The sequence below is a fragment of the Sminthopsis crassicaudata genome, chromosome 2, assembly GCF_048593235.1.
Source record: "Sminthopsis crassicaudata isolate SCR6 chromosome 2, ASM4859323v1, whole genome shotgun sequence".
Classification (NCBI taxonomy): domain Eukaryota; kingdom Metazoa; phylum Chordata; class Mammalia; order Dasyuromorphia; family Dasyuridae; genus Sminthopsis; species Sminthopsis crassicaudata.
In genome coordinates, this window is record NC_133618.1 from 253983595 (window position 1) to 254268395 (window position 284801).

Sequence of the window (284801 nt, forward strand, 5' to 3'; positions counted from 1 at the left end):
CTTGGTCTCAACAGGCTAGACACCATGAGAATGTTCGGGAATAGAGTCTATACTTTATTCTGGCCCAGTCTTTCTCTCTTTTTAAAAATTTATTTTAATTTTTTTTATAATTATAACTTTTTTTGACAGTACATTGCATGGGTAATTTTTTACAACATTATCCCTTGCACTCACTGCTATTCTGATTTTTCCCTTCCTTCCCTCCACCCCTTTCCCTAGATGGCAGGCAGTCTTATAATGTTAGATATGTTATAGTATATCCTAGATACAATATATTGTGTGCAGAACCGAATTTCTTGTTGCACAGGAAGAATTGGATTCAGAAGGTAAAAATAACTTGGGAAGAAAAACAAAAATGCAAACAGTTTACACTCATTTCCCAGTGCTCCCTCTCTGGGTGTAGCTGATTCTGTCCATCATTGATCAATTGGAACTGAATTAGATCTTATCTTTTTCGAAGATATCCACTTCCATCAGAATACATCCTCATACAGTATTATTGTTGAAGTGTATAATGATCTCCTGAGCAAAAGCTCATTTCACTCAGCATTAGTTCATGTAAGTCTCTCCAAGCCTCTCTGTATTCATCCTGCTGGTCATTTCTTACAGAACAATAATATTCCATAACATTCATGTACTACAATTTACCCAACCATTCTCCAATTGATGGGCATCCATTCATCTTCCAGTTTCTAGCCACTACAAAAAGGGCTGCCACAAACATTCTTGCACATACAGGTTTCCCTTCTTTAATATCTCTTTGGGAAATAAGCCCAGTAGTAGCACTGCTAGATCAAAGGGTATGCACAGTGTGATAACTTTTTGGGCATAATTCCAGATTGCTCTCCAGAATGGTTGGATTCTTTCACAATTCCACCAAAAATGCATAATGAACCAGTTTTCCCACATCCCCTCCAACATTGACCATTATTTTTTTCCTGTCATCTTAGCCAATCTGACAGGTGTATAGTGGTATCTCAGAGTTGTCTTAATTTGCATTTCTCTGATCAGTAGTGATTTGGAACACTCTTTCATATGAGTGGAAATAGTTTCAATTTCATCATCTGAAAATTGTCTGTTCATATCCTTTGACCATTTATCAATTGGAGAATGGCTTGATTTCTTATAAATTAGAGTAAATTCTCTATATATTTGGAAATGAGGCCTTTATAAGAATCTTTAACTGTAAAATGTTTTCCCAGTTTGTTACTTCCCTTCTAATCTTGTTTGCATTAGTTTTGCTTGTATAAAAGCTTTTTAGTTTGATGTAATCAAACTTTTCTATTTTGTGATCAATAATGATCTCTAGTTCTCCTTTGGTCACGAATTCCTTCCTCCTCCACAAGTCTGAGAGGTAAACTACCTATGTTCCCCTAATTTATTAATGATCTCTTTCTTTATGTCTAGCCCAGTCTTGATCTTAGTAAGCAGGAGGCAGGAGAGCCACCAGGAAGATGGCAAAAATGGAATGTCCCTTTTCCAATCCTTCTCAGCCCTTAAATACCCTATGACAATTACATCATTACAGCATACTGATTATGTGTGAACTTTATGAACTACATCACCATACCAAGTATTAAATATATGTATATTAGAGAACCATCATCTCATCAATTCTACTGAGTTAACACTTTGTTGTAAGTATTCTTCTATATTTTCAAGTATACTTTTCCAGAGTTCCAGCCCTCTAAAAAAATCAAGTAAGAGAGTTAGAGGAAAAATTAGGAAAAGAATTGAGAGAGGTGCAAAATGAAATGCAAAAAGCTAATAAGGAGAAAAATTCCTTAAAAAACCAAAATTGGCCAATTGGGAAAGGAGGTACAAAAGCTCACTGAGGAAAATAATTCCTTAAAAATAGAATTGAGCAAATGGGAGCTAATGACTTTACAAGAAATCAAGATACAATAAAGCAAGGTACAATAAAAAACCAAAAAATATGAAAAAAATATTAAAAAATTATGAAATATCTCATTGGAAAAACAATTGACCTGGAAAATAGATCTAGGAGAGTTAATTTAAAAATTATTGGTCTACCTGAAAGTCATGTCAAAAAAAGAGCCTGGACATCATCTTTCAAGAAATTATCAAGAAAAACTGTCTGATATTCTAGAACCATAGGGTAAAATGGAAATTGAAAATAATCTATCGATCATCTCCTGAATGATATCCCAAAATTTAAAACTCCCAAGAATGCTATAGCCAAATTCTGAAACTTCTAGATTAAAAAGAAAATATTGCAAACATCCAGAAAGAAAAATTCAAGTATAATGGAGCCACAGTCAGGATAACACAAGATTTAAGATAACACAGATTTAGCAGCTTCTACATTAAAGGACTGGAGGGCTTGGATTATGATATTCTGGAAAGAAATGAAGTTAAAATTGCGACCAAGAATCACCTACTCAGCAAAACTGAGTATAATCCTCAGAGGAAACTGTGGTCATTCAATGAACAGTGATTTTTTTTTCAAGCATTTATGATGAAAAGACCAGAGCTGAATGAAAAATTTGATTTTCAAATACAGGACTCTGGAAAAGCATAAGGAGGTAATCAGGAAAGTGACTTAGTAAGGTATATCTGTTTATATTCCTACATGGAAAGATGACACTTGTAACTCATTATTGTGGCAGTTAGGAGTATATATAGACCAGGGGTTCTCAAACTACAGCCTGTGGGCCAGATGAAGACTGCTGAGGACACCAAGTTATGGAAAATGGGCTGAGGGGCGGAGACAGAGTGTGAGTTTTTGTTTTTACTATAATCCGGCCCTCCCACAGTCTGAGGGACAGTGAACTGGCCCCCCCCATTTAAAAAGTTTGAGGACCATTGATATAGACAGAAGGCATGGGTGTGAGTTGAATATGAAGGGATAATATATTTTAATGATAAAATTAAGGGGTGAGAGAAATGTACTGTGAAAAAGGGAAAGGGAGAAGTGGAATGGCACAAATTATCTGCCATAAAAAGAGACAAGAAAAAGCTTTTACAATAGAGGGGAAAGGGGGAGGAGAGGATGAATGAGTAAAACCTACTTTTATTAAAATTGGCTCAAATAGGCAATAACACATACTAAAAGGGGTATAGAAATCTATCTTACCTTGAAGGAAAATATGAGAGGAATGGGATATGGGAAGGATGATAAAAGAGAGGGCATATTGGGGGAAGGAGTGGTTGGTTGTTAAATACTTTTGAGGAAAGACAATGAAAGGAGAGAATAAGGGGGGAGAATACAAGTAGCAATAGTAAATGTAGAAAAAAAATTGAAGCATTTCTCTGATAGAATGTTATTGTTCTCTGGGAAATGATGAACAGGATGCCCTCAGGGGGAAAAAAAACTTGGAAACTACTCCATGAACAAAGTAAAATATACTGTATACAAAGTAATAGCTGCTCTGGGATGACCAACGGTAATTGACTTTTATTCTCTGTAGAACAATAATCCATAACTACTCTGAAGGATTTATGATGAAAAATTCTACCTATATCCAGAGAAGGAACTGATTGTATCTGAATACAGGTTGAAGTGATCTCTATTTCTCTCTTTATTTTCAACTTAATTTTTTGACAGTTTTTATTTTCATTAGGATGGGAGATCTATGGCTTTTTTTTTCATAACCTGAATTGTTTTGAGGGGCAGTTAGGTGGTACACTGTGTAGAGCACCAGTCCTGAAGTCAGGAGGACCTGATTTCAAATATGGTCTCAGACACTTAACACTTACTAGCTGTGTGACCCTAGGCAAGTCATTTAAGCTTAATTACCAAAAAAAATTGCTTTGAACATAACTGGAAAAAATAATTAATTAATTGATTGATTAATTTTATAAAGAAAATCTATATAACAAATACTACACATAATATTCACAATTGTCCATCTTTGCCTCATTATAGGTTTTTCTTTTGTTCTTTGCCATGCATTTTTTACTTTATTTTTTCCCCCTCTTTTCACCCCACATCCCTCAAGAAGGCTACAATTAAGTGGAGATATATGTGTATATATATATATATATATATATATATATATATATATATATATATATATATATATATATGTACACACACACACACATATATATATATAGATATCTATAATCATACACATATATATATATACATATATATCTATTTAAGTCCTTACTATGCTTGTTTGTTCTGTTTCTTTGAGGATGGATAATATTATCCTTCATAAATCTAAGTCTTTCCATATTTTTCTAAATCTACTAATCCATCATTTTCTAGACCACAGCAATATTCCAACCTTATACTATCTAGTTATTTTAAATAGTCTAAAACAATATTGATTAATATGGCTGACAGCATTGTTTCTTTTTTTATCAAGTCTATTGTAGCTTTAAGTTTGAGATCAATGATTACTACCCATGTTTTTTTTTTTAAATAAATTGTACTCCTGATAATTATTATTATGTTGGGGTGTATCTCTCATTGCCAATATCTGCTGACCCCACATTACTTCTAGCTACTACCTTGCATTGCTATTACTTAACCTATCCCTCTTCAAGGATACCTTCCTTATCCTCTCTCTCCCACCATTTACCTCCCTCTTTATCCCACTCCTATTAATCTACATTATTCCATTTCCATTAATCTATACAAACTTCTATGCCACTCTTTTATCACTTCCCTCCCCATCTTATTTCTTTTTTAAAAAAACTTTATATTTAGAAGACATATACCCTTCTAGATATATATGTATTGTTGCATCTTTAACCCATTCCCATTGTGTAAGATTCTAATCCTACTCCCTCATCTAATTTCTCTATGTAAGTTCTTCCTCTTGCACCTCATTCACATACCATAATTACTCTTTGTACCTTTTCCTACATAGTATTACTTTTCAGAAGTACAATATTCAACTCTATCCAATCTTTTTTTTCAAACTACCCAATTACCAATAAAAATCTTAGACATATGGATTATATTTGCACATAAATCATTTTTGCTTATTGAATCACTTGAAATTTGTTTTGACATTTACCTTAAATTTCTCTTGGACTTAATATGCCAAAGTCAAGTCTTTTTGTAACAAAATCCTGAAAATCTGGCAATTTTCCGGATGTCCACTTTTTTTCATTCATGATTATGTTTAACTTTTCTGGGTATAATGTTTTCAGCTGTTAAGTAAGCCTCTTTCGTTTATTCTTTGATAGACAATGTCCAAGACCTGTGGTCTTTTATTGTAGCCACTACTAGGTCCTGTGTGATTCTAATTGCCATTTCACTATATTTGAATTCTTATTCTTTCCTTGTAACTCATAATATTTTCTCCTTGACCTGGGGCTTTTGAAATTTGGCTTATAGGATCTTTTCCAGGTAATAAGTGAGTTTTTTTGTTCTAACACTTCAGGATAATTTCTTTTGTTATTTCTTGTTATTACTATATCAAGATCTTTTTGATTGTATTTTTCAAATAGTCTGCTTATTCTTACATTTTCTCTTCTTGATCTGTCCTCCAGATCAATTGTTTTTCTTATAAGATGTCTCATATTCTCTTCTAGTTTTTTTCATTCTTTATATTTTGTTTGATTATTTCTTGGTCTTTTATTTTTTCACTGGCTTTCCCTTGCCAATTCTAGTTTTCAAGTAGTTATTTTCTTCCTTAAGTTGGATCTCCTTGGTTGACTTCCTTTTCTAAACTAAATAATTTAAATTTATTATTGAAGCTTTTTATTTTCAAAACATATGCATAGATAGTTTTCAGCATTCACTTCTGCAAAACCTTATGTTCCAAATTTTTCTCTCCTTCCTCCTATCCCCCTCCCCTAGACAGCAAATAATCCAATATATGTTAAATGTGCAATTCTTTTGTACATATTTCCACAATGATCATACTGCACAAAAAATCAGATCAAAACAAAAAAAATGAAAAAGAAAACAAAATGTAAGGAAACAACAACAAAAAGTGAAAATATAATGTTGTGATATACACTCAACCTCCACAGTCCTCTCTCTGGTGCAGATGGCTCTCTTCATCATCAGACCATTGGAATTGGCCCGGATCACCTCTTTGCTGAAAAGAGCCATGTCCATCAGAATTGATCATCACATAATCTTACAGTTGCTGTGTACAATGATCTCCTGATTCTGCTCACTTCACTTAGCATCAATTCATGTAAGCCTCTCCAGGCCTCTCTGAAATAATCCTGTTGATCATTTCTTATAGAACAATAATATTCCATAACATTCATTATCATAACTTATTCAGTCATTCTCCAATTGATGAGTATCCACTAAGCTTCCAGTTTTTTACCACAACAAAAAGGACTGCTACAAACATTTTTGTACAGGTAGATCCTTTTCTCTTTTTTATGATATTTGGGATATTTTGGGCATAGTTCAAAATTTCTCTCTAGAATGATTGTATCAGTTCACAACTCTACCAACAATGTATTATTGTCCCAGTTTTCCCACATTCCCTCCAATGTTCATCATTATCTTTTCCTGTAATCTTAGCCAATCTGAGAGATTTTAGTAGTACCTCGGAGTTGTCTTAATTTGAACTTCTCTGATCAATAATGATTTTGAACATTTTTTCATATTGACTATAAATAGTTTTAATTTCTTCATCTGAAAATTGTCTGTTCATATCCTTTGACCATTTATCAGTTGGAGAATGGCTTGAATTCTTATAAATTTGAGTCAATTCTCTATGTATTTTAGAAATGAGGCTTTTATCAGAACCTTTGGATGTCAAAATTTCCTCCAGTTTTATGCTTCCCTTCTAATCTTGTCTGCATCAATTTTGTTTGTACAAAAACTTTTTAACTTAATATAATCAAAATTATCCATTTTGCATTTCATAATTTACTCTAGTTCTCCTTTGGTCACCAATTCCTTCCTTTTCCAGAGATCTGAGAGGTAGACTATCCTTTGTTCTTTTGTATCACTCTTTATGTCTAACTCACCCATTTCAACTTTATCTTGGTATAGGGTTTCTGCCATACTAATTTCTAGATTCCTCAGCAAGTTTTGTTAAATATTGAGTTTTTATCTTTGGATTTATCAAACACTAAATTACTATAGCCATTGACTATTGTATCTTGTGAACAGTCTATTCTACCAATCAACTACTCTATTTCTAAAACAGTACCAAATAGTTTTCATGACTGATGCTTTATAATATAGTTTTAGGTTTGGTACATCTAAGCCATATTCATTTGCATTTTTTCATTAATTCCCTTGAAATTCTTAACCTTTTTTTTCAGATGAACTATATTATTATTTTTTTCTAGCTCTGTAAAGTAATTTCTTGGCAGTTTAACAGGCATAGCACTAAATAAGTAGATTTATTTAGGCAGAATTGTCATTTTTATTATGTTAGCTCAACCTACCCATGAGCACTTGATATTTTTCCAATTGTTTAGATCTAACTTTATTTGTGTGGAAAGTGTTTTGTAATTCTGTTCATTCAGTTCCTGACTTTAACCTTAGCAGGTACTTTACATTATCTATGGTTATTTTAAATGGAATTTTTCTTTGTATTTCTTGCTGCTGGACTTTCTTGATAACATATAAAAAGGCTGATGATTCATGTGGATTTTTTTTGTATCCTGAAACTTTGCTAAAGTTATGAATTGTTTCTAGTAGTTTTTTAGTTGATTCTCTAAGAGTCTCTAAATATACCAACATATGCTGAGTGAAATGAGCAGAACCAGGAGATCACTATACACTTCAATAACGATATGAAGATATATTCTGATTGAAGTGGATATCTTCAACATAAAGAAGATCTAATTCAGTTCCAGTTGACCAATGATGGACAGAAATAGCTACACCCAGAGAAGGAACACAGGGAATTGAGTGTAAACTATTTTTCCCCAGCTTTGTATTTCCCTTTTAATCTTGTTTCTGTTGGATTTGTTTGTGCAAAACCTTTTTAATTTAATGTAACCAAAGTTGTCCATTTTGCCTTTTATAATCTTTTCTAGTTCTTCTTTGGTCATAAATTACTTCTTTTTCCAAAGACCCGAAAGGTAAATTATACCTTGTTCTCCTAATTTATTTATGGCATCATTCTTTATGCCCAAATCATGTATCGAGTTGAACCTTATTTTGGTATGGGGTATGAGATAGATCTATGCCAAGTTTCTGACATATTATTTTCCAGTTTTCCAAAAATTTTTGTCAAATAATGAATTCTTATTCCAGAAGCTGGATATGGGGTTTTTATCAAATATTAGATTGCTATTGGTCTTGTTTATTATGTCATATGTATCTAATCTATTGCACTGATTCCTCACTCTGTTTCTTAGCCAGTACCAAATGATCTTGATGACCACCGCTTTATAATATAATTTTAGGTTTGGTACTGCTAAGCCACCATCTTTTGTATGTTTTCATTAATTTTCTTGATATTCTTCTCCTTTTGTCATTCCATGTGAACTTTTCAATGTGAAAATTTCTAATTCTATAAAATGTTTTGGCAGTTTGATTAGTATGGCACTGAACAAGTAGACCAATTTAGGCAGAACTGTGATTTTTATTATATTAACTTGGCCTAGCCATGACCAATTTCTATTTTTCCAATTGCTTAGATCTGATTTTATTTGTGTGAGAAATATTTGAAATTGTTCATATAGTTCTTGAGTTTGTCTTGGCAAGTAGAATACCAAGTATTTCATTTTGTCTAGTTAATTTTAAATGGAATTTCTTTTTCTATCTCTTGCTGATGGGCTTTGTCAGTAATATATAGAAATGCTGATGATTTGTATGGGTTTATTTTATATCCTGCAACTTTACTAAAGTTATGAATTGTTTCCAGTAGATTCTAGGATTCTCTAAGCATATCATCATATCATCTGCAAAGAGTGGTAGTTTATTTCCTCATTGCCTATCCTAATTCCTTTAATTTCTTTTTCTTTTCTTATTGCTAAAGTCAACATGTTCAGTATAATTTTGAATAATATTGGTGACCAAAGCTGACATTTCTAATACAATATTGAATAGTAATGTAGATAACCTTATTTTTCTTGCATTATTCTTATTGTTTTTGTTTTTCCTCAATCTATCTCATTAGATTTTTAGAGTCTTTTTGAGTTCTTCTATGAATTCTTTTTGGGCAGTTTTTTGCTTTAATGTCCTCAGAAGATTATCCTCAGTCTTAGCTATTCCCATAGTAACTTTCTGTGGTTGCATTCTTTCAGCTTTGCTCATTAAAAAAAAATAATTAATAGCTTGTTGTTGTAACCATCTTTAGTCCTAGAGTATATGGGATGGTGCATCTAGCCATAGATTGTCTTCAGTTTTCCTCTCTTGCCTAGTACCCCAAATCAAGAACTCCAGTCTTCTTTAATTGCTTATAGTCAGCAGCATCTTTGCCCCACTGCTTCTGTACTCATCTTGTATGTGTTGGTTCTTTTTCTCCCTGACACTGGACTCTACAGTGTCATAAAAAAGTAAAAATTCTTGTGGCTGGGGCCAGGGCAACCTCCCAACTCAATCATCCCCAAGACTTACTGCTTGCTGTTACATATGATCTACCCTGGAAGTGTTTATAATTTCCACATTTAAATCTCCTTCCCAGTATCTTTCCTCAGATCTTTCTCTGATTGTCCTAGAAGGATGACTGCTCTGCTCAAACTCTTGTTTGTTTTTACTGCTCTACATTCATGTTAATTTTACAAGTCTGTGAGGAAAATCTGGAGTACTTAAAATTTTCTGATTTACTCTGTCATCTTCCCAGAATCCTCTTTCCATAGAGTATTGAATTTTAAGCTTATAGGAGTCAGGGATCTTTTTACTTTTTGCTTGTATTTGTATTCCTAGTGTTTGGCATATTCCTAACTGTATGCCTGATACAAACCTTTACCTTTCTAGTTCACCAAAGTACAATAGGCTCATTTTAGAGCAGGGGAAGATGTGTTTTCAAAATATTAACTAAAACAATCTTTTCATATCCTAGCCTAATTAAGTTAGCTTCTTGTGAGTTACAGGAAAGAAGAGGGGAGCCTTTTGAGGAAAAAAGGGATGACTACCTCTAATTCAGAACAATTTTTTTGGTTTAGCTGATGACCAAGCACTCTCTACTTATTTTACATCTCTTTAGTGCATAAAATGCTGATATTCATTTTGTCTCTATTTCATTATTGTTTCTTGTTCAGTGGTTTTTCACTCATGTCTGAATCTTTACTACTTGTGGAATTTTTGAGGTAAAAATATTAGTGTAGTTTGCCATTTTCTCTTCCAGCTCATTTTACAGATGAGAAAAAGTTTAAATGAGCTGCCCAGGGTCACATAACTAATAAGTGTCTGTGAGCAAATTTGAACTGAGCAAGATTAGTCTTCCTGACTCCTGGTCCAGCACTCTATCCACCATGCCATCTAGCTGCCTATTGTGACTATCTCCTCATTCCCTTTTTGGGGCCAATTGCCTTCCCTTTATTTGTCATGAACATTCTCCAAAGGCAAAGAAGAAAGCTAATTTAGGAAGGTTAACCCAGAAATAAAGGGAATTTTTACCTACTGCCTTCATATCTCAAAAGATTTCAATATAAAAACATTCCAAATGACCATTTTTAACCTAGTCCATCAATCATGAAGAAGCTGAGTAAAAGTTGGAGCTGAGGATGAGGATGGACATAGCTGGGGTCTTTCCTGTGCAATGCACAGAAATCACTTGATTATAATCTCAATGCCAATCAGTGCTTTTTCAATTCCTTTCATATTCTCTTTAGCCCATTTTCTGCTTATTTTAAGTGACTCCTTCAATATAAGCCTCATTTCCTTCCTCTATTTGCTCCCTCTCCCTCTCTTTATCAATCCAATCTAATGTTTTGTTCTGTTTATATTACATTATATATTCATATTATATATGAAACTGAAATGTTTCATCTTAGGAAATCAGAAAAAAAATGTCCCTATGTAAACATAGTTTGGCTTGGGGCAGGGGAAAGGATCTGTGTATATGGGAGGGGTGTGGTAGAGAGACCGGGAGAGCTATTCTGTCTGAACAATAAGTCAGTACTGTATAATAGACCGCTTTCGAGATTTCCCTTTCCTGGGGTAAAAGGCAGAGTGAGGGGTCTTTAGAGGTTTAGTGGAGAATGCATTGGAGCCAGAAAGATTCATCTATTGAAAAAGGCAATAACAGACAAGATATTCTAAGAGCTTCAAGTCTTTGCACTTTGACCTAGAAGAAAGAGTAGATAAAGGAAAGCAGGGACAAAAGAAGAGTAGAGGAGACTCTAGAAGAAAGGTTCTCCCATAACAATTCAGAGCACATGACTAGAATTTGGTGTCATTACTTACCTCTGCCATTCAGAAGATTCAAAGCTCAAGGCTATTTAAGCCCAAAATCATCTTGAGATAAGAACCACAATTAGGGATTTGGTCTGAAAAGCAACTTCTGTTCAGCTTTGTATTATGAGATGAATTTTCACTAATAGATTTTTTTGCTTGGTTGCTCATCTGTGAAGAAATGCATTTGCTCTGTGTCATTTCAGAAAGAGGCTGTTAACTTTTAACCAGCTTCACAAAACCTCTGTCTGCAATGAGAGCTTTATAGGACTAGGCTGTTGGCCAAGGAATGGGAGATTACTAGAGGAAGAGGAGGGGAAGGGAGTTTGGGGATCTGGGGAAAGAGAGAGCACTTCACACCTCTCATCAATGCTTATTCTGCATTTATTGAGCCAAGGCCCATTGGGTTGGCTCAATTTAACATTCAGAAATCTCCAGTAGGGTTATCAGTGCGTTCTCTGGCCAACCCCCTTTTTGTTCTGTTTATCCCAACCTTGTCAGAGAAGTGGTTGAGGAGGAAAGGTCTGAGCCTTGTGCTGTAACAGTGCCACCTCCTGGCAGATGTTTTGGAGCACTCAGCTCCAGTCTGGAAAAGGCTCACCAGTAATGACAAATCAAGTTCCTGGCTAGATGAAGACTCTATACTAACAGCTTTGGAGTTCTTTGAAGATTGTTGATGCAGAAGATAAGGGAAGACTTTTCAGGTCTCCCAAAGCTATTGAAATTAATTTGCTTCTAAAATGACCCCCAATTTACTTTGTATGTGCCTTAAAAGTGCAGAGCTGTTTGTATTGTCTTCTCCATTACAGCATAAGCATGTAGAGGACAGTGAATGCTTTTTGCTTTTTAAATCCCTATTTCTCAGGGGAGTTACTGAAATCACTTTACAGATGAGGAAAGTGAATAATCAATCAAATCGCCCAGGGTCACATATCTAGTATGTGAGACAGGATTAGAACTCAGCTCTTCCTGGCTCTATCTAAGTCTAGCCCTCTATCCACTCACTGTTCCTTCTAGCTGTCTAATGGGCAAAGTGGTTTTGTCTTCAAATATAATAGGGGCTGTCATGTGGAAGATAAATCAGTTGCCAAATCTTTTCAGTTCTGACTCTACAACATCTCTTCCATCTCTCCCATCACATACACATACACTTCTTTCCTGTTTACATGGCCACCACAATTACAATACCTCCTAATGATTTTCCTTCCTCCAGTTTCTTTCCCCTTCAATTCATCCTCTGCACAGTTACTTAGCCAATATTTCTAAGGCACAAGTCTGATTCACTCCATTTATTAAGAAATTTCAGTGGTTCCCTCTTGTCTCTAGAATAAAATACAAAGTCCTCCATTAAGTATTTAAGGATCTTCACAAAATTATTTCAGGCTGCCTTTCCAAATGGATTTCACATGATACCTACTCGTGCACTATATGTTGTAACCAAGTAGTTCTCCTTGCTTGTCATCACATACAACATTCCATCTCTTACTTTTGCATAGGCTGCTCTCCACCTCAACTACTAGACTTGAAGTTTTCTTCTTGTCACCTCCATTTCTTAAAAGCTTTTGTTTAATGCTTAACTCAGGTACCATCTTTTGGTGGTGTTATTATTTCCTTCTTTTTTCTCTCATTTCTTCCTTCCTTTCTTCTTCCTTCTTTCCTCCTTTTCTTCCTCCATCCCTTCCTTCCTTCCTTTCTTCCTCCCTCCTTCCCAACCTTTTTTTCTTCTTTCCTTCCTTGCAAAGATCCTGGAATGGTCTGCCATTTCCTTCTTCAGTTCAATATACAAACAAGGAACTAAGGTAAATAGGCCAAGTGATTTGTTCAGGGTCACACAGCTGATAAGAGTCTGAGGCCAGATTTGAACTCATGAAGATGAGTCTCCCTGATTCCAAGTCCAGCATTCCATATGTGCCACTTCCTAACACAAGGATTTTTCTGATCTCTTCAGTTATTAATACACTTTACCCTTGAAATTGCTTTGTATTTTGTAGATGTTATGTCCATAAAGTCTTGCCCTGACACCTCATTATGGTATAAAGCTAATCCTTCGTACTCAAAAGCTATACAAGAAGAATGCAAGTTCTTTCAGGTTCAGCCATAATGAAAAGTCTCCAAGTATGTGTCTGGTAACAGCTTTCTTAATACCAATTTAGTTAAATATGAAGAGACATCCCTCTATTCAATCAACTCCAGGGGCTCCCTATTACATCCAGAATAAAATATAAATTCCTCTTTTGGACTTTTAAATTCTTTCATAACCTGGCTCTTTCCTACCTTTCTACTCCTACTTTACTTTCTTTCCTATACTTTGCAATACAATGACATTCCAACACCAAACTTTCACCCGAAACAAAGGTACATTTTTCAATACCAAAATTTAACTTTCATTGTTGTTGTGAAATCTGCAGTGTCTGAAGAATTACAAATGAAGAACACTCAGAGGATAATGGAAAGACACATGGTCATTGTCAGTAGGCTGTAACATAATAAGTAAGGAGCTATGAGAAGGAACTAGAGTAAAAGGATCTTATTAAAGAAATGTATGAACAGAAAAGGTCACACCATTAAAGTAAGGCATAATCAGTAGACAGGGCAACTGTTACCTCACAGTTTCTAGGAAATCAAGGAACTTGCCCCCAAAACATTAGGAAGACCCCCCCTCTAGAAAATTTGTGGGAAGAAATGGATGACAGTAATATAAGATAGGCAGGCCTAAAAAAGCGTAAATAAATTGCAATGTGCCTCATTGAAGAGAATGGTTTCATCAATGAGATTCTGGATTCATTTGTGTCCTTTATTTATCTGTACCATTTGAATACAACTCATCTCCTGTGATCTACTTCTAAATTCCCAGGGAGTCTTATATAAATCCCGGATCTAAGCCTCAGGTCTTCAGCCTCTGTCTTTGCCCAGGATGTTTTTTGGGGGCTCTTGAGATTGATCCTGAATCATATCCACCTTGGATTGCCCAGCTCCTTCCTTCTGTCCAGGAGTCACTATTTTCTTACCTGCCCTTGCCTTCTAGAAGTCAGGCCAAACAGCACAAGACAGCATCATCTGACAAAAGGTTGGGCATTGAGGACCTTGAACTATCTAATCATCTGCTTTCCTCAATGAACTTTTCTGCAGCCATGTCACACTCTCCCATTCCAGTGAATTTCCACCTCTAGCTATTACTGTAAAAACCCTATTCCCTATCCTCCAATGTCCACTCCCTTATTTTTATCCCTCTCAACCAATATTCCTCTCCACAATGTCCCACTCCAGATCCATCCCCTCCTACTCTGCTTTCTGGAATATCTGTTTCATAAACTTTTCTGCCTTTCTCACTTCTTCCATCTTCTGCCTTCCTCTGAGACTGGCTCTCTCCTAATGGCATAGCATCCATAGCCTTCCTTTATAAAGCTGACCATGCTTCATTCATATCTCCTGAATAAGGGGATCAAGGTAGGAAAGTAAAAATACCTCCTACCCATTGCCACTTTCACATTCTTTCTTTACTACTACTACTCTTTCAGGTTCCTTCAATCATTATTTTTCCAGCCCCATCAAGATTCTGGTAGCTGTAATCTACTAACCCCCAGAATATTACCCTTGCTTCCTCAGTGAATTCAGTACCTGGATCATTGTCTTTCTTCCCGCTCCAACTCAGTCAGTCAGTCAGTAAATACAAATTTATTAAGCATCACTTCTTATCTCATATTAGAAAACTTTAGCATTTGTACTGTTATCTTCTCAAACTCTCAGTCTCTCAATGTACTCATTTCCCAGAATCCACTTCTCCCTTCCATCTTGGTGACATATAGAGATAATCATATCCTTGCCATCACTCACAAGGGTTCCACTTCCATGTTTATGAACTCTGAAATTCCTTTGTTTCATTATAGCCATTTATCATTCGAGCTTTCCCTTCTACTAGTCCCATTCTTCATCCTGTATGTATTAGCTTACCCCATTAGAATGTAAGCTCCTTCAGGACAGGAAATATCTTACTTGCTTGTATTTGTATCCCCAATGCTTAGTGTCCAGAACATACTAATAGCTTTTAAAAATGCTTTTTCACTCACTTTATTGATTCATTCATCACATGATTTTTTAGAACCAGAGAACAAAATTAAAATGGGAAGAGTTCATTCTTTACTTCCTAAAATATGAAAACTCATAATAATTTCATAGTTTAAAATCCAGATGTTACAGATCAAAGGAATAATACTATAAAAATGGGAAGGAATAGGGTTAATGCACTAAGGAATCACATTTAGCACAAGGATGGCAGCTATCAGTATATATCATTAGAAAGCATGAAATATATTTCAAATGATTAAGAATATAGATTTACAACCAAAAATATTACCCCCCCAAAAAATTCAATATAATACTATGGGAGGAGGAATGGACTTTTAAGCATTTCTGATGAAAAGACTCTGATAAAAACCTTGAAATACAAATGTAGTAATAAAGAAAAATTAAAGGAAAATACAAACGAGCAGTTGTAAAAGACTGTATAAGAATGAAATGTTTGGATTTTAAATCCAAGAATAAAGATGGCAAAAGCAGGCCCCAAGAACTATGATGTCAGTTGGAGTTACAGAGGTGATTTTTGTTACAATTTGATTATTTTGATAAAATAAAAGAAAACACAAAGGGAAAGAAAGAAGCAGAATCAAAGAGGAAAGTCTCACATAATTGATGTGGAATGAATGTAGAAGCCTATACAAATAAGGAAAAAGGAAATGGGGGAGTGAAGTGACCATCACTGGAATCACATTTTGCACTGATGCAAAATGAAGTGACCAGAATATGGAGAACAATTTATAGTGTAACAGCATTATTAAAATGAACAATTTTGAAAGGCTTAAGGATTCTGGTCAGTGCAGTGATCAACAGTGATCTGAGAGGACTAATGATTTAGAATGTTGCTCCTCTTCTGGAAGAGAGGTGATAGACTACATATATAGACCAGGATATCATTTTAGACATAGTCAATATAGGAATAAGTTTTGCTTAACTATTCTTATTTGTTTTAGGAATTTTGCTTTTCTTTTCTTTTTTCCAATTGAGAGGGAGTGGGAAAGAGAGAAAGGGCAGTGCTTGTTAATCGAAGAAGAATTACTTTTTAAAAACACACAAAAAGAATTTCTGATCTAGATCAGTCTCTTAATTTTGTAGATGAGGAAAGTGAAGTCCTAACAAGTTATGATTTATGATTCATATTTGAATATTAGTCTTCTGTCTCCAAATCGTATTTCTTCTCCAACTTCCTACCATTTTGCAGGGCATTCCCCAGTTCCATTTTATAGCCACTCATTCTGTATTCTCAGACAAAGTGAAGTTGGGATCTTGTTATTTCTAAGTTGAAGGTTTCATCTTTCCCAGAGAAATATGAGAATAAAATCAAGATTGTGAAGAGTGCTTAAACATAACTACTTATATACAAAAGAAATTTATGATTTTAAAGTTGAAATAATTTTAAAGTATTCAAGGACTGATTTTCAAGCTTTCTCCAAAGAAAAAATTCCAAAAGAATGAAAAATATAATGGGCTCTATTGTTGCTTTGTTAAAGTAAAGACCTACTAACCCATATTCTATTTCTAGTCTTTCCAAAATTTTAGTGAGAATAGTCTATATACTCACCAAAAAATCCTTGATGAATTCTTAAGAAGGAAAAAAGCTGTTATAGATTATTTTATACTACGTGCCACATGTTCGCATTTTTCTCAGTTGACTGAGCTATGTAGAGAATATAAGAATATGTTATATTAAATAATTAATTGACAAGGAAAAAGTATTTGACTAAGTGGAGCCACATGCTGCCTTGGGAGACCTTCCTGAAGCAAGATATTTCACATACAAATATTAAGGTGATGCAAAATTTATAGTAGATTCAGGAAATTTTTATATCATTCTCTAAGAATTCATATGAAGAAATTACAAAATAGGGGGAAATATATTTATCATAAATGTTTGTCAATGTCACAGAAGTTATCTTACTCAAAGTCCAAATGTAAGAGGATTATCTAAAAATTATGACGTTCTCCTGATGCTATTGTCTTCCATATTATTATGATTGCATCAAGCCTGCAAATAGTGCAAGATCTACTCAGTGATATCTATAATCAAAATAAGTTGATGTAACAATCTATATAGGAAAAACCAAGTGAATGAAAAATATTTATTGTCTACATTATGACATGAATTTGGATATGTTAACCATTGAATATAGGCCATATATGCTTAGGTAGATCTTCTACATGAGTGATGAGTGCAACATGGAACAAAAGGAGAAAATTGGGCAAAATCACATTTGAGAAACTGAATAAAACTTTCTATTATCCTGAGTCAGTCTCTACTATAAATTTCATCTTTATAATAAGGCTTTCCCAGAAATGTTACACAACTCTGAATCAGGTGCCATCAATATCTTAGAAAAATTAATCATGAGTGACCTAATGGGAAACTGGAAAATCTACAAATGTAAGAAGGCTTTAACATATTGCCAACAATGAATTGAATATGAGAAGTCATATAAAAGATATCCTTGAGGAAATGAATGACCAAAAAAGAACTCACGGAGCAAAAAGAAAGAACAATCTCATTTCAGAGTACTGAAAGTGAAATCTCATGCCTCAGAAGAAGGATGGTGACTAGAGGTACATAATTAAGCATGTGTTGTCCATCATGGACAATATGTTGATTTCCTTTACTTAACTAATTCCTTGGGAGGCATGGGAGAAAATTCACTGGGAAATAACAGAAATGTCAAAAGAAAAAGTCATCAACAAAAAATTAGTGTATTTAGTATATTTCAATGTTTTTAGGTTCACAAACTGCTTTACAAATCTCTCATTTTATTCTCACAACTCTAGGAAGTAAGTGCTTTTAAGATCCTCATTTGATATATAAGGAAAATGAGACAAATCAAGGGTAAATGACTTGCCAATGTCTTAGCTAGTAAATGTCTAATGTGAGATTTGGATTAGGTCTTTCTCACTCCAAATCTAGTCAATACTCTTTCTTATTTTTTAAGAGAAAATATCCAGAAGACTAATAAAAGTCCAATTCAAGTGTATTCATAAAACATGAAAAGAATAAGAAGTCTTTCAGTAAATAGAGTACATCCTCTGTCTATGATTTCTAGAAGGACATAGACAAGAATCATAAAGCTAGAGAAAGTATATATGGATTGAAATCTACAGGGTGGAAATATTACCCATGTCAAAGGAAGAGAGGTAGGAAATAAGCATTTATTAAATACCTACTATGTGCAAGGCACTGTACTTAGCATTTTACAAATATCTCATTTGATCTTCACAACAGCCCTAGGATATATATGTTATTATCATCTTCATTTTACAGTTGAAGAAACTGAGTCAGACAGAAGTTAAGTGTCTTGTTTAGGGTTATCCAGCTATTTTTGTCTGACGCCAGTTTTTAATTTGCCTTCTTGATTCCAGGCCCAATGTTCTATCTACTGCATAGTCCCTAGTTGCCAAAGGATTAAAAAAAATCTATGAAAATATTAAAATATAAAATGATAAATTATATTAGACTGAAGTTCTGAATGGCACTGAAAGTGAGTGCATTTATATTTCTGAATAAATTCTGAAGTCAAAGGATAAATTCTACCCTCTTAATAAGGGAAAAAAAAAACTTCTTTGTCTCAGAAATGATTGGATCTCATTGATGTTCTGTGTTTAGAATTTGGCTAGACATTAAAGAGTACAAATGGGTGCCTTGTTCTATTTTCAGGGAGAAGGTCAGCACAGCTTCAAATAAAAGGAAATGTAACTTTTTCAAATATGTAGATATCTGCATAAAGCTCATGCCTCATATCTCATAAGATTAAGAACTAGAAGAAACTGGGGAAGCAAAAAGGTTAAAATTATATGACCCAAGTCACACAGACAAAAGAATTTCCTTTTGAATCTCAGTTTGTGAATCTAGTTTGCTATGTACAGTAGAAAGATCACAGGAATAAATGTCAGGTAAGCAAAGGAAGCCATTATTGACTTGATTTGAAATCAGCTATTAAAATGGACAATCCTTCTACTCATAGAGGAGATATACAGCATAGTAGATAGAGGGGAAGACCCAGAATCAGGAAGACCTAGATTTTAATCCTGCATTAAACAGTTGTTAACTGTGTGACCCCAAGCAAGTTATTTAATGTCTCTGAGCTTTGGTTACCTCATTTGTACAAAGAAGTCGTAGTAATGCTTATCTCTCGAGTTTATTGGAAGATCAAATGAGATAAAGCACCGTGTAAATCTAGGGGTAAAACACTCTATGAATGTCAGCTATTATTAATATTTGCCATGTTGCCCAAGGCTCAGTCACTTGTAGCCCATGTAGGTGAAGATAAAATGGGAAAAGCCTGTTTAACATTCCTCAGCGTCTCTGTGGTCCAGGCTGAGGCCAGCAATTGGTATTCAGCCCATGCTTCTGTTTTAAAAGTGCGCAGTGAATTTCCATCCCCCACATTGTCAGTTGTGGGCAGGGCTTTCTGATTTACAGAGTCTTTTCTAAACTAAATAAAAAATGCTTAAAATATTTATCAGGTCATTTATGGCTGACTGAAGAAAATAAAATTCAGTTTCACTTCTTCAAAGAACCCAATTGTCCCTTAAGTCCTCAAATGACAGAAAGGCTAAAGTAAAGGTATCCCTCCTCCCTTCACTAATTCAGAAGATAGAGCTTTCCCAGTGCTTAATTTAGGGAAAGTTTGTCATCACAGATTCCCCAATTAGGTGTTGACTTTGATCTTTTTTTCAGTTCTTTTTCTCAAGGTACATTTGATCTGGCTCTGACTCCAGTCCTGTGCTTCTTCATTCATTTCCAACAGCCTCTGACCCAACCCCCATGAACTAACAAGGGAAGTTTATCCAGTTTCCTACCAGTTCACATTTTATAAATCAAAAGGAAAGACAATGCTTTCCCAAAGACAGCAGGGAAACCAGATAAGAAAAAAATGCTGCATTTTACTCTGCATCCAGTAGACAAAGTATGTGGTAGAATAAGAGGCAATGAGCTGAGAGAAAACCCTTCTAAATTAGCCATCTTGAATCTTCCATGAGCTGGGGAGGGGGGGAAATCTAAATAGTGCAGCCTGATGTAGCAAGAGCTAAGCTATCATATAGGCACCATTAAAAAAGAAGCTCTTAGCTCTTAGATCTTAAACTGCATTAAGAGGCAATAATGTCCAGAAAGAGAGAAGTGGCTCTCCTAATGATTTCAATCTTGGTCAAATATGAAGCATTGTGCCCAGTTCTGGACACCACATTTTAGGAAAGGCATTGACAAGTTGGAGCACAGCCAGAGGAGGAGGAGAAAGACTGTGAAAAGACTAGAGACCATTTCACAAACATGTGGGGTATATGGGGGAGCTTTGTATTGTAACAAAAAGAGCACTGACCTTAGAGTCAGAGGACTTGAATTGGAATTCCACCTCTACTACCTGTGTAGCCTTAAGGAAGTGATTTAATTTCTCTGGGTTTAAATTTTCTCTGATTTAAAATGAGAGAGTTGGACTAAATGACCTTGAAGGTGTCCTTTAAGGTCAAAGAAAAGCTGTGGGTGTCTTCAAGTATTTTTAGGCTTTTTAGGTGGAAGAGGAGTTCAGCTGGTTTTATTTGGCTCTATAAAGAACTAGAAGTAAAGGACTGAAATTGCACAGAAACCAGTTTTTGGATTGATGTAAAGGAAAATTTCCTGACAATATGAGCTATCCAGATGGGGTATAGGCTACCTTAGGAAGTGATGGGTTCCCCTTTGCTGAAGTTTTAAAAGATGTGTAGAGTAACAGCTTTTTAGAATTATCTTGTAAATAACTTTATATTTCAGTTGTGGATTAGACAAGATGGCCTCTGATATCCCTTCCAACCCAGAGGTTTTGTGATTCTTTGTTATGGATTCATCTCCCTTTGGGTAAATTTCCTCATCCCTCTGACTCATGGGCAAAATTAGGGAATTAAGCTAGATTAGCACTTCTCAAACTATTTTCTGTAAGTATCCATTGGTCACTTTTTTCAGTGGCTCTACAGAGAAAGGAGAAAATTGCAGATACACACAAACATATCAAACACACACACACACACACACACACACACACACACACACACACACACACATACACTTTACCTTTTGGTGTCCATTTGACTCAGCCTGCTGTGGCTGTAGATTCAAATGCAGCTGTTTCTTGCTGGAGAATGGGCCATGGCAGCTGGTGCCTGGAAACTTGGTACTCCTAAGGGCTATTTCAGTTAAAGCTACTGCTGTCACAGGATCCTGGCCAGAATTAAGGGCTGAACTGATAAAAAACATGAAGGACCAGTTGGGGCTTTCAGTACTTGGGACAGCAACAGAAACAACAGAAATAGCCCTTTATGTCCTTGCATCTCTTCTCTGGCATGAAACTTTTTCTGACAAAGCCCTAGAGCTTAAGACAAGAAACAGGACTCACAGAAGTGGCCGTTGTTTTCTCCTTTGTACATACCCCAGGGTAATTTTCAGCTTTGTACCATAAAGGCTAACTGGAAGCAAAAATTCAAGTAGTCTGAAGTCTTTGACAAGTTCCTATGTTGTTAGTTGCTTTCAGCCATGTACCTATTATCTCACTTCTAATATTCTCTAGTTCATCACCATCTTTCTTGGAGTTTTGTCCAGAACTGAGTTCAAGATTCCAGATGTAATCTGACTGGTGTAGAAGACAGTAGAACTGATACTATTCTCTTTCTGAATACTGTACCTAATTTAGTTCAGTAAAAAAATTCTTTCCCTTGGATTAGTTCAACAAGAATTTTTAAGTACCTGATATGTACAAGTTGTCATCTTCTTCTGAGAGTCACTTTTTATATATCTCTCCAACTTCTACCCTTCACATTCGGTTTACTAATTCTGCATTCCTTTCTACCATCTACCCTCTCCTCACTGGGCCCGTATTCCCTAGGATTATTCCAATTTCAAATATTCAAGTTCACTAAAAAAAATTGGGAAAATGCCCTTTATAAGACCATGTATGTACATCACATATCAGTTCATCTGTGGGACAGGAAGGCAGCAACTATTGCCAATACTTCTACCTAGGGCACCAGCCTCTCTCCCACTTTAATCATAACTGTAGGCAGAAGATAAAAGCAGGTATACACAGAAATCTGGGCTATTAGTTCAAAACTCTATCTCTTATAATGGTTATAGAAGGAACTTCCTTATCCAAAGAAAAATCCAGTTACCCCTGCTCTTTGGAGCAGAATAGTATGACTTCATGGAGTATGGTTACTTGGATGACTTATCCAGTGTTTCTATGTTGTTTAGCTGCATTGTAGATCTCCTATGGAAAATCTTGTGATAGATGAATTATGAAACAACCAATATTGATTGTATTTTGGTGTAATGGATAGATTACTGGACTTTAAGTCAGAGAAATCTGTGTTGAATCCTGCCTTACCCATTCCCTGATGTACCACTTTGAACAAGTCATTTTTATCTCTTTAAGTCTCAGTTTCCACATTTATAAAAGAAGGGGCTTGGACTCCTTCCATCTCTCAAGCTATGGTCTTATGATCTCCTGATTTTCTCACTTGCCACAAACATGTGCTTGCACTTAAATAAGTAACTTAGATATTCTCTGTCCCAGTGTCACCAGAATTAGAATCTATAGGACTGTTATCTTCCCAGGGAGCTTGGAGACTCAATTGAAGTCTGAAAAACACTGTGAGGAAAGTACTCCTACGTGCAAAGTGATACCTTATTCAGGACTGAAATGTAATTACTAAAAATGGTCCATTGCTTTAGGCTTTGTCAGCATGACCTGAATGAACAGTTAGGGAGGCTAGGAACCTGATCCAGGAACATGGTGGACCAAAAAAATGAAAGGATTGTGTCTTTGAAGTTTTTAGGTCAAGCTTCATTTAAGGGGCAGGGGAAATGTTTTTTTTTTGTCTGAACCCAAATCTCTGGTAATTGTAGTTTAACAAACTTCAGATTAGTGCAGCCACAGATCAGTAGTCAGAGAATGGAGCCAGTTAGGCCACAGTCCAAGGTTTGAACTATAAGTTTCTGAGCCCTCTGCTGTTCACATATACATGTTGAGTCTCCAGCCTTAACCATAGACTGACCACTAACAAGTCACAGATTTATTCCTAGCCCTAGATACAAACAAAGTCCTACCTCCATATATCTCATAAATCTATGGATTTGGTCAGAGGATCAATAGAGAGGGGGAGCATGAATGATTCTATGCAGCTCATACCCATGTCTAGAAACACATCAAACTTCATGTCTTCTTTGTAGCAGGTCACAAGCATCACCTTTCCATACAAAAACCATGATAAGGCCATCTATGACATTAGCAAAATATTTTAAGTGAAGTTTTAGGGTATTGTCTGATATGAGAACATGAACCAGAGGCCACTGAATATATGGGAAAGTAGAGAAGTTTTCCAGAGGTCAAAGATGATGCAAACTTAGGATCTTAACATAAGACAATCTCTCTTGGGAATGTTCTCCCCCGTCCTTCATTTTCTTTTATATTAGTCATGACCTGGTTTCCATATGCCCTGACATTTGTGAAACACAGTCTGCTCCGCTGACTCTCTGCTCGCCTCTCTCCTAGATATACACCTTCAGCAATGATACACTATTAACCTTACACTCTCTGAGCATTGGCAGTGAATGATTGATGAACTTCCATGAACAGGGCAGACCAGAGGCTTCCCTAGACTTTCTTAATAATCTAAGTCATTCAGAGGTAAACACACAAAGTCACCTCCCTGCCCAGGTTTTGGATGGAGCAAGGATTAGAGCTCAGACCTTGAGCAAATTGACAATATTTGCCATGGGCCCAAATAGAGAAAAGAACAGGAATCAGCATTTCCAGATGAAATGTCAGACTTGTCTGTAGGGGGTATGGAGCAACCCCTTGAATTTCCAAGTGGAACTCAGACATAAAATGTCTTTTCAGAATTTGAGCAGCATATTCATAGAGAAATAGATGCCCAGAAACCTTGTTCTCCTGTTGAGAGGGAGTATGCCATTGTGGAAAGAATGCCATATTAACAGTTGGAAAATATATGTTTGAATCCTATGTCTGACACTTGCTAACTATATGATCATGGGTAAATAATTTAATCAATCAACAAGCATTGATTTATTAAGAGCAAGGTGCTGGGAATTCAAAGCAAACCCTGCTTTCAAGGGTTCTTGGGAAAAACAATACATGGAGTTATAAACGAAAATGGAATAAATATATAAAAAGAAATACCAGGTAATTAGGGAGAAAGGAAGGAAATGAACATTTATTAAGCTCCTGTCAACTGCCAAACACTGGTAAATACTTTAGAAATATTATTCAAAAGCTTTTGACAAAATCCAACACCCATTCCTATTAAAAACACTAAAGAACATAGGAATGAATTGAGTTTTCCTAAAAATGATCAGTAGCATCTATCTAAAAACATCAGCAAGCATTATATGTAATGGAGATAAACTAGAAGCAATCCCATTAAGATCAGGGATGAAATAAGTTTTCCCATTATCACTATTACTATTCAAAATTGCATTAGAAATGTTAGCTTTAGCAATAAGAGAAGAAAAAGAAAATAAAGGATTTAGAATAGGTAATGAGGAAAGAAAATTATCACTCTTTGCAGATGATATGGTGGTATGCTTAGAGAAAACCAGAGAATTAACTAAAAAACTACTAGAAACAATTCACAACTTTAGCAGTTACAGGATACAAAATAAATCCACATAAATCATCAGAATTTCTATGCTACCAAAATCATCCAGCAGCAAGAAATATCAAGAGAAATTCCATCTAAAATAACCTAGATAATATAAAATATTTGAGAATCCACATGCCAAGACAAAGTTAGGAATTATATGAACATAATTATAAAATACTTTCCACACAAATAAAGTTAGATCTAAACAATTGGAAGAATATCAAGTGCTCATGGGTAGGTCGAGATTATGATAAATTAAAATGATAATTCGGCCAAAATAAATCCATTTATGCAGTGCCATACCAGTCAAACTGCCAAGAAATCACTTTACAGAGCTAGAAAAAAATAATAACAAAGTTCATCTGGAAAAACAAAAAGTCAAGAATTTCAAGGGAATTAATAAAAAAAAAAGAAATGAATGTGGTCTAGATACACCAGACCAAAAACTATATTATAAAGCAGCAGTCATCAAACCACTTGGTAGTGTCTTACAAATTGATGGAATAGATTGGGTTCACAAGACATAATAGTCAATGACTATAGTTAATCCAAAGATCCCAGCTTCTGGGATAAGAACTCACTATTTGACAAAAAATTTCTGGGAAAATTGGAAAATAGTATGACAGAAACTAGGCACTGATTCACACCGAATGCTATACCAAGATAAAACTGAAATGGGTTCATGATTCAGACATAAAGGATGTTATGCTATAAGCAAATTAGGAGAACAAGGGATAGTCTAACTCTCAGATTTGTGAAGAAGGAAGGAATAATGGTTAAAAGATATGAATAGAAAAATTTTAGATGAAGAAAATAAAACCATTTTAGTCAGATGAAATAATGCTCTAAATCACTATTTATTAGAGAAATGCAAATTAAGGCAACTCTGAGATACTACTACATACCTCTCAGATTGGCTAAGATGAAAGGAAAAGATAATGATAAATGCTGGAGGGAATGGGGGGAAACTGTTACACTAATACATTGTTGATGGAGTTGTGACCTGATATAATAACTATTGTGGAGAACATTTGGTGCTATATTTAAAGGGCTATCAGATTGTACATACCCTTTAATACAGAAGTGCCTCTACTAGATCTGTATTCCAAAGAGATAATAAAAAGGGAAACATGTGAAAAAAATGTTTGTCGCATCTCTTTTTGTAGTGGCAAATAAACTGGAACTGAGGGGATGCCCATCAGTTGGGGAATGGCTGAATGAGTTATGGCATATGGATGTTATAAAATATTATTGTTCTATAAGAAACAATCAACAGGATGATTTTAGAAAGGTCTGGAAAGACTTACTGAATTGATGATAAGTGAAGTTAGTAGTACCAAAAAAAAAAACATTGTACACAGCAACAACAAGACTATCTGATGATTAACTCTGATGGATGTGGCTCTTTTCAACAATGAGGTGATTCAGGCCAATTCCAATGGGCTTGGGATGGAGAGAGCCATCTGCACCTAGAGGGAGGACTATGGGCACATATGGATTACAATACAGTATTTTCACCTTTTTGGTTGTTGTTTGTTCTCTTTTTTCCTCATTTTTTCCTTTTGATCTGATTTTTCATGTGCAGCATGATAAATGTGGAAAATATGGAAGAAATGAACAAATTTAACATATATTGGATGACTTGTTATCTAGGGGAGGAGATGGGAGGAAGAGAGGAAGAAAAAACTGGAACACAAGGTTTTGCAAGAATTAGTGTTGAAAACTATCTTTGTATATATTTTTTAAATAACAAGCTATTATTTAAAAAAATAAATATTATTTCATTTAATCCTCACCAAAGTTCTATGACTTAAGTACTATAATTATCCCCATTTTATAGCAGAGAAAACTGAGATAGATAAATATTAAATACTTGTCCAGGATCACACAGCTAATAAATGTCTGATTTAAACACAGTTCAATGCCTTATCTACTGCACCATCTGGCTAACTCAGCAGGAAAGACTTTGTATAGAAGGTGGTATTTGATCTTCGAGTTAAAAGTAGTGAGAGCTTATATAAGATAGATGGGAGAATAGAATGCATTCTACTAATAGAAAATGGCCAGTGAAAAGACATGATGGAATGGTATTGTCAAGAACAGATAGATTACAACTTTGGCTAGATCATAAGAGTACATGAAATGGAATAATACATAAAAATATATTAGGACAGCTAAATGGTATGATGGATAGTGTGCTGGATCTGAAAGTCAGGAAATCTTATCTTCCTGAGTTCAAATCTAGCCTCAGACATCATCTTCTATGTGACTTTAGATAAGTGTCACTTAACCCTGTTTGCTTCAATTCCTCATCTGTAAAATGAGCTAGAAAAGAAAATGGCAAATCACTCCAGTATCTTTGCCAAGAAAAACCCCAAAATGGAAGAAAAACCCCAAAATGGAATCGTGAAGAGTTAAGACACAACTGAAATGACTGAACAACTACAAAAAGATAGATTACAGTCAGAATGTCAAAGGTATTAAAATTCATATAGTGGAAGTTATATTTGATCCTAGGGACAAGAAACCATTGGATTTTGTTGAGTAGGGGAACAACAAAATCTGAGCTGAAGGAAAATCTCTTTGGCATCTGTGCAGAAGATATATCAAAATGGCAAAAGATGAGTCAGAGAGACCGATTAAGAAGTGGTAATAGTTTACACAAAAGATAATGAGCAACTGAACTAGAGTGGTAGATATGCAAGCTGAGAAAGGGAGTTGTAGGGGAGAGATGTTTTGGAGATAGAAATGACAAGGTCTAGCAACTGATTAGGTATGTGGGATGATGGATGGTAAATGTCAAGGATAATGCTGAGGTTTCAAATCTGGAAAGTTAAAGGCCTATGTGTATTAAACAAAATAGAAAAGCTTGAAAAAGGGAAGGATTAAGGGGAAAATAATTAGTTTAGTTTTAGACATGCTAAGTTTAAGATACCTCTAAGATACTTAACCTCTCTAAGCCTTTGTTTCCCCAACTATAAAATGGAAATAAGTATGGCACCTATTTAAGATGGCTTTGTGAAAATTAAATAAGATAATGTATGCACAGCACTGCATAAATATCAGTTCTTATAACATTCCTTGAGATACCAAGCTTGATGGATCATTTTCTTGTCCATAACAATCATGTGTTGGTATCAAAGTAGATTAGAGAACTGGCGCAATTAATCTTTGAAAATGAAGAATGAACCAACAAATTCAGGGAACTATTTTAGCCTTATTAATTTTGGTCCCACTAATCTGTAATTTGGGTAAATTCAGGCACAAACTGTTCTGGAAATCGGCTTCATCATTTTGAAAAAAGATGCTTTTAAATGAATGGCATAAACAAATTTGGAAGAAATTTTTAGATCAGTGCATTAGCTAAGATCCAAAGTTGGGGAGGTGATATTCCCACTATATTTTTATTTTGCTAAGCTTTTGCTAGAATGTTATATTCAATCCTGTTTGGGGAATAATAACAATAAGCTGGAGAATGTTCAGAATAGTAAGACCAGAATGGTGAAGAGGCTCAAAAGTCATGTAGCATGAAGATGGTCTAAAGAAGCTAGAAATACATAGTCTAGAGATGTGGAAATTTAATATGGTAGTTGTCTTCAAGGATTTCAAGGGCCATTATATGGAAAGGGCATTTGAATTGCTTTGTTTGGCTGCAGTTGCAGAACTAGGAGTGATGGGTGGGAGTCACGTGGAGACAGCTTTAGCTTTGCTGTAAGGAAATATTTCCTCATTATTTAAATTATTAAAAAGTAAAATGAGCTGCTTTATGAAGGAATGGAAACCTCACTAGAAGTCTTCAAGGAAAAACTGGAACTCTTCTATCTAACATGCTACAAAGGGACATTTATTTGGACTGTGTCATCTCAGAGCTTTTTTTCCCATTCTGTGAAATTGGAAAAAACCAAATTGACTTCTAGCATTTTTGTATCACTCCAGCAGCAACCATTTGAAGTCTAATTAATATGCATTGGGCATAACACAACTTATCTTATTCATTAAAGCAGAGCCAAGATAACCTTTACTCGATAGCACTTAGTTAATTTTTCATTTATGGGAATGGAGGTGGGGTAAGTTATAGAAGGAGAACTGTGAATTCCCTTTGCCGATGCAGGTTGGCAGTTTGTGGTATAATTTGGGATTGGGACTAGATCTGTGATTTAATCGAAGAATTTTTACTAATGCAAGCTACAATCTTCAACTTGTAGTTTTAGACTGTTGTTCTAGAATATTGACAGGTTAAACAACTTCTACAAGGTAAAAAAAAAAAAAAAAAAAAAAAAAGTCAGTATGTGTCAAAGTCCCATGACAAATCCATATCTTCCTAGCTTGAAAATAAGCTTTCTGTTTACTATGCCACACTGCCCTTCATATTACTACTTATTAAAGACTGCATTTTTCTCCAAATATTCTGAAAAACATCTCCCTCTTCCACCACAGCATAAGAAGTCATTCTGGATTCTCAGAGACTGTTCAAGTAGAGAGTCAGCTGGAAAGATTTTGCACATGACCAAGTATCAACTGTTATGTCCATTATCTAGGGACCAGCCTAAATTGGTCCTCATTATTATTTATTCATAGAAGATTGACCAGGTCATGAAGGTTTTATGCCAAATAACTCATAGATACCTGGTGTTGGAGGGCTGAAATCTGCACTTGGGAGATGAATAAATGATGTGTTTCCCATATGTCAAACACATTGTTCTGATTATGTGGGATACAAATACAAAAAAGAGCCCCTTTAAGGGGCTTTTTTAATAGGAGTAGATGGTACATAGAGTAGTGACCAGAGAAGGGTAATTGGTTTGGAAAGTCACATGAACGGAGAGCAGAGATATCGAGTTTTTGATAATGGTAGTGTTGTTTTAATTATGCTTTGTGAGTATCTCTTTCTGTCTCTGTGTCTTTCTGTGTATCTCTTTCAGTCTGCCTCTGTGTCTATCTCTCCTTTTTTCCATTCTCTGTGTCTTTTTCTGTCTCTATCTCTCCTTCCCTCCCTCTACCTTTCCCTCTCCTTTTCTACCTCTGTATGTGTCTCTTTTGGTGTCTCTGTCTCTTTCTGTGTGTCTCTCCCAATCTGTCTCTGTGTCTCTCCTTTTCTTTTCCACTCTCTGTGAGTGTCTCTGTCTCTCTCCCTCCCTCCCTTCCTATTCATTTCCCTCTCCTTCTCACCCTCGATGTGTGTGTCTCTGTCTCTCTATCTTTCTGTGTGTCTCTTCCTATATGTCTTTGTGTATCTCCTTTCCCTCCTCTCTCTTTCTGTGTCTCTTTCTACGTGTCTCTCCTTGTCTGCCTGTGTGTCTCTTTTTCTCTCCACATCCTCTTTTTCTCTCCTTTATGACTCTTTCCTCTCTTTCCCTTCTCCCCATCTCTTTCTGTCTCTCTGTCTCTGTCATCTCTGTCACATCTTTCTATCTGTCTGTCTCTCCTCCTTTCTCCCTCCATGTATTGTTGTATTGTTGACTTAATGTCTGATATGACTTTACTATATTCTATCATAAAGAGACAGTGTATTATAGTGAAGAGCATAATTGTAACTAGTAGTTTCTGCTATTGTGGAAGTCTTACAAATCACACCATACCTAAAAAGGTGTCGCAAAGTGCCCCCTCAGTTGAGTGGCAAGGGAGGACACACTATACTGGGAACATAAAGATCCAGGAGACTAATATAAGGTCATTGCTGAAGAGGTGATCCTAAACCTGACCATGAGAGAAGTAGGAATAATAAAGATTGGAGGAGTTCACTTCAGTCCACCATCAGTAATAGTAGTTTCCTATTTAAACTAATTATTCTTGCATATATCTTGTTTTAACATTTCTGAAAGACTATAAGTACTGTCAGCAAGCTCTAAATGTGTTTCTCTGGATCAAAGATCAAGTCATTTTGGCCCAGTTATGACTGGTAGATAGGATAGGATTTAGAGTCAGAAGATAATTTGTGATCCTGCAAACCTCTCAGAAACTCAATTTCCTCATTTGTAAGATGGGGCTGAAAATATTTTGGTGCCTATTTTACAGGGTTGATGTGAAGAAAGTGTTTTGTAAATTTTTAAATCTTATGTATATATGTTCTAGTATTATTGACCCATTTGAAGGAAAAAAATCTTTTTCTTGAGAGTGACATAAGTCTGGAAGAGAATATTAAACAGAATGTCACTAAAACTGTCAAAATGTCTATAGCTAGTAACATTAAGCACCTTTATTAATCTAAATAAATTTATAATTATAACTAATGACATCAAAGCAATTTTAAAGCTGAAATTCATTTCTAAAATGCCACTGCTTTGTTAAAAACACTAACCTAGAAAAGAACAGTATTCCCAGTTGCAGTGCTTAAACTAGAGGCCCCAGATGCTTTTTGATCCATTTTCTGTAAATTAGTCATTTTCTCTTTTTAAAGGATTTGAAAGCTAGTTTTAAAATCCTATGCACCTTCTGTAGATGCCTTGTAAAGATCTAAGGTGTAAATAACCAGGAGTCTGAGAGGGTGGGAGAAGTAAGAGCTAAGAGAAGAAAGACATAGAAGCAGGAGCCCAGTAGGAAGAAGCTGGAGACCAGAGATAATGGGAACTCTTTTGTTGAGGATTTATTGGAGGTCTTTATAAATGGCCTGTGGTTTGATGGGAAGGATCAAGCTCTCTTCAGGCAGGGAGGACTATTCACAAAAGCTAAGGCCTCCATAGTTGGCAGCCTGCTAGAACCAGATAACTACACATAACTAGATTACTGATCATGATCTCCCAACTCTATGTCACATTTAGTTCTCTCATTTACCACATTTGTGCCTGGTTCATTTTAGGTTTTTGAAAGATGACTGGAGGAGATCCATAGGAATTTTCATTGTATTGCAAAATCTGTTAAAGAGAAATTATCTGAGTTCCAGAAAGGAATCAAAAAATGTACTTTCAAAAAGAGTCAAGACTGATATGAATGCCAGACTAATTTTTCCTTAAATATTACTTTCACTATGCTTCTTATCTTAAAATCCTTCAATTTCTTTCCAGACCTAATGTAATCAGTCTAAACCTGATTACATTTCAATACCTTCCATAAACTAGCTTCATTTTTACCTAGCTAAACAACTAAACAATCAATCAACAATTGAGGATAAACATTATTGAGGTCCTATTCTATGCAAGGTTTGATGAGAACTCCAGAGAATATATATATATATACATGGTATGGAGGAATGAAGGTCTCCCAGAAGCTAGTGTTCTTGGTTCAAAGTCCAGGAGTCTGCCCGCTACAGACTAACTAGCCTCTAGCAGATAAAATAAGTGAGACCCACAAGCCTCAGATTACCCATCCAACCATTGACAGACTGACTTTAAAATGTACTCATTCTGATCACATCAAGATAAAGAACTATGGAGTCTGAATGCAGATCAAAGCAAACTATTTTCACTTTGTTTTGTTATATTTGTGTTTCTTCTTTGTGATTTTCCCCTTTTGTTCTGAGTCTTCTTTCACAACATAACTAATATGGAAATGTATTTAATGTGATTGTAAATATATAACCTATAGCAGGTTGTTTGCTGTCTTGAGGAGGGAAGGAAGGGAGAGAGGGAGGAAATTGGGAGCTCAAAATCTTCCAAAGAGGAATTTTGAAAAGTGTCTTTACATATATTTGGAAAAAATTAAATACTATTTTAAAAAATTAACCAAAAATTTTGAAACTAAAGAATCACAACATTTGAAACATTTTGAGAACATTTGAAAGGGAGAAATGATGGAATTTAGTGCCAAGAAACAGAGAGACTGTCAAGATTTTGGAAGCCTGATGAAATAATTCAAGTAAGCAGGTATAGTAGTAGGGGGGTGAGGTTCTTGGTTTGTTAGTATTCCTCCCCCTTTTCTGCACTCATTTTAAAGTCATCTTGAGGAGACTGACTACATTTTTGTCACCAACAAACCTATGGTCTCTGCAAGGAAAAAAAGAAGAGTAGAACTACTGTGTGCAGAGGACAAGGGGTCCTTAGAGTATGGAATACAAATGACAGAAATGATGGTTTCTAACATGATCATTTCTCTAAACTCTTTGACATTATCTGCTCCAAAATATAAGGTTGTACATCAAATAATGACTATTTTTTTTCTCTCTTAGTTCGATTAGAAGATCATAGACTTAAAACTAGAAATAACTTTGAAGGTCATCTAGTCCCACTCTCGTACTCTGCAGATGAGGAAACTGAGATCTAGAGGAATTAATTGATTCACCCAGGTTCACACAGGTTGAATAATGGGGATTTGGAGCTAAGGCTTCTGCTCCAAACTCAGGGCTCCTCTCCTTCATGTATTCTTGCGCTGTGTTCCTATCACACAGACCTCCGCAGCCACTTTCTCTTTGTCATCTAAAATAGTTAGCATTTAACTAAGACTTTTCAAATCACTATATATGTATTATTTCATTTGTTCTTCATATCAAATCTGTGATGCAGGCAATTTTATTTATTTATTTTTTTATATTTTATTTAGAATTTTTTTCCACAGTATATATGCATGAGTAATTTTTTTTTATAATATTACCCCTTGTGTTCATTTTTCCAAATTATCCCACCCCTCCCTCCACTCCCTCCCCCCGATGACAGGCAATCCCATACATTTTACATGTGTTACAATATAACCCAGATACAATATATGTGTGTAAATACCATTTTCTTGTTGCACATTAAGTATTAGATTCCGAAGGTATAAGTAACCTGGGTAGATAGACAGTAGTGCTAACAATTTACATTCACTTCCCAGTGTTCCTTCTCTGGGTGTAGCTACCTCTGTCCATCATTGATCAGCTGGAAGTGAGTTGGATCTTCTTTATGTTGAAGATATCCACTTCCATCAGAATACATCCTCGTACAGTATCATTGTTGAAGTGTATAATGATCCCCTAGTTCTGCTCATTTCACTCAGCATCAGTTGATGTAAGTCTCTCCAAGCTTCTCTGTATTCCTCCTGTTGGTCATTTCTTACAGAGCAATAATATTCCATAACCTTCATATACCATAATTTACCCAACCATTCTCCAATTGATGGACATCTATTCATCTTTCAATTTCTAGCTACTACAAAAAGAGCTGCCACAAACATTTTGCTTTGGTCCCTTTCTGCTCTTTAGTATTTCTTTGGGATATAAGCCCAATAACAGCAATGCTGGGTCAAAGGGTATGCACAGTTTGATAACTTTTTGGGCATAATTCCAGATTGCTCTCCAGAATGGCTGGATTCTTTCACCACTCCACCAACAATGTATCAGTGTCCCAGTTTTCCCGCATCCCCTCCAACATTCATCATTATTTGTTCCTGTCATCTTAGCCAATGTGACAGGTGTGTAGTGGTATCTCAGAGTTGTCTTAATGGCAATTTTATTTTTAATATTTCAAAATTAAGAAAATCAAAGTTAATAAAGATTAAGTAATTGGATAGGGTCACATAACTAGTAAGATAATATCTGAGTCTGTATCTGAATCAGACCTTTTTATAGGTGAGGGAATTGAGTCATGGAAGTTAAATGACTTGCTAATGGTTACACAGCTAGTAAATGTCTGAGGCAAGATTGAAATCTAAGTTTTCCTGGCCCCAGGTTCATACAAGTCAACACTCCATACTTCTTTGCTTATCTCAATATTTTGAAGAATGAAATTATTAGTAAAGTAAATCAAGAATTTATCAACTCCTCTGCTTTTAACAGAAGCTCCAGGGCATGTCTTGTATTGTCATTCAGTTGTATCAATAATGCCTGATTCTTAGTGACCCCATTTAGGGTTTTCTTTTTAATCAAGGAAATTACCATTTCCTTTTCCAGCTCATTTTATAGAAGAGAAACTGAGATAAGCAGGGGCAAATGACTTGCCCAGGGTCACACAGCTAGTAAGTATCTGAAACCAGCTTTGAATTCATGAAGATGTCTTCTTGACTTCAAAACCAGCATTCTATCTACTATGCTGCCTCACTGCCCACATATCTGTATGGTTGAAGACATAAGTTTCTACAAACTCAATGTATGTGTAACAAAACGATAATCTCTTTATTCCCTTGGTATCTAATACATAATAAATATTCAACAAATACCTTTAAATTGATTGAACAGTTACTTATGTAGAGATAAGGCTAGATTATGAATTTCCTTGAAATCCAAGCAGGTTTAGATTGAATTTATTAAGTAATTGTGAGGCTTTTGAAGGATCTTAAGTTGAGAAGAAATACATGAAAGCAGTTTATGATCACCTAAGAAAACTTCAGAATTGGAAGTGGAATACTTGTAACAGCAAGGTGAACAGAATAACAATATCTATGTAGCTGAGGCAGAGTGAGGGAGTTACTCATGGAAAATAAATAAGATGAAGAACTGGAAGCTTAAAGTGTTTGAGAAAGTATTGATATATACTTTGAAATTTCCTAATTTTAGGACAGAAGTTGAGAAGAAGAAAAAGACTGTGAGACAGGCAGTGAACTCATTAAGATAAGAAAGAGAATGTCCTAGAAGTCAGTAGTTAACAGCTTCTAGAATCTCAGTTGGATAGCAAATATGAATTGTATGAACCTCAAAAGAGGCAATATTATGGAATGATGAAGTGGAAAGCCTGGAAATGACAATGGAAAACAAAGAGTCTTTCAAGTCTTCCACCTTGACTGGTTGGCATTGGGGCAGGTGATAAGAATGGGATAGGAGAGAGCAGAAACACAAGTACTGAAAATGATAACCAGGTGAGTTGTGTCATCAGGCAGCAGCTAGATTTCAATGAGCACAAGAAGATGAAAAGAGTAGGAAAGGAAAAAGTTTAGGAAGGAATTTTGTTTTGCTTATGAAACAGGCATTGTAAAAACTCAGTGGAAAGGATGGATAGCTTTTCAGTGGAATGTTGTGTGGGGTAGTGTTTGATTGAGGAGGAATGTAAATAATTGGTCAGGCAGTGGAAGATGGGGAAAGGAATTTGAACGATGATAGCCAGGAATTCAGGATCACTGGGACAGAAGAGGATACGGTGGGCTGGTAAAATAGCATCTTCTTTTAACTGCCCTTAATGAGCAAAAATCACTAGTATCAGACAAACTACATCTTCAGGGACTGGAAAACTGGTGGCTGTGAGTGCTGAGCCACTATCATAAAATAAGAAGTGACTTCAAAGGACCTTAATACAATTAAGCATTGTGATGGGAGGGATTATTTCATTGTTTTCTTGAATCCTGGTACTTAGCATAATGCCTTGAACATCATAAATATTTGTTGCATTGAACTGAATGCATTCCAACTTAAGTTTAATAGAAATTTCCTTAATAAGAGGGCATAGTCTCTCCTTAAAGATTTTCAGTGATGGGAAAATTGGCATTTTTCTGATAATTCATTTGACACTTGTACAGTGCTAATTGATAGGAAGTTTTTCAGCTGAAACCCCCCTCTATTATTTCCCCCAAATGGATTCTAGTTCTGCCCCTTGGAAACAAACAGAACAATCATTTCACAAGAAAACCCTTTAAATATGTGAAGATACTTCTGTTTTTTCATGTGTGACTTTTCTCCAGGCTAAACATCCCCAGTTCTTTCAACAATACTTCAAATTCTATAGTGTGGTTTCAAGTTCCCTCACCTTCCAGATTGCCCTTGTCTTGTGTTTATAAATGTCTTTCCTACACTGAGGCATCCAGAACTGAACACAGTGCTCCAGATGTATACTGACAAGGGAAAAATACAAAAGAATCAGCATTTTCATCATTCTAGAAATACTGCACCTCTTAATGCAGTCCAGCTCTTAAAATCATTTAACATTGTATTTGAATCTTCAGCTTCTTTGTCAAAATATAGACTTATAGTGAATTCACAGTTCACTAAGACTCTGACTTTTTTTTACACATACTAATGACTTGTCACTCCTCCCCTACCCCATATTAGTGCAAGTGATTTTTTTTTTACTCAAATAAAATCTAAGATTTTGAGTTTATTTTTCTTAAATTTCATCTCATTAGATATACCACATCTTTCTGAATGATCTTTGGGGATTCTGCCCTTCTGACATTCTGACTTGAGTAAAAAATACACACACACACACACACACACACACACACACACACACACATATATACATATATATAGTATGTATTTCCCAACTTTGTTTTGCCTATGAATTTGATAAGCATAATTTTTACCTTTATTTTCACTCTGATTGTTATCAATGATCTTTAAACAATACTGAAAGTTAGAAAAGTGTCCCAGAATTAGAAATGGTCTACAATGTAGCTTCCTTAAACTATAGGACAATGTGTTTAACTATTTCCTAGCAAAAAAATGTAGAATTATTATTTAAATTGTTTTTGAGCATTTATACAGGGAATAAGTTAGCATTAAGAGTTACCATGGGTTCATCAAAAATGGGTCATGCAAAAATAACCAGTTTTTTTTTTGGGGGGGGGAGGTTGGACAATATTATTAGAAAAGTAGACTGATGAAACTGACCACATGCCTTTCATTTCCTGTTGCATCTCTCCTACTTAATCCAGATATTTAGCCTCTTCTGAAAAGAGGAGTGTTTTTTTTTTTTGTTTGTTTGTTTGTTTTGTTTTGTTTTTTTGCTTTTTTGCTGAGGCAATTGGGGTTAAGTGACTTGCCCAGGGTCACGAAGCTAGGAAGTGTTAAGTGTCTGATTCCAGATTTGACTCAGATCCTTCTGACTTCAGGGGCTGGTGCTCTATCCATTGTACCACCTAGCTGCCCCAGGAGTGGTATCTTTCACTCAATGAACATTCTCACACCTGATCATGTCCTTAACATACCAGTGATTCTAAATTATGGTTGGTCATCATTCAAACCTCATCTCCTTCCTCCTTCAATTGATTTCCTATTCCATCACCTCTCATTCAAAAATATCAATCAAATCCTACCTTCTCTTCTACTTTGCCTTGCAGCATGCCTATTCTATAAGCAAAAAACCTGCTTTCATCCTAAATCTCTTCCTCTTGCACTCCTTTCATCTTGTAGCAATCAATGAGTCTTGGTTCCCCCCTGATGACACAGCCTCTCTGACTACACTTTTCAATACTGGCTACATTTTTACTCCTTCCCTTCAACTCACTGATCAAAATGGGAAAATTGGAGTAATCCTTGTTCCTGATTGCCATTTCCCAGCTTTCCTACTTTTATCCTTCAGTAACCTCTCTTCTTTTGAGATTCATGCAATCTATGTCTATCACCTAATCAAAATCCTGGTAGCTATTGCCTACCGACTCTAGACCAACTCCTTCCTCTATGAGTTCAGTACCTAGCTCATAATTTTTCTCTTTTCCCCATCTCCTGCCTTCATATTAGGGGGCTTCAGCATATGTATATATTAACTATCTCTCTCAAGCACCCTAATCACTAGATCCTTAACCCACTTACTTTTCTAATTTATTCCTCCATCCTACCTTAATACACATCAAGATGGTGATTTTGCCATTACCCATAAACACATTGCCTCCTTCCTTAAGAATTCTGAAATCTTATCTGACCATAATCTATTGGCTTTCCACTCTTCTCTCTGTTCTCCCTTTCCAGACCCAACTTTATACTCTATGATCTCTAAATCCCTTGATCAGCTCTCCCTCAGGCTATAACCTTTGCAGAAGCCACTATTACCTATTTTCTCTCTCTTGACTCTTTGGTAAATCAGTTGAATTTGACACTGTTCTCTTTTCTTGCATCCCATGCCCTTTTATCTTATCACTGATTATACCCAGCCAAGTCTTAGTCTTGGATTATTCTTACCACCTCCCACCTTTATTCCTATATATGGGCTGCTTACTGAAGGTGAAGAAAATCATGTAACAATTCAAAGTAGGTCCACTACAAATTTATATGCATCTAAGCATCATTTATCAACTTATTACTCCATTATACACGGTTGCCCTTCCAAACTTTTTCATACCTCCTCAAACCTCTTGTGGTTCCTTCTCTTCCCTCTAGTCCCACATCTTCTCAACTAGGAACTTTGTCTAGTATTTTTCTGAAAAAGTTGAGGCCGTTCACTTTAAACTCTGTCTTTTCTTTTATTCTTCATTTACATCACTCAAATGCCTTCTGCCACTAACTCTTCTTTCATCCCATCTCACACAAATAGGTAGTCTTCCTCCTTATCAAGGCTAATCCCTCTTTTTGTCTGTACAAGTGATCCAATTCTATCCCGTCTCCTCCAACATAATTGGCTTCTCTGTCATTTGAATACATTTTTATCTACAGGCTCCTTCCCAACTAACTACAAACATGTTTCTGCCCCACCCCCAGTCTAAAAAAATCTTCTTCTATCTCCATTATTATCCTAAGTCTTCTACCTTTAGTGATTTTATTCTCTGAGAGGCTTATCTACAAAGATGCCTTCACAGTATTTCTCCTCACTTTTCTTAGCTCCTTACAATTCATCATTATTTCCATTTAAACTGGTCTCTCCAAAGTTAACAATGATTTCTTAATTGTGAAATTCAATGTCCTTTTCTCAATTCTAATTTTCTTTGACCTCTCTGTAGTCTTTAAAAGCTGTTGATCATTTCTCTTTGATACTTTCTTCTAAGCTTTTGAAATACTTAGTCCCACCAGCCTGCTCCTGAGTCTCCTTTGCTATACTCACATTGCATTGTAAATGAATACATAACCTTAATACTAAAGATCATACTATTAAAAAAAAGGAGTATTAATTAGATCATGCTTCTCACTATCACAAGTAGATGTATTCTTTATCAAACAAGGGATAGAGGCAATCACAGAAGATAAAGTAAATAAATCTGATTAATTGAAACTAAAAAGCTCTTATAGAAACAACCTTAATGCACCTAGACTTTAAAGGAAATAGCCTATTTTTGAAGGAAACCTTTTTCTAAATTTTTTCTGATAAGCATTTGAAATATAAACTATCTAAACAACTAACCACATGCGTGTATTTAAAAACATTTAAATCATTCCCCACGAAAAAAGTGATCGAAAAATATGAACAACAAATTTTTTCAAAAGAATTGAAAACTATAAATTGCCACATGAAAAAGTATTCCAAATCACTAATAATAAGTGAACTGTAAATCAAAAGAATCATGGATTTTCACCTCATACCATACAAAATGGCAAAGAGGACAAAAGACGTTGTGGGAAATAGGTGCACTCATGTATGGTTGATAGAGTTGTGATCAGTAGAATCATTTTAGAAGGCTACTTGGAATTATGTAAATAAAATGTCTGTACTATTTTACCCATAGACTAAGTTTATACCTCAAGCAAACCATTGGTAAGAAGAAAGTCCTTATATATACAAAAACATTTATAGCAACTCTGTAATAGAAAATTGGAAATAAAGTAGACATCCATCAATTGGAGAAAAATTAAATAAATTGTGATACATGAAAGTAATGAAATATTGTAGTATTGTAAATAAATGATGAATGTGATGAATTTAGAGAAGCATATAAAGATCTACATGAACTAATGCAGAGTAAATTAAGCAAAGAACATAATATACACAAAGACTACAACAATGTAAATGGAAAGAATACCCCTACAAATGCAAAAAAAGGTAAATGTTATGAAATTGTAAAGAATAGCTGTAGTTCAAAAGAAAAGACACAAAGAGATACTTCCACTGTCTTCCTTTGCAAGAGATATGAAGTCCTCGAGTGTTAAACATTGCACATATATTCAGATTTTTTCCAATGGTATTCATCAATATTGATTTTTCCCCTTTCCTTGTCTTTTAAAAATACTATTTGTTGTAGGAGATGATTTTCTGGCAGGGTAATGGATATTAAGGGAAATTATGGTGATGTTTAAAAAAAGCAAAAGACAGAAATAAACATTTATTTTAGAAAAATAGAACTCATGAATCTTCTGTTATCTCATAAATTCAGAAGATGTGGCAATGTCACTTGGTACTTTGAAAAGGCACTATGATTGTTTTCCTTTCAGTTTTGTCTCTCCAATGTTTACTAACTGGCTCTGGAACACTTCTAGAGGATGACACTGATCTGACAGTGTGTGAGAGAGATGGAGGTTAGGAGCTCCGAGGGCACCACCCACAGAGGACCCCTACTCCATCAGACATTTTGCTTATGAGTTATTTTTGGATGGTTCAGTGTTCCGGACCAAGAATTCTTGCTTGTCTGTGTGATTTGCCATCAGGCATAAGGACAGGACTGACAGGCTTCCCTTGAGCAGGGCTCCCCAGTCTCTCACTCCGAAATTCTCACTGATCCCAAGAGGTTCCAAGAGGTCAAGTAGGTTAAAACCATCATGAGTCTAAGGCAAAACAAAGAAGTCAGCTAAGTGTTTCTTGTATACTTTCAGTCTTCTATTTTCTGGATCTTCATTTCATTATCTATACAAGAGATAAAATAAATTAAACTAGATGGGAAAAGACAACTAAAAGTGTGGAACTTGGAGTCAAAGACCTAAATTCAAATCTTGCTTTATTTTTCTTAGTTAATTACTAGTTCTGTAATCCAAGGCCAGTCATTTAATTTCTTTTAACCTTAATTTCTTCATCCCTTGAATTGGGAGAATGATAATGCCTACTTTGTTTAATTATCATTAAAATTCAATGATGTAATTTGTTAAGCACTTTGCAAATTGCAAAGCTCTATATACATGCTAGCTAGCACTATCATAATTCATTTCAACCAAAAATGTATTACCCTTTCAAAGGGTAAAAGCACTGTTAGGTGCTAGGACATACATGGATGAAAACAGAACAGTCCCTTCCTCAAGAAATTTATATTCTACCAGTGGATGAAATATATATATATATATATATATATATATATATATATACATATATATATATATAGGAATCAAAATAATCTGAAGACAGAGATAATGCTAATAACTAAGGAGGTCAAGAAAAGTATCATATTAGAGGAAGTTCCTTAAGTAGTACTTTGAAGGGAGCTAGGGATTCTACAAAGTGAAAACAAGAAAGGGGCACATTCTAGTCACGGGGGACCACTTGGACAAAGGCACAGAAGAAGAAGATGTAATGAAAGGTTCAGTGACAACCTAGTAAATCAATTTGGCTGGAAGGATGAGTACATAAAGGGAAATAATATAAAACGAGATTTGAAATGTAGGTGGCAATTATATAGCAAAGGTCTTTATGTGCCAAATAGGAAGATTTTGACTGGGGGAGGAATAAAATGGTCAAATAGGTGTTTGGGGAATATCAATTTAACAGCTGTATAGAAGATGAATTGGAAAGTGAAAAGATTGGAGAAAAAGAAATCAATTAGGCAGGTAGTTCAATATTCCAGGTGAAAGGCAATAAAGGCCAGAGCTAGGACAGAAAAAAGGTGGTCGTGTCAGAAATATTGTGTCGGTGAGATCGATAAGACAGGAAAACTCATTGGATAGGGACGGGGAGAAGGGAATGAAGAACAACAGACAAGGAAGTTTTTGCTTTCTCTTCTAGCTCTCTCTGACACTCTATGGTTCTTTGATTCCATAAACTCAAGCTACTCTGGTCTGGACATGGAGTTACCAACTGGATTAGACTTTGGGGATTGGAGTATGAATGGAAAGAAAAGGGAACCAGAACGAAAATGTTAATTTCAAGACATAAAAGCTCTTGATAATTCACAATGTCAGAAAAGGCACCTAACTGTGAAATCTCATCTTCCTTCTTATAGATTGAAATTGATTCATCTTCAAGCAAAGTCATAGAATCATCGGTTCTCCACATCCCACCTCCCTTTGAGATTTATTGGAGCACAGAGTTTGGCAAAGGGTTCAGTTCAATGCAATTAAATCTAATAAACATGTATTATGCTTGCAGAGACTAGGTTTCATGAGAGATGAAAAGAAATGAGAGAACACAGCTCTAGCCTAAAAGAGTTGGTGGGGATGCAAAGTGGTGTTCCTTCTTGCTCTCAAATTATGATCTTATAATCCTATGAATAGGAAGTAGTTGGAACAGTATTTGTTGCTTAGTGCAAAGAACCCTGATCTCGGGAGGGAAAAGCTCAGTTCTACCCCTTGTGATGGCTATGTGACCTTGGATAAATCATTTAATTTCTCAGTACCTCAGGTTCTCCTACTACTAAAATTGTGATTTTAACCAGGTAATTAAACAAGATGATTTTGGAAGGTCCTTTCATTTCTGGCATTATATGCCTTTGTGAGTTTCTTACAAGACAACATATATGGTTTGTGATTTCTGTAATGTGTTGGTGAATATATAACAACAGGTTCTCCAGAGTAGAGAAATGTATCCTCAGATACATAGTGTATATTGCATATTATCTGCATTATTAAATTTTTACTCTATCAGTTTTTCTGTTTAAATTTTTCTAATAATAAGTCAAATATAATTTGTAGAAATTGCCAATTTCTGAGATGTAAATGCATAAAATGAAATTTTAGCAATTAGCTCTCAAGAGCCTGTCCCCAACCCTGGTTGTGAGAAAGTATAGTGCAAACCAGAGGAATTTTTAGAAATTTAAAATCTTGAACATTTGAGCAAAAGCACAGAGGTCAGAGTTGAAATGAAATGTACAAGGACAACCTAATTAGAAAAAGTCTAGACAAGTCAACAAGTCTTTATCTGGCAGCTGCTATACAACCAACCCTACACCAGATGTTGTGAGAGAGACAGGGGAAGGAAATGCAGTCTCTGCTTTTGGAGAATCTTGTCTTAGAAACATGACTTACGTAGCTGACAGTCAGAGAGCAATGCAAGACAGTAGGTGCAATCTCATATGTTATATGTAGCCTTTGTTAAATTTAGCATCTATGTCTTTTTTACTGCTTAGTATAGAGACATATTCCAGAAAGTATTTCTATGGATAGTACTAAATTTATACACATTATTTTATATATATGCACTATGCATCTGTGTAACATATATGTTAAATGTACTATATTGTAACACATATTTTCCTTCTAAAGATTCATTTAAAAATTTCTGGGAGAGGGAAAGAATTACTCTATTTAAAGCTATTTTGGTTATTAGCAACTAATATGTAACTTCATATGTGATATCACCATGTTATTCAATGTTTAGCGTACATATTTTATACTGCCTTATATGTATGTATAGCTTATAGTATATGTAATATATGTTCAATATATACTATGTATGTGGAGCATATGTATACTAGCCTCATATGTACTAGACACAATACATTGCAATACATGTGTTAAGCAGCTTGGTGATATAATAGCTAGTATTGGACTTGGAGGTCGGAAGACATAAACATAGGGCACAGTAGAATCTGGAAGATTCATCTTTGTGAGTTCAAATCCAGCCTCAGATCCTTAATAGACCTTGGGCACATTACTTAACCCTATTCACCTCAGTTTCCTCATCTGCAAAATGAGCTGGAGATGGAAATAACAAATCACTATAAATCTTTGCCAAGAAAAAACAAATGGGTTCAGACACAACTAAAAAGCAACTGAACAACCATAAAAACAACAACTTACAAGTTTAGGAAAAGTAGTTTTTTTCAAAGAACCAAGTGAAAAGTGCTAGTAGAAGACTTTGGAATTTCTATTGACTACCATAAATCAATTGTTTTTTCCCCCCTTTAAATCCAGTTTTCAGTGGTGTACCATTCAGTAGCCTGAGTGATTATAATAGCATTATCATCACGAATCATAATTATAACTGATTCACAGGTACTTTAAAGAGGTATCACTGTATGAGATATGCTTAGGACCCTAAGTGACCAATAAGATCCTCTCATATTAAAATTAAACTATGGTTCATAAATTTTGTCAGCAGTTATATGAAGGTTGGCATTTCTAAGACTTGTAGCAGACTCCCTATCACTTTTGAGTGGCTCAGAGTATTTGGTATATTAAAGCAAAGATGGAGTTAATGTAAATCTATTCCAATGCAAATGTCAACCCAACCACTCGTATGAAAAATTAGCAGTTCTGAATGTCAAAGAGTGAGTCCCACTGCCTGCAGCTGCCTCACTCAGGCTGGCTGTGCAAATGTGGGCTGAGCTGCTATTTCAAGCTACCTGTCTTGGGCATGGAGTCAGGATGAAAGAGGCAAGCTAGGGCTTTAATACAGAAAGTAGAACTGGTCGGTATTTAGAATGCTAAAGTATAGCAAGCACAGGACATCAACAAAGATGACAAATAATGAGAGACAGCTCTGAGACCAACCTCCTCTGATGGCAGAAGGAGCCATTATACACAGCAGACAAGGACAAGGACAAATCTCAAATCTTCCCCATTACTCTAGTTGGATTTCTGTGACCTAAATAGAGGAGATGAGGGTAAAATGGACTTCTTCACCCCCCAGTACCACCCATACCCCTGAGTAGCTGCTGCTGAGAACAAGACTTTTTCATCACCTGAGACTGGGTGGTTCATAGTGCAGATTGGAACTACCAAACCTGGGAATGAGGAAAGGCTATACCAGAAAGCATTGAGGGGTGATAAATTAGTTGTATAAAGAGACAATTTCTGGACATACAACATGATTAGGAAAAGCAGAAGGTAGTATTTGGACAAGAAGAAAGGGTCAGATCCAGGATCAAATATTCAGATCCAGGAAAAGAACATACATTATCTGGAGGTCAGGCTGAAGGGAATACCAAAATAATAAGAAAGGTCTGAGTTTTGCACAGAATTTATAAAATTTTCAGCACGTAGTTTTCTGTATTCATGTGTATGTTGTTATGCTTGACTGCATGAGGTCAGTCTGCCTTTCAATCTGTCTTCAATTGGCTACTGCTGGACAGTTCTCACTGACCCCAACAGCATCACTTTCTAAGAAAACAGTAGTCATTGATTAATGGCAGGCATCTTCTGCACAAAAGAGCATATCCTTCTTCCATCTTATATAGTAAATGACTGAATTACCATCGTAATGACCTGGAGCAGTAGTAGAAAGTATGCTAGACTTGGAGTTAGGAGAGTCTTAGTTTCAAATGCCACTACCAGCATTTATGGTGATCATTTCTTGTGACTATGAGCAAATTGTCTCACGTCTGAGTCTCATTTTCTTTATATATAAAAATTTGTATTTATAGGTAAAAATCATCTCAAAGTTTTGTTTTGAGGAGCATCCGGCATTATTTTTATCTGTAAAGGTGAAAAAGATGGGTGAAAATCAACCAGACAGTTGAGAATGATGGCACATGTGTGGAGTCCCTTCTGCTAAGCAGTAGTAGGCTAACGCTGATTAAGTATCCTTAATACATCTAGCAACAACAATATGAGTCTCTGGGACTAGGGCCTATAAGGCTGCTTGAGGTAATATGAAATACCCCAGGTTGCAAAACAGCAGGTTAATGTTTCCAGAGTCAGCAAAATGGATAGATTATTAGGCCTGGAGTCAGGAAGAATCCTCCTCTTCCTGGTTCAAATATGACCTCAGACATGTATGAGTTGTATTACCCTGGATATGTCACCTGTGTTTGTCTCAGTTTCTTCATCTGTAAAATGAACTAGAAAGGAAAATAGCAAATCACTGCAGTATTTTTGCCAAGAAAACCCAAATGGGGTCACGAAGTCAGACACAATTGAAAACTACTCAATAATAACAACAAAATCTCCATGAACATTAATGGTTATGGCGTAGAGAAAATTCTTATATTGTTTGAAAGGAAATACATACAAGACAACCTTCTACTTCTCAGATTCTCTAGCCAGACATGTCAGCTGAATCTAAATGGTAATTGTTTGAATATTGCTTATAGAATCATACTCTGCCTTAGGTTTCGGATTCATCTTAGCTATTTTCTGTCTTTCATCCACACTTCAATCAGCTACCAATTTTTTCTATTTCTGTTATCTCTCGTTGCTAGCCAATTCTCTGCACTGAAGAGAACCCACTGCAATTATCTTGGGTCCTAGTTCAGACATTCATCTATTTTTACCAAACCTCATCTAATAAACTAATAAATCTCCAAGCCTCTTACCACTCCTTTTTTCACTTTAGGCTTAATATGGCTGCTGAGATAATCTTCCAAATGAACTCTCAGGATCATATCATTCCACTAATTTCCTTGGCTTACCAAATAAACTTTTAAACTAGCATTCAAGTCCTTCCACAGTCTGGCTCCAACCCGTCTGTCCAACTAAAACTTATCTACTTCCCTTCACCTGTTCTATATTATAACCAAAATGGACTAATCTTTTTTTCTCCATTTATATTTTATATATCCATGTTTTATTCCATCTCTCTATAGCTGGAATAGAAAACCAATACCTTTCCTCCATCTCCATATGTTTCATTCCTTCCCAGTCTTCCAGGTCCAACTCCATTGCCCTTCCTCCATGGCCTTTTTTTTTTTTTTTTTTTTTTTTTTGATGCCCCAGTTGAAAGTGATCTCTCCTTCCTTATGGCACATTATCTTTATTTCTTTCTCATTCTATTAGACTTGTGTGCATGTCTGTATTATCTTAAATCCCTCAAGGGCAGAGACTTGGAATTTCCCCCCTCATTTTTGCATTCCTAGGACTCAGCTTAGAGTTTTGCACACATAGTTGGTACTTTACAAATGTATTGAATCCAAAAGTCAAGAGTCAAGGAAGATGGGGATAATCTGATCTTATCACTGTTCATACTAATACCTAACATATATCCTTCACTCTGGTTAAACCAGGCTCACTGCTGTCCCCCAAACTTATTAGTCCCTAAGTCCTTATTTATGGTCTTGTCCCAGGCTGGAATGGCTTTTCTTTCCCCTCCTTTCCTTTCGCCCCTTGAGGAAATGAGAACGAAGGCAATGACCTAGATGAAACAAGGAATAAATGGGGGAAATCACAGAAGTTAAAGTCAAATTATAGATGGTTTTGAATATCAAATGGCCCTTGATTTGAACCTCATGAGTATCCTCATTGTAAGCTTGGGACCAGCGACATGATATAGCAAAAATTGGCAAATTAGAACTGTAGTGGGCAGAATGAATTGAAGAGGAAGAGACAGGAGGTGGGGAGTTATATAGGTGGACTGTTGCCAGCTAGGAAAAGGGATGGATGTGAGAGACATTTCAAAGAAAAACTGATAAAACTTGGTGACTGTGATAAACATTATACCATTAATTTAAGAGATGCACCAGCTGGTGGGGAAAAGCCAAAGAATCTTTTTTTTAATGTGTGGTTTGAGTGACTGATCTTAATAAAATAAAATAAAAATCACTGCTGTGCATCTATGACTATCCCTTCTGGAAGCTCAGCTTTTGGAGATCATCTAATTATTTAGATAACCTTTGTGAGCAAGGCTCTGGGGTAAGCCTTTTTGTTCTATTTGTAAAAACTCCGGTTTGCTTCCTGGCAGATGTGCTGCTCTTTATGCAGTTATGACAAGAAACTTTCACAGATATTCATGTATTTAATGATCAATGGGAATGCTGATGGCTGATGACCAAGGAAGGTAGTACTGATTAGGAGCATTTTTCACACTGTTCAAGCAGTTGGAGAGAAAGGCATTTGAAAAGTTCTGGAAATCTGCATCAGAGATCCCATTAAAGAGCCTATTATAGTCTCATTGGTTTGAACTTTGGTTAAGCAGTGAATCACCCAAATCTTTCTGGCTTTCAGTTTTACTTAAAAAAGAAGACAGCTGTAGCATAGTGGATTAGGAGTCAGGACATCTGGATTCTAGTCTTAACTCGATCATAATTTTAATATGTGACTTTGGGTAAATACCATCACTTTTCTGGGCCTTAGTATCCCCATCTATAAAAAAGAACCTTATTGCTAAAAATCAGCTTAGGGAACTCCAAGTGAGGTGTTTTCTCTATTACCTTTATGGAGGTCAGCACTTTTCTGCAACTTTTATTGTTAGATATGTAAAAAGGAGCTTGTCTCCACAAGAGCATGGGGATTCCATTGCATGACTCAAAAGGAGGCAGAATAGACAGACATCTCTAGGATTTTCTTTCTCTCTCTGTCACTCTTCAAGGAACACTTTGATTCCTGACGTGGGGGGAAGTAAGGAGGTAGGGCCAGAAGCTTAGCTACCTTGCTCTTAGATGAGGCAGTACATTTATATCTGTTCCCTTAAATATTGTTAGTCTATGAGATATAATTTTTGGATTCATATTAAATATTGAAGACAAGCAGGACCCCAAGCTTCATGTCCAAGACTTGACTCTCTTCCTACAAAATACAAGTTCTACAATGAATAAACACAGATATCAAAGCAAGTCATTTATACAAATTGAGAATAAACAGAAATCAGAAAGGTATGCATAAAAGAATATATGCCATATAGTTTCTTAATTATGAGTGGGGGTAAGGGAGAGAACCTAGAACTCAAAAAATTTTTTTTAAATATAAAAATAAAATTTGTTTTAAGTGTAACTGGGGAAAATACTAAATAAATAAATAAATTAAAAGGAATAATACATGGTATATAATATGCTAGATAAAGAATATAAGCTAAGTAGCTCTCCCATTGAGACCTAGGCAACTCAGCTCAACAAAGAGAAAGAATTCTAGATTTCACCTAAAAGAGAGTTCCCTTAAATAACCTTACTCTAAACTTTAGAACACCTAAGCACAAAGAGAGCAAACCTCTTCTTTTGACCATTCTTAACAACTCTGCACTACTCCTCACACAGATTCAGGGCATTGATTTCCACCAAAGAAGAAAGAGTCCCGTGCCAATGGGTTTGGGGACTCAGGTTACAGACTGCTGCCTGATGGCACCGAGATAGCAATGATTTGCTTTGAGGCATATATCCAATGCATATGAAAGGTGGGAACTTGAACTTTTGTCTTTCTTACTTCAAAGCCAGCTCTTTCTCCATGACCTCAGCATACCTTACATTTTATCCATCTTTAATGTTCCATGAATTTCAATAAATAGCATATTAAAACTGATGTGAGATTATATACCTGTTAATATATGAAGGGGACAGTAAAAGGCATTACTTAGAAATGTTTACATGCAGATTGCTTTACACCTAAAGGAATAACTGATCTAAAATCTCTAAACTGAATGAGAAGCACCAAATAGTAGGGTTATGAATAACTTCCCAGGGATCTAAAACATCACAAAACCAATAGGAACCCTTATTCTAGCATACATAAGTATTCACCCAACTTCTGCTTGAAGATTTCATATGAGAAAAATTATTAGCAAATCTATTAATTCAGTCCATATCCTTCCTACAATTATGTAGTGCTTTGAGCTGATGTTTCCTCTACTTTTCAGTTAATTATAGTCTTCAGTACCTGTTAAGAACAGTTGAAGTATGTGAATCTCATTAGATATCCTTGTGAATTCATCAGTCTTCTACTAAGGTAAAAGAATAACAGATTTACAAGCTAAAGGAGCTTTACAGATCTTCAATCAAGTTTCCTCAAAACACTTGCCACAAAAATAAATTCAGATTTAAATAATTGGAAAGACATCCAGTGCTCTTGGATAGGCCGAGCGAATATAATAAAGATGACAATACCCCCCAAACTAATCTATTTATTTAGTGCTATACCAATCAGACTCCCAAGAAGCTATTTTAATGACCTAGAAAAAATAACAACAAAATTCATATGGAAGAATAAAATGTCGAGAATTTCAAGGGAATTAATGAAAAAAAAAGTCAGATGAAGGTGGTCTAGGTGTACCTGATCTAAAGCTATATTATAAAGCAGCAGTCTCCAAAACCATTTGGTATTGGCTAAGAAATAGACTGGCCAATCAGTGGAACAGATTAGGTACAAAGGACAAAAAAGGGTACATCTATAGCAATCTAGTGTTTGACAAACCAAAGATACCAACATTTGGGATAAAAATTCATTATTTGAAAAAAAAACTGTTGGGAAAACTGGAAATTAATATGACAGAAATTAGATATGGATCCATACTTAACACCATATACCAAGGTAAGATCAAAATGGGTCCATGATTTAGGCATAAAGAATGAGATCATAAATAGATTAGAGGAACAGAGGATAGTCTACCTCTCAGACCTGTGGAGGAGGAAGGAATTTATAACTAGAGAAGAATTAGAAATCATTATAGAAATAGAAGATTTTGATTACATCAAACTAAAAAGTTTCTGTACAAACAATACTAATACAAACAAGATTAGAAGGGAAGTAACAAATTGGGAAAATATTTTTACAGTTAAAGTTCTGACAAAGGTCTCATTTCCAAAATATATAGAGAACTGACCCTAATTTATAAGAAATCAAGCCATTCTCCAATTGATAAATGGCCAAAGGATATGAACAGACAATTCTCAGATAATGAAATTGAAACTATATCCACTCATATGAAAGAGTGTTCCAAATCACTACTGATCAGAGAAATGCAAATTAAGACAACTCTGAGATACCACTACACACCTGTCAGATTGGCTAAGATGACAGGAACAAATAATGATGAATGTTGGAGGGGATGTGGGAAAACTGGGACACTAATACATTGTTGGTGGAGTTGTGAAAGAATCCAGCCATTCTGGAGAACAAGCTGGAACTATGCCGAGGGCTATAAAACTGTGCATACCCTTTGATCCAGCAGCGCTACTACTGGGCTTATATCCCAAAGAAATACTAAAGAGGGGAAAGGGACCTGTATGTGCAAAAATGTTTGTGGCAGCTCTTTTCGTAGTGGCTGGAAACTGAAGATGAATGGATGTCCATCAATTGGAGAATGGTTGGGTAAATTATGGTATATGAAGGTTATGGAATATTATTGCTCTGTAAGAAATGACCAGCAGGAGGAATACAGAGAAGCTTGGAGAGACTTACATCAACTGATGCTGAGTGAAATGAGCAGAACCAGAAGATAGCTGTACACTTCAACAACAATACTGTATGAAGATATATTCTGATGGAAGTGGAAATCTTCAACATAAAGAAGATCCAACTCACTTCCAGTTGATCAATGATGGACAGAAACAACTACACCCAGAGAAGGAACACTGGGAAGTGAATGTAAATTGTTAGCACTACTGTCTATCTACCCAGGTTACTTATACCTTCAGAATCTAATACTTAATGTGCAACAAGAAAACTGGATTTACACATATATATTGTATCTAGGTTATACTGTAACACATGTAAAATGTATGAGATTGCCTGTCATCTAGGGGAGGGAGTAGAGGGAGGGAGGGGAAAATCTGGAAAAATGAATACAAAAAAATTATATAAAAATTATATAAAAATTACTCATGCATATATACTGTCAAAAAATGTATAATTATAAAATTAATTTAAAAAATCAAGTTTCCTAGCAAGGACTCAGACTCAGTCAAAATTTTTATATAATGATATATAATTTTAGATAACGATATAATCAAGATATAAGGTCTTACTTGATCTTAAAGATGTATTTCTCTCCCCCCTCATTTGAACATCAACCATATAGAGATATTTAAAATGGATTCTATACTATAGAGGAGGTCAACACTGAGCAATTTAAAGAGGTTGAAGGATAAATCTTTTGTTTAGAACTTTGGTTATGGCTCCTTGATAAGTGTGAACATGTCCACTGATACCTCATTTGGAATTTTAATCATATGTACTCTAATGGGGTTTGGTACTACCCTTGATCACTTGTCAATACCTTATTGAATATGCTTGATTAAATTCTGGTATACTGGACTGTTTTACAGGGTCATTACTCTAAAAGACTCAGAAGAATGGGAAGAATCAAGTCTGTGGCAATCCTATGTCCTCCAGAGTCACCTCAACAAGGTGACACTTGCAGAAAGAGGGGATAGAAAGGAGAAAGAAGATGGGACTCATCAAAGAAAGGGAGGGATTGTCTTGTTTATGATCTCCTATGAATGCTTGTGTTTTTCATTATCTAATGGGATGAAATAAAGATTTTATTGTGTATATAATATATAGCATTAGCTTGTGCACTCTTTTACCCAAATCTCCAGATACTTGAATAGGAGGCATATTCTGATATTCTCAGGGAAGAACCTAAAAGGGAAAAAAAATCAAATTCTGAGATTCCCTCAGGAACTCCTGGATAAAGTAACAAAATAAAGTGTGATTTAGGTGAATCTTCCTGTGTAAGCACAAAATATGGGGTTTGAAGACATAGGATATGTATACACATATACATATGTGTGGGGTTTTGCATATAGATATAGTTTCTTTCGGTCTTAATAATAGTATGGAAAAGTTAGGTCAAACGTTTGGGCACGAGGGAGGTAAGATCTGTGATTTCATCAAAGTAAGGAACTCCTAACAGAAACTTCCATCATATCAGCAACTTTTTTTTATAATCTTAGGACGTTGTATAGGACAGGTAATTTAAGTGACTTGTCCAGGGTCCCACACTTACTAATTAAAGGAGTTGGGATTCAAGCCATGTCTTCTAATTGTCAGTCCAGGGTTCTTCCTGATATATAATAATAGAATCATAAGTGGGGAGGGGTTGAGAGGGTTTATCAATGCTTTGGCCAAGAGCAAGAAAATTTGCCCTTGGGAGGGAAATTTAAATGGCCACAGACAAGTAATTATATTTATCAATAGAAGAAAATAGAAGTAAGACCTGGTATTAAAATAGGTTGGAACTTGGCTGGATCTATGTCTGGTAGTGAAAGGATTAAGAGGATGGTAAGCATGGGAACAGATGCTTAGAGGTAGAACACCTTCATCTTGTTACTATTTTCTTTATTGAGAGGCCCAGGCTAGCTGAAATAAAGTTCTGTTCTGGCCCTGGATTGGCCTCGGAAGCCAAATCCTTAGTGCCCACATAAGTGATCCAAGGAGAGAGAGCGGCTCAAGAAATCTACCCTATTCCCCCAGAAAGTATTCTTGTGGCATGTGGCAGGAGATTGCAGGAAGATTTACTGGGAGCCATGTAAAGAGGGTAAAATAAGGCAAAAAAGAGACTATCTCCAACTTTCAAAAGGTCCTACGGAATTTATCTGTTTCGTTTATCTTGAGGGCTTTGATTCGCCCTGTGTTGCCCTTGCCAACATCTCAAACTGTCCCAAGGCCCTGGCCAGAAGGGCCAAATCAAAAGTACAACTTAAGGGATCATTATTAGGACATAGCATTTTAGGGATCCAGAATCTTGTAAAGATTAGGCTGCTCTAGAGAGGAGGAAATGCATTCTCTTCACCTTTTCAGCATGGTCCTCCATAACAGAAGGAAGGAAGGTGGAAGACAGGAAATACAAACAGAGTGCAGGTAAAGTAGAGCAAAGCAGTTGAAAGAGCTTGAATCAAAGTCATTCCTAGGAGTACTTCCCTAAATCTCGGTCTTATCTTCACCTATAGCTTTGCTCTTCCAAACTGCTTAAACTTTGCCCATAAGTGGAGGGGTGCTGGGGCTGGTGACCAGAATGCACCTGGAAGGAATAAAGCTGCCTGTCCCCATTCCATTTTCTTCTAATTGTTTATTCTGAGTTGTGATACCAGGGACCAAAGCCACAGAAAGGTCTATGCCTCCAGAACCTTTTGTCACCACACTACCAAGAAGGTTAAATTTTCACAACCTTGCTCAAAACACAAGACTTATACTCAGGAAAACTGGATGTTTGTTCTAACCTTGACACTAACTTTTGGCCCGTTTATGTTTCTTTGTAAAATGTCAGGGTTTGACAAGGTTGTCTCAAAGGTCCCCACCAACTCCAATCCAGCACCAGCTGGAATCTATCACACGCCATGGAAGGTGTTGGCAAAGGACTCCCCAGCATGACACACCTTCATCAAAGAAAGCTTTGTGTTTTATGAGCAAAGCAGAGTTACAGTAACTCAAAAATAAGGGAGATGCGTAAATTTAGAGACATCTCCACCCCAAATGTTCATAGCAACTATTAGTGCCAGACCTGTAATAGAGCATCCTGAGATCATAATAGTCCGACCAGCCAGGGTTTATTACTTTGTACCTTGAGTCCCACATAGTGATGTCATTTTGGTCCTCTTAGAGAGCAAGAGACAACAACCTACCGACGACTCACCAACTCCAACGGACCATGAATCTATTAGACTGGGATTAGGTTATACCTGACACCATCTTAGCTCAGTGTTAAAAATTCCATCAGAGAATCTGTGACATTGAGATATCTTCCCTCTCTGCAACCTCAGCTCCGTCCTTTATAAAATCAAGATAGATCTCTAGAATTTCTTCAAGTTTTCCCATGATACTTTTGTGAATTTGACTAGGTTACTTTAAGTCTTTTGTCAATCCCCTTTCCAAAATGCATCTATCTATTCACTGTAACTTCTCTCTAGGCTCTCCTCACCCCTTTGTCTTGCCCCCCCTAACATATTATCAGTTATCAAGTTTTGGATATTAAATGTAACGTAACAGCTGACTTTAGCTCTAAACTATAAATAGAATAGGGATAGGATACAGAGTCTGAGATCTCATCTTCATAGGTAACTCCCAATGTGGAGACGGCATTACTATGGTCACATAGCTGGTATGTATTGGAAGGAAAATTAAGACTCAAATCTTCCTATTCCTGGTTTACCACCTCTTAATTATTAAGAATAATTATTTTATTTTTTTACTTTTTATATTTTAATAGTTTTTATGTACCAGATATATAAATGGGTAATTTTACAACATTGACAAATGTTCTTCTGTTCTAATTTCCCCTCCCCCCACCATGGCAGGTTGACCAATACATGTTAAAGGTGCTAGAGTATAAATTAAATACAATATATGTCTACATGTCCAAAGAGTTGTTTTGCTGTACAAAAAGAATCGGACTTTGAAATAGTGTACAATTAGCCTGTGAAGGAAATCCAAAATGCAAGTGGACAAAGGTAGAGGGATTGGGAATTCTATGTAGTGGTTCATAGTCATCTCCCAGAGTTCTTTCCCTGGGTATATCTGGTTCAGTTCATTACTGCTCTATTGTTGCGGATTTGGTTCATCTCATTGTTGAAAATGGCCTCATCCATCAGAATTGATCATCATATAGTTGTTGAAGTATACAAAGATTTCCTGGGCCTGCTCAAGAATAATTATTTTAAATAGGAAGCTACAAAATGGCCTGATACCTGTGTGGTAGGTGGTGATCTTCCCAGTGATACTTTCATGGTATAATGGTAGTAAATACTGAGATAGGAAAAATTTTTCTCAGGAAGATTTGTACTAGGCGTGATTAACAAGATGATCTCAAGGTCACAGAAGATTCTTTCCTCTGATTGAATTTAAGAATGAGCTGAAGTGGTGTCAGGTGTAACCCAAATGTAAACACTCTTAGTGATACCTCTAAATAATACTACCCTACCTTCCCAGAACCTTAAAATAGAGTTTTAATATGCATGTGCCAGGATGTTCAACCCTAGCACTATACCATTCTGTTAAGTCCCTGCCCCCAATTACTCCAACCCACATTGATATTTTCTTCTTCTTAGAACTCTTACTTAATGTTCAAGCTCATAACACCTGAGGCACTTGCCATCCACCCTGCCTCTGTCTCTCTTCTCACCATCCTCAATGTCAAACCCCCAGAAACATGCTAGACTCCATGATTCCTGAGACAGTTAAAAGAAAAACATCCTTGAGCTGCAAGGGGCCATCAGTCTAGTCCAATACCTTCGTTTTATAGGTGAAAAAACTAAGAGCCGGAGATGATAAGCAGCTTGACCAAGCTCACCTGAACTCTGCCGCTGATAAGTGACCATGAGAAGGTCACTTACCTCACACAGGAAGATGACATCACTTCTATACTTGGGAACTCAGGCCATTTTTCACAACTCATCTAGTCATTTACCTTACCATATGGCCTGTCACTACTCATATGCCACCACTATAAGTGACATGAAACTCTTGCTCTGGGAATACTAATTAAATCAAAAGGAAAATAGCTTCTAGAAAATATGTATCAACTGCCCTATGGCTCTATTCACCCTGTTTCTGATTCCCAAATCCCAAGTTCTTTTCCTCTATATGTGTGGTCCCACTATGGAATATGAGCCCCTTAAAGACAAGGAAACCTTTTTTTTAAAAATTATTTCCATCACTTATCATAATGCCGGGCTAAGAGTAAACACTTAAAATGCTTTTTCATTCATTCATTCAATGGACCTAAATAAAGAAGGGAAACAGCTAGTATACTGACAACATAAAAGAATGATGTCTCCAAAGGGAATGAACTCTATTGCATTTATTCTTTGGGCAATTTCCTTAATATTGTGTTATCTAACAAACTGCTTGCTGTCACTTTGCCCTCATTCACCTACTCCCATATGCAATCAGATTTTTTGCTTGTCTTGCACTTTGGACTTACTAGCATAAGTAAATTCCTTGGCTCCATTACTCAATCAACTTGAATTGCCCTCTTTTGTCCCAATTTAGTAATAAATGAGCTTAGGGGTGACCTGATATCATGAGTGTGCACAGAGAGTGATCTGAAGATTGATATCTGATAGAAGCATTCTCAGAGCTGCCATGTGGAACAGGAACTGATGTTTTTTTTTTTTGTTTGTTTGTTGTTTTTTTTCTATTGGTCCCAAAAGGCACAATAAGGAAGACAATGTTGACTTCACCTAAAGGAAAAAATTCCTAACAATTAGTTAGTTATCCAAAAAAGTAATGGGTTGTGAATTCAAATATAGGTAAGGTAGATGACTAGATGAAGTTGTCTCAAGTCCTCTCCTTGGAATTCTTCAGAGACTTATCAGGTAGGGATTCATTTCAAATATAGGTTGTATTAGATGGTGACTGTAGTCTCTTCTAATTCAGGAGTTCTATGAGTATAGAATGTTAAAACTAAAAAGGGAACTGAAAGATTATCTAAATCAACTCATTCATCTTGTGGACGAGGAAACTAAAGTTCATGTAACTGCCCAAAATCACACAGCTGGTAAATGGAAAGGAAAGACTAGAATTCAGATTTCCCAACCCAAAGCCTAGCATGCAACACAAAATTTTTGACCTGATTGCACTCTAATCTCTGATGGTTTCATGTCTTTTCCCTCTGACTAGACTGTGAGATCTTTAAGAGCAGGGACTTTTTTTCATTTATTCATCATCTTGCCTTGCACAGTGGCTTTTGGTAAGTATGTTGATAGGCTATTTGGAGCATTCTAAATGTAAGCAAGAAGGAGAGTTTTAGCTCATATTCTTTCCTATGAAACTTACCCTCTATGGAATTACTAGCCCACTTTTATAGCCACTCCCCCTTTGCCAATCCAATCAGCCAACAGTGTTGGCCAAGTGGAAATGAGGAATAAAATTAGGCATCAGGAGAAAGTGGTTTGTCCTCTGGTCTGTGTTGAATAAGACCCAAAGGTCCTTCTTGGAAGCTTTAAATAATACAAGGAATATTATGAATAAATCATGGCATAAAAGCAAAATGGTGTTCTAGTCTCTTTCAATTGCCCTTGGTGGGTAGTGAGAGAGGTCAGGAATGGGGATGAGGGTGAGAACAAAGAGAGCTAAAGGAAAGCTAGAGACTCTGCTTTCCCTCCAGAGAGCAGTAGTCCCCAGCACATAGCAACTTTGAATGAAAATGATTAATTTCCATTTCGGCTTCACCTTGCTTTAAGCCAACCTCCCTCTTCATATAAAAATACAGATTTATAAATAAGATAAGGGAGAATGAGAAATTTTCCCTTACATAAAAAAGATTGTTTTACAAAAGGATTATTTTAATTGGTAAGTTCCCTTGCAATTTAAATGTGAAGCAATTTACAAAAATTGAATATACATATAATAAAAGAGAATGGAGTCAATTCTCTATTTTCCAGGTACTAAATATGCTTTTGGTAGATTATCCAAGCTGTTTGTTCTTTACTTCATGCTTATTGGACCTTCTCTGTGTAAGTTCATACTTTAACAGACACTAGAAGACAAAAATGAGGGAGGAAATATGAAAAATAAGATAAAAGAATGCACATCCCCTATGGCACTTATTTCAGGCTTACTAAATGCAGGTTGTCCAGGCTATGGATGCCTAGTGGTACCAACTGTTATAATTCAGAAAGGCTATACTAGACTCATTCTGTAAGCCTAGCCTTACCCTTGCTTGCTCCTCATACTTCTATGCATAGGGTGAGGGTGAGAAGGAGCAATCAGCACACTATAGCAACTTGAGACATGATCCAGACTGATGCTAGAACCCATGAATATCCCCATGCACACCAACAGTGATAACAAAGGAAGGATAGACATGCTGCAAATTTTAAGTGGTATCTCTTCCATGCTACTTCTCCTAACCATCTCAGAAAGCCCATAACTGAACCTTTACTCAACCAAGCTATACTTCAAGTAATGATGTCTCTTCATCCAACACCACCTTATCTACTGACTTCATTTCTTACCCTCTAGAGCAGGGGTTCTCAAACTACGGCCCGCGGGCCAGACACCGCCCACTGAGGACGTTGCCCACCCGGTTATGACAAATGGGCTGAGGGGCAGAGACAGAGTGTGAGTTTTTGTTTTTACTATAGTCTGTCCCTCCTACAATCTGAAGGACAGTGAACTGGCCCCTATTTAAAAAGTTTGAGGACCACTGCTCTAGACTCCTAAAAATACCCCCACAGAAATACCTCTTGTACCCACCAAAGCTGTGGAAGGAATTTTCCCCTATGAGAAGGCATGGATTTTTCCCACCTTCAGACCATGCAGTAGATACTAATACTAGAAGAGCACAGATTTTATTAGTTCTTTAAAGCAAGTAGGCATAGGGCTAATAGATGGTTATCTTTTGAATTAAATTGAAATGGTACAGCTGAATCCATTGGTGTTGAGGTCCCCCTGAGGATGAGGAATGATCCAAGAGGGATAAAATTATCCAAAAACCTTTCTGAGAAAGGAAAATGTGGAGGTTTTCAGGGTGAGCTAGCTACAGATGGGCAAGGTATATTTTAACTGGAAAATGTACTATGCAACAAGTTTTCTCAAGTCCTGTGATAGAGTAGCCATCAAGTTAGTCTCCTCCTTTCAGCCTCTCTAGAATTAGCAAAAATACAAGCTAGATCAGAAAAACAAATCCGAGGCCGACCTAAGGCAGGCTGAGATGATTTTCTTTGCTTCCATCTCCCATTCTGAGTCCTTTAATCCTAAGGATATAGCATAGTCAGAACCTGGCTCCCCGAGACTCAATGTTCCCTACTCCCCTAAGTAATTTGTATTTTGATCCATTAAAATTTCAAATGACCAATGATGACGAGTGTTACACAGCTCTTGACAGAGAAGTAATGAACTTAATATAACAAATAAAACACACTTTTTCCATATGGCCAGTGTGGGGAATTTGTTTTGGACACACACACATACACACACACACACACACACACACACACACACACACACACACACAGGTTTTCTTTCTTTTTTTTTTTTTTTTTTTTTCCTTTTTACAAGGGGAAGGAAGAAGTGAGAAGGAAAGAAAATAAATGCTTGTTCATTCAAAAATTAATTTTCAAAAGACTCCACTGACCACTTAGTGCAGGTTGAGCTTGAGAGTTTATTATGGGTGGGGGTCAAGAGAGAGTGTGACAGGAGGACCAGCTTATGAATCCCCACTCCATCACGGGGAGCTTGCTCAAATCACAAACTCTTTCATCTTCATCTGTAAAATGAAGGGTCTCTGGAAAGATAACCTCAGAGTTCCCTTGCAGCTTGAAATTACCGAGAGAGCCTAGAGAAGAATTATCCTAGCTACAGACTTAAGACCCTTCCCCAGGCAGGAGCAGAAGCACCTTGTGGCTGGTTTTGGCAGCACATGGCTAGTCTCTCCTGGGGTAGCACTACCATCTAGTGGTACATAGGAAACTAACAGCAGCCCTGGGCAGCTCACAAAGTATATCTAGAAGGGTATGTACAGGATTTTGAGCTAGAAGGAAATTCAGAGATAATCTGATCTAACACTTTCATTTAATATGTTAAGACTAAGAGTCAGTTCTTCTACTGACTCATACTGCCATACTGCTCTGATGCTTAATTGTATCCTGGAGATAACCTGCAGTTCTTTATAATTATGCTTAGGAGCATAGACTCTGTCTTTAGACACAGGCTTTATAACAGACTGAGTCTCCTCTCTGAAAACCTGCCTTCTTAAAGGCTCAGCACCAGGAGGCCGGACATCAGGCTGGCCACAATAGCTTATGACCCAGGGCACCTCCAGAATTAGAGGGGGTTGAGATATTCCAGAAAGGCAGAGGCTTTTTGCTATTAGTTTCTCCACCTGACCTACTCCAGGACCAAAGGCTATCTCCTGCACCACGCCTTGACGGATTACTGCCTGCTTCCTGCCTCAAGACCATCTCCACCACTGAGTTTCCTTATGGGAATAAGACCCCTTCCATTTTCTGGCCCCTCCTCCCAGAATTCTCTAGCTTTCTGAATGGGGCCCCATGTCATTGACTGCTCCTGGATATTATGAAATAGGAATCCCCGGGGTCCTATAGAACATTATTCATCCTGAGAATGAACCCCAAGGGAGAACCTGATACAATCTAATTTTATTCCTCCCTCAATGAATTTCTCTCTACCCATTGATACTAATAATGAATGCATGTATGTAGACATACATGTATATTAATTATGCATATCTATCTATACATATATGCATGCATGTGTATATACATACACACATGGATGTGGGGGGTATATATATTTCCTTTTCTGTGATTCTAAATCCTCCCCCAGTTGCTAATATACAAACTCAATTCCCCCTCCTCAACTATTTGCTTCCTTACTCCCTCCTTCTCTCCCTCAATGATCCCTTCCATTGTTCCTTCTGGGATGCCCACTCCATAATTTTTTCACATTTGCCATCTCTGGAACCTTAGTTCTGGCACCTTATGCTTCCCTCCTAATAACATTCCTTCCTTTGATTCCCTTCCAGTATTGACTACTCCCCTATCTTCCCCCACACACTCAATGGTTAAAATGGGGGACATAGAAGACTCTGTGACACTTCCAGGTGGCCTCAATTACCTTCACCAAGCAACCTCTTCTCCTTAAAGTTTAATGCTATTTTGTGAGGTTTATGCTAATTTATTACCTAGTCAAGTTACTGGTCATCGTTATCTATTAATCTCCAGGGAATTTTTTTTCCTTCCTCAAGGAATTCAGTGTCTGGATCATGGCCTTTCTCTCCATCCCAATGCTTGCTCCCATACTAGGAGACTTGACCATGCATAGTGATACTCCCTTGAGTATCCTAACTTCAGAGTTTCTCACACTCTACTCCTTTTCTATCTTATCATCCTATTAAAGCAGTCCTATTAAATCAATTCTATTAAATCATCCTATTAAATCAGTTTTACACTATCTATGCTCAATTCCTGTGCCAAATAGTCACTGATCACATCTTATTGAATGAAGTTCTGATTTATCCCCACTACCCATCTCTTTTGCTCCTGTTCATATGCTGTTGAACAGAGTTAAAGGAAATCAAGAAACTAGGTTCGCCACAAATTTGTATTATCTCTTCTCAGCTGTACCTTATTGGAGCAAGGTACACATTTTATTCCTTCCTTATAGATTCTTTTCCCCGGTGTCCACAGCAACTATTCCAAGACAATTTATCTCTGCTCAAGCCTCCCACAGTACTTCCTCTCCATTTTCTCTCTACTGAGAACCTCCCTTCAGCCCTCATTGAAAAAAACTAAATTCATCCATTAAGATCTCTATCTCTTCTACTTCTCTCCATGCTTTATATCTTCAATCACTTCCTTCATTATCTTCTACTTTAGTTTCAGATGACATCAACCCCTCTACATTCACCTTTGTTCCTTCTTCTCCAAGTTTCTCAAAGAAATTTCATCCACTTTTAAAGTCTTTAACATCTCTATGTCTACTATATCTTTTCCATCTGTCTACAAACATGTGCATGTCTCTTCCATCCTTAAAAAATTCTCCTTTTTAACCTTATTACTTCCACTATTTCTGTCCTCCTTTTCCTGGAAAACATCCTAAGAAAGAAGTCTACATCCAATGCCTTCATTTTCTCTTCTTTCATTTTCTTCTAAACTCTATAAAATCTGTATTCTGACCTTATCATTCAACTAAAACTGTTCTCTCTAAAGCTAATAATGATTTCTCAATTAATAAATTAATTGGTCTTTTCTCAATATAGTCACAACTGACTCTTGGAATTCTTGAACTTGACATCCCCTATGCTTCTCAAACTCAACCTATCTAAATCAGAATGTATGTGTCTATCCTCAAATCCTCCATTTCTAAACTTCCTATTGCTATCAAGAGTATCACCAACCTTCTAGTCACCCAGACTTGCAGCCATGGTATCATTACCCTTTATTCCTCACTCACACTCACCTTATGTATCTGTACCCCTTCCAAATCGTGTCATTTCTATCTTTACAAAATCTCTTGTATAAACCCTTTTCTCTCCCCTTATGTAACCACAACCTTAGGTTAGTCCCTTCTCACCTCTTTCCTGGATTACTGCACTGCAGTGTTTATTAACTGTTCTCCTTGTTTCAAGTCTCATCTCACTCCAAACAATCCTGCACTTAGCTGACAAGTTGATATTTCTAAAGAGCATGGGGAGGGGCCCAGGGCAATTATTCTTTACTTTCCTGCCCTTTTATACTTCTGACCATGCCCCAGATACTTTTACACCCTGGAACTTTCCTTAGTATCTGTGACCTAATTCTGGAATATTTCTCCATTCTTGCAGCTCCCTTCTCCAATTGGTGAGGCCTTCCTGGGGCCTCTATTTTAGGGAAGGGTACAGAATGACCATCCTTCATTCCTGTACTGGATCTACTTAATTCTACCATTTTACCACATTATCCTCAAACTTCTCCCTCCTCCTATCACTTTTCAGCTCTTTCTTATGTATTGTTTCCCCCAATAAAGTCAGGAACTGCTTTTTTTTTTGCTAAAGTTTGTATTATCAGAGCTTAATAAATACAGGTTGACTAATTGACCATATCAACATCCTGCTCAATGACCTCCAGTAATTCCCTGGTTCTTCGAAGATTAATTATAAAGTCTTCTGTTTGACATTTAAAGGTCTTCATAATGCAGTGCTTTGCTATCTTTCCATTCTTCTCATATCTTTGTCCCTTCTGTGTACTTTCTGATTCTGATGCTTTCCTGCTGTTCTCCTAACACCATCCTCCATCTCTCATCTGCATATCTAAGCACTGACTTTCTCCCATGCCTGGGATGCTCTGCTTGCTCCACTCCAAACTCAATACTCAAACTTGAAGAAGCCTTTTCCAGTTTCCCAAGTTGTTAATATCTTATCTTTCAGATCGCCTTCCATCTACATGATATCTTGTATGTGCCTAATTATTTCCATGTTTTATTCTTCATTAGAATAGGAGCACAAAAGGTAAGACTTGTTTTTTTTTTTTAATTTCCTAGTATTCTTAACATTTAACTCAATATCCAATAAATTAAAAAAAAACTCAGTGCTTAATAAATGCTTGATTTTTCAACTCTATCAGTGATACTAAATTTAAATGGCAACAGGGACCACTAAACTATAAACAAGGATCCATATGGGTCATATGTTTATTTAGTTTACTAAGTTTTTAAAATGCGATATTACCTATGTTTTTATTTATTTTGTTAGCTATTTCCCAATTAAATTTTAATCTAATTGTGGAGCACTTGAGAATGTAGTGATCTTCATGGGGCCCACAGGTTACATACTTGGCACTCTGAACTAACAAAATACTTCTAACACCACATTTAGATCATAAATCTTAATGTTTTAGAATTGGAAGGGATATTGTAGGTCATTCATTGCGTTTGCTTTTTCCAATCTCTCCCATCTTCATTTTACAGAAGAGGAAACTGATATCCAGGGAATGAAGTAATCTTCTCAAAGTGACATAGAAAGAAATTAATAAATATTTGAATAACTCACTTGAATCCTTTCCTTAAAGCCTCACAGCATTTATGGAAAACCCAGTGTTCCTGCTTTCTAAAATCCTCCCGACTGCATCCCTTCTGTTATTAGGATTGCTCCTGAAACTCTTACTTCCTCTAGAAATCTTGGATTGATCTAGTGAAAGTCAATACCCTCTCAGGGACTACCCTGCAAATCAAAGCTTCCTTGGTTGTTCCCTACCTCAGCATTCTGCTGTAATCAGCCAATTTGAAGGGTGTTCAGCCTAATGCAGATCAGATAGCAGCTCTTAGCTGACTAGTTATTCTCAAGCAGTTCTAGATTGAGAGTCACCTTGGATCTGAATCCTAGCTCTGCCATTATCTTTGCACTGATATGTGCTTCAGTCTGCATATCTATACAACAAGGGCACTGGAATCAATGATTTCTAAGGTCCCTTCTATCTCTAATTCCCTTGACCTCTTGTTATTGGTTCAGATGCCTGTCCTTCACATTACTAAGACCCAGATGGCTCTGGAGGGAAAGTGAGGCAGTTAATCTTGCACAGCCCTCTCTCACTTGTATGTCATGGTATTACCTCCCTAATGTCATGGTCCTTTGGAATGGAGGGCAAACAACAATATCCTTCCAACAGTGTAAGCATGAGGGCCAGTTGAAAGTTCTCCCTGGCCAGATATCTCTGACAACTCAAGTCTATCTGATGAGAAGGAGGAGGAGGAAATTTTATGCTATATTCACCTCTTCCTAGCACCATGTCCTCCTAAGAGATCCCTAGAACTGGAGAACCATTTTCTATAGATAAATATCCATCCCCCAAACCTCAATCCTGCAGAAGAAATCGGAGGCTGGCAGACAGGCATATGATTTGAACCTTTTTCTGTCTCACAAGACCCTCTTTGGCTTATTTGTCTACCGTACTCCCAATGTAAGTACTCAAACATATATTTATAAATATGTACATACACATATATGCATGTGCACACACAGGATGTAAAATATGAGGTGCATTTATATATGATCATGGGACTAGATATCCAATTAAGAAAACAGTAATACTTTCCAAATGAGTATTATCTTCCTCAAAGTCATAACCATGGATAACTTGATACATGTTCCTATAAGGTTACTGTCAACCAGAACAAATTTGGATTATTATCTAAGTATATATATTTTCCTCAATGGAAGGGGAATGGTACATGGGAAAAAGTCAAGAAAAGAGAAGAGAAAGCAAATAGAAAGGCATAGAAATGGCATGCTGAGGGCTGCTCAAGCCTGCTGGAAGTTAGAGGATGTTAAGATTTCTTGTCCTCTTCTGCCAACATTGCATAGTGAGTTCTGATCTAGGATTAAAAGGTTCCATCACTCCTGCTGATCCCTGAATCAGAGACCCAGAGTAGTTTGTGCTCTTCCAGATTCTCATTGCCTATTCAGAAGGAATAACTAGATAACAGAATAGGTAAATGAATGAGTATAAACATACATTGAGTACTTATTTACTGAATGCCAAGTACTATGCTAAGTACAAGTACATATAGAAAAGTGATAGCCCCAACTCTCAAGGAGTTAACATTCTAATTGGTAGAGATGACATACATAGGAGGATTCAGTTGCAGGTTCAAAGGCCAGGTCCAGGGTCCTCAAAATGAACTGGCAGATCAGATGCCAGGGGTCTGAAGGATATAATGGCATATCACATCGTAAAGTTCACTGGTCCTCTGTCTTACCAGATGGATTATGGATGCTGACTGTATTCATCCAAGTCATATTTATTTGTCAAGTGGAACAAAAACTTTGGATTCCCTACTACGGAGGTAGGATTATAGGGATTAGTGTCCAGTCCAGTGTCCCCCAGGTGGGAGGGGGAGAGATTTTCCACAGTGCCTATTCCTCCAACTGTGACCTAAATTGTCTATAGTATCCATGAGGATACACTCATTTGGACACTGAAGTGCTATTTTTTGCTGGACATTGACCTATGGACATCCTATGACCATAATATAAAATGCATTTCATATATATATATATATCCCAGGCGTTTACTTATGCTGGACCTTCCAAATAGGATCTGAGTTAGTGGGTGGGAGGGCAAAGATAATGCATAGGAAACACACCTGCAGTATCTGCTCTTGCTAAGCTGTAGGAAAGAGATCTGGGCCAGCTCAGTGGAATCTATGTTACACAGAATTGGCTTCCAGGTCTTGAAGGCAATAGTGTTTTTTTTTGTAATTAGCCAGGCCTATCTCTACCTACTATATTTCCTCTGGATTAATTTGCTTTTGAGATAGAATTCTAGATTCTTGGCCCTCTAATAACCTAAGTGTTAAAATGAGATTGGGGGAAAGTTTAGTTAAAAAAATAACCTTGACAAGGTAGTAGAAACATAAGCCAAATGGAGAATGATGCTTTGGGGTTATTTCCAAGACTGAATCTGCTCCATGTAAGCGTAGAGCTAGTATATAGATTACATAAACTACCTATATCTGTCATATTTTTTATATTACTATGTTTTACTTTCTAATCTAAGGAAAATGTTTTCTTAATTATGATTGAGATATCAGTGAATGTTCATGGCTGGAACTAAATAAGAATTTACAGTGGGACTGGGACTAAGTCAATGTAGATTATTCCCAAGTAGTATCTCAGAGAATGACAATCTCAGGGAGATTGCCCATAAACCCCTCAAGATTCTATTTCACAAGTATACTCAGTGAGAGTAAAGCTTTGTCAAACAAGGGTATACTTAATTTTTTTTTCAAACTGTCAAATACAATTAGGAATTAAGTCAAGAAAATAAGTGGAGAGGGGAACTATGGTAGAGAATCTCCATTTGAGATCCACCAGAAATAGTCCTCAAATCATGGGATTGATTTCCTTATGTGGTAATATAATGACTTTGAAGGCCATTCTCAGAAAGAAATCAAACATATTTCAAGCAATGGCAGCCTCAATGAAATAAGTATACAGACTCCCCATAGATCACTTTGAAAAGAACTAATTTATTTCAGGGTCTAAATTTGTGGTGTTCAATGATGATAATAATTGCTGACATTTACATAGTATTTTCAAATTTGTCAAGTAATTCTATATGCTTTCTCTTCTAAAAGCTACATCTATTTCCATCTTCTTCTTATAAACAAGAGAACTGAGGTTAAAAGAATTGTGTGGGTATATTCATCTAAGAATCTGAGTCAGAATTAGAACCTGGCTCTAAATCCATCACCCTATCCTCTACTCTAGAGGTGACAAACACATACAGTCCACAATGCTCTCAAGTATGGCCCAAACCAGATTAAAATGTAATTGGAAAATATTTAACAAAGTAAATAAAAATATTGTAAACTAAATTAATATATGTTCCACAGGGATCCTTATGGTTGGTTTAGGGCTTCCATTTTTATTTGAGTTTGAGACCACAGAATTTCTCTATGATAAACCATTTCCCACTAATCTAAATCTAATCTTTCTAGTTTAGACTCCTCCAAAGCTTTGCTCTGATTCCTACATAAAAACTTAATCAATGAATCCCAGAGTCAGGAAGACCTAAACTAAAATCCTATTTCAGACATTTATAATTGTGAGACCATGGGTCTTACCTCAAGCCTCAGTTTCCTCATCCATAAAATAAATAGTAAAATTGGAGCAATGATAGTATCCATCTTAAGAGGTTATTGTGAGAATCACAACAGCATTTTAAATATAGACTTTTTTTCAAATCTTAAAGTGCTATATATAGCCATGTATGGTGGTATTTGTCTTTAATCTCAGCTATCAGGGAGGCTGAGGTTAGATAATCTTATATACTCCAGAGTTTTATCATGTGCCATGCATCTTTATTAAGTTCATTATTAATATGGTGAACCCCCAGAAGTAGGAGACTGCTAAGTTGTCTAAAGGGGATCAAAATAGATTAGTCAAAGCTCCCATGCCCATGCCAGATTAGGTCTATGAGTAGCTCCTGCACTTCCAGCCTGGGTGATATAATGAGAAGTATTTTTAAAGTGTTATATAAATGCTTATTATTGTTATTAACTCCCTATTAGGCAGGCATTTGGAGGGATAACAATGTTAAACTAAGATAGGTACCCTTTACCCATGAGGCTTAATAGGAGGATAAGGCACAGACAAGAAAGTCAATATAAACTGAGGAAGTTTGGAGGAATCTTCTTGGGGGGGAGATCAAAAAAGGCTTCATAAGGGAAAACATTTGAATGAACATTGAAATATGGACAGCAACTTAACAAATAACAGAAGTAGAAGACAGAAAAAAATATTCCTGCTCTAGGAAAATGAATAGCAAAGATGCCAGAGTAAAGGGAAATGGCAGAATGGGAGAGAGTAGTCCCATTTGGCTAGAATATAGAGTTCACATAGGGAAGCAATATGAGACAAAGTTGGCAAAGTAGAACAGTACCAGGTTGTAAAAAAAAAAAAACCCTTAAGAGCTAGCTAAAGGGGTTTGAACTTGACTGTGGGCAATATGCAACTTATACTAAATTAACTTTCTCCCATATTTGGCTTGAGGCAGAGGGACTCGTTACTATCAACAAAGCACTTGGAGAGAGGGGGCATCAAACTATTAATTTTTAGCCTGGTTTTAATTGTGTTAAGGATTTTATAGTACCACTTACTGTATAATGCTGCATTCCTTACAAAAATCAGCATAACCTGCGAAGACCGAGTTAGCACCCTGGGTACCTTAGAATCAGCCAGTCAGGATAAGCAAAAGTCCTTGGTCTTTATTCTTGGTCTTTAGGGGTAGAAGTGAAGGGAATAGACATAGGATCTCTGCAACCTCTCCTCTTCGTCTACTGCCCAAAAGTGACTCTGGCTACTCTTACCCCACCCCCTAGTCCCTCCTACAATTCTCTGTATACACCAAATGATTGGGCCAGCACATTATAGTGGGAAGGGCCATTTTCCAAGCATATGCTATAGAGTATTGTCCAATTGGTAATTAGCCTTAAGTGCTTCGTTGTCTGACCTCAGTGCATCAACTCAGAGTTTCTGCCCTTTACATAGCTAGCTTTATGCAATGGAAGAGAGGGAGGAAGGAAAGGAATGAGAGAGGGGAAGAGGGAGGGAAGAAAGAAGGGAAAGAGAGGGAGAGAGAGGGAAAGAAAGGAAGAGAGGAGGAAAGGAAGGAGGAAGGAAGGAAAAAAGGAAGGAAAGAAGGAAGGAAGGGAAAAGGGAAGGAGGGAAGGAAATAAGGGACAGAGAGAGAAGGAGAGGGAGAGAAAAGATAACTGCTCTATTAAAGCTCCCTATTTCTCTCCCATCCCCAAATCAAAACATTTATTTTTTTATTGATAATATGGGGCAGGAAACAATTCAAATTTCTGGCCCTTTTCTACATGTAGAGAAGAAAGCTGTTTAGCCTCTGGAAAATGCATTAAATTCTTATCAACTTATGTTTCATTCACTGGCTAGGACTAGCAGGTGGGGGAGGTGGAGGGGGGAGAAGTGGGCATACACTGAACATCTGTGAAAGCTTCATCTTAATGAGCACATGAGAATGACTCTTAAACTGAAGCTGTACGTGATCAAGGTTGGGACCAAGTAATGGTTTCTCTGTCTTAGCAAGTTAAAAAAGAGAATGGCCATCTCACCCCAAGGTCCCTTCCCTGATCTCTCCTCCAAACTTGAGTTTGCAAAGTGAACGCCCAATTCCCCTTATAAATGTCCTCCCTGTGAACTGCAAAGCCAGACTGAACAAACGGAAATCTTTCATTTTGGGAAGTTAGAGGAAATTTCCCAAACATGTATTTCTTTCTTTTTCTCTGTTTTCTCATTGCCTCAGTCTTTCTTCAGAATTTTGTCTCTAGGCTTTTCATTAATTTGTCCTCATTCTTAAATCTGATTCTGTTTGTCACTATTTCTGCGAATTTCTGTGTTCCTTTTCAGTTAAGATTGTTGAGTTTTGTCTTTATATTCCCCAGCATTTAGAACACCACTTGGAACATAGGAGATAGTTAATAAATGTCTGTTGAATGGAATTGTTTCTACTTTTGTTAAGTTTCTCTCTGCTTCTTCCCTCCTATTCACTTCTGTCTGTAACTATTCTTCTTTGTTTCTACCTCACTCTGTCTTCTTAATCCTATTTCCCTCCCTCTAGTCCTGTCTTTTTCACTAATCCTTTCCTTTTCCTTCTTTATTTCTTTCCTCCTTCTTCTCCTATTTCTTTATCTCTGTATCTCTCTCCATAGTGGTTTTCTACCTCTCAGTATTTTATAAATATCATCTTCAAATGTTAAGCAGGAAATGGAATTGGATTCAGCCTCTGGGCTTCCTGAGACCAACAGCAGAACTCAAATTCTAACACATATTCTCCAACTCATCACATTTCACCACTCTGCCTCTCATCAACCATTTCCAAAACCAGACACAAAAAATTGGAGAAGGGAAGTAAAGAGTGTTCCCCTCCCTGGGGCTCCAATCAGGTATCCCCAGAGGACTGAGCTTTGAGAGGCAGCAGTAGGAATCATAATTAGGAAAGAGCAATGTTATGGGGATTAATCACAAGGTAAGATTGTGATAGAACAGGTGAAGCCATTTGAATGAGGTTTGACCCCTGAATTAAGGCTAAACTCTCACAAAGACAGTGAGAGGTTCAATCTGCCCAAATTGCTTTTGTGAGAGATCGATTCCTTTTAGCTTCTTTCTCTGAAACGTTGTACTCAGGGAAATACAAAGGAGCTGAATGAGAACAATGAGCATAGCTTTCCTGGTTTCTTTTGTCCAGGGAAGGATCAAAATCCAATTTCAAAGCTGAAAAAAAAATTCTCTTCCAATAATGAGGCAAAAGGCAACTTCATCAGTGAGATGGTATCCATTCTTCAGACGGAAGCTAAAGTTTCATCAAGTATAGAGTGAGTTTTGGGACTGGAGACCAGTGTGTGGAATGATGATTAGACCTTCCAGGAAAAAGATAATCCCCTTTGACCTCAAGCCATCATTCCCCACCTTCCTTTGGGGCTAGAGTGAGAGAGCATTGGAGGGGCACTGTCTCCTAAAGAAAGTAAATAATTGTTAAAGAACAAGAACTCAATTTTTATCCAATAAGAAATTATATCCCACACTTTCTATATTGGGGGGTAAGGCCACATTAAGATTGTATTGTCAAGGACATTGAATGGTAAGTTAAGAACATTTTAAAAAAAAGTAATGGCATTTTTTTTTTCTTCATCATCTCCATATTATAGTTAGTGGATTCCCTGGTCTCATCAGATGAGATCTCCTTCAGGAAAGCAATACACATAAGATTATTGGTTTGGGATATGCTAATTTGGTTCAATCCTTTCATTTTTCATGTGAGACGGTTTCTCCCTCTTAGCAAGTTAAAAAAGAGAATGGCCATCTCACCCTAAGGTTCCTTCCCTGATCTATTGTTGGTTCTGTTGAGCTGCACCCAGTCTTATAGTGTATATGTTAAGCAGAAAGAAATAAGTTAAGACAAAAATATATACTCAAGAATTTTTGAAAGCTACTGAGATTATCACAGTATTCCAGAAAGTATCCCACTCAGTGCCTTCACTCCTGCATCAGATATGAGATGGAAGCCTTAAATGGTATGGTAGATATAGCAATGGATTTGAAATCAAGAAGAAGTGAATTGAAATCTTGACCAAATTACTAGCTATGTGACCCTAAATAACAAGTCACTTAATCTCTCTGCCTCAATTTTCTTGTCTGTAAAAGTGGAGGATAATAATAGCACCTGACTGACAGGATTGTTGTGAGATCAGATGAGGTAATATTTGTAAAGCACTTTGCAAATTTCAGAGTATTGTAGAAATCCTGGTTGGATATCAGTGTTACTTATATTCTTCATGAAATTAATGACCCATGGAGACATAAAATAGAAAGTAATAATAAGTGTGCACTACTGCTTAGCAAGTTGAATTACTGGCATTTTACTAAAATGCACATGGTCTACTTGGATGCTTGTCTAAAATCATCCTCTCTTCCTATGATGGCAGATTTCCCCAAGTATCACATGAAGAACTTCCCTGAAGATATTGTAACCTTCCACATGAATGTACAGGATATTTCATGCTGAAAATGTCCATGAAGAAAAAAGTCTGGGCTACATTGCATTCTAGTGGCAATCAGTGAGTTATATGATTTAATATCTTTACTATTCCATTAGAAAACTAGAGTTTTCTCTGGGTATCTACCCCTATAAAAGTGCACAAAGGCAGAAGGGGAAATTTACAGAGGAAAGAACACATTCACAAAAAGTCTAGTTGCTATTTTACAAGAGAAGTGTGAACCATCCAATACATACAAAATGTTTCAAGGTGTACGTCAGTACCGAAGGCAATATGAAATATTCTTTGGAGCACAAACAAAAGTGCAAAACAGCCAAGGCAACAGAGCAAATGAGAGGAAGCAAAGCAGCCACCTTTGCTAGCCAAAAGACAACCAAATATTAATGTTCACTGGGAGCACAAGTGGGACTTAGGAAATGAGAAAGTGTGTGTGTGTGTGTGTGTGTGTGTGTGTGTGTGTGTGTGTGTGTGTGTGTGTAAGAATTGGGATGAGTGTATATATGTGTTTCATAGCATGTATGGAAGTATGTGCAATTGTGTATGCAAGAGAGAGAAAGAGACTAGCAAAATTGCCTTATCACACATAGATTAAGGTCCATCCAAAGAGGTTTAAAGTTACAGAGCAAGCCCAACATTCTGATCTGCCTCTGTTTTTATTAAATAAATGTGAACTCACAGACTCGATAGAAGAGATGAAGGAAACAGAGGCTGGCTCAGTGGAACACTTGTTCCTCATGTGGAATTGGATCCATTTCAAGGACCCAGAGGTCGACCCCCTCAATTGGCTCGGCCCTTCACTAACCACCATCCTACTCTATCCCCCATAGCAGGCCCAGGTCACTGGTCAGAGCCTACCAGTGAATAAGTCACAGCATTTGGGAAAGCTGACCTCTTTGGGGCTCAGAGGGGCCGACTTAGACTCTCCAAATAGTGGCAGCTGAGAGAGTTTCCGCCAAAGCACATTAAGGCAACTTGTCCAAATGTCTATTCAGCCCCATAAGAAAGTATGTAAAGTAAAAAAAAAATGTAGTAAATACTTGGCAACTTTAAAACATTTTCTTTTCTCCCCAGGATTGAGGGATTTTTGTTACATAGCATGCACACTTCCTCAGGTGGCACATCTTTCTTATAGGAAGAATTCTCCCCTTGTGGGGACCCCTGGTATCCCTCATTCACTGACAGGATTGGACAAGCCCAAAGTTCCCTCCCTGAATCAAAACCAAACCCCAAGCTAGGGGCAGTGGGACAGACTCTTTGGGCCCTGCTGAGAAATCTCTATCCAATCCCACTTTTATGTCCTCCTTTTGTGACTGTTTTTAAAAAAAGGGATTATCTCAATACACTGAAGATTTCTTGTGATTCTCTTTGGCACATACTTAATAAGCCAAAACTACAGGTCAAGCTCCTTGAGACCACTGATTCTTATCTACTTTGGATCATTTAGGCTCTGTCCATCTGGTTTCCTGTGCCTTCCTCCCAAGACTAGCTATATATATACTAGCTCCAACTTCACAAGAAGCTGTCACAGGAAAACTTCATTCAGAAGACAAGAATGAAGCATCTTTGAATTAGTAAGGATTACTCACCACTTATCTCATGATGAGAGAACAGAATGTGTAAAACCAATTTATGTCAACCACCTCCTACAAAACCCAGCTTAAAACTACCTCTTCAATATTTTCCCTAATTTATCCATCCCATCCTCATCCCTGGGTCCCCTCAGCATACTCAGCCTTATTTCTTAGGACTTTAAGATGCACTTGCTGATATGCTATTTCAAAGTGTTAAGATGTCTCAGACATGTGTCCTGTCTCCCCAATTAGCCTATAAATTCAAGAACCAAGGAGCAAAAATTCTCATTTATCTTATATTTCACACAAAACACCATGTATTAGAGACCTAAGGAAACAATCCTATGTTCATTGACTGGCAGATAGTTAAAAAAAGGACATGTAAAAGGGTCAATAAATTGGCAGAGACAAGAAGGAAGCTTGACAAAGGGGTTAGATTGATAATTTCCTTCCTCACTCAATTAGTTTATAGTTGGGTTGGCACATGTACTCAAAAATACAAACATACATACAAACATTGAGGTAGACTCAAACTCATATTCAGCAAACGAGTCCTACCTTGACTCTTATCACTCATGGTGGTACAGAGATACAAAAGCACAGTCATACTTAATCCCACTCAACACACATAGACATGCAAAAACATGCTCATCACAGTCCCATTCATACATAATCACATGCTCAGTAATCACACACCAACATGCTACTCAGTCATACATAGTCAAACACAAATACAATCAGACATATACAAATATATTATGCATAGTATGCACAAATACGCAGGTAAACACATCATGTGGAAATAACCATACCTAAGAGTTGTATCCAAACTCAAATACACACACACATACATAGTATTCAGCTTCACATTCACAGATGCATATACATGCAGCACAATTAATCACACAGGCACAAAAACATCCAGCTCACAACAGTATAAAGACATTTGGCACATAGACACACATTTATCCATATTATAGAAAATACTGTATAACCCTAGAATCCCAAGTCATGGTGTTCTTTCACAAAATTTAATGCTCTATTATCTGCATTTAAATATTTAGAGCTGGAGAATCACATCCTTTTTTATTTAGATGTTAGTCTGAATGGATGGATGGACCTGAAATGAATGAGGTGCTCCCTTTACTCTTCTTCCAATTCTTATTAACCCAGTTCTAACTCTAGAAATAGATTGGAATTAAAAAAGAGATAAAAAGACTTTTTAGCCTTCAGCAAAAGGCTGGCCTCTAACTTAGGACACTAGTGCATGGCCAGAGCTTCTGAATTTAGAAGGTCAATATGTCACAATAACCTATGACTGATCCAGAAGAATCAAATTTTTAATACTCCAGCTACATGATCCCTGACATTTATTTCCATAAGAGGAATCATATTACTGTATAAAATGTGGCTTAATGTTACTACACAGCTTCTAATTCACACAGATCAAATCACAATATTCTTAATTAGCCAACAGCTTAGGCCTGTTTACACACACACACACACACACACACACACACACACACACACACACACGCACGCACACCAATTGGAGAATGATGGAGGAAAGATAAAGCAATGCTATTTTGAAATGAATACAAGTTCATCAGTCAAAAGCTCTGAGCCCCAAGGATATTTTTGAAGGGGAAATTGAGGGTGATTATAGATCTAAGAAATATTTACTATTTATTTACAGAAAATTCTGCTAAGAATGGAGACAAAAGATCCCAGCAACCAAGGATAAATGGGCAGATATTGTACCAGGGGCAGAGAGGAACCTTTCATTCTGATGTCCTTAGTTGGCATGGGACTTATTCATCATGAAGATATCAGCTCGGTAGTCAAAGAATCAGGAAATTACAAACCATTGAAAAGGAACCTCAGAGGAAGCCTTGTCCAGCCCATATCCAAGCAGATATTCCTCTACAGCATTCCCCCAAAGTGGTTATCTCAACTTGAAGACCTTCAGAAAAGGGAAACTCACTCGAGCTGTAACCCATTCCACTTTTTATCAAATCTATTTTTTATCAAACCAGTATCACAACTGTGACCCAATTCATTTATTTCTGCCCTTTGGGGCCAAAGAGAATTATTCCAAGCCTTCTTTCATGCAATTATACTTCAAATATTTGGAAAGAACACAGCTTTCTTAAGTATTTTCTTTCTTAGCTTAAATATCCATAATTCTTCCAATTAATGCTTATGTGGCATAGTTTGGGATCTATTCACTACTCTCATTACCTTCCTCTAATGCATTTCATCTTATCACTGTCCTTTTCAAAAAATGTGATACCAGAACTGAAATGTCAAAAGCAGAAAAAACCACTTCCTTCATTCATGATGCTCTGCCTTTCTTAAAACAATCACTGAAGTTAGCAAACACTCAAATGGCTATTCTCACTATCCATTTTTCCTAATATTAATATATCTATGCAGTAGATAAATGGACAACCTCCTGGAATAGAACAGGAAAAATAGTTTTTAAAACACTTGAAACTCCTAGGTTTTGACTTAGTTTTTAATCTCTGCTTGCTTTGCTTCATATGCAAGGGTAGAAATGGGTGAGTGGGCTTTAAATATATAAATACAAAGAATAGAATAGAGCAAAGATGTATAAATTCACAAGTTATAAAAGGCAGGCCCTGTTCTGTCCTCAGGCAAGAGGATGGCAGTATTCCATCTCTACCACAGAAGACTCACTACAGTCCACATGTGGCCTTCATAGGGGATGGTAAACTGGGGCATTGGAAGTCTAGAAGAAAATTCTGAGAATCCAAACAAATTGTCCTAAAAGTATCTTTCACTCACTGATCATGAGTGGCAATTGCAACAGGTGCTGCTTTGTGGTGAGAACAGAGATACCAGCTCTAATCACTATTTGCCAGAGAAACCCAAAGGTTGCTTTCTGACAATGGACAAACAGGCAAATAGTTGCCTAGGATGCAACATGCAGGAGGCACAAAGAGGGTCCCTTTTAAATATATTTTCTTTTATAAATGCATGTATAAAATTCTGTTCTCTGTGGATTATAGGTATTTATTTGGTAATAGGTCACTTGTGTTAGAGTGACAGCTCAAAGGCTATGATGGATAGTAATACAAGCAACCTGCAAAATTTTCAAACCTTGTCTATGGCATTGAAATGTTTTATTCTGGCTCTGGTTTCTGGGGAAATTCCCTACGAATCAGCTCTTGAACAGACCTGCCTCTAACCTCCTCCTTCCAGCTCAGGGACTGGACTGTGTGCTGGGAACAATAAATGGTGAGAATAAAATATGTCACCACAAGGGTAGAGCTTCAGAAGCATCAATTATCCTCTCTGTTGAGGCTCACATGCTTTTTTAGAGCACTCATGCATTATTCACAGCCTGATGCAAGTCTAGGCTCTAGCAAAGCTTTAGGGACATATCTTTGCATGATGATGGAGGCTGCTCCCCTCCATCCCATGGCAAAGGTGCAACATGAAGACTTGATATAGCAAATAGCTATCACTTTAATTTTTTTGTTTTGTTTTGCATAATTCTTCATTGCCTTTTTGAACTGTGGATATGATTCTCTCACTTATCTCTACACACACATATGCCAAGAGACACAAATAATCATTGACTCAGACATAAATACATACTCACCCAAACATACACAGGTATTCATATTCTGGAGACCTCTCACACTCACACTCATATTCTCAATGTCACATTCAAGCAATACCAAGCTTATTATTTGTGAGGAAAAAACAAGAACCCATTTCAATACTGGAATCTGGAATGGAAGCTCAGCTCCCCTCCCCCATTTTCATGTATTTGAGGAGACATGATGACTGCTGAGCTCAGTGCAATTATGACTAGTCCAAGACAAGATGCAACTTTGAAGTAATTTAGTCCATATAGCTAAATCTTAATAAAGGAGCTGCTGGATAACATTCTGGGGCCATATGTGCTTAAGAGGACATAAGTCATTTCCCTTACCACAATCAATCAGTATTCCTTAGCAGGCATTGTACCAAAACATCCTATGAAGATGGCTATACCCATAGCATTAAAAAATTCTTGGACAAAGAGGTTTCAAACCCTGCCCTTGCTAAAATGTTGCAGGGTATCTCAACCATGACAGTCTAATCTCAGGTCCCTCTTATTACAATCTAAGTGCATAGCCCCTTGGTTTGTCCTTGGTGAAAATAGTTAAATTGGCATTTAGACATAATTTCTCTATCTGCTAACATGTGGTGATTAGATAAAAATTATTTGATAAAAATTACTAGAATTTTTATTAAAAATTAGATAAAATCATTCCCCCCATTCATTCATTGAAGTATAGGTAGCAATTATTTCAATTGAACACATACTAGAAAAGTTTTGTTCCATGTTATAAAACTCATATTTGTGTGTTCATGCATCTGAAATTAGTTGCTTCAATGCTACCTATTAAGGAAAAAGTCATTGAATTGTCAGAGCTCTGCATGACTAGGGGAAGCATGATTTAAACCTGGTGTTTTAATTTACCATTTAAAAAATCTACAGCACTTTGAAAAAGAAAACATAGGTGCCAAAAGCTGTTATCACTACTCATCTCCAATGGCATGCATAAGCAGGCAAAATTGAAAGTGAGATAGGCTGGAAAAATCATTCAGATGTGTACAATACACTTTTCTCTTCTCCCTGGATCACTGAATAGGAACTAGCTGCAAGTGATTTACTCTGGCCAAGAGCTATAATATGAGCTTGTTTAATATTGTTCAAAATACTGAGTGTTTCTCTCTTGATAGAGACAATCAATCTAAGGCAAGCAAGAGTGTGCAAATGAAATGTTGGTTACAGATACACACCCAGGTAGATAGTTATGCATATATATATATGTATATATATACTAATTATATTTTGAAGCCTCCTAGAGAAACAATGCCCAGCCTAGGACAATATAGAAAAAATCCTAAATTGTCACAGGGCTAAGATATATGTACTCTGGTCTTAAATATAAATTTCAGTGAGACCAAACTACTCCTATGAGGCTTTGGAAAAAAATAATAAATCAGTTTTATCATTCAAAAAAGTCCAGTGTGAGACTACATCTACCCTAGCTAAAGTGCTTTCATTGATTCTACACTGGCTGGTGCATCTATTCTACTCCCAATGTAAAAGGTTGTCCCCAGTCCAATTGTCATGATCCAGAGAAAGTTGTTGGTTCTCAGTTTTTGCTGATTAAGGAAAATGTCATGCATGGGGAACAAATAGTCTTCCCAATTGCTATAAATAATTTGCATGGAAATCTCCTGCTTCATTTTAAGGATTCTGCTGGCAAGGAAATTACTTTAGTCTACTAAGAACTTCCACATGGTGGCTCTGATAAGGAAGGTTGTGAGTAAGAAAATGTCAATGCAAGTCACAATTGATCCAAGAGAGAATTTTCTTAAAAGATGATAAAGCCAGAGAGAATGCAACATCCTGTGCTCATTAAAGTCAAGGGTTCTCCAAAAGGCTCCATGAGTGTACAAGCATGATATCCTCTCAAATTAAATTTAATTGGCAAATATAGCCATTGGTTCTTGAGGGTTCTTGAGTTGCTAGAATAGAACATGACATTTCGTAGGTTGATATAAAATTTAGTCTTTGGTCCAGACCCTCAAGATCACAGTTTCTAATGGTGGCAAAGGTTAAGTTTCTCCTCCAAAGTATACCCCTTTAGACTGATTCCTGGGATAACTCATTCCTGTATTATCTCCTTCATTGGAATAACTTAAGCTGGCACATCTGGCTTATGGGAAAGGCCTATAGCTGTGCTCTGTTTGGACATAGATTAGGGAAGGGAGAGAGAGCAGAATACCTCCATTTACCTTCTAGTTCCATAGAACCAAGAGAAGAGCAGTCATAGAGGTATGGGAGAGGTAGTTAGGCCAACTCCACTTGGCAAAAAAGAAATGGTGAACAGTAACAAGTCATTGGATGAAAGGGTATTATTCAAGCCTTGGCCATTTTCCTGGGGAGTAGGGAAATAAGTGAGACATGCAGACTAACAAGAGAAGCTAAAACTTGCTGTTTCAGATAGAACTCTTCTCAATTATACCTTTCTGCCTAATACCTTCCAAAATTAAGGGAAAAGTAATCATCCCTCGGAGTTGCTTTCAAGGGACATGCTTTTATGCCAGAAGCAAGAAGCCAAAATTAGAAATAAAAATGAACATGCACTATACTCTAATATTATGAATCCTCATCAGGATGGGCACTCTAGTTCAACTCAAGACTGATTTAACAAAGATATTTTGAAAGGAGGAAGTCTAAATTTTAGTATATTTACTGAAAAATGTCTGAAAAGTTAATTAGTTTTCATCGGTTCCATTGGGCACACAGATAAGTCAAAAGCAGGACTATCCTATAATCTAAACCATGGGGGAATTAAGTTATTTTTGTGTAACTCCAAGATTCCATTGCCTTTCTTAAAGGCAAGAGAGACTATTGAGGATACAAGATTACTGAACCCAATGTTAACCAGTCTATAGCCCTGAAGCACCATGGTCCTTCAGCAGCCACATTCATTCTAAACTCTATCCCCACATAACTCAAAGGGGAATATGAAATCTATGATAAATACTCAGTTCTACATAATACTTCTTTAAAAGTTTCTCTTTAAATGGGGCATTAACATTAACTCCAGAAGAGACATTCCCAAATGCAACATTTAGGACAGCTATGGATGATCTTTAATTAACCAAAACTGAGGAAAATCCATAAGGAAAGCTTTTATTGGCTTAAGGCAATTTTTTCAACATCTAAAATAGGTTTAATCTTTCTCTTTCATCTATTTTATCTTTATATTTATGAAACATAAAATAGGGCATGTACTTAGATGTCACCAGAGAGATGTATAACTGAAGGGAAAACCAAAGAAGATGAGCTGGTCACACAGAGTAGGGAAAACTGATGCCCAGCCCAAGGGCTTAGTGGCCAGCCCTTGGTGATACCATGGTTAATAGGCGATATAGAGGAAGACCTCCAGTACAGTGGGCACTCTTCCTTCCATAAAGGTTTCTAGGGGGACATGGACAAAATTTGCATAAGATGGACAGGCAAGGAGGGGCTGTCATCTGTATTATTGGAGGGAGTACCCACATTAATGATATCATAGGTACATCAAAGTACCAAATATCCCTACTTCATATTGTAGAACCAGGTACAAAAGAGATACCCTGAACCAGTTAGCCCTTTACCAAACAAATGGAAGAAATGATGAGTTTATGTTCCTTCCTATGTATATAGGGAGAGGATAAACAAAAGAAAAGTTGATCTTCCTTCCGCTCATCTGCATTTTGTTTTGTTTTCCAATCCAAGGAAGAAATTTAGAAAGAGCTTTATTGAGTTGGCTTTTCAACATAGTTTCTTCACTGTGTGATAGGTAAAGGGGAGAATCAAGGAGATTCTATTTCAGAACATTCTATCATTTAAAGAGCTTCCTGTGTTGTTTATTATGCCATAGTACCTAATGACATGGAGTCTTCTCTAAGTATCAATGGGAGACAGAATAAGACAAGACCAGCCCACTGTCCTTATAGAATGTACCAAATGACAAAGAGATTGTCCCTTGAGTTCAGTAAACTGCTGTCCTTTGGGATCTACTATACAGTATGTGGAAGAGACTTTCCAAATATCTACAAGTTAGTTATGTTGTTCAGACACATTATCCCAATAAATAAGCAGGATGGCTAATGGATAAACTAAAACATGAAGGTGGCTGTAAATATCATGAGTTTTTTCTGATGTTCCTCAGAGAGCACTAAGTTTCCATATTCAGAAATGTTCACTCATACCTAAGTCATATTATAAGCATCAGAGCCGAAATTCGAACTTGACCACTTTCTTTTTGCTTCTATGCCAAGTCAGCATAGTTGAAGTAAGTCTCTGGGGAGAAAATCTTCCCCAAAGGGTTGAATATGGCTTTGCAGGAATAGGGACTTTTTTTCCAGCAGGACTGAAATGGCCTTGGAATCTAAACCTCCTCTTACCTGCTGATATTTTATCTGCATGCCCCTGGAAAGATGACTGAAGAATGTAAAGTTCAGGCCAGGGCTCAAAGGTACTCATAATTTTAGCCTTTAAGAAGACCCTGAGATCCCTTTAATTAAATGAAAGGATTAGGGGCAGGACAATTCAAAGCACATATTCGAAGGTCTGGTCTACCATTTCCTCCCCATTCCCTTGTGAGTCTAGTGGATATCAAAAGACAAAAAAGATCACTTTGTGGATTTGTTTTGGTCCCCAATGAAAGCGATGCTCCTGCTTATGGCAGGGGTCCTGACTATAGGTCCAGCATTCATGACAGCAACACTGTTTCAAAAATAAAGAGCCAAATGGAAATAGAAGCCAACTAGCAGTTTGGTAGGCTTGTACTCAAGAAAAGAAGGAAGAGAGATTTCCTTCCTGCTTTAAGATGGTGAAGAGAGGAAACATTTCACAACAGCAAAAAATTTAGGGGAATCTGAGTTATGGGATCAAAGAAGCAAACATTTTCAGTGGGTCTGTGAGAGGAAAACACTTTCAGGCATAACCATGAATATGTCCATAAAGGGACTGTGGTAAAGCTAGCCAGTCATTTGACTGTTCACCACTCACCACATTAAAAACCCAACTCTCTGGGGAGTTGCATTTAAAAAAAATAAGGCTTCAAATTTTACCCTCTCCACTTATCTTCATTTTTTTCCTCATGCTCCCTTTTGCTGCCAAACTCTCTATAGAGCACGAGTAAGATCCACATAGAAAAATTCAAATCAGTAACCACCCAATACAGTCACACCCTAAAAAAGTCTGTACTGTTTAGAAGCAGAAAGACTAAACAGGTTACCCAATTTAGTGTAATAAATGTTTTAACTGTAACTCCTAATTTCATTTTTAAAAATTCTTAAATCTCTCTTGGATCACCACTGACTCACAATTTGGCCTTTCCTCCCAATTTTCTTAAAATGCTCACATTTTTCAGCTTTGGGAATTCTCAAAAACTATAACCAATCCACTTATAGAGCCACCTCCATAATTCCCTCACACCCCACTGTCATCATCCTCACTCTCCCATTGATGAATGTTGAACTAAAAGTTTTGAGTCCACTTAAAAGTCTGCCACTTCTATTAAAAAAAAAAATCAACAATTGTTGTACAAGACAGTGGGGATTGTGTATTCGCTTTGTAATCACAGAGAACCCCAGAGGTAATAAATAAACTTCTACCCATGGGACAATTAATACCTTATAATAAAATGATTTTTTATAAAACCTTGCTTGGCTGATACCAAGAAACTCCACTCATCTACCCTGTATCAAGACACAGTTTCACACCCCTCCCTTAAATAGTGCACCCAGAAAGACAGGAGAAAATTGATCCAGTCTCCTATGGATAATATTACCCACTGACCCGTCTGCAAGGAAGAGGGTTGCTGAGCCAGCCTCTGTCCCAACCTCACCCCCCTCCCCAACCCTCCCCTCCCTCTGCACTCAACACAGCTACTAGAGAGTGTCCCAGAGCTAAGCAAGTTTCTGAAACACAAATCCTTGGTGGTCAGTCCCTTGAAAAGAGTTGAACATGTGGACAATGTGAACCATCAGCTGGTTGGGTAGCAAGGGCCTCATTTTCGAGCTCCTGACCAGCCCATGTCACTGAAGGGGCCCTCCCCAGTGGCTGACCGTGGTGGGGGGCCACAGGGTGTGCAAAGGTCAGAATCAGTGTCCGACTCCCCTTCTGCAATGTAGGGCCTGATTTTTGCACAAGGGGCCACGGCTGCATAGCAACTGTTCAGCATGTCCAAGTTCTCCTTGGACTGGGAAATGCTAAAGCCACTGAAGGAACGCTCTAGTTCCTCATGGTCCACTGAGGGGATAGAGATTGAGGTGTCACTGTCCCTCAAGGCACTCTCATGGTGCTTGACAGCCATGTCCTCATTACGGAGGAACTCCATGCTAGCCCGATTACCCCCACTGTAAGCAGACAAGGACCGCTCATGAGATGGTGGAGGGGGGATTCGGACTAAAGAGCCATTATCTCCTACTGGAGAGGACCCATGGCTCTGTCGCTGATAGGCTTGGTGCTGCCATGAAGTGGATGGAGGGCATATGTTAGAAGGCATGGCCGGTGCAGGAGGAGCAGAGAAATTCTTTTGCCCCATGGAGCTGGTGGAGCGGATGATTTTGATGATACAGCCATTCTTGTCAATGTGCTCACGGCTCTCCTCTGGGCTATGATAAGGAGGGGCAGGTTCTGGTTCCTTAGAACCAAAATAGGCTTCCGTTTCTGTTGGAGGAATACCCATCCGCTGCATGTAAATGTTGACCAGGAAGTCCAACTTCTTCTCCATGGAGAGAACCTGAAAATATTCATATCAACATCACTTCTGTTTAATCAAAAGACAAAGCAAAGTTCTCATAGTAGATGATAAGACACAGTCTTCACCTAAAATCTAGCAAGAAGCACACCTAATAATTTTTTTCCATATCCTTAAATCACAACTCACTTTCTCCAGAAGAGTTTTCTAGATCAACTTATTCTATTACCCTGTAAATATAATCCTGGGGCCTTCTTTTACCTCTCAAAATACTTCAAGACAATAAATTGTACTTCTGATGGTTGCATGTTCATTTGAATTGTGAACCCTTTTTATCATTAATTCTGTGATAGTCAGGACATCTCTTTTTAGTCTGGAACCAAACAATGCTATTTGTTGCAGGTTCAACAAATCTCTGACTAATGGAATGTACTTTTCTATCCTTTACCAAAAAATTGCTAAAGCAATGATTTCAACAGCAATAACTCACTTTTAGTGTTTTATAATAGATTTACAAAGTACTTGGCTCCAAGCAACCCTGTGAGGTGGGATATGCAAACATCATCATTCCTGTTTTATGTGAAAAGAAATTGAGATACTGAGAAATAAAGAAACCTTGCCCAGATACACATGGCTAAAATATGTCAGAGTTAAAATTAAAATTCATATCCAAAGATACAAAATAACACCTCTATGAACTTAAGATATAGTCTATCAATCATTTATTATGTAACCACAAATGGCTTGTTTTTACATTTTCTTTGTAACTTTGTATTTCTTTATATTTCCAGCACTTAGGAAAATACATTATATTTATAGTTAGTAAAAACTAATAATAGTTAAAATAATAATAGCAATAGTTTATTAAACCAATAGTTAATATTGATTTATTTGTCCTTATATTGATTATAATGAAATTGATCACAAGACTAAGTGGCATCTGAGATGTGGATTAAAGTACATGGGCTGAGGTAAAGATTGGGATACACTTTCAAATCATTCTAACATCTCTTACTTGGCCCAAACCATTTTGAAGGAGTTGACAACTATCTTTGAAGCAGAACAGCAGTGTTCAAGGAATAGTCCTACAGGGAGTCCTTTAGGAACAGATGAAAGTGTCAAGCTGGTGAAAGTTACTGAAATAGTCCCATTCATGTGAAACCTGTGTAAAAAGTTGCATTTCTCTTTTGGCAAGGAGAATACAGAGCTGTTTCCTTTACTTTTCCAAGAACACAGCTGACTCCCAATTTATCTAGGGGGACATGTGGTATCAGCCTGTGGTAAAGTATGCCTAATGTGACTTCAGATTCCTAAAGAATTGTCCTAAAGAATCTCTATCAAACTAGCCTGTGATCTAAAGATACAGTGATGACCAAAAATCTTGGTCTTTAAAGTCAACAAGATCTGCCCAATGATTTGGTCAGCCACATACCTGTTTCTCCACTTTCCCAAGCCGGCCCATCATGCTAGGATCTTCAGGTAGCTCCCCTTCTGCTGGCCCCTTCGTACGGTCCTTGTCAGTAATTGCTGGTCCACGTCCAACAATCTGGTCCACTCTACCAGGAATAGAAATCCCCCACAAATACAACAAAACTATGAGTTTGTGGCAAGCAAGAATTCAAAGGTCCTCTCCTCTCCCCTTTAAGTAAAAGCAACAGCTTCTCAAATCATGTGAGACCTCAAAACTAGATACATAGTTTTCAGAAAGCATCTCAATACTAAATTAGAAGCCAACAAGATTGGTCTCATAATAGTATTTTGAAATAATATTTTGGCTTCATTTTATTTTTCTCAATCAAATGGAATTATGGCACATTAACAAGGAGTAAAATGAAGAAAATGTTCATTTTCATTGCAATACATCAATTTGAATTTACTCTTCAGCTAAGAGAGAGTTTGCCCTTTTGGGGGTCATATATGCTATAAGCTGGCTCAGGGAGACTGCTCATTTCATGCCTCTTCCCCCTGCCCAGATTACCACAGACCCTTTTGGCTAGGATATGACTTAACTCTTAAGACATTCAGTCCCTGATTGGGCTCCCCAATTTCTCCTTCCCCTTATATTTTTTCTCTCTGTCTCTTCTTATCTCTGCTTTATTCCCCACTTCAAATGCTCTTAGGTAAAAATGCCAATGAAAAGATTAAATAGCACCTAACAATTATTTCACACATTTTACAACCACCCTATCAGGCTGATTCTTTGCTTTCACAGGTTAATGATAATAAAAACAACAATAAACATATATGAATGTACATAAATCTACATGTTGCTTTAATGTTTTCAAAGCATTTTACAAACATTAGCTCATTTTATTCTCACCACAACCCTGGGAGGTGGGCGCTATTTTTAGGTATACATTACATATTATGTATGTATAAATCATATAGATTTGTAAGGAGTCTGAAGCAGAGAGAAATTAAAGGACTTGTCCAGAGTAATATAGTTGTGAAATATCTGACATTGGATTTCTTTCTCACTCTAAGTCCAGCACTCTATCTACTCACCACTTGGCTATTGAGGAAACTGTAGGTAACCTAAGGCCACATGAGTAGTTAAAGCCCAAATCTGGAGGTTCCTAGTTGAATTTTCTTTTTCCAATCTATGCTTCAGGCTTCCTTCTGCTTTGACTATGTTACTAAAATAGAGATAGGGAAAGGAACTAGATCTGAGATTTCTCTGGCATGGGGACGTCCCAGATAAGGAAGCTCCTTTGACCAATACAGTTCAGCACCTTCTCTGTAATTTTTGGTTTTAAAGAGCATGGAGCACACATAGGCAAGGAAACTCCTTTGACCAAAGCAGTTCAGCATCTTCTCTATAATTTATGGTCTTAAAAAGCATGGAATTTCTTAAGTAACTTTCCTAAGAAGAATGACCTGTTCCCTGGCTCTAAGAACAGCTCAGGACGCACTATTCCATCCTGTCCCCCATACCCAAATACTATTAAAAAGCTGTTCCTTATGTAAGGGTTGGATAACCTCTGATACATCAGGGCTCAATCCATATACAGGATCAAATTAATTAATTCCTGTTCTGAAGACTATGAAGTGGCAGGTCTTTCCCCAGCAGTATCTTGGCCCTTCTCTCCTCTTTATCCAACATGACTGAGTCCCATCCCTTCTTAACTTCTTTGTTTTACTCCAGCATAATGTGCCACTAAGTGTGGTTGGTAAGGCCTGGGAGTGTGGTTGAACTAGAATTAAGTGTCTTGAGCAGAACAAAAGATGCCAGATATGCGGTGGGAGTTATGGCTCCATGCACCAGGATGGGGAGAGGGAAAGAGGACAAACACAGATCAGCACAGAAACCCATCCAATGCACATATCAAAGTAAAGACACAAGACAAGCCCATTGCCAATGATAGAGGGGGCTGTCTTCCTTCACTTGGAGTGTGTGTGTGTGTGTGTGTGTGTGTGTGTGTGTGTGTGTGTGTGTCTGAGTCGTGCAGAGAGACAGGACAGTCTCTTTCAGCAAGGAGAAGACAGAACTGCTTCCTTTAATCTTCCAAGAGCAAAGCTGGCTTCCAATTTGCCTAACGAGGGCATGTGGTACCAGCCCATGGCCAAGCATCCCTAATGTGGCTCCAGAAGCATCAGCGTTAGAAAGAAGCCAGTTACGATCTGCAGACACATCATGACATACATTGCTTGTATTTTGCAATCTGGACCTAAGTGATTCTACCTGAGCAGGGTCTTAGTGAGTACATTTTTGCCTTCCCACTTTGAGAGCAGGAAAATTCATGCCCTAAAATTATAAATGTTCAAGATCTGAAGAAGTTTTCTTCAGGAACTTGGGGTGTTTTCTTGGGGACACAGGCCCACACAGTTCTATCAGTTTAATTGATTCCATTGATTGAGTCAATTAAGAAAATACATACAGGCAACTGACCTGACTGATTTTCAGATTAATTGTTCAGAGCAGTCCAGCCAGCCCAATTACAGGTGTATCCTCATTGTTGAAGCCCTGCTTAAAGTGGCTGTTATATGGGAGGTGGAGCAGTCAGTATGCGCACACATTGTGAATTTTATGACTTTTTAGCAATATAAAAATTCCAGAATTAGTTGGGCAGGCCCTATGTCAACACAGGCAAAATAGATAGTAATTTCTTCCAGTACAGTGAGACCAGCTTTCTTGACATCTGAGCAGCAAATCCCCTGCTGTTTCTGGCTTCTTCAACTTACTCTGAACTACAGAATAGGAAATTTAGGCAAATAGCACTGGGCAAATGTCTATAATCAGAAGCTAATCAAATTTTATCTGTGGGATATGACCTGAATTCTAATCTTGCCCCTGTTGCACTCTTTCTGGGTTTCATATAAAACTTCATCTTTGCCCTAAGTAAAATCCATCTGTAAAATAAGGGCAACAAAAAGATCGTTCCTTTTTAGAGAGAAAACTATAAGATACTCAGTCCCTAATTTTTTGATGCAGGGATATTCATGTGATCATTATACTTCTTAATATATTAAACATAGACCAGTCAGCTAGGCCTCAGGGCCATATAATCTTATGTCAGCCCAACTGCCATTTCACCGTGGCAAGGGTGGAGGTGGGAGGATTGGAGGATATTTTGTCTTTCTGTTGAATGAAACAGAAATGGGAAAAGTTTTGCATCAGCCATAGTGTAGATTGTCTCATGCTCTGTTGGGCTTCATGCTCACAGTTCATGCACGAAGGGGCCCAAGGCTCCCTCTGGCTCAAAGCAAACGTCAGATGTTAAACAGCTTGAATGAGGAAAATGAGGTAGGGAAATAGAAAAATATTTCAGTCTTTTTAGTTCTTATATACAATTCAAGCATTGAAGCTAAACCCCCTTCACCCATATCACATGACTGGCTTTTTTCCCTACCTTTGATTTTTTTGTTTTTGTTATTTTTAATAGGAAAACTATATTTAACAGTTCTGCCTATGGCCTATTCTGCAGACCCAGAGCCCTATCCAGGAAGGATCTGTAATAGGATTTCTTTACTCTGATTCCAACTGAGCAATTAATTACAGAGACTTTTCTTTTCCCATGCCCACAATGGTACCTGTGTGTCAGGCTTCCTAGTATATGAGCAAGCTCAACAAAAGTACTCCGGCACTTAGGCCTGAAGCCTAAGAGGAAATGAGGAGCTCCCTATTGGGTTGGACCTTGGGTTGGTCAAGGGGTCCATCCCCTCCTCTAGATATGGTCTCAACATCATGAGCCCCAAAATGATTTATTCCTTTGTATAGTGAATACCAACGGCAGTCTATGCTTGAGAAAGTAAGCACTGAGATCATCTCTTTGCCTATGGGTTTTACAAATTTGTCCTTTGCAACCTACTCATTTGTTTTACTCTCCAAAAGGAACCTCCTTTCTTATGATGAAAATGTCTGATACTGTACCAAGTTTAAATTCCTTTGAAGGATCCCTTGAAGGATAAGGTGATCCCTGCTTTTCTTCACAGAACTCAATATCCAATGCACTGGTGAGGGATGGAGTTAAGAAAGTGGTTGATTTACTTAGTTTGGGACCTTTCAGGTTTCTTAGATGACTGACATTTTTTACCAACATTCCTAGCTGAGAAAGCAATGGAACCTACGCATCAAACTTTCAGATGAGTGACTGGGATATATGTGTCCAAGCTCATCTCTCTACAATCCTGGGTAGATTTCCTTGGCCAAAGCTAGCTAGAACTCTTACACTCCTATGTTGTCCAGGAATTCTCTGAATGAGATCTTCATTCAGACTTCTAATTTCTATGTTACCACAGAAAAAGCCCTGAAAATGGCCACAGTCCTGTGGAGGGCTAGGACAATGATATGGATAATCCCAGCAAGAAGTTGGGGTGGAAAAGGGGAAAAGAATTAGCCATAATTACTCAGGGGAAAGCTTCCTTTTTCTCAATTGCCAAGTTGTTAACCTCAATGCTGCCCTGCACTTCAGCTGTAGAAATTTGTAATCTCCAACTAAATCAAAACATCAGGCTAAAAGATAAAAAATACAGCCCTACATAATAATATACAGAGATAGGTAAGTGGTGCAGTGGATAGAGCATCAGCCCTGAAGTTAGGAGGACCTGAGTTCAAATCTGACCTCAGACACTTGACACTACATGTGACCAAGTTGCAGACAACTAGGCTGCTCTATTCATTTCAAGAACGCAGACCAGGTTCACACTAGGAGCTAATGCCGTCATGTGGTCTGGCGTGAAAGAGGTTTGCCATTTAACAAATGAACAAACCCAGAGAAAGAGGCCCTTGAGCTGAGTCCTAACCTAGGCGAGTATTGGGGCGATTCTTTGGGTCCTTTAGTTGGGTACTTCTTATGCCGGGGAGTTGAAGGGGGTGGGGGACCCACAATCATATCTATCCTGGCAAAGTAAATAAGAAAAAAGACACCAGCAAAATGCATAATGAAGCAACATGTGGAACAGAGTTGGTTGGAAACTTGCAGAAACATAAGGAATAACTTAAAAAAAAAAAAACAACAACAGATATTTTTCCTCCTTTGGAAAAGTATGTTCAAATTCTATTCTATTCAAAATGGTTGATGAAATATTTGCTTGTCCTCTGATTTGTTAAATCTTTTTCTCAAGTTCAAGCAAAGCATTTAACTTAGGGAGCCAGGCATCCATACAGCATCACTGGTGTATTCCCTGAAAGCAGCATGCAGTCCCCACTGGAATATATTTGCATATCTGTGGCAATATACCAGCAAGGATGTTGGCTACAGAATAACATATATTTTCATTATTATCAAGATGACAGAAAATATCCTGAGCTCCTTTTTTTTTTCCTCCAGAGAATGAAGTTAAAAGGAAAACTTAAGACGAGAGAGCCTGGTAAACAAAACACAACCATAGTGAGAAAAAAGGGTGAAAAGAGGAGAGACAGAGACACAATAGAAACACCACAGTTCAACACAAACACACAGAAGACATAACAGCAGTGGCAGTGAGTGTGAATGAGTGAGGGGTGGTTGGGAATTTCCCCAGAGGCTCCTTCTGATGAAGGTTTTACTTGATGGTACCCACCCCTGCTCACATAACCTAGCCCACCACCAAGAAGATAGCCAATTCCAAATAGGAATACCAAGTATTATAACAATAACAACAACAACAAGCATTGATATATATACTTTATGGTTTGCATGGATTTTACATTTGCTATCTCATTTGATGAATTTATATAGCAGAAGTTACCCCCTAAAACTCAGCAAAGAGGAAATGGCACTCATCCTTGGCTACCATCCTTGGCTGTCTCATAAAAGCAATATCCTGTGTTTAAATATAGCCAAAGAACCCTTTTTCCTTCCTTCCCAGGCCTCAGAGGAAACCCATAGAAGACCAGCTAGTATCAGAATGGAATTCTTTTTTTCAGGAATGAGACCTTCTTTCCATAGAGCAGAGGGACTGAGCAATGAGTACTGAAAAAAAATATCCCAGTGATCTTCACCATAAGGACCTCCCCTGAGCTGGAATATGGAAGCCTGAAAACCAAGCATTAGGCCCTAATAGAGAAGAAAATGTGAAATACTTCCAAGAGGTTGCATGCCCTTGAGCTTGCAAGGACAACTGTTTAATTGGGCTTCAATATAATGGGAATCTTCCTCCTCACCCTGAACACACACACTTACACACATACACACTTGCATATATGTGCATACTGACATCCATAGTAATTAGTGCAAAGCCTGGTTTTTGCGTATACAAAAAATATGTGCACTGAAACACTTGGACTAGCGCTTTCTGATCGAAAGAGGTAAAGTTTCCTTTCCTGTCGGAGCCAAACCTGGGGCATCTTTCCCGTTCTTGTGCCTCACCCCCATCATTGTGAAATCATCACCTTTGAAGTCCTCTCCATCAGGAGCAGGGAGGGAGAGGGGAGGAGAGGAGCCTATCCACTCTGTTCTGGAAGGAAAGAAGGTGCCAAACAGCATGTCTAACCACCAGGTGGACACACAAAAATCTCTCTAGTCATATCAGTCAATATGCTTAGCTTCACAGCCAGCTGTCCATAAGCCTGAACCAAGGAAGGAGAGAGAGGGAGAAAGAAAGAGAAAAATATTTGGAGAGGGGGAGAGAGAGGAGGGAGGGTGGTGGAAGAGGGAGAGACAGACAGAGATACATAGAGAGAGAAAGAGAGAGAGGAAGAGGAGGAGGAAGAGAAAAGAAGAAGAAGGAGGAGGAAGAGGAGAAAAGAAGGAGGAAAAGAAGGAGAAGGAGGAGAAGAAAGAGGAGGAGGAAGAGGAAGAGGTGGAGGAGGAATAGGAGAAAGAGAAGAAAGAGAAGGAGGAAGAGGAAGAGGAGAAGGAGGAGGAGGAGGAGGAGGAAGAGGAGAAGAAGAAGAAGAAGAAGAAGAAGAAGAAGAAGAAGAAGAAGAAGAAGAAGAAGAAGAAGAAGAAGAAGAAGAAGAAGAAGAAGAAGAAGAGGAAGAAGAAGAAGAAAGAGGAGGATGAGAAGGGGGAGGAAAGAAAAACAGAAAAGAAAGAAAGAAAGAAAGAAAGAAAGAAAGAAAGAAAGAAAGAAAGAAAGAAAGAAAGAAAGAAAGAAAGGAAGGAAGGAAGGAAGGAAGGAAGGAAGGAAGGAAGGAAGGAAGGAAGGAAGGAAGGAAGGAAGGAAGGAAGGAAGGAAGAAAGAAAGAAAGAAAGAAAGAAAGAAAGAAAGAAAGAAAGAAAGAAAGAAAGAAAGAAAGAAAGAAAGAAAGAAAGAAAGAAAGAAAGAAAGAAAGAAAGAAAGAAAGAAAGAAAGAAAGAAAAGAGGGGGAGGAGAAAAGGAGGGAGATGGAGAGGAGGAAAGGAGGAAAAGGAGAGGGAGAAAGAGAAAGAGAAATTCAGCATAAGCACATAAGCACAGAGGAGACTAGATGGACTCAGTCTCATGCCTTCTGTCTGATGCTCTTTCATTAATATGGAGTCAGTGAAAAAAGTTAGCAGTGAGATTAACCCCCCCACACACACATTCACAAGCAAAACCATCAACCCTCCTTACCTTAATCACTTGAAAGAAACCATGAATTTTCCCCTGGGATTTGGTAAAAAGACTAAAAAACCCAAAACAAAGGAGGCAGCTGAATGGACAAGCTCCACACCCACCCATGACAGAACCAAAGCTAGAGGAGGGTCTTGCCTGGATTGAAGGTTTTTAATCCGGGATAACATATCCAGATGTCCAGCTGAGTACTGTTCAATGACATCCATCACATCATAGGGTCTCAGGCTCTCCTTGAACTTCCGTTTGGAAACCAGGAAGCGCATGACACTAAAGGGGGAGACAAAAAGGGCCTTGGAACCTCAAAATGAATAGAAACCATAACAACATAAATGCAAATCATGCTTCTGTTCACTATGTTGGATAGACCCATGTTCAGTCCTGTCCTATGCCCCATTATCCCCTATCTTCCATCTCAAAAGAAAGAGAACTCCAGCACAAATAAGGGATCAGAGCATTACCCAGTTTGATCAATTCCAGATCATATCAGTCTGTCCTTCTGCTAAATCCTCCATTTCTTATCTGTACCTCACAATAATCATCTCATTTGTGGAAAGGTGGAAATTCAGAATCTAATACTTCTTAAAGTCCTTTCCCATCTCTTTTCTCACAACACCTGAGTTAGACAGCATAGGGAATATTATGTCCATTTTACAAATGAAAAAGCTCAGGTTTAATGAAGTCATAGCCCACAAAAGATGACACAATTTATAAATGGCTGCATTAGGTATACACTGGAGTCATCTGTCTCCCAAGCCCAGTACTTTAGCCATTCTTTTATTGTTGACTCTCTCTTAATAAGTATGGCAAATTCTTCATGAAAGGGACACACATTAAGTCCCCAATATGTGGTGTTATGTAGCATATCTGAAACAGGACTCTGAAGATAAATTTCATAGTTTTGCCTAAGACAAATATTTGCTTATTTGGATAACCTCTGGACCATTTGCTCTCCAAAATACCTTATAAGAACCCGTAATTATTGGAAGAACTTTGAACTTTTAAGATCCTTCCCTCTTACTTTCCATTTATGCCAAGAAATACAAAGCAAATAGAAATGTTAGAATTGGATTAAACACCATTGGTAGTTATTATGATTCCAGATGATTTCTTTTTGCAGCAAAAATATGTCAAAGTTTAATTCTGCAAAAATCTATGTAAATAAGAGCATAGGAACAAATAGGTAACACAAGAGATTAGAATACCAGACCTGGAGTCAGGAAAACTGGCCTCTGACACTAGCTCTATGACCCTGCTCAAGTCACCTGAATATTGGTTTACTTCCCAGGGTTGTTTTGAGAATCAAATTAGATAACAAATGTAAAGCACTTGGCTTTATATTAATTATTATTGTTGTTGTTGTTGTTATTATTATTATTATTATACAGGCAAGATAATCTAAGGAAATGTGTCAGTAATAAACAGATGGAATCTACAGTAGAAAACTCTTTTGGGTATCTCCTCTTTCACTTCTTACAACTCCCCATGAATTCCACTAGTGAAGACAAATGCTTCCCCTGTCATGTCTCCTCTCCCCTCCCCTTGGGTGCTGAGGCTCTTACCACACTGCCCTGATGCTGACTTTCAGTCCTGGAGTCAAATCTTCCGTCACAAACTCACAGTTGCAGCTTTTGTTGTCATCCACAATGTCCTCTCCTGGGAGACTTGCTTCTAGGTGAAAGAAAACACCAGCTGTGAATTAGCTGCTCATTACCATATCTGGAGATATTATTCATAGAGCCTCAGAAAGCAGAAAGATGTACACAGAGAAGGGCACACTCATAGCTACCCTGGGCTATTTGGGGATGCCCAGAACAACAGCAGGAGCTCCATGGCCATCAGTCACTTCTAACTGTGTCTCTATAATTACTGCAAGAGCCCAGTTAGTATACAACTCCTTCATGTGACCCTCATCAAGGCCTCTTCTGAATTTCCCTATCACAATCAAGGGTACCACCATCTTTCCAGTCACTCAGACCCTCAACCTAAGTGTCATCCTTGAATCCTTATTGTCACTCACTCTACATTTCCAATATGTTGCCAAATCTTATCATTTCTACTTCATAATAAGTCTGGTATACATCCCTTTCTCTGACATATTAACCTCCCTAATTTAGGTCCTCACTACCTCACACTTAGGCTATTAAGATAGTCTTTTTTAAATTAATGTTTAGGGGCAGCTAGATGGCACAAAGGATGGAGCACTAGTCCTGAAGTCATGAGGATCTGAGTTCAAATCCAGTCTCAGACATTTAATACCTACAAGCTATATGATCCTGGGCAAGTAATTTAATCCCAATTACCTCTCCAAGGCAATGAAAAAAATTTTATTGATCTCTTTTGTTTTTTATATCACTAAAATTTCTTCCAATGCCCTTCTGTCTTCCCTCTCTTAGATAGCCATTCCATATAAAAATAATATTTTTAAAGAAAAAAGAGGAAGAGGAAAAACTGTCAGCAAAACCAATCCAAAAAGCTTGAAAATACATGCAATGTTCTATACTGGTGGCCTTCCAACCTCTGCAAAGAAAGGTATACATATATGTATATATTTATGTATATCCGGGTATGTGTGTATATATGGATATTTGTGTGTGTGTATATATATATATATATATATATGCATGTGTATTTATGTGTATATGTATATATAAATATGTGTATGTATATATATATATATATATATATATATATATCTCCTTTATTTGCTTGTCTGTGAACCTAATGTGTCTATGAATATAATATCTCCCTATCATAGAATTCAAGCTCCTTGAGGGGGTGTTCTTCTTCCTTTTACATTTGTATTCCTAGTGCCAAGCTCAGTGCCTAGAACATGGTAGACCCTTAACAAATTCTACCTGATTGATTGACTAAAATAGGCAAAAATAAGGATTGTTAAAACCATTTTATGAGGAGCAAGGCTCAGAGTAGTTAAATGATTTGTCTGTAGTCATATAACTTGAATTGGCAAGATCTGAATGTGGATCCAGGAGTTTTGACTCCAAGCTCAACATTTATTCTATGATACCAATGCACTTTCCACTCTATACATGAAGAATATCAATATCAAACAGATCCAAATAGAGCCAGACAAATGGACAGAGTTTTGGACCTGAAGTCAGGAAATTCTGAGTTCAAAATCCAGCCTGAGATAATTACTAACTAACTATGTGATCATGAGCAAGTCATTAACCCTGTTTGCTTCAGTTTCTTTGATTATAAGGTGGGGAAAACAGTAACATCTACTCCCTCCCAAGTTGCTATCTGGCACATAGGAGGTATCGATAAACTTGTTTCTTTCCTTCCAACTCTAGGGTTGCTGTGTTAATGGATGGGAGAAGAACTGAAGATAAAAACAATCTGTTCTGTTTCTGGAGGTAGCTTGTTATCATAACAAGATACAAAAATTAAGAGACTTGAATTTTGTTCCTGATTTCCTCTAAATAGCCATATGATCTTTAACCTCCTTAGACTTAAGTTTTCTGTGAAAATGGGGATGGAGTCCCAAGTTATCTTAGAGGACTATTGTAAAAGATCAGTGATATCTCATATATAAGACAAGACTACCAAAGTATTATATCAAGAGACAGCACTATCATAACAATGATGCTGATAGGAAATGGCTTAGGGATATAGCTCTATACTTCCATTTAAACTATACAAGATTGAATATTCTTGGATGCTACTACTCTAACTATATACATATATATATATATATATATATATATATATATATATATATACTTAACCTTGTTTGTCTCACTTTCCCCATCTGTAAAAATAAGCTGGAGAAAGAAGTGTCAGGCATCTGGGTTTTGATGGAATTCTCAGTCTAAGTAGTAAATAAATTAATTTAACACATCAATTAAGCAAGCAGTTAAACAGAGTAGGCACTAAATGTCAATAAACTCGAAATCAAGAAAAGACATGATCTATCCTCAGAATACAATATTTTTGCTTTTGTTGTTATAAAAATAGCTTTTTATTTTTCTAAAAAATACATGCAAAGATAATTTTCAACATTCACCCTTACAAAACCCTGTGTTCCAAATTTTTCTCCCTCTTTCCCTACCTCCCCCCTCCCCTAGACAACAAGCAATCCAATATAGTGCATTGCAAGTCTTCTAAACATATCTCCACATTTATCATGCTGCATATGAAAAATCAGATCAAAAAAGGGGAAAATGATAAAGAAAAAAACAAGCAAGCAAACCATAACAATAAAAAAGGTGAAAACATTCTGTTATAATCCATACTCAGTCCCCACAGTGCTCTCTCTGGGTGCACACAGCTCTCTGTCACAAGCCTATTGGAACTGGTCTGAGTAATCTCATAGTTGAAGAGAGCCACATCTATCAGAATTGATAATCATATTGTATTGTTGTTGCTGCGTACAACGATCTCCTGGTTCTGCTCATTTCACTCAGCATCAGTTCATATAAGTCTCTTCAGGCCTCTCTGAAATCATCCTGCTGATCGTTTCTTATAGATCAATAATCATAGGAAACAATGTTGATTATAGCCTAGGCAATCTGGAGGCCTGGAGCCACATTTAGCTGGTGCACCTCAACAGGTCACAACTCAGTGCCTTTATCTACTCTTCTCTGTCTGCATGTAATATTAAGACTTCAAGTCCTACGTTAACACCTCATTGGTTTGCACACCAACATTGGGCTGTCATCTGGCCACAGGAGCCTAAAAGAACAGATCTGAGCCTTTAGAATCACATCACGGGAAGACAAAACTTAATCAATCTGATCTCACCTTCTGAGTTCTGCCGGGATGCTGCGCCTTTGATGCGGAACGCTTGCCGAGCTCGGTTTCGATCCCCAAAACTCCAGCTCTTGGGCACTTTGCTTGGGCTGTCCTCGATGCTCTGGTCTGCGCTGGGGGACCTCCGGACAGTCTGGGCCTGCGGAGAACTTTTCCCCTTGGCACCAACGCCTCGGGGACTGGAGAAGACACGATCTTTCAAACTGACCTTCTGACTGTTCAAGTGAAAAACCAACAGGAACAGACAGACAGACACACACACATACAGAAAAACAGCAAGAGAAGTCACTCCAGAAAGAACACACAGGCTTTCTTTCAAGTGTTTATGACTGACAGCACCTCAACTCAATGGAAGAGAGACTCTGGCTGGAGAACAAAAATATAAAACTAAAAAATGGGAAGGCAGAAATGGCCGCTTCAGAACAGCTTCCACAAGAAGGAATTGGAAAAACAAAGTGGGGAGGGGTGTTAGTTCAGAGAAAAATTGATTCAATGAAGAAGGCTGAAAAAGAAATGTCTTCCAGTCTCAGGAGGATGAGAACAGGCTCGAGTCCACAGGCTTGACCTGATCCGTTCCCAAGTCAAGAGTCCGGTTCAGGTGAAGACAGCAGAGGGAGGCCATGTAGTGACTAGTGATGTTTGTGAATCCTTAAATCACTTTTGTGCTATCATCCAGAAGCACCAAAAGCCTCTTCCTTACCTGTCCTCATGTTCCCACTGCTACCTCCTCCCTGATTACTCACTAAAAGGATTAACTTGGCACAGATATGTTAGTCAAAAATAGATTGAGAGAGAAGAGAGAGAAGAGGGAGGATGGAAAGGAGAAAAAGGAAGAAGGAAGAAAGGGAGAGAGGAAGGAAGAAAAGAAAAGAAAGGGATGGAGAAAGGAAGGCAGGATAGAGGAGAAAGAAAGAAGGAAGGAAGGAAGGAAGGAAGGAAGGAAGGAAGGAAGGAAGGAAGGAAGGAAGGAAGGAAGGAAGGAAGGAAGGAAGGAAGGAAGGAAGGATAGATGAGAAAGAAAGAAGGAAGGAAGGAAGGAAGGAAGAGAAGGAGGAAGAATAGGAGGGAGGGAGGAAAGAAAGGAGGGAGGGAAGGAGGGAGAAAAAGAGAGAGGGAGGGAGGGAGGCAAAGAAAATATTTCCTTTCCCTAAAACATCTTTCTGTTTCTTGAGGCTGATCTATTATTTACCCCATTTGCATTCAGCTGTTCTTTACCAAAACTTTTTTCCAGCACCCACTTGGATGCCTTCTCCCCTCTCCTGACCCACTCCCAACTCAACTTAAATTAAAATCAAAAGCAGACCCATGCCCACTAATAAATAGGTGGCAGATTAATTATAGATGACTGAGTCTACAGAGGAACAAGTATGCAACCTGATATGATTCAGTCCTATATCAGCAACAAGCACACGTGTTTGGACCATGTCCTTGGCTGGAGTGGAGTGGGGCACATGACATTTAACTTGGACCATTTAAGATCATTCCTCATGTGAGGTTCCTGCCTGAGAATCTATCAGAATAACAAAGGAAAATGCCATAACAATTCATCACTGACTTTTTTACAAGCCTACCCTAGCAGGCTTATAATTCTGAGAGCTGAGAGTCATTTAGCACAGAAGCATCAGTGGCCTTGGTAAATTAAGTTCAGTGACTGGCATGTAGCACTAAAGTCTGAAAGAATCAGGACTGTTGGTCAAAATGTAGGAGCATTGAACAGGCAGTGCAATTCCTGGCATAGAAGCTCCTCTGCCCAGAAAAGGAAAAAGGGACAAATCCACCAAGCCAACTACCCCTGTACTTTTAAGGACCTGAAATGCTCTCTTTGTGAGTTTGTCTGAAATAATGAAGCTGTCAGTTGGGGTTCAGACATCCTTGGTTTATAAAAAGATTTTCTGTAATAGGATCTGACCTACATAGAAGATGGCTAAAGTTGGCCTTATATATATTTAAGGGCAAAGCTGCAGTTTCCAATTATGGAAACTTGCACCCCTTTACAAGGACCATCTGGTGTCTTCCCACCCACCCCCACAATCATCTAGGTTAGAAATCAATCAATTTGCTGCTAGGTCACATCTTTGAGATAATGCAATTTTTCCCCCAAAAAAGCGGGGTAGAGGCTCTTTGGTTCCCATCATCTTAGATTGCATCTGAGCTTCTCTGAATCCACTGTCTTTTCTCTCATTGCACAGTTGCCATGGAGATGACTAGGACACCCCCAATTCACTCACAGCTGACTTTCCTGCAGCAGTGAGGGGAAGAAGATGAGGTAGGGAAAAACATAAAGGATGGACTCTAATTGATCAGTGCAACTCTTCACTCAAAAATCAGAGGATGTGTTTCTTCTAGATCTGGCTGATCTTATTGAGACTTCAAAAGCGATTTTATAATATTTTTGGCATTGGGAAGCTTCACAATAAGCACACCACAGTAATGTGCATTCCCACCCCCACCCCCATGCAATTTTCTGGATAGAAAAAATTTAGAGTCTGCATTCATACACAATCTCTCTGCAGGGAAGGACTAGAAAGGCACAGGTAAGGGGAGTAGGCAAGGATATAGTACAGAGAAAACCATAGGACAGAGACACTCTCAGCAGATCTAAACCTATTTTTTCACTCAGCAGGAAGGCCATGCAGAGGGGAGTACAGTATCCCTGGGATCATCTCTAAGAGATATTAACAAAGCAAACATTAAAAGGCTTTCTTCTGCATATTGCAGAGTAGATTTTGCCACATACATGTATATATGGACTGCCAAGACAGGAGATTAAAAATAAGATACTTTAATGATTTATCAGAGAGAAGAAGAGGCTCCTTTTGGTGGATGCAGAGACCCAGGGAGAAAATAATCTTACATGATAGAATCTCATTATGGAACCATCTTAGGTTCTACTCAAATACCACTTTCTATTCTGGTTTTCTTAACTAGGAATTCATGAAGTTTTCTGGAAAATATTTTGATGACTATATTTTCATATAATTCCATATTTCCTTTGTAATCCTATGTATTTTTTTCTGAGTTGTGGTCCATAGATTCCTAAGAATACCACACAAAAATTTTAGGGACCTCTCCTGTTTTATAGGAAGTCTGTGGGGTAAATCCTTATTGGTGATGTCACCTTATATAGAATTCTTTTTCATACATTACTAACTAAGCTCTCTTAGATAAAGTGCAAGTTGACCCTACCTTACATCCATCAAACTTTTCTCTATATAAAATAGTGTTATGAAGACCCAATATAGTAACACTTGCCAAAAATGTTGGTCCATCCTCTTCTAGTTTACTTGAAAATTATGGATTCACAAACCAAACTAAAACACAGACCACTAAAACCAGAAGCAATTAAGTTGCTTCACTGATCCAGTTTACATCTCAGCTACGGGTCAAGTGTCTGATTCCCTTTTTACCAATTCCTCTTCTTTTCCCCTGTCTCATACTCCTAATCCAGAAGGCAGCTGATGCAGCTATAACATGTTAGCCTCACAATTAGTAGGCTCAGAAAGGCAGCACAGAAGAACAAGAAAGTATAGAAACAGTTGGAATGCCAGGAGCCAAGGGAGTCTGAAGAATGGACTTCTTGCCCAAGAAAACTGAGAGAAGGCCAGAGTGTGGTAGAATTCTTCCTGAAGAGAATCAAGGGAGGTCAATGTCTTGCTCAAGGAAAAGTAAGTATTTTTTGGCTTGGAAGATTGGCATGTGAATTTTCATGATCCATTCCTTTATTTATGTTTACCAGTTTTGTCCAAGGGAAGTTCAAAGAGACAGATAAGCTGGAAGGTCAAGAAATCAGGCAGATATAGAGCATTGTCTGAAGAGGGGCTAGAGGGATAAGGATATGGAAAAATCCAGACATCTACTCTCTGTGACTAGTGCTTTGTTCTCAAGACAAGCCTCTCCATCATGTCTCTTTGAATGACTACCAAGGTCAACAGACCTTCTACCCACACTAGAATCCCTGTACTCCTGCAGTGGACTTTCAGGTATTATGCCACAGTCTCCTTGAGCTGTTCTACCTCAGTTTCCCTGCACTAGTTTCCTGACTGAGTTTCCCTGAATTGTTCTATCTCAGTTTCCTTAACTGTTCTGCCTCAGGCCCTTAAGTCGTAAACCCCCACCTGGTTCATTAAGACTGAGGACCATTTGCTCTAAGGTTATAAATTGTCAATGGGAGATGAGGAGCAGATCAGACTTTCTGGCTCCTAGCTCCTTCTGCCCTCAAGAATTTATGACACTGCCCCTCTAAAATATTCCAAAAGATAAGCCTATCTCGGATATTTCACTGGCATCTTTACTTCTGCTATTTAAACATTCTGACTCTGGCTTTTAATAAGAATTTATACCCTCCCCCCATCCTGACAAAAAACCAAGTGCTTCTAACTTTTCCCGCTCTTCTTCTTTTCTTTGTCTGAAAAGCTATAAAAGGGTTTTTCATTCCCCCATTCATTACTGGATACTTTGAAATGAGAGTCCTGTCCAGTCAATTAAACTCTCCAATTAATAAAATATTTTAAAAAACTCTCTAATCTCTATCTTGCCTCAGTTTCTCTGGCATTACACAGGAAGGAGCAAAGGGATTTCAAAAGAGTACCTATATCTCAAGAACTACTTCACTATTTTAGATCAAAGCTCCTCAAATGTCCTTTTCAGCAAACCTCAGTCCATGTAGAACTGATGGGTCCCCAAGGAATATGGTACCTCAGGCTCTACAAGAAACACTAACACACTCTATATTTCACCTTAATGTACCCTCTGTCTTCAGAAAGGCAATGGGATTGCTTGCTATTTTCAAGAAGATATCACTAGTATAGTCATTTAAATTTTTGTTTCTTTTGGAATTTTTTCCCTCAATGAAGATCACATCCAGTGTATAACTTATAATCCCAAAGAATTGTCTGAGGTTGGAAAGGGGTAAATAACTACCCAGGGTTACATAAGAAGTGTTAGAGGCAGGATTTGAATCCAGACCTTCAAGGCTTTAGTATTAAAGTTCTCTCCACTATACCATGCTGCCTATTCTTCAGAAACATCAGGAATGCAATCGTCTAAGGGAAATAGTAACCACAATAAAATGGGTTTTTTAAATCATCATTAACAAAACCATCCCTGGAGGATGCTACTGCTACTGATGGTCCAAAGCCTAATAAACAAGCCCTCTAAAGCCCAAGTTTCCATGCAGAAACTTGGCTCTGGAATCATCCACCAATTAAGAAATGCCTAGGTTCTGCAGTGATAAGATTAGCAATTACTCTGTTGTGAGAGTGCTGCTGACATGGGCTGTTAGAACCAGCCCACGGATTGCCAGCGGGCTCGGACTGTGTTGGCAGAACTAATTCCACCAGGCAAGATGTGTAGTGGGATCTATGGGGCAGAAAACTGCACACTTTCATATGCTTGAATGAAGGACATATGGAAATGAATCAGAGAGGTCCTTTGGAGTCAAGCAGACTAAGGGGAAGAAGATTACAGAAGAGAGAAAAAAAACACTTGAAGTTTAATGCTTCTTACTTCCAAGTAATGAAGTGACTCAAGGCAACTTAACTAGTAAAAATGAAGAATGACAGATAAACCTTGTTGTCAGGGGAGGCTGTAGAAGACAGTTAAATTGAGCCATCCCTCACTGCATCTGCTCCAGAAACAAGCTGAACAGCCCAAGGCTGCCTACATACTGACTCCTGTCAGGGAGTTAATAAAGTATCAGTTCCGCTGTGTTAATACCCACACACACTGATAGGAGCAAAGGGAGCTGTTTCTGTCCATCGGTGTGGGGATCAGGACTCAATGTTCTGAGCATCTGTGAATACTGGATGACATAGGTAATCTCTCTCTCTCTCTCTCTCTCTCTCTCTCTCTCTCTCTCTCTCACTCTCTCTCTCTCTCTCTCTTTCTCTCTTTTTTTTTACTTTTAGGAAAAACTTGGAGTCAACCTAAGTCTGGACATCGATTTCTCTGAGCTTTGACTGAAATGAGGGTCTGGGGGCACTTCATTGGAATCAGGAGTGGCAAGCAGAGAATATAATTTTTATTCAGCAAGGCTTTTTGTCAAAAGTATGTTGAAACATCCTCATGGACAAGATGGAGACATGTCCACTAAGTAATAAATAATACACTTAGGTGAGTTTGAACCTGATTAAATAATTAGAACCATGAAATAGAGAGGAATCTCTCAAATCCAATCTTGGTGAGTTAGGAGAGGAACACAGCCTCATTGTTCTGATTTTGTCCTCTTCCTCAATAAACTCCAGGAATTTCCTGGGGACTCTGGGGTAAAATATAAATTGTTTGACATTTAAAGGCCTTCGCAGACTGATTCCAACTAACTTTCTCAGAATTGTTATACATTACTCCCCTTCCTATACTCTCTGTTTCAGTCAAACTGGCCTTCTGGTTTGTCCTATACAAGTTACCATCTCCCATCTCTAATCCTTTGTGTTGGCCAACCCCTAATGCCTGGAATTCACTCTTCCCTCAGTTTAGCCTCTTAGAATCCCCTGTTTTCTTTAAGACTCAATTCAAACACTATCTTTCTACAATAAACCTTTAAAAATACTCAGGTTTTAATGCTTTCCTTCCGTATTCATTATGTATATATTCTATGTACACATAGTACATAGAATGTAAGCTCCTTGCAGGCAGGGACTGTTTCTTTTTTCCCCTTGTTTTTTACTTCTAGCACTGCATTTGGTACCTAGTGCATACTAAATAAGTAGCTGATTGATTGATTGGGTGCTGGGAGACCTCTATCCTTGGTCCTATTCTATTCAAATTTTATCAATGGCATATAGGAAGACAGAGATTAACTGCTTATTTCATTTTAGGATGACTCAAAACCTGGAGGGGTGGTTAATAAATTGTATAACAGATTTGGGATCTAAAAATATCTCCAAAGGGTGGAATTATGAACCATATCAAATAAAGATGAAATTTAATTGAGATAAATATAAATCTTGTACCTAAAGTTTTTAATGAGTTGTACAAGTACAGCAGAAATAGAAAAGATTTCATGTTGGGAAAAAAAACTAGGACATGATTTTTATGGATTATAGGATCAATCAAAATTATTTATAAGACATGGCAGTCCCTCCTCATATTAATACAATCTTAGAACGAATTATCTACATTCTGGTACTTTCCAGCCATTGTACTAAGCACTGAAGAAACTAATAAAGAAAAATAGACATTCCCTACCCTCAGGGAGCCTACAACTTAGTGAGGGAGACAACAAGTAAAAAAGTAATATACAAGGTAAGTTGGAAATAATCAACAGAGAGAAGGCGTTGGCATTGAAGGGAATCAAAAAAAAGCCTTCTTGAAGAAGGTGGGGTTTTAGCTAAGATTTGAAGGAAGTCAGGAAATCCAAGAGGTAAAGATAAGGAGGGGAAAAATTACAGGCATTGGTCATAGCCAGTTAAAATTCTTAGATTTTGGAGATGGAATGTGTTGAGTTAGGAAGAGTAAGGAGACTGGTGTCAATGGAATAAAAAGTACAGGGAAGAGGAAAGTAATCAGAATGATGAAGGAGCTCAGAACATATTATTTGATTATCAGTTGAAGGTTGATGGGTATAGTTAGCTTATAGAGGAGAAAAGATTGGGTATAATATGACTTTTAAATATTTGAAGAACTTTGCAAAAAAGATTATAAATATTCTGTTTTAGGACAAATAGGTGGAAGTAACATAAAGACAGATTTCAGTCTAATCCAAACTTTCTAGCAATGAGAATTGTTCAAAATTGAAATAGTCTGTTTAGTGGGAAAGAAATTTTTTGTCAATGGAGATCTCAAAGCAAAGAAATTACCACTTATCATGGATGCTGCAGGGGAGATTTCCATTCAGGTACAGGTCGAACTAGATGAAACCTGAGGTCCCTTACAATTCTGGGAGTCTATGATTCTAGGAAGAATGAGAGAGAAGATAGAGAGTTTGGATGATGAAGAAATATTCAATTTTCTCCTTGTAACAAAATAATGACATTGTGAGAAGCAGTTGGTATTTACTAGAAACCAGTGCCTACGGGGTTCCTAAGCTCCAAATATTTCAAATGTACATATTTCAAATGATAAAATCTCTATATAATCTATACTCTTATTTTCCTTCAGGTTGCTACTCTATTCTCACCTCTCCAAAGCTGGGACTGACAGCCTAAAGTGGGTATTTGAGAGCTGGAATCAGAGAATCCTTCAGGACATCTTATTGTAGTTCATCAGAGGCTGTAGGAGTCAGACTGAAGTCACGGTTAATCTGAAGTCATCTTTTCCAATGGGAATTTCTTTAGGGAAATCAAAAAATAAATAGATTCCATTCTCCCCAGTGTTCCATTTATCTCATGGAAGATCCCTACCATGATTCCCTCTCTTCATCCAGTTAGCAAATATCCTACTACTAACTTAATCCTAATGATTACTGAATCATTACCATTATTCCTTCATTAGATATCTCTGCTTACCTCTTTCTGTCAAACATATCTGGATTATCTTTGACTAAAGCTCTTTGAGGGCAGAAATTCAGCCTGTCTTTTAAATTCTATACCACTCCAGTGGCTTTGTCCTGCTAATCACAACTTTGGAGTTTCTCAAATATTTGTTTCTTGAAAAAAGAGAAAATAGACTTCAAAGACTGCTAAATATATCTTTCAACTAGTTAGAAATGTCAAAAACAAAGGCCAACATCAAAATGTGAGATAGTGGAAATTGTGCAAGAAATGAATCTTGATGATTCTAGCTAAAAGCAAAGCATCCATGGTTTCTGATTTTGCTTGGGAAATCAGAACCCCTACAATCAGGCCAAGAAAGCACCAACAAGAATACACGATACATTCCCATAGTCAAGAAAAGGGAGATGGGTCCTGAACAAGAATGTCCAAGGAAGAGAAAAATGGAGAAAAGGTCAGACACAGGCTCAAGGAAGGTTCAGGGAACAAAAAGTAAGTGGGAATACTGGACAGAATGCTGGATTTAGTGTAAGGAAAGCCTGAGTTTAAATACTGCCTCAGACATTTAGTGTGACCCTGAACAAATCACTTTACCTCTCAGCCTCAGGTTCCTCATCTGTAAAATGGAAATAATATTAGCACATATCTCACATGGTTGTTGTGAGTCTCAAATGAGATAATACATTTAAAGTACTTTGCAAACCTTAAAGTGCTATATAAATACTAGCTATTATGATGGAATTTCAAAGAAAGAGGATCTAGCATTTAGCTCTAGAGAAGAAGGGATATTAGTTCTCAATTTGTGCTGTTCCTGAATTATTGACCTCACTTTTTACACTTAAATCCCCCAAGAGTCATATATCCCTATGTCCCAGTGGCCTTTATCCCAACACAAGAAGGCTTTGTCTCTTTGCAAAGCCCCTTACAAGTTCCAAGTGCAGCCTCTGCCTCCCTAGCAGACATGATGCTCAGTGATACCTTGGAGGCAGCTATAATCCCATCACTCTTGCCTCCTCATCTGAGCAGGCAGTAGAAAGAAAGGAATGGGATGTGGGATGTATGCTCCCAATCTCACTAGGAGTTCACGGTCCCTGGACAAAGGCTGGTGGAACTGAGGATGTCAGATGGATTCCATACCACATGCAGGATGCCATCTCACAAGCATGCTGCCCCCCTGAGTCCCTGGTCTCACTGCATTTCCCCACACACACACACTCAGCACAGGTCCCTTTGGGCATCAGCACTGACAGCATGCAGGCGATGAGAGGACCAGTCATCAAATCCCAAGGGACAGAGTCGGCTGCCTACATTTTTCCGTGCTCCACTTTTGGGGGAGGAAGAGGTTGGAGAAGGAAGGAGCCAAAAGAAAGTTCAGGGCAAGCAGGAGAATGATAGACATAGTCACACACCAAGACAATAGAAAAAGACATGATAGAAGACACGGAAAAGTCTTATGCTCCTTAAACAGGTTGTCAAGAAGCACAAGTTCATAAGGAACTAGGGGAGTTATTTGATTTTTTTTTCCCCACCATCTTGTCCAGTCTGCATAGGAGACCCTGAATCTGGCCTGGGGGCCAGGATAGGGAGGGTGGAGGGATGAGTATCCAACACTCCTTCTCTGTGTGGGTTGGGACCTCCCTATGGGAGCTTCTCAGAAGCTCCCCCCAACACACACAGAGAAGAGGCATCCTTTTGGTCGATGGAGGCTGCTTACACATTAGTCTAACTGCATAGTAGAGGTTCTAGAAAACACCAAAAATAAACAGTGTAGGATCAACTCACCCGGGAAGGTTTACTTTTGAGCTTTCAGAGAAACCAGAACATATCTTTTCCTTTTAATTGTAAGTTGGTTTGGTTTTTTTCAGCTCTGGAAAGCAGGAAAAGCATCTCATCTTTCCTCATCTTTGCCACCACCAAAATGAATAAAAATTTTCCATTCTGCAATGCTGAAGTTTTCTTTAAGACATTGCTTGAAAATTGATTCAGATACAAGAGTCAGATGCCCAGGAGGGTGGATATGGACCATTATCTCAATGGAAGCTGATGGATGGCTTGAGAATGCTCTCCAAGGTCTTCCCTCCCCCTACATCTAGTACCTCTATTAAGCAGGGCAGTATTTAGAACAAGGGGGAGCAGGGCAGAGAGAATGGGCCGTGCAGCAGTGGGTTAGTCCGTGCGACGCATTTCCCGTGGTACCTAGAGTTTCCAGAGCAGCATCCACACAGAGACTCTTTGCACGGTTTGCTTTTACTGGAAATGAGGGGAGAGCACAAATTAGTTCGGGAAGGCAACGCCAAACAGGACACTTTCATTCTGGTTTGTAGATGCATCAAAAGAGAATTAAACGCCATCCGTTTAAGGGCCAGGCTCATAGCAGGAGTCTGTACTGAGCAGCTCCCTGGGTGCAGGGTTCAATTTGTTTAAAAGAAAAAAAAGAAGAAAGGAAAGAAGAAAGGAAGGTAAAGAAAACAAACAAATCAATTCAGAGACTGCATAAAGGGCACTGCTCAGCCTCCAGTCCAGCATCACTGAGAAAGTCCCAGCATCTCACCATTTACTGATTTGAGGAAGCAACTGGAGTCAGTAAATGTAGTAAGAGAGACTTCAAATCAATTCTTCTGCCTACTTGGAAAAAACTCTCTTTTTCCCAAAAGTTTATATACATATATACATTTTGTTTTTTCTCTAAAGTCAGAGTTCAAGTAAACATTTTTTTAAAATTTATGTATTATTTTTTGCTATTTTCATGCTGACAAAAAATAATACTTGGGATTGGGCCTTGTCAAAAATTGTTGATAATGCCACAAATCCTGCAAAGCCACAGAGCTAAGGAAGGGAAAACTCAGAGGTTCCTTCATTTGAAGCTCAAATGTTTTGGGGAGGAAGGGAAAACAGTGCAATTCAGCTTTATTGACTGGTTAACACATCAACAAAGCTTCGTAGATCCAGCCAAAGGGGTCAGACAGTAATTCCACCTTGGCCTCTCACACCATCTGACATTCCCCAAGCCAGGCCTCCCCTGTTGTGGAGTAGCTACCACTTTTTAGAAGTATGACAAGACAATTAGATGAAGCTGAAACTCAAGTGAAATTCGATATTATTCAGGAGGCAATGGCTGAGGTGTCATTGGGTGATTTCTCACAAACTAATAATAGCTTTTATGCAGAGAAACCAAACCTGATTCCAGTTTGAGCTTGGAAGGCCACGTACATGTCACCTGGGTTATAGACGACTTTGCAGACATAACTTGTTGCTTCAAGGAATTTAACCCACATTACAATACAATCCACCTTTCTTCCTTCCCTCGGAAAAACCCAAAATGTTTATCTACTTCCCCTGAACAGGCCCTGGTACATGCATAATTGACTAGTACACTGGGATCTAATAAGCACTCTTTGAAATTAAAGAAAATTTCTGAACAGCAAACCATGCTCCTTTGTTGGCAGAGAACTATCTGTCTTTGCCACATGTTCCTCTCTATTGGAGGAACTACTAGCAGCATTTTCGGATTCCCCCTATCTCAGCACCAAAAGCTGAGATCATCAAAGTAAGATTTTACCCAAATCCACACTTCTTTTGTCTAATTTTTTTTAACAGATAGATTACTTTTTTAAAAAAAAATTCCCTTCTTGTAGCATCTAACTTAAATTTAGATATATTAAAAATCCTGGAATCCACTTAAACTAACAGACAGATTACTTTTTTTTAATCCCTTCTTGCAGCATTTGAACTTTAATTTGGATATATTTAATAGCCTGGAATCCACTTAAACTAACAGATAGATTACTTTTTAAAAAATTCCTTTCTTGTAGCATTTAAACTTTAATTTGGATATATTTAAAAGCCTGGAATCCACCTAAACTATAAGTTTAATAATTAATGTGATCCCTTTAACAAAGAAATCTTAAAATTCCACCAAATCTGCTCCTTCCATCTATCACATGGTCTCAATAGCTTACTTTGCTGGAGAACAGGAAATTAACTCCATGCAGGGAGAATTTCTCCAGTGCCAACCCAGTATCTATGTGGGCTCCAAGTGGGCAAAAGTTCTTTTGAATGGGTGCTAAGTCAATAAGGCAACCAGCAGGTAGACTGTGACTAATAATAGTCAAATCTTGCTTATTATTTGCTTTGTCCTGTTCTGTTGTTCAACAGTCAAATATTTTACCCAAGAACTAGCCTCAAGAGCTCTGAAGATTTTTTTTCTGAAGGTGTTTTTAGAGAATAACAAAAACAAGTTAGAAAGAAGGTCAGCTTGGTGAATCATGTTTATCATTCACGACTCTGGGGGCCAAGTCTGCTTCATGGAGAACAGTGCAAAAGAGTGGCACCTGGGCTGGCAGGCGGTCCTTCTTCACTTCCCGTCTCCCCATTCTGATCCGCCACCTGCTCAGGTCATCCAAAGGGAGCTCTCTGCACAGCCCCAGGGCAACAGATAGCCTGCCCCCCTCCAGCTGGGAGCTTGAGGTCTGCAAGAGGGTGGCTGGCACAGTCAGGCCTACACAGACTCTCCGCCGAGACCAGACAGTACAGAAACATGACTCAAACACCTAGACTCCACTTCCTCAGGGAAGTGCTGCCAGAGAGCTGGGGAAGGGTGGGAAATACACATAGAAAAGAGGAAGAGGTGAAGTCCCCAGGTAGATGGGCACAGGTAGAGTCTCCCTGCCTCCCCACTCCCAGGCACAAAGACATGAGTCAGCAGGAAATGAGATGGGATGAAATAAAATGAAGGACAAAATCAGAGCATTCCACCGATTCTTAATGAAGGCATCAAGCCAGACAGGCCCTCCAAGACCTCAGGCCATAGTAACGTGACATGAGGGAAAGTAGACCTCTAAAATAGATTTGGGACCAAGCCACTAAAAGGATTATGTATCTGTCTAGTGTTATAAATATAGATATCACAAAACTAGTCTTGTTTAATCTGTTTCAATGTTTGCCAACCTAACTCAGGTCACAAGAAAGGGAAAGTCATCATAAATTTCACAGCACAGCCCTGGGGTTATGATCTCAAGTGGCTAAAATCACAAGTGAATAAACTCAGCATCATGTGGTTCAAAAGGGCATCTATCTGTGTCCAGGAAGTATAATTTTATTGTTGAAAGTCAGAGTTTCTTATATGTAACATATCCTACCTTTTCAAGCGTCAGTCAACTTACTTTGTAACACAATCTGGGATAGTTGGGGATTTCTTCTGCATAAATGGCTAGAATTCAAGGGCTCATCCAAGTCAGGCTATTTGATAAGGGCCAGAGTGGGCAGAGAAAGCTACTAGAAATTTTCCAAACAAGTCTCTCTGTCCAAAGGAACAAGCAGCTAATTTGTAACTCTAAAAAATACAAGCTCCCCACGGAGCTAGGAATACCAAGTCTTCAACAGACTGTGAAAGGAAGCAAGGAGAATTAATGATGATAACCAATCTAAAGGATTACGGACATTTCACCTCTCTTCCTGGGATAACAATGACATCTATTTGAGCACCTGCTAGGAACTGAGGGTTGTTCTGGGGGTTGAGTAGGCTTCTTGAAGAGGAATATACAGGATGTCACCAATTTTAAGGAAGTAAGAATGCAACCATGAAGGAGGGTTTCCATAGCATCACAATATGAAGAGTACAAGATATTCATGATCAATTAGTAACAAACCTGCCTCTTTATGAATAACCAGCACTCGTGACATTAGAATCTCAGGCATTAGGGCTGGTTTTTATTATTTAAGAAATCCAGGAACTCATTTCCATCAGGTAGCTAATTAATGGAAATTTCCCACATAGTTCAGAAAAGCAGAAGATAAGTCTTCCACTGGATGAAGCACCAGTCAAACATGGCAAAATCAAGTCACCATTGGTTTCAGGGCACTAGCATCCTAAAAAGCAGATGTGCTACTTACCTCTTTGCTTTCATCTGGGGAAACTAATCTCTCCACTACCATTATCCTGACCTTGGACAATAGCTCTCTCTTTCTCTCAAAAAAACTTCTTTCTCAAAAAACTTTGGAACTCCTAAGCAGATCAGGCTTGGAAATCTATTGGGGAAGGTTTGGGTATATTCCTAAAACATACCAGCATCAGAGTTGTAAGTTTATAAAGTACTGGAGGTGAGGGAGGATGCATCTCATGGAAAATACATAGGAAAGAGGCTGGGCTGTGCTAGGAATGAGGAAAAAGAAGGAGGGGAAGAGGGAAAGGAAAGAATCATACAGAGCACATTACAGAATGTTATTATAGGAGCCAGTGTCCTCACCTTTAATCCTGCCTTCAGTGAGAGCCATCTCATCTCAAAGAGGACAGAGCAGAAGTCAGAGAGACCCAGAAAAGGGCAATGACAATGATTAGAAGCATTTGGGGAGAGGGAAGGTGATATATTCCAAATTGGGAATGGGGAGAGGGAAACAAAGAGACTGTCTAGAAACTACTTGGAGTAGAAAATAGCAAGTCACTGTAACAAGCAACACAATCCTGAATAGCCCAGAGACGGCCATCTGGACACCTCATGATCATTCTCACAACACAAGACCATGGGGTCAGGTGGGAAAGACTAGAGGAGAGGAGAGAGTGTTGAACAGAGTTGAATTGGATGAAAGGAAAAATCTACTCCACACAAAAGGAACCTAGAAAGCACATAGAGATACCACCCAAGGCATGGTTTGTATTAATTTTCAGCTAAATTTGATCACTAAGAGGACAGCAGTGTTATTCCGCTTTCTCAGGCAGCCATGGGTCTGCAGAAGAGGAAAAGCACAGCACAATGACCACAAGGAAAATTTCAGCAGTGGCCATGATGGATCTGGATATCAGTGGTGAGTCTTCCAACAGGGGCTGGAGCACAAGGCTTGCTAGTCTTCCAATTCAGGCATATAGCTATTGTTTCCTTATGGGAAAGTCAAAAACACATTTCTCCAATATACCATCAGTTGTGTAGGGAAGTATGACTGGGCAAGGGGGGAAAGGGGGTATGAAGAATTGGACCTAATTCTTTCCTCTTAAGCCCCTAAAGCCAACATCAGACCTCACATTTGTACAGCCAAGTTTCACATTCTTACAGAAGCAGATTGAGGCAGGAGTGTCTGATGAGCTGGCTCTGCTGTTAAACCACAACTCAACTATGAAAACATGATCTTGGTGAGTGGTATTATTTAGCAGCTTGTGGATTGAGCATTTTGGAGGCTATGGCTGCACACATAAGCTCTTCTAATGGAATTTAAGGGAAAAAAGATTCAATTAGGAGAGAGCACAGCCCTACAGTTGTACTTATTTTTCATGATGAAGGGCACAAAAGAAATTTTGTTGTTGTTTTTTCTCCTCTCAGAGACATGAGTCTTTTTGCTAAAGTTTTCCTACTTGGGCACCAAGTCTCACACCCTCCCATGCTCATACAACTTCGCACAACCCAAATTCCATGGAGCTAGAAGGATCCATAGATATCATCCAGTCTGGCTCCTTCATTGTGCAAATGAAGAAAATTGGACCTTAGAAAGTACAATAGTATCTTCCTTTCCTCTTGTCCTATTTATTGCCTTTCATCAGCTCTCCCAGATCAGGAACCAGGAGAGAAAAACAATAGCTAAAGAGTTCCTCAAAAAATGATCTATGTTCTTAAGAAGAAATGGGGAGCTTCCTAATTGAGGAAATATTTGGATCAGAATTTCTACAGACTTTTTGAGTCTGTGGTTGGATTCTGGTATGGAATAGGGAGGCAGGGTTGGTAAATCACACAGGAAGAAAGTTCCTGGGACCTCTAATGAGTCACTCCCTGATTAAGACAGACTAAAGTCATAATGAGATTGTGTTATCATGCCTTAAACAGCAACAGGCAGTTTTTCTCAGTCCACTTACGAAGATACCCATAAGTCTCTATAAGATCCTTTGCCAAATAGGCTGAGCAAAGATTTCTCCCCCAGGCACAATTCTTTCAGCCCCTGGATCAGAAGCTACAAATTACCTTGGTCCCACACCTACCTACCCACTGGCCAGGAGAAGGGACAGGGACACTGTCGAGAACTTAGTCAAGGGACTAAGGGACCCTTAGTTTGATATAGTAGGAATGGGTGAGGTCTTAAAGGAAAGGTCTGCCTCAGGGTCATGTATATAGTATCAGGCTAGACCAGAAACTTCTTCACCACAAAGGGGTGAGAGATGTGACCCTCAAAAACAATGTGCAATCTGCCATCAACTATCCCCAGAAGCCCCCATCCACAGAGCCACAAAATAATTCCAGATTACATTGAGGAGAAAACAGTCAAAACAAAGGAAAAGTGATTTAAGGACCAACATCACCATTGTGCATGTGATACAGACAGACAAAAACATGGGCACAGTCACACAGACACCCACAGACCACACAGTGAGAAGCGCACACACAGAACTTGTTCTGCCCATGGTGCTCAGCTCCCTTTGGCTGAATACACCACAGACGGAAAAGAGGGCTAAAGGTAGATATATAAATACACACACAAACGGAGCAATATACCAAATAGAGCATGGGAAGGCAGGAGATATACAGACCTTGGTGATGGCTCAGGCTGAGGTTCTTTCCTTTAAACAGAAGCAACAGTGAGTTAGTGGATGTGTTCAGTACAAAGAGCATAAAATTCTCCCCATAGATAATAAATGGCATAATCTACAACAACTGGGTAGCCCTCCTGAAGAAGGCAATTCTATACTGACTAAGCCCACCCCCCTGGTATTACACTCTGAGGGAGCCAACTGTAATTAATTCTTTTTCTTCGCCTTTCCAACAAGAGATTAAAAAGATGCTTTACCCAAAAAGCCAACCCTATTTTTATCCAGATCCAAGAGATAGGAGTCCTACTTGATCTTATTCCCACATTTTCTAATAGGGTAAAATTAAGCTTAAAAGAAAGATACTGATTTTGGTTTCTTCTCTGCCAATACTACTCAATTCAAATGTGCTCAGGAGGGAGATGTTAGGAATAACTATTATAGGGCTATTCAACTCAGAAATCAACCATTCATTGCCAAATTTCTCCATTTATCCTACCCAACATCCCAAACTAGCTCATGCCTCAGCCAAGACTATGAAGTGCTATGATACAAACCTGGAGATGGGGGTATAGTACTCCTGCTTCTTGGACTAATCCAGGTCACCTTCATTTTCCTTCACAGTAACCCCCACCCCAAACCACAGACCCCCAGACAAAGTCTAGATGAGTTGATCATCTTATGCTGGGGTCCCACACAGGCTCCCTGGAACTCAGACCCAGGCACACCTGAGAGAAAGGGGAAGGGTTGTCAGGGACAGAAGCTGGTGTCAAAGGCACAGCTGCCACTGACCTTGTCACACAGAATCATCATTGCTCAGATTTGAGGACTCTTTCTGCCTAAGACCTCAAGCAGCATGCCTAATAGCTTAACATACAAAAATCTCCCCCAAGAATACACAACACAAGGTAATACAGACACACAGGGGAGGCCACACAAAAATGAATCCCCAAAGCTACTCTTCTGCCTATAGATAGCCTCAGAGTGGAAGAGGGGCTAATAGGTGCTGCCTTCTTGTACCCACAGCTAATGTCCTGATTCCTCAAGTTAGCTGGAACAATGGGCAGAACTAAGCAACCTAATCTAAATGTCTTGATGAAATTGCCTACATTGATGTCATTGGTGGCTTGGTAAGAAGAATACTGGAAATCAAAAGTCCATCAAGCAGGTGCATGAAAAATCTGTCACTCCATCCTAAGGCAGAGTGTCATATTCTAACATTCTCCCTGCTTGTCTGACTTCCTCAAAACCGGTTTATCAAAGAAAGAATTTTCCAAGCAGATGCTATGAGCAAGGAAATTATAGAATCCTAGGATAAGAAGACTCAGAAACTATCTAACCTACCTCCTGCCAACTCTTGTACAGCTAATGAGCTGTCCTACTTTTAAGATACTCAAAGAAGACTAAATGAAGAAGGGGTTTATGTTGTGATAGAATTAGAAGAAAAAATTACAAATAAAGGAATAGATGTGGATAAATCCAGATATATGAAGACCTAGAGAAAGCACAGACAAGAAGGGCAGTGGGAAAGAGACAGATGCAGGAACCAAAAAAAAAAAAAAAAAAGATCTTATCAGAGTTTTTCCCCATAGCTTTGGCCACTTGGCTGCTGACCTGAAAGTGAGTCCAGATTTGCTCTTGAGGTTTCGAAGAAGTTCCAGTTGATTGAGAGGTGGAATCAGTCTGGAGTACAAAAAGGGAGAGAAAAGTTAGGTTTTCAATCAGACCACCCAGTATCTCTCAAAAGAGCCTTTCATCTACTTCTATTAGTATCAGCTTTAAAAATGGGGAATTTGACATAAATGCTCAAGAGCCACCGTAAAATGGTCTTGATATTAGCAGAAGAGAGAGAGAAACTTCCTTTTAATGGTCCTGGTTCTAACCTACTGGGGAGTAATACCCTTCTGTGCTCCCCACCAATCTGTTTTCAGAGGAATAACAAAAAGTTCAAAACTTTGGAAGAAACCTTAGATATGGTCCAACACAATCATTTTACAGATGAACAAATTGAGACCCAAATAAATTGTCAATTATATACAGTCACATGGCTAGTTAGAAGTAGAAATAAGACTGGAAACCACATCTCCTGATTTTCACTTCAGGGTTTTTTCTACTAATCAGCTTTGACTTATCAGAGGAAACTCCTGAAGGTTTTTGAGGAGGGATGTGACATAAAAAAATCAGTTTTTGGAAAAGAATAGTCAGACTATATATGTTTAGAATAGATAAGACAGGGGAAAGATTGAAAGTAGGGAAACAAACATAGTAAGCTTTTGGAGTAGTCTAGGCATAAAGTGGAAAGAAGCTGAATTAAAGTAGTAGTAGCTGCAGAATAGCATAAAGTAGGGCCCCAAATGCTATTGACATTGTAAATGAGGTTGATTAATTGATTAAAAAGTCTAAGGAAAAACAAGAGTCAAGGATGATTTTTTTTAAAAGTGATGGTCACTTGGTGCTTATCTAAACTCAGATACTTCTATTAGTCTAGTGTATCATAGAAGACATTCCTGTCTTAGAAAAGCTGGGTCTAAAGAGATGAAAGATCCCAAAGGCAAAGAAAGGAGAACCAGAGGTGTCTCATAAAAAATCTTTCTTTCAAAATCTTCCATTTGAAATTCTACATTGAAAATGTAGAAGGTAGAAAATACCTAGAAGCAGCAGCAGCAAATTAAATATCCTTTTGTTTCTGTACTTCTTGTTTTCAATTTTAGGACAGAAATGACAACAACAGTTCTAGCTTGCCCAAATTGGGCAATTTGAATTGGAATTACTGGGAATTTGTTTGGCAAAGCTGCTTCTTCTACAGGGACCTCTTTTCACGAATGGCTCCTCTATATTTTATTTTGCATTGATAACAATAACTAACATTCACAGAGGACTTCATGAAGATTTGCTTTAAATATATTAACATATTTAATTCTTACAACAACCTTGTAAAGTAGGTGCTATTGTTATTCCCATTTTACAGAGCAAGAAACTGAGGTTTATGAAAAATATGAAAATATGTTTAAAAAAAGTGTATATGTTTAACTTGTATCAGATTGTTTACTGTCTTGGGGAGGAGGGAGGAGGAAGAGAGGGAGAAAAATTTGAACCACAAGGTTTTGCAATGATGAATGTTGAAACTTCTCTTTGCAAATATTTGTCAAAAATAAAATCATGAGGTTTAGAGAGGGCCACACAAGTAATAAATATCTGAATCAGAATATGAAATCAGATTGCTAGTCCAAGCATTCTACCTAATGCATTACATGATAGCTGACAATTGTAGACTAGGGAGTTGCCAAAAGTTTCACTTCCTAATCTCAAAAGGAAAAGCCTAATCTATCCTAATGCCTAGAAGCTTAGGGTGATAAGGACTTAAAGATACCTCAGGCATCATCCTGTCCCACTGCTCTCATTTAATTGACTCAGGGAGCTGGAGTGGCAAGCAAATTGAACCCATGCCCTTTGACTCCAAAAACCTGGATTTTTTTCCACTGTGGCACTCCATGCTCCAGATTCTTGCCCTTCCTGAAAAGTCTGGATCCTATGCTGGATTGCCAGACACCCTCCCTTGAAGCCAGAGGAAATACAGAAAGAAGGGATGAAGAGCTGAGGGTGTCATCCCCAAAAGAAGGAGATGACTACTGGTCACAGATTGGTAAGGGTCCAATGGGCAGTGGGGCAGCTGGCTCCATTTGACAAAGCCAATTAGTCTCCCAAAGAACCCACAATGCACATTTGGGGCATCATGGGAGCAACGGTGAAAACTTAGCTTGATTCTGTTTCAAGCTTGGTCTCTTCTCGGACTGGGGACTCCCACGCCTCTGATGCCCCCTTGCCCAGGCCCCCCACCTGCTAACTGGGCTTTCTCTCTCTCTTCCCCCTTCCTTGCAGCAGGAGATGAGTTCCAGCTAGAGGAAGGCCGCTAAGCAGAAAGGCTTGGCCACAGCAGTTAGAAGTCCAGCTCATGCTGAGGGCATAGCCCCCTGGCTGCCACAGAAGAGGGGTGAGCTCCAGGATAGAATCTGCTTCTTCCTTCCCTGTCTCTTCAGCATCCAGGCCCAGGTCCACAGCCTGCTCTCCAAACTCCCCCAATCCCACTCCTCCCCAGGTCCCCAGCACCAACTGTAAGCACTCACCAAGGTGACAAAAAGAGCAAGAGACAAACCAGTCCCCCCACTGTCTCACCGCACACACGCTCCCATGTTCACAACACACACACGCACACACTGGGTTAGAAAACACAATACATAAGCACCTCAGGGCCAAGGTCAGTGGGAAGTCATGCCTGTGACACAGATACAACACCATCACAAAACAAAAGGACCAAGGAAGGGGAGAGGCAGTAGCATGTGCAACACACATGCAAACCACACACACACACACACACACACACACACACACACACACACACACACACATACACACACACATACATCATCATTTGTCAGGAGAATCCTGAATGGTCCCTACATGGATCATGTCTTATGGTGGATGAAAGAGCAATGAGAAATTCAGGGAGCTGGGGAGGGTAAGCAGGGCAGGGATGGAGAGGGGAGAGTATCATCCCCAAAGGAAAGAGAATGACTCCTAGTCACACATTAGTAAGGGTCCGATGAGCAGTGGGGCAGCTGGCTCCATTTGACAAGGCCAATTAGGTCTCCTGAGGTACCCACAATGCACATTTGGGGCATTTAAAAGGGCAGCTAGCAAAAACATACCCCACCAGCTCTGGAGCTTTATAGGAGACTATCACCCAAGACTGAAATCTCACAGTCATCAGGGCTGTCTTGGCTTTGGTCAGCAGAAGAAAGATAGGCTACCCAGATCCAGGGCTGGGGAACTCCATCTGGGTCCCCATCATGAAAAGTCTGATTCACATTGTATTTTACTTTTAATTTTGCTAAAGGGAACTGGACCAGTATGAGATAATTGCCGTTCTCTCCAATAGAATTTTCCATCTCACATCATTATTCAGCCCAGGTGGTGAACATGGTTTTCCTGATCACTAAAGCCACTGAATCAGGTCAGGCCTTTGGTGAGGAGGTAATCTAAAACCTTCTTCCTGCTTGAGAGAACTATCCACTCTGGGAGGCTAAAATGTCACCAGTCCCATCCTGTGGGGAGAAGAAATGTTAACCTTTCTTCCCTAGCTTTTCCATTTCTATATAAAGGCTTTGAGACCTCAGACCCCATATTGCTATGGCAAGAACAAGCACCCATTTTTTGAAATGAGTAATTCTTTGGCTTCTGCTCCCCTTAGAATATGGCCCTACAATATAATGAGATATTTACTATTTTAGTCACTATATTTATTATAACTTTTCAGGCCTGGCACTATGAGGCCTGGTTTTCCAGGAGCTTTCCAAATGTCTACCACCAAATCAGCGAGGCATGCAGAAAACTGTGTAAATCAGACCATGGATGACCAGGCCCACAGATATGGCCAGGTATAAACCTCGTTCCCACCTCCCACACCAGCAGGCTATCTAGAAGTCCAGTATTGATAGCATTTTTAGGGGAGGCAAAGATGAGGAAATTCCTCAGTGTTATGTCTCCAGTTTCTGCCATGGCAGTTCAACTTTGAAGGAAAGGTGACCCCTACAACTTTTTTCAAAATTCAGGGTAGGAGACCTGAGGAATTGGCCTCTGATCCATGGAGCAGTCTATAATCAGGAGAAGAGGCAGCAGCTAACAAAATGAGGAATAGGAAGAAAGGATTGGAAAAGACATTAGAAGAAGGGAGAATAAAGAGAGCAATGGGGGAAGGTAGGTCAAGGAGGAAAAGGACAAGTAGCAGCAGAAAAAAGTTAGGAAACAGGAATATAAATCGAAGAAGAATAAGGTATGATTCAGAAAGTAGCAGAAAGAAATGTGAAGATATGGAAAAGGAAGTTCTTTGAACATCCAATCTAAGGTGTGTGTAATCTGTGTCTGTTACCATGGAGGCTGAGAAAACCACAATTAGCCCCATTTTTCTTCATTCCACCATGAATTCTCCCAACACTTGCGTCAAACCACAAGGAGGGGTTTATGAAGCTGCATGGAATTAGTTCTGCAGGCTGTTAGTGGGGGATTGGCCTTCTCTCCTTTTTTCAGTGGTTTGTTTTGGATTTTTTTCCAAAAGCCTCAACGTGTTATATAGTCCCAAACGAAGAACAAGAAATAACACCACACACAGCTTTCAGATTCACATGCACTTCATACCTGGAGGCCCCGTAAGTTTGTGTTTGCGAGCTTTTTCAAGTGTTTTCACACCAAAAGAGACAGAGAAAGAAAGAAAGAAAGAAAGAAAGAAAGAAAGAAAGAAAGAAAGAAAGAAAGAAAGAAAGAAAGAAAGAAAGAAAGGAAGGAAGGAAGGAAGGAAGGAAGGAAGGAAGGAAGGAAGGAAGGAAGGAAGGAAGGAAGGAAGGAAGGAAGGAAGGAAGGAAGGAAGGAAGGAAGGAAGGAAGGAAGGAAGGAAGGAAGGAAGGAAGGAAGGAAGAAAAAGGAAGGAAAGAAAGGAAGGGAGGGAAGGAGGGAGGAAAAAAGGAAGAAAGGAAGGAAAGGGAAGGAGCGAGGGAGGAAGGAAGGAAATGAAGAGAAATAGAGAGGGGAAAAGAGTAAGACACACAGAGAGAGAAAGAAAGAGAGAGAGAGAGAGAAAGAGAGAGAGGAGAGGAGGGGTGAAAGAGGGGAAGAGAGAAAATCGAATAAGAAGTTGGGGAAAATGGGAGGGGGGAAAGAACAGAACAAAAAAAATTAGTCCAAGGGGTAAATATAGGCACCTACATAACTGGAGGAAGTAAACTGCAGCCCAAGGGTCCCAGGTTCTTAGTATGTGATGAGTTCCTGTTACCCAATGTAAGAAGAGCTACTCCAGAGGTTATTAGCCACTGGGCTCCTAACCCCCATTAAAAATAATAATAATAATAATAATAATAATAATAATAATAATAATAATAAAAAGAGGTGTGGAATTTGCTTTTAACAATTCCTTCTCCTCTTTCTTTTATTTCTTTCCAGGGCATTAACTAGGTGGCCTACTGATATTGTTAAATCTAATAATTCAAAATTCTCTCTTATACTTTGTAGAAACTTGTAGAAAGATTCAAGGATCTTACTGCTTATCTCTAAAGTCACAGGATTCACCACAAATATTTGTATACACCCTCTTTTCAAGCTCAACTAGCAGTGAAAAGCCATAGAAATAAGCCCCAAGGAGACAGCAAGATGTTTGAGAAATTCTTACTAATCCAAGGAACACATTGGATTATTTTAAATCATTTACTCACCAATTTGTTTGGGGGTTTCTGTGCAGAGAAATTATAATTATTTACCTATAACCAACCCTGAGCCAATAAAAATGGAGCACTGCTCCAAGCCAGCCTAGAAACAGGAGGGTAAATGGTGGATAAAAAGAATTATTGTCTGTATTCCTCAAAGAATATCATCATTTCCCCCCCCAAAAAAAAGAACCCATTCTGTGACTAATGTTGCTGTCTATTCAATTTACAAAATGGGGCTAGAATAGATAAGAGAAATATAGTTTCTGCTAATTTTTTTGTTAGTAGCCAGCTAGTATTGTTAGGTCCAACAATTCAAAATTTAGAAGCATTGTTACATTTCTTCTACATTTTTTTTCTTTCTGCTCTGAATAATTCTCTTCTGGAGGGTGTGTCTATATTGTCTATATTTCTGTCTGGTGTCTATGTATTTCCCTTTCAAAAACACTGACCTGGGGACCCATCCTAGTATAAAATCCCTTCTGAATAAATTTCAGACCCCAAGCATATATGGGTTCAAACCCAAGATACCAGATGATCTATCGATTCCTGCTGTAATAGTCAAGGGAGCTCTCCCCAGATACCCTAGCAGTCTTCCCCTCTCCAAAAGAGGGAGTTGTAAGAAAAGGAAGAAACTTGTTTCTAAAGGTAGTCTATCTCCACAGAGGCCCTCCCACCATAATCCCAAGTGGGGCAAAGAGAGACCTCTTTAATAGGAGAGGGGTAAAAAAGGTCAAGAGACAAAAAGATCCAGAGTGGGCAGTTCACATATGTGGCAGAGAATACAATCAGCACCAACATGGACTAGGCTGAGGAACATTACCTCCATTCCAGGGCAGCTCTCTGGGGAGAGGGGGGATCTTTCTTCTCATGCTGCCGAAGCAGCTCACAACACAATGCAACTAACAGTGAAGAAAACAACAACAAAAGAAAACGGGGGCAGAGAAATAAAGGTGAAAACAACTGCGACAATATAATAAGCAAAGAACAAAATTAATACCATGGAACTTACACAAAGAATCTTAACATATGCACTTTTAAACAAAAATTAAAATACAAAAACAAAAACAAAAACAAAATAACAGAGTTAAGGACGAATTGAAAAACAATGCAACACCACAAGGAGGCTGTCTAAGGACTAGAGCCCCAAATCACCTGGGGGTAAAATGCCTCATAAGACTTATGCTCCCTATGGCAGAAGGGCAAACAAGGACAGGATTTAATGGTAGTACCTGTACATGGGAACGGTGACAGTGCGCTCATAATATTGCCAGGTTGAATGGAGGTCTGTCCGAGAGAGGTTGGTGGCGTAGAATCTCCAAGCAGACTGGAACACAGAAAAAGGACAGTCATGATCCAAACGCCTTTGGTCACAGATAGATTGTAAATCAGAGAATATGAAAACTAATCTACTCTAGTCCAATCCCTTCATTTCACAGACAAGCAGAGTATGAGAAAAGTGATTGGATTTGCCCAATGGCACACAGCTAGTTAATGGCAGAACTAGGGTTAAGACCTAGTTCTCCTCATGGAGTCATGGAGCATTGGATCTCAGATCAGAAGAGAGGGAGGTCCAGATATCATTTCTAGCCCCTCTTTGTATGTTCCCCTCTTCTACAGATTAGCAACATTAGCTTTCTTTCTCAAATACAACACTGTCCAGTCAATATCCTTTCACTGACTTTTCTCATGCATGGAATGCTCTTTCCCCTCACCTCTACCTTATGACTTCCTCCAAGATGCATCACAAAATCTACCTTCTACAAGAGGTTTTTCCTTGTTTCCTCACCTTCTTCCCTGTGCTTTTTCCTCTAAGATTACTTCGTATTTATACCTTCTACATATTTGTATTTATAGTCTTTTGCATGTTGTCTGCCCATCAAAATTTGAACTCCTCAACTAGAGTTATCTTTCTTTTTATTCCCAGTGCTTAACACAATGCTTGGCACATAGTAAATGATTAATAAATGTTTGTTGACCAACTGACTGATTAGCTGGATAACGATAATAAAGGTCCCTAGCTTCTCAACTCTAAAATGGATATAAAGTTAGTATAATCTTTATAATTATAAATATATTATATACATATATATATATGATAATAACATATATAATATATATAATATGTGTAATAACATAAATAAATAAATAAATATAAAATGCTATAAATAGTATGATAATTTGCAGAATCTCCTTCCCAAGAATCTTGTGGAGATAAAAGGAGAAAATGTTTTCTAAAGGCTTTATAAACACCATCGTTATTACTACTTTAAGTCCATTGTTGGTCAGGGCAAGATCCTTGCATGTGGTAAAAGAATCACACTGACTATTCTCTATTGACTACATGTATACTAATAAAATCTTCAACTCCATTCAGCCACTTAGTTAATTAAAAACACCTACTATTAAGCACCTACTATATTCCAAGAACTGTGCCTTTAAGTGATGGAGATACAAAGAAAGGCAACAGATTGTCCCTTTTATCAAAAGCTCAAAGTCTAATAAAAGATGCAGTGTCTGTGTGTGTGTGTGTGTGTGTGTGTGTGTGTGTGTGTGTGTGTACCGGATAAACTGGAGGTATCAAGTGAATGGGGATTGGGAAAGTCTTCCTGTAGAAGATGGATTTGAACAGGGATTTGAAAAAATATAGGAAAATTAGACAACAAAGAAGAGGAAGGAGAGCATTCGGTGCCTGGGAGACAGACACTGAAAACACCTAGTCTTATGATGGAATGTCTTGTCTTATATGAGGAATAACAACAAGGCCAATGTTACTGTATCAAAGAGTACATTGGGATGAGGGAGATGGGAGATGCAAGATCTGATAAAATTGGAAAGGATTGTGTTCCTGTCCCTTTCTAAGATGTTAAAGGGCTGAAGAGCAACTTCTTGATCAATCCATTGGGCCCAGCCTCTCACCCTATACATACCTAGAATTCTCACTCTCTTTCATCTCAATTCTCTTCTATCTAAATCCCACCCATCATTTAGGGATCACCTCACATCCTACCTCTTCCAAGGAGCCTTCCCAGACACAATGATTCATTCCATCTCTGACCACCCTTAGCACTGAAATTATGTACCATTTTGGTCCCTGATTATACTATGTTTTATATCATCCTCCATTTTGTGTGGAGAAGTTCTATTTCTCCAGACTGAGTTTCCCAAGGGCAAAGAGCATGTCTTACCTTCATTTCTAGACCTACCACCCCAATGCCTAAAGCAGGACTCAATAGACAGGCTCAATGAATTCAATTCAATGTAATTCACTCAATTGAGAAACTTTGTTTGGGGAAATGAAGGTCAACTTAACCTCTCCTACTCTTTTTGTTCCATCTATGACAGCTACTGCTATAGGAACAAGACGAAAACATTCTGGATAAAGGTTGTAACCATGATGTGCCAACTTTTCCATTTCTAGTTTTTGGGATTCTTTTGGGTAGACATCTGTCTACATTACCAATATCCCTGATCTCAGCAAAATTGCTACATAAATTTCATCTCATTTGTACAAAACCAAGTCAAGTGAAAAAAAACCCACTTAATGATTTTGCTTGCACTGTGCAGTGATTAAATCTGCTTGAATTTTCACAGATCAACTTAAGGCATCTGCTGGGATACAGGAGATGATTTTTATACATTTATTTTAAGGCAGTTCTGATTCCCCTACGCTGTCTAGCACATTCCACACACTCCCCCAAAATACCATCGGTCTCCCATCTCCAGACCCTCAGTCCAATCTATTCCCACCTTGAATTATGTCAAAACAATTCTAAATCTCCATGTGGAAGAGAGATCAGAACTAAGACAGCATATCCTACCTTTATCTGAACTTTTCATAATGGTCCCTTCCTTCACCTACTCATCTCTATCAAAAAGTAATTCATGATTTAATCAAGTGTTTTATGAATTTTTAGCCTCTTCTCAGACAGTTTCAAATTTTGCTAGCCTCTGGGCATTAGAGTAATATGAGAATACACCAGTTTGTAGGTTGCTGAGAGGAGGCCTTAAACAATCATTTGTAGTAGGACCATGCTTAAAGAGGAAAAGTGAGAGTCAGAAATTATGAGGGTGGGCTTAGGAGGAAGCACACAACTTGAAAAGTTTTTAGGAGCTAAAGGCTATTGTGCACTATGACGTTTCCATTTTCTCTCTCTAGGAACCAAGTTCAAACCCAGATATAAGCAATATATTCAATGAATTCTTTTTAAATTTGGGAATATTAATTTCACTTCAAAGTATCACAGCATTTGAACAGATTTTCTTTGTTAGGTAAGGCACCTTATTCCCAGCTCTATTAGTAAAGAAAGTATATTCTCCCAAGGGAGTTCAGAGCAAAATTCTAATCCAAGAATTCCATGTCTCTCTTTTAAGAGAGCTGATCTAAAAAAAGGGAAATGGTATTTTACAGTGGATAGAGGACTGAACGTGGAGACAAGAAAACTTGTGTTCAAATCCCACATTAGATACTTCCTAGCTAAGTAGCAAATCACTTAATCGCTCTCCATTTACTCCAGCTTATTCAACTATAAAATGAGGATGATAGCATCTTTCCTTATGAAATTGCTGTGAAGATCAAGTGAAATATTAATAATACTAGAGTAGAGAAATAGTGTTTGGAAGTAGATAGCAAACCAGTCCTGGAATCAAGAAGAAATAGATGTATGCCCCATCTCTAAAACAGACTGGCTGTGTCATCCTAGGTAAGTCACTTTCATTCAATACTTCTGTACCTCAGGCAACTCTCAAAGACAATAAAATTACCAAGAAGGTGTCAGTCTATGGAGTAGGAGTTTGCTCACCAGAAGTTCTCTTACATTGAGGAAATTACAGGTCTAGCATTTATGTGACTTGCAAAGTCCTTTCCATATGTTATTTAATCCTCACAACAATCTTCTAAGATAAGTTCTATAGACCTGATTTTCTAGAAGAAGAAAGAAAAACTGAGAAAACAAAGTGATTTGTCCAAGATCATGTAACTAGTTGTCTGAGGCAGGATTCAAACTAAAGTATTACTAACTCCAAATCTAGCACTCCAGGTGCAACATCGCCTATCTGATATGCTTCCTATCCATTCTAAGGCCTCTGACAATTTAAAGAGCTCATATCTCTTTGTTCCTTTCATTCATACCAAGACTTCACTTCTAAGGTTTCATAGGGATCTGGTCTGCAAATCAGATCTCAGAATGTCCCTTGTCTTACCTGGATCAGACCCGCTGCAGGATTTCGTCTCTTCTCAAAGTGCTTCTGGCGATGCTGTTCTTGAACCTTCAGAGCAAACCCTGAACCTAAAATTCCCTGAAATTCAGAGATTTTTCATCATGGGGTAAGTTAGGAGAGTTCTCTCAAAATTCCAGTTCTGGATTTCTCATCTACCTTTTTCCCTTCTTGTAGCTCACATGCATCCTACCCAAAATACCTCAACTTTCTACCTTTGTCTCCTTCAGCAGAACTTCTTAATATAATATTCCATTCATATGAATGCAAAAATGCTTCTTAGTACATAATGTGAAAAAGAGGCCAAACTATTTAGAAATTGCATGGCAATTCATTTGACCGTCTCCAAAATATTAAAGCTTTTCTCATCAGTATAAAAGGAACAGCAAGAGACTAGAAGAAAAGAGAACTTATAACATAATGAGAAATTATTAGATCAAAGGAAAGCTCAAAATTAATATTGTCAATGAAAATTCCTTTAAAATTCTGATAATTTGGGTCCTGGAAAAGTTCAGGTAACTTTTTAGCTCTTTATATTCCCACTCAAAAATCAATATGATTCAACTGATGGAGGATAAAAGCATAAAGTTGAAACTCTATCCATAACACATGCTACCATTAATGAGCCATAATTTATAATTAAGTCTATACTCAAAGTATTTCTCACTTGGTAGGACCTTTCAGGACTTGATCTCTGCTAGAATAGCCTTTAAGTATCAAAGGGACTCTTTATTACTTTATGTCAGGCAGCAGAGGAGAATGGTAGCTTCTCCTAAATGGAGAGTCTAACTTTGATGCATCTACCTCCTCTCCCCTATTTGAGTCAAAGTAATTTATAAAACTGGTCACAGTACAGATGATTGTTTAGGAGCAGATCTAAAAGGTGCTTCTGAATCTCATCAGGATGGTGGAAAATGTGGCTGGTGGAAGCAGAAATCATAATCACCCAAGCTTCATTCACCCTACCAAATACTACAGCTTCCTGGTTCTGTTATCTAAGGTCTGGAAACCAGTTCTTATATCTCTTGTGCCATCAACACACAGGCATAAAGCAATGATGGGAGTGGATATGCCATTGATCTCTTATGGAGACTCACCCTATGGGAGGAGTTCATTGTGCATGCACCTCTTAAAAAGGCAAATGACTTACGGCAGGGAGAGCAAAGAAGGAGACTCCAATGAGGGTGAAAGTAGCAGCCAACAGCCGTCCATTCCAGGTCTGGGGATACTTATCACCATATCCGATGGTAGTCAAAGTAATCTAGAACAAGAAGCACCAAGTAGTCAAACTGGCTGTTTCAGGGTTGTTTGCTAAAAATACCATTAAAGTAAGAACAGGAAACTTCTCAACAGATGTGACTTGTATAAACTGACACAGAGTGAAGTGAGAAGAGCCATAACAATGTAAGACTATAAAAACAATGATGTAAAGCAAACATAATGAGTCAGGATTTCAAAGGACTCACAATAAAATATGCTACCTCTTTTGACAGAGTGATAGTGGACTCATGTAGAATGAGACTTTCATTCTTATACATTGATAATGTGGGAATTGGTTTTACTTGACTATACATGGAGAATTTTCTTTTTCTTTTTTTTTTTTTAAGTAAAGGGAGACAATAGTCTTTCCTATCCCAAAGTGAGATAAAGTGGTGCTCTAAGTTGGTTTTTTTTTCCCCACAAAATAAATATGAGGCAACTAGATGGCACAGAGGATAGAGCATCAGCCCTGGATTCAGGAGTTCAAATCCAGCCTCAGTCACTTAACACTTCCTAGCTGTGTGACTCTGAACAAATCATTTAACCCCAACTGTCTCACCAAAAATAAAAAATAAAAAATGAGAGAAAGAGAGAGAGAGAGAGAGAGAGAGAGAGAGAGAGAGAAAGAGAAAGAGAGAGAGAGAGAAAGAAAGAGAGAGAGACAGAGAGAGAGAGAGAGAGGAAGAGAGAGAGAGAGAGAGGAAGAGAGAGAGAGAGAGGGGAAGAGAGAGAGAGAGAGGAAGAGAGAGAGAGAGAGAGAGAGAGAGAGAGAGAGAGAGAGAGAGAGAGAGAGAGAGAGAGAGAGAGAGAGAGAGAGAGAAGAGAGAGAGAGAGAGAGGGAGCGCACTGGGTCTGGACTAGAGAAGATAGAAGTTCAAATGTAGCCTCAGGCAATTACTGTGTGCTCTTGGCAAATAACTTCTGCTTGTCTCAGTTTCCTCAATTATAAAATGAGAATAATAATATCTCCCTCACAAAGTTGCTTTGAGAATCAAATGAGATTGTATTTTGGGAAGCACTTAACATAGTGCCTAAAATATAATAGGTACTATATAAAGGCTTATTATACTTTTCCCCTTTCCCAAAAAAGAAGATACTACTAGAAAGACTCACAGAAAAGTGGGACAGCTTTGGAAATTATATGTTGAATTTATTATATAGATGCTTAAGAAGAAAAGTGAACTTTAAACACTAGAGATTTGAATTTTTTTATATAATTTACTACATTGCAGTGCTAGTTTCATTTAGTATTTATTAACTTCAAATTTTTAAAAATAAAATAGTGAAAAAATAATTTCACAATAGCACAAATTTCTGTGGTTTCACATTAAAAAAAAAAACCAAGCACCTAAACAGAATCTCATTGAAAGCATACCAACCTTCCAGACTACAAAAAGGAGCTCATATTAGACACCTTAGACTTTTTTTTATCATCATTAGATAGAACTTGAATTACACACACACACACACACACACACACACACACACACACACACACACACACACACACCCCTTTCCCAAAGATTGTGGCATACAATGAAATAGGAAAGATAGTAGTTTCTGCAGAGAGGCTGCAGAGCTCCCAGTCATACAATGAGCATCACTGGTGCTCTCTTCCAGCCTCTGTAACAATCACATTCAAATGTTTTCTAAAAAACACCATCCATCTTCTTGATCTGGCCCATCAGGCAAATGAATTATAAATGAATCCATCTCATTTCACACCTGAGAGAACAGGAAGGCAGCATCAACAACTGCAACTTTCAAATAAGGTTTTGCTTCTTTTTATCTGAAGAATTTGCAGCTAAAGCTATGTCACTAAATGATCATCAAATCAATCTCTATGCGTGTGCAAGCATGTGTGTATGTGTGTTATGCATGTGAATGTGTGTATATGTGTGGGTGTGTGTATATATACACACACAGGCTAACAGGCAGCTAAGTGGCAGAGTGGACTGAGCACTGAACTGAGTCAGGAAAACAAGTTCAGATTCTGCTTTAGATATCAATTGTATTATCCTGAGTCATTTTACTTCTCAGCCTCAATTTATTTATCTATAGAACAGGGATAATAACAACACTTACCTTATAGGGTTATTGTGAGGATCAGATGAAATAAGAGAGATGAAATATTTTATAGCCATTACAATGCTATATATAATGGATTTTTCATTCACCACAGAAGCTTTTTTAAAATCTGTTCATCTCTCCTCAAATGTTCCATAACTTCCACTCCCTTTATCCCTCAGCAAAGAACTTTGCCTCATATTTTAGCAAATCAAAAATTTAGGACATTTTCCAAGAGCTCCTTCTCCTCCTCATCTTACATCACCCAAATGCTTTCTGCCACTATCTTCTCCTATACCTTTGTCTCATAGAAAGATATGGCCCTTCTTCTTGCCAAGGCAAATTGTTTTATATTCCTACATTTCTATTCTATCCCATCTTTTCTAGTGGATTCTTCCCAACACCCCCTCCCAGCAACCCTACTCTCACTAATCTTCAATCTCTCTCTAATCGCTGCTTTATTCCTGCCTACAAATATGCCTATATCTACCCAATCATCTATCCCTACTAACTCTTATCTTAAATATCTCTCCTTCCTTTCATGGGCAAACTTGAGAGTACATTTAAAATAGATACAATAGATAGTGCCTTTCTTCTTACTCTTGTCTTAATCCTTTGCCATCTAGTTTCTGACCTCATCATTCAATTAAAACAAAGTTACAGTGATTTATTTGGCAAATCTAATAGCCTTTTCTCAGTCCCTATCTTTATCTCTCTGCAGCCTTTGACACTATCAATTTAATTTGCCAATCATTCTTCACTTTGATATTGTTTTTCCCTACTTTTTCATGACACAGTTCTCTCCTGGTTCTCCTCCTACCTGTGAGACCATTCTTTTTCAGTATCCTTTGCTGGATCTCCATTTTGATTATACCTACTAATTGTGGGTATCCTTCAAGGCTCTGTCTGAGTCCTCTTCTCGTCTCCCCCATCCTATTTTACTTGGTGATTACCATTTCCTTGAGTTCAACAATCATGTCTTTGCTGATAATTCTAAATTCAATTTGTCCAGCCTTAATCTCTCTCCTAACTTCCATTCTCACATCTGATATCTTCTAGAGTGTTTTAGAGTTTGCAAAGTACTTTACACCTATTATCTCATTTAATCAACAAACCTAGGAGATAGGTACTATTTATCCCCATTTGATAGATAAGGAAAGCCAAGAGAAGTTAAATGACTTGCCAGAGTCTAAGGTAGGATTTGAAACAAGTTCTTCTTGTTTCAAAGTCCATTGCCTTATTCACTATACCACATAGTTAAGTATGATGTGAGGTCATCCAAGAAAGAAGAAATCAGTAATAACTAGGGAATCAGAAAAGGCTTTGATTGGGAAACTCAGGTAAAGTGAGCTTGGACAGATGATGAGGAATCTGAAAGACAAAGAAGAGGTGATAGAGGGTGCCTTCTAAGTAGAATCTATGACCTACAAGTTCTCTTTTGGTATAACACAGTGTTCCTGTGCTCAGGAATGTTTGTTTGGAAAGGCAGAAAAAAATACATAAAAAAACAACTTTTGATTTAAAAATAAAGGATCTAATATTGTTCAAGCAATAAGAACTGCAGAAATTCTTAAGAAGAAAAGATCAATGGGGCAGTTAGGCGGTTCACTAGATAGAACACTGGTCCTGAAGTAAGGAGAACCCAAGTTCAAATCCAACCTCTAACGCTTACTAATTATGTGACTGTGGGCAAGTCACTTAATGCCCAATTGCCTAAAAATAAGAATAAAAGATCATTGTAAGGGAGGGCAGTTAGGGAAAGCTTAACAAAAGAGTTATGATTTAATTTAGACTTTAAAGAACTAGGACTTAGATAATTACAAAAAGTTAAGGAAGACATTCAAGGAGTAAGTACATATATGGCAAGTTAAGGCACAAAGATTAGGCTAATTTGATGGAGGCAAAAAAAAATCCATAGGAATGGAGTGGACAATTATGTGTTGAAAAGTAAACTGGAGGAAGATTGAAAAGATCCTTGAATGTCAAGAGATTTATTGTGAAGATGAGCTTCTATCTATACACAAGGTGGCAGTACAGCCTGATGGATAGATCATGACCCAACTGGAGAGACAGGACAAGATTTCAAATTAAGCCACTGTTTTCTTAAGCCTCAGTTTCCTAATATATTTAGTAGGCACATTGGGATCAACCTATTTCTCACATAAAGTTATCCCATTAAAAATGGCATCACAGATGTGAAAGTAAATAGGGTTGCTGCCATTCCAGTAAAATAGGAACAACAACAATAGTCAGCATGGGACACGAGTAAAACTAATGTTCCTGCTAAATGCAAATATTTAATCTTCCTGAAGTGTTTACATCATTCAAATTTGTCCTGCATATTTCCACTGGTCTGGAACCAATGGTTATATATTATATAATTATAACTTCGAGGGGTAAAATTTAGAAACAACAACCACTTTAGTCAATTAAATTTTGAGGAAAAAATTGCTTATTTTCTCTTGACTTTTAAAGGCCTTAGAAAATCAGTATTCTTTTTTTTTTATTCATTTTTCCAAATTATCCCCTCCCTCCCTCCACTCCCTCCCCCCGATGACAGGTAATCCCATCTATTTTACATGTGTTACAGTATAACCTAGATACAATATATGTGTGTAAATACCATTTTCTTGTTGCACATTAATTATTAGCTTCCGAAGGTATAAGTAACCTGGGTAGATAGACAGTAGTGCTAACAATTTACATTCACTTCCCAGTGTTCCTTCTCTGGGTGTAGTTATTTCTGTCCATCATTGATCAACTGGAAGTGAGTTGGATCTTCTTTATGTTGAAGGAAAATCAGTATTCTTAGTGCATTTGAAACCAATTACTAAAAACAACTTGTAGCTATAGCTACTGAGGTTCCATAGTAAATTATTTTATATATTTTAATTAATTTTATAATTACAAATTTTTGACAGTATATATGCATGAGTAATTTTTTATAACATTATCCCTTGTATTCATTTTTCCAAATTTTCCCCTCCTTCCCTCTACTCCCTCCCCTAGATAACAGGCAATCCCATACATATTAAATGCCTTACAGTATAACCTAGGTATAATATATGTGTGTGAATCCAATTTTCTTGTTGCACATTAAGAATTGGATTCCGAAGGTATAAGTAACCTGGGTAGAAAAACAGTAGTGCTAATAGTTTACATTCACTTCCCAGTGTTCCTTCTCTGGGTGTAGTTGTTTCTGTCCATCATTGATCAGCTGGAAGTGAGTTGGATCTTCTTTATGTTGAAGATATCCACTTCCATCAGAATACATCCTCATACAGTATCATTGTTGAAGTGTACAGCCATCTTCTGGTTCTGCTCATTTCACTCAGCATCAGTTCATGTAAATCTCTCCAAGCCTCTCTGTATTCCTCCTGATGGTCAGTCATTTCTTACAGAACAATAATATTCCATAACATTCATATACCATAATTTACCCAGCCATTCTCCAATTGATGGACATCCATTCATTTTCCAGTTTCTAGCCACTACAAAAAGAGCTGCCACAAACATTTTGGCACATACAGGTCCCTTTCCCTTTTTAAGGATTTCTTTGGGACATAAGCCCAGTAGTAGTACTGCTGGATCAAAGGGTATGCACAGTTTGATAACTTTTGGGGCATAATTCCAGATTGCTCTCCAGAATGGCCGGATTCTTTCACAACTCCACCAACAATGTATTAGTCCCAGTTTTCCCACATCCTCTCCAACATTCATCGTTATTTGTTCCTGTCATCTTAGCCAATCTGACAGGTGTGTAGTGGTATCTCAGAGTTGTCTTAATTTGCATTTTTCTGATCAATAGTGATTTGGAACACTCTTTCATATGAGTGGAAATAGTTTCAATTTCATCATCTGAAAATTGTCTGTTCATATCCTTTGACCATTTATCAATTGGAGAATGGTTTGATTTCTTATAAATTAGGGTCAGTTCTCTATTCTTTTATATTTTTCAAGGCACTTTTCCAGGAATCATCTCTAACACTACATTGTCTTTTATTTGGATATCACAACACCTTCTGATCAATCCCTGTTCAAAGTGACCTCTTCTTCCTCTAAAGAACTTTATTCAATACCCCTTCCATAGTACAGATCATATCTTGCTTTATAACATTATTAGATGTGCTCATGTTTTATCACTCCTATGGGACTATGGACTTCTTGAAGTCAAGAAATGTGTCTTGTTAATCTTGGGAACCACCACTGTGCTCAATTCAATGAGGGTACTCAATAAATGTTTACTGAGTTCAATTTAACTGTAGTTAAAATAATTAAAGTTAAAGTTAAAGTAATGAACTACTTGGGTTAGCTTTTAATATTCTCATTTGAGAGATGGCAAAACTAAAGAATACAAGTTCAGATGACTGATCCAGGTTCAAACAACTAGTCACTGGTAAAATTGGGGTTAAAATATATGTCTCCTAACTCCTGAGTCCATTGCTCATCCCATCAACAACTCTCTGCCAGTGTCAGCACCAGCACCAGTCTATGAAGGCCCATTGTGGAGAATGAGTTCTACATCTCAGGAATTTTTTTTCACTTTTACTCTCCAGACCCAGGTTTTCAGGTAAACTGAGAGAAATCCACTTCACCCAACAGCATCATCCATTCCCCATATTTCAGAGAATTCTGTCCACTGCTTCAAGATAGAAATAGGCCTTACAATTGTTAGTGTTGGACCTGTGATTTCAATTGTGTAGGAAATTCCTTTCCCTCTGTAGAGCAGTACCTGCTCTGCAGCTTAGTCTTAGAAAGTTGTCTGAAGCTCTAAGGGGTTAAGTGATATCACCAGATTTAAAATTGGAAATAATTTTAGTCTAACTTCCTCTTTTTACAAATTAGGAAACTGAGGTTAACATAAAAGTTGGGTGATTTGCCCAGGATCACACAGCCAACATATTTCAGATGTGTGATTTCCACCCAGGTATTACTGATTCTGAGACTGACCAAATTGTCTTTCAAGAAACACATGGTAAAATCTATATTAAATTGCTTGCTTTCTCAATGAGAGGAGTGGGAGGGAAAGGAGAGAATTTGGAATTTAATTTTTAAAACAAATGTTGAAAAATGTTTTTCCATGTAATTGGGGGGAAATACAATTTTAAATTTTAAAAAGAAAGAATCTCTTGAGGGAAGTAATTCCAAAAGTTAAAAAAAAGTGAACAAAATACTCCCTTAAATTTCATGACACATTGGGTTATACAACCTTCCTCTCCAAAAGGGAAGAATCTCTTAAAAGATTTTCCTTTGGAAATGGCAGTTCTGCATTAGAGATTAAAGGTTTAGGAAAATTAATTAGCTACTTATAGCCTCAGTGGGAAGGAATGAAGGGAAAAAAAAACATTACATATTGGTCACCTTGTACTCAATGCTTGGAAAAGATTACAGAGAACCTTTGCAGAAACAACCTGATCAGTAGCCTAATGAGTTCCTGAAAAGACAATAAGGTTATATAAGAATGATACAGCAAATAGAATAAAAGAAGGAAAAATACAGCACAAATTATTGCAGTTCATACAGGACCTTTTGGAACCCAGACTCAGATCAGTTTAGGCTCCCTCTTTACTTTCAGGAATGGTAAGCTCCACACACACTGGCTTCCTTTGCTTTTGGTTCCCAGGCTTAACCTACAGCCCTCAAAGTTTATTTGAACTCAGCTGCCACCTGGTTCCAAGCCTACTTCCCCTGGCCAGCTCTTTTAATGATTATGCTATCTAAGAGATAGCAAACTCCAGGCTCATAGGCTAAATATTAAAAGTGGCTAATAAAACTCCAAATAACAAATAACCATATTAATATGCAATTTGGACGTGTTTATTGAAATAAATAAAAACACAATAAAACATAGACAATGTTAATTTGTGATTTTTTAAAATCAATCCAAAACCTATAAGAATCTGTTTTCATGATACCACTTGGTAAGTCATTTCCTCACCCAAAGACACCATCAAGATCAGTTCCTTGATGGGTAAAGGGCAGTGAACACTGCCCACTTTGTGCTAGCTTAAAGAATCCAAGTTGCATCTCCCTTGTGTATTTATTCTAAAAAGTCACTTAGTCTCAGTTTCCTCATTTGTAAAATATGGGGCTGGACCAAGTGACCCCCAATGTCCCTTTCAGATCTAAATTTATAATCCTCCTCTAATAAATCTCTCCTAAATTATGGTACAATGTAGAATGTTTGCACATCACACAGGAAGTTAAATCAGTTGATTGATGTGACAGGAAAACAATAGCCACTCTTGACAGACCCAATAAGAACACCTGCCTCTCTTCTACTCTGAAGCTACTTGTCAATGAGAGTGGGGAAAGACCAGGCTTCTATGTGGGGATTGTGCTATGGAAAAAAGGAGCCCAAAATAGCCTGTTGAGACCACTTTTTGACTGAGAAATACAGCTTTGGGAAGTCTGATTACCCTGAGTGATTGTTCCTATATGTCTGGAATTATATTCCTTTGTATTATATGTCTCGGGCATATAATATGCATTTATTAAGCTTGTAAGAGCTAAGGATAAAAAGAACAAAAATAATCATCTTTGCCTTCAAAGACCTTGCATTCTAGTGGGAGAGGGTTAGTAAAGGGAGAAAACAACAACATAAATATATATATATATATATATATATATTATACATATACATATATATCATACACCACACATACACACATGCTTATGTGTATATGAATGTATTACATATATACATATATGTACACACACAAAGTAAATACAAGGTAACTTGAGGAGGGAGACTAACAGCTTGGGGGGGACAGCAAGGATAGAATGTAGGAGGTGGTGAATGAGCCGAGCTGTGAAGGAAGATGGGAGTTCTAAAAGGAGGAGGTGAGAAAAGAGTGCATTCTAAGCATGGAAACAAGCTGTGCAGTAGGATAGACATGGGAACTGGGGGAATAGTCTATAGGCCAGTTTAGCTGAATGGATAATACACCTAGAAAATTGACTATAGGCTAGTTGTAAAAAGCTTTAATTGCCTAAGAGAAGAGTTTGTATTTTGCCCTAGATGCAATAAACAGTCACTGGAGCGAAGTGACATGGTCAGACTAGAGTTTTAGTAATATGCTGTATATAGCAGGGTTTCTTATCCTTTTTCTACATGCAAATCCTTTTCACCCAATAAATTTTTATGTGTCCTCAGGCATATAGATATATAAAGTAGGTATACAGGGGCAGCTAGGTGGTGTAGTGGATAGAGCACCAGCCCTGAATTCAGGAGGACCCGAGTTCGGATCTGGTCTCAGACACTTAGCACTTCCACCCCTTTTCCTAACTTTCCTGTTTCTGGGAAGAGTACTACCATTCATTTAATCACCTGGGTACAAAACCTCAGAGTCATCTTTAACACTTTGCTTTTCTTTATCTAGTATGTATAATTAGTTGTCAAATTTTATCACTTCTACCTCCATTGTATCTGCCAACCATATGCCACACCCATTTCAGGCCCATTTTATCTAGATTATTATTATAACTTTCTTACTGAGCCACCTATTCTATATACCAAAGCTTCTTAAACTGTGGATTGTGACCTCATGTATCACATTCATAACTGAATGTGTAGGTTACAAATTATGATTTATTATTATAAATGTTTGATTTGTATACTTACTTTATTTTTATTTTAAATGTGCAATAGATAGTTGTTAATGTGGGACTGTAGCTCATGAAAGAGATTAGTGCTGTATATATAGACCTGGAAATCATTTCTATAAAGATAATTGATCCTTGAAAATTAATTTATCATCAAAAGTGAAGTAATAAAATAATGTAGAGGGAGAAAAAAAGGGGCCATGGTTGAGAGGCAGGCCACAGATGATCATCCAGTAGAAAAGACTCAGAAATATTCAGTGAGGTCAGAGGAGAACTAAAAGACAGAAAAGTATAATGAAAACCCAGAGGAGACAATATCTAAGAGGAAAGGGTAGTCAAGAGTGTCAAATATGATAGAGATGTGAAGAAGGATGGGTATTGAAAAAAGACCATAGGACATGACCCTACATCCCCTCAAGTCACTGTGATATATATATATATGCCTTTTCTCTTCCACCACTAAACAAAATCACAGGAAAAGTTCTCTACACTCATTGTCTTTACTTCCTCTCCTCTCACTCACTGCTCATTACCTCAAATCTAACTTCCAACCTCATCACTCAACTGAAATTGCTTTTTCCAAAGTTACTGAGATATGTTTAAGGATGGAGGAGGCTCAGTCATAATAAAAGACAACAGGATAAAACATGGTATGTATGGGGAAATTAAAGATAAAAATAGAAACAGTCTGAACAGTATGGAAGGAAATGGAATCAAAGGCAAAAGTAGAGAAAATGATACTTAGCAAAAAAAAGGGCCACTTTTTACTCAGAGAATGAAGAAAAGGAGAGAATGGCAGATTATGTCTATCAATAAGCAAAGAGAAAGATCTCATCAAATGTTTAGTCTTTTGGAAAAAGATTAAGCAAGGTCCTCAACTGAGAGAATAGGCTCAAAAATTTTATAAACTGAGCTATACTAATAAATTATCTGAGATCCAAGGCAAGAGTACATCAAGGTTTGTTGTTCATTCATTTTTAGTCTCTATAATCCCATTTACAGTTTTCTTGAGAAAGATACCAGAGTGGTTGCCATTTCCTTCTCTGGCTCATTTTACAGATGAGGAAACTGAGGCAAACAGGATTAAGTGACTTGTCCAGGGCCACATAGCTAGTAATATGCCTAAGGTAAAATTTGAACTCATGAAGATGAGTTTTTCTTGACTTTAGGCCCAGGGCTCTATTTATTATACCACCTAGATGCTCAAGTACACCAATCTATTGAGTGGTAATAACTCTGTCATAAGGTCAGTGACAACTGCATATTTGAAAACATCTAAAAGCTTCCTTATTTTCTCAGGCATTCCCAAAGGATGCTGGCAGTCAGTAGTCCCAGGATCCTGACAGTCTGCAGAAGCAACACTGCAAAGCTCTTATCCAAATAGGCTGGAGTTTGATTACATAATGTATCTCTAGCTACTTTTCTAAAATAGTATAATCCTTATCCCTTCTTAGCTACCAAGTTGTATTAGAATATATGTAAAGTTCTTAAGTGAATAAAAAATGAATAATTGATCAGCCAGTCAACAAACATGTATTAATCAATAACATAATCAATTTATCTCCTGTCAGGAAAACACTAGAATCTCAAAGGTTCCAGTGAGTTATTATTCATTCTCTCACTCATATTTTTACATGCCCAACCAGCTGGCACATCTCATAAATAACAAGGGAAGAGAAAATTGATCCTAAAGAAACCCTGCCTTTCTCCTTTCCTTGTATGGATTTGTCAAGAATTTGGAAGGAATTTAAGAAAGTTTCAAAATGGCTCTTCACTAGCATATCCCCTGGCTGACCAAAAGACCTCACCAGGGAGACTTCCCTTGCCTTCCCACAGATGAAAGAGGGATCCATCTGCATTCTCTTCCTCTTCTAAAGGACACATATCTTATAGTCAATGATACAGTTTCAATTAGAAGGTATGAGGAGAGAGGTGATGAAAAAGAGAAAAATGAGAAATGTATCACATTTATCACATACATTAAACATATGCAGGGGTTGGCCAGGAGTTTCCCTAACGAATTTGATAATCTTAGAGGATGGTGTGTTTTTTATATATGATTTTGTTTGAACCCTAATATTAAGGGAATAGGCAACCCCTTTAGTGCTTCCTGGAGCATGGGCTTCCCTGAGAACACTGTCCTCAAGATGAAGGAGTTAGCTTACACTTTTATGAGACTGATTGCCATGAAAGAAGTCACTCCCATTTCTCTAACTTTTACTCCTTTGATTTGGTCTATAAAAGGAACTACACAAATTCTTTGGGTCCTTTTTTTTCTTCCTTCTGAAAACATAGCAGGGTCCAAGATTTGGAGATCCCTCCAAAGGTGCTTTTTCATAGTATCCATGAGATAGAAACATAGGCACTTGCTCACCCACATAGCTGAAGAAAAAGGTTTCTGTGCTATGTTGATTTCTTGGTCTGAGCCCTGGATGTGACTTAGGCATGTGGCAACGATAGAGAGAGAAGCCATATGGTCACGTTATAAAAAGTCCTGAGAGTTACCTTTCTAGCTGTTTCAAACTTAAGCATCTCAGATTCCAGAGAAAGAATAAGACCAAAGTATCAAGTGTTTTTCCTTTGCAGGAGAAATCTAAACAAAACCAGTACTGTAAGAAGGGGAAGCTTTTGCAAAATGGTTTCATCAGAATGAGGGGTGCATTATATAGATTTTTTTGAGAATGCTGTGAATCTTTGACATATTTCTGAATTTATTTGAGGGCTCCCGTGAGTTTTTTGCATTTCTTGTATTTTCACTATGGATTAGAAGCTATTATGTACCAGGTAGATAAATAGTTACAATTGAATTATTAATATAAAAATTGAGGACTCTCTCATTCATATCTATGAATGCACAGATACAAGCTATATTTTGAGATTTTTCCCAGACTAATTTCTGGTCAGCATAATATATAAACAGTCAGATTCTCAGTCAGGAATATATGGCTTCAAGGCCTGACTTGGACACATCTTGACTCTCGGCACATCACTCTTGGCAAATCACTTATCTTTTTAGGACTTCATAACTCTAAATTGCAAAGAACTACCAATCTACATCGATGTGAGGAGTTTCCTTATCAAGAGTTTCCCACATCATTGAAATCATAGGTCTAGATATAGAGCAAGAATTAATTCTGGGTTTAATCATAATGAATCAAAGAGAGAATGATGTATGGGTGATGGTAAAAATAATAATAGCTAGCATTTACATAGTACCTACTATGTGTCAGGCCCTGTGCTAAGTACTTTACAAATATTGTCTCCTTTGATCCTTACAACCATCCCATGTGGTAGATACTGTTACTATCCTCATTTTATAATTGAGGAGACTGGGGCAGACAAAAGTATATTGGATTTGAACTTACAACTTCTTGACTCCAGGCCAGAACTTTTTTCCACTGTGTCATCTCACCACTCTTGGGGAGATCCCAGGATTGGATCTGATCAGTATGAGAGCCAAGGGCACTGAGCCATGTGTTACACATACACAAGCCATCTCTTCTCTAAATTGACTGCTGTCTCAGAAGCAGTTGCTGGGGAAAAAATGGCTGACTCACCAGGCCCCACCAAAGTGCATCTGCATAGGTGTCAAAGTGATCATTTTCGCCTTTTTCTGCCAGGTACACCAAGAAGGAGGCCAGAATGAGACAAAGGAAACCAATATACCAGGCAGTGACCAGCTCCTGCAAGAGAGAGAATATACAAAATTATAACCTGGGTATCACTTGACAGCTGTTTTGCTAAGTCTTTCCAATTAATGAGCAGATTCAAACAGTCCATCTGGGGAGAAGACCAGAAAAGACAACCTTTGCCATGCGATCCTTCGTGTTCTGCCAGGGAACACCCTGCGGGAAGCTCTTATCCAATTGCTTGCCGACCCACAGGACACCTTTTATAGCACTCCACAGGCTGGCATAGACTAATAGAAGCAGCTTCACTCCCAGGGGCACACTGGGATGAACACCTGCCAGATTAGCCTCTGGGATTTTTAACAGTGGTCTTGGCTTCTTGCCAGGAAAAGACAGGAGAGAACCTTGGGACTTTTTCCCCAAACCCTGCTGGAATATCCAAATAGACAGCAAGAGCTGTGTCACTATCATCCAGAACCAGGCATGGATTTCCTGTTTGTTTGTTTTATACATACATATACATATACATATACATATACATATACATATACATATACATATACATATACATATACATATACATATACATATACATATACATATACATATATATGTATATATATGTGTGTGTATATATATATATACATATATATATATATGCTTTCCTATTCTTGTCCTTTTCCAAGTGACTTTTCACTGATTATTTCAAATGGCTGAGGGCTTTCACATTCAAATTCAAATTTATCTTAGTATCACATAACTGCAGATCGATAGCTAGAATGCTTATGTAGTCTAATACCATCATTTTTTTACAGAAAATTGAGGTCCCATAGAGGTTCACTGTCTTGCTCAAGGTCACATAGGTAGTAACTGGGAGATCCAGGCATCAAAGACAAGTCCTCTAACTGAAATAACTATACTCTTTAAAAATGTACCTATAGAAAAGTAATCCTGCTTATTATAGCACCTCAATTGTGCTTTAAGATTCATAACACATCCTATAAATATTATCTCATCTTATCTTCATAGCTCTGTGAAGTAAATACTATTAGTATCCTCAATTTTAAGAGGAAGAAACTGAGGCAGATAATGGTTAGTTAAACATCTTATTCAAGACCGTGGTGTCTGAGGCAGAAATGGAATGCAGATCTTCCTGATTGCAGGTCTAGCATTCAATTTATTGTGCTATCTAGCTGCCTTTAGGTAGCACAGTGGATGAAAAAAAATATATATGTATATATATATATTATATATATAAGTGGAGAAGAAATTTAATTAGATTATGGAAGAGGAAATTATTGGCTTGTTTCTTTTTAAACAAATATCCATTTCTGCTTTTAATGTGCATTTTAATTTGGGGGAGGGGTTGAGGAGGAGGTTAATGAAATGTTAGTTTGAAATGACCTTACAGATAGAAATCTAAGTTTCAGGTTTCAAAATCACATACAAGGACAAATGAAATATAAGAATCCACAAAGGCAGAAGCTACATAATCTGATCTATTCACAGAATCACAGTTATTCACTGAGCTATAAGGACCCACAGGAGCCATTGCATGACCAAATCAATCATTTATCAAGCACTTACTATATGTCAGCTATTGTGTGAGGTGTTGGACATAGAAATGCAATAAAACAATCTTTACTCTTAAGGAGCTTACTTACATTCTAACAATACAAAAAATACATGTATAAGTATGTACAGAATATATATAAAGAGAATAAATACAAGTAAATTTGAATATCACTAACTATAAGGCAGTTAGGAAGAAAGAACATTTGCAATTGAGGGTACCAGGAAAAGCTCCATTTAGAAGGTGGTGATATATATATAATCTCTATCCAGAAAGAAGACAGAGATTCTGAGGCAAAGGGTAGAAAAGAGTATTTCCATATAAGAGATGATGAACTCAGAGGCATAGAGATGGAAGATAGTGTCATATGAAAGATGGCCAGTTTGGTCATAGAAAAAGCATGTTATACACTGAACTATGGGCACTGCAAAGAGTAAAACATTGCAGTTTAATGAAAGCTGTACTTTACTTAGAACCAAAAGGAAAACTTATGCTTGAATCCTGCTTCTGATACTAATTAAGTCACTGACTCCCAAGTCCCTGGTTTTGTCTAGTGGTCAAAGCAGAACTTGGTCCTGAGGCCTAGCTGGTTATAAAGGAGTGTTAAGTCTCAGTGTATGTCTGCCTTCAATCACCAGTCAAAAACTGGAGTTATATGACTTGAGAAACAAAAAGGGATATGATAACTGTCTTCAAAAATTAGAATGTGAGTTCCTTGAAAACAGGAACTGTTTAATCTTTCTTTGTAAACCCAGTACTTAGTACAGTGTCCAGGACAAGGTAAAAATGTAATAAATGCTATTTACCAACTGATTATTGTGTGAAAAAAGGAATTGTTCTACTTTCCCTTACAATACAGAAGTACAAATAATGAGGGAGGGAGAGTTACAAAGAATTGGGTTTATGACTTGATATAAAGAAAAACTTCTTAATTACTGGAGCTGCCCCAGAGTGGAATGGGCTGCCTTAAGAGGCTGCGGGTTCCACTTCACTAGAGGTCTTCAGTCAAAGGAGAATCTCATGGATTAGATTAAGTAGTCTTCGAGTTCTCTTCCCACTGGAATTCTATTATTCTACAGAATCTCCAGAACCATTGAATCCAGCTATCATCCTAATATGCCAAAACAAAGTGAGCTTGCATGAAACAAAGTATCTTACCAAGAACTTCACTGACTCACTGATGAATGCTGGAAAAGACTGGAAAAGATTTTATTTTACATTCTTGCAAAAATGGGTGTAACTAATTCCATAGAATGAGAATACACCTTACAAAAACCAGATCAATCCTTCCTATATTAGTTGGTAAGTTAGTTAGTTAGTTAGTTAGTCCTACTCCTCCCATCAGGATTCTGATGGACAAAGATCCTTCCAGATTACATTTCTCCCTTATAAGAACTAAAGCAGCTCTTCATTTGTTTTCTGAGCTCATGCTTTTGGTCACGTCTCCATTTTCCCAGTCCTTCTTTGTCCAACAGGCAACCTCATCCACTCCCTCCCCTTCCTTAACAGCAATCCAAGCACATTCCCTGGGGTATTTACACTCTCTCACTGTCACCTGTGGAAGCAAAACAGCTAAGATTGCAAAACTCCATATTTCACAAGCCATGCTTTTCATGCAATGAATAAGGAAACAGGGGCCAGAGAAAGAAAACAATTTGTCCAAGATCTTAATAGTAGAGCAGGGATTAGAACTTAGGTCCTCTAACTCCCACCAAGTCTTAACTTTCTTACATTGCACCATACTGACTCCACCTATAGACGTCATTTCCATATGGCTCTTTCCCATTAGAGACAGAAAGAAATAGAGAAAGATACAAAGAGACTGAGAAAGAAGCAGAAGCAGAAAGAGACTGATTAGAGAGAGAAAAAGGAAAAAGAGACAGAGACAGAAACAGAAACAGAGAGACACAAAGAAAGGGAAAGAGAGACAGACAGACAGAGACAGGAGAGAGATAGAGACAGACAGAGACAGAAGGAGAGAGATACAGACAGAGAAAGAAGCAGAAACAAAGATAATGATTAGAGAGAGAGAAAAGGAAAGAGAGACAGAAACACAGAGAGAAACAGAGAGAGAGAGAGAGAGACAGACAGACAGACAGACACAGAGACAGAGACAGAGAGAGACAGAAACAAAGGGAAACAGAAAGAAGGACAGAGGGAAAGAGGGGAGAGAGAGAAAAAAAAAAGAAAGACACATAGATAAAGACAGAGACAGAGAGAACATGGCTAAATTTAATGGTTCTGAAGATTCTGTAGAATCTCAGAGTGGGAAGAGAACTCAATGACCACTTAATCCAATCCATGAGAATTTGCTTTGCTTGAAGACCTCCAGTGTAGCAGAACCTACAGCCTCTTGAGGCAGTCCATTCCACTCTAGGGCAGCTCCAGTAGTTAAGAAATTTTTCCTTATATCAATCCATAAACCCAATTCTTTGTAACTCTCTCTCTCTGTTACTTGTACTTTTGTCTTGTAGGGGAAAGTAAAATAAGTTCTTTTTTTATACAATAATCAGCCATGGTTCCCATTCCAATAGTTAAATAAGTCTACTGTAAAGTCATAAGAAAGAGGACAGTCATTATCATTCTCAGAGTTTCAGGGCTGACAGCATAAAATTCTATGGTATTTGATAACATCATGAACCCTTAGATGAGGAAACTATTTCATCTAAGGTGGCCACCTTGTTGATGTATTGTAGTAATAAAACTTCATGGTCTGGCAAATATAAAAGAGGAATGGGAAATGAGGGAGCAAAGGCAATTTGATTTGGGGAGAGGATAACTGGCCAATGCAACATGAGAACCCTCTATCTAGTAGGCTAACTTCCTCAGAATCTTGGCTGATAGGACACTGGGCAAAATGGAAACATTGTCTGATACCAAGGCAAATTAGGAGAGCAAATGATTTTGGTCAGGCTTCCTAGAGCTGCCACAACAATCTCAACATAAGAAGCAATTTACATGGAACCAACATTCCTCCAGAAAAGAAAGAATTAACATTGAGTGAGCTCTGGATACTGAACTCCAGGGCATGGTCTCCTAAGATAATTCTCAGTAGTTTCAGAGCTCACCTTGCTATGAGCATACACCACCGAACCAAGAAGTTTCCAGGTACCTCCTCTCCGATCCATTCGAATCATCCTCAAAATCTGTAAGAATCTCAAACTCCGAAGGGCTGAAGTGGCAAACACATTGCCCTGGGATCCCGCAGCCAACACAGCAATTGAAGCTATCAGCACCATGATGTCTATGAAAGAGACAACAAAAACAATCCATAAGATTAAGCCCTACCTGTCCCTTCTGCCTTTATGGGCTTAGATCAAATCCCTGCTCTGAGAAGTGAGTTCCATCATTTCCCTTCATGATTGTTGAAAGCCTCAAGCAGAGGTAGGTAGTATTGATGGGACTTAGCCTCTTTCCCTGTCTGGAAGAAGTTAGTGTCAAATAATTATATTATCAAATAATTCCCAGACTCTCTAGGAAGGAACTCTTTAGCAACCTCCCTTGTCCATCCCCCAATCTGTGGGTATCTTCAAACAACCTTTTGAAATATTGATTAGCATATCTTTAGAAATGTCTGAGACCTGCTCTGCTCTCTGATTCTTGACTCCTCCCTTTGAGTTCCTGTCTTGACTTGTCTAGTTTCCCTGAGAAGTCCCCAAGGCCATTCTTCCCTTATGAAACATCTGCTTATGATGACCTTTGTTAAATCCTCTTTGGGACTTAGTCCACTATAAGGTAATTTCTTTCTCTTCCTCATAGTATTTTCCTTCTAATGGTGCCATTCTCTTTAGTCTAACTGATCAGTCTATTCTGCTAGACAATGGCTTTTTTCAAACTCTTGGAGTATTTTCTTTCTCCTGGCTAGTTGCAAGTTCCCCTTGGGAATTTATCTTTTTTCCTTTCTAATGAAATGCTCTTCTAACTCTATTTCTAACCTCCCTGAGTTACAGGTTCCTCATCTGCAAAGTGAAGAGGTTGAATTAGATTGCTTGCTTCTGAAGTCTCTTCTACTTTCAATTCTAGGAAAGAAAATAATCTATGGAAAACTTTCCCCACATTAGGAATCCATGGGATTTTTTTTTCTCTTAGAATTGCTATCTGCTGGGTCTAATGCTCCAAGAAGTTCTTTTATTTTTATTATTTTTAGAGAAAAGTCCCAAGCTTTGGTGAATCTGAATTTACCCCTGAAGAATATCACATGTATATATGATGGTCCTGACTTTATCCAGATAAATGCAAATCAAAACCATTTATCTTCACAGACTTAAAACTGGAAGGAATTTTTAAAGTAAATTATTCTAGCTCCTTCATTTCTTAGATGAAGAAACTTCCAAGATTACATAATTAGAAAGTAGCAAAGCCAGAATTTGAACCAAGTCATCCAAGCACAAATTCAGGATTTGGGGCATAGAACCGCACTTTCTTATTATTGGTTCTGATCAAGACTATACATTAAAGATTCCAATAAAGACATTCTGGAAGGCAATTAGGGACTATGGCCAAAAAACCCCACTAAACTATGCATACCCTTTGACCCAGCACTAGTACTTTTGGGCATATATGCCCCCCCCAAATCTCAAATGAAGAGAGAAAATGTCATTTTATACAAAAACATTTAGAGCAACTCTCTGTGGTTAAAAAAAGAACTGGTAATGAAGGACATGTCAATCAATTAGGGAAAGTCTAAACAAATCATGGTATATGAATGTAATGGAATACTATTATGTTGTAAGAAATGATGAAAGGGTGGATTTCAGAGAAACCTGGGAAGATTTGTATGAATTAATGCAGAATAAGGTGAGCAGAAGCAGGAAAATAATTTATTTTATACAAATTTTATAAAAATGAAGAACTCTAATTAATGCAATGACCAACCATAATTCCAGAGAACTGATGATGAAGGATGCACTCACCTCCTAGTGATGGAAGAGAGATGCAGAATGACATAAATAGCTTTTTTATATGATCAGTGTAGGATTATGTTTTGCTTGATTATGCATGTTTGTTACAAGGGATTTCTTTTTCTTTTTTTTTCCTCAGAAAAGAGGAAGAGAAAGAAAAATACTTGTGAATTGAAAAAATATATATTTTTGTAAAAAAGTTCACCCAAGTAGATGCCACCAGAAGTCTTTATGGGGAGCACAGTGAGACAGTAGCTAAAGAGCTAGATTTGGAGTCAGGAAAATTTGGATTTAACCTCTGTCTCTGACACATATAAGTTTTGTTGTTGTTGTTTAGTTGTCCTGTCCCATTCTTTATGATCCCATTGGAGTTTTCTTAGTCAGGATACTGGAGTAGTTTGTCATTTCTTTCTCCAGCCCAGTTTAAAGATGAAAAATTGAGGCAAACAGGGAGTTAAATGACTTGCCTATGGTCACATAGCTTATAAGTGTCTGAGGTTAGAGTCAAACTTATGAAGGTGAATCTTCCTGATTCTAAACCTAGCATTCTATCCAGATCCCAGCTGCCTGCCCCTATAAGACTCAGAGTAATTCATTTAATTTCTTTGGGTTTCAATTCTTATTCTGTAAAATGTAGGTGTTGAACTCAATGACCTTTAAATCCCTTCTATTTCTAAAGCCAAGGTCCTACCATTTCTACCTTTCAAATCCATCAAAGACAAATTCCCAGTGTTACTGATGTTTTCATTTATTTGTTTCTTATGCTTATCATAGCTCCAGGTAACTCTGCACTAGTCTCACTCATAGGAATTTCTCAAAAGGGGCCTAGACTTCTTTTTGGTTCTGAATGATCCTGTTGCTTCTCTGTACCTGCATATGATTGACTGGCTCATCCAAAGCTAGGGGTTCCCAGACCACACTAGAGGGATTCTTCCCTGTGTTTTGCTCTTCTCGAAGTGATTTCCTCACAGAGGTCTCTTTACCAAGAACAAAGAACAATTCATGTCAATGTCACAGGAGTGACATCATGACTTTAGTTTGTCTTGCAAGAAATGCCATTTCCTTGATTGATGGAATGTGGGCTGGAGGAAGAAAGGGAGGCTGTCACTTCTTTTGCAGCTATCAGCCCCCATGTGCTACCCCCATCTCAGGGTCTTCCTTGTTCCCCAGAGGTTGCCCCTTTAGGGAACTTACCAATGACACAGAAGGGTTTTCGAGCAAACTTCAGTCTTCCCCTCCAGCCCCGGTAGCGACAGCAGCAGCCAGCAGCCCAGATCCTCACAAAGTATTCTACCCCAAAAACCACGATGGTGACGATTTCCTGAAAGGAAAGCCACACACAATGCCTGCTGGATGCTTGTCTGCCCTCTGAACCAAGTTATTATGAAGACCTCTACCCTGAGACAGGGAACTCCCTCACCAAGATGAGGGAGTTATAGATGATCTTTATAGAAGCCAAATCATTTGAAGGACTTTGAATTATTGACCTGAAGCCTGGAATCCTCAGAGCTGAGGTTGGAAAAATTGTTTGCAAGAAATTGAATTTGCATCAGATTAAATTTCTTCTGGCTAAATTTCTTCTGAAGACATCAATAAAAGAATCTTAGTATGTACCCTACTCAGCAATTAGGCCATATATAAGCTGTTCTTCCTCCAAAGAAAAGAGCACAAATGAATGGAACATCAAGGAAATATGATCCATTGTGGCCAGAATCTGCATGGAAGCTGGATACAAAAACTCCCAAGTTATGGTACAGAAATGTTCAGAACAGTCAAACATGGGGCAGAGTGGAAGCTGAACCAGATGCTAACAAATCCTAACCTTTGACCTGGGAATCCTAAACTTCCTGACAAGCATGCCCAGAAACTGTCGTGTTGAAAATAATTCATCAATTTTTTATTCATTCATTAATGCAGGACAGCTGAGAGTTGAAGCTATTGAAAACATCTATACCAATTTTTCTAAACATTTCATATCCATAGGTTAATTCATTGGCTCTCAAAGTTCTCCAAGAGAATATGCTGCATTCTTATCCCCAACCCTGGATGCACCCAAGATGGCACTGAGCTTCCCCAGAGCCCTGGTTCCTTTTTCCCCATATTTTTTTTAAACAAGGCTGGGGTTTTCATCAGCCAGTGCTCTTCTCAATGCCTTCTCATGATTTTTCTCTGAAGGCATATAAACAGAATTAGAAAATGGAGCCAAGAGATCCCAAAAGACCAGGAATTTTGCTTATGAGAATTTTATCAGACACCAGGCACCAGATAGCAAAGGTGAACATTCTTGGTGTCTTCCAACATATCTGGATGTCAGAGCAAATCATCATTGAAATCAGTATCATGTGAGCAGGAAACAGAGCTAAGGCTGAAGTGTCCAATTTCATCATATATTTCAGTAGCAATTTGGGAAATCCTCCTGCTTGAGGCATGCCTTGACACCCAGTGACCACTAGAGCTCACTCCCCTTCTACAATGGAACCAGATAATCACACAGCAAACTATAAGATTCCAAGGAGGAAGGGAAGCACATATTGGCAATAACTCTCCAATTCCCCAGCAAACATCACCCTAAAACCCCACAATAGTTTTCCTAGGCTCAGACAGTGGTGCAAGTCCACCTGTCAGCTTGTACCTTCTAAATAGTGCCTTCTTTAAAAAATGTTACTGATCTTATTTTCTCTCCTAATAAAATATAAACTTCTTGGGAGCAGGATCTAAATCAATTTTATCTTTGTATTACCAGAACCCCATACAGTTCTTGGAACATAGTAGGCATTTAATAAATACTTATTAGTTGATAGCATTTCAGCATGCAAATAAAGATCTTCCCAGGGAAAACAAGCTTTATGTCCATATGCCTGTTGTCCCCATACCACAGGGCAACTGACCTATCTGGGAGTAGTTCTGAAAACCCCAAGTGAACTCTGAGGGTTTTGATGTTCATATTTCTACTCAAATAGAACTCTGGGACCTAAGCCTAAAGTATCACTCCTCTCTCCCCAATCCATCTCCTCCTTCTGTATAATCAGATGGAATAACAGGGAATTTACTGGAAATATGAAACGCCAGGACAGCCAAATTAAGAGAAGATGTATTGAAGTAATCTGTGATAATGAACAATTACGCTTATGGATTTGGCTTCTCTCTGGCTTACAGGCCTTCTCAAGACTTCTTGCAGGCAATCGGATGTAGATAGCAGAGGAGATAAAGGAGAATTAGTAAATCCCAGCATAATTCAGGAATGGGGCAAATGGAAAGCCCTGGGACCCCACAAAACTTCCCTCCCAAATGAACTCCTTACTCTTTTCCCTTTTGTGAGCTCCCAATTTTTAACCACTTCACAGAAAGTAATTCATCAAAGAGAAAACTGGATGTCCTCCAAGCCCATGAGAAGAAAGCTTATTAAACTTCCTTTCTGAAACTATTTCTCCCTTACCTAAGAGCTTTTCATTTTTTTTTTTTTGCTTTGTCTGAAATTGAAAAAAAAAAAAAAACAATTAAATCTTGGTTACCATGACAGCCCTCCTCTCTCCGCTCTGTTGCTGGGGCCCAGCCAGCTTAGCCTGACTCAGAGTTTTCCTCTGCACAACCACGTTCTCTCACCCCTTCCCCCAAATTGCTAACAAGCATATGTCAAAGGCATTCCTAGCTCCTCTGTCATGAACAATCAAGGTTGTGGGGGAGAGCTCAACTTGGGGTGAGGAATGAAATACAATGGTTAAAACAATGGTTATCACTGGACAACTTTGATCTTAAGCTCCAGGATTCATTCTCCTTTCAGGAAAAGATACCTATATTTCCTACATCACATTGTGGGAGAACTGATGTAGCACAGCTGTCAGAAGACAGGAATAAATAATCCCACCTTAAAAAGTAGTGTCAAGGAACAGGGGCAACCCTATTTTAACATTAGTGTCAAGGACAAATGTTACCCTGTTATAATGCTGGTGTCAGAGCAAAAATAATTCTTTTGCAATACTAATAATGGAGAAGGATAATCTTGTTTTAATGTTAGTCATGGAAGAGAAACAGTTAACCTTGTTTTAACATCAGCATAAAGAGGTAGAGATAACTTTTTTATGTTCCTCTCAAGCAACATAAATAGTATCCACCTTTTAAACCAATTGCTACAAAGAGAGCTATACAAAACAACACCACATTGTACCCAGTGCTCAAAGTTATGATATTATAAGTCACATTGCGGGAGTTTTACTATCTAGACACTTTGCTTTATAAACATCAAGTTACTTTTTAAGTATATTTTTTGTCCCTTAATCTCTTTGTCTTAAAGTCCAGTGTTATGGGGTAAGATTTCACTACTTACCTCACAAGAAAGTTTTGAGGAAAGCTTCTTGTAAAATATAAAATGCTACAGAAATGTAAGTTATTATTATTAATGCTAATAATAAAAATGTTTATTTAGGGTCTCTTTTGTGCCCAGATCTGTTATTAGTGTTGTGAGAGATATGAAAAAGAAACCATTAGTCAATCTACAAGCCTTTTTTTTAGCATCCACTACATGCCAAGAATAGTGCTAGGCATTGGAGCTACCAAAACAAAAATGAAATGTTCCTGTCCTCAAATATTTTGTATTCTATCAGGGAAACATGTTCACAAATAGGTGTATGAAAAACGACCATAAAGTCATTTGTGGGAAGTAGGCACCAGTCATGGAGGGATTAGAAAGAAGACAAGGTCCTTCCTCTCAGAAAGCTTAGTTTCTTATTAGAAAAAATAAACTTTACACAAATAAAGCAATTAAAGAATTTTATGAGGTTTTAGAAATGCTATTTGGGGCTTGTGGTCTGAGGTTTTTCTATATCAGCTGAAAAAGAAAAAGAAAGCAAATCATTCCCTCAATGGTTCAGATTATCTAAAATGGTGCTTCCTTGGCTTCTAACTAGAAAGGTTCTCAGCAACCCTATAAATAGGATAATCTGAAAGCCTTCTTCATCTTAAGTATATCTTTCAACCTGGTCATATTCTCTATCCATGTACAACCAACCAAAATTTGTGACTCACCAGGATGTACAGGGCACCTTCTGAGCTCTTCTCATACTCCTTGATGGTAGAGAAGACTGACAGCACCAAGCAAGAGAAAACCAGCAAGAATCTGAAGAAAAAAAAGAGAAAGGTCACTTAGTATTGGTTATTACCTGCAAATGCCATTGCACAATTTGGTTTCCTTAACTGAAAGAACTATCTCCCCACTTAAAACTGTCAGCTCACTGAGGACAGAGATTGTGCTTGAGTTGGAGTCAGTACAACTGGGCTTGAGTTCTGGACTAACTAGCTAATCAATACCTGGGTGAGTAGTCTTCACTTAGTCTCCCTCTCTGGAATCCAATTTTCTCATCAGTAAATTGAGAGCACTGGACAAAATTCTCTCTAACTTTGTGGTATTGGGAAGAGCCTGAGATTTTTAGAGAACCAGAGTTCCATTCCCTATTCTGTGCCCTACTGACTGTGAGACTGAACAAGTACTTTAGCCTCCCTGAGTCTCAGTTTCCCTTTCTACAAATTGAAAGAGTAAGTCTACAAGATCTCAAAAGGTCCTTTCCAGATCTAAATACTATGCTCATATGGTCCCTTTTGGCTCAGACTTCATGAGTCTGAGGTCTTGGTGCTACAAAGAGTTGTTGATTTGGGTTTACTTTAAAATGGGGCTGACAGCAAATAGTCTACACCTGGTTCTGCACAGAGCAAAACAAAACAATTTTCTGTGAGGGGGCAGGAGGGATGCCCATCAACAGGCTTTTTGGCTTATAGAAGCGACCTTGCACCAGACAGGAATCTGTCCCTTCCATGACAGACAAACATGAACATTTTCTAAGCTTCTAAAAATTCTTCTTCATGCCTCACCCAATCTCTCCTGCTGTAACTATAATCTATTTTCTCTTCTCCTGAACTCTAGATATCCAGGGGTCTTAGAGATTGTTTAATCCAACCCATTTTTAATAGCAGAGGAAAGTAATTAAATAGCATGTATATATTGGGTTGGTTTTGATGCCTCTTAACAGAAGGTGAGATTTGGGCTGAGTCTTAAGGGAAGGTAGGAGACCTTGATGAGGAAGGAGAAGTTTCCAGGAATGAAGAACAATCAGTAAAAATACATGCTTTTCATTACTAGCTCTTTATTCCAAAGAAATTTTTTTAAAAATGAAAAAAATATTCATAGCAACTTTTTTGTGGCTGCAAAGAATTAGAAATTGAGGGAATGTTCATCAATTTGGGCATGGCTAAACAACTTATATGAACTGATGGACAGTGAAGTGAGCAAAACCAAGAGAACATTGTACAAAGTATCAGTAACATCATGCAGTGATCAACTATGAATGCTTTAGCTATTCTCAGCAACAAAATGATTTAAAACAATCCCAAAGGACTTGTGAGGGGAAAAGTTGTTCACATTCAGAGAAAGAATTGATGGAGTCTGAATGGAGAACAAAATGTACTATTTTCACCTTCTTTATTTTTTCATGCTTTTTCTTTTGGTTTGTTCTTCTTTCATAACATTAATTTAATATGGAAATATGTTTTACATGATTGCACATATTTAACCTATATCAAATTGCATATTGTTTTGGGTAAAAGGGAGATAAGGGAACAAGAAAATTTGGAACTCCAAATTAAGAAATGAATGTTAAAACTCTTCTTTATGGGTAATTGGAAAAAAATTCTAAATACTTTAAAAAAATAAAGATCTAAATTTTAAAAATGCATGGTTTTGGAGGGGGGAATGGAATGTTGTATAAGAAGAAGGGTAAGGAAGCATGCATGTGTCTATGCTTACGATTGTAAAGTATAAGACTAGAAAGGTAAGAAACAGTAAATTTGTGAAGAGCTTTAAAAACTAAACAGAGGTTTTTATAGTGTCAGTTTTATATATCATTATATATTATCATATATATCAGATGCTGAGCATTTTCTTCTTGAATGCAAAGGAGTCTGCAACTCAGGGGCAGAGGAGGGAATGGGAAGGAGAAAGGTGGAATTAGAGAAATTACAGTAGGCTATATATGCTGTTCCCCACATGTTCTTTCCTCCCCCAGACAGTCCCTGAAACACTTTGACCCAGGACCTTAAGCAGTGGTCACACTTTCTCAGAACTGGATGCTTTCCCAAACTGAGTCAATTAATTCAAAGTCTACTCTCTGTAAACCACCATCCTCAGAAAGGGTGGAGATTGAGTGAAGTCAAATGACTATCACTGGAGAATCATTTTTTCACAAATGAGTTCTTCTGGAGAGGGATGGGGAAAATGTATGAGACAAAGTTAAATAGAACAATATGAGGGAAGAAGAAGACAAAGAAATAAAAGATGTACAGAAGATCTGGGTTCTAGTCCTCCATTTATCACTAAATAGATTTGTGGCTTCGAGAAATTTTGATCTAATGGCCTTGGTTTTCCCCACCTGCTATTAAAAATGGGTTGGATTAAACAATCTCTAAGACCCCTGGATATCTAGAGTTCAGGAGAAGAGAAAATAGATTATAGTTACAGCAGGAGAGATTGGGTGAGGCATGAAGAAGAATTCACTGAGAGACAGCCACAAGAAGGTAACTGTGGTATAGATTGTGTTCAATTCCAGCCTCAGATACTTATTAGCTATGTGATCCTAGACAAGTCATTTAGTCTCTTCTTGCTTCAGTTTTCTCATCTATAAAAATGACAACTACTTCCCAAATTTGTGAGGGTAAAACAATATATTTGTAAAGTGTTTTACAAACCTTAAAGTACTATACAAGTTTTAGCTATTATGATGATGATGCTGATGATGATGCATAAAATAAAATATGTAGAATTACAAAGGTAATAATTTATTGAAATTCAATTATTGATTTTGTAAAAAGCTAGTTCATGGACCCCAGATTAAGAAGCCCTGTCTTAAGGGACTGATTGGCCATAGGATTTTAGCTTAAGAGGTAAAATGAACCTCTCTGTCTCTGTCTCTCTCTCTCTCTGTGTCTCTTTCTCTTTGTGTTAGTCTCTGTCTCTCTCTCTCTCTCTCTCTCTGTCTCTCTCTCTCTGCCTCTCTCTCTCTCTCTCTCTCTCTCTCTCTCTCTCTCTCTCTCTCTGTCCCTCTCAGATACACATACACATGTGTGTGTGTATCTTGTGATTCATTGTTGTTTTCATGTTTAGAATGTGAGCTCTTTAAGGCAGGGGACATGATTTTATTTTTTCTTTATATCCTCAGCAATTAGAAAAGTGTCAGAATGTGATAAGAATTCAAATGATTATGAACAAACACTATTAGATTATCTTTGCTATGAAGAGTCTCCAAATAGAAATTTATCTAAAAGGCATTACCAATTACCATTCAAATATATACTTCAACAAACATTCCCTGTCTGGGTCTAGTTTATCTAGACCAAAGGTGAAGTGATTCAGACTCACATCTCCCTGAACTTCCTCCATGACAGCAAAAGATTATCCATCCTAGACCACATGATCCAAAGAGAAGATAGCTGAGAATTCACCACAATGACCCAGGACACCAAACTGGTTCTTCCCCAAAGTGTCAAAGGACAGTATGTTCTTCTGTTGCATCTACCAAAATTCCAAGTTGTCTCAAATCAAACTTTCTTTATGGTTCCTGTCTTCTTTCTGATTCAGTCTTACCCTATGGGAATTTTATTGAAATCAAAACTCAAAACATTTGATGAGTATATCAAATTCTATACTAAGACTTGGGAAGGAGACAAAAGAAGACATACTTTCTTCCCTCAAGGAACTCAGAGCCAAGCCAACATGGAACATTAAGAGAGTCATTTGAGACTAGACAGGAGCAGGTATAAAACTTTCTCCTAAGGCAGTCCATTCTAATCTGATTGTTATAAAGTTTTTCCTTACATCAAGCCAAGATCTTCCTCTCTGCAATAACTTCTTACTGTTCCTAGTTCTGGTCTCTGGAGCCAAGCTGAATGAGTTTACTCCCTTTCTATATAATACTTGAAGTTAGCTAGCAAGTACCCCCTAAGTATTCCTTTCTCTAATATAAACACCCCTAAATCCTTCAAGAAAGAGTGGAAGAGTATGATTTTTAGTTATTGAGTCACTTTCAGTCCAGTTTAATTCTTCATTACTTCATTTGGGATTTTCTTGGCAATGATAACTAAAGTGGTTTGCCATTTCCTCCAGCTTATTTTACAGATAAGAAACTGAGGCAAACAGGATTAAGTGATTTTTCTGGGTCACAAAGATAATAAATATATGAGGCAGGATTTGAATTCACAAAGATGTCTTCCTAATTCGCAGCCCAGTACTCTTTTTACTAGTCTGGTAAAATAGTGAATAAAGTTCTGGACTAATCAGGTAAATAGTTTTGAATTCCATTTGACAATTACTATCTGTGGGACTAGTCATTCAATCTCTCTGAGCCTCATTTTCCTTATCTATGAGATAAGAAGAATAAATTTCATTATATACACACCTCACAGAGTTCCATAAGGGTTAAACAGAGATATGCAAACTTTAAAGTGCTAAACAAATGTCAGTTATTTAATGGATCAGTTTTAAGACTTGTCATCTTCCTATGAAAATGTTCCAATTTGTCACTCTATTTCCTAAAATATAGTTCCCCATCTGAATGCTCAAGAATACTTAAACTTCAAACTAGAAACAATCTTAGAGAATATCCAATAATAAGATCAACAAATCTGGAGCTGAAAAAGTCTACAGTGACTATCAAGTCTAATCCTTTCATTTTACATTAAGGATCCAAGGTCAGAGAAGGTAAGTAGCTTGCTCAAGCTGGTGGAGACACAGGATTAGAAGTGATGTCTCCTAATTTTCATTCCCTTTCTACTGAGAGCTCCCTAGCCCTTGTCCCCAGAATTTCTTCTCCCCAAAACACAGAAAGGGGAGAGATGATGGTCACAGCCCAGCATCTACTCAAAATGTCTAAGTGATGAATGTAGAGCAATAAAAACTAGCTCAGGAATATGGAGCAATTAAAACCACTTATCTGTTGCTCCTTATTTGTCTCCAGTAAAACCCCTATCCTAACTTATTTATCTTTTCGTAAAAACTCTTACTGGTCTCTTACCTAAATTATGATGTTCCTTATTTTTCTTTTACAACTTTGTTTGGTGTTAGTCTGCTAGCCAAACTCCAAATTTTCTTCTAGAAAGCTCTCCTGAACTCTTTCTAATTTACTAGACTCCCTTTTGAGGCTAGCCCATCAGCTATGGCATAAATTCTTTTGTGACTTTAAGTAAGAGAATCTCTTTGCATTCTTTCAAATTATGAACTATTATTCTCACATGTTTCACTACCATCCTCTGCTACAGCATAAGATTCCTATCAGAATTGTTTTAATACAACTTGAGCATACTGTGTTCTGAGGATCTTTGGAATAACTCCACCAAGAGAAATGCCTTGTGAATATTATTATCTCATAGGATCTTGAAGTGTCAGAACAAAAAGGCATTTCAGAAAAAACAGGGGGTATCTAGATAGTTCGGAGTTCAAATCTAATCTCAGATACTTACTATTTGGCCCTGGGCATGTCATTTAACCTCCATAGCCTTCCCGCTACCCCATCCCCCCAAAAAACAACGTAAAATATTTTTTTAAAATAAAAGTTATAAAGGAGTTACTCCAGCTCTCCCGTTCTACTCAAGAGGAAACTGAGCAGCTTAGCCATCCAGGGGAAAGTGCAATGTGAATTCCTGCATTTCAGGAAGGAAGGAAAAATTGCTCCAATAGTGAAACCCTTCCCACAAAATCCCGATGAGAATAAGCATTACCTTTGATACAATCATTTGGTACTTACTGAACACAGCTAATTGTGTTCAACAAATGACTAGTTATTCCGGGGTAGCCATTGAGTTGAAACCTTGCTATGTGATACAGGGAAAAAAAAAAAAAAAAAAAAAAAAAAAAGTCATTTAGCCTCTCTCTTCTTCTCCAAATTACAAAATCCAATATAAGCTTGAAGAGTTTGGGAAGATTTATAAATAAAAATTATGGCAAAGCATTTGTCAAGCATAAAATGCTTTGGAGGAGAGATTGGAGTAGGGAAGGGGGAAATACCAAATAAGTATTTTATCTATCAGGAACTCCTAGTGTAAAAGTTCTCTCAGTCTTGAAGAGTTGTCCTACAGGCACTGAAGAGTTACATGACTGTCCTGTAATCATACAGCTAATTTGTTCCAGAGAAAGAGTTTGAACCCAGACCTTTTACTCCAGGTCCAGAATTCAATATATCATGCTGCCAATCATAAAGGAAATCATTAGTGGTGACTAGTTATCACCTGAAGCTTCTACAAAGGAAGTTCCTTTAACCCTAGCTATAATGAGAAAAGGGAAAGATGTGATCTTGGAAGAAAAATATCCAACCAGTTTTAATTTGCCTGATCCATCAATAGAACAATGGAAAAGACAATAGGGAAAGCTGGAATGGCTGGAGGAAAGCATGTCTGAGTTCAGGTAGACGAGCAACAGTCAACCTAATTTCCTGAGTAACATACTCTGAAGAAGAATCTTTGTGGCCAGAATTCTGGGAAATGTCAGTGTGTAATAGAAAACTCAATCTGAAATCCATCAGTGATGATGCTGTTAGGCATGACAGATTAGGTAGAAATAACCAGGTTAACTGAGGGCTGGTGAAAGCTTCAGGCTGGTGCCACTGCACAGGAACAGGAGGAGGAAGAACAAAGCCCAGATGGCAGGCTCATTCAGTCTGAATTCCCCCTGGGGCTGTAAACACCAAACCACCCACAAAGGAGAGAGAAGGAGACTCAGCCATGGGACAGCCCAGAGACAGCAGCAGCAGCAGCAGCAGGAGTGTGGGATTCTCTCAAATGCTCACTCAGCTTTCCCATAATCAATCTTACTGTTTTACTCTAGAGATGAGGAGGAAATAAAAGAACTTAGCTCAATTCAACAAAGATAATAGATGCTGGAAGAGATACAAGAAGATGAAAAAACATGGGCTCCTATTCTTCAGAGCTCCCAGGTTTTTTGGTTGGTTTGTTTGTTTTTGCAAAGACAATACTCATAAATGAAATATTAAATAATACCAGATGGGAAATAGTGACATCCTAAGAAGTAAACATTGTCAAACACCAGGGTTAAATATTCATGCTCTAGGAAGTGATGAGATTATTGTAGATTTACAAAATCACAGAGCTGAAAAGAAGACTAAGAATCATCTAAATCCTGACCATGCACACCTATGCAGGAATTCTGCCCTCCCCATAATATCCCTAATAAGTAATCAGTCACTCAAGTGATGGGGAATCTCACTATATTTTAAGATGAGTCATTCCATTTTGAGGTATCTCAATAATGCTTTGAATAGAATGCTAGATCTGAAGTCAGGAAGACCGGAATTCAAATGTGATCTCAGGCAGTCAATATCTGTGACTTTGAGCAAATCACTTAACATTTTTTTCTCTCAGTTACCTTACCTGCAAAATGAGAATAATAATAGCACTTACTTCCCCAGATTGTTGTGAGAATAAAATGAGATATTACTTGTAAAGTGATTAGCACAATGCCTGGTACCTTAATTACAGAATTTTGAAATTTGCAAAAAGCACTTTACCTATGCTATCTGAACTTATCCTCACAATACTGTGAAGGTACTATTATCATCCCCATTTTAACAGATAAAGAAATAAATGTTTTAAAGAAAATGCATGATTTGTCCAGAATCATACAACTTCTAAATATACGGGTAAGATTTTAAACTCAGGTCTTCCTGATTCTAGATCTAGCACTCTATCCATTACATAAACTACTGAGCTTTTTTTTTTTTTTTTTTTTTTTTAATATAAAACCAAAATCTTCCTCTCTACAACTTCTAGTTGTGCTCTCTGGGACCAAACAGAACAAATTCAATTCCTCTTCCATATAATAGTCCTCCAATTACTTGGAAGGCAGCTACCATTCCCCTGTCCTCACCCCCACCAGTCTTATCTTTTCCAGATTAAACATATCCCATTTTTTGTATCAAACCTTCGATGGCCTGAACCTCAAGAAGTAAGCAGAATGTGAACTGAACCTTGAAGGATGAGTACATATTTGCAATTGCATGCCAATGCCTAGCATAATACCTAACCTATTTAGATAGGAACAGAAAGGGCTATTCCAGAGAGAGGGAACAGCAGAAGCAAAAATCATAGGATCACATTTAAACCTAGAAAGGATTTTTTAGAGCAGCAGTTCTCAAAGTTCTCAAAGTGCTGAGATTCCTAGGGGTTTCTGAAACCCTTTCAGAGGGTCCACAAATCCAAAATTATTTTTTATTTTTAATATGGTATCTGCAAATATAGCCCACATTTAAAAAGTACTTTGGATAGCTCCTCAATAATTTTCAATAGTATAAAGATATTGAGAACAAAAGTTTGAGAATCACCATTTTAGATCATTTAGTTCAATCCTTATTTGCATAAGAGAAAATTGAGGACCCAAGAAGTTACATGACTTGTCAAAGTTTGCACAGATACAATATTCTCTCTACCACAGCACACAGCCTGTGGAAAGAATAATCATGGCAGATGACAGGGTCAGTTCTTCTTCATGTCACATTTTCAAGGCTGAGGCACTGAGGCAAGAGATGTCTCTCTATAAGTCAAAACCTGGTGATGATTGGGCCAAGAATATGAGTTTTTCATTTAGAACTGTTTAGTTTCCCTGTTTCCCAAGCTAAAGACAGCAATTCTGATCAAAGTCAGCTGTGTGATATGCATATATCCAACACTAGACAAAAGGATGAGCATGGAAGGATATGGCACATATGTCATTATTATCTTTTTTTTTGTCTCATTGGTTGATTTGGGTCTCAATCAGTGGTTTCATTGATATAAATCTACCTGCTGTTCCTCACATGACATTTCACCTTTCTAGCTGAAAGTTTTTATAAGGTATCTTTCCTTTCCCCAAAAGCATCTTCACTTTGCCTGTGTTCCTTAGAATCATAGCTTTCTTTCATAGCTCAGCTCAAACACTTCCCCTTACAAGAAATCCTATCTGATTCTGCTAGCTGTTAGTCCCTCAGAAAATAATTTATTTTAACTTTGCATATCTTTTCTCTTTTGTATCCCCAACACTTCATGGTGCCTAGCATTAGTCACTTAATAAATGTACTTAGAGGTGTACATGTTACTTCTCCTCCATAGAATGTAAGCTACTTGGAGATAGAAAATATAGATGCTGAAGATATATTTATTAAATCGAATTGAATTTTTGTTATTGTATCTTCAGCACCTAGAACACTGTCTGGCATGTAACAGGAGCTTAACAAATCTCTCCTGGGAGTGTGGGTGAATAAGGAATTCCCAGTAGGGAATTTCTATCTAAATAGATTAATATTTCATATATATTTGCCCTCCAAAAAGCTGAAAAACTTATTCTCCCTGGAAGAGCATAACATTAACTTTTGATGACTTTAAATAATGTAAATAGCAATTATTTTCTGTTCTGGCCAAAAACTAAGGGTCTTCCTCTCACAGATTGATATCTTTGTCATGGCAAATTGGGCTATCTTTGGTCTCAGTTCATAGCCAGCCTTTAGTCCTAGAATGGATGTTGCCTCGGATAAACTGAAAGGTGGGAAGATCTTTATTTAGAAAGTCCAAGGTCATCCACTTCATCCTGGATCACAGCCTAGATGTCTTGCCACTAGACCTGAATGACTAGAGGAGAGAATGAGACTGAGGACTTTATAAAGCTCTGACTTATTTAAATCCATTTCACTGGCAAGTCAAGATTTCACCCTCATTATGTCATTGGTTAAATAGAGATGACAATAGCACCTACATATACAGTTTTTGTTATTGAGGATCAAAAAAGAAAATATATGTAAAGTATTTTATAAATATTAAAATGCCACTTAAATGTTAAGTATTACTAATAGTGGTAATAGTAGTAGTATTTTCAAAATTGGCCTTCTATTCTTTAGTTTCATCTTTGCTACAGGAAAAGTTCAAAGTATTCCTTTTGCCCAAAGACTGAGGGAAATCTCAGAAAGTGACCTTCATCATTCTCCCAATTATGATTATTCTGCTCTGAGAGGGAGGCAGTGAGGGTTAAGGCAAGATGAAAAAGGGTCACAGTCAAAGCAACACTGCCATCTGATGATGAATCAAGGTCTGAAAGAGAGGGGCTTAAGCTAGCTAGAAGCTTAGCTGAAAGGAGAGACTGGAAAAATCAGATCATTTACAAATCATTTCAAAGACTCAAAAAGACCAAATAAAGTGACAAAGCAGATTTCCTCTCTGGCTTTTTGTAATTTCAGCCAGGAAATTCCAACCATTTCACAGTTTATTAGCAGAAACACTCCATATCTCACTTGTGCCTTTGTCAGCTCGGTCAGGAACAGGGACATGGAACATTATTTGAGTCCCAGTGCAAATGCCTGAAATCCCAACTACCACACAGCCCTAAGAGCTATAAATGGCTGGATCCAAATAACTCTGAGCATTGGCATCGATGGAAAAATGATCTGAGCAGTATCTGGACCATGAGGAAAATGACATGAGCACTCAAGCCAGCATGTTTGCTAGCTCTGTCCAAGGGACACAGTTTCACTGACCTCTTTTTTAGGAGTAAACAACTGAGCAAGCACATAAAAATGTGTTATCCACATGGATTTATTCTATATGTCTAATTAGGAGAAAAGATATTTTAATAGACAGTAAAGAAGAGATAGAAGCAAACTGCAAACTCATTTTGTATTATAAATCTCAGTTTCCTTATCTGTGAGATTAGACTACATAAGCCCTAAGATCTTTCTAGTACTAAGACTGTGTCATGTTATTAAACCTCCAGGAAATTTAGGCCTTTTGATATAACTTGTCTCAACAGCTGAAAGGTCACTTCTTTATTTTAATCCTCCCAAATTAGCTCTGTGGGCCTGAGTGACACTGTCAGGGCCTAAGGTGTTAATCACTACTAATTTTCTAACAACTAAATGTCTTATTATAGAACCTTCATTGCCACAGTTAAATAGGCTTCAGATTAGGACAGCTCTTGATAGTCTTTCTATGGGGATAAACCAATGATGGAAGACTATGTCAGCGCAGTAGAGGAGAAACATGAGAAAGAAAAGCATTATGATTCAGTAGGGAAAAAAAAAAACAGTCTTTGGAGTCAGAGAACCCATGTCCAAGTCCCAATTCTGTCACTTAGTACTCAAGTAATGTTGGGCAAAGCAATTTAGTCTATCTGGGCCTGTTTCCTCATCTGTAAAATGAGATGATTGGAACAGATGATTTCAAAGGCTCTTTTTAGCTCTCAGTCTATAACCCTGTGATTACATCCAGCTCTAAATCTAGACTTGTGTTATAATACTGGTTCTAGTACGAAGTGATCGACTGACATGCCTCTGTGGAAAAGTTCTAGGCTTGGCGGCAGTATACCTGTCTTCAAATCTTGCCCTTAGAGAAACCTTAAAGAAATCACTTAACCTTCATATACTCCCATTTTCTTATCTATAAAATGAAAATAACTAGATTAAATTATCTTGGCAATCTCTTCATCTCTAAATCCTATGTTAAAAGGGCTTTGAAAAAGCAATTTCCACTACCTGGGTGTCAGTTTTCCATTATCTAAATGAGAGGGTTGGATTAGATGATTTCTAAGACCTCTCCATTTCTACTACTCTCTGAACACACAAATCTTCCCTTTGAAAACCCAAAAATTTACCGTACCAAAAAGAACACTCAGAAGATATGAACTACCAAGTGGTTGACTACTAATATGTAGAGGTTTTCTAGAGGGAAACCGAGAAGGACCTCATGTCTCTGTTGGCCTTTTTCCTGGATTGCAGGAAGTAGTAACAATGTCTTAGTCAGGAGCCCAGGGCCATTCAGCTCTGGGAAGAAATTATTTTACCTTGATTGGGACTAATTGTTCCCTAAGTCTGTAATACATTAATTCTTCATAGGATCTGCAGCTTCCTGCAAAGGTGCTATATTCAATATGAAGCCTTTCCTCACTCTTATAGTCCCTAAGTCTCTCAATTACTCCCAGTTCTTTCATTTTAAAAGTACTTTGCATTATTTTGGGCACTATGCCCAGCATATAGTTGTTGTTGTTGCTCACCTTTCATTGTTTAGCCCATCTGCTGAAGACAATTTTGCTAAGGTATGGCCATTATGCATGCTACAGCTTCTTGGAGCCACAGGTGAGAGTTGGGTGGCAGGTGGACACATGCATCCCACAAGTCCTCATACTAGAAGAGGGTCTTCTCTGAATACTCTATATGCCCCTCAGCATACAGTAAGTATTTAATAACTATTATATACATGTTTTCTTTTTTAACAAATTTATATGCTTTAATGTGAGGGATTTTTATTTGTTTTGCTTCCTCAGTAATTAGTATAATGCCTTGTAAACAGTAGATATTTAATAAATGTTTTGGAAACTGAATTGAATTAAATCATTCCTCAGCTAGTTCCACTCTTTCCAAATGTTTTTTCCTTGTTTGTATGACAAGGTGTTGCAGCCCTAAAAGTATTTCTTCCTTTTCACCTTCCCCATAGAGAAAAGATTTCTGGGTTTAGTCTCTTGGCTATTTTCCCCAGCCGAGGTCTAGCTGAGCCAGGGCTCTCCTGGCAGATTGGTCCTCCTGATGAATGATCAGGATTTCCCTCCTCCCCGTATAAAATTTCTGCAAAGCTTGGGAAAGAGGGGAAGTGCATGTTCACTGGAGCATGTTTAGCAGATCACCAGGGAGTGATTCACATTGGGCTCCAGCTTCAACCATAAACAGACCATTTTATTATGTGGGTTGGCGGGGGGGATTTATTATTATGAATCTCTTTGCACCATGTTAAAATGCCTGCTCACATGCTCAGCCATTTATATTTCTCCCTTGCGCTTATATTCTCCCTCCCCTCATTATTTTCATTTCTTGGAACAGTATACAAGCCTTGGCTAGATCCTCTGATTTTTAACCAGCCTATGCTCCTCCAGGCATGTCGTCCAGGGAAATCAACAATTCTCCCTGGCTAATTTGCAGGACTGGCTAAAGAAGGGCTATTGGTCATGGTCACTTTCAAGAGACCTAGAAAGATTTTGTCTTCATTGTGGTTTCTCAAAGTAGACATTTATTCAGATCTATTTTCCCATAAGCCTGAGCATGTTTTTCCCATTCAATTAAAGGACCCATTAAAATCAACAAGGACAATTCTTGCTCTGCACGCAAAAGTTCTGGAGTCTGAACTCAGTAGATAGAGATACAGGGTACATATTGCAGGGTCTTTATGCTCCCTCTGAGTTCTGCTCCATTTTACAAGTAAATACACATGAGTTGCTTGATTCTCGGATGGGCCAACACAAAGTCTGCTATTCTAGGCTTCTAGGACTTTGCTTAAAAGTCCTGAGGCTTGAGATCTCTCACACCACTCCTTAAGTCATACGCACATGTACCTAAATGATCTTATTCCTCAGCCTCCTAGGGCTCAGTTAACAGGGCCAGGCAAGCTTGAATATGTGCTAAAAAGATGCCACATTAAGTCCCTGTATCCTATTCCTGTTGTTCACCTTTTCTTCCCAGTAGTGCTGGGGCCCGGTATCTGAGGGAATGGGTAGGGAATTATCAATATGGTTCCACTATCAAAGAGACTCGAACAGAGACAATTTGCCAAAAAATGACTTAGGAGAACAGAAGGCTGGACTGCAGGAAGCATGGCCCTGCGAAATGGGTTTGGCCCGCATCTTTTTGCAACCTTAAGATACTGACTCAGTCTGAATTTGCCTACAGAGAAACCATTCCCTTTGTTTTTAGGCTTCAAGTTAAAACTAAAAATGGGGTAAGGACAAAAGGAATTACATGATGAATTTTTTTAGATTTTTATTTTCAAAATACATGCATAGTTTTCAACATTCACCCTTGCAAAAACATTGTTCCAAATTTTTCCCTCTTTCCCTCCCCACTCTCTCCCTTAGACAGCAAGTAATCAAATATACATTAAACATGTGTAATTCTTCCATACATATTTCCACAATTAAAATGATGAAATTTTTTTTAGCAAAATCTTACAGCATAAGGGTTTTGCCCCAAGTACTCATCTGAAGCCTGAACAACCAAACACATAAACATAGAATCACTGATTTAGAGCTTGAAATAAATTTTAGAATCATGTAATCCAAGTCTTTCATTTTACAGAAGAGCAAACTGAGGCCTAGAGAGTCTGAGTGGCTTAGCCAAAGTCACACAAACAAGAGGATGCATCAGAATGGGCATTTAGACCCAGATTAGTACTTCCTATAGAAAGAGCAAAGAGGGGCAGCTAGGTGAATAGAGCTCCAGCCCTAGAGCCAGCAGGATCTGAATTCAAATGTAAGGGCAGATCCTTACTAACTGCAAGACCCCAGACAAGTCACTTCACCTCAATTGGAAAGAAAGGAAAAGCAAAGATCCTTCCCTCACTGCCCTAACCAATGTCATCTTGAGAGAAGCTACCCCAAAGCTATACCCTCTGCAGATGATATCAGAAACTATAGGTATAAATGTTTCTTTATAAATTCACACACGAGTCTAAACCTCAGACCTAGAAGCTAATCTGATATATCTTGGCTCCATAGGAAGGGTGGGATGGGGCAGTGGGTAGAGGGATAAAAGGAAAACGTGTGTTGGATTTAACGGCTTCTTTAGGATCAGGAACTCATATAAAACCTGGAAAACCTATTCCTCCAACATTTCACCCCCCTCAAGTCTATGCAACTCAACCCAGAGAAATGTTTGCCATGATTCTTATACAAGGATACACCAGAGTCATCATTTCTCAATCCTAACTCTATATTTGAATATCCTCTGTGAGGTGCAAACTGTGGCCGGCAATGAAACGATTAATAATAATAATAATAACTGAGTTATAATAATAATAATAACAACTATATTTCAGCAACAGGGGGGAATATGATAAACTTGAGTTAGAAGGCCTGAGTTCAAATTTTAGCTCTGTCTCTTATTAGTTATTTGATCTTAGACAAGTAATTCAATTGGACACAACTGAACAACATGCAATCTGACTCATATGGGCCTCTATTTTTTAATCCAACAGGAATAAATATCATGATGTCTGAGGTCCTTTCCAGCTCTAAAGCTAGAATCCTATGGTTAATATGACACATTAATGCTTACAAAATGTTTTACATCTATTAATCTAAAACTTCACAACAGGTCTGTGGAGTATTCTAGGTACTGATAATTTTTCAGATGAGAAAACTGAGTCTCAGAAAGGTCAGATTTAAATGCAACCCTTCGATCCAGCAGTGTTTCTACTGGTCTTGTATCCCATAATGAGATCATAAAGGAGGGAAAGGGAACCACATGTGCAAAAATGTTTGTAGCAGCCCTTTTTGTAGTGGCTAGAAACTGGAAACTGAGTGGATGCCCATCAGTTGGGGAATGACTGAATAAGTTATGGTATATGAATGCTATGAAATATTATTGTTCTGTAAGAAATGACTAGCAGAAGGATTTCAGAGAGGTCTGGAGAGACTTACATGAACTGATGCTGAGTGAAATGAGCAGGACCAGGAGATCATTGTACATGGCAACAAGATTGTACGGTGATCAATATGATGGACATGGTTCTTCTCAACAATGAGATAATTCAGGTCAGTTTCAATGACCTTTAATAAAGAAAGTCATTTGCACCCAGAGAGAGGAGTGTGGGAACTGTATGGACCACAACATAGTATTTTCACTTTCTTGTTGTCATTTGCTTGCATTTTGTTTTCTTTCTCATTTTTCCCTTTTTGATCTAATGTTTCTTGTGCAGCACAATAATTGTGGAAATACATGTAGAAGAATTGTACATGTTTAACATATATTGAATTATTTGCCATCAAAGGAAGGGGATGAGGAAGGAAGGGAGAAAAAATTAGAACAAGGTTTTGCAAGAGTGAATATTGAAAATTATATATGCATATTTTTGAAAATCAAAAGCTTTAATTAAAAAAAGAAAAAAATTAAAAATAAGAAAAAAGATTTAAATGCAATTCTTCTTGACTTCCAAATTCCAAATTCAATCTACCATTGATGTTTCACACAGAGAAGGTTCTTAGTACAATGTCTCACACACATAGTAGGTACTTAATGAATACTTATTCAGTCTTGGCTGATTTATTGAGAGAGTATTAAGATCAAAGTAGAAAATGAACATAAAGCACTTTTTAAATTATAAAGTGTCATCCAAATACAAGCTAACACGATTATTGTTATTATTACTATTGTAATAGTTGGCAGATGCTGGCGTTTGACCCAGCAATGTTCCTGATGTCCCCAGAGTTTTATTCTGAGTGAATAATAACAGATATCAAAGAGACAGTCATCATTTAGTTGCTGGAATATAAAAAAACACACATACACACACAAATGCAAATACAAATACACCCCAAAACAGCAACATTTCAAAACCACAATTAATTTCCTTTGCTCATTAGTCAATTTATTCAATTAACTGAGTCCTGGAAAAAATGCCCAGACATCTAATATGCCTTATGTTTGTAATTCCTCTGTTTAATTGTATTTTCTTCTGTCTCAATTACTGATCAAGAGAGTATCTATGCCAAGATCAAGTATACCCATGGACCCAGAATCTCTCTGCATTAAAGTCAGCAGAGGAAAACTTAGAAGGGCTTGTGTTTCAAAAACAATAACAGACTGAGATGGAGTAGAGAGGCTATTCTAGAGAGACAGCTAAAACTGTAGTCCATAGAGGAGATGCTAGAGCCCAGTAAAATCATGCTTCATTTATTTGGAGGTTAATCAGAGGAAAGAGAAAAGCAAATAACAGAAGTTAAGCTCACTTATCTAGAACTCAGTAAAACCTGGAAGAAAGCATAATGGATTTATGAGCATTCAATAGAAATGTCACAAAGCACATGCACTAAAATGCATGCACTTTACCTATCTCTAATTGAAGGCTATTTATGCTTCCTGTGGACAAAAAACTAGAAGCTGAGCTTGAAATGTACTTTCCTGACTTCATTGCCAATACTGCTGTTCATTAGGGGAAGTCCCAAAACAACAGAATCCTATGAAACGTGTATCTTGTTAGGCTTGACCTCAGTCAGAAGAAGAAATGAAAAGGACACAAGCAGGTGGCAAGATAGTTGAGAATGTTAAAGTACCTTCCTAAGTTGTAGAGAACATTCCAAACACCACAGAGAGATCAGGAGAAGCCTGAAGACATGGATGCAGTCAGTCGGCAGAGCAAGAGATTACGGGTTTTTTTGGGGGGTCTACATTCACATCATTCAGGCTAAAGAGATGATAGAGGGAACATCCCCAAGAGATCCATTTTACATGAAAAGGACTAGAAAAATAGAGCCAGAATCAAGATTAATCCCCAGTCACACAACTATACCATATCTCCATTATCCACTGCCGTGGATCACATGAGGTTTTTCAGTGGGAGTTAATAGTAACAACAACAATAATTTTTTAAAAAGAGTTAACATTTATTTGGTGCTTTTAGAGTCTACAAAATGCTTTAAGATAGTTCCTTTTCTCATCAAAAGACTTTACTGACAATTGTATGGGACAGGAAACTAAAACTCATGCTGATACCCATTAATTTTTTTTTTCTGGGTGAATTACCTAACCTTTGTCTCTTGATTCAATATTTTGCTATTTCTCTGACACTACCACCACAGCTCATGCAGGGCTTCATCATGTCAAACCTGGATCATGGCAACAGACTGCTAATTGGTAGAGTTCTGACCATGTTAACTTCCTATTCAATAAACTTCAGCAGTTCCCTATCACCTCAAGGATCAAATATAAAATCTTCTAACATTCAAAGACCTTCATACCCTGGCTCCTCCTACTTTTATAGTTTTCTCATACCTTGACCACCTTCTCCCCTCACTTTTTAAAAATAATTGAAGTTTATTTCATTATTTGTCTTATGATTAATACAATTTCCCTTGTATTGAAAAATTATTATTATTTAGGGCCAGAGTTTTTCCCCTTTTTTACTTTCTCATCCAGAACTCAACCAGGATAGGAAATCTTGGGCAAAGACTTATGTAGACTAAAATCTAATCAGAGACTGCAAAAGAAACTCTAAATATACATGAATGATTGGATTCCTACTTAATGAGTGGATTCTCAGTCAGGTCTGAGAAAATATGAATTCTCCTTTATTTCAGACTGAAGATATGGAAAAATCATAAGTCCCTTTGACCAAGATTTGGGCACTCAGTATTATAACTTCAGGACACTAATTGTAATATAACCCACCTCTCATTATAACATGCATTAATTGTTCCCCAATCAAAGTTGATTGCCACCCTCAAAAGAAACTGCTCACTCTTCCAAGGGCAAATAAACTTGAGTCCTCTCCCATGATTGACTTTTATCAATGCCAGTAACCTCTTTTTCTTTTTTTTTCTTTTTAAAAAAATTTTTTTGGATTAAAATACATACTTTATTTTTGCAAATACATCAAAGATAATTTTCAACATTCATTTTTGTAAGACTTTGTGTTCCAAATTTTTATTCTCCCTCCCCAAGACAGCAAGTTATCTGATATAGGTTAAGTATGTGCCATCATTTTAAATATATTTCTATATTTGTTATATTGTGCAAGAAAAATCAGACCAGAAGGGAAAAAAACATAATAAAGAAAAAAAAAACAAAACACAAAAAGATGAAAGTATGTTTTGATTCACATTTAGTCTTTATAGTTCTCTCTCTGGATGCAGATGGCATTTTTCATCTAAAGTCTAATGTAACTGCCTTGAATCACTACATTGTTGAGAAGAGCCAAATCCATCACAGTTGATTATCACATAATATTATTGTTACAATGCTCTCTTGTTTCTCTTGGTTCTGCTCACTTCACTTAGCTTCAGTTCATGTAAGTCTTTCCAGGCTTTTCTGAAATTAGTTTGCTCATTATTTCTTACAAAACAATAATATTCCATTATATTCATGTATCATAACTCATACAGCCATCCCCAATAACGGACATCGACTCAATTTCCAGTGCCTTGCCACTACAAAAAGGAGCTACTACAAACATTTTTGCACATAGAGGTCCTTTTCCCTCTTTTATAATCTTTTTGGGAGATGGACCCAGTAGTGACACTGCTAGATCAAAAGGATATGCAAATTTTATAGTTATTTGAGCATGGTTTCAAATTGCTCTCCAAAATGGTTGGATCATTTCACAATTCCACCAACAATGCATTAGTGTCCCAATTTTCCCATATCTTCTAAGAGGTGTGAAGTTGATCTCTTATTAACAATATGCTAGCCTTATTAATAAAATGTTAAAAAAAAACCCAGATACTATGCCTCTCCAAATTTTTAAATATCACAAGGGTATGAGGCAAAGTCAGAATTTTAAACTCAAATGTCAACCACTTTTGTTGAGAAACACCATGATGAGTAAGGCCTCATTTTTTTTTTCAGAATTAAGTCTTTATTTGAAGAAGACAAATGTACTTCTTGATTAGATTATTGACTAAGATAAATATTAGCTGGACAAGAATCAATTGCTGAAAGAGGAGGAGATGGAATTAGTACTTGTACTCTCCCTCTTTGCTGTTCTTCAATCAACACACTCAGGACATTTTCACTGATTGTCCCCATGCCTGGAATTTTCTCTGCCTTCTGGCTTCCCTGGCTTTTTTCAAGGCCCAAATTAATTCTATCTTGTACAGAAAGACCTTCCTGTTTTCCCTTAATTCTAGTGCTTTTCCTTTAGTGCTTTTTGATTATTAAAATTTATCCCATCGATAGCTTATTTGTACATAGCTGGTTTGTTTTGTTTTGTTTTTTAATTTAGTCTCACCCATTAGACTGTCAGCGTAGGGAGAGCAAAGATTATGTTTTATCATTCTTGTATCCTCAGTGTTTATTAACATACTATCCAGCACATAGTAGGTACTTAATGAATGTTTATTGATTATTTGTCATCTGTGAAGAAAATATATACTACAATGGAAGCTGAGCCACAATTTACATCCTACCTGAATCAGAAGGACAGGTAGGTAGCACAGTAGATGGAGTGCTAGCTCTAAAGACAAGAGGACCTGGATTCAAATGTGACCTCAGACATTTACCAGCTGCGCAACTCTGGGCAAGTTACTTAATCCTGCTTCCCTCAGTTTCCACATCTGCAAAATGAGCTGTAGAAGGAAATGGCAAACCATTCCAATAACTTTGCCAAGAAAATCTCACATGGGATAATAGAAAGTCAGACATGACAAATCGGCAAAAACTAACCTTAACCAGGGGTAGAAAGGGGCCCCAGTTTTCATGGGGACCCATATAGCACAACTCCCAGAATATTTAAAAGGGGCTTATATACACTTCTATGGACAAGTACTCTGACCACAGGAAGGAAGGTTTAAGAAAAAAATTCAAAGCAGACATTTTTTTAAAAGCACAGCAGCTTATGGGGCATTTAGTGCTGGGGCTAAAGAAATCTTCATAGCTCAGCAAGCCCTAAGGACATCAGTATATTATAACACAAAACAATCCCTGAGTCTTTAATAACACCCCTGAGACTTTAAGAAAAGTTTAAATTATGTTCAATACCTTCCATGTAAAGAGGCAGCATGGCATATTGGTAAAGAGCTCATAGAAAATGGATAGAAAAATGATACTTCAAACTCTAGTTCTGACATATAGAGACCCTTTACCTCTGAATGCCCCCATGTAACAACTTAATCCTATGAATTGTGCTGATGTACACTAAAAGAAGAAATTTCCTCTCTGGGAATTCCCTACAGCAAAGGAAACACAGGATAATTTTTTAAAATTCTGTTTAAAAAGTCAAAGACATGCAGAAGGAAACCTAAGCAATATAAAGCAAAAGATGTCAATGAAAAAGTCAAAGTCACATATAAAATTTTAAAAAAATTTCCATCCAAACATAATAAAAATGAAAATCTCTCTAATGCATAAAGGACTGAATCCTTAAGTATACAGAAAACTCAAGAACCCAGAATAACTTAATCCCCAGATGTTGGGGGAATAAACCAAGATATCTCTACTTAATTCTCACTAGATGCTGACTCAGTTTCACTTTATTCTTTGTTTTACTGACTTCTGAAGTCATCTTAATTAAGAATCAAGACATAGAAAAAATAAGAGGAAACACCAAGAAAACATAGGAGAGTCCATTTAGATTATAGTACAGAAACATACAGTCTTGATCTGTGTTGTAAAAATTAAGAATTTATATTATACCAATACTATCTCTCTTAATGAAGATCTTATCAATCTCCCTGGAATAAAGCATTTAATCAAAACAAGTGATGTAATTCCCCAAAGAAGGAAGAGTCTATTGCTCCATCATTAGAAGGAATTTATAGTGGCTGGCCCAGGAATGGCAAGGTCTATGAATCACATGAAGAGGTGTTCCTTCTGTTATTGATCAAACTGAAAGAAGGGATTTTTAAAGAGAGCAGTATCAAGAAAGCCCACATTAACACTGATCTTTGTTTTGTACTTCTAAAAACCCTAACTGAAACTATGAATTGTTTTGTTAATTAGTCTGTTTGTTTATTTTTAAATTTAGCTAGGGGCTTTGTCCTTTAATTCATAATTTCTGTAAAAATGAGTTGAACAACTTGAGGAGGAGGTCCTTTATGATTTAGCTGGAAGAGGAATGCTGAGGGTCAGATGCTTGTATATTTCATTAGTACTATGCCTTTGACAGATTTGGTAAGAATGAAAGCAGAGGTTGTTTTCTCTTCACAGTCTCCCATAACATTTGCATACCTATTATCTTAGAGCTAGAAAGGACCTCTGTCCAATCCAGGATGAACAGAAATAACTTCTATATCATTCACTTCTCCCCACCCACAAGTAGATAGACATCTAACTCTTTTCTGAAAACTTTTAGTAATGAAGAACTTAACTATCTGCTAAGGCAAGAACCCACCCCACTTTTAGACAGCTCTGCAGGTGATTTTTTTTTCCCATTGTTATTGTTGTTCAGTTGCCTTATATCCTTCAAGACAAAATGAAGAGATGAAATAAATACCAGAAATAGTAAATATGAAGTAGAATTAGGAGAACATATAGTTAGACTAAAGAAAAAGTTCCCAGAGAACTCACAATTGACTAGGAAAAAGGAAATATCCCATGAGGTGGGTAAAAGCTTTTGACTGACAGATTAGACTAACCAGAGTAAAGATCTCATTAGAGGGAATGCACTGTGAGGAGGGGGGGAGAGAGAGAGAGAGAGAGAGAGAGAGAGAGAGAGAGAGAGAGAGAGAGAGAGAGAGAGAGAGAGAGAGAGAGAGAAACTTCATAGTGATATGAACTGCCAAATCCTGTTCACATAGAATAATGTGAAATCAGAGTCTATTGTTAATTCATCCATCCTATCTTCAATTTCACAACAAACTTTTGAGACAACCTTGATGGAATTTAGCTTTCCCAGACTGTTTTATTACCATGAGTTAAGGCAATCATAATGTAAACTCTATCAACCAAAATTGCATACAAAAAGGATGTTTGCTTTCTTGAGTTTTTCTTGGCAAAAAGCAGGAGGTTTAACATTTCCTTTTCCTGTTTCATTTTACAGACTAAGAAACTGAGGTAAACGAGGAACAAATTTGAATTCTGTAAGTCTTTCTGACTCCAAGCTCAGTGATCTGTCCACTACCAACTAGCTCCCTTTCTCCCTCCCCCTTACATTGAACCAAAAACTACCTCACTGCAACTTCTATTACTTGATCCTCGTACTACCCTCTAGTGACAAGATGAGCAAGACTAATGCCTTGTCCACATAACAGTCCCTTCAAATACTTAAAGGTAAGGATGATGACAGTAGTGGTAGTGGTGATAATGATGATGTTTAATAATAAATAGCATTAGACAGGGCTTTAAAAATTACAATGCACTTTTAAATAGATTGTCTCATTTAATCTTCACAATAATCCTATGCTGCATATGCTATTACACAGAAGCAAACTGTGACTGAGAGAAGTTAAGTGATTGACCTAAGTCTTCCTAATGTCAAGTCCAGAATTATATGCTCTCTGCTACCCAGATGCTTCTCCCACTCACTTACTCAGACTCATTTAGGCCCAGAAAAGCTAAGTTCCATCTGTTTTACCACTACCACCTTCCCCCTCCTGCAGGGTCTCTGACCTGGCATTTCTGAACATACCAGAAAACACTCCCAATCCAGATTTTAAGCAACAATCTAACTGTGGCACAATGAGTTAACATTCCTGGCAGTACTACCATCAAAGCTTCAGGAAGAAAAGCTTGTCATTTATGCAAAAATTCATGAGCCATTCTCTAAATATTAAGAAATAATGCCCCAGAACTCAGGAAAAGAAGCTTTTCCTATCCCTTGTATTAGTATTGCTCATATTGCATTCAGAGGACTGGCTCCTTCCTTCATGTAGCCATCATCTATCAAACCTCATAGTCTTATTGATTAGTCTACTATTCCAGAGATTCTTTCCCTAAAAGTATTTCTAGTCTCCAGATCCTTTCTCTTGACTATTAGCAACTAGTGACAATCACTGTGTGAAGACAAAAAATGTCTTTTAAATGTTACATTTTTTTTTTCAAATATTAGAGACAGATTGGTCCCAGATTGCTACCGGCTGTGAGGATGTCTTGTGCTGAAGAAGGAGGAGGATGGACACATTTGGGAAAGAGAAAACTCTATCAGCCCACACTTGCTTTGGCCTCATAGGAGCTACCTAAGGAGGGGAGACATCTGAAGGTATATGTTTCCAGATATAGAAGCAGTTGTTTCCCTAAATAATGTCCATTTTCTGGGAACACTTGTGATATAAAATTTCAAACTTTGAGCCTTGTGATACATTGGAAAATAAGTGCTGGAATCACAATCAAGAGACTCTAAAACTTACTACTTATATAAATTGAGGAAAATCACTTTACCTATCTGAGGCTCCATTTCCAGTATAAACTGACTGCAATCATGTCCATAACCTAATAAGACTTTTCTTTGAAAGTTTAAGTTCTATAGAAATGTGATTTGTATTAAAACTCACCTTGTGAATCAATCAAATATAATCTCCTATCAACCTGACCCTAGACTAAGGGATTAGAATCACAACTGTGTGGAACAGAGAGAGATAAGGTGAAGAACTTACAGGAATGTATGAATTCTTTTTCTGTATTTTATTTTCATTATTTCTGTGTTTCCCCTATGACCTGTATAATATGTGCAGGCTCATATTTACTTTGCCTTGGCCAGCTATAAACATATTTATTTAACCTGAGCTGATGACATTTATCAATATTTGACATTTATCGATATTGAGTCTATTAGCTAGACCACTATCTGCTTGATTAAGCTTGAAAGCCTGATTTTCTGTTTCCTAGAAATCAGGAAATTTTTGGGAAACAGAAACCTTCCATTCCAATCTCTCCGAATAGCAACAACCAATTACATCCTCCCCCTCCCCTTCTCAATGCTCTCTTACTTGTGATGTAATCTCTTGTATAAAAGCTATGTATCTTTAATACTTCTTTAGCCCGCCTACCAAGAGCTTTCTCTTTCTTATCTAGTGATGGGACAGGACGGCTTATCCTCTGGAGGTTTTTAATAAACAACTTTTCTGTTTTTTACTGAATGATCTCTGAGTAGTCATTTTGGGTAAGGATTTTTTACATCCCTCACACAAGCATAGTTCCCCACTTTCAAAGCAATGATGAAAAAAAGTAATACAAGTACTTTGCATCGGTTTTTGCCTAAGAAGCTTCTTCTCCTTCACCTCCCCCCAAACAAAGAATAACATTTCAAGACTACAATTCATTTTCTTTGTGTATTAGTCCAATTATTCAATTAACTGAGTGATAGACAAAATTTACGTCTATTTCTAGGCATCTAATGTGTCTAATATTTCTAATTCCTTAGATTGCCTAATGACATCTTCTCCCATTTCACTTACTTACTAAAAGTCCCCTCAATGCCAAGAGAAACACATCCCTAGTCATCAGAGAAAGTTGTTCCTGCTATCTTCAGAGGTATTCCTGCAAGACTAGCAGCAACTAGGGTAACATGCCTTCTTTCAGGGTCCCTAAACCTCTTTGTCTCCTCCTTATTTGAGGGAAGGGAGACTTCAGGAGACCAAGCAAGGCCTTGTCTTAGAAAATTTCTAAGTCAGTGTTGAGATTCTGATTGTTTCTCCCAGCCCACCCCACCCCAAACCTACCAGTTCCAAGTCCCACAGAAATCATTAATCATAGGTCTCACTAGAACAATGAGTAGGCCAGCATATTCTGTAATCACATCACCAGTGCATCATGTGACGGTTACCGCAAAACATAAAATAGAAATCAGCCAATTAGAAAATAGCACCAACAGGATGCAGAACAGGACATTGGACCACAAACCTCAATAAATCTTTCCCTTGACATGGCACTGCAGAGATCCCCTTCTTTGCTGTTCTTGGGTGAGCCCATGCTAGTTATAAAATCGTTGCCATACATTAATACTCCTATAAGTGGGCTTTTCTGTATGTCTTCTGGGTAATTACATTTACAGTTCTATCAAGGCTTTAGGACTTCCCAATGTTAGCACATTCCTCCTATAACCTCAAAATGTACATATCTTGTGAGGAATCACTATAAAAATCCTGGTCTTGCTTTGCTGGGCTGCTATTTCAAGGAGCTTAGCCCACCTGCTGAGTATGTAAATCTCATTAAAATACCTTTTCTTGAGTAGGAGACTGTCTGAGCTTGAATTCTTTCAGAGGTGATATCATGACACATACATAATATCTCAACAAGTGCACAGAGCACCTAATCTCCACAAAGCATCCTAAATGTGGGTCATAACCTCTTATGGAGTCATGTAACTAAATGTGGGGGCCATGAAATTATGATTTATTATCAGCAAATATTTTATTTGTACACCTATTTCATATACCTATATTCCCAGGGTTGCATAAAAATTTCTGGGGCAAAAGGGGTCATGAGTGGGAAAAGTTTAAGAAGCCTTGCTAAGTACTCAGTGCAGTTTGGGGGGACAAGGCAAAGAAGGAGGAGGTGATGGATACAAGTTTGGGGAGAAGGAAAACAAAAACATTTGCCTACATTGCTTTTCACAAGATATTTACAATTGAAGACATAGAAGATTTCATTTTTTTTCTACTTTACAGAACATCCATAAATCACTGGAGAAATTTCTACTGCCACATGGAATACTATTACTTATTTCACATGTGCTCTAAAAACACATGCCAATTTTAACATTAGGCTAAGCCAAATATATTTTTTAAAAGAAAAAAATCATAAAATATATTCTAGAGCCAATTAGTATGGACTAGTTAAATTATTTCCCATACTATGGGTCTCCTTCCATTAATACAGACAATAAGGATTTTTCTATCGATGTCTGGAGAAGGGGATGTTTTCCAAGCTGAACTGGACATTTTTATGGATGATACTTCTTACTCACTTCCTCTTACCTACTGACTTAGTGGAGATGAAGCCAGATTTCCTATTCCATTAGCACAGAACTAACTTTTCACAAAACAATAGAAATTATTCCCTAGCAGTGGAGAGTCTCAGTGGACAGTTCTAATTCTAGCACCTATTCCTTTTCATTGTATCTCCAGGTAGAATATAAGAAGGTAAAGTACTATGGGACAAGGGCAAATGAGCTAAAAGAGAAATCAGAGTTCTATCCAGGTTCTGCAATTGAATTTCTTCATTACTTTTTTCTGAGATTATAAAAAAGAAAAGGTTGTCCTAAATGCTTTCCAAAACCCCTCCCAGCTCTAACATTTTATGTATCTATAAGACCCATTCTCTCACAATCACAATGGCCAGAATCCAACCTATAGAAAAAAAGAAAAAGAAAAAAATAATTTTTTCACCCCACAAGTGGGTGAAACAACTTCAGCCCTTCAGGAACAACAATTATTGTGAGCATTTAGAGAATAAGGTCATAACAATGGCTTCCCTTTTTCTTTCCTTTTTGACATTTCTTTTCTCATCAGATTTTTTTTTGGTCATTCATCTCTCATGCTTGTGACAGATTCAGTCAAGTTGTCAGCTGTTTAGCAAATGGAATGGGAATGATCTCCCTCTCTTTCCTTCTCTTCACTTTAGTAGAAAAAAGGAACAAAAAGGATTTTAAAAATTTGTATTGGGGACAACAAACAAAATGGTTCTATTGAACTTTACTCTTCTCACCCTATTTTACAGAGAGATGAGCCAACATCCCCATTGTGGGTCTTACATTTAAGGCCTTGATCTAATAACATCAACCAGAGCATGAAGAAAAAGCAATCAATTTATCAAGGATATGACTATAATGGACAATCAAATCAAAGGAAGATGAGAAATTAAGCTCCTACTATTTGTCCTGGCAGAGATGCAAGTCTTACTAGGACAGTAGAAAAAACTACTGAATTCACCTATTTCCAACTTATGCATCATCTTCTTGCATAGGCACAAAGGGGCCTACTACTGAGAAATATTTCCTAGGGATGAGAAACTAAATTCACTCATAATGAATCAGATGCATAGCTCTAAACCTGACCTTCAAGACATGCCATAATCATTCTACCCTTCTCTTAAACAAACTCTGTGTCCAGGCTCTCAAATGTTAGGGAAAAGAGGGGAAGATATAAGCATTTAATAAATGCTAGGTACGATACTGTGCTAAGCTTACAAATATTATCTTGTTCAATCTTCACAACAATTCAGTCCTTGGAGGTAGATGCTATTATTATCCCCATTTTACAGTTTAGGAAATTGAAAAAAACAGTATGTTGGGTTTTTTTTGTCCAGAGTCTCCTACCTATTAATTATCTGAGGTTGGATTTAAATTCAAGTTTTACTGACTTCAAACCTAGCACTCTATGCATTTGTAGGGCCCATACTAGATTATACAAATTTCAAACTCATTGTTTTTCACATAACCACTATTAGGAAAAACAGAAGAGGAAAACCCAAGACCACCATGTCTGAGCTGCTCCAAATTTCTCATGATTTTTACCTAACATCCGTTACTCCCTTCCCAAAGTCTAGCACATTGTACTTCATGGATACATTGTACTGATCTGGTTAGGGTTAAACAAGCATTGAAGGTGGTGTAAAGTGTGTTTATGTACCTTCTCTAATGGAACTCCTAATGCTAATGTCAATAAACATTGTAGCTTTTTACTATAGTATCCTCCATGAAGAAGTCTGACTGCTGTAAAAACACATATGCTGGAAAATTTTATATACTTAGCTACAAAATTGTGTTAAACCCAAAAGGGTGAGTACTCTCCTCTCTATATCCCTACATGTTATCAATATTAACCAGCTCTCCCAAGAAAAGGAACTGAAAAATTATGGAAACAAAATGAAAGGAAAAACAGTTCCTTTCCTCTAAGGATTATCTGAGTCTGTATGGGTAGACTATGTAAGTAAGAGAATTAGCCAAGAGATGTCTGTCATGATGAAAGAAGTCTAGAATTTTCAAGACAAAGTACACTTAAGACTAATTATGATAATGAAAGCAACTTCAGGATGTTTCACATAGCCTTAGTTGCCAAGGAGATCTGCATCTCAAGCTGCTACTGCCCAAACCTTCCATCATGAGAGAAACCGAAGCTGTCTGAAGAAATGACTGAGATACTTGGGGGTTGTCGCAATAAGGCAAAGATAGAATTTAAAAATTCTCCCTCCAGTTCCAAACTAAAGCTCTCAAGGAATTGTAACAACAAGTAAATACTTGGGCACAACCAATTCATTGAAACTACATCCTATTCTTTGGGTGTCTGTTAACATCAAGAATAATTTTTCTTTTAATACAGAAATCAGCCTAGACTGAAAAAGGGATCACAGACAACAGGGTGAGGAGTAGGGGTAGTATCCCAAGGCTGGCACTCAGTGAGTTATTTTGAGAAGACTATGGAATAAAAAAGAAATGGCTTCCTGTGACAGGAGAAGGAACTTCCCAAAGGTGCCAAACCCTAGAGCAGATGTGGACTCACCCTCTTAGGAAGGCTGTAAGTGCTGAAAAAGATGTTTTCTGACAAGAAGAATGTTGGAATAATCTGAATAGCTTATGATGTAGGTTCTAGTCAAGAAAATATTGATAAATTAATAAAGGGAAAGAAAGAAACAGAACAGAGTATGGGGACAGACATGATATACGTGTTGGGATATAATGGGATTGGTTTGGAAAACACAGAAAGAGGAACAGAGCCAAAAATACTGTCAGAAAGCTGGGGCTCATGAAGCTTTGACTATTTACAAAATAACCCATTACCAACACTTAGCATGTTCCCAGACAGTGCTCAGTTTCTACGTCCTCAAGAAGTCACAAGGTCAGCCAATTATGGGATTCCAGAGTCTCTGAGACAGAAGCCATTGAAATAGCTTTGAAATTCCTTCCATTACAATATGGAACCTGCCATGGAGTATAATGGTCTTTAGACTAGGCTACCTGCAAGGTTGAAGTAGAATTTAGAAAGCTTTATGAGTGTATTTAAATACCTAGTGTACACATATTCATCACACCCACATATTTAGTGCATACCAAAGTAGCATTCATATATTATATCTTACACTGTGCACATACACTGGATATGTGAGCCTGATGAAGTTGTATATACTTGATGCATTATGTGACCATGTGGATACATGATACATTGTGAATTCCAGATATATATATATGTGTGTGTATGTGTGTGTGTGTGTGTGTGTGTGTGTGTGCTTGTATGCAAAGGTTGTCTTAAAAGTCTTAATTCAGTTTTAAGCTATTAAAATTTTAAACTGCATTAAGACTTTCAGGACATGTTGTATCACATGCATTCATTATACATATATTATTGTGCTTGTTCATTCATATATAGTATGAGGTATGTATGTACCTACATATATTCATATATATTCATATATGTTCATAATCTATAAGAAGTTTCTGGGAGCAGATACAAATTCAGGTCTTTCTGACTTCAGGGCTAGTGTTCTACCTACAACATCACATATTTATGTGCAGAACACAAAGGACAAAAGGCCAATAAAATCGTGTATACTCTTTGACCTCGCCATACTACTACTAGGTCTGTATCCCCAAAGTCATAAAAACAAAAAGGAAAAAGACCTAGATGTACAAAAATATTTATAGTGGCTCTTTTTTTCTTAATAGCATGTTATTTTTTCCAATACATGTAAAAATAATTTTCAACATGCATTTTAATAAGATTTTGTGTTCCACAGAAGGGAGTACAAGGGATAATGTTGTAAAAAAAAATTACCTATGCATATGTACTGTCAAAAAATGTTATAATTATAAAAATTAATTTAAAAAATTAAAAATTAAAAAAAAGATTTTGTGTTCCAAATTTTTTTCTCTCCCCCCCAACCCCAAGATGGCAAGAAATTTGATATAGGTTATAAATGTATAATACTTTTAAATATATTTCTATATTTGTCATGTTGTACTAGAAAAAATAAGATCAAAAGGGAAAAAACACAAGAAAGAAAAAGCAAACAAACAAACAAAAGGTAAAAAAAAAAAAGGTACTTTATTCCACATTCATAATTTTCTCTCTAGATGTGGATGGCATTTTCCATCCCAAGTTTATTGGAATAGTTTTGGATCACCGCATTGCTGAAAAGAGCTAAGTTCATCACAGTTGATCATCATATGATCTTGTTATTAGTGTGTACAATGTTCTTCTGATTTTGCTCATTTCACTTAGCATCAGTTCATGTGAAGTTTTACTAGGCTTTTCTGAAATCAGGCCACTCATCATTTCTTATAGAACAATAATATTCCATTGCATGAATATATCATAATTTATTCAATCGTTCACCAACTGATAGGCATCCACTAAATTTCAAATTCCTTGCCCTCTTTTAGTAGCTCTCTGGGATAGAGATCTAGTAGGGACACTGCTCAATCAAATGGTACACAGTTTTATAGCCCTCTGGACATAGTTACAAATTGCTTTTCAGAATGTTTAGATCAGTTTACAACTCCACAAACAATGCATTAATGTCCCAGTTTTCTCACATCCCCTCCAAAATTTATATCATCTTTTCCTGTCATCTTAGCCAATCAAATAGGTGTGAAATGACACTTCAGAGTTGTCTTAATTTGTATTTCTTTAATCAATGGTGATGTAGAAATTTTTTTCAGGACTATAAATGGCTTTACTTCCTTCATCTGAAAATTGTCTATTCATTTCCTTTGACCATTTATCATTTGGGAAATGACTTGCCTTCTTATAAATATGACTCAGCTCTCTATACATTTAAAAAATGAAACCTTTATCAGAAACACTGACTATAAAAACTGTTTCCCAGCTTTCTATTAGCTCTTTTCTGGGGACAAGAAATTGGAAACTGAGGGGATGCACATCAACTTGGGAATGTCTGAATAAATTGTAGTGTGACTATTGAGCTATAAGAAATGATGAGCACCTGGGAAAAGTTCCGTGAACTGATGCATTTGTAATGTTATCAACCATGAATGACTTAGCTGTCTCAGCTGTACAATGATCAGGACAATCCTGAAAAACTTTTGTTGAAAAATGTCATCCGTACCCTGAGAAAAAGCTGATGGTATCTGAATACAGATTGAAACATATTTGTTTAAACTGTCTTTTTCTTGAGATTTTGTTTGCTTAGGTTTTTTTTTGGTTTCTGGTTTTTTATTTTTTACAATATGACTATTATGGAAATGTTTTGCATGACTACACATGTATAACCTAGATCAAATGGTTTGCCTTCTCAATGGTGGAGAAGGGGAGAGGAAGGGAGAGAATCTGGAACTTAAAACTTTTAAGATGAATGTCAGAAATTATTTTTACATTGAACTGGGAAAAAATACTAAATATATTTTTAAAAGAAAGGAAAAAAATTAATGTTAAAGGCAGAGACTGACATGTTTTTTCCTTGTATTTCCAGAACTCACCACAGTGTCTTGTGCATAATAAGCACTTAACAAATGCCCAGTGAATGTTTCCTTTCATAATTATCCTTCCTTCATTTTGGTTAGTTGCCAATATTTCCATTCTTTTAAGAAGAAGGTAGATAGTGTCCTTCTCAAATCTACTAAATCCGACAGTAAAGTTCAGGAGCCTGTCATAACAAGGAAACAGATTTGGGGCCTAATCCCAATTCTACAACTTAGCCACTGAGTGACCTTGAAAGTCATGTTATGTTCTTCTGTTTTTGTTGTTATTATTATCGTTTTCTGATCCACAAAATAAAACCTCTGGACTCTAGATGGTTTCTTGCATCTCTGCTATCCTATTACTCCATCTTGGATCCTGATTCACTTTGACTATGTATTTTGTTATTTGGAGAATCACAAACAAAATCATACAATTGACATCTCTCAGGGCCTTTCTTTCCCCATCATGGCATTCTATGACTTCTTGTCCAATTTTCCCCAAGATTTTCCCTTTTATGGAAATATCTACTTCTCTCCTGATATGATATGGCCTAGAGAGATCCTCTCTACAATCATGCCCTGTCTGTCTGCTACCTCAGAATGTAAACTATTTCTTTGAATATACAGTAATTCTACTGTGTCCATTTTTACCCTCAAACAAAAAACAGAATTTGAGCATTTGAAGGGTACTTCAGAGAGTATTTAGTTCAATAGGATTCCCTCTTCATAAAATCCTCTAGTGATCATGCAGCCTCTATTTGAAGACTTCTATTGATCTACTCTTTTGGGATAACCCATTCTATTTTAAACAGAATCAATTCCCTTTCTTTCTACTACTCAAGTGACAAGTTTGAATTTCAATTGATTAAAGTATTAAAGTCTTCATGAGAAATTTACCAAATTATAAGTGATCAAAGGCTATAGATAGACAATTTTCCAAAAGACAATTTTCTATAAACAAACATGTAAAAAATGTTCCAATTCACTAATAAGAGAAATAAAATTGTAAACAACTATGAGATTTTACCTCATATCTATCAAGCTGATAAAAATGATGAGGTAAAGTCAATGTTGAAAGGTATATGGCAAGAAAGGCATACTGATATGCTATTTCTGGAACTGTGAATTGGTCTAAGTGTTCTGAAAAATAGTTAAGAATTATTTGCTAAAAATCTCTAAAATGTTCATACTCTTTAACCCCACTACTAAAGTATATACCCCAGAGGGATCAAAGGTAAAAACAAAAGTCCCAAATAGACCAAAGTATTCATAATAGAAATTTTTGTGGTAGCAGTAGTATTATTAGTATAAATAATGAAAAATGAAAACAAGATAAAAATATTAATAATAATAACACATAATTATATATTGCTCTAAAGTTTGTAAAGAACTTATATGCATTAGCAAAACACCAGAAGCAATGTGGTTACCCTGAAATGCTGGAGAAACTGAGGCAAGATAGAGATTAGAGAGTTTTTCAATAATTTATTAAAAGGGAGAGATTTGCTGGAACCAAATGGATCCATGATTTGGTCCTGGGCTGAATGAGATTATGATCTCTAAGAATCCACCCTCCAGCCAACATCCAGTAGCCCATTCGAGTTCCCAATGACATATTTATACACAGTAGCTAAACAAAGGCAGGGGGGTGGAGTCAAACTCTGGTGAGCAGGAATCTCCAGGCCGGAACCATAAATCTGGTTCTGACAGTTTGGGACCATAAATTCTAACAAACTAGGAGTTTAAAAAAATGTCTGACTACAGGCACAAAGTCTGGAATCCCTCTTTCTGAGTTTACACATTGATAATTTATAACCTTAGAGCAAATAGCCCTGAGTTATATCAGTCTTCATGAACCAGAGGTGGGGTTTGCAACTAAGAAGATTGAGGCAGAACAATTAAGGAAACCAAGGCAGGACCAATTAGGGCAACTGAGTCAGGACAATTAAAAGAGAACTGTGGCACAACAACCCATGAGTTGAAAAATGTCTAAATAAATTGTTGTATGTAAATGTAATCAAATAAAAAGAGCACCATAAGAAATAATAATTATAAGGATTTTTCTGTTTTTTATTAAATTTTCACTTTATTTTGATTCTAAATTTAACAAATTCCTAATAAATCATTGTTTTAACATATTTGGTTAAAGTAGAAGTAGCAGATCTAAGGCAGATTCAAATTCTTCTTGCACCTAAATCTAGCATATTTATTATTTCATCCAGGAATAAAACCTAGATGTATGTCATCCTCTACCCTCTCTCACCATCACCCTTTCCCCTCTTCCCAGAACCAATCTGTTGTCAGTATCTCTTAACATCTCATCTTCATATAACCTTTTCTCTCTAGCCTGGCATGATCTGGGGGCAGGTTCTCATTTCCACACACATGGACAGTACCCCCAATATCTGCCACAAATCTCTCCCCACTCCAATCTATCTTCCATTCAACTATCAAAGTGATTTTCCTAAAGTAAAGTTTAATCATATCATCTCCTTTCTAAATATATTCAGGGACTATTGATGGTGAGTTGATAGAGAAATGAGTTCAAATACAGCCTCCAACATTTACTAGCTGTGTAACACTTCGCAAGTCATTTGTCTCAGATTGTTCAATTATAAATTGGAGATAATTGCAGGATTATTGTGCAGATCAAATGAGGTAATATTTGTAAAAGCACTTCAGCACAGTTCTTGATACATTGTAAGAACCATAAAAATTCTTAATCCCTTTTCCCACTTCAATGTCCTCCACTGGCTCCCTCTAATCTCCAGAATCAAATATAAAATTGTCAATTTGGCATTCAAAGCCCTCCTAGTCTTCTTATATCTCACCAGTGATATTAGCCTCCTTGCTATTTCCTCAAACAAGGTTGTTTCCATTTCCTCCTGACTCTGCATATATTATCATGGAATGCTGCCCCTTCACATCAAGTCCCAGGTAAAATCCTATCTTTTACAAAAAGCCTTCCCTAATCCCCCTTAATTCCCATGCCTACCCTTTGTGGATTATTTCCCATTTATGCTATATATAGCTTGTTTATACAAGATAGTTGTACATAGTTGTTTGCATGTTGTCTCCTAAATTGGAGTATGAGCTCCTTGAGAAGGACTGGCTTTTTAGCACAATGGCTGCCACATAGTAAGCATTTAATAGATGTTTATTAACTGAATGACTGATTGACCAAGCTGCCTCCCAAAAGAGGACATCCACTCAAGGAAGTAAAAAATAGAAGCCAAGGTCTAGCATTTTACAAAATATATACTGCAGCTCTAAATGGTATCAAAAAACTAAAAAAATACATGCGCATCAAGCAGGGAACAAATGACTAAAAAAAACAAACAAAAAAACCTGTTGGAATATACAGGAGAGCTGCTGGAATACATGGGAGCCACCTGACAGTGTCTGCTGGGGATCCAACCCAGAATGGATTTGCTCTTGGGAAAGGATGATTCAAGGAGACTGAGAGGCAGTTGTTGTTCTCTGACCTCTCTCACTAAGAGACTGTTGCATTGTCTGACTTCTCTCCTCTTCCCCTGCCTCCAATTTATCTCATTCCCAGTCCACAACACTTGTGTCAGCAAAGGCTGTCTCCTTCAGATGTTATGATCCACAACTATGGAGGCTCTAGGAGAATTGACCTGTCTCTTAACAAAAACCAGCCCTCTCCGCCCCCCCCCCCCATCCAAAAAAGCCCATAAAATGTAATGGAATGTTATTGTGCAATAAAGAATTATGAGCATGAAGAATTCTGAGAAACATGAAAATTGTTTTTTAATTGATGCAGATCAAAATAAGAAAACCCAAGAGAACAATATATACAATCACTACAACATAAATGAACAAAAGCACCAAAAAAAGAAGCTTGAATTCTCAATAGTGTAAAAACCACTAAGGGTCCTAGAGAAATGATAGTAATCCAGAATGGTACATATATCATCAGTCAAAGTTTCTATATCTGATGGCTTTGTCTAAGCATTTTTTGGTTACACTTAGGTTAAATCTGGAAGGGGATGGGGGGTGGAATGGAATGTAAAAAACAATGGGCATCAATAAAACATTTTAGGATTTAATAAAGCATTTTTAAAGCAATGGCAGCTAGGGCAATATTGCTGCTCCACTGCTCTGCAAAATTATTATCATTAATAATGGTAATATTTTATTTCATGTCATCAATACTTCTAATTATAATTAGTGGAGACACTAGAGAGAAATAAACATTCTTCCAGCATTGTTATTTTCCACTTGAACTTCTTAAGTTTTTTGTCCTGCTTAGAAGTTTCTTGGGTTTACTGGGAAGGCTTAGAAGTAGGATTAGGATGTCTAACAGCAAACAATTAACTGCTATTTGATGTTTTCCATCCTACTGGGGTTGCAGGTTCTAATAATGGATTCTAAGAGCTTAGTCAGTCTAAGCCCCTCCCTGTTCTCCTTTCCCTAGACAACTTCTACCATGCCTCACTGGAAGATTAATTCTCTGCCTGGTTAGTTCTGGAGCCAGGTTCTTGGCATTTAGCTCATGCCAGAATCTGGCTTCATCTCACTGGCATGTAACCTTAATGTGCTCATTAGCCAATTACTTCTCCTGGGTTTTGGTAATGTTATTCCCTAAGGATTATCTAGGTTACCTCTAGAAGACTGGGAAACAAATCCCATCCACACATTTAAGAAAGATGTTACAAGCTACAAGACTGGAACCTGGGGCACAATGGATTAACACCTCCCTCTCCCTCTCCCCTCCCACATTTGGCAGGACAAAGATTACCTAAAGGAAAAGGGCCCATAGCTCCCCTGATACAGAACAGCAGTGAATACTCAGCAAGACAAAACCATTCATTCTTCCAAGTTCATCAGGTCTGGCAGTTTATGCTGCTGATTTGGAATTTTATCTGGCCAAATCTAATAGCTTTCTGCTTTCAGAATTGGACTCCTGGGTGCTGCATCCAATCATCTAAAAGTAGCCTTGAATCTCAACCATGTTCTTAGGGCAGAAAATGCAAATGCAATTACTTTTTAAAAATGGTACTTTTGGGACACTGGGCTTGGTGAGAAGAACATACTTTGTAGAGGAGTAGGGAGAGAAGTTGGTTCAGTATCATCCATATGAATCAGACCACAGACTTCTAAGACTATTGTATTTGGGGGAAGTCAGGAATTTGTGAGAGGAAAAAAATTGGATGGATGAGGAGAAAAAATTCTTCCTCTCATAAATTTCTTATTTCCTCAGTCTTCTATAACATGCAAATTAGTACCAAAAGGAAAGGCCTTTAAATGTCTATTAATATCATCTTCCATTTATAAAAAACTTATGGTTTACTTAAGCACTTTCCTCACCTGAAAAGCACAAGTATTACTATTTCTATTTTACAAATAAGAAAACTGAAATTCAGAGAGTTAAATGAATTTTCCCTAGTCACAAAATTTAGCAAGTTGCCAGAGGCAGAATTGAACCCAAGAGGCCAAACTTCAGTGTCAGTCCTGTTCTTTGGAGTATGTTGCCCTTTATGAAGGCCCCTTATTGCTCCAGAACAGGCTGTTTCCAGAATCACCCTGCAGTTAAAGAGAAATGAGGGATGAACTTGAACTGAAAGAAATGACCTTTTTGCAAAAAAGTCTCATCCTGTCTGTATCAAGGTCTCCGCTCCTCTTCCCAATGTCCACCCTTTACACAAATGATAACCTCAGCATGACTAGTGAATGGAGACCCTGCTGACTCTATAAATATGTCCCTGCATCTGGAAGATCTAGGCTAGAAGCCAGAAAATCAGGAAGACAAATGGATCTGTCTGAGCTATAGTCATACAAAAGGTACTTCTGAAAAAGAGTCCTGCCAGAATTTCCAAGCTCCTTTATGAAGCAAAAATCTAGCATAAATATCACAGCACTCTCTTCTGAGGGTCCAGAATTGTAGGAATTTTATACCCCACCATTCTCCATATCATATCTCCCTAACTACTGAACATCCAGTGCCTTCAAAGCTGCTCAACACCTCTACCCAGCTATAGTATTCTAAGATGTCTGAGGAAATTTTCAGGAAATGCTCCAAATGATCCTTTCACCATCCTTCCCAGACATGTGCTGGCTCAAATTGCTTCCATACAATGATTTTAACAGGAACACAATGCCCTACCCCAGACCTATTTCTAAAGATAAGATGATACAAACTGCTCCAACTGTAGGTGAAAAAAACCCAGGAGTGCTCTTTTTCTCATACTTCAGGAAGCTTGTTTGCCATGGATGCTTTGATCAGAAATATTCTCCTGGGAAAATATAGAGAGAGTCAGGCTTCCTTTATTAAAGACAGAGATGCAGTGAGTGAGGTGAAAAAAGCTTTCGTCTAAAAGATTCCAGTCCCAGACAGCTCTGACCCTGGCTTACCTTTGTGACCTTATATAAGCCACTTCCCTTTCTGGGCCTCAGTTCTCCATTTCTATAAAGAGAGTTTTACTAAACGACCTCTAAATGTCTACAATTTTAAGACCTTGAAATTTAATCAAGAAAGCAAACATTTATTCAGGTACTCCTACGGCTCTGGAACTGCACTATGAAAATCAAGCAGTTCCTTCTCTCAAGGGCCTTATATTCTATCAGGGGAGATAACATATACATGCAAGTTTATGCAGAATAAGTGCAAAAAAAGTGCAGGATCATTTAGGCTGGAGGATACTAGCAGTTAGGAAGAATTAGGAAATGTTTTGTTTAGAAAGTAATTCTCCATGATGCAGGGCTGATCAAGTGTCATGATTCTCGTGTTCTCAGTTCTTCCAACCTGAATCCCTAATAATGAGCATCTTTTTTCCTCTTTTCTTCTTTTTGTCAGATTTTTATTGATGTCTTTTGTTTTTGTATCACCTCCATTTCCCTCTTTATCCCTCTCCCTGTCACCTCCTAGAAAGAATCTCTTCTTACAAAAAAAAAAGAAAAGAGAAAAACATTCAACAAAACTAATAATTACATCAAAAAAATCTGATTTTGTATGTCATGCTGCACAGCTATTAGACCCTTCATGGGCATCTTCCTAGGAGAGCTATCAAAGATTCATGCAGGAAGTCAAGATGCTCTATGGAAATGAACTAGCTTCAGCCTCTAGGAAAACAAAATCAAGGAGCAAAACCATTTCCAATAATCTACAAATGTCTCTCTTCTGCCTCCTCCAACTCAAGGGAATCAAAAGCACCAAAAGCATTTTAAATCTTTAGCTTAAGAAGCCTCCTTAGAGACTGATGAAAGAGAAGAGAGGAGATAGCAGAAATGGCCAAGATCAGATAAGACCTCGATGGCAAGATACTATATATTCTTACACAGACTGAACCAAAATAGATGAAGCCACAATCTCCTCAAATTTTCCGGGGGCCTCTTTAAAAGGACCAAAAAACCGGATCCTATGCTAACACCTAGCAAATCTATTGCCCCTAGCCACAATTTTTAAGGGACATTTCATCTCACCCCCATTCATTATAATCAGAGCCTGTAGTTTAAAAAAAAAACTGGGTAGTAACTCATCCCCTAGAGTCCTGGCTCCTTGAAGCTAATGGATGGAGAATGAGAGAATAAAGGAGTAGTGCTGGGTTTGGTCATACCCAGAAGAGATTTCTATCCTCCTTAATAGCAACAAGCACAAATTCACTCACTCAGCAAAGAGCTAAAGGGCTATTTTCCCCAGCACACATTTTCATGACTTAGCACCTCCCAAGCTAAAAATCCTTAGTGTCAGTGACTTTCCAAATGGTGCTAATTTGCTCTCCCATTAAGGTCCTTCCTCCCCCACTTCCTATAATCCTCAGCAACAGGGCCAGAAGTTAGTTCTAAATAAAAAAGTAGGTTCTTCCTACCAGGTAGGATATCCCCAGAGCACTCAATACATTCCTATCTCATGACAAAAATTAATCAAGGACTTTCTGGGCTGGGAGGAATTTGACAGTAATTTAGTATAAATTCCCATGCAGTGAAGGAGCCTCCTCTGTGTCATCCCTGACAATGTCATCTATAATCTGCTTGAACCTTTCCATTGATAGAAAGCTCATTTCCTCCAGAGACAATCTATTCCCCTGACCACAAAGATCTCTCTCACAAGAAATCAGAAGCTGCATTCCTCTAACAAATACTTCTTTGTCCTAGTTCTGTCCCCTGGATATATATCTCCTGCTATACATATAAAAGAATTAAAATTCCTCTTCTGCATGAAAGCAATTCAAATAGGTGAAAAAAACAACCAGGGCAATGCAATTCCACAAAAAAAATTATTTAGGACTTCCAGTGCACAATAGATGTGCTGGAGGTGATTAAAAATTTGGACCAAATATAGTTGCTTCCCCCTGCCCTCATGGATAATTAAGAGCTAGAAGGGACTATAAAATCCATCCAATACAATCTCTTCATTTAATAGCAGGAAACAGTCTCAGAGAAGTTAAGTGATTTGCAAGTAGCAAGTGATAGATCCAGGATTTAAATCCATGTTTTCTAACTCCAAACACAATATTCTCCCCACTGTACTTTTTACCAGTCTGGTAAGGGGATGTGACCCATATACAGAGAACTTTAAATACACAAGAATGTGAGACAGTTGTAAGAAGTACAAATCAAAGCCATTGGGGAGGTACAAGGAAGAATTACTAGCTAGGAGGTTTTAGAAAAGACTTCATAAAGAAGGCAGCATGTAAAGTGGTCCTTTAAAAGATGGGAAGAAATTCATCAAACAAAAGGAGACAATAAAAGCATTCTAGGTATAGGGAATGACACAAACAAATGGACAGAGACAGGAAAGTGGAAAATATGGTTGAGGGCAAAGAATAACCCAGTTGACTATAGGGCATAGAATACACAAATGAAAGTATTATGAAGTTAAAAGCAGAAAATTAAGGTTGTCAAGGATTTCTGCCTACCAGAAACAACCCTGGCTCTGGTGTCTTCCTACCTTTTAACCTTACTTCCAAACTCCATAATAAACCTCTTTTATCAATCTAGGTTTTTGGGTCTGTAAATTCCTTTACAGAGGGCTCTTGCACCACTACTAGACCTCATTTAACTCCGTATCCTTGTGCCAAATCCAAAGGGGTTGCAGGGGAGCTCTATTTGACTTCCTGTACCCCGAACCTGCCATTAGACCTCAATTAAACCTAATTTCATTTAGGTACCCCTTATCTAGTTCTCATCAAGGTGATACATGATTGCAGAGGGCCATGAATGCCAGGCAAAGACAATTTGGAAGAATAGAAAGGTCCCTGACTATGTAGTCTAAGAATACCAATCACTACCTGTGTGACCTTGAAAAGATCACAGCTTCAATGGGCCTCATTTCTCTGAAGGACAAAATGAGATGGTTAGGCTAAATCAATGGTTCTCAAACTTTTGTTCTTAGTATATATTGTTTAAATCTGTCCAAAGATTTTTTGTTTATGTAGGTTATATGTGTAGATATTTACCATATTTGAAATAAAAACTAATTCTAAATTTGTAGATCCTCTGAAAGGATTTCAGAGACTCCCCTGCCCCAAGATTCAATGGACCACAATTTGAGAAGCCCTGAGATAGATGACCTCCAAAGGCCTTTCTAGAGTTTTGATCTTATGAAAAGAACTTGAACTTAGACAAAAATCATTAGTAGCTACCTATTTTGCAAAAGAGTTACATGTCCAAGTCTTCACTTAAGGAAGATTAGTTTGAGAATGAAGGACAAATTGGAATGGAAAAGAATAAAGGTAAGTGGATGAGTCACAATGAAAGCCTGTAATGGAGTCTGACATTGAGAACTGAAGGAAAAGAAAGACGGGAAATACATTGCTAAGGCAGAATCAATAGGACATGGTAACTGATGAGATGTGATAACTAAAAAGAAAAGCATCAAAGATAATAGCCAAGCTTTCAAATGGCAAGGCCACTTCCCACAAAGTAGTGAAACCCGAAGAGGAAAAAATTATTGGGGAAAATATAAGATCACTTTTGAACATGTTGAGTTTGAAGTTCCACACTTTGATATAGGGATAGGAATCTTAGAACCCATCTAGTTTTTTTTTTTTTCTCATTACTTTATCCACCTGTTTTTTAGCTTCTTAATATATTTCATTTTTTCCAATTACATATAAAGATAGTTTTCAATATTCATATTTGAAAGGTTTTGAGCTGCAAATTTTTCTCCCTCTGTCCCTCCCTAAAACAGCAAGCAATCTGATATGTTATTCATGTACAATTATGTTCAACATACTTCCACATTAGTCATGTTGTGAAAGAAAAATCAGAGCAAAAGGAAAAAAAACACAAAAAACCACAAAAAACAAAAAATGTAAATAATATGCTTCAATATGCATTCAGATTCCAAAGTTCTTTCTCAAGCTATGGATGGCCTTTTCCATCGTGCGTCCCTTAGTCTTGGATCGTTGCATTGTTAAGAAAAGCTAAGTTTATCATAGTTGTTCATCACACAATGTTGCCATTACTATGTACAACGTTCTCTTGATTCTGCTCAATTCACTCAGCATCATTTCATATGAGTCTTTCCAAGGTTTTCTGAAATCAGCTTGCTCTTCGTTTCTTACAGAACATCGGGATTTCATTACATTCACATAGAACATGTGTTCATCCATTCCCCAATTGATGATCATCTTATCAATTTTACTTGCCATCACAAAAAGAGTTGCTATAATTATTTTTGTATATATGGGTCTTCCTTTTTTATGATCTCTTTGGGATATAGACCCAGTCGTGATACTGCTGGATTAAAGGGTATGACTGTTTTATAGCCCTTTGACTATAAATCAGTTCATGACTTCACCCACAATGCATTAGTAGAAATCATCTAGTCTTAACTTTCTCATATTCCGAAAGAAGAAATTGAGAACACCAAGGTAGTTATTCTTGGAGGCAAATGGAAAGAAATTCTGGAGCTCAGAAAAGAGATGAGGACTTATGTGGCACAGTGGAGAGAATGTTGAGCCCCAAATCAGGAAGATCTGATATAGAAGTACCTGGCACACAATAATCACTATATAAATGTCAGCTATTATGATTATTTAAATAGAGATGACAATAGAAAGTATAGGATTATCTCAGCAACTACCCCATGTATTCTCCAAGATAAAAGTCCACATTCCTGGAATGTCTATGACATGGTTTCAAGTTTCCCCATCATTCTAGTAACCCCACAAAGAAAAAAAAATGGCAAGAAATTTTCTAAGCTGGAATCAACAAATGTTTTAGCTTCTTAAAAATGTCCCACTGCTCCCAAATCTCTTCCTAGCTTTCCTTACAGTGTCTCTATGAGATAGGTGATCCAACTTCCATCATCCAGCATCTAGGTGATAACAGTGGATAAAGTGTTGGGCTTGCAATCTGGAAAACTTGAAATTCAAATCTAGCCTCAGATACCTAAGAGCTGTATGATTCTGGATCAATCTTTTGACCTCTCTGAGCCTCAGTTTTTTCATCTATAAAATGGAAATAATAATAGCATCTATCTCATAGAGTTATTTTGAATATCAAATGAAATAGCATATGTAAAGTCCTTTGCAAAACTTAAAGTGCTATATAAATGCTAGCTATTATTGTCATCATTACCATTACTTCACAAATGACATATTGTGTTACCTAGGATCTAATCTGTGTTATCTATAAAATGGAGATTAAAAACACCCTTTATTGTCTGTGGTACTGCCCCAAACCCTACTGTACATCAGTAAAACTGTAATTTCCATAAAATTTATGAGTCACCATCAGAAAAAGTGCTCCCTATAAAACAACTATCCTAGAGAAATACAATTATCTCCATCTCTGATTGGAATGTGCATATGGATACTACAGAAAAACACACACATATACATAGCTCATCCCCTAAGAATACTGGAGAATAGAATGACAGGATTGAAAGGAATCTCTGAGACCATCTAAGTTAGCCTATATGAAATTGAACAAAAGTCCTCTTTGTTATATAGCTGATACATGATCATTCTGACTTTTCTTGAAGGCTTCCAATGAGAAGGAACTCAATAGCTCCTGAGGTAGACCATGTCTTTTCTGGATTGCTCCAACTGTTAGGAATTTTTCTCTGCCAATAAACCTAAATCTGCCTATTTGCAACTTCTATTTACTATTCCTCCTTTTATCCATTAGGACCAAGCCAAAAAAAAAAAAAAACCCTAGTATTTAGTTCTTCTTCCTTGTGATAGCCCTTCAAATATCTGAAGACAGCTATCATGTCCCCCAATGTCTTCTCCAGATAAAACAGTCCTGGGTTTTTCAATTGATCATCATATAGCATTATCTCAGGGCATCTTCACCATCCTTCAGGATGCTTTTTGGATTAACAACGTCTTCCCTAAAATATGATACCTAAGACTGAATGTAATATTTCAAATGTGGTCTGACTGGAGTATCAGTGGAGACTCTACTTCTCTTAATGCCTTCTAAGATTACGTTAGTTACATTGGCTAACATATCAGATTACTGATTCATATTGAGCTTGATTCCATTAAATCTTATGTAGATAAATTTGTTATCTTACTTATAGTATACCTGGAGTTGATTTTTTGTACCTTAGACAAAGACTATATTTGCAACTTTTAAATTTTATAATATTCCATTGGGGCCAATGCATTGTTGTACCTTGAATCAAAAATGATATATATCATCCCTAGATTTCTGCCACTTACAAACTTGAGGAACAAGGTCATCCAAGCCTTGATCCGGTCAGTAACAGCAAAGGGCCAAGGATGAAAGTCAAGCTTGTTGATCAATAGATAACAGATTATACTCTCTTCTTTATTTGCATTTTTCTCACCATAAAATCAATAGTGCAAAATGCAAAGGGATCTTACACATCATGTAAACCAGTCTCTCTTGATTTTATAGAGAAACTAAGTAAACTAAGGGCCAGGGAGGGGATAAGACTCGTTGAAAGTCACACAGATAGCAAATGGCATAACTGGAATCTGAAGACAGAATTACTTTTTTCTTTCTTCTTAGCAGAGAAAACAGGGGAAAAAAAGTTAGAATAAAGTAATTCTATCTTCTCTCCACTATCCTTCATAGTGATTCAATACACTTTAAACAGTGATCCTATTCCATCTTGATCCTTCTTTTTTTTCCTAATATAACTTTTAAAATATTTTTGCTGTCCTTAGCATTCTATGCCAGACTTGTGAGTGTTACTAATACTATTCTTAGAGAATTATAGACTATTAGAGAGAAAGAGAAAGTATTATAGAGAAAGAAAGAGAATTATAAAGTTAACTACCTCCTTATAGAGCTTCAAATCTAGTCAAGCCTAGATGATTTCTTCTGAACAATTCTGTTGATTTGTGAATCTGGTCCTGACCATCACATTATGAGCTATTTAGATTATGTCAAGTTTACTCTTAACTTTGCTCCTTATTTTCTAGACTTCTATACCTCTTTTCTTGTAGCCTCTATCTCCTTTCATCCCTATTTCAACCTAACCCCTATTTTTCAGTTTCCGCATTAGAATGTAAATTCTTTCTTGGTTCAGACTATCTTGATAACTCATATTTTTATCTTATTCCCTCCTAGACTTAAATGTATAAACCAAAGATCTTGGATTGAGCAGGAAATTTTCTTTATCACTATACCATGTTTTCATAGATGAAGAAATGTCCCACCAAAAATGTCACCATTGCCTCAAAACAAAAGGACATTGTTTGGAAGCTTGAATAAATGTAAGAATTCATCCCAAATTATATTTTTGGAAATTTTATACCACTATTTATGCTGCAACCAAGAATGTTATGTACTTGGTCAAAATCCAAAGAAGAATTTTTCTAGAAAGTAAGAATACTGATTTACCTGTTTAGGTTTTAAACATATTTTTTTAAATTCTGCACACTGTGGAACTGTTTCTGTCAATATCACTCTAATGCCTTTGTTAAGCAGCCAAAGGTGGTCAAAGATATAAATTCCAAAATATTTATAGCAACACTTTTTAATAGCAAAGCACTGGAAACAAAAAGCATGTCCATCAATTAGTGGATGGCTAAACACATTTTAATGTATGAATGTAATGGAATATTTCTTCAACACAAGAAATTATGTATATTAAAAATATACAGAGGTATAAGATGAATATGAACTAATTCAAAATAGAATAAGAAAAATAGGAAAAATAACATTCAAAAATCTTTGAATAAGTGTAAACAGAAAGAAAAACAATAATGAAAGAATCAAAACTGAATTCTGTGCAATTATAATAGCCAAATTTGACCATAAAGGAAAAAATGCATCTCTCCCTTCTTTGCAGAGGCACAGGAATAGAGATGTAGACTATACAGCATCAGAAAATCTCTTGTTTGATAAATCTAAAGGTCTTTTCTCAATCATGATTCTCCTTGATTTCTCTATAGCATTTGACACAGTAGATCATCATTTTCCCCTGGATACTTTCTCTTCTCTAGTTTTTCATGGCATTACTGTTTCCTGGTTCTCCTCTGTCTTATTCTTAGTTTCCTTTATTTGTTCTTCATGCAACACTCAATAATCATGACTATTTCCCAAGGCTCTGATCTAAATTCCTTGGTCTTTCAGTCCTACATTATCTCAATAATCTCATCATCTCAAAGGGTTCATTTATTATATATATGCAAATGATGGCCAGATTTATATATCCAACCCTAATTCCTCTTTGCTGAGCTATTGTCATAAAATTCAAACTTCTCTTGGAAATCTCAAATATCCCATCTTAAATGCAACATGCTCAAAACAGAATTATTTATGTTTTCCCTGAAATCTCCCCCACCTTCCAAACTTGTACATTACTGTGGAGTCTCATCACTTTCTTCCCCCCCCAAAATAAGCCTAAACCAGCATCATCCTCAATTCTTCATTATAACTCATCCCACATATCCAATCCCCTAACAAATTTTGCCATGTCTACTTTCACAATATTTCATATGTATCCTCTTCTCTTAATTCACACAGTCACAGTCCTAGATCAAGTTCCTGGCACTTCTCACCTGGGCTATTGCAGTATCCTATCTTCTCTCCCTGCTTCAAGTCTCTTTTCTGCCAATCTCTTCCATTTAGTCACTAAGGAGACTAGTCACCCTCCTCCTTCTTGATGAGTTCTAGTAGCTCTCTATTATCTCAAAGGATCAAGTTAAAAACTGCTAATACAATGTATAATATTTATTATATAGGCTTTCTTGAAGAAGAAATAAATTGTTTCATATTCTGAACCCTCTCTTATGTTCTTTTGTGCATATAGCACTTTTTTTCTTTTTCTATTTTGTATTTGTTTTAAGTAAATTAAAATTTAAAAATAAAAACTCCTTAGTCTGACATTTAAAGCTCTTAATAGCCTGGCCCATTCATATCTTTTTAATTTTCTAATTAAATTTTCTAATACTTCACTTTTCTCCACCCACTTTATGATATAAGCACACTACCCTATTTGTAGTTCCTCAAAAGCAACCCTCATCTCCTGTCCCCATATATTTGCACTGGCAATTCCCTATTCATGGAATGCTCTGCCCCATAAACTCTTGTCTTTTAAGTATTCCTTGCTTCCTTCAAGGCTCATTTTTTTTTCTGGAGGGCTCCCCAACTTTTCCTTTTCACATGACCTTTCCTCTACTATGTATATATTTTGTATTAACTAGTCATTTACATATTGTATTCTCCACTAAAATGTGAATTCCTTATAGACAGATACTATGGATCATTTTGTTTGTTTTGCATTTTGTTGTGGGGATTTTTGCCTTTTTCAGTGGCCCAGAACTTAGCACTGTGCCTGACACATAGTAAATATTTAATAAGTTGCTTGTGACTAATTGACTCTTGAGAGCATGGTAGGTAGAGTTGAATTTGAAGTCAGGAAGATGTGAGTTTGAATCTTGCTTCAGATGTTTGCTTAGCTGTGTGACCCATAGCAAGTCTTTTAAACTCTTTAAGCCTCAGTTTCCTCATAATAATAGTTTTGATCTCATAAAGTTATTATAAAGATCAAATGAAAATATGTTTAACTGCTTTGTAAACCTTAAGCTGGTATTCAAATGTTGCTGCTATCATTTACTTCACTGAACTGTTTTTTCCTATCTTTTTTATTATTTTTTTAAAGAGATGTTTCTCTATATGGAAGAGGAAGAGGGATATATTGAGAAATGAAGGTGGTATAAATACAAAACATATCAATAGTGTTATATTAAAGTGAAAAAAATTACTTTCTTCTCTTATGAATCAATATTTATGAATCAAATATATTATCAATCAAATGAAATAACGTTATCAAACACATAAGCCAATCTCTTTTAATTTAGAAAGGAGATTTGATTTCCCCTGTCTAAAAACTCCTAGAGATGTGTTTGGTAGAGGAATTAAGGGAGACAGAATATGAATGAAAGAATGTGTCAGGGAGAGGAAGAGATAAGGAGGAGAAACAAACAGAAAAGGAGAAAAGTTGAGCATGAGAGTGGACAGAAAGCAGGAGACAGGAAGAAGAGAAGAAGAGAGAGAAAGAAAATGGGAGGAGGGGAGGGGAAAGGGAAAGAAGAAGAGAAATGGAAGAAGAGGAAATTAGAGGAAAAGGAAAAGAAAGGAAATAGAGGGCAAAGGATGAAGGGATAAGAGAGAGACAGAAAGATAAAGGGGTAGAGAAGGCTAAGAGAAGTAAGGAGAACCCAACGGGCACCTCCCAAAAATAAAACTTTTAGAAAGATGATCAACTTACCAAAACATCAAAAATTTCCTTTTTTTCTACTTCAGTTCTCAGTCTGAATCAGACTCATCTGTCATAAACAACCTCCTCCCACAATGTTTCTATGATGTTTCTATCAGCATAAATTTCGCATTTAATCTTCAGCATATACATTGATTTTCTCTTGTAATGAGGACTGGCCATTGAGACCTAGGAGCATGTACCTGCTTTGGGAAGTTTCTAATTACCATATAGTAAAGGAGGGCCATTTTGGTTGGCTACTAAACTGGAACAGAGAAGCTACAAAAGAGTGCCATGGGACATCTCTCCTCCTCCACAGACAAGCGCATGCATACGCGCGCGCACGCACACACACACACACACACACACACACACACACACACACCTTTTTCTTTGAAAAGTCTTACAAGAGCAAGTCACCAAATCTTACAAGAGCAAGTCACCAAATGATGACAAAAAGTCATGCAAGATTTTTCAGAAAGCCAGGCCCAGTGAAGAATAAAGTCCCAACAAAGGAGTAGATTGATACAGCCAAGATAGAGTGACAGCTACTCATCTATTGGCTCAGAATCTTGTGGGGAAATTATTTGAATCAACTATTTTGAAATTGATCCTATACTCCAGAGACCGAAGTAGAATAGGGGAGCGTGAAAGACACCTCTCTCCCAAATATTGGGAGAATAAATGTTCATTATTGCTATTTCTTCTCAATAAGTATACTGTTATAAAAGCTCATTGATGTTACTTGGTTAAATGATACTGACACAAATCAGTGACAGTTAATCATGGAGAAAACACACAAAAATTTGGGCTCAAATCAATAGTATCAGAGAAAGTCCCACTAGCTCTTAGAGGTATATCTAGAATCCTGAGGAGGAGCAGTAACTAGCCATGTCCCTGGAGATCCATCTCATTAGCATGAGTAGAAGTTAGGATAAGGATTCCCAAAGTACATGTAGGTTACATCCAAATAGAATGTAACCACGTTGAGGAAAGGAAATTTTTTTAAAAATCTTTCTATCTAACCTAACAAAATAAGTGCCTAGCATATAGAAGATGCTTAATAGATACTGGTTACATGAATGAATAACTTTGAAGAACTCTAAAATTTAGGTAATCCTCTACAAAAGATTCAATACAGACAAAGTAAGAAGAAAAAGACAGTATAGATGCATAATTTCAATAACCTATGTCAGGGGAAGGAGTGCCCATACCATTATGAGTATGTATCCATTAAAATATCAAAATACAACCACCTTTAGAATAGATAAAAGAACAATAGTTTGACCCTAATAATATAACATCCTTATCTCCAAATCTCCCTCTTACATGGCTTTTATATTTAGTGACTTTAAAGAAAGGGTATCTTCATGTTGACAAAGTTGATAGTTGATAGTTGTCTTCTCTGACTTATGGGAGTTCACTCAGTAGACAGCAATGGCTCTGAGGAATTGTTCAGGGAAAAACCCGCTGAATCTGAGATTTATTGGATAAAATTCACCAAGTTCCACATCCCCATTCCTCCCCATTCCATCTCCACCCCCTTCAAGGAATAATGGGTTTTAGTACAGAAAAAAGAATTCCATCCATACTTCTATTGCTTCCTCCTCCCATACTTTCACTCTGAATCACAATGCTAGCCATTCAGCAAGGCTATCTGTGATATCAAGGTCACAACCTACAGCATTCTATAACTTAGTGCCCTCTTTCTAAGGACAGGAACTAAATAAAGCCTGTCCATAGCAATCTCCTTGAATGAAGTTCTGAAGTGTTATGCAGCAGGGTAAAAAGAGTTCTATGAGAAAGTTCTCTGAGTCTCAACACTATTTCTGAGCATCATCAACTTTTCCAAAATGGCTGAGAAGTCACATACAATGCTTTGTGTCCAAAGGACCAGAAACAACCTCAAGTCCTAGTACTTAAAGGAAATTTTCTATCTCTATATTCTATCATCAACAAAAGGAGTGGGAAAGGATAGATCATTGAATTGAGCCTGCAACTAAATTCAAACAAAATTCAAAGCAAAAAAATTTATTTGGTTAATAAACCAAATCTATTAAAATAATTTAAAATATAACCTATTAACTAATTTAATTTTTAAAAAGAAAAATCAAATTATTGGCATAAAAATTAAAAAGGCAATCTTACAACCAATGAAAAAGAAATAAAAGCAATTGTTAGATGTTTTGCTCAGTTATATGACAATAAAACCAACACTCTAAATGAAATAGATGAATATTTACAAAAATATAGATTGTCCAGATTAACAGAATAGAAAATAGAATACTTAAATAACTCTACCTTAGAAAATGAAATTTAAAAACAAATGAATTTCCATAGGGAAAAAAGTCTAAGACCATATGAATTAACAAGTAAATTCTAACAAATATTCATTCTAAATCACTGAGAAGGGATCTTATCAAATTCCTTTTATGATACTAATATGGCACAGATACAAAAGAAATAAGGTTTTTATCCCTAACTAAACAAGTAAAAACAGAGACAGAAAACTACAAACCAATTTCCTTATTGAACATTGGTCAAAAAATTCTAAATAAAATATTTACAGCAATGTATCATAATGATTATATACTGTAAGTAGAATAGGTTTATACCAGGAATCCAGGCCCTGGATTATTATATTATAAATATTATATTATGTTACATTTTATAAAAACTATAAATATAACTGAATGTGTTAGTAACTAAAATAAGTAAAGAACACATTATCTCAATAGAATCGTGAAAACCTTGTGGTGAAATGCAATATTCATTTTTGTTGTTAAAAAAAATCAGAAAACAAGAATAAATGAGGTTTAAAAAAAAATGAAAAGTAGTATCCATCTAAAACCCAAAACAAGCATTATCTGTAATAGGGATAAATTAGAAGTTTTTCCAATAAAATCAGCAATGAAGCAAGGATGTCCATATCACCACTACTATTCAATATTGTACTAGAAATGCTAGCCATAATAATATTATTAGAAAAAGAAGTCAAAGAATAAGTATAAGCAAAAAAGGGAAAACAATCCTTTTTTGCAGATGATATGATGATTTATTTATGAAACCAACTAAAGAGCCAACTAAAAAACTAATCAAAACAGTTAACAATTTCAACAACTTGAAGGGTATAACTAATCCATCCAAATCTCTATATATCACTTACAAAATCTAACAAGAAGAGAGAGAAGGAAAAATTCTGTTTTAATAAACAAAAATAAAATATTTGAGAGTCTAACCTGCCAAAACAAACCGGAGTTAACTGAATGCAATTAAAAATACTCTTCACACAAATAAGAGTTTTCTAAATAATAAGAAAAAATAATCGATCATGGGCAAGCAATATAATAAAAATCATACTATTTATTTTTAATATCATGCCAATAAAACTACCAAAGGATCGCTTTAGAAATCTAAAGGGGAAAGTCATCTGGATAGGAGGAAAGGTCAATAATAGCAAATAAATCAATGGGGAAAAATGGGAAGGAAGAGGGCCTAATAGTACTATATTTCAAACTATATTACAAGGCTGCAATCATCAAAACAATTTGGTACTGAGGAAACAGAGAGGTTCATCATTGGAATAAATTAGATACAAAATACTCAGAAGCAAATGAGCACTGTAACCTAATGGTTAATTAGGCAAACCCAAAAATTCCAGCAAGAACTTATATTTGAAAACTATTATTGGGAAAACTAAAAAGTAGCCTGGCATAAACTAGATATAGACCAAATTTTCATAGAATATAACAAGATGAGCTCAAAGTGGGTATACGATTGGGTCATAGAGTAATGTCATAAATAATTTAATGGAACATGGAGGAAATGTAATATCTATAAACAGGGGAAGAGCTCATGACCAAATAAGAGATAAAGAGGTTACAGGAAGTAAAATGGATAAATTTGACTACATAAAATTTTAAAAGTTTTACAAAAACAAAATTAATGCAACTAAAATTAGAAGAAAAGCAGGAAATTGGAGGGAAATTTTGTAGCAAGTTTCTTAGGTAAAGGTCTCATCTCTAAAATATATATGAAACTGAGTCAAATATATGAGGAAGAGTCATTCCCCAGTTGGCAAATGGTCAAAGGATATGAATAGACAATTTTCAGAGGAATAAATCCAAACTCTTAATTATCATATTTTAAATGCTCTAAATTACTAAAAAGTAGAGAAATGAAAATTATAACAATGTAAGGAAGGTACCACTTCATACCTATAAGATTGGTTAAGATAACAAAAAAAGGGAAAATGATGAATGTTGGAAGGACTGTGAGAAAACTGGTAAACTAATGAACTTTTTGGCAGAACTATGAATTAATTAAACCATTCTTTTTTTTCTTATAAACTTAAATACAAATGAAAAAGAAACATAACTGATATATATATATATATATATATAAAACAGACCAGAGATGATTCAATATAAAGCAACAAATTTCAAGAAAACTTATGTAACAAATATGACACAATATTTTAAAATATTTTGATGGTTTTCTTTTATTTTTTGCTATGCACTTTTTTGTCCATTTTTTCCTGTTCCTCCCCTCACTACCCTAAAGATTACAATATATATCCATGCTCTCTCTAAATATATATGTGTGTATACATATAAAGATATGTTCACTCATGCACATATATGTAAAACTATACTATGCTAATTTTCTCCTATCATTTGTTTCTCTGAAGCACCTTGCTTCATAAATCCAAATCTTTTCCTGTTTTTCAAAATCAACCAACTCATCATTTCCTGTACCACAGCAAGATTTCAACACCATCACAACCTATCTGAGAGAGTGTATATAAAAGCTTTCCCCCCAATTGTCTGCATTCCTTTTATTCTTAGCTACATAAATTTTATTTATACAAGTAAATTTCAATTTAAAATGATCCAAAGTATCTGTTTATATTTCAACAATGTTCTCATTCAAGGCAATTTCAATAGGCTTATGATGGAAAGAGCCCTCCAAATCCAGAGAAAGAACTATGGAGACTCAAAGCATATCATTTTCACTTTTTGTTGTTATTGTTTGTTTGCTTATGGTTTTTTCTCATTTTTTATTTTATCCTTTGATTTGATTTTTCTGCAACATGAGGAATATGGAAATATATTTAGAAGAATTGCACATGTTTAACCTATATTTGATTGCTTGCTGTCTGTGGGAGGTGGTGGGGAAAGGGAGGGAGAAAAATTTGGAACACAAAGTTTTACAAAGGTGGATATTGAAAACTATTTTTGTATGTATTTGGAAAAATAAAAAGCTACTAAAATAATTAAAAATAGAAATAGAAAAAATAGGAAAAAAACAATGTTCTCTACTTATCTAATACTCCTGAATTTACTTTCTTTACACCTTTTTTTTCTCCTGGTTTCTTTGAAATTCCTGACTTTTTATGCTTCAAAATCAACTGTGTTATTAATTTTTCTAAATCAGTAAAATAATTATAGTAACTTAATTGGGATTACTTAAACTATTTAGATTTGAGTTTATTTGTATAAAAAGTGTCTTTCATTTATGTTCACATAATTTCTGTGTCTGTTTTGGCAGGTTTATACTAAGATATTTTGTACTGTCTATGTTTTTTTTTAAATGATCTAAAAATATTGAATAAGATTGCTGATACATAGTGTGGTTTCTCTATTTTTTACTTTTGATAAAATCTATTTTAACTTTATTTTTGTCTAGCATCATGACTATTATCTCTATTTTTTTACACATTAAATTCTTCTCCTGACCTTTATTTTATCATTGTATGTACCTCTCATTTTATAATGTTTTCTAAAAGCATCATTTTGTTGAATTCAAAGTACTACTAATTTTTCATATATATGAAGTAAACAATTTGACCTTGTTGAAGTCCTTTATTATTGATCTTTAATGTTTATCTTATATTTCTCCTGGACATTACATGTTGAATTTTTTTTAAGTTCTAGGAATTTTGTCATAACAACTTGGAAGTCTTTTAGTTTATAACCAATTTTTTCCATTCACAATATACTTAATTTTTCTGGTAGTTAGTTACCTTTGGTTGTAACCCCAGATCTTTTGCTCTTCAGAATATAGTATTGCAATACATATAGTTCTTCAGTGTAATAAATGCTAGGTCTTTGTAGAATCCTTATTATAGATCTATCATATTGAAATTGGTTTTTTTCTTATGTCTTCCAATCTTTTTTCCTTAGGCTGAGAGCTTTGAAGTTTTACTATGTTATTCCTGTAAGTTTTCTTCCTAGGATTTCTTTCACATGGTTATCTGTGGATTTTTTCCTACTTCTACTTTGCCTTTTTGTTCTAGAGCTTCACATTAATTTTCCCTTTGATAATTTCTTGCAATATTATATCAAAATTTATTTTTAATTGTAATTTTCAAGTAGTTTGACTATTCCTATATGATTTCTCCTCAATCTGTTCTCTAGGTCAGCTGTTTTACTGATGAGATGTTTCACTGTCTTTTCTATTTTTTTCATTCTTTTGATTTTGTTTTATGATTTCTTATTGTCTTAGACTGTCATTAGCTTTCCCTTGTCCAATTCTAGTTTTCCAGGAATTATTTTCTTTCTTAGTTTTTAATTCTCTATTTCTAGTTAGTTGACTTTCATAGTTTTCTTGATTTTCTTGGATTGCTTTTATTTTTTCTAATTTTTTCTTAATCTCTCTTGATGTTTAAAGTTCTTTCAGGAATTCTTTTTATGTATGGGGTCAGCTGCCTACTTGTTGCTGTCCATCACGCATAACAGACTGCTCACACTCAATGGACTAAACCCTGTAATGGTCCCTACATTAGAAGTGTTATATTTAATAAGTACCTTTTGTTTATTTTTCCCTACTAATGACTATTTTATTGCAGTATGATAGGCAAAGAAGTCATTTAGTAGTTCTGCATTTTAATGTTTACTTATAATTTCTTTGTACATTAGCACATGGTCTCTTTTTGTAAAGGTACCATATAGTACTGGCTTTTTTTTAGCTCTATTATCTTTCCCTGAATATGAAAACAGAATTTCTCCATCTCTATGGTAAATATCTATGATTGGGTCCTTTCTGTTTAGGTTATTCATTTTAATTTATTATTTTATTTTGTTTTTAGCAGCTATTGGTATAATCATGTTGTTGTCCCAAGGTATGGGGAAGAATGTCCCAAATCTCAGGCCCTTCTTACTATTATTTTCTGAGGTTTGTTTCAGGCCCTAACCTTGGACTCTCCACTCTTAAACCACAATCGAGTGACATCTTCTCATAATCCTCCTAATTCAAAAATACTGTTACCAGAAGTAAACCCCTAAATTTCAAAGAAAGAGACACTTACATGTATAGAAATATTTGTAATACCTCTTTTTTGTGGTGTCGTGGGGTTGGAAACCAATGAGGATGCCCATTAATTAGATAATGGCTGAACAAGTTGTGATTTATCTGTGTGGTAGATAGGTATTAAACTAAGAAATGATTAAGGATGGGATTTCAGAAAAGCCTGGGAATATTTGTATGAATACAAAGTGAATTTTTAGAAACAGGAGAATAATTCATATATTAATAGCAATATTGTAAGAATAATCAGCCTTGAAAGACTTAGGAATTCTGATCAACCACAATTCCAAAGTCCTCATGATGAAATATGTTATCCAGTTTAAGATGGAGAAGTGAACTCAGAGTGAAGATTGAAGCACATTTTCTTCTCTTTCTCCATTCTTTTTTGTTTTGGACAAAGCTAATAAGAAAATCGATTTTGCATGATTCACAAGTATTTGTATTGGGTTATATTTTTCTTGCCTTTTAAAATAAATGAGGAAGGAAAAGAAGGGAGAGAAAGAATTTTGAACTAATGAACTAATTTTTTAATTTAAATAACTTCTACAAAAAAATTAACCTCCAGTCCTATATTCATGAACCTTTCTTATAAGGTTCTCCACCTCTACATTTGACCTTGCCCCCAACCCTCTCTGTTTTCAAATACTTTTACTATAGTGCCCAACATAAGGCCTGGCATTTAGCAAATGCTTAGTAAATATAGATGGAGTTTAACTAAATTTCAAATGAACTTTAAGGAAATCACATCATGTCCCTCGAATTCTCTCTTTAATGACACCTCCCAAAAACATAATAAAGATCCCAAGAAAGACAACAGGAAAGAGAGAGGGAGAAAGAGTCCTTTAATTCTCTTCTGAATTGGTTTCACATCACTTATAAAATAAAGAATCCTCCACAGGAAACAGCGTTGTTCTGGCACACATTTTGCCGCACCTGTTTATATACCGCTTGAATCAAAACAGTTGATTATCTTCCACATAATATTAATTCAGTTCTTTGCTAATTAACACTGCAACATCTCAAAGTGAACCATCTTATATAACCCAGTTAGAATGTTAATTAGAAAGGAAAGAACACTTGGTCTGGGTTTTTCTGTTCTGTTTTGTTTCATTTTAAGATTGTCTCTGAAATAAGAGATTTAAATAAGTGGTCTAGATGAGAACCAACTGTGTTTTCCTAAGCAACAATTTTGCAAGCCTTTGCCCCAACAATGCTTCCTTATTAGTACTAATCAAAGGCATCATAGTCTTAATGAACTAGACACTCCAAAGAAGAGTAGGTAAAAGCAAACCTAGGTGTGACGTTTGAATTACAAGGACATACTACATCCAAAAAGGTTACCATCATCATACCAACAAACACTTATTAAGTACTCATTATACCTTGTATTTTAAAATAATAATAGCTTTTTATTTTTCAAAATAAATGCAAAGATAGTTTTCAACATTCACATTTGCAAAACCTTATGTTCCAAATTTTTCTCCCTCTGTCCTCACCTTCCATATCCCCTAGCCAGCAAGTAATCCAATAAGGTTACACATGTGCAATTCTCCTAAATATTTCTACATATATCATGTAGCTCAAGAAAAATCAGATCAGAAAGATGAGAAAGAAATAAAAAGAAGCAAACAAACAATCACCACAAAGGAGAAAATACTGTGCTTTGATTCACATTCAGTTTCTATAATCCTTTCTCTAGATGTAGATGGCTCTTTCCATTGGAAATTGCCTTGAATCATGTCATTATTGAAAAGAGTCAAGTCCATCACAGTTGATCATCACATAAACTTGTTGATGCTGTTGTACCTTGCATTTTGTTGGACACTCTGCAAAGAGAATTATCTTGAGTCTCACAGAGGTTTATAAAACAGATGCAACTATGCAAACATGAACAGGACAGGTGATACCACTAAGAAAAATTATAAAGTTTGTTTTGAGTGCCCTCCTACATCTCTTTTGGTGCCCCTTCACTTTTCTTATCTCTTAGAAGAGTTTTCCCACTATTGCCAGAGTATTCACTGCTCTCCAACTACCCAAAACAGTACTTAAAGGGAACCCAGTATAGTCTAAATGATATCTGCTATTCTAAAGTTAATCCTCTTTCCTTGTTTGAAACCATCCCTGCTATGAAATTTCCCAACTCTCAGGATTTAGGGTCCCAGCTAGTTCTTAAGAGGAAATTAAGCTATTCAAATTAACACACATTAAGATACAAATTTGTCATAGAGTTCTAATTGCCCAATAACCAGGTATATACAAATGATTATCTAACTGACATTATTTAAGGCAGAACAGTAGAGTCAAGTAAAGAATTCCAGTAGGTATGGATTAAATATTTTCAAGAGGATTTTGACCCAGAGATCTCACTATTAGGTCTATACCTCAGGGATTTTAAAAATTATTTTTAAAGCCCCATACATACTAAAATATTTATAACAGCAATTTTTTGTAATAGCAAAAAAACTTGAAAACATTTAAGCCTATCAATTGGAGAAAGATGCACAAGTTGTGGAATATAACTATAATGGATTATTACTGCACAGAATAAAAATGAGTATGATAAAAAGAAACATGGGAAGACTTTAACTGATATAAAGTGAATTAAACATAACCAAGAGGATTACTTGCCCTCTAGAGGAGGGGAGGAAAGAGGGAAAAAAGTGAAACACAAGGTTTTGCAAAGGTAAATGTCGAAAATTATCCATGTATATGTTTTGAAAATAAAAAGCTTTAATAATAAATAAATAAAAGAAATTTTAAAACCAAGAAAACAATATAGACAGTGACTACAATGATGTAAATGAAAATAATGATAAAAAGCTAATCAAAACAGTGCTAAGAGATTATAATTATTAAGCTTGACCACCTCAAAAAAAAAAAAAAAGATATGAATAGAAATGTCCCTGACTTCCTTGCAAAGCTGAGAAACTATAAGTGTGGCATGGTATAAATAATTTCAGAAAATTTTTGATGTGTTGGATATCTTTCTGAACTGCTTTTCCTCTCTTTTTTATTCTTTGTTATAAGGATTACCTGGTTACAAGGGATTACTCTCTAGAATGGAAGTGTATATTGGGAAATGTAGGTGTTGTAAAAAGCAAAATATTTCAAATTAAAAATTGCTTTACAATGTTTCCAAAAAAGAAAACTTTCCTGGAATCCCAGTTATCATGCTTTATATGTAACTAGCTATTTCATCTATGCATGAGGTTGATTAATTAGAAGATACATGGACATTAAAGGATATTAAAGCCAAAATAAATGTGGTTTGGCAGGGATATGTTTTTCTGTGATACTTGTTACTTAAAAGATCTACATCTCCAATATACCAGATTCTCCCTGGGTTTCCCAAGCCTATACACCACAAATTTTGACCAGAATCATCACCAGATGAATAGTAGGATATCATTGGCTCAACCATTGTGTTTCTTCTCTACATGCTGCTAGTTGATATGTAAGGACGTTTAGCATACAATGTAATCAATATTATTTTAATAAATCTACATTTTATAGATAACAACAATATAAATGTTAGACATTTTATTTATTTACATATTCCATTCTAGTCTGGAATGTGCTACCCCACACTGCACCCATCCACATTGCCATCTTGACTTGTCAAAACCCTATCTATCCTTCAAAGCCAATCACAAAATGCCCCCACTGCCTTCATGAAGCCTTGTCTGATCTCCCCAATCAGATGTTGTTAGCACTGTAGGAAATGCATGAGTGGACCATATGATCATCAAGGGAGCAGTTGAAGTCAATAATCCTGAGGACTGAAGTAGCAGTTTTTATAAGTAGCACATTGCCTTGTGTTTTAGCCTGTGTATGTATATGTTGTCTCTCCTCAGCTAAATATGGAATTTCCTGAGGGTAAGAACTCTATATATTACTCATTTTAGCATAATCCATAATGAATAAGCTACATAAATTCTGATGGGAGTCATTATTGTCCCATACAAATATGCTGAATACCATGTGCAGAAGATACAAAAGATGTCATTCTATCAATCTACATCTATCAATGTAGGTACAAAATGAATGTAGCATCAATCTAAACATAGGCTACATTTTTCAAAACATGCCTTAAACAAATCTCAAATGTAGCCTACAAACTATCATTTTTCCACATATATGTATGTGTGTTTCATTGAAAGAGCTCCCATTTAAGGAGTATAACCTATATTTGAAGGCATCTTATATTTGTAACAATATGGTATTTCATAGAATTACCTCTTTAGAGGTAAAAGATATCAGAAAAATCATATTTTCCTGAATCCCAATTTTTTAAGCTATGAGGAAACTGTAGACTGGAGAAGTTAAACGGTTTGCTTCAAGTTTCAGCTAACTTCAGCTTTCTCTAAGAAATCTTTCCAATCTCTCTTCATTCTGCTCTTTTCCGTCTTTTGATTATTTCCATTTATCCTGTATATAGTTTGTTTTACATAATTATTATTGTTCTCCATAACCTGCATTAAATTGCTTTTTTCTCTTCTTGCTATCCCAGCATTTAGCACTAGAAGATAGGAGTTACTTAACAAATATTTAATGATTGATTCCAAAGATTTCATAGGTAGTGTCAGAGGTGGGACATGAGTCTGGGTCTTCTAACCGGTCAACAAAAGTATGCAATGAGGTAAAGAATAAGGGCCAGCAAATGACAAAGGTGGGGATGAAGGAAGAGTAGAATTGAAGTTTTGTATATAGGTTAGATGAAAATAGTCCTTCCCTTATTTTGCAAAAAAATCTTCTTAGTGACACAGGAGACATCTCTGGTATCTTCTGTGTCAGAGTTTAACCCCTGACTTTCATATGCACATATTGAAGGATGACTTGCAATTATCTAAAGTCTATCAATGGCCATTTTAGAAGCAATAGGACTCTTGATAGATTCTCTGGAATAGTTGCTGGGTCTGTATATTTTAAAATTATTCCCATATCTTGGGAAGGAGAATGTCACACTCTGATCTCTTTTTTTAATCTAAGATGTGATTTTCTTCAAGCCAAGGAACCAATTGAGTAAATGAAAATCAATATCAGAGCATATCAAGAATATTAAAAAGCATGGTTGGGGCCTCACAACTGGAAAAATTTCATCTTTCCTTTTTTTTCCAAAAGAGTGATTGTTCATCTCAAACCATTATGCTAGATCATCATTTTCTAGAAGATTCTAGAACTGTCACTGAGCCTGCAAATTCAGCAATTCCACAAGTCTATCAGTCACTTTGTGATCTAGGACATAATTACTTTTAGCATCTACATCCTTTCTGTGAGGGTACCACAAGGAGATGAGTTAAGGAATGCACTTAAAGGCAAGCAATCTAAAATACATCCAGAGAAGAGTGACTAGGGTATTCAGAAGACTAGAAATCACTCCTTACAATGATTTGTTGAAGATGGGCTGGGTAACCTCGTGGAAAGAATTTAATTCAATATATATGGGAAAAGTATAGCATGGAATACTATGTATATTAAGACAGGAAGAAGCAGAGGAGGAAGAGAAAGAGGAGGAAAAGGTTGAGAGAGACAGACAGAGAGACTGAAGTCTAAGACTGGGGTCTGAAACTGAGGAACTTATAATCTAATAGCAAAGAAAAAACACTTAAAGAAAGTACAATAATTTCCAGATATTTGCTGGATTATTCAGAGGTCAGATTTGTTCCATAAAGGAAAGAACTAGATACAATAGGGGAGATTTAAATAGATTCTTTATAAATGGGGCTATCCCACAATGGATGTATAACTTCAGAGAGTAATGGAATTTCCTATCACTGAATATTTTCAAACAGACCTTGAAAATGTATTTTGATTGGGAATCTTGCTGGATATGTGGAAGATAGAATTCAAGTTTTGTGTAGGAGTTAGACTAAAAAATGTCAGAGGTAGAAAATAATCCCACAATTTTATTCTTCTACATATGTAATTTATAAACTGGTATTTGTAGCACAATACTTATTTCTGTTTCCTTCACCACCACCCCAGGGTAGGCTTAGATTACATTTGGGAAAACTATCCAGTGTTTGTCATGATCACAAGCCACTTACTGGCACTCACTCAAAAGTCTACCTTTTTAAAATAACTAATATGTTCTGTACACTCAATATGGATATAGATTTCTAGAAATCTATCTTACCTTGCAGGAAAATAGAAGAAAGGGATAAGAGAAGGGGATGGGTGAGAGAAGAAATAACATATTGAGGAGGGGAAAGGAAGTACTCAGAAGAAAATCATTTTGAGGAGGAACAGGGTGAAAGGAGAGAGAGAATAGAATGAACAGGGGGAAATATAGTTAGCAATAGTAATTTTGAAAAGAATTTTGAAACAAGTTTCTCAGATGAAGGCTTCATTTTTCAAAGGTATAGGGAATTGAATCAAATTTATATAAAAAGACTCAATTGATAATGATCAAAAAGTGTAAACAAAATTTAGACGAACTAGTTAAAATATTTAAAGCCATATTAAAAAATACTCCCATTATTGATAGGAGAAATACAAATTCAAATAATTCTAAGATTCTATTTCATGCCTATTATATTGGCTAATGGGAAAGAGAAGGAAACTGGCAAATGTTGGAGGGAATGTGAGGGAAAAAATGAGACTTTAATGCATTGTTGTTGGAATTGTGATCTGATTCAGCCATTCTGTAGAGCAGTTTAGAACTATACCCAAAGAGCTATAAAATTTTGCATAATCTTTGTCCTAACAATATCATTATGTGCATTTATTCCAAAAGAGATTGTTTAAAAAAAAAGAAAGAAAAAAAAAGAACCTAATGTACAAAAATACAGTAGCTGTTTTCTCGGGGTAAAGATTTGGAAATTGGAGGGATGCCCATCAATTGGGGAAATGGTTGAATAAATTGTGCTATGTGATTATGAATACTATTGTTGTGGAAATGATGAGCAGGACACTCAGAAAAACCTAGCAAGTAAGTACTCCATGAGTTCTTGCAAATGTCGTATGTACAAAGTATTTAACAATGTTGTGGGATGATCATATATGAATGACTTTGCTATTCTCAACAATACAGTAATTCAAGACTACTCTGAAGGACACCTATGATGAAAAATGCTATCCATTTTATTTATCCATACCATTTTTCTAGGAACATATTAGCTTTTCATATCCTCAAATTTTTTTCCTAGAAATGTTATTTGACTCAATCATGAAGCAACATTATCTTGCAAGAATCCAAATTGCAGGTAACTCAATGGAAAATACAGGTGGTGAACATAAAGGGATGCAATATAACACCATATATGACTTATGTGTAAAAAGAAGCAGATATAATTAAAAACATATGTAACCATAAAGGAAATCAGACAGTCGTGCATTAAGAACAAGAGGTACATAGATATCTATGCCAAGTGCCCCAATGGTATCAATGATATATTAAATGAATGAAAGGAAGACCTCTAGAGTGCTAGGCAGATCTCCTATGGAGGATTTACAGAAAAACCGTGGCAAGAATCCTAGAGAATAAGAAAGCATGAATAGATTTTCAGCTGGATGAGTAGAGAAGTATCTCTTACCATGAGATCACAGATCCATCAGAATCAATTCTCAGAATGCACAACACACAGGTTTTGGACAGGTGAATTTCACCTGGTTATCACACATATATCCAAATAAATATTTAGTCTTCAAAAAAAAAACCTTTGTATAATATAATTAATATTTATTGTGACATATCTATAACTTGTCACATCATGACATATAAGAATACACCACAGGCAATTGTGTCATGTTCTTGCCTGATGGTAAGTTTAATAAATATGTTTGCATATCATAATTATAGTCTCTCTCTCCTACTTGCAGACTAACACTAAAGTTTTTACCAGTTTCCCTATTATAGCTCTATGAAGAAATGATTTGCTAAGCAAATGAATAGATAAGATTCCAGAAGGCCCTTTAATTATTTCAAAGAATAACTATTTCTAAAGATTCTAGCATATGAACCATGGGGGTGTAAACATTATAAATTAGTATATTACTTTTTCCATTCAAGATAAAAACTTAAGAATTATTACAATTTCTCACTTATCCTCTCAATACATATTCAATTAGTCCCAAAGTCTTTCCTTTGAAAAGCCAATTCTAACTCTTTTTTTTTCCTCCAATGTAAATGCCTTTTGGTCTTTATTACCTCTCATCTAGAATATTGCAATGAGTCTCTTAGCCAGTTTTCTTATGCCCCAGTATCTCTTCCTTCAATTTCATCAGACATGACAACTTCAAGATCCTCTTCAACTAATACCTTTTGAATACAAAGCACAATGCTTTCATTAGTAGATAGAACTTCCAAGGAAGAAACTTCCTCTATGAATGGAGGCACATGCCCTACAGCTTACAGATTTAGGGGGTACTAGAATACTGAGAGGTTTCAATATTATTTCTTTCCTCCCCTCCAATTACAAGTTTCATATCCAGAGGGCTATAAAACTGTGCATACCCTCTGAGCCAGCAATACTACTATTAGGTCTGTATACCAAAGAAATCATAAAAAAGGGGAAAGGACCTACATGTACAAAAATATTGGGACAAAAGATTGGAAACCAAAGGCATGCCCCTCAACTAGGGATTGGCTAAACAACATGGTATATGAATGTAATGGAATACAATTGTTCTACATAAGAAATTATAAGCAGGCAGATTACAGAAAAATTGGAAAGATTTACATGAACTGTACTGAATGAAATAAGCAAAACCAGGAGAACATTGTATATAGTAACAGCTGTTTGATGATCTACTATGATAAATTTAGCTCTTCTCAGAAATGCAATGATCCAAGACAATTCTAAGGGACTCATGACAGAAATTCTATCCACAGCTAGAGAAAGAACTGAATGCAGGTCAAATCATAGTATTTATACTTTTTGGGGTTTGGGGTTTTTTCTTTCTCAGGTTTTTTCCTTTTGTTCTGAGTCTTCTTTCATAATATGACTAATGTGGAAATATGTTGAACATGATTGTGTATGTATAACCCACAGCAGATTGCTTGCTGTCTCCTCTTATGGGTGAGGGAGAAGGAAAAGAGGGAAGAAAAATATGGAGTTCGAAATTCTACAAAGATGAATGCTGAAAACTATCTTTACATGTAATTGGAAGAAAATAAAATACTACTAAATTTAGCAAATGAAAAATAAAATAGAATAAAATTTTGAGTTCCAAATTTTATTCCTGTTTCCCTGATCTCCTCCTTCCTTTTTTTTTTTGACAGTAAGCAATTTGATATAGGTTATACATGTGCAATAACACAAAACACATTTCCATATTAGTAATACTATGAAAAAAACAAACAAAAAAAAGAAAAATCATGAAAAAAATGAAAATAGTATGCTGCGATGTACACATAGAATCCATCAGTTCTTTCCTTGGACATGGATCACATTTTCCAAATGAGTTCTTTGGAATTGTCTTGCCGCATTGTTCTGAGAAGAGCTAAGTCATTCATAGTAGGTCATCACCTGAAGATGGTGTAAAAATGGAGTGTGTTTTATTTCAAGGACTTTTCCGCTTTTTATACCCTCATACCACTATGTAACAAAAACACTGAGCCTGCACCTAGTATATACTGCACAAGTGGGACCACATAAACAACTTGCTATGTAGTTTGCCACTTGGCATCATTCTTCCACCTGGTATCACTCTGATTCAATCACAACACAGATTGTCACTGCTCCTTGACTTCTCAGGAAGGCTGAGAGCCCTTAGGGGAGATGGGGAGCCCAACCAGATATTGTCAGCAGGTTCCCTCTGGGCTGAAGGTTTTATATCTTCCTCAGAGTTTCCCCACTGTCTGCAGCCCTCTACAGTCACTGGTCTTGTGGAAATCACAATATCTTTACCTAAATGTAAGCTCCTTTAGGGCAGGGATCATTCCCTGTCTCTGTACACCCAGTTCCTAACAGTACATGGCACATAATAATTGCTTAAAAGTGCTTTTATATTGACTGACAGACTAAATGTATGACAGAAACACAAATAACCATGATACATAATTTTATTATTCTAATTTGATACATAAATTTATTCTTCCTAATTTACAGCATTGTTTTTATTATTTTCATGCTCAGCAACTAATTATTTTTTATTACCTACAGGAAAAATGTGTCTCCTACTCATTCAAGATCCTCTACAATTTGGCTCTACTGTCCCTTTCAAATCTTATTTCCCATTATACTTCTAGTAGTACCCTGTACTTCATCTAGATTGACTCACTCACTCTTCTATAACTACACATTGAACATCTCTGCCTCTAAATCTCAGTGGAGTTAACTTGGAAATGTGCATTTGTGGACATTATTCTCTTTACAAGCTTTACTTGAAAGTATTCTATAACAGATATTTCACTTATTTATACTGGTTTCCAACAGAAAATTTCAAAATTTGAGAAGTTTAAAACTACTTTTATCAATACTGAATGCCTAGGTGCTTCTCTGTAAATGATGTGATACATGAGAGACAGTACTCAGCTTGGTATTAGAAGACCTTGATTCAAATCCTAATTGTGTTGTTTTTTTAACTGCATGCATATGTGGCAGGCATTATACTTGGCACTATGGATACAAAGACAAAAATAAATTACCTTAGAGATCGCCTTTATCTCTAAATCTATGATTATATGAACTAGTGAGCCTTCAAAACATCACAGAATTTATAAACATTGACTAGAACATCTGACTTCCATTGATTTCTGGGAAGAACTAAATTTGCTCTAATTTTTGTGACACCCTCAAGAAGTAAACTTCCACCTAACTGTTAATTATTTTTTCTATTACCTTGCAGATATTTAAGATTGTTTATAGAGATTTACTTTGCTCTGTAATTATGCATCATGATTAGAAAATCTTTTATAATCACAGAGCAATTTTACTTTAAATTATTTCATGAATTTTAGTGTACAAGTAGGAAAGGACTGAGTACCATATAAGATTCAGATAAGTTCTGCATATCTTTAATAAATCATCTCATCTAACAGTCTTCTTGCTCAAGTACTAAACACTTTCCAGAAAATATAGCTGAGATAGAGAGTCAGTGACATCTCTGTGGTCACCATGGGAACTATTCATTCTGATGCTATTTTTTTTTTACCTTCTAGGAAGCTTTCTGACCACTTTTCATATGTGTTTATCAATACAAATCCTTTACTATCTCTAACAGGAAAGAGTAAGAGGTTTAGAACTTGGCAGAATTTGAAAACTAATGGATTTTAAATTTCTTACAGATAGGACTTTTTGAAGACATAATTTTTTTAATCTATAACTCTAATGAAAGTAATGAAACCTTAGTGATATTCCCTCCTCAGTAATATCATGTGACCAAGAGGAGACAGAACATTCAATCAAATTTATAAACACTCACTATTCCTTCTAGAAAAATGAATTGGCTTACCAGGAGCCTCAAATAGGATTAGGATTTTTTTAATTGGACTGATTGACTAGGAAATCACAGGACTCCAGCTGTTTGGAGGAGGGTGATGGTAAGAGAAACAAATTATGTTATTGCCTGACCTCTAGCCACAGTTCACCTTTACTATATGGCTCCATAAAGCAATAAACAAAAAATTAGGAAAAGCACAAAGAAAACAAAGCAGTCACAAATTTCAGGGTTGGTTTTTTTTGTTTTTAGGGGTTTTTTTTGCTTTTTTCTGAGGCAATTGGGCATATGTGATTTGTAACTGACACATATAAGATGCTTAATAAAAATATGGTTGAATTGACCAAACAGAATATGTGCAAGCAGAATTTCTCTTGAATATAATCTTTTCATATTCTTATAGAAGGTGGGGGAGAGGAGATTCTTTAGCAGTTTCTTAACAGTATTGAATGATTTTTTCCAAGAGATGTTAGAAAAATGGAATAGGCAAACTCAAGCATGAGAGAAGAGGGAAGAGACAAAAATAAAACCCAAAATTGTAAATATGCAAGACTACATAAATGATATTGACACAAAAAGTAATGAGATCACAAGGAAAAGCATTAAGGATAAAGAATTCCATTTTTTGGTCATCTTGAATGTAAAGTATTGATAGGACATTCTGATAAATGTATCATGAAAGCTGTAGGAAATGAAGATCTGTACATCAGAAGAGAGATAAAAAATGAATATAAAGATGTGGGAATAATCTACATTGAAGTGAATAAGGAAGAGATATATTGTCAACTTTTTCATATCTAAGGAAGAAAGGAAGTAGAGAGATGGGATAATAGATGAAGAGTAAAGGCAGACCTGAGAAAATTTTTAGGCAGCTGATAAAGAGTCAGTAATGAAGAAGAAATTAAAGATTTATAGAAGAGAGAGACTCACTGCTGAAGTAGAGAACATAGAAATATAATCAAGGATACAGAAAATGTTATTATTAGCTTTAGGAAGGAAGATGGTTTGCTCTTTGTAGAAAAGAGAAGAAGGTAGTTGGATGACAATGCTAAGTTTTATTGGTTGTTGTTGTTCTTTTTTAACATAAGGGGGGAAAAGCTGAAAGAATTCCTTTTTGGTAGACTGTCTTCTCAGTACAGAAGGTTACCATATCTGCTTCATTAATGAAAGGGAAAAGATAGCAGGTGGTGATAAAAGAAAAAAAGGTAGTTTGGAATAGTTGCGGATGGCATAAAGAGATAAGGAGAGACAATTGTTGAGCAATACTTAGGATGCAGTTATAGTTGTATACTTCATATACAAAATGAGAATACTTATATTTGCACTACCTTCTACATGGAAATTGTTGACAATAATATAATATATAATAAGTATATATATATACATAATATTATTATGTTATATAACATAATATATAATAATGTAATATATATTATATATAATACAATATATAATATAAGAATGTCTAGCATTTATAGAGAATTTTAAAGTTTGCAAAGTGTTACATGTTATCTCATGGTTTTTTATCTTCTCAAAAAGTTTGTGAAGTAGATGATAATAGTATCCCTACTTTACAAATGAAGAACCCAAGGTTCAGAGGTAAAATGACTTGCCTAGAGTCAAAGTGCTACAATAAGTGTTACAAAGTTAGAATTTGAGGCAAGATTGGGACTCAGATATTTATGACTACAAGTACAGCATTTTTATCCAAATGAAGTAATCTCTATATAAAGTATTTCCTAAAAGGAAAATGACAAGTGATAGAAGGGCTGTAGGAAAACAGATATGTTAATGTGCTATTGGTGAAACTGTGAACTACTTCAGCCATTCTAAAACATGATTTGGAATTATGCCCAAAAATCTATTAAATGGTTATACTTTTTTGATTCAGCATAGGTCTATATACCAAAGAGATCTGACAAAGAGGAAAAGAATCCATATGTTGAAAAATATTTATAGCATGTCTTTTCATGGTAACAAGTAATTAGAAACTGAAGGCATACTTATAAAAAGGGGAATGACTAAACAAGTTATGTTAATATAATATCTTGTGATGGAATACTATTGTGCTAAAAGAAATGATAAAAAAGTATATCTTCAGAAAAATCTGGGAAGATATGTATGAACAGATGCAAAGTGAAGTGAGTAAAATCTGGAGAATGACTTATACAATAACTGTACTAGACAAACAACTTTGAAAGAGTTAAGGATTTTGATCAATGCAATAGAACCAACCAAACATAAAAAATATACTTGCCCACTTTCAGATAGATTGGCAATGGACTCAAAAATAGATTAAAGCACAATTATTTTTGGACAAGGCTAATTCAGTTTTGCTTGACTATATACACATACACATGAGGGGGGAAAGCATTTTATGATTCAAAGAAAGTAGGAAAATGTAAGTAATTATTATCAATTTATACTTTAAAAAATGACATAAGATACTCAATTCTAACTCAAAAACCAGGAAGATGAACAAAGAGATTAGCTGATTGGGGTAATCCAGGAAAATGGATTTGCTGATGAAAAGCCATGAAATATCAGGGAAGGTAGTGGTTTAAGGGATCTTAGGGTAGTAACTAATGAAACACTAAAGTAGTAACCCAAGGATAGAGCTATAGATAGGATTTCTGGATTTTCTCACATAAGAATAACTTTTAATACAATGTTATTCCTATTTACTGTTTCAGCTATTCTGCATCCATATTCAAATTATGAATTCCATATCACTAAATCTCAATGACATATTTATATGGTAACTGAATCACAGGACCATAAATTTAGAGCTAGAAGGTATTGTTTAAATAATCTAACCCTTTCATTTTACTAATGAGGGAAACTCTCAATTCCACATTACTTACTAACTGAGTGACTTAGGCAAGTGACTTAGTCTCTCATAGTCTCATTTTCCTCATCTATAAAACAAGGGGTTTCTAATGTTCTTTCCAGTTCTAAATCTATTATCCAATAACCATGTTTGTTAATGAGATTTTGTGCATTTGTATATGGACAAACTTCTTCCCAATCTGACATCAGTTGATTAGGGTCTGACTATTCTTAAAGTTCAGTCACTCAAACAGTTCTGTATCCATCTAATTTTATAGTCTTCTAGGCCACATAGCTCCATCTTGTCCTCAAGAAAAACATGGGAGACTTGGTCTAATACTTTGTTAAAATCTCAATAAACTATATCTATGATATTTTCCTGATCTATAAGTTTCTGTCCAAAACAAAACAAAACAAAACAAAAAACAAACAAACAAACAAACAAACAAACAAACAAACAAAAAAACTAAGGAGAATCTGGAATGACCTGTTCCTAATGTGGCCCTTTGAGATTACTGATTCCTTTTCTGGATGTTAATTAACATCCTTTTAATGTAAATACTATTTTAGAAATTTACTATGAATTAAAATCAAGTTCACCAATCTATAGTTCAGAGACTCTTTTTTACATTTGGGACATTTCCTCTGTTCCCTGTTCCCACTTCTATACCACTTGTTTTTCACAATTTTTCAATTTGGGTGAGTTGGGTGACTTGAAGTCACCCCAAAAGCAGCTATTCACCATAGTTTTTGGTACTTTCTAGTACAAAGATTATTCTCCTGGGGGGGGAGAGAAAAATCAAAATTAAATAGCTCTGTTTTTTCTTTGCTGTTTGTTAACTACATACATCTCAGAAAGTTATTTTAGATAATCTTATAAAATAATCTTCTTTCCCCCAATATAAAGAAGCTATTTTTGTTGTTTTCAGCTTTTCTCATATAATTTCATTGTTGAACTTAAAAATATTTCTGAGTTTTAGAGGAGGAGGAGGAGGAGGAGAAAAGGGAAAAGGAGGAGGAGGTAAGCAGAAAGTACTGAAAGTTTTTCCAGAGAAAAGGCTGAATTTTAAGGAAAAAGAAAAGGCTGAATTGTAAGGAAAAAGCAATTGCTTTTACCTCTAAGAAAAGATGGAATCTATCCTCTGGTTGTGTCAGAAAAGAATACATCAAATAACAATCAGAGGAAGAAGAGATAAGTAGTCATTTTTGGAAAAATTCCTGCTAAAAAATACCAAGACAGTTATTTGTCAACCTGACATCAACAATAGAGGGTGTGTCTGTCTTCCCACATATGGAAGATATGAAAGAATACCTCCCAAGTTTTAACAAAACTAAAGACCATTATCCCATCCAATTACATGGAAACAAATGATACTTACAGAAAGAAAATATTACAAGGAATTATGAAGTTCTGATTAAGAAGCTGAATAAAGATCTTAGTAGCAAAGGTGTGTTTCCATCACTGCCACTGACTTTAAGCATGTAATTCAAAAGAGGAAGGCAGGTTTGGGGAGCAAATAACTAGTTATAAAGATAGCATCTAAAACTGTATTCAGCTCAATCCATAGAAATAATGGGTTGTTAGTCTAAGGAATGAAATATACTAGAAGATTATTACAAATATTTTTGCCTGGGTTCTTGAAAATCTGACTATGAAATCTTTAAGTTGGAATAGAGAATTAAAGAGAAAGATGCCTATATATATATATATGTATATGTATATGTATGTATGTATGTATATATATATATATATATATATATATACCAAAATAGACATTGTAGAAAGTGGCAACAACAACAAAGAAGGATTAGCAGTAGAGATACACTGTTATTCACTGATACCCAGAAGACAAACTCCAAGAAGCAAGTGAGCAATAAAATGCAGAATCTCTGATGTTTATGCAAAAATGCAAAAATAATAGATAATAAGCAAGATGAACTGGATATCCTAATTAAAATCAGAAAATTTAACTTCATAAGAAAAAGTGATAGTTAGTGGGATATAATCCATGACTACAATATAGCTCTGGAAGGGTTGGACTTGTTCAAAAGAAACAGAATAAATGTAAGAGGAAGATTAATAACATTGCATATGAAGATGTACTTATGTGAGAAAATATATAGATCAGGAGAAAAAGTGGGAGCAGGAGAGAAGCAATAGGATGATGATTAATGAAAAGGAAAAATTACAGACCATCAGAAAAAAAAAGCAAGAAACAAAAAAATATATAGGTCATAAAACTGTCATGAAGGCATAATAAAGAGTAACCCCTTTCCTAATGTCACTGCTCAATCTCCTAATTGACCTTTTCTAATTAATGGAGATGAATGCCCATCACTGAAATAAGGTTGGAGGGAGTGCCAGAGCAAGATTGATGGAAGGTGAGGGAGATCCAACTTCATCAGACCTCTTCAAAATCCCCTTTGGGAATTCATTGAGTTTTAAATCCTCTTGATTTTTCAAGTATCAAGTTGCTTTGTTGAGCTCCTAGCTTCCATCTTCAAGAGAGAAGATGAAAAAGACCAACTTCATTCCTAGTTCCTGAGGAAAAACACTCACTCCAATGGAATAGCTTCTTCACTCTGTATGGTCCAGTATATATTCTTCTGTGTATACTTTCTCTGATTTTTGTTTTGCTGTGATTTGAATAAATGGGGAGGTGTTGTTATTGGTTTGTTTTGTTTTGTTTTTGCTATTGCTATTCTCTATGTGTGTTCATTATGAAATCAATATTAGGTGGAAAAGGATTCAAACCTTGGATATAGAACTTGGGATTCTCCCATATGCCCAAAATTACAAGGTAAAAGTCATATGTGTGTGTATGCCTTGTTCTTCACCTCTACTTCATCACCTTTCTATCAAGAAATGGGAAATATACTTTATCTTTAGAACTCTGGAGTTGTCAATGAAAAGTTCTACAATTGAATAGGGTTCCTAATTTGGGATTGATGAGATTGTTTTTCTATACAATCTTCTATTTTTATGTATTGTTCTCCTGGATCTTCTCATTTTAATCAATATTAGTTCATGCTAGTCCCCTCAGTTTCTTGCAAACCCATTTCTTGCATCGTTTTTTACAATTCAATAATACTACATAATGTTGCTGTAGCATAATTTGTTTAGTAATTCTCTCAGCTGATATGTCTTCAAAAACTTACCAGTTTATTGGTTTCAACAAAAAAATTCTTGCTATCATTAATTTTGTCCATGTCAGTTGGTCCTTTCCCTTTTTGTTTTAGTTCTCAAACAGCAGTTTAGTGACTTAGAAGGATGAATTATAGCTCCTAATTGCTTTCCAGAATGACTATTCCAGTTCACAGCTCCACCAACAATGTATTAGTGTGTCTGTCCTCCCACGTGTCCTACAATAATTGTCATTTCCTTTTTTGTTATTTTCAACAAGCTTACAGAAGTAAAATTTTGCTTTAATTTTGGATTTTTATTATTAGTCATCTATAGCATGTTTTAATAGAGTTGTTTATAGCTTGCTTTTATTCTTTTAAGAACTGCATGTTCATATCCTTGGATCACTTTATCAGTTGCAGATGGCTCTTATTCTTATATATTTGAATCAGTTTGGATCTTTATCAGAGAAACTCAGTGCAGAATACAAAGAACAATATAAGCCTACTACAATAGTACTAGAATACTAAGGACAACAAAAATCTTTTAAAAGATATATTAGCAAAAAATTAGAAAAAAGAAAAATGGAAAAAGGGACAGAACTGTTACTTAAAAAGATAGGGTGTTGATAAAAGATGATGGAAAGCACATAGAACTATTCCGCTCTTATTTTGTTTTGATTTTATCTTTCAAGAAAAAAGAATCCTTGCTATGGAAAGTACAAAACAGAATTGACAATATAAATTGGAATCCCAAGAAAAATAAAATTATAGTAAGAGAAGAACTATAAGTTCATCTTCATGGCCATGTGAACAATGTTGTAGGGTATTGAGATAATGAGGAAATGTGATTACAGAACCACTAAAAATGAGCCTTGAAAAATTACGCAGAATATGGCTATAGGACTGGAGAAGGACAAATGTTCTCCAATTTTCTAAAAGGAGGAAAGATAACCTTAAAATTATAGGCTATTTACACTGACTTGAATTCCTAAAAAAATATAAAATTCATCATCAGCATCAAAAAATAATAATAACAGCTAACATTTATAAAGAACCTTAAAGCTTGCAATGTCTTACATATATTATCTTCAGTTCATATGTTATTACAATAACTCTATTAGATAAGTGCTATGATTATTTTCATTTTATAGATGATGAAATCAAGGCTAACAAAGGTTGGATGGCTTGCCCAGAATTATAAGCTAGTAAGAATCTTTAGCAGAAGTTGAATCCTATTCCAAGTTGGGGGGTAGATCCATGAATATTCTTCCAGTCAATCATGACACTTTCCTTTATATCTCAAAGCATTGTATTTGGTATCTACTATGCACATAGAAAACAAGAAAAAAGCCAGGATTCTTTCACTAAAAACTGGTTGTGCCATACTAACATAATTCCCTTTTCTAAAAAATTATAGACATAATTTATCCAGATTTCAACAAAACTTTTGAGAATTTTTTCACACTATCCTTATGAACAAAGTGGAGATATAGGCTAAATATAGGTTAGTAGTACAGCTAAGTCAATTCAGAATTAATTTATTGACTAGATCCCAACAAACAATCATTGATGGATCAGTTCAACTTAAAAGAAAGTGTTCAATAGATTTTTCCCAGTCTATTTAATTTTTATTCAACTCTTAAAAGGCAGCCTTTGTAGTGGATAGTAGCAGACTGCAGTGCCAAGCAGATCTGGGTTCACGTACTACCTGAGTTACCCCAGGCAAGTCATTTAACTTCTCAGTTCTAACTCTTTGAGATTATAAATTATGGAGAAGGTGCTGACATCCATTAATAGAGAGTTTCGTCATCTGAAAGTTCCCTATTCAAATGAAATCCAGGTCCAACTTTTATCCTTAATTCCTTATTAATGACTGGGATAAAGGTCAAGATAGTGTGCTTCTCAAATCTTTAGAAGATGAAAAGCTAAGGAGGGGAAAATGTAGGAGTCAAAAGCAAAAGTCCTCAAGAGCCTACAATAACAGGAAAAGTTAAAGGCATATCCATGGATTAAAAAAAATCCCACTCCACTAGTACAAGATGGAGTAGACATGACTGGACAACAGTTCATATTATAAAGATTGGAGGTAAGGGAGAAATTTAATGGACTATAAATTCAATATGAATTGACAGTATGATATAACACCTAAAAAATTAAATGAGATCTTAAGCTGTACTAAGAGACATATAAAGGCTACAACATATAAAGTAATAATCTCATCATATTCTGTCCTGATCAGACCACCCCTGGAGTATTATTCATTAAATGAGAATAAAAGATGCAATTATCGACTATTGTGTACTTTTTTATTGCTTCATTTGAACACATATATTGACATACTGGAAAATGTCCAGATGTGAGTTATTCACTATTCAATCAGTGATGATGAGACTAGAGACCATACCCTATGAGCATATATGAAAAAAAAACTGGCACTAATTAGCCTGAAGAAAGGACTAGATCTGGGTAAACAGCTATTTTAAAAATATTTGAAGGGAAATCATGTGGTCCACCAATGTTATTTCTTCTGCTTGACCAGAAAGGACTAAATTTGAAACATTGAAAAGAAATTACAGAGTGTTTGTTTTCTCCAAGATTTCAGCTTGATGTAAGAACATTATAAAAAAAATCAGGAAATCAAAAGTAAATGAACTACTTTTGTCGCTAGTGGTTTTCCCTCACTGGAGGACATCCTAAAAAAATCCAACTCAAAGTCACTTCCACGAAGTCTTTTCTGATTTTTCCAGTCAATACTGACACTTCCCCCTTAAATCTCAAAGCATTGTATTTTAAATCTAATGTGCTTATCAAATATTATTATCAAAATATGTATCACAAAAACACATGGGTAGAACTACATCTAATCTAAATTTTCCTAGTGTCTAGCAGTTTGGGGCATGTAGTGTTTAATAAATATTTGTTGAATTAAATAACATGGCTCAATAACCATCATACACCACACACACACACACACACACACACACACACACACACACACACACACAAGCACATACACATTCCTGTGTACCATTCTCCAAATGGCAAAGATGAGTCACATCAATGTCACATCAGGACCATAGTTTGAAGGTGAAATGGATTCATAAAGGTAATATTGACCTAGTCTCATAGAAAATATCAATTTATATTTTCATTAAATTAAACCAGCTAATAAATTAATTAAACCAGCTATAACCTTAAGTTTCAACAGGAATGAATAGTTACCTTCAATATCAATTATAGTCCTTTCCATCAAACCCACTTAATATAATTTCATCACAGCAAATAAAAATGGTGCTCAACTCATGGAAAGTTCAAAGAATCCCCCAATTTGAAATTACCATGGCTAGACTATCAATTTAATTCAAGCTCTGCCAACAAATTAATACTAGCAAAATAGTTTCTCCTTGAGTTATAGGATAACATTCTGAACTTCTGTTACATGAGCATAGTTGTGTAGCAACAATCCAGCACTGATGATGTCATCTACTGGAATTTAAACCATACCCACCTCATATCTCCAAGGAGATTTCTTGAAATGATGTATAGTTACAACAGTAATGCCCTAACAATAGCTAGCACTTATAGAATCTACAGCATTATCTTCATGTGCTTTTAATGATGTATCATCAAAGCACTAAAGTTCCTATTGCAATCCCTTTCAGGTAAAGTCTATGTCTTTAGATGTCACAAAGGAAAAGGATGAGGGAAAGATACTTTTCCATACCAAAAAAGGAAAGAAAGATTCCCAAAGCTGCTCAATTGCTTATTTCAATACTGTATGAAGGAGTTTATAAATGTCTGTATGATTCCAGTTAATGGTCCTTTTCAACAAGGCATCTGAAGAGTGGCAGGCAGCTGCCTATGTATATAGTGGGCCTAAGAGGCCTGGAGCTGTCCAAACCTTCAGCTTCCTATATAAAGAGTTTTAAATCCAGCTCATGACTAACACTTTGAGGCTCTTTCATGTATTTTTTTCTTTTCTATAACAAAAATAATCTGCAGGTCAAACACACACACACACACACACACACACACACACACACACACACACACCCCAGAATCTGGGATAAATAATGATACAAAAGTGATGCTTTATTCAGTTTGGGAGAGAACTAGACTATAAGCTCATCTGGGAAATTATCAACCATGCTATCTCAGCCCTAAAGTCATACATAAATTCCAGGGAAGGATAAGGTTAGATTCCCTAGGGAAATAACTTAAGTCCCTTGTCTTCAATGATCAGAAATTCACTCTATCATTTTAGGAAATGCACACTTCCCCTTACCTTAGGACTAGCCTGAAATTCACCACCTTTTCAAAAGAAAGATTCAAAATCATTAGAAATTCTTCCTGCAATTTTCACTAAATCCTAACCTGGTGCAATTCAATTCAATATTGTTCATGAAAAGAGAACTATAGCAGGAGATGCCCTCTTATGTTTATGTTCTCTACAGACTAACAAAGACCTTATTGCCCTCAAAGGGATGGCTGAGGTTCATGCTTGTAGGATTTGCATCCTAGCTACTGTATCATTACATCCAAGCACATTGATCTCTCCACAGGATACTCAATAAAAGGATAGGCACTCCCATATTTTTATGTTATCAAGGAAACAAAAACTATCTGACATTTCTCTTTTTACTACCACCTTCCATTCTGAGCCCAGATATCTACACAGTCTCCTTTTCCATGACCTCATCCTCAAATTATTTCCTGATTGGAACAACTCTTCCTAGACATAAGATAAGAGTGGGAAAAATTATGTCATAATCTTCCCAGTGTTAGTGTGGTAACTTGGAAGCAAAAACCACACAGAAAACTCAAAACCCAATCTTCATCCTCATAATAAATTCAATTCATCTGGCATTTATGGAATGCATATTCTTCCCTGTAAGGAGCTCAAAATCTAGTTAGAGAAACAACCTAAGCATACATGAAAACAAAACTATGATAGCTATGTAGCATAGTGAAGATAGTGATGGACTTGGAGTCAGGAAGATCTGAGTTTAAATTCTACTTTATATTCATTAACTATGTGATAATGAGCAAGTTATTTAACCTCTCTCAGCTTCAGTTTTCCCATCCATAAAATAAAAATAATAACACCTTTCTTATAGATAGGAAAACAAATTGAATAATATGAAAAGTGCTTTGCAAACTTTAAAATTTCATATATATTCTATTTATTATGATGATCACATTCTACTTAGATCAATGAGCAAATATGATCCTAGGATGACTGCTAGTTGAGTCTTTTAAGTTTCCTAACATGTTTTAGGAATGCAGGAAAGCAATAATCTGCCACATATCAGATGAACTATATCTGAGCAAGTATATCTGAGTGTCACAGGAAAATGAATATAGCCCATAGAGAAGAAGGGAAGAACTGAGGAAGGAACCATTAGTAATTGGAATTTTAATCATATAACTCCCAATATTTTATGTTCCCTAAATACAGGGATCCACACTAAGATCCCAAAGAAAAAATGGACCAATGATGAGAAGTTTAGAATTGTTCCAAATAATATCTATTTCCTCTCCCTTTAAGTCCATGACCACACAGAACTGAATGCTGGACCCACTGCTGAGACATTTTCTTAGGGAAATCCAAAATCAATACAATACAGGGTACAAAAAAATAGTACAATTGTTAGATTTCCAAGCCTAAAGGTATGAAGACATATCTTCCGGAGTTCAAACTTTATTTGTCTTCATGAATTCAAACTCAGTATCAAATACTTACCAGTTATGTGATCCTGAGCAAGTTACTTACTCCTGTTTGCCTCAGTTTTCTCATTTGTAAAATGTTCTGGAGAAGTAAATGGCAAACCTCTATAGTAACTTTGCCAAGAAAACCCCAAATGAGGTCATAAAAAGTTGCACACTACTAAATAACAATGGAGTTCTAGCTGCTTCTCTATATTGAAATTAGTCTTTCATGGGCTTCCCTCTCTTTAGAGCTTAAGCAAGATATTCCCCTTACTTTATACTTACTGTATTCCAAAGCAGAACAACATTCCCCAGATCCTCTCCTAGGACAAGAGAACATTAGTGACCATAGCATAAATACCCAGCCAAGCACTTGTCTTTATGGATATTGGAGAATCACATTGCATTTTTTTCCAGAGAGGAACTTATAGAAAAGCTATCCAATATAATATGAGCTAATTGAAAGCAAGGACCATGTCATTTTTCAACTTAGTATTCTAGATCTTAGTACAGTACTTTGCATATAATAGATGTTTAAGAAATGTCTCCATATACAAGACTGTCTCTAACACATAAAGACAGAGGAAGTTCTGAAAGAAAAAAGAGAAAGATTGAAATCTAGGTTTTCATATTTCTTGTCATCATTAATAAATCACAACCACTCTGAGCTTCAGTTTCCACATCCATAAAATGAGTGTGATAGTATTTATGCTGTTTACCTCAAAGCTCCATTGTTAGACTCAAATGAGTAAATGTATGTAATGTATTTTACAAACCTTAAAAGATTACAAAAACATGAAGCATTGTTCTCATTTTCTCATAAGAGATCATATCATCACATATCCTCCCTAGGGATACCAATCCAACCAAGACCCTTTAGATGTCTCTAAGTCATATTAATGAAAACATAGCAATAATGATCCCCTGAGAAAGGATACTTAATACACCAAGTGATCAGAGTTCAAATAAATGGCCCACAAAGAATAAGGTTCTCTTAAAATAAGACTTAAATAAGTTTGATTTGGTTTGTTTTTTCATGAAAACTATTCATAGTACTAATTCTGGAATCAGAAAGATCTGAGTTCAATCCAGCCTTAGACACATACTAGCTGAATGATTCTGGGCAAGTCATTTAACTTGTATTTGCTCATTTGTAAAATGAAGAAAAGAATAGTATCTGCCTCCTAAGGTTATCATGAGGATCAAAAGAAATTATATTTGTTAAGTTATATGCCTGGAACATACTGAGAACTATATTAATACTAGACATTTATATATATATATAATTATAATGTTTTATATATATATATATATATATTAATCTAACACAAAGTCAGAGCTTTCTAACTGCCCCCCAAAAAATTAGGCAAGGACCCAGAGCAAATAACCCTCTCTCCCAGAAAAAAATTCATGGATACAGAATCCAGCCCTAAACTGAAAGCTTTCTTGTGATACATGTGTCTCCCTTGGCACTAATATCCAGGCCATTACTGTAGAGTCATTCATTCTAATGAAATGAAATGCTTTTTCAAGGGGATTTAATTGGTCAGAGTATTCAATGAAGAAGATAACCAGATTAATCACTTAGATGGGGGCTAACTAGCCATGTTACCTTTTGCTTGTTTGAGTTTGGTGTTTTCTGAGTAAAATTCTGATATGTATTCCAGAATGAGACACAGAGAAAATCTTTCTTCATGGATGTTGGAATCCTCTATGAGAATCCAAGAAAGGTGGACTGTTTGCCATAACTTCTCTCTTGTCCCATCTATGAAAATGAACTGTTCCTTGAACCCCCACCCCCGACCTCTGCAAAACTATGCTTGAGAGCTTCATGGACTTTGGCTACTTTTATAGTATTTTCAGTGAGTACTCACATCATACTTGTATCTATTTATCCCCCTCATCCTTCCCATACAAGTTTTATACACTAATATCAGCAAAGTCTCTCACACACACACACACACACACACACACACACTAACAATCATCATTTTGGTCTCTCCATTTCATCCCCTATGGGGACAGTATATGATCAGCTTAAGATATGCTTGCTCAAAGCTTTCTCCTTTCCTCTTCTCTTTCTCAAATGCTTTAACTCACAAAATGGCTGTGTTCTGGTCAGACTTATTTGATTTTAGTTCTATCTGAGTGACAAAAGCAGGATGGCATAATAGAATAGCAAGAAACACACCTGTATTTTAAGGATCTGTATGCTTTACTTGTACACACACACACACACACACACACACACACACACACACACACACACACATGCACCTACTCATATGCAAATGCACACAAAAAAAGAGCATGTGCTTTTGACTCTGATTGGGAAAATAGGACCTGGGACAAGAAAAGCACCCAGACAGTGAGGGATTTTAGAACCACAGAAATACGAATCACTCTTGGATGTGGTTTGCAATTTTCAACTAGAGGATGTCTCTAGATGCAATATGGAGAACTATGCATATTTTACTTTTTAATTTAAAATAAACAAAAAAAAAGAAAAAGGAAAAAAGATCACAAGAATCACGATTGGAAGAAAACTTAGAAGTCATTTTGGCTAATGCCATCATTTGACACAAGGAAACTGAGATCCATGGAGGTGATATAACCTGTTAAAAATAGTCAAGTTGTTTCTTGTTGTGCCTCCCACCCCCATCCCAACATAAACACAACATATTGTCTCTACTAGCTCTCATACTGGGATCTATGCTTTTTTAAAATTTCTTTTCCTGCCTATGATCCCCTGAGCTCCTAAGTGATCATTATAATGATAAAAGCTCTCCTCAGTAAATATGCCAGCTTTCCTAGAAATAAAATATGAAGGACAAATGAAAGAGGCTAGAAAAGGGAAAGGATGTCAAACTCCACCTGAATAAGCTTTTTGTTTCCCAAAGTGTGGCTGAGGTAGACTCCCCATCTCTGAAACCCTCCTCTTAAACACAATAGGCATCTCCCTAATACAGAGCTGAGCCTAAGTCCTCAGTGAAATCTAGTACCGTAGAGAGAGGATATCCCAGCCCACCTGGCTGCTAGCGAATATCCTCTACCATTAGTTCAGAGCTAACTGAAGGGGAGGGGAGGGTCTTGACGAGGCTATGTCAATGGGACTATATTAACAAGGTCTAACTAGAAAAAGAGCTGAAAGAAAGAAAATTCCCCAAAATAATCTATCTCCTCTGGCTTCCTCCAGATGTCTGGGCCTTTGTTCTAACTGAGACAGCTGGTCCTGCCCCCACCCCCATAGAAAAATGGAAGGAGAAGGTTAGGGATAAGCAGATAGGATATCATTGGCAGGTGGGTAATACCTACAAAGACCCCGATCTAAGGATATGAGTAATGGATATTAAAGAAATTTTCCCCACCTCTTTATTGGGAAGATGAAGAATAAGAGCAGGAATTCAGAATTAATGTTGGTGGGAAAGGAGCACAAAGTTGCATGGGGTAGAGGTGAGAGAAGAGAGATAAGGACTAAAGTTCTCAAATCCAAGAGTTGACCGGGGATCTATGTCTGAGTTTGTCCATCAAAAGCAGTTTCACAGTTTATATCATCAGATGTCACCATTATCTTTATTTTCTCCAACATAGAGTTTCTGGGGTACCTAGGGAATATTTCAAAGCAGAATCCTTTCGCCTGATTTATCCTGATAATTGTTCGATTCTCATTTTAGTCGTAGAATCACACACAGACTTAGTCGGATAGTGCCATCCACAGATTCACAATCAAACGCAATGACAGACGAACACACAATCACAAGCTATCACCAACAGATACACTCGCACATAGCATGCAGACACAATCACGCAGCACCACACCAATACATTTACATGCTAGCTGCCGTTATCACTCCAACATCCGCACTCACATGGGTACCAAAGAACGCATATCATTCCACATGTAGTCCTATGAGTCTCCGGGAGATACCTCTCCTGGGTCAAATAGCCCCATAAACATATAACGAACGAACGTATCTGTCCCCTGCCAGCCTAGCCGGGCAAGGCCGGGAAGTCTACCTGTCCCTTACTCACACATAGGCATGATAGATGAAGGCCCATCCGCGGGGTCTCTCCAGCACGTTGTAGAGGAAATTCTGCAGCTTGCGGTAAAAGGCATTGCGCTTCGGGGGTTTACCAGTGCCGGCGCCGCCCGAGCGGGGCTTGCTGAGGATGCTGCCGCGTTTACTGCTCTCCGAGCCAGCGATAAGCAGCGCCCCGTCCCGGGTGGAGTCGGGGGCCCCGGGGTCCAGCCCAACGAAGCCCACCTTGAGTTTCTTCTCTCCGCTGGGCCCCGGATAGACTCCCCCATTGCGAGATTTTTGCACCATCCTGGTCCCCCGGGGCTGCGCCCCAACTCACCGGGAGGCTGGGCTCGCAAGGCCCGCAAGGGTGGGTAGGGATGGGAAGGGTGAGGGAAAGGGGGCGTAGGGTAGGGGGCCCTTGGCGCTCAAGGGCGCGGGGAACGGTCGCCTCAGCGGGGGCGCATGCTGGGAAACGCTGGACAGCACTGAAGCTCTCGGCCAGGGATTAGCATGGCGAGTCTGGGAAAATAGAGCAAGAGAAAGAGCTGGGCTGGTGGGTTGTAAAGCTGTAGGGCCGGAGGCAGGCTCTGCGGCAGCTTCCCCAACCTCACAGCGCGCCTGGGAGAAAGGAAACGTTGCGATTGATTGCCTGGGCTCCGCTCAGTTTGGCTCAGCTCAGCCCACTCACTCCCTTGCTCTATCACTCACCAGGAGCCCGCAGCTCAGGCTTCTACCGAGGCTGTCACGGCTCCTCCCGGCCACCATCCGCTCCCCCCTCTCCCGCCCCCTAACAACCCCCTCCCCTTAATTAACCCTTCGAAGCCTGCCTGGCGATTCAGGCAGACGAAGAGTTGGAGAAAAAAAAAAAAAAAAAAAAAAGAGGATGTCCCCAAGCTGGGAACCCTAGGAAAGGGTCTGCCATAAGTGAGAGTTAGTGATTGAGGAAGTAAGGGAGTTCCTTAGCTAAGGGTCCTGGGTAGTCCCTCACGAAGGAAAATCAAGGCAGACCCCTGAAAGGGAACCCCTAGGAAATCCCCTCTGATCTTCCCTCCCTCCATACCCACGCGTTGTATGAGCAATACATTAAATGAAAGAGCTACTAAGTCTCTGGCCTCACCCCTTACCAAGTCTGCCTAGAGTTGGAGAAAGAGGAGGGACTAACCCCCAAATCCTCAGTATGAGACAAAAGACCCCCAAATTCTTTCCACGCACACCAGAACTTCGGAACCTCAGTATTAAAGGAACAATAAATCACCTAGAAAGACTAGGGTGAAGGGGGTGGGGCGGACGAAGGGAGAGGAAACAGAGAGCACAAGGGTAATTAGAAGCAAATCATACATTTAACAAATATTTGCTGAATACCTGACGTGTAGGACAAAAACAATGAGTCTGGGTCCTTGCCCTTAGCTAGACTGCAGAAGATAGGGGGAAAATAAGAAGGAACCGCAATGGAAGATTGAGAGGGATAAAGCACCAGGAGAGGGCTGCGAATAAAGAACAAAGAGCTCTGAGATCGGAGGGAAGAAGGCAGGGATTCCGTCTAGCTAAGGTGATCAGGGAAACCTCCGGGAGAAGGCTGCTTTTTGATAATATTTAGAAAGATGAATAAGTGTTTGCCTAGTGAAAATGGGGGGAAGGGAAAGGTAGAAAACCGTTCTAAGGAGAAAGAATGATTTGAACAAAGATGGGAAAACATAAATTGGATTCCTGGAATAGTGACTAGTCTTATTTGATTAGAGCTGAGTGTGATATTTAAGAAAGGTGCAAGAAAAGGATGAAAAAAACTAGTTGTGATCAAAACATGGAGAACCTTGAATAACCAAGTTAACGGGATTTATACTTTATTCAGGAGGTGACAGGATTACAAGCAAGGTTTTATAGGGATATGAAATAGACTTTTAAATTCTCAGAATTTGAAAGGACCTAAGACATCATTGAATTCAACATTTCATTCAAGATACACATAACATGCATGCATTTAGATAACTAAAAATATGTATATACCCACCAAATTGTACGCACAGACCTACACATGCAAATATACCTAGGCTGTTCTCCCACAAAATATAAATTCCTTGAGGATTGGTTTTCATCTATGTCTTTATATCCTCAGTAAATATTAAAGTGTCTTACATGTCTTTTGGAGTATGTCTTTAATAAACATTTGATTTAAATTAGTAAGTTAAGACAACTAGATGGCACCCTGAGTCAGGAAGACCTGAGTTCAAATATAGTCTTAGCTATAGGACTTTGGGCAAATCACTTGACCCCTTTTTGTCTGTTTCCTCAGCTATAAAATGGGGATAATAATAGCATCCACCTCCCAGGGTTACTGTAAAGGTTATATTTGTAAAATACTTAGCACAGTGCCTGGCACATAATAAGTACTATATAAAAACAGCTATCATTATTATTCATTGTTGAATATAGAGTCAGATATAATAGAATATAATAACGGCCCCTTGAAATTATTTTTATCAAAGTGTGCTGCCTCTATGTCTTTAGGTAATTCTCTGAGAATCAGCTTCCTGATCTCTAAAATTCTGTATCTGTTTCAAAGATTTTCAAGGTTCCTGCTGGCTGTTAGTTTGGATCCTGTCAGAAAATCCAATAAATAGTAGCAATACTGGTATTTTTTATTGAATAACAATAAATATATATTAACTATTCGCATGAATCTTCTTAAGTCTGCATCAAAAAGAACTTTTTTCTTTTTTTTTTCTTTTTCCATCACCTCCATTATATATAATTGTTATCTATAGATAACAAAATTGAGTCACACCAAAGATCAGTAAGCAAGGCATGAATAAAGATTAGAAAGGAAGCCAAACTTGTCAAGTCTCAAATTCATCATTACACTATGGATCACAGTTCTTTCATTTACATATTTTTGACTTTAGATATTATCACATCTCCATTGTTGAAAACAAGCATCTCCATAATTAGAAGAAATAATTAAAGAAAATTGAACAGAAGGTCAGCAGCAAGATTGTATCTAAATTCCCGGACATTCATCCATACCCTAATTTTGTGGCTTCACTAATCAAACATGTATAATATAAGCTCATTCTGGTTTTCATTTCTGGTTCCTGTGAAATAATCAGACACAGATGCCAAGATCAAAATAGGAATACTCTCTAATTTGGAGGGAACCAAGGGCACCTAAGTGAAGGATGCTCTTCTTACAATGGTACTACCATTTCTCATTAAGGAAATTATTGTCTGCTTCCTTTATTAGGTAAGTTAATAAATTGCCTAGAAGGAGGCAGTTTCACTGAGCAGACACTACACTCAAGTGAATATTAAGTGATAGTACAAGACAATCATGTATATAGAAAGGATTGAGTTTCACATGTACACATGTTGAATGCTAGACAATGGGTCCCTTAGCACCATGTTTTAGGGGCTTTTCTTCAAGATTTGTGAGTTCAAAAGAAAAAAGCAGCAGTCATTATACCATAGAGAAAAATGCTTAGATTTGCTACCTTAGCATTTTTACATGAAAAACAAGCTGTTGGTCCAAACAAGTATTATTTTTTATTTAAAAGTTATTTTAACTTTTTAAAATTAATATTTAAAATAAAAGTAAGTTATTAATAAAGATTTTTATTTTTAAAACAATTTTTGAATTGGTAAACAAAAGTTATTCAGAAAATACAAAAATTGTATTGATTATAGATTGTATGGTAGACTTATGAAACTGCTTAAAATTTCAATACTTTAAGAATCCATGATTTCATTTTTGTTTCCATCCTTCCACCAATATAGGTATTAAAAAACTAGATCATAGAATGGACAGAATGTTAGAGTTGGAAGAGTTCAAATCTTGCATCAGAAATTTAGCTGTGTGACTTTGGATAGGATATTCAGCTTTCATTTCTTTATTTGTTAAATGGATATGCTAGCACCTACCTCATGGGATTGTAGTGAAGACTAAGTGAGTTATTATAAGTAAAGTGCTATAAAAATTCTGGGCCCGGAGTCAGGAAGACCTGAGTTCAAATCATCTGGCTTCAGACACTTACTAGTTATATGATCTTGGGCAAGTCACTTAACCTTGTTTTGTTTAGTTTTCTCATCTGTAAATTGAGTTAAAGAAGATAATGACAAACCACTCTGGAATCTTTGCCAAGAAAACCCCAAATGGGGTCATGGAGAGTCTGAAATGATTGTAACAATAACAAAATATAAATACCATCTGTTATTGTTATAACTGTTCCAGGCCTTAGTAAAAGGTTTTTATGAGTTTTAGTAAATGTTTTAATAGATGAGAAAAGATTATTCAGCAAAGAATGAATAAAGATAAGAATGGAAGCCAAACTTCTTAAGTCTGAGGTTCAGCATTATAGTGTGGGTCACAGTCCTCAATTTACATTTTTTTCTATATATTTTCACAAAAGTGCTGGGGGGAAAATCACTATCTGGTGCCCAACACTCTATCAATGAACTCTTATTGAGTAAGCAGATTAATCCTCCCATTAATATCTAGGCCCATATTTGAAGACTTATCAGATTTAACTTTACAGAGAAAAGTTTCAAGAACCAAAATCACCAACAAATTATGAGTTATATGAGTAACCACCTCTTCCACAATATTTCTCCTAATGCCTTCAATAATTATCCCTCTCATGCTCTTGAAATTACTTTTTATTATTCTGTATATGTTTAATATTTACTTACTTGTATATGTGTTGTATTACCTCATTCCCCGCAGAATATAAACTCTTTGAAGGTAAGAAATGTTTCATTTTTGCTTTGTATCCCTAGCATCTAGAACAATATTTTGTATAAAATAAGTACTTAATGTTTTTGAATTGATTAAATTAAATTGAATTGTGGTATTTCTTTTCTAACAAACAAAATTTTTAAATGCATCTAAATTACTAAATTAAATAAAACAATAAGAAAATCTTATACTTTTATCAAAGAAAGAACTGTTTGGATTGCATTTGAAAAATTGTGCAAAGGTAATAATGATCCAAGGCTTATTCTTTGATCAAAGCCTAACATTTTAATAACAATATCTTCCTAGTCATGCTGTAAAGTAGTAACAGAATTACATTTAAGGGTCATCCAAAGGTCAATTTATTTGTCATGAAATGGTAGTTAGTACATAAATAAAGTTGTGCAAAATATTTATCTAAATCTTTAAAGCCTGTGTATATCTTCTATGGTAAATTTTGTTAAATGCTATAAGAACTCCATTCTCAATTAGGGAATCACATCTTCTCTTTACACTCCAGAACCCAAGTACTAAATATTAGAAATTAAGCTAAAATAATGTAAACTTCACAAGGAAATCCTAATAAAATTAGCCACTGAGTCACCAAAATCTCAAGCACTTCCCAGACACCAAGTTAGTGTTAACCCAAAGGTTATTATCCCCAAACCTGTGAATCAAATATGTTTGTCTGAGTTAATAAAGAGAAATCTTATTCTCTATAAGAGCTTCATATGTTGAAACTATTTTTATCTTCTTTTGCATATACCCAATCAATTAGAAGGTTTTTTTCTATGAAGCTGGGTTGACAAAAACCAAAGCACTGGCTCCCTCTAAATAACTTTTAGGCTTCCTTGGGAACATGTCTGAAAATGTCTGATGCTTGATGAGGATATGAAATTTAGAGAGTTATTCATCTTCAATTTCTAAAGTCTATTATTGACTCTTCAGGATAAGCTCATTCTCCTTTTTCAGAGAAGACAAGTTTCCACTCATTAATTTGGTGTCCTTGAAAATCTCAGACTAGTTTCTCAAGTCTCCCGACTGATACTGGGTGTGAGGACTCCCAGGTTCTGTTTCTGTCCTTCACAAAACACTTTGAAAGTGATACTCAGCCTAGGAGCTAGGTCAAATTTACTAAAAAGTATTTGAATCTTCACATCCATCCAATATTCACTTAAATAATACTTTGAGACTCTCACAATACCTTCCCATGGATCAAAAAGTTAAGACTTTAATAGTTCTTCACTTACTCAGTTTAAAGTCTGTCACTTCAAAAGAGTCAGTTTGTTAATCATTTATATTTTTCCCTTATATCTATGTATATACCATGATTTATTTATATAAATAATGACTAGTCAGCAGCCTAGTTTCAGTATACCTCACTAGGTTTGTACTCTGTGTGTGTGTGTGTGTGTGTGTGTGTGTGTGTGTGTGTGTGTGTGTGTGTTACTCAGGTTTACTGAATGTATAACAGTATGAAGGTCCACAGTATGCCTTTTCTTTAGCCTGGGAGCTGTCCTTCAGCACCACAAAATCTAGATTTATCATTTTTGTGGGTTATTTATTAAAAATGAAATGCCAGCTTTCCCTTCTCCTTCTTCTCCATTATCATCCATAAATCTTCAAAACTCTCCTAGTTAGCCTTCTCAAATCCAAGCAGTATATTTTCAGGATAAGCAAAATGTCTCTCTGCTATTTTGTTATCAATAAGGAAGTTGATAATGTCATAAGTAATAATATAACATCCAAGCCAACTAGAAATAGTATTTTCTATTGCCTGCTACTTTAGATTATCCACATGATAGGCTGCATTTCTTTTTTTATTCAGAGTTGTGATTTTCACTGGTGCAAGAAAGTGGTATGAGAAAACCTCCTCCTACCAATATAAATGAAGAAAATATTAAAGTATATGGCCAAAACCGTTATCTAGGGCATTGAGAAGTTAAGAGGTTTTCTCAGATTAATGCAATTAAAATAAGTAAAAAGGCTGGACTTTAACAATGTTTTCCTGACTCCAAAGCCTGCTTTCTATCCATTACTTTACAATACCTTTCATTTCCTCTCCTGAATATTCATAACTTAATGCTGGATCTATATGATGAAAATAAACTTTCATATTTCATTCAGATCACAACAAAAGTCCAATTAAGGAACATTCATGAAACATTGAGCTAGGGAAAAAGACATAAGGTCATGTATAAGGGAAATCAAGTGATGACCAAATGAACAGACCAAAAATATCCAAAATTTGATCCCATAGGCATTCTTCAGATGTACATTATCTCCTTCTTGAACATCATTAGCATGATTTTTGGTAAGTATAATAATGAGAGGCAAAAAAAATCAAGTAGAAGGGTTTTATGAGTTTATTTCTGTTTCCATAATTAAAGATAGACAGGGACTCTTTAAAGCACTATCATGTCTCATCTCAAAGTTTTAGATAATTTTATTGACATTCATTTCTTCTCTCCAAATACACACACACACACACACACACACACACACACACACACACACACACACACACACATATATATATATATATATATATATATATACATATATATATATATACATGCATGTAATTCAACAAATATTTTCTGAACATTTTCTATATATAACCCTCTCATCAACGTGAAGGAACATACAAAAATGAGTGAGACATTATCCCATTCTTCGCCAAATTTGCAATCTAGAAAAATCACTATTTATACTAACCGTATCAAAATCACATAGACCAGCATAGATCCATGCAAAATTACATAACTAGATATTCAGAACTCAGTTGCTACCATCCTCACTCCTTGCATCAGAATATTCATAACTTTATCAATGCTGGTGCATCCTCCACCAACTTGTATCTCCATTTCAAAGGGAAGAATGTTTTTTAGTTGTTGTGAACAAATAATTCATTTCCTCATGGTCAATCTTTGGATAAGCTTATCTGTACTTAACTAGGCTGGTCTTCATATGACATACATACAGTCTGTTCAGAGACACATAAATTTTCTAGCTTGAAAGAATTCTCCAAAGATTTTTTAAATTAATTTTATAATTTTAACATTTTTGACAGTACATATGCATAGGTAATTTTTTACAACATTATCCATTGTACTCCCTTCTGTTCCGAATTTTCCCCTCCTTCCCTCCACTCCCTCCCCTAGATGGCAGGCATTCTCATACATATTAAATATGTTATAGTATATCTTAGATACAATATATATGTGCAGAACCAAATTTTGTTGTTGTTGCAAAGGAAGAATTGGATTCGGAAGGTAAAAATAACCTGGGATGAAAAACAAAAAATGCAAACAGTTTACACTCATTTCCCAATGTTCCTTCTCTGGGTGTAGCTGATTCTGTCCATCAATGATCAACTGGAATTGGATTAGATCCTCTCTATGTTGAAGATATCTACTTCCATCAGAATACATCCTCATATAGTACTGTTGTTGAAGTGTATAATGATCTAGTTCTGCTCATTTCACTCAGCATCAGTTGATGTAAGTCTCTCCAAGCCTCTCTGTATTCATCTTGCTGGGCATTTCTTACAGAACAATAATATTCCATAACATTCATATACCATAATTTACCCAATCATTCTCCAATTGATGGGAATCCATTCATTTTCCAGTTTCTAGCCACTACAAAAAGGGCTACCACAAACATTTTGGCACATACAGGTCCCTTTCCCTTCTTTAGTATTTCCTTGGGATATAAGTCCAGGAGTAGCACTGCTGGATCAAAGGGTATGCACAATTTGATAACTTTTGGGGCATAATTCCAGATTGCTCTCCAGAACGGTTGGATTCGTTCACAACTCCACCAACACTGTCCCAGTTTTTCCACATCCCCTCCAACATTCATCATTATTTTTTCCTGTCATCTTAGCCAATCTGACAGGTGTGTCAGATTGTCTTAATTTGCATTTCTCTGATCAATAGTGATTTGGAACAGTCTTTCATATGAGTGGAAATAGTTTCAATTTCATCATCTGAAAATTGTCTGTTCATATCCTTTGACCATTTATCAATTGGAGAATGGCTTGATTTCTTATAAATTAGAATCAATTCTCTGTATATTTTGGAGATGAGGCCTTTATCAGAACCTTTAACTGTAAAAAAGTGTTTTCCCAAAAAAAAAAATGTTTTCCCAATTGGTTACTTTCCTTCTAATCTTGTTTGCATTAGTTTTGTTTGTACAAAAGCTTTTTTATTTGATGTAATCAGAATTTTCTATTTTGTGATCAATAATGATCTCTGGTTCTCCTTTGGTCATGAATTCCTTCCTCCTCCACAAGTCTGAGAGGTAAACTATCTTATGTTCCTCTAATTTATTTATGATCTCATTCTTTATGCCTAAATGATGGACCCATTTTTATCTTATCTTAGTATGTGGTGTTAAGTGTGGATGCATGGCTAGTTTTTGCCATACTAATTTCCAATTGTCCCAGCAGTTTTTGTCAAATAATGAATTCTTATCTTAGAAGTTGGGATCTTTGGGTTTGTCAAACATTAGATTGCTATTTTTATTCACTATCTTGTTCTGTGAACCTAAACTATTCCACTGATCAACTTGTCTATTTCTTAGCCAATACCAAATGATTTTGGTGACTGCTGCTTTATAATATAGTTCTAGATCGCTACAGCTAGGCCACCTTCATTTGAGAATCCTCCAAAGATTAAAGACCCTATAGAGTTTTTAAAAATACAGAAGAGAATTTAGTGGACAATATTTGTTCCTCATCAAACAAAAAAAATAGAAAAAAAGGATGCATTATCTGAAAACATTAATCAATTAGGAAAAAATTTTAAATACTTTATGCTAGGCTCTAGAAATACAAATACAAAATATAAGCTGTTCACAATAGCTTACATTCTAATAGGGAAAATAAAACTCTCCTATCAAGGAATTTTTATTTGGAAAAAATAAATAAGAAAATATTCATTTAACCAGAATCATATGAAATATGATCCTACAAACTGAATAATAAAAAAGCTACTAACAAACCACAAAGATCCCACCTATCCTGCAAAATCTTCTCAGATTTAATAGAGGAGTCAGACTTTATCTAATTCAGTGAGGAGTAGGGAAGTAAAGAAGAGATGTAAGAGATGGATGCATTGATTTTTTTTAAACATCTCACACTAAAGTCAATAAAAATTTAATTTATAGTTTTTAAAATGGAACAGAGCTCTCAACACACTCTGCCAGCCTCCAGCAATCCAGCTAATTACATGAGTGAGTTCACTTGTATTTCTCAGCTTTTGATAATATGTAGACAGTTGAAGTCCAGTATCACATGAAAATAGACCAATATTAAGCTAGCTAAACAGATACTATTGAAGACATTTAGGAAATTTTTATTTTCATTAAAGTATTTATCTTCTCCATCTTGGCTGGGATATGGTATAGCTCTAATTACATGGTCTGGTTATATATCTGGAATCAAAGGAAAGTGTAGCATTATTATTATATTTATTGATAGTAATTACAATAATGCCTTCTCTTTGTATATATCCATTACTTCCAAAATACTTCCATATGCGCTATCTCAAATAGTCCTCCATGTGCATTATAAAAAATTGCAGAATCTTTAAGCTGGATAAGACCTCAAAAATATCTTTACCAATTCACTTATTTAAAAAAATTCCCTGCTATAACATACTTGATAAGTGATCATCCAGCTTCTATTTGATGAACCCCAGTGAGAGGAAACTTCCTGCCACTTTGGGACAGTTTTAATTATTACGAAGTTTTTATTGACATCAAGCCTAAATTTGCTTCTTTGTCCCTTTCACCCATTGGCTATTGGCCCCATCCTTTGAGTAAATCCTGTATTTATGCAACTTACACCTCTACATCATACTCAACAAGTATAACAAGTATTCTCCTCCAGGATTAGACATACACACACACACACACACACACACACACACACACACACACACACACACACACACATATACACACACACACCTTCAAACACTAACATTATCCCTTCTACCTACACACATGGCCAAATCTTTCCTCATTTCTAAAAAAAAAAAAAATCTCTTCATTTGAGCCTGCCATCCTCTCAGGTTCTCTTCCTTTTCATAACCAAACTTTTAGGAAACTCCATCTATATTTATTATTTCCAATTCTTCACCATCCAATAAGCCTTCTTAATTCCTTCCAGTCAGTTTTTGAACACTAAAGTGAAATTGAAACTGCTGTCAACCAAAAATCTCTTATCAAATCCAATGGCTTTTTTCTCTGTTATCATCCTTTTTGATTACTTTATTGGCTTTGTCACTTCTGACCATCCACTAATCCTGAAAACTCTTTCGTTCCTGGTTTTTGTGGCACTATTTTCTCATCATTCTTCTGGCTAGCTGACCTTTCTTAATCTCCTATACTGAGTCATTGTTCATATTTCAATATTATCATTTATTCAAAGGCCCACTCTTATACTCTCTCCTGAGTTCTATTATCTCTCTACATTCTTTCTTTATAATCTCATCCCCAGAGATTCAAAACTGTTCCCTAGAAAATTATACCCAAATCCATATGGCATGTAAATTCCAGTCCTATGTTTACATCTCCATTTTATTTTTTAATAATGATATTTTTGTCATTTACTATTTTATTTTTCCAATTAAATATATAGTTTTAAACACTCATTTTATAAGATTTTGAGTCTGCTATAGGTTAATATATGTGCACTGATATAAACATATTTCCATATTAGTCATATTGTGAAAGAAGAAACAGAACAAAAAATAAAAGCCACCAAAACATTGAAAAGAATATGCTTCATGGGGCAGAGCCAAGATGGTGGAGAGGAAACATGTCTTTTTCTGATCTCTACACATATCTCTCAAATTAACAGCAAATCCAGCCTCTGAACTGGTTTTGGAGTAACAGAACCTACAAATATTTGAAGTGTACCAAATTTTCAGCAGAAAATAATTTGAAAGATTTCTGGAAAAGATCTGTTTCAATCAGGCATAGAAGGAGGCAGGCTGAGCACAGGCAGCCCTGCAGAAACCCAAGTGCAGGCAAATACAAGGACTCAGAGTGGTATAGGTTCCACACTGGAGAATCTACCAGGAGGAATCTACAGCACTGTTGGCTACTCTGTCCTAATTATAAGCCAGTAGATCGGCAGATTAGCTGTTAAGACATTCAATACAAATACAAAAGGCAAATAGTGAGCCCCTCAATATCAAAATATCATAGGACCAGGCCATGCCCACCCAGCACCAGAAGTTAGCACTGACCCATACACATATATATATATATATATATATGTGTGTGTGTGTATATATGTATATGTATATAGCTTAGAAAATATAAATAAAAGCTTATAAAATCTCCCCTTTTCCCTAAAAGCAGAGCTCAACCTTTTTTTTTAAATGAGCAAAAAAGCAAAAAGAGCTCTGATCATAGACAGTTTTTAAGGAAAATAAGAACAAATTTCAAACCCTGAGGACACTAAAAGCTAGATTGTCTTCAGAGAAGCTCCAAAGGGTGATGTGAATTGGTCCCCATCTTACAAGGTTCTCTTGGAAGAATTCAAAAATAACCTTAAAGGAGAGCTAAAAGAAAAATGGGGAAAGGAAATGATGGTTTGCAAGAGGGTTTGGAAAAGGAAACACAGAAATTATCTGAAGAAAACTCCTTACAAAATAGGTTTAGTGAATAGAAAAAGCATATAACTCCTTACAAAATAGATTTTATGAAATGGAAAAAGAAAACAACTCCTTGAAAGATAGAATTTGTGAAATGGAAAAAGAAAACAACTCCATGAAAAATAGAATTTGTGAAATGGAAAAGGAAAACAACTCCTTGAAAAACAGAATTTGTGAAATGGGTAAAAAATCCACAGAGCAAAACAATTCATTTAAAAATTCAATTGGAAAAATACAAAAGAAACTAAAAAAGGTAACTGAAGGAAATAATTCACTAAAAATTAGAACTGAACAAATGAAAATGAATGACCATGGAGGGAAAAAAGACTCTAGACATTATCTTTCAGGAAATCATCAAAGAAAACTGCCCTGATGTCCTAGAATCAGAAGGTGAAATAGCCATTGAAAAAATTCACCAATCACCTCCAGAAAGAGACCCTAAAATGAAACTCCAAGGAATAATCATAGCTAAATTACAGAATTATCAGCCCAAGGAAAAAATATTGCAAGCAGCCAGAAAGAAACAATTCAAATATCAAGGAGCCACAATCAGGATTATCAAGGACCTAGCAGCTTCCACCTTAAAGGATTGAAGGGTCTGGAATCTGATATTCTGAAATGCAAAGGAACTTGGAATACAGCAAAATAAACTATCCAGCTAAATTGGGCCTTTTCAGGGAAGAAAATGGACATTCAATGATTCAGGTGAATTTCAATTATTTATGATGAAAATACCAGAGCTGAACAAAAATTTTGATCTCCAAATATAGAACTTAAGAGAAGCATAAAAAGATTTTAAAAAGGAAAGAACTCTTGAGAACTATATCTCTGTTAAGGGTATACTTAGAGAGTACAGGTATAATTTGATTTTAATCTGATGATATTAAAAATAGAAGTAGAAAGGGGATTGTATTGGAAGGAGGAAAATAGAGGTAAAATGAGGTACATCTTCAGAAGAGGCAAAGAAGACATACTATAATTGAGGGAAGGAAGGGAGAGGGATAAACATTGTATGAATCTTATTCTCAGCAGATTTGTCTCAAAGAGAGAAGATTAGATATATTTGGTTTCACAGAGAAACTTCTCTCACCTTACAGGAAAGTGGGAAGGGAAAGGGGAAGAGAGAAAAAGGCTAATAGAAGACAAAGCAGAAATAGTAGGGGAAAAGTATAAGAAAGGGAGAGGGGCTGTAAAGGAGAAGGGCTGTTTGAGGGAAATGATGGTCAGAAGCAAAATACTAGGGAAGAGGGAAAGGGGGAAAGGAAAAAGAAAAACATAATTTGAGGTAAATAAGATGACAGGAAATAAAAATTAGATATCTTAACTGTGAATGTGAATAGGATGAATTTTTCCATAAAATGGAAGTGTATAGCAGACTGGATTAAAAGCCAGAATCCTACAATATGTTATTTACAAGAAACACAGTTATTTTTTTAAATTTTCAAATTAATTTTATAATTATAACTTTTTTGACAGTGCATATGCATGGGTAATTTTTTTATAATATTTTATGCCTTGCACTCACTTCTGTCCAGATTTTCCCCTCCTTCCCTCCACCCCCTCCTCTAGATGGCAGGCAGTCCCATACATGTTAGATATGTTATAATATATCCTAGATACAATATATGTATGCAGAACTGAATTTCTTGTTGCACAGGAAAAGTTGGATTCAGAAGGTAAAAAATAACCTGGGAAGAAAAATAAAAATGCAACAATTTACACTCATTTCCCAGTGTTCCTTCTCTGGGTGTAGCTGATTCTATCATCGATCAATTGGAACTAATTAAATCTTCTCTTTGTTGAAGATATACACTTCCATCAGAATACATCCTCATACAGTATTGTTGTGTTGAAATGTATAATGATCTCCTGGTTCTGCTCATTTCACTCAGCATCAGTTCATGTAAGTCTCTCCAAGCCTCTCTGTATTCATCCTGCTGGTCATTTCTTACAGAACAATAATATTCCATAACATTCATATACCATAATTTACCCAACCATTCTCCAATTGTTGGGCATCAATTCATTTTCCAATTTCTAGCCACTACAAAAAGGGCTACCACAAACATTTTGGCACATACAGGTCCCTTTCCCTTCTTTAGTATATCTTTGGGATATAAGTCCAGTAGTGGCACTGCTGGATCAAAGAGTATGCACAGTTTGATAACTTTTGGGGCATAATTCCAAATTGCTCTCCAAAATGGTTGGATTCATTCACAACTCCACCGACAATGCATCACTGTCCCAGTTTTTCCACATCCCCTCCAACATTCATCATTATTTTTTCCTGTCATCTTAGCCAATCTGACAGGTGTGTCAGATTGTCTTAATTTGCATTTCTCTGATCAATAGTGATTTGGAACATTCTTTCATATGAGTGGAAATAGTTTCAATCTGAAAATTGTCTGTTCATATCTTTGACCATTTATCGATTGGAGAATGGCTTGATTCAATAGACACATGTAAAGCAGAGTGATACATACAGAGTAAAGGTAAAAGGATGGAGCAGAATCTATTATGCTTCAGCTGAAATTAAAAAAAGGCAGGGGATAAAGATCTGATATCAGATCAGGAAAAAGCAAAAATAGATCTAATTAAAGAGATAAAAAGTAACTATATCTTGCTAAAGGATACCATAGATAATGAAGTAATATCAATACTAAACATATATGCATATGTTGGTATAGCATCTAAATTCCTAAAGGAGAAGTTAAGAAAGCTAGAAGAAGAAATAGACAGAAAAACTAGAATAGTGGGGGATCTCAATCTTGCTCTCTCAGAACTAGATAAATCAAATCACAAAATAAGTAAGAAAAAAGTTAAGGAGGTAAATAGAATTTTAGAAAAGTTAGGTATGATAGATCTTTGGAGAAAATTAAAAGGAGACAGAAAGGAGTACACTTTTTCCTCGGTGGTACATGGAACCTATACAAAAATTGGTCATATATTAGAACATAAAAACTTCAAAATCAAATGCAGAAAGGCTGAAATAGTAAATGTATCTTTTTTCAGATCATGATGCAATGAAAATTGCATGCAATTAAAGGCTAGAAAAAATAGATCAAAAATTAATTGGAAACTAAATAATCTAATCCTAAAGAATGAATGGGTGAAACAACAAATCATAGACACAACCAATAATTTCATCCAAGAGAATAACAATAATGAAACAAATTTGCGGAATGCAGCCAAAGTGGTAATTAGGGAAATTTTTATATCTTTTGATGCTTCCTTGCATAAAATAGAGAAAGAGAAGATCAATGAATTGGACTTGTAAGTAAAAAAGCTAAAAAAAAGAACAAATTGAAAATTCTCAACTAAATAGCAAATTTGCAATTCTAAAAATGAAAGGGAAGATTAATAAAACTGAAAGTAAAAACCTATTGAATTAAAAAATAAAACTAAGAGTTGGTTTTATGAAAAAAGCAATAAAATAGATAAACCTTTAGTTAATTTGATTAGAAAAAGGAAACAAAATTAAATTATTAGTCTCAAAAATGAAAAGGGAGAACTTTCCACCATTAAAGAAGATATTAGTACAATAATTAGTAGGTATTTTTCCCAACTATATGTCAATAAATTTGATAATATATGTGAAATTGAGGAATACCTAGAAAAATATATAATGCCCAATTTAACAGAAGAGGAAATAAATTATTTAAATAGTCCATTTTAGAAAAAGAAATAGAATGAGCTTAAGAAAACTCCTTAAGAAAAAACTCTCCAAGCCTAGATGAATTTATATGTGAATTCAACCAAATATTTAAAGAACAAGTAATTCCAAAACTATGCAAATTATTTGAAAAAATAGAGAAAGAAGGAGTCCTACCAAATTCCTTTTATTATACAGATATGGTGCTGAAACCTAAACCAGGTAGGATGAAAACAGAGAAAAAATTATAGACCAATTTCCTTATTCTGTGCAATTTCCCTAATTGATGCAAAAATCTTAAATTAAATATTAGCAAAGAGATTACAGAAAGTCATCCCCAGGATAATACATCATGATCAAGTAGGATTTATACCAGGAATGCAAGGCTGATTTAATATTAAGAAAACTATTAGTATAATTGACTATATCAATAACCAAACTAACAAAAATCATATGATTAACTCAATAGATGCAAAAAAATCATTTGATAAAATCCAACATCTATTCCTATTAAAAACACTAGAAAATATAGGAATAAATAGAGTTTTCTTAAAATGGTCAATAATATCTATTTAAACCATCAGCAAACATCATATGTAATGGGGACAAACCAACAAGAACAGGGATGAAACAAAATTACCCACTATCACCATGATTATTCAATGTTGTATTAGAAATGTTAGCTTTGGCAATAAGAGAAGAAAAAAGAGATTAAAGGAATTGGAATAGATAATGAGAAAACCAAATTATCACTCTTTGCCGATGATATGTTGGTATACTTGGAGAACCCTAGAAAATCAGCTAAAATACTTTAGCAAAGTTGCAGGATACAAAATAAATCCACATAAATCATCAGCATTTTTATATATTACCAACAAAGTCCAGCAGCAAGAGATACAAAGAAAAATTCCATTTAAAATAACTGTTAATAATATAAAATATTTGGGAACCTATCTGCCAAGGGAAAATCAGGAACTATATGAATACAACTACAAAACATTTTCCAAACAAATAAAGTCAGATTTGATCAATTGGAAAAATATCAAGTGCAGATGGGTAGGCTGAGTGAATATAATAAAAATGATAATACTAATTAATTACTTATTAATCTACTTATTTAGTGACATGCCAATCAAACTCCCAAGAAATTATTTTGCAGATCTAGAAAAAATAGTAAAAAAAAATTCATCTCTGAAATTGAAACTATATCCACTCATATGAAAGAGTGTTCCAAATCACTAGTGATTAGAGAAATGCAAATTAAGGCAACTCTGAGATACCACTATACACCTGTCAGATTGGCTAAGATGACAGGAACAAATAATGATGAATGTTGGAGGGGATGTGGGAAAACTTGGACACTAATACATTGTTGGTGGAGTTGTGAAAGAATCCAGCCATTCTGGAGAGCAATTTGGAACTATGCCCAAAAAGTTATCAAACTGTGCATACCCTTTGATCAAGCATTGCTGCTATTGGGCTTATATCCCAAAGAAATACTAAAGAAGGGAAAGGGACCTGTATGTGCCAAAATGTTTATGGCAGCTCTCTTTGTTGTAGCTAGAAACTGGAAGTTGAATGGATGCCCATCAATTGGAGAATGGTTGGGTAAATTATGGTATATGAAGATTATGGAATACTATTGCTCTTTAAGAAATGACCAGCAGGAGGAATACAGAGAGGGTTGGAGAGACTTACATCAACTGATGCTGAGTGAAATGAATAGAACCAGAAGATCACTGTACACTTCAATGCTGTATGAAGATATATTCTGATGGAAGTGGATATCTTCAACATAAAAAAGATCCAGCTCACTTCCAGTTGATCAATATTGGACAGAAATAACTACACCCAGAGAAGGAACACTGGGAAGCGAATGTAAATTGTTAGCACTACTGTCTATCTACCCAGGTTACTTATACCTTTGGAATCTAATACTTAATGTGCAACAAGAAAATGGTATTTACACACATATATTGTATCTACGTTATACTGTAACACATGTAAAATATATGGGATTGCCTGTCATCTAGGGGAGGGAGTAGAGGGAGGGGGGGATAATTTGGAAAAATGAATACAAGGGATAATATTATAAAAAAATTACTCATGCATATATACTGTGAAAAAATTCTAAATAAATAAAAAAAATTCATCAGGAGGAACAAAAGGTTAAGAATTTCAAGGGAATTAATGAAAAAAAATTATAATGAAGGTGGCCAGGCTTATAAAGCAGCAGCCATCAAAACCATTTGGTACTGGCTAAAAAATAGAATAGTCTATCAATGGAATAAGTTAGGTTCATAGGACAAAATAGTCAATGACTATAGTAATCTAGTGTTGGACAAACCCAAAGACCTCAACTTTTGAGATAAAAATTCACTATTTGACAAAAACTGCAGGGAAAATTGGAAACTAGTTTGGTAGAAACTAGGCAATGACCCACACCTAACATCATATACCAAAATAAGGTTAAAATGGGTTCATGATTTAGACATAAAGAGTGATATTATAAGCAAATTAGAAGAACAGAGAATAGTTTACTTCTCAAATCTGTGGAGAAGAAAGGAATTTGTGACCAAAGAAGAACTGGAGCTCATTATTGAAACCAAATAGATAATTTTGATTAAATTAAGTTAAAGGTTTTTATACAAACAAAACTAATGCAGACAAGAATAGAAGAGAAGCAATAAATTGGAAAAACATTTTTACATTCAAGTGTTCTGATAAAGGCCTCATTTCTCAAATATAAAGAGAATTGACTCAAATGTATAAGAATTCAAGCCATTTTCCAATTGATAAATGGTCAAAGGATATGAACAGACAATTTTCAGATGAATAATTTGAAATCATTTCTAGAATTGTGAAAAGGTGCTCTAAATCACTATTGATTAGAGAAATGCAAATTAAGACATCTCTGTAGTACTACTACACATCTCTCAGATTGGCTAAAATGACAGGAAATACATTGTTAGTGGAACTGTGAATGGAGACCCTTATCAGAAACACTAGCTATTCCCTGTGAAGGGAAGCCATTCTGGAGAGCAATTTGGAATTGTGCTCAAAAGGTTATCAAACTGTGGATACCCTTTGAACCAGCAGTATTTCTAGTGGGCTTATATCCCAAAGAGATCTTAAAAGAGGGAAAGGGACCCACATTGCAATAATGTTTGTGGAAGCCCTTTTTGTAGTGGAAAGAAACTGGAAACTGAGTGGATGCCCATCAGTTGGAGAATGGCTTAATAAATTATGGTATATGAATGTAATGGAATATTATTGTTCTATAAGAAACAATCAGCAGGATAATTTCAGAGAGGCCTGGAGAATATGAGCCAATGCTAAGGGAAATGAGCAGAACTAGGAGATCCTTGTACACTGCAATAGTAAGATTATACAATGATCAATTCTGATGAACATGGCTCTTCTCAACAGTAAGACAATTCAGGCCAGTTCCAATGATCTTCTGATGACGACAGCCATCTACACCCAGAGAGAGGACTGTGGGATTGAGTGGGGATCACAACATAACATTTTCATTCTTTTTGTTGTTATGTGCTTGAATTTCATTTTCTTTCTCATTTTTTTTCCTTTTTGATCTGATTTTTCTTGTGCAGCAAGAAAATTGTATAAATGTGTATGTCTAAAAAAAAGAAAATAGTATGCTTCAATATGCACTCAGATTACATTGTTTTTCCTCTGAATGTGGACAGCATTTTACACCATGAGTCTTTTGAAATTGTTTTGGATCATTGTATTTCTGAGGAGAGCTAAGTCTCATAGTTGGTCATCACACTATGTTGCTGTTAGTATGTACAATATTCTACTGGTCCTTCTCACTTCATTCAGTATCAATTGATGTAAATCTTTCCAGATTTTTCTGAAATCTGCCTGCTTATCATTTCTTATGGAACAATATCATTTCATGTATTACAACTTGTTCAACCATAATGGATGATCCCTCAATTTCCAATTCTTTGCCATCACAAAAAAAGTGGTTATTATAAATATTTTTATACTTGTGGGTTCTTTTTTATGATCTTTTTGGGAGACAGACTTAGTAGTATATTGCTGACTCAAAGGGTACACATAGCTTGATTGACTTTGGGGCATGATTCCAAATTGTTTTCCAAAATGGTTGGATCAGGTCACAACTCTACAACAATGCATTCATATCGCGATTTCCTCACATCGTCTATAACATTTATCATTTTCCTTTTCCGTCATATTAGTCCAACTGATAAGTGTGAGGTAGTACTTAAAGTTCTTTCAATTTGTATTTCACATCAATAATGATTTAAAGCATTTTTTCATGACTATAGAGAGCTTTAATTTCTTCATATGAAAACTATTTATATCCTTTGACAGTTTATAAATGGAGAATGTATTGTATTCTTACAAATTTGATTCCCTTCTCTATTTAATTGAGAAATGAGACCTTTATCAGAAACACTAGTTATAAAAATTGTTTTCCATCTTCCTACTTTTCTTCTAATCTTGTTTGTGTTGGTTTTGTTTATGCAAAAACTTGTAAATTTAATATAATCAAAATTATCCATTTCTCATTTCATAATGTTCTTTATTTTTATATTGGTTATAAATTCTTCCCTTCTCCACAAATCTGACACAACTTTTCTTTGTTCTCCTAAGTTGCTTATTAAGGATATCACCCTTTATGGTTAAAACATGAGCCTATTTTGACTTTATCTTAGTTAGTATAGGATGTGAGATGTTGATCTGCCATACTCTTTTCCAGTTTTCCCAGCAGTTTTTTATTAAAGAATGAGTTCTTATCTCAGAAGCTGAAGTCTTTGGGCTCATCAAACAATAGATTACTATAATCATTTACTACTATCTCTTTTGTACCTAATCTATTCCACTGACCCACCACATTATTTCTGAGCCTGTACCAAATATTTTGCATGATTGTTGCATCATAATATACTTTTAAATCTGTTGTGGCTGTGTGCATTTTTTTTCATTAATTCCCTTGATATACTTAACCTTTTATTCTTTCAGATGAAATTTGCTATTATTTTTTTCTAGTTTTATAAAATAATTTTGGTATTTGATTGGCATAGCATGGGACAAGTAAATTAATTTAGGTAGAATTTTCATTTTACCTACCCACGAGCAATTGATATTTTTCCAATTATTTAGATCTGATTTTATTTGCATGAAAAGTGTCTTGTAATTGTGTTCATATAATACCTAGGTTTGTCTGGGCAAGCAGACTCCCAAATAATTTATATTTTCTATAGTTATTTTAAATGGATTTTCTCTTTCTAGCTCTCCTTGCTGAGCTCTGTTGGTAATATATCGTAATGTCAACATCTTATGTAGATTTATTTTATATCCTACAATTTTGCTAAAGATATTAATTATTTCAAATAGTTTTTAGTTGATTCTCTAGGATTCTTTAAGTATATTGTCATTTCCAAATCACTACTGATCAGAGAAATGCAAATTAAGACAACTCTGAGATACCACTACACACCTGTCAGATTGGCTAAGATGACAGGAACAAATAATGATGAATGTTGGAGGGGATGTGGGAAAACTTGGACACTAATACATTGTTGGTGGAGTTGTGAAAGAATCCAGCCATTCTGGAGAGCAATTTGGAACTATGCCCAAAAAGTTATCAAACTGTGCATACCCTTTGATCCAGCATTGCTGCTATTGGGCTTATATCCCAAAGAAATACTAAAGAGGGGAAAGGGACCTGTATGTGCCAAAATGTTTGTGGCAGCTCTTTTCGTAGTGGCTAGAAACTGGAAGATCAATGGATGTCCATCAATTGGAGAATGGTTGGGTAAATTATGGTATATGAAGGTTATGGAATATTATTGCTCTGTAAGAAATGACCAGCAGGACGAATACAGAGAAGCTTGGAGAGACTTACATGAACTGATGCTGAGTGAAATGAATAGAACCAGAAGATCACTGTACACTTCAATGCTGTATGAAGATGTATTCTGATGGAAGTGGATATCTTCAACATAAAAAAGATACAACTCACTTCCAGTTGATCAATGATGGACAGAAACAACTACACCCAGAGGAGGAACAATGGGAAGTGAATGTAAATTGTTAGCACTACTGTCTATCTACCCAGGTTACTTATACCTTCAGAATCTAATACTTAATGTGCAACAAAAAAATTGGATTTACACACATATATTGTATCTACGTTATACTGTAACACATGTAAAATATATGGGATTGCCTGTCATCTAGGGGAGGGAGTAGAGGGAGGGAGGGGATAATTTGGAAAAATTATTACAAGGGATAATGTTATAAAAAAAATTACTCATGCATATATACTGTCAAAAAAATTTTATAATAAAGTGACTTTGTTTTCAAAAAAAAAAAAGTATATTGTCATATCATCTGTAAAGAATGATAGTTTTGTTTTCTCATTGCCTGGTCTAATTGCCCCAATTTCTTTTTCTTCTCTTATTGCCAAAGCTAAAATTCCTAGTACACTGAATAACAATGGTGATAATGAGCATCTTTATTTCACCTTGATCTTGTTGGGAAGGCTTCTACCTTAACCCCATTACAGATAATATTGGTTGATGGTTTTAGATAGATGCTACTTATTTTAAGGAAGCTCCATTTATTTACTTTCTAGTGTTTTTAATAAGAATGAGTGCTTCATTTTGTCAAAAAAAACCAAACCCAACTTTCTGCAACTATTAAGATAATCATATGATTTGTTAGTTTTTTACTGATATGGTAAATTATACTAAGAGTTTTCCTAATATTGAACAACCATATATTCCTAGTGTAAATCCTGCCTGATTATAGTATATTGTCCTAGTAATGAATTGCTATAATCTCTTTGCTAATATTTTATTTAAAGTTTTTGCATTATTATTCCTTAAGGAAATTAGTCTAAGATGTTTTCCCTGTTTTGACTCATCCTATTTTAGGTATCAGCATCATATTTGCATCACAAAAGGAATTTGGTAAAACTTTCTCCATCTATTTTACAAATAATTTATACAGAATTGGAATTAATTGTTCTTTAAATGTTTGGTAGAATTCACATGAAAATCCAAACAGCCCTGAAGATGTTATCATTACAGAGTTCATTGATGGCTTGTTCAATTTCTTTTTCTACACTGGGGTTATTTAAATATTTTTATTTCCTCTTCTGTTAATCTGGATAATTTATATTTTTTCACTTATATAGTCAGTTGGACAAAATAGTTCCTAATCATTGTTTTAATTTCCTCTTCATTGGTGATGAATTCATCTTTTTCATTTTTAAAATTGGTAATTTGATTTTCTTTTCTTTTTTAATCAAATTAACCAAAGATTTATCAATTTCATTTTTTTCTTCATAAAACCAGCACTTAGTTTTATTTATCAGTTAAATAGTTTTCTTATAAGGGCAACTAGGTGGCATATGTTCAAATCTGGCCTCAGATACTTAATACTTCCTAGCTGTGTGACCCTGGGCAAGTCACTTAACCCCAATTGCCTCAGCAAAAAAATAAATAAATAAAAATTTGCTTTCTTACTTTCAATTTTATTCATCTCTCTTTTGATTTTCAGAATTCCTAACTTGGTTTTTAATTGAGGATTTTTAATTAGTTCTTTTTCTAGCTTATCTTTAGTTGCATGCTCAATTCATTTATTTTCTCTTTTTTTTCTATTTTATTCATGTAAACATATAGAGATAAAGCTTTCTCCAAATATTGCTTTAACTGTACCCAATAATTTTTTTTTTTTTAATTTTAGGTTGGGGTTAAGTGACTTGCCCAGGGTCACACAGCTAGGGAGTGTTAAGTGTCTGAGGCCAAATTTGAACTCAGTTCCTCCTGAATTCAAGGCTGGTGCTCTATCCACTGCGCCACCTAGCTGCCCCTGTACACAATAAATTTTGATGTGTTGTCTTATTGTCATTCTCTTTGATGAAATTATTGATTATTTCTAGGATATAACCAACTTTTTTTTTTTTGCTAAGTTAATTGGGGTTCAGTGATGTGGTTAGGGTCACACAGCTAGGAAGTGTAAACTGTCTGAAGTCAGATTTGAACTCAGATCCTCCTGACTTCAGGGCTGGTGCTCTATCCACTGTGCCACCTAGCTGTCCCCCACTCTTTCTTTAGGATTAAATTATTTAAATTCTAATTAATTTTTATTATATTTTTTATAAATATTATCCCTTGTATTCATTTTTCCAAATTATCCCCCCCTCCCTCTACTCCCTCCCCCCGATGACAGGCAATCCTATACATTTTACATGTGTTACAATATAACCTAGATACAATACATGTGTGTAAATACCATTTTCTTGTTGCACAATAAGCATTAGATTCCGAAGGTACATGTAACCTGGGCAGACAGATATTAGTGCTAACAATTTACATTCGCTTCCCAGTGTTTCTTCTCTGGATGTAGCTACCTCTGTCCATCATTGATCAACTGGAAGTGAGTTGGATCTTCTTTATGTTGAAGATTTCCACTTCCATCAGAATACATCCTCATACAGTATTGTTGTTGAAGTGTATAGTGATCTTCTGGTTCTGCTCATTTCACTCAGCATCAGTTGATGTAAGTCTCTCCAGGCCTCTCTGTATTCCTCCTGCTGGTCATTTCTTACAGAGCAATAATATTCCATAACCTTCATATACCATAATTTACCCAACTATTCTCCAACTGATAGACATCCATTCATCTTCCAGTTTCTACCTACAACAAAAAGAGCTGCCACAAACATTTTGGCACATATAGGTCTCTTTCCGCTCTTTAGTATTTCTTTGGGATATAAGCCCAGTAGTAGTACTGCTGGGTCAAAGGGTATGCACAGTTTGATAACTTTTTGGGCATAGTTCCAAATTGCTCTCCAGAATGGCTGGATTCTTTCACAACTCCACCAGCAATGTATTAGTGTCCCAGTTTTCCCACATCCCCTCCAACATTCATCATTATTTGTGCCTGTCATCTTAGCCAATCTGACAGGTGTGTAGTGGTATCTCAGAGTTGCCTTAATTTGCATTTCTCTGATCAGTAGTGATTTGGAACACTCTTTCATATGAGTGGATATAGTTTCAATTTCTTCATCTGAGAATTGTCTATTCATATCCTTTGACTAATTAATTTTTAATCTATTTTTCACATCCCTTTATTACATGTAATTTTATAGCATCATGATCTGAAAAGGATACATTTAATATTTCTGCCTTTTTGCATTTAATTGTGAGGTTTTTACACTAATAAGTAGGTGCCATATAACACTGGAGGGAAAAAAGAAATACCCCTTTCTATTCCCATTCAATTTTCTCCAGAGGTCTATCATATTTAACTTTTCTAAAGTTAACTTTTCTATTCACCTCCTAAATTTCTTTCTTCTTTATTTTATGATTAGATTTATCTAGTTGTAAGAGGGAAAGGTTGAGAAACTCCGCTAGTACAGATATGCTATCTATTCCTGTAACTCACTTAACTTCTCCTTTAAGAATTTGGATGCTATGCCACTTGTTGTATATATGTTTAGTATTAATATTACTTTATTGAGTATGATACCATTTAACAAGGTAGTTTTCTTCCTTGTCTATTTTAATTAGATCTATTTTTGCTTTTGCTTTTTTTGAAATCAGGATTCTTTTTTTTTACTTCAGCTGAAATATAACATATTCTAGGCTCCAGCCTTTTACCTTTACTCTGTGTGTCTGGTTTGAATGTGTTTCTTATAAACAACATATTGTAGGATTTTAGTTTTTAGTCCATTCTGCTATTCACTTTTGTGGTATACAGCATTTATGATTACTGTATATTTCCCTCCATCCCTTCCCTTCTTTTAAAATACTTTTTTCTCTATTTTCACCCTGTCCCTCCTCACCTGTATTTTGCATCTGACTACCACCTCCCTGAATATGTCCTCCTTTCTATCAATATCCCCTACCTTTTCAGTCCTCTTTCTTCTCCTATTTTCCTATAGGGTAAGATAGATTCCTCTACTCAACTCATTGCATATATTATTTCCTCTTTGAACCAAATCTGATAAAAGCAAGGTTCAAACAATGCTTACCCATTTCTTTCTTTCCTTCTACTGTAATAAGTCTTTCATGCCTCTTCATGTGATATAATTTACTCCATTTTGCCTCCCCTTTCTTCTCTTTGTACAATCCTTTTTTCACCTCTTAATTAATTTGTCACCACATCAAAATCAACTTATTCCCACATCCTCAGGCTACATGTATGCCTTGTAACTGCTGTAATAAGGATATTGTTTTCAAGAGTTATAAGTTTTATATGATGATCAATTCTGATGGATGTGGCCATTTTCAACAATGAGATAAACCAAATCAGTTCTAATAGAGCAGTAATGAACTGAACCAGCTACACCCAGAAAAAGAACTCGGGGAGATGACTATGAACCACTACATAGAATTCTCAATCCCTCTAATTTTGTCCACCTCCATTTTGGATTTCCTTCACAGGCTAATTGTACACTATTTCAAAGTCCGATTCTTTTTGTACAGGAAAACAACTGGACATGTATACATATATTATATTTAATTTATACTTTAACATATTTAACATGTATTGGTCAATCTGCCATCTGGGGGGGAGGGAAGGCAGGGAAAAATTAGAACAAAAGGTTTGGCAATTGTCAATGTTGTAAAATTACCCATGCATATATTTGGTAAATAAAAACTATTAAAATAAAAAAAATTTAAAAAGAGTTATAAGTATCATCTTCCCATGTAGGGATTTAAACAGTTCAACCTTATTGAATAACATGGTTGGGATTTTTTTTCCCCTTTCCAGTTTTCTGTTTACTTTTTTATGCTTCTCTTGAATTTTGTATTTGGAAATCAAATTTTCTGTACAGCTCTGGTCTTTTTACTAGGAAAGATTGAAAGTCCTCGATTTCATTGAATATCCATCTTTGCCCCTAAAAGATTATACTTAATTTTGCTGAGTAACTGAGTCCTGGTTATAATCCAAGCTTCTTTGTTTTCCAGAATATTATATTACAAGCCCTCAAATCCTTTAATGTAAAGCTGCTAAATCCTGTGTAATCTTGACAGTGGCTCCTTTATATAAGAATTGTTTCTGGCTGCTTATAGTATTTTCTCCTTGACTTAATAGTTCTGTAATTTGGCCTCAATAAATATTCCTTGGAATTTTCTTTTTTTGAGATCTCTTTTAGGAGGTGATCAGTGGATTTTTTCAATGACTATTTTACTTTCTGGTTCTAGGATAACAGGACAGTTTTTCTTGATAATTTCTTGAAAGATACTTTTCAGGTTCTTTTTTTAATCATGATTTTCAGATAGTCCTATAATTCTTAAATTATTTCTCCAGGTCAATTGTTTTTCTAATTAGGTATTTTACATTTCCTTCTAATATTTCATTTTTTGATTTTGAAATTGTTTACTTCAATTAGCTTTTATAGCTCCTTTTCCATTTGGCCAATTCTACTTTTAAAGGAGTTGTTTTCTTCAGTGGATTTTTTCCATTTGTTCAACTCTATTTTTTAAGGAGTTGCTTTTTTCAGCCAATTTTTGTGCTTCTTTTCCCAAGCTGTTGACTTTGTTTTCATAATTATCTTACATATCTCTAATTTCTTTTCCCAATTTTTCTTCTACTTCTCTTACTTGATTTTTACAATCTTTCTTGAGCTCTTCGAAGAAGATTTATTTGGGCTTGAGACCAATTTGAAGACCTTTTGAAGCTTTCTTTGCAAAAAAGACAGTCTTTTATTATTGTCCTCTTCTAAGTTTGTGTTTTGATCTGTCTCCTTAATAGCTTCTTATAGTCAGGGATTTGTTGTTTATTTTTTTAAGATGAGCTCTGCTTCTGGGGTGCAATGAACACTGTCATAAGCTTCTTTTGCTGGGGGCCAAAGGCCTATTCATTACATCAGGGTCTCTATTGGGCAAGCTACTGAAATATGCTAGCCTGACTTTGTTGTGCCTTGGGTTTGAGGGCTGGCAGTTTGCCTGCTGGAGGACCCACAGGTAGTCTATTGTGCCATTGGCCTGCTGAACCAGGAACAAGGGACCTTAGTTGCTGATGTGTGCTGTGGCTAAGAGATTCCCACTGATTTGCCCAGAAACCATCTTGCTCTGGGTTGTATTCTCCTTTTACCCAAGTGAGACAAACCTTTTCTGAAGTCCTAAATTGTTTTGATCTGGAAAATTGCTTCACTCCAACTTTTTATGAATTCTGTCACTCCAGAATTCTTTTAGAGGTTTGTTTTAAAGTTGTTTGAGAGAAGGGGAAAGGTCAGGAAACTTCCTGATTTCTCTCTGTCATCTTAGATATACGCCTATCTCCCCCCAAAATCTTTATTTTGATAGAAACTTCTTATTTCTATTGAAGGTATCTCCATCCTTTCAATCATCTAGTATTATATTATCAGAGTCACCTTCAACTGCTTATTCTCTTACCAAAGATATTGCTGCCAAATCTTGTCCTTTCCCCCTCTACAACATCCCTTAATTTTATCTCTTCCTCTCTACTAAGTCACTACCCCGGTTCAGGCCCTAGCTTAAACTGTTATAAAAGTTTATTTGGTCTCTCAGACTCAAATGCTTCCCTTCTCCAGTGCATTCTCCACCCAGCTACTAAAGTGATTTTTTAAAAGTATGATTACAATCATATCACCCCTACCTCAACAAACTTCATTGGCTCCATATCTCTAGAATCCAAAACAAATTTTTCCATTTGACTTGAGCTTTCACAATGTATGAAGGGAAATAATAAGAATCAAAGTTAGAAACATAGGTTGAGCATACATTGTTTGGATAGAAGCTATTACCTTTTTTGTCTTCCAACCTCAATAACTAGAATATGCCTTACCTATAATAGACATTGAAGAGATATCTGTTGAAATGAATTGAACTGAATTGAGTTGAATTGAATTGAATTGAATTGGTAGTGTCCCTTCTGCCTGAAGATCTCAAGTGAGGAAAATGAAGTTTCTCCCAGGTTATTCCATTCCATTTTTCAATAACTCTGTTACATTAAGATTTAATTTTCCTCTTTGCCACTCCCTTCCCTCTTCCACCAAGAATGGTACAGTAAAAATGGTCCTGACTTTAGAAGATCTAGGCTTAAATTCTAATCTGATGCTACCTTGTGACCCTTAACAAGTGGTTTAACTTCCCTGGCACTGTATCTTTATCCTTAAAATGAAGAAGTTGAAGTACATGGCTTTTAAGGTTCCTTTTAACTCTAAATTTAAGATCCCACCTTTCATATGATAGACACCTGAAGTATCATGTTCCTTTTAATTTGTCAAATTCTCATTTAACATATGAGGAATCTGAATCCCAAGAAAATAAATGATTTTCCTGAAGTTAAAGAGCAAATTAAGTACAAATGAAAGACCAGAACCTAGATATCCTAGTTCTCAACCCAAAATTCTTTTGGGGAGGAATGGATATACAGTAGTATTTTCCTAGGAAGATATGCCCTTTTTTTAATAGACAATGACAAACATCACTCTTGGAACAATTGGTGTTCCATTGTCTTATGAATACCAAATATTGAACAGTATGTCAGGAAGGACTAGAATTCAAGTGTTTAAATGGGAACCTAGAACATTACCAACATGGATATCAGCCTGAATAAGAAATATATGTTCATGATGCTGAATGAAATGAGCAGGACCAGGAGATCATTATATACTTCAACAACAATACTATATGATGATCCATTCTGATGGACGTGGCTCTCTTCAACAATGAGATGAACCAAATCAGTTCCATTTGTTCAGTAATGAATAGAACCTGCTACCCCCAGCAAAAGAACTCTGGGAAATGAGTGTGAACCACTACATAGCATTTCCCATCTCTCTGTTTTTGTCCACTTGCATTTTTTATTTCCTTCACAAGTTAATTGTACATTATTTCAAAGTCTTATTCTTTTGTGCAGCAAAATAACTGTGTGGATATGTATACATATATTGCATTTAACATATACTTTAACATATTTAACATTTATTAGTCTACCTGCCATCTAGAGAAGATGGTAGGGGGAAGGAAGGGAAAAGTTGGAACAGAAGGTTTTGCAAGGGTCAATGCTGAAAAATTACCTATGCATATATCTTGTAAATAAAAAGCTATAATAAAAAATAAAATAAAATAAAAAAGAAACATATGTTCACAAACAGCATTTAGGCATGCTGCTAATGCAAATATATTTAAATACCTTGATGTTTTGTATATTTCAATGCTAAGTGAAGTAATAAGAACTAAGAAAACAATAAATTCAATGACTACAAATCAAGTTATCAAATATTTATTAAATTCCTATTATATAATATAGTACAATACAATATAATATAATATGAGTAATGTAATGTAACAACATAATATAATACGATGTAATATAACAACATAATATAATACAGTGTAATATAGCATAACATAATATAACAATACAATGTAATACAATATAACAACATTATATAATATAATACAATACAATACAATGTAATAAAATTAGTTTTATTTCTAAAAAAAAAAAAAAAAAATTCCTATTATATAGTTAGAATTATGTATAAATAAAAAGGGAAAACCGTATCCTATTCTCAAGGAACTCATAGTCTAGCGGGAGAGACAATGCAAATAACTATGTACAAAAATATGTATATGTATATATATGTACAAAATGTGCATATATAAGCTATATGAACACATAGGCATGTGTGTATATGTGTGTTTGTATGCACATGTGTGTATATATATGTGTGTGTGTGTGTGTATTCAACATAAATTAAAGATAATCTCAGTGGGGAGATACTTAAGGAGGACCAGGAAAGGCATCTTGGAAAATAAGGAACTTTATCAGAGGCTTGGGGAAGCCAAAGAAACTAGGAATAGAGATGAGGAAGGAGAAAGTTCAGATTTAAATGCAATCTTTTGATCCAGCAGTGTCTCTACTGGACCTGTATCCCAAAGAGATCATAAAGGAGGGAAAAGGACCCACATATGCAAAAATGTTTGTGGCAGCCCTTTTTATAGTGGCAAGAAACTGGAAACTGAATAGAGGCCCATCAGTTAGAGAATGGATGAATAAGTTATGGTGTATGAATGTTATGGAATATTATTGTTCTAAAAGAAACAATCAGCAGGATGATTTCAGAGACGCTTGGAGAGACTTACATGAATCGTTGCCAATTGAAATGAGTAGAACCAGGAGAACATTGTACATAGCAACAACAAGATTATGTGATTATCAATTCTGATGGACACGGCTCTTCTCAACAATGATATGATCAGGCCAATTCCAATAGACTTGTAATGAAGAGAGCCATCTGTACTCAGAGAGAGAGCTGTAGAGACTGAATGTGGATCACCACATGGTATTTTCATTCTTTTTGTTGTTGTTTGCTTGCATTTTATTTTCTTCCATTTTTTTTCCTTTTTAATGTGAATTTTTCTTGTGCAACATGATAAATGTGGAAATATGTGTAGAAGAACTGCACATATTTAACATATATTGGATTAGTTGCTGTCTAGGGGAGAGGGTGGGGAGAAAGGAGGGTGAAAAATTTGGAACACAAAGTTTTGCAGGGATAAATGTTGAAAATGATATATGCATATGTTTTGAAAATAAAAAGCTTTAATTTAAGAAAGAAAGAAAGAACTGCCTTGTCTAACTATGGCATGTGCTCTGACAATACTCTGCCTGATCATCTATACTTAGTATACACACCAGATCCCAAGCACAAGACATACTCACAAATATAGGCATACTCACCCCTATTTACACACATTCACAGGTACTTAAATGCATACAGAATCACAGGCAGCTCATAGACACTCAACAAATCTTTCACAATCAAAAAAAAAAAAAAAAAACATGCTTATATCTAGCATACTTCTAAATATCTAGGAGTATTTATGTTCACAAATATATTCATTTGTTCACCCACATTTATGCAGACATGCTCATGCACTCACATAACACATACTTCCAAATATTCATTCCTAAATATACACTTATACCATCTCAAATTTAAAGAATCATGGTACAGTGGGAAAAGTGCTTACTTTGGAGTCAGAAAACTTGGATTCAAATCTTACCTCTGTCACTTATTACCTATGTGACTTTAGGTAAGTCATTTAACTGCTCTGGACTTCAGTTTCCTCAATGGTACAATAAAAGATTTGGAATATATGTCTTCTAAGGTCTTCTTGACCTCTAAGTCTATGGCACACTCAAACACTTAGATAAACATATTCTCACACATGATCTTACACCCTCTCATATTTATACAGAAACTTACAGTTTCCCTCTGAACTTTTTGATTGTTTTGCTACTTTTATCTATATAAGTGATAGAAGCTACTGCATCTTTTTATTCTTCCTTCAGTTGTGAGTAGAAGATTAAGGAGAGGGGTTTAAAAAGATTGCCACTTTGCAGTGAGCCATGTTGAGCAATATCTGGGAGATTTTATTTAATCTATAGATTGGAACCAAATCAATCAAATCTCTTTGAAAGGTCCCACAAGACACTGAACCAAATCAGCCAGGTGTAGCCACTCCAAACCACCTTCACTGGCTCTAGTTGAAGCATCATCCATAAGAATATATCAGTTCTAGGATGACAAATGTGGAAATATGTTTAGAAGAATTGCATATGTTTAACCTACATTAGATTACTTGCTGTCTAAGAGAGGGGGAAAGAGGGAGGAAAAGAGGAAAATATAGAACACAAGGTTTTGCAATGGTGAGTGCTGAAAACTATCTGTGCATGTATTTTGAAAAAGAAAAAGCAATTATTAAATATATATATCACTTTTTCAGTCAAGAAAGACACATACAGCTCCCCAACTCCATAGCTAAGAAAAGCATTTCTTTTTAGCTTATTAGAAAACCTCTTATTTAACACACATAGATATATGTAGGTCCCCTATCTAAAACTACTTTGTACTGCCTGAATGCATTCCTATTGCTTTTGGTTGATAATGTATTTCTTTATAATGAGGATAGCCCTGGGAGGGTGGAGGATACTAGTCATTTACACCTTAGTGTAAATTAGATTAATCAAATTACTTTCTTCCTAACACCCCAGAATATTCTGTCTCTTGGAAGGCTTCCAGCCACAGAATAATCTGTCTTCCTTGTTCTTCTAGAGTGTCAGCCAAGTACTTCTAGTGATAGATGGCTATTAGCTATATGGAAAACAACCAGGTTTTGATAAAGGCATCTCAAGGTGCTCCCATTTCCCAAGGCATTTCATGGGGCTGGGTGCTATTCTTGCAAAAGGCTGCCAGGAAAGAGAAGCCAAAAGATAGAGCTTGGACTAGGAGAGAGGGGGGAAAAAGACCCAATCAGAAAATCCAGTGTTGGCCCTTAGCCATCATTAATGTCACCCCATTCTCTAATAAAACCTGTTGGCAAAATCTGTTAGCTGGATTTTCCCTTCAGCACCAGTGAAATAAATCATAATAAAGATGCTGCCATTTAGCACAAAGTTCTTTAGACTTCTGGAAAACAGCCACTGTCTTCAAATTTGTCAAATGGTGCTTACTGCATGTCATCCCCGGTGGGGTTACTGAAAAGTCTTTACAGAGACTTCTATTCCTTTGCTTCTTCTGATCCATCCTCTGATCTGGCTCCATCTGTCTTGTCGTGGCTTCTGGCCCTTCTCCCAGTGCCCCATTTTCCTAGTTTGTCACTCTTTGGTTGATGAAGGTTTTACTTCTCAGCCCCCTGGTTTCTCCTCTCCTTGCCTTCCTTCATTGCTTGCTATTTTCTCAGAAATTTTCTGGGGTTGGCAGATGGAAGGGGGTGTACATGGCTTCCTGTGCTACCACCCTCATCTGCTCCCGTGCTCGTCATGGACTGGGCTCTTTCTCTGCTATGTGCAACACATACCAGGGCTGCTTCCAACAAATGAGTATTACTTTTATTTCTTACTGGGATTGGAAAGTAAGGGTGGTGTAGAAGTTAGAGGGCTGGATGGGAAGTCAGTAAAAGCTTGTTTCAAATACCATTTCTGATAATAGCTGAGTGACCTAGTCAACAACACAATGTCCCAGAGCCCAAGGAACTGGACTAAATGCCCTCTAAAGTTCCTTCTAGCTCCAGTTCTAGTGTTTTATGGTAATGGTCCACGTGGTCCGGTCCTATGGACTGAGTTTCCTATGTGCTTGCCCTTGAGTACTAGTGAAATAAGTCATATTATACATGTTTTTGCAAGTTTGCTAATGTATATCAAATTGCTTACCTTCTCAATGAGGGTGGGAGAGGGAGGAAGAAACTGAAAAAATTTTTAAATGAATGTTAAAAAATTGTATGTATAATTGAAAAAATAAAATATTTTTAAAATCACTTCTGAAGTAGCTCATATCTGTTTTCTCTTCATTCTTGTAGCAAAGATTTCAGCTCAGGTTCACTTAAACTACTGTTAACAGTCTCCAAACTGATCTCTTGCCTGCTTCTAGTCTTTCCCCTCTTCACACAGTTACTCCTCTATTCAAAAATCTTGAATGGCTCCTTATTGCCAACCAAACAAGAGGAAGGTCTATCCACAATGCCACTTAGTTGTCCCCATCTTGTACTGGCATTTCCAATAGAGTCCTTCCTTTATTGGAACTCCAATCTGTCTTTCCAAATTTAGCTCAGATACCCTAAATTTCAGCCTAAATAGACTATCCATTCTAATTCTTCCTTTTTCTGTTTCCAGGTCTTTTCTCACCTTTTCGTGGGAGAAACTAAATGACTTGTACAAATGTTTCTAGATCATTTTACCTGAATCTTTCCTTGGAATTTGTCTCACTGTCTCATATCATAAATATTTGAATGATATGTCTTTTCCTTCTTTAAATTCTAAGGCCTTTGACAGCAGACTCTTTGTTATATGTATTTTTGAATTCATAGTGTTGAGCATAGTGTCTTGCATGCAGCATGTCTTAATAAATGTTTGTTGAATTGAAATGAGTTGAATTGAATTTGCTATATGGCAGAATTCCAAATAAGACAGGTCGATTTTTCAGACATTCCTTACCAATTGGCTTCAACTCTGTATAGATAGGGACTGTCTTTGCTTTTCTACTTGTATCCCCAGAGGTTAGCACAGTGTTTGGCACACAATAACTATTTAATAAATTTATTTATTTCATTTCCTGGCCTGGACCCCAAAGACCCTGAATGTCCATGTAATAATACTTCCCACTATAGAAGCAGTAGACATAAGTGGAATTTCATAGGCATTTTAAAACCCTAAGACTTCAACTTGTTTTTCAGCATTTTGTCCTTGCCCAGTCTGGGATCTTCTCTTCCACCTCAGATATCTTCAAGTTAGCCTCATTGTTCTTAGAGACAGGGAGGGTCTCCCTGCTAGCCCCTCTGCATCAACTAACCTGACTGTTCTTTCATGGATGGAAAAATAATCAAACACTGAAGTCTTCTTGCTCCCTTAAACACAGCTGACATGCATCATGCACTTGGACTCTTTCACCATCCTTTCTGTTTTCTCATCCCTTGGCTTCCCTCCATCTTCCCACCCTTGCCAACCCCCAACTGAGACACCAGGAGCTAAGCAAATGAATTCAGGAAGTGAATTGGCACCCCACATCACCTTCTAAAGACAGTTGTTTATAGTTTCCCATCTAGCACTAGAGGGAGAAGAGGGTATTCTTCTTTCCTCCCTTCCTATGCTTTCTCCCTGCCCCCTCCAGCACCCTGGGCATGCATGGCAACATCTCAGGGCCCACACATCTGAAGAAGTAATGCCAATGCACTTTACTTTGCAGTCTTTGACCTGATCCTACCCAAAGTACTGCCTATACTACCTGATAGGAACCTCCCATTCTGATGACTATGGGTCTGGATGGGAAAATCTGAGGAAATAAGCTAGACTTAAACTGAAATGCTTCCTCTGCTCTCAACCTAAGTAAATAATAGTAATTGCTAATATTTAGCGATTACTGTGTGGTGGGCAATGTACCTATAAGCACTTTACAATTATTATTTCATTGCATTCTCAAATTGACCCTGGGAAGTAGCTAGTATTACTATACACATTTTATAGATGGGGAAACTGAGACAAAGATTAAGTGACTTGCTTAGAGTCACACAGATAATAAATATCTGAGGCTGGGATTTCTACTTCAGGTCTGAAGGTCTATCCACAATACCATTAGTTACCCCAAGCTAGGGGGGCATGTTAATTATCCTCCCCACTCCCGAGCCCCCCCCCCAATTTCATTCATCAAGAGACAAACTTCACTTTCCTCCATCTTTCTCAGTTTGTCAAGGTTCAGTCCCTGAGAAATGAATAAGCTACACCAAGCATCCAAATTACTTTTCCTAAAGATCTTAAGAATTAATGGAGACCTGCCTTAGAGGGGAAAAGGCTATTATATGGCAGGGGTAGCTTTGACTCTCTGGAGATACCCCAGGGGAACAGGGTGAGCAGGAACAGTGAAAGGAGCTGTCAGTCCTCAAATGATTCTAGAGTGGTCTCATACAGTCACATTCAATCAATAATTACTTAACTATTAATCAATTAAGCCTTAATTAATTCAGGAGCCCCTTAGTTTAATACTTCTTTGAAGTAGAATACTGTACTTTGAAAGATTTGAGACATTGAAGGCAATCTTCTCCTAGTCCTTTACCCAGTCTACAAAAACTTCCTTTCACCTTTACCCTGGGGGCCTCTCCTCCATGATGAGGGATGGGTGGCTAGACCTTCACCATTCCCCTCCCCACCCCCAGTACAGCAAGGCCAGAGCACAGATCAGATTCCCCGAGCTCAGCATACAGAGGACACTGTTCCTGCAGCTTCTCAAACATCTTATTAATTTTTTAAAGGAGTCCAAAGTGCCTGCTGAGTCTGCCAATCAGTAGCCTCAGATTTTAGTAAAAAGATTTTAAATTATTCACCAAGCCCAGATAAACAATGGGGACAACTGGATGACTTCTCCATCCCACCCCCACCAAAAATTGTGCTAGATTCTACTTTGCTGTGGAAGGCATGAAATAATGCTGGGTGTTGGGTTAAAAAAAATCATAAATGATCCGCCTCCCTCAAATCTTTCCATACTCCAATCTTCCTCCACACACAGCTGCTAAAGGAAATTTCCCGAAATACAGACCTAAACAAGTAAATCTCCTATTCAATAAACTCCAGTAACTTCCTACTATCTCTAGTATCCAATAGAAATACATTTTTTCTGGCATTGAACTTTTCACAATCTGACTCCATCCTACATTTCCAGACTTACTACACTCTTCACACATTCTATGATTCAGTCAAAGTGGTCTTTTGTTATACACAGCACTCTATATCTCATCTTTGGGAACACTGACTTGCTCTATGTCTGGAATGCACTCACTCCTCTCCTCTGACTCTTAGAAGGCCTAGTTTTCTTTAAAACTCAGTTTAAGTGCCACCTTCTATAAAAAGTCTATTCTTATTCTCTGGCTGCTAGAGCCTTTCTACAAACACACGCACATACTTCACATGTACACATAAGCTCAGATATATATTGTATCTATTTTGTTTATTTCTGTGTCAGTATGGTCTCTCCTATTTAATGAAACCTCCTTGAGAGCAGGAACTATGTCATTTTTTCTTTTTATTCCATCTAGGCAGTTCTTACCTTTCCCATTCCAGTTACCCACACACAATAAAATACCATGCATCTATTTTTATATGCCTGTATATGCACAATTTTCCACTTACATATGAGTTCCTTAAAGGCAAAGGAATATGTCATTTTTGTCTTTTTATCCCAGCACCTAGCACAATTCTTGAGATGTGGTAGGTATCTAATAAATGTTTGCTGATGGATTGAGACTCAGATGCTAGTTCCAGCTCTGCCTCTAACTAGCTCTGTGAATAGGGATAATAATACTTGCCCAGCCTACTTTACTGAGCCCTTGAGAGGGTCCTTTCAACTTAATCTTAATTCAATTCAATTTGACCAATACTTGCTAAATACCTATTAGTACCTATCACTGTTCAAGATTAAAAATATTATTCCTGTCTTCAAGAAGCTTACAATCTAATAGAAGCACAACAGTATACAAATAAGTGTAATCCAAGATAAAATGTGATGGATAAAAGAAAGTCCTGAGACTCAGAAAAAAATGTACTTCATGAAAATCAGAGGATAGAGAGAACACTTAGCTGAGGAAATCAGACAAGGTTTCTTGGAGGAAGAGACATTTGAATTGCCCCTTGATGGAAAAGAAGAATTTCAAAAGGTAAGGATGAAGAGAACTGTATTCTTGGCCTGAAATCTAGTGTGCCCACATGCATAGGAGTAGGAAAAAGCAAGATGAGATTAAAAAAAACAGTCAATAGAACAATTTAGTTGAAAAAAAAAGTTCATTCTCAAGAAGAGAATAGAATAAAATAAGGCTGAAAAGTTTGGAGTCAAATTGGAAGTCTTCAAATGCCCGATGAAGATTTTATACTTTAGCCCATAAGCAACAGGAAATTACTGAAAGTTTTTGAGCAAGTTATATGATGGATTATTTATTATTGTTGTTACTATTCATCATCATAATCATCATTGTAATCAATGGTTAGAACAATATGAGACTAAGGAAGCCACAACATGAGACTCTTCCATATATATACAAGATATTTTTTTTTTACCTTCTGTGACATATTGACAAACTGACTTAATTATGAGCATAGACTGAGATACTCCTGGCCCAAGGATGACATCTCTCCATTGACAGTCCCTGATAATCACAGTCATATATCTTACAAAAATGTATTTTTGGTCACATAGAGATACCTGTTTTTTAAAAAATGAGGTTGGTTAAGTTTAAATTTTCTTCCTTGCAGTAAAGACAACTATAGATCAAAATTCAAATAATAATAGCTGAGAGCATCATCTCCAAAGAGGATGGAAATCCTATCCATACTATAAATATGTATAAACTACATCCTCTGAGATCTCAAAGACAGAATCATCTCTGATGCTTTATACCCATCCAAACTCAGAAAATAAGAATACAACCAAACTACATACATTTAGTTAATCAGTCAACAAGTATTTATTAAGTGTTTACTATATGCATTACAACATTGCATTTCCATTTGTTTTGAGACTATATTACCAGTAAATCCCAATTTCCCTATATCTAGGAATGCTAGCTTGTAAAACAAATCCTTTTTCTTATCCATAAATTTAACTGAATCTTTAAAGTTTTTTTTCTCGTGCTGACATTCTAGGGTATATAAACTATGTGTAATCTAACTCTAATTGTTATTTTCTCCTTCCTTTTCAAAGAGGACCACTACATCAGGGAAGTGATGTGATACAATACAAGTGCATTGGCTTTAAATAAGGCAGGGCTGTGCAAAATCACCAGCCTCACTTTTTCCTCTGGAACCATATGGATCCAGTGACAAGATCTAGATCAGAAAGCTTGGAGATGTACCTGGATGCAATAGGAGTTCTTGGCCTTTTTAAATTAAAGTCTTTAACAGATCTCATTTTGAGTGAGGTAATGCCCAATAAATCATTAAAGCTAGGTTTAAAAAAAAGGAGGCAGAAAATGGCCTCTTTTACCTAGTCCAAAAGAAAAAAAGAAACCCAATGTGCAAGGATAAGACCCTTAGTGTTTCTGGCCAAAACAACTTTTCTTTACATTTGCTCTAAACCAATCTAGGTCCAAACAATGGCCAAGTGGGGTTTAGCCTGGAACCAATTGTTGGCTATTAATGACAGCCAGAGTGATTTTGGTTTAAGGTATGGTCCTTAAGAAAGAAATCTAGCCCACAAACCTCAAGGTATATTGCAAGGTTTCAGATTGAGAAGTACATTTTTTTGGGCAAAGCACCAACAGGTAAGGGTATGTGATACCATATGTGGACAGAGGGAAAAGAAAGAAAAAAGGAGAGGGGTAAGGGAGGAAAGGAGGAAGGAAGAAGAAAGAAACAAACAAAAAGAAACAAAAAGAAGCTGTGTTGCTCAACTGGACAATTCTGTTCCAGTTGGGTCCCCAGTGGGGTGGCTCTGCTCACTGAGGTTATTGTTTGTCCTTTGTTTTCAAAGAGGGCCATGACATTAGGGAGGTGATGCCATGACAAGTAAATAGATTAAATTTAAATGAGGGACAGCCTCACTTTTTCCTCCAGAACAATCTGAGTACAGCAGCCAGCTATAGATCAGGGTGTTTAGAGATGACTCTCACCAAACCTCAGAAACATTTTCAGAAAAATGAGGAAGGATCACCAAACAAAATGTTCATACACCACACAAGAAATCCATATGACTGTCAGGTCTCCAGTAATCTTGAAAATTACTTCAGAAAGAAAATTTCTTCAGAAACAACTCATAGAGAAGGTAAAGTCAAGTTCTTAGCTTCTGCCCCTTCCTTTCCTAAGCTGACAAGTGATGGAAAACAGGGAAAACTCTCGTAAGGAAATGGAACTTTACTTAGACTCTATTTGCCTAAGAGCATCTACTATAATATAACATTTTGTACACATAAAATTATTTGTTAATTTGAATTGTTTTAAGTCATTTTATAAATTGTAGTTTTTAATTCAAAAGCATTAAGCTTAAAGGGAATATTAAATAAATAGTACTATATATTTAAAAAAAAACAGGAGAGTATCTGTGATCAGACATAAATTTTAATTATATGAAAATATATACAATAGTTCAGGCTGTTGAGAGCAGACTGGAATGGTAAGGTTGGAACAAATCAGCAGACCAATTTTGATATCTACCTTTCATTGATTCCTTGGAGCAAAATTAGTCCCTCCCTTATCTGTCTGACCACTTTCTTCCCCGTTTCTTTTCTCATTGATTAGGAAAAGGAATGGATGAGGGAAGAAATTCACTCTGATCTTTGAAGGAAAAAAAAGGGGAAAATTGATGGGGAAAGATGAAGTTATCCTACTGTGAAGGTTTGAGTTCCATCTCCAGTTGTGCCCTTTTCCTGACTATTTTTCAGTCTTTGGAAAGAAAAAGAGTTGTAAAATATAGCCTCCCCACTGACAATTTGACTTTATGCCTCCTATTCCATATTGCTCTTACCTCTGGTTCAATCTCCAACCTCTGTTGGAGGACAATGATGGACATTCTCACACCTAGTCATAACCTTCACATCCCAGCATCTCTGAACTCCTATAGATTATCATCCAAACCCCATTCTCTATCCCTTCTCTCACCTAATTCTTATTCCCATTTCCCCAACTTCCCTCCCCAGATTTTCAACCAAAATTCATCCAGCACTTCCATTATGCTCTGTGAAATGCCTGTTCCATATTCAACAAACTAATTTCATCTTAAATCTTTCTTCTAGTTCCTCCATTTACTAGTTATTACTAAAACTTGGCTCCCTATGATGACACAAACTCCCTGGCCATCCTTTCTAATTCTAGTTAAACCTTTATTTATTCTCCCAAGTTCACAGGTCAAGGCAGAAGAGTAGGAATAGTACATATTTCCCATTGACATTTTCAAGTTTTCACTCTACCCTCATAACTCAGTAAGTTATATTCCTCTATGCTATCCATATCTACCACCTAAGTAAAAAGTGTAGTAATTGTTGTCTACAGACTCCCAGGTCATCTCCTCACTACCTCTCTAACTCCTGCCCACAGACTTCAACATATATATTGATTCTCCTTCAAATACTATAACTGCACAATTCCACAACCTATTCTCTTTCCATGAGTTACTCCTCCACTATACTTGAGCCACACATAAGATAGTTATATACCCTTAATCCTGTGATCACCCACAAATTTATTACCTTTACATTCAAAAATTCTGAAATAACCCCATCCAAATATAATATATAGATTTTTCATCTCTCCCTCTGCCTTCCCTTATAAAACCTACTCTTTATCCACAAATGTGACCTGCAAAACCTTGGTCCCCCTCAATTTTCTCCCAGGCTCTCTCCCTATACTCTCTCCTCTTTTACTCATATTGACCTCTTAGTGAACCAGTGAAACTCCTTAACTTATATCTTGCTGCTGATTATAACCAGCCAAGCCTCAACCTTGGATCACTCTCATCATTTTTCACTTTTGTTCCTACACATCTACTGCTAAACAAAGACAAAAGAAATAATGTAATTATTCTCAAGGGGTCCACTATAGATTCACATCACACAGTCTCAACTGGACTTCAACTGCTGCTAAACAATCATACTATCAACTCCTTATCCCACCCTCCACAGCATCTCCTCCAAAAGTCTTCATACCTCCTCAAACCTCCCATTGCTTCCCCCACACACACTTTCTCAATTGAGAATTTTGCCTAATATTTTACAGGAAAAAAAATTATTCTATTCTTCATGAATTCCTTTTTCTATTATAGCCTCATAGCCTATCATTTGGATGCCTTCTTCTGCTCTCTCTTCCTTCACCTTTGTCTGCACATAATAAAGTGGCCTAACTCCCTACCAAGATTAACTCAAATACTTATCAAATGATCCCATTCCACCCCATCTCCTCCAATAGATTATCCCTCTTCACTTATTCTCAATCTCTTCCTGTCTACTGGTTCCTACCCTACTGTCCTCAATTATGTCTATGTCTTCCCAATCCTGGAAAAAGCCCTTTCATGATTCTTCCATCTCCATTATTGTTCTGTTTCTCTTTTCTTCTTTGTAACTAAAGCTTTCTCTCTTCTCCCTCTCTTCTTAGCTCTTTACAATTTGGCTTGACCTTATCAATCCACCCAAATTGTTCTCTCCAAAGTTTCTAATGACTTTTTAGTTTCTAAATCCAAAGACCTTTTCTCAATATTCATTCTCTTTGACCTCTCTATAACCTTTGACACTGATTATTATTCTCTCCTCCTTGATATTGGCTTTTCTTTAGGTTTTGGGGACACCGTTTTCTTCTGATTATCCTCCTATCTCTGCTCATTTTCTGCCTCTTCTGACAGATCCTCCAGCTCTAATTATAGATATCCCTCAGAATTCTGTCCTGGGCCTTCTTGTAATGCTGGAGAAACTGAGTCAAGATAAAGATTAGAGAGATTTTAATATTTATTTGGATTTCTGAGAGGGAGAGATTTTCTGGGACTAAAAGATACATTTGGTCCCATGGCTGAATCAGACTTTTGTCTCAAATAATCCAGAAGCCAATGTGAGATTCCAATAGTTTTTATATACATGGCTCCAAGATCAGGGAGAAAGGAGTGGAGTTGAACCTTGGTAAACGGCAGGAATTTCCAGGGACTGACCATCAATCTGGTTCTGACAGGTTGGGGGATAGGACCATAAATTCTTGATAACTTAGGAGGAGTTAGGAGTCAGGAAGTCTGAATTTAGAGATAGAGGATACCAATTTAGTATCTGAAATAGGACATCTGGAGTTTTATGACTCTTTTGGAATGTCAGAGTGGCCAGCTACAACCCTAATTGTCTCAATCCTAATGGACAGGAGGGGAGTTACAACCAGGGGGATTGAGGCAGAACAATTCAAGGAACTGAGGCAGAACAGTTCAGGGAAACTGAGACCGGATAATTTAGGGAAACTGAGGCAAAACAATTTAGGGAAACTGAAGCAGAACAATAAAAGGGAACTGTGACACAACATTCTCTTCTTCTATATTAATTTACTTGATAATCTCATCAGTCCCCAAGGATTTAATCTTTCTATTGACGATTCTCACATTGGCCTCTCCTGCCCCAAACTCTCTGTTGACCTCTAATTTCACATATCCAAGTGCAGTTTATATATTTCAAATTAGATACCCAATAGACATCTTAAACTCAATATGTCCATAATAGAATTCATTCTCTTTCCCCCTAAACCCTACACACACACACACACACACACACACACACACACACGCACACACACACACACACACACACACACACACACACACACACACCCCTTTCCTATTACTATAAAGAGCAGCACCATTTCCCTAGTCCCTCAGGCTCAAAACCTAGGAGTCATATGGGTTATTCAATGTCACTCATGTGCCCTTTGAACTATTAACACTTGGATCTTGTTTTTCCACAAACAAGACACTTCACCTGTACACTCCAGACATTTTCACTGCTTGTGCCCCATTTCTGAAATGTTCTTCCTTCTCATCTTTACTGTGATGTAAAGGACTTCCTTTAAGTCCTAATTAAAATCTCAATTGTTATTGGAAGCCTTCCTAATCCCTCTTAATCCTAGAGCCTTACCTCTGTTCATCATTTATCTTATAAATTATTACTTGTTACTTGTTTTATTGTTATTTATTTTATTAATCATTTATCTTTAACTATTTATCTTGTATATAGCTTGCTTTGACCATATTTGGTTGCATGTTGTCTCTTCCACTAAATTATAAGATTCTCAAGGGCAGGAACTGTTTTTTGCTTATTTTATATCCCCAGCATTTAGCATTTAGTATCTGGCATATAATAGGTGCTTAATAAATACTTAATTGATTAATTTATTGAACTCTTTCCAGTTACATATTCTCTAGCAATCTGTTATGCTTTGTTTTAATACCAGTTTGTATTTCCATACTATTTAAAATTTCCTATTAAAGTTTATGGTCATTCACAATCATTTTATTATAAATATATGTGTACAGTGTAATATTAAAAAAGAAAAACTAACCTAAAAAGACAAAGATTTTTCATTTTCTCCCAGCTTAGTTTGAAGTAGGAGTAACAAACCAATTAAAGCATTTCCTTCAATTGTAGTACTATCCTAGAGGTTATTTGTGCTCTAGATTATCTTTTGAACCTAGAGAGAAATTTGCCAAGGAAATAAAGCTGCAGCCATGAGAAGTAGAATTTGTCATGATAGTTCAGGTAATCACATAACATTTATGTTTCATATATATATATAGTATATAGATATATATACACATATATGTATATGTATACACACACATATACATATACATATATATATACACACATATGTAATGCATAACCAAACCCTACTTGCTTACATATTAATAAGCTTCATATGGAGGATTTTTCACTTTACAGAAATTGGTTTGGTGATGTCCTGTGAAAGAGAACAAAGGAAATGAAGACTTAATTACTTCTTCCCACTGACACACTGCCCCCTCCAACTCTCTTCTGCTTGGCTTTGCTCTCAGATAGCTGGTAATTAATTGTCTATGGTGTTATTTATGACTTATAATGGCTTTACCCCTCCTAGGAGTATTTGCATTCTAGGAATTTGAAATTGCTTTCAAGACTAAAGCTTTCAAGACCCAAAGGAAGGAAAGAGAATACTGGAGTTTCAGGTACCGAAAGATACTAGAAGTCACTTGGGAGACATGAAGCCCTACCCAATTCACTTCACACATCATCTATTGCCCCTACATATAGGACCAGCTATATTGCTCCAGGCTGCAACAATACCTGGCTTTCCCAGCCTCTTCTTTTATAGCAGGGCCAGAACACTAGGAAACTCTCCCTTACCCTTTGGTTTCAAAAGCCATGGCATGAGCAAAAACATGATCAAAGATAGCCACAAAATAGGAGAAAGAGCTGAAGCTCCCCTTTGCACAAGCCAACTCTGGGGAGTATTAACTACACTCACCAGCCAGTAGCAGTCTCTTATCAAAATATTATTCCTTTCTTCTGACATCTTAGTAGAATTCCACAAGATGGCAGCTTTGAGACCACCTCCAGTAAATAAGAACCTGACAGGTGTGGAACCTGAGACAGACAGACAGACAGACACACACACACACACACACACACACACACACACACACACACACACACATCTCAGAGCCCCTTAAGCATTCCAGAGCAAGTGGATAGCACTTCATCAATTTGACTAAATATAAGCTTTCTTGATTTCTAAAATTTTCCTCTTAGAACTAGAAGAAACTAAATAGACAAGTTAGTTCAATCTCCTAATTTTGCTAAGGAATAAACTAAGACTCAAAGAATAAGAGGGATGCCCCAATTGTCACACAACCAGCTAGTGGCAGAACTAAAAGTAAAACCTAGGCCGCCTGAGTGTTTAGCGTTTTCAAGACAGCCCGGGAATCTTATGGGTTCCTTTCTTGCCTTTTGAAAGGCATTAAACATAATTTTATTTCTTACATGGATTTCAATCTGATTGGCATTCAATCTGATTTGATGAACAATTTCAATGTCATTACCACCAATTCTCAATTATCAGAATGAAGTAGGTTTTGGGGGAGACCCTCCTTGCTACATGATGTAATTTTAAAATATCATGAGTGGGGTTTTTTTTTACTGTATTTAACTATTAATCTAGAAGAGGAGCTCAGTCAATCCTTCCCACTGCTGGCTCTAACTGATAAAGAGCAATGATTCGCTGTCTCTCCAGATGCTTTTCCGAACTGTTGAGTTTATATTGAAGTCTCATAAACTGTATTCTATTTGCCTGCTGACACATGATCACTTCTGAGATACTTCACCAATTTTTCTGGTAGAACTTGAAGATGTGAATGGAACTTAAGATGAATGGAGTCCTTTTATTGTAAAGTTCTGTTCTAACCCCATCTACTCATTTCCTGCATCCCTATTAAGGACAGTAACTATTAACTAACTCTTTAAAGGGAAATATGAAAATCCTCAATGTATTTATAATTTTATATTTCACCTAAAGTTTCCATCAATATCTCTCTTAGCCAAGAAACTGTGCAAACTATGGAGTTGTCTTGACATTTCTGGAGAAAAGAAGAAACTGGCTTTTCCTCAACTAGATTCAAACGCCTATTTTAGCTAACTCTAGAATGGAGGGAAACAGAGGGAGGAAAGAGAATGAAAGTGTCAAGTGTACATTCTCTGAGGCAAGTAGTCTTTAAGGTGACTTCCCACCACCTCCTCCCCCCACAAAAAAAAAAAAATTAAAAAAAAAAAATGTGTGTTCACTGTTATGTCAGGCTTGAAATAGTAACTTGCTTGGATTTTTAAAAAATGCATCACCTCTCTATGGAGTGAGGTCACACTCCCTGCACAGGAGTTCACACAGCCTGAATAATCATTTTGAGGAGGTTTTTTCATTTATCGGTCAGTGAGCTGATAGAACACATCTAGCAACAACTGGCCACCAAGATGGTCTTTGTGGATCTGCTACCCTCTAGTGGACTATTGAAGAAGTCACTTTAGGAATTGGAATCTATTCCTGCAATTATTTTCTAGATTTCCACCCCATCCAATATGTTTGCTCAGCAAAGAGCATTCTGCTCAGGAAGACAATTCTCAAATTTCAGAAGCCTAAAATCAATCAGATAACCAGATCTCCAAACAGAGCCAGTTTCATAGCAATCTTCAGCAAAACCAAGGACATGGATTCATAGAGGTCAGACACAGAATCCAGAATCATAAACTTAGAATGGGAAAGGGCTTAGAGATCACTTCATCTAAGTCTCTCATTGTATAAATAATGAAGCCAAGACTACAGAGATGAAGTAACTCAACCAAGTGTCGATCTGAACATGGGACCTTCGACTACTGGATTTAAACCTTCACCTTCTGACTCCGAATCTATTTTCTTTTCCATTCATTGCACCATGTTGAGTTGAATTTGGCATTCCAAAAGCTTTTTTGTATCTTTATAGAAAAATTAGTAACTCCTTTTATTATAAGCTATAGCAAGGATTCTTAATGTGTATGAATTTGTTTTCAAATATACTTTTATAGCTATTTTTCAGTTCTCCATTTATAAAATGATCTGGAGAAAGAATGGCAAATGACTCCATTATCTTTGCCAATAAAACTCCAAATTAGAGTTACGAAGAGTTGGATACAAATGAAAGGACTGAATAACAACAATAAGGATCAAATATAAAATCCTCAGTTTGGTATTCAAAGTTCTTCATAACTTGATTCATGTTTCCAATCTTCTTATACTTATCCACAAATCATGCCAACCATGGGTTCTATTAAAACCTGCCTCTTTGCTGTTCTTCCCACATGAAGACTTTATCTCCTGATTCTTGGCATTTTTATGGGGCAGCTGAGGTAGTGTGGTATATGGAGTGCCAGGCCCAGAGCCAGGAAGATTCATCTTCTTGAATTCAAATCCAGCTACAGAAACTTACTATGCGACCCAAGGAAAGTCACTTAAGTTTGTTTTCTGTAAAATAAGCTGAAGAAGGAAACAGCAAATCACTCTAGTATCTTTGACAAGAAAATTCCAAATGGGATTAAAAAGAGTCATATACAAGTGAAATGACTAAACAATAAAAATCTCAATATAACTGAATTTCTTTATAACCATATGTATTTTGCCTTATGAATTTAAAAA

General features: G+C 36.5%; 1 protein-coding gene across 15 annotated transcripts; it reads right to left on the reverse strand.

Moving 5' to 3' along the window:
• Nucleotides 1–66121: 66121 nt before the first annotated feature.
• On the reverse strand, nt 66122–237314 carry KCNQ2 (potassium voltage-gated channel subfamily Q member 2). 15 transcript variants are annotated; one of them, XM_074288845.1, is made up of 18 exons: nt 236589–237314; nt 153740–153830; nt 149912–150038; nt 146885–147060; nt 142172–142297; nt 128833–128943; nt 127668–127763; nt 123698–123792; nt 121408–121437; nt 116830–116898; nt 115219–115248; nt 108909–108962; nt 98275–98498; nt 95073–95181; nt 93649–93780; nt 90796–90891; nt 85985–86108; nt 66122–84594 (listed from the first exon to the last, which is right to left on the reverse strand). In XM_074288845.1, the coding sequence occupies exons 1-18, from the start codon at nt 236882–236884 to the stop codon at nt 83860–83862; spliced, it is 2721 nt and encodes a 906-aa protein (XP_074144946.1). In that variant the 5' UTR covers nt 236885–237314; the 3' UTR covers nt 66122–83859. The 15 variants fall into 15 exon arrangements, 14 of the variants coding, with proteins under 14 accessions (XP_074144946.1, XP_074144947.1, XP_074144936.1 ...); XM_074288846.1 differs by lacking the exon at nt 108909–108962 and having other exon boundaries at nt 66123–84594; XM_074288835.1 differs by lacking the exon at nt 90796–90891 and having other exon boundaries at nt 66123–84594; nt 95073–95178.
• Nucleotides 237315–284801: the final 47487 nt, after the last annotated feature.

What these genes read in the sequence shown, in the direction of transcription:
- KCNQ2 (XM_074288845.1), bottom strand. Translation starts at nt 236,884, where the DNA reads ATGGTGCAAAAATCTCGCAATGGGGGAGTCTATCCGGGGCCCAGCGGA. An exon ending in GTCAGCATCAGGGCAGTGTG is followed by an intron (nt 93,781 to 95,072) that starts GTAAGAGCCTCA and finishes CTCCCCCTTTAG; the next exon opens with TGTCATGCGCTTCCTGGTTT. An exon ending in TTGGGAAAGTGGAGAAACAG is followed by an intron (nt 84,595 to 85,984) that starts GTATGTGGCTGA and finishes GAATATTTTCAG; the next exon opens with GTTCTCTCCATGGAGAAGAA.